General features: G+C 47.4%; 9 protein-coding genes across 11 annotated transcripts in view; 4 read left to right on the forward strand and 5 right to left on the reverse strand.

Moving 5' to 3' along the window:
- The window catches only part of CCZ1 (CCZ1 vacuolar protein trafficking and biogenesis associated), a 25,867-nt gene extending 3,833 nt beyond the window's left edge, over positions 1–22,034 (forward strand). Inside the window, exons 4-16 of the mRNA XM_075283889.1 lie at positions 1–53; positions 539–613; positions 1,679–1,726; positions 3,822–3,905; positions 4,697–4,872; positions 12,596–12,677; positions 13,261–13,322; positions 14,176–14,287; positions 14,793–14,826; positions 17,091–17,208; positions 17,658–17,816; positions 18,251–18,378; positions 21,706–22,034. The exon at positions 1–53 is cut by the window's left edge and continues 41 nt beyond it. Coding sequence (XP_075139990.1) covers positions 1–53; positions 539–613; positions 1,679–1,726; positions 3,822–3,905; positions 4,697–4,872; positions 12,596–12,677; positions 13,261–13,322; positions 14,176–14,287; positions 14,793–14,826; positions 17,091–17,208; positions 17,658–17,816; positions 18,251–18,378; positions 21,706–21,761 — 1,187 coding nt within the window. The 3' untranslated portion in view covers positions 21,762–22,034. The remainder of the gene's footprint in view (positions 54–538; positions 614–1,678; positions 1,727–3,821; positions 3,906–4,696; positions 4,873–12,595; positions 12,678–13,260; positions 13,323–14,175; positions 14,288–14,792; positions 14,827–17,090; positions 17,209–17,657; positions 17,817–18,250; positions 18,379–21,705) is intronic.
- Positions 22,035–26,374: 4,340 nt separating this feature from the next.
- RSPH10B (radial spoke head 10 homolog B) lies at positions 26,375–42,545 on the reverse strand. The gene is made up of 18 exons (XM_075283876.1): positions 42,313–42,545; positions 41,916–41,991; positions 41,767–41,835; positions 39,122–39,295; positions 38,957–39,042; positions 36,655–36,775; positions 35,888–36,064; positions 35,412–35,553; positions 34,708–34,823; positions 34,276–34,465; positions 33,443–33,551; positions 32,428–32,507; positions 32,201–32,349; positions 31,010–31,117; positions 30,066–30,218; positions 29,870–29,963; positions 26,667–26,847; positions 26,375–26,588 (listed from the first exon to the last, which is right to left on the reverse strand). Exons 1-18 carry the CDS (start codon positions 42,543–42,545, stop codon positions 26,375–26,377), a joined length of 2,472 nt encoding a protein of 823 aa, XP_075139977.1.
- Positions 42,546–47,744: 5,199 nt separating this feature from the next.
- EIF2AK1 (eukaryotic translation initiation factor 2 alpha kinase 1) lies at positions 47,745–68,004 on the forward strand. The gene is made up of 15 exons (XM_075285550.1): positions 47,745–47,940; positions 50,714–50,869; positions 57,934–58,070; positions 58,154–58,191; positions 58,276–58,375; positions 58,531–58,611; positions 61,714–61,813; positions 62,123–62,180; positions 63,183–63,537; positions 64,160–64,268; positions 64,509–64,615; positions 65,568–65,685; positions 66,364–66,443; positions 66,545–66,778; positions 67,879–68,004. Exons 1-15 carry the CDS (start codon positions 47,856–47,858, stop codon positions 67,987–67,989), a joined length of 1,869 nt encoding a protein of 622 aa, XP_075141651.1. The 5' UTR covers positions 47,745–47,855; the 3' UTR covers positions 67,990–68,004.
- A 241-nt stretch (positions 68,005–68,245) lies between these two features.
- On the reverse strand, positions 68,246–72,367 carry AIMP2 (aminoacyl tRNA synthetase complex interacting multifunctional protein 2). The gene is made up of 4 exons (XM_075283773.1): positions 72,150–72,367; positions 71,301–71,507; positions 69,163–69,394; positions 68,246–68,768 (listed from the first exon to the last, which is right to left on the reverse strand). Exons 1-4 carry the CDS (start codon positions 72,261–72,263, stop codon positions 68,383–68,385), a joined length of 939 nt encoding a protein of 312 aa, XP_075139874.1. The 5' UTR covers positions 72,264–72,367; the 3' UTR covers positions 68,246–68,382.
- A 225-nt stretch (positions 72,368–72,592) lies between these two features.
- Positions 72,593–89,638, forward strand: PMS2 (PMS1 homolog 2, mismatch repair system component). 2 transcript variants are annotated; one of them, XM_075285994.1, is made up of 15 exons: positions 72,593–72,701; positions 73,694–73,833; positions 74,340–74,426; positions 75,216–75,318; positions 75,763–75,946; positions 78,460–78,630; positions 79,906–80,003; positions 80,328–80,427; positions 80,662–80,746; positions 82,889–83,041; positions 84,361–85,135; positions 87,302–87,469; positions 88,036–88,136; positions 88,512–88,681; positions 89,330–89,638. In XM_075285994.1, exons 1-15 carry the CDS (start codon positions 72,664–72,666, stop codon positions 89,468–89,470), a joined length of 2,514 nt encoding a protein of 837 aa, XP_075142095.1. In that variant the 5' UTR covers positions 72,593–72,663; the 3' UTR covers positions 89,471–89,638. The 2 variants fall into 2 exon arrangements, with proteins under 2 accessions (XP_075142095.1, XP_075142096.1); XM_075285995.1 differs by lacking the exon at positions 82,889–83,041.
- A 5,213-nt stretch (positions 89,639–94,851) lies between these two features.
- USP42 (ubiquitin specific peptidase 42) lies at positions 94,852–113,770 on the forward strand. Its single transcript, XM_075285011.1, has 16 exons — positions 94,852–94,954; positions 98,607–98,832; positions 99,592–99,801; positions 102,551–102,661; positions 103,289–103,391; positions 104,880–104,947; positions 105,041–105,111; positions 105,680–105,762; positions 106,149–106,260; positions 107,196–107,336; positions 107,778–107,878; positions 107,982–108,111; positions 109,514–110,068; positions 110,532–110,611; positions 110,691–111,524; positions 112,186–113,770. Exons 2-16 carry the CDS (start codon positions 98,616–98,618, stop codon positions 112,199–112,201), a joined length of 2,832 nt encoding a protein of 943 aa, XP_075141112.1. The 5' UTR covers positions 94,852–94,954; positions 98,607–98,615; the 3' UTR covers positions 112,202–113,770.
- Positions 113,771–119,734: 5,964 nt separating this feature from the next.
- On the reverse strand, positions 119,735–133,747 carry LOC142216847 (uromodulin-like). Its single transcript, XM_075284889.1, has 17 exons — positions 133,681–133,747; positions 132,640–132,687; positions 129,934–130,089; positions 129,249–129,487; positions 128,665–128,787; positions 127,896–128,073; positions 127,183–127,319; positions 127,082–127,091; positions 125,574–126,386; positions 124,653–124,751; positions 123,141–123,343; positions 122,699–122,856; positions 122,220–122,465; positions 121,361–121,523; positions 121,118–121,193; positions 120,327–120,350; positions 119,735–119,884 (listed from the first exon to the last, which is right to left on the reverse strand). Exons 1-17 carry the CDS (start codon positions 133,745–133,747, stop codon positions 119,817–119,819), a joined length of 2,808 nt encoding a protein of 935 aa, XP_075140990.1. The 3' UTR covers positions 119,735–119,816.
- A 2,002-nt stretch (positions 133,748–135,749) lies between these two features.
- Positions 135,750–152,538, reverse strand: PDILT (protein disulfide isomerase like, testis expressed). The gene is made up of 11 exons (XM_075285698.1): positions 152,331–152,538; positions 150,860–151,066; positions 149,805–149,938; positions 147,816–147,953; positions 147,210–147,320; positions 147,010–147,135; positions 145,289–145,486; positions 140,208–140,328; positions 137,165–137,346; positions 136,568–136,654; positions 135,750–135,844 (listed from the first exon to the last, which is right to left on the reverse strand). Exons 1-11 carry the CDS (start codon positions 152,527–152,529, stop codon positions 135,779–135,781), a joined length of 1,569 nt encoding a protein of 522 aa, XP_075141799.1. The 5' UTR covers positions 152,530–152,538; the 3' UTR covers positions 135,750–135,778.
- Positions 152,539–157,300: 4,762 nt separating this feature from the next.
- On the reverse strand, positions 157,301–208,649 carry BAIAP2L1 (BAR/IMD domain containing adaptor protein 2 like 1). 2 transcript variants are annotated; one of them, XM_075286005.1, is made up of 14 exons: positions 208,586–208,649; positions 192,759–192,834; positions 186,155–186,241; positions 172,578–172,639; positions 170,327–170,398; positions 167,107–167,244; positions 164,995–165,147; positions 163,113–163,280; positions 162,480–162,630; positions 161,983–162,187; positions 161,728–161,799; positions 160,891–161,071; positions 159,666–159,706; positions 157,301–158,138 (listed from the first exon to the last, which is right to left on the reverse strand). In XM_075286005.1, exons 1-14 carry the CDS (start codon positions 208,634–208,636, stop codon positions 158,063–158,065), a joined length of 1,533 nt encoding a protein of 510 aa, XP_075142106.1. In that variant the 5' UTR covers positions 208,637–208,649; the 3' UTR covers positions 157,301–158,062. The 2 variants fall into 2 exon arrangements, with proteins under 2 accessions (XP_075142106.1, XP_075142105.1); XM_075286004.1 differs by having other exon boundaries at positions 161,983–162,190.
- Positions 208,650–288,358: the final 79,709 nt, after the last annotated feature.

A 288,358-nucleotide genomic window follows, 5' to 3' on the forward strand; every position in this document is an offset into this window, starting at 1 on the left:
AGAAGAACAGACAATTCTTCCATGAGCCTGAGGACGGTTTTTGGATGGTAATGGTAAGACCAACATTGTTCTTTGATATACTGTATCCAGGCACTGATACAACTTTGCCCCTGAATTATCAGCTTTAGGATCCGCTAACATAGCACGTATGTATGTTGGAGTCCTTGAAGGTTCTGACATGGTGGCGGAAATTTCTGTTAAACTCCAGTCTGAAATGGCAACGAAACATTGGGTTTCACCATTAGTATCAGTGTCCCAAGACGCCGCGCTCCTGTGGTTACCGCACTGAACAATGGACAAATGGTTTCCATTAGGAACTGAAAATCAGCACCCTCTGCCGCCCCTGCTGCACATCACACGGCCGCGGAACGTTCTGCACTTTATCCATCAGTTATATACTGTGTCTGATAATAATCCTGTGCAGCATATCTGTGTGCTGGCTGTGTCAGAAATGTTACAATGTTTACTGAAGATACTTACAAAGTATCTATATATAATAAATACACACACATATAATATTATCTATCTATCTCTGTAGGTGGTAAAAAATCCAGTTATAGAAAAACAGAAGGATGGGAAGCCGATGTTAGAATATCAAGAAGACGAGTTACTGGTATGTGCAGCATAATGTCCTTGTTAGATATCTGCCATTGTGTGTAGGTAGCTATGTATAGGTATATGTATAGGTGGCTGTATAGGTAGCTGTGTATAATTATATGTATAGGTAGCTGTGTATAATTATATGTATAGGTAGCTATGTATAATTATATGTATAGGTAGCTATGTATAGGTGGCTGTGTATAATTATATGTATAGGCAGTTGTGTATAGGTAGCTGTGTATAGGTATATGTATAGGTGACTGTATATAGGTATATGTATAGGTAGCTATGTATAATTATATGTATAGGTAGCTGTGTATAGGTATATGTATAGGTAAAATATCTTTCTAGCATCTTCCAGAATATTTGATAACTTCCATTTGATGTCATTGCTTTATTGTTGATGTAATCTGTGTGCAGCGCTGCAGAATATGTTGGGGCTACTTGAAGGGGTTTCTGGGACTTCTCTATTGATGACCTATCTGTAGGGTAAGTGATCAGTGTGTGATGAATGGGGCGATCAGCTGAAGGGGCTGCGGTGTTTGGGCGCGTCCTGCGGCCTCCTCACTCAATACCAAACACAGACCTTTGGATGGTTTTGCAGCTCAGCCCCATTCACTTGAAAGGGACTGAGCGGCTGCTGTATTGTGTGACCAACGAACAGGGAAGAGGCCACAACAGTCATTAGCCCTGTCAGCTGATTGGTGGTGGTCCCGATTGTTGGACCCCACATTCCCATATTGACCTGTGTTAAGTATAGGATCTCCATATAGAAGCCCCAGAAACCCATTTAAAGGGAATGTCCTCTAGATTTTTATTGATTTCTAATTAAACCCATTTTTGGTCTAGTTATAGAGGGGTTTTTTTGGGGTGGGGGAAGGTTGTTGTTCCTGATTACGGGGGCAGCCATATTTCTTGATCTGCTGCTTTGTGGTGTTCTCAGTATTCGGAGATCTGCTTCCCAGTACAGATCAGGGCCCAATAGAGTGGGGGTGACATTGATGCAACGTAAAGGATTTCTAGGCCTGTCACATCCCATAATATATCGGTGTTCATCTGATTTTGTTCTATGTTTTAGGACAAAGTTTATTCCTCAGTATTGAAGCAATGCTACAAAATGTATAAGGTAAGCAATGTGTATACAGCTGGAGCCGCTATATACCTCCATGAGCAAAGAAGGGATCCCGTTATTATAAGGCGTCTGGGACTAATAGACCGATCTTATAGTGGAGTTTGCCGATTGCTACGGATCCGACCGCCATCATTTTCTGATTGTTTTATCATCAATCAATGGGCTATACCAGGGGTGTAGCTATATGGTGTGCAGGGTAACATATAGGGCGTGCAGGGTAACATATAGGGCGTGCAGGGTAACATATAGGGCGTGCAGGGTAACATATAGGGCGTGCAGGGTAACATATATGGTGTGCAGGGTAACATATAGGGCGTGCAGGGTAACATATAGGGCGTGCAGGGTAACATATAGGGTGTGCAGGGTAACATATAGGGTGTGCAGGGTAACATATAGGGTGTGCAGGGTAACATATAGGGTGTGCAGGGTAACATATAGGGTGTGCAGGGTAACATATAGGGCGTGCAGGGTAACATATAGGGCGTGCAGGGTAACATATAGGGCGTGCAGGGTAACATATAGGCTGTGCAGGGTAACATATAGGCTGTGCAGGGTAACATATAGGGCGTGCAGGGTGTCAGTTGCTACCGGGCCTTGCACCCTGAGGAGATCCCAAACATCCTTGTGCCACATAACATATATCCCTATTGTAAATGGCAGAATATAGGGCCCCGCTATACTGGAGCTTCATGGTACAGCTTTGGAAATACCATTATATTAGTGAAACGGCGTCAGTTTGGGGAAGAGAGGGGAATCCCTTTATTTGCACACTTTGGGCGTATCCTAAGAAATCCGTGCGGCCGCGGTCCTGGTGTTGGTGCACTTTGCTGTACTGGGGAAGGGCCAATGGCGTAGACGAGATGTCTCTGCAGAAGACATAAGATACATAGGGGTTATACACTGGCTGGGAAATGTGTTCCTAAGTAACAATCTAAAAATAAGTGACCTGATCGTAATAAGACAATGTAGATTGGGAATTATTAGGTCTGAATCCTGGTGAATAATCCCAATGAGTACTATATAGAATAGATCCATATATGTGTATTATAATGTTCTGTACAATGGGTTATACTATATAGAATAGATCCATATATGTGTATTATATAATGTACTATACAATAGGTTATACTATATAGAATAGATCCATATATGTGTATTATATAATGTACTATACAATAGGTTATACTATATAGAATAGATCCATATATGTGTATTATAATGTTCTGTACAATGGGTTATACTATATAGAATAGATCCATATATGTGTATTATATAATGTACTATACAATAGGTTATACTATATAGAATAGATCCATATATGTGTATTATATAATGTACTATACAATAGGTTATACTATATAGAATAGATCCATATATGTGTATTATATAATGTACTATACAATAGGTTATGCTATATAGAATAGATCCATATATGTGTATTATATAATGTACTATACAATAGGTTATACTATATAGAATAGATCCATATATGTGTATTATATAATGTACTATACAATAGGTTATACTATATAGAATAGATCCATATATGTGTATTATATAATGTACTATACAATAGGTTATACTATATAGAATAGATCCATATATGTGTATTATATAATGTACTATACAATAGGTTATACTATATAGAATAGATCCATATATGTGTATTATAATGTTCTGTACAATGGGTTATACTATATAGAATAGATCCATATATGTGTATTATATAATGTACTATACAATAGGTTATACTATATAGAATAGATCCATATATGTGTATTATATAATGTACTATACAATAGGTTATACTATATAGAATAGATACATATATGTGTATTATATAATGTACTATACAATAGGTTATACTATATAGAATAGATACATATATGTGTATTATAATGTTCTGTACAATGGGTTATACTATATAGAATAGATACATATATGTGTATTATATAATGTACTATATAATAGGTTATACTATATAGAATAGATACATATATGTGTATTATAATGTTCTGTACAATAGTTGCTTTTCTTTCCTTCTCCTGGTCGCCGGGGGGTTTATTGCTCCGTCTTTCTATCCCTGTAGCTATTTAATGGCACTTATAACAAGGCTATGGAGGCCGGCGGTGTCGAACTGCTTAAAGATCGGCTGGAGAAATTCTTTCTTCGGGTAAGTTACTTGTTGTTTATTTGTAATTTGTAGAAGAAAATCATTAAAGGGGTTCTCCCCTCTCGGTGTCTCAGCACTCCGCCTGCAGTATCTCCTCTCCCCCCCCCCCCCTCTGGCTGAATGGGACACACAACACTTACACAGATCAGATAATATGCAGATGCTTGTACAGAATGGACTCCGTGTTATCTGTGTGTTTACATAAAGAGATAATAGACCTGGCTTTATCAGCAAAAGTGCAATTAGCTGAAGGATTGTCCTGCCGTCACTTGTCCTATCTCACAGGTCCATAGTTATGGAAACGCTGTGCAAACAATGGAAGGAATAAGGTCACAAAGCAGGAGAACAAAGCAATATATTTAGGAAAAGTTTTCATTTTACATAAGCTACCAGTGCAGATAGGATCCCTGAGATGGGACAACCCCTGTCCTGTAGTGATCGGTGACCTGGGAATCTGCTGCTGGACTTGTAATATCCTAAGAGTAGGCAAATCTGTATTCATTCCTGTCCCATCATGTGCAGCCTGTGCGTTGCTCAGGTCCTATAAAATCTGGGAGCAGAACAGACCCCCATGCTGCACTCGGCCATGTGCATGAGCCTTCCAGTATTCCCGTGTGGGCGCAGTGACATCATGGATACCTATCACACTGAGTCCAGGCCTCTGATATACGGCTGATATAAACCCCCCTCACAGGCAGGAGACGTCAGATCACACAGAACAAGTATTAATGGCCACGGAAGGTTTCTTGGACCTTGTCTTGTACAACATGTCTATATTCTTCTCTCCACAGTATTTGCAGACATTACATTTACAGTCGTGTGACCTGCTCGATGTGTTTGGCGGCATCAGTTTTTTTCCGTTAGATAAGATGACTTACCTGAAGATCCAGTCGTTCATCAATAGAGTGGAGGAAAGCCTTAGTCTTGTGAAGTATACAGCGTTCTTATACAATGACCAGCTCATCTGGTAGGTGTCTGCATTATGGGCTTATATATGAAGGTTTTGTGGATACGTTACTGATCCTGAGTTACATCCTGTATTCTACTCCAGAGCTGCGCTCACTATTCTGCTGGTACAGTCACTGTGTACATACATTACATTACTTATCCTGTATTCTACTCCAGAGCTGCGCTCACTATTCTGCTGGTACAGTCACTGTGTACATACATTACATTACTTATCCTGTATTATACTCCAGAGCTGCGCTCACTATTCTGCTGGTGTAGTCACTGTGTACATACATTACATTACTTATCCTGTATTATACTCCAGAGCTGCGCTCACTATTCTGCTGGTACAGTCACTGTGTACATACATTACATTACTTATCCTGTATTATACTCTAGAGCTGCGCTCACTATTCTGCTGGTACAGTCTCTGTGTACATACATTACATTACTTATCCTGTATTATACTCCAGAGCTGCACTCACTATTCTGCTGGTACAGTCACTGTGTACATACATTACATTACTTATCCTGTATTATACTCCAGAGCTGCGCTCACTATTCTGCTGGTACAGTCTCTGTGTACATACATTACATTACTTATCCTGTATTATACTCCAGAGCTGCGCTCACTATTCTGCTGGTACAGTCACTGTGTACATACATTACATTACTTATCCTGTATTATACTCCAGTGCTGCGCTCACTATTCTGCTGGTGCAGTCACTGTGTACATACATTACATTACTTATCCTGTATTATACTCCAGAGCTGCGCTCACTATTCTGCTGGTGTAGTCACTGTGTACATACATTACATTACTTATCCTGTATTATACTCCAGAGCTGCGCTCACTATTCTGCTGGTGTAGTCACTGTGTACATACATTACATTACTTATCCTGTATTATACTCCAGAGCTGCGCTCACTATTCTGCTGGTGTAGTCACTGTGTACATACATTACTTATCCTGTATTATACTCCAGAGCTGCGCTCACTATTCTGCTGGTGCAGTCACTGTGTACATACATTACATTACTTATCCTGTATTATACCCCAGAGCTGCGCTCACTATTCTGCTGGTGCAGTCACTGTGTACATACATTACATTACTTATCCTGTATTATACTCCAGAGCTGCGCTCACTATTCTGCTGGTACAGTCACTGTGTACATACATTACATTACTTATCCTGTATTATACCCCAGAGCTGCGCTCACTATTCTGCTGGTGCAGTCACTGTGTACATACATTACATTACTTATCCTGTATTATACCCCAGAGCTGCGCTCACTATTCTGCTGGTGCAGTCACTGTGTACATACATTACATTACTTATCCTGTATTATACCCCAGAGCTGCGCTCACTATTCTGCTGGTGCAGTCACTGTGTACATACATTACATTACTTATCCTGTATTATACTCCAGAGCTGCGCTCACTATTCTGCTGGTGCAGTCACTGTGTACATACATTACATTACTTATCCTGTATTATACTCCAGAGCTGCGCTCACTATTCTGCTGGTACAGTCACTGTGTACATACATTACATTACTTATCCTGTATTATACTCCAGAGCTGCGCTCACTATTCTGCTGGTGCAGTCACTGTGTACATACATTACATTACTTATCCTGTATTATACCCCAGAGCTGCGCTCACTATTCTGCTGGTACAGTCACTGTGTACATACATTACATTACTTATCCTGTATTATACTCCAGAGCTGCGCTCACTATTCTGCTGGTGTAGTCACTGTGTACATACATTACATTACTTATCCTGTATTATACTCCAGAGCTGCAATCACTATTCTGCTGGTGCAGTCACTGTGTACATACATTACATTACTTATCCTGTATTATACTCCAGAGCTGCGCTCACTATTCTGCTGGTGTAGTCACTGTGTACATACATTACATTACTTATCCTGTATTATACTCCAGAGCTGCGCTCACTATTCTGCTGGTGAAGTCACTGTGTACATACATTACATTACTTATCCTGTATTATACTCCAGAGCTGCGCTCACTATTCTGCTGGTACAGTCACTGTGTACATACATTACATTACTTATCCTGTATTATACTCTAGAGCTGCGCTCACTATTCTGCTGGTGCAGTCACTGTGTACATACATTACATTACTTATCCTGTATTATACTCCAGAGCTGCGCTCACTATTCTGCTGGTGTAGTCACTGTGTACATACATTACATTACTTATCCTGTATTATACTCCAGAGCTGCGCTCACTATTCTGCTGGTGAAGTCACTGTGTACATACATTACATTACTTATCCTGTATTATACTCCAGAGCTGCGCTCACTATTCTGCTGGTCACTGTGTACATACATTACATTACTTATCCTGTATTATACTCCAGAGCTGCACTCACTATTCTGCTGGTACAGTCACTGTGTACATACATTACATTACTTATCCTGTATTATACTCCAGAGCTGCGCTCACTATTCTGCTGGTGCAGTCACTGTGTACATACATTACATTACTTATCCTGTATTATACCCCAGAGCTGCGCTCACTATTCTGCTGGTGCAGTCACTGTATACATACATTACATTACTTATCCTGTATTATACCCCAGAGCTGCGCTCACTATTCTGCTGGTACAGTCACTGTGTACATACATTACATTACTTATCCTGTATTATACTCCAGAGCTGCGCTCACTATTCTGCTGGTGCAGTCACTGTGTACATACATTACATTACTTATCCTGTATTATACTCCAGAGCTGCACTCACTATTCTGCTGGTGCAGTCACCGTGTACATACATTACATTACTTATCCTGTATTATACTCCAGAGCTGCGCTCACTATTCTGCTGGTGCAGTCACTGTGTACATACATTACATTACTTATCCTGTATTATACTCCAGAGCTGCACTCACTATTCTGCTGGTACAGTCACTGTGTACATACATTACATTACTTATCCTGTATTATACCCCAGAGCTGCGCTCACTATTCTGCTGGTACAGTCACTGTGTACATACATTACATTACTTATCCTGTATTATACTCCAGAGCTGCGCTCACTATTCTGCTGATTCTGAGACCTCCTAGTACCCGTGTAGAGGACATATTTCCCCCTCTGGCCCCTGTTATGTCTTCTCTCCTGTCCAGCCTGCGCCTTGCCTTATGATTCCGCTCTCTACATTTCGCACTTTCTTCCTTCTGGAGATTTTCTGGCTTTACTTTAATCTGAAATCCTGCCACAAGGTTTCTGGGATACGAGGAGTTAATCTATAGGGAGGATTTATTTGCATATTTGCAGAGTTCCAGTACAGCCCTTGTATAGTCTGCACATCTCTGTATACTAGTAGTGCCCCTTCTGCTCCTCGTGTAAGAGAGACTTATTACTGCAGGGCGGCCAGTAGGGGGCACACCGTTCTCACATTACACAAGTCTCCTAGTTACTAATATAACCTCCCAGCGGGAGCCCCGGCTACAGGTCTGCAGATATAGCAGTGCCCGCGGCTGATCAGAATAGACCCCGCAGACTGTCTGTAGCGTCTCCTGTACACGACTCGGGTCTCCGACTGCTGCAAAGGGATACATTTCAGTAATAATTTATGGCTGCCTGTAAATTGGTGCGAAAGGAGAGAGCGGGTAGATGTGTCTGATCAGCGGTGAGAGAGCGGGTAGATGTGTCTGGTCAGCGGTGAGAGAGCGGGTAGATGTGTCTGATCAGCGGTGAGAGAGCGGGTAGATGTGTCTGATCAGCGGCGAGAGAGCGGGTAGATGTGTCTGATCAGCGGTGAGAGAGCGGGTAGATGTGTCTGATCAGCGGTGAGAGAGCGGGTAGATGTGTCTGATCAGCGGTGAGAGAGCGGGTAGATGTGTCTGATCAGCGGTGAGAGAGCGGGTAGATGTGTCTGATCAGCGGCGAGAGAGCGGGTAGATGTGTCTGATCAGCGGTGAGAGAGCGGGTAGATGTGTCTGATCAGCGGCGAGAGAGCGGGTAGAGGTGTCTGGTCAGCGGTGAGAGAGCGGGTAGAGGTGTCTGATCAGCGGTGAGAGAGCGGGTAGAGGTGTCTGATCAGCGGTGAGAGAGCGGGTAGATGTGTCTGATCAGCGGTGAGAGAGCGGGTAGATGTGTCTGATCAGCGGCGAGAGAGCGGGTAGAGGTGTCTGGTCAGCGGTGAGAGAGCGGGTAGATGTGTCTGATCAGCGGCGAGAGAGCGGGTAGATGTGTCTGATCAGCGGTGAGAGAGCGGGTAGATGTGTCTGGTCAGCGGTGAGAGAGCGGGTAGAGGTGTCTGGTCAGCGGTGAGAGAGCGGGTAGATGTGTCTGATCAGCGGCGAGAGAGCGGGTAGATGTGTCTGATCAGCGGTGAGAGAGCGGGTAGATGTGTCTGATCAGCGGCGAGAGAGCGGGTAGAGGTGTCTGGTCAGCGGTGAGAGAGCGGGTAGAGGTGTCTGATCAGCGGTGAGAGAGCGGGTAGAGGTGTCTGATCAGCGGTGAGAGAGCGGGTAGATGTGTCTGATCAGCGGTGAGAGAGCGGGTAGATGTGTCTGATCAGCGGCGAGAGAGCGGGTAGAGGTGTCTGGTCAGCGGTGAGAGAGCGGGTAGATGTGTCTGATCAGCGGCGAGAGAGCGGGTAGATGTGTCTGATCAGCGGTGAGAGAGCGGGTAGATGTGTCTGGTCAGCGGTGAGAGAGCGGGTAGAGGTGTCTGGTCAGCGGTGAGAGAGCGGGTAGATGTGTCTGATCAGCGGTGAGAGAGCGGGTAGATGTGTCTGATCAGCGGTGAGAGAGCGGGTAGATGTGTCTGATCAGCGGCGAGAGAGCGGGTAGAGGTGTCTGGTCAGCGGCGAGAGAGCGGGTAGATGTGTCTGATCAGCGGCGAGAGAGCGGGTAGAGGTGTCTGGTCAGCGGCGAGAGAGCGGGTAGAGGTGTCTGGTCAGCGGTGAGAGAGCGGGTAGATGTGTCTGGTCAGCGGTGAGAGAGCATGTAGATGTGTCTGGTCAGCGGTGAGAGAGCATGTAGATGTGTCTGATCAGCGATGAGAGAGCGGGTAGATGTGTCTGATCAGCGGTGAGAGAGCGGGTAGATGTGTCTGGTCAGCGGTGAGAGAGCGGGTAGATGTGTCTGGTCAGCGGTGAGAGAGCGGGTAGATGTGTCTGGTCAGCGGTGAGAGAGCGTGTAGATGTGTCTGATCAGCGGCGAGCCTTGTATCTGGTTTGTGGCCTCATCTGTCGGCCTCGCCCTCCATATTACAGCGCAGGGAATCCGTTACTGGTGCAGTCTACAATAGGACGAGTCTACACTACATACACCATGGACATCCGGACCGCTTCTGTATGTGCAGTATTCTGCCGCTGTCCCCTGACCAGGGGGGCCGGGACCCCTCTCAGGGATGTCCATATAATGAGGTGCAAGGAGTGTGGGTGTAATGATGAAACCCTTTAATAAAATATCAAATAGATGCAAGACTCCAGCCCTCGGTGGTGCTTGGAGTGGGGTCTTTCTGCCTTGGGGGATTGCACTACACTACATGGTGGCCGGGGGCAGTTACTATTCTGCACCTCTAAACTGGAGAGGCCGAGGGTGGCAGTGCATTTTCTGTGGGGATAGGGAAATGAATTTCTGCAATTCCATGGAGTTGCGGAGATAATTTTGCAGGTGCCCGGGTGCAGGGTCAGCAGGTTTCCTTCCTTGACTGAAACTGGGGCTTAGATGGTACAAGGTGGGCTAGAGAAGAGACTGCACCGGAGTCAATGCGGCCGGGTCTATTGAAGGATGCAGAGAGTTGGTGCAGGTGCTGAAATGTCCTCCTTATACCATTTCGGTTGCACTGACTTCTTGCAACTTCTAAGTCAGAGCCAAGTCAGTATATTGTGTGCACCTCGCTGGGTAGACCCTCCGTACACAGGGATGGACACTTGCGATATTATTGAGGTTGTCCTCCACCTGGGCAATCCCTTAGTGTGACCCCAACCGGTGACATTGAGACTTGTTTTTGCGTTACTGCACGCGCGGCGTTACGCTCTTCTGTCATCCATTGCGCCATATTTTTGCATTTTTGCCTCTGCTTTCTCAGAACTTCCTTTTGATCCCTTTTCGCTCCACTGATATGAATGTAAGATATCCGCACCATCCATTTCTTTTATGGTGGGAAAATATTAGGGAAACAAGTCCGTGTGTCCCTGTCAGTCAGAGCTGTCATCGCCGGCCTCTTCGCCCTGCCATTCCCTGTTAACACTCGGCACTGCGGCTCTGCCGGGCTCCGGTTTCACATTGTAGATCTCCTGCTCAGATTTCGGCACATACTATAGTGTGTCTCATTTACATGCTGTATTGGGATATAAATAACGTTGCGAGCCGGTGGCCTTGTTTGTGAGAGGCGTTAGAATAACTAATAAAAGTTACATCATCTGTGAATCTGCCGCGCACGGATATTTCTCCGCACTCTGCAGCTTTTATCTGCGTTAATTAGAAACTCGTCACTTGTCAGTCCTGAAGCCGTTACTGGGAATCCAGAGATTTAGAGGGGCTCTGCCGGAATTAAAAATAGGGGTCAGCGCTGACAGTGCATAAAGCTTGTAATCCAGCCTCGCGTGTCGCTGTGGTCCTGGAGCCGTCCATTATACAGGGATGGTGCAAACTCACAAGGGCCCGGGGCAGGGGTTTCTTTATGTGCCCCCCCCCCCACACACACTGTGAATCTATAGCTAATCTAGTCAGGGCTGTAGCTATAGAGGGGTGCAGAAGTAGCAACCGGGCCCTGGAGCCTGAGGGGCCCCAACACACCAGTAATATAGAAGCACATGGTACGTGGGGGGGGGGGGGGGGGGTCTGTACAAATTTTGATATTTGATGCAGATTTCAGCTTTGTATCTTCACAAAGTATTTCAAACCTTTCATTGTGCCAGGGGGGGGCTGCCTGCGCCCCTACTTTTCACATCAGTTCTTAATGTTCTTATTATATATATCTTTCCTGCAACCTCCCCACATAAAGGATTTTGTGTACAGCTGGCTGGTCACCCCTCCATGTAGGGTTTGTATCTGCAGATACTCGGCAGCGGTCTGTATTGGCAAGGGTCTGTATTTGCAGGGTCTGTATCTGCAGATACTCGGCAGGGGTCTGTATTTGCAGGGTCTGTATCTGCAGACACTTTGCAGGGGTCTGTATTTGCAGGGTCTGTATCTGCAGACACTTGGCAGGGGTCTGTATTTGCAGGGTCTGTATCTGCAGACACTTGGCAGGGGTCTGTATTTGCAGGGTCTGTATTTACAGGGTCTGTATCTGCAGACATTTGGCAGGGGTCTGTATTTACAGGGTCTGTATCTGCAGACATTTGGCAGGGGTCTGTATTTACAGGGTCTGTTTCTGCAGATACTCGGCAGGGGTCTGTATTTGCAGGGTCTGTATCTACAGATACTCTGCAGGGGTCTGTATTTGCAGGGTCTGTATCTGCAGACACTCGGCAGGGGTCTGTATTTACAGGGTCTGTTTCTGCAGATACTCGGCAGGGGTCTGTATTTGCAGGGTCTGTATCTGCAGACACTTGGCAGGGGTCTGTATTTGCAGGGTCTGTATCTGCAGGAGGCTTCTGCAGTTTTTCCCCATCTCCTCCTCTTTAGCATTTCATTATGTTGTGCTTTTAATTTCTATCTTTATCAATCTGTTTGGTCGGAGTTCCCCCACATAGAACAAATGATGAAACCTCTACCTGTATAGACTGATGTGACCTGGTTGTTCTCTAACAGGAGTGGATTGGAGCAAGAAGATATGCGGATATTGTATAAATACCTCACCACATCTCTCTTCCCGAGACACATAGAGCCCGAGGTAAATGCTGGGATCTTATAAGAGCGCTTGAAAGGGGTTGTAGGATATTACAAAAAACATGGCTCCTTTCATGGAACAGAACTGTACCTGGTTATGGGTTATGTCTAGCGTCGGCTCACACCTGGTTATACGCTGTATCTAGTGTCTGTCTTACAGAAGTTGCTGCACAAAGTTCATTTATCTTTCAGCCACAAGATACCTGATGACTATCTGCTCGGAGGGCTCCGCACTATTGTATTGACCACTAGGACGGGGGTCGGGAGTCCCTCTAGTCCAGTGCACTGCGCAGTGTCAGTAAGGAGTCTGCATAGAGTTGTGGTTACCCATAAGCCTATGTACAGCATCCGGCTGTGCCATCACCCCAAATTCATTTCCCTGGCTTATGTGTGACCACCAGTCCATTCAGTCTCCACCTTACTGTGGTTGAGCACAAATATCCTTTGTGGGACATCCCCTTTAATTGCAGAGTAAAATCTTCTTGCTGTTTGGGAGTCGCTGACTTGCTGTGTACAGTATTGGTGCATGTTGTAGTTTAGTGGTGACGGCCGGATGACTATTATATTGTATTGTCATTGTCTTCTAGCTGGCAGGAAGAGATTCTCCGTTGCGCCCTGAAATGCCAGGAAATCTCCAGCACTACGGGAGGTGAGACCCTGACCCTGCTATTATTAGGAATGTGCAATTTCCTTACACTATAAAAGATCATTGTCTCAGAGGACGGAGCAGAGAAACCTTGTAATGTGCAGGGAGCCTAGTGGGGCCATATGTGCGCTCATCCCCAACACCCACAAGGGCAGGAGACAATTTACCTGTCAGTGTCTTTGTCATGTGGGAAGAAACCGGAGCACCCGGAGGAAACTCCCCAAACACAGGGAGAACATGCAAACTACACGCAGAGTTTGCTCTTAGTTGGATTCAAACCTAAGTGAGACCCCGGATATATAATACCCAGGACACTCCTGTCCTACATGCCTGTATCTAGTGGTCCTTGTAGGGTGCCAGCAGTATAAGTGTTTGTCCTCGTAGTGGGTTTTTATGAGTCCGGACTCCATGCTAAGCATATATAAGAACTCTGCCCATAGGCCCAGTGAGGACTGCGGTCCTATAATCCACAATCCACAGCCCTATATATGACTAAGACTACATTCACATCTGCGCTAGTGTCCGCCCAGCACCAAGTCTGAAATGCAGGCGTATAAGTCGTACAAGCACAACCTGGGGTCCCTTGAGATCCTTGGTTGTCCACCATTAGATGCGAGCACACCCTTAGTGATAGGACATTTACCCTAATGACAAGCAATGGCGCGATGGCGCTAATACCAAGCGATGCTCTGACGTCTGTGCGGTCGCCAATAGCTGGAAACACCCGCAGACCAACCTCTGTCATCTGACCAGGGATCTAATGGCTGCCATTGTAGTGGCCACCTAGTCCTTGTGCTGCAGTCTGAGCCTTGTCTTCTCCATTAACCCTTTACTCACTTCCTCCTTTTCTCCTTAGGTTCCTCACCGGGCCCTTGAACCTCCACGATCCTGAAGCAAAGTTTAGGTTTCCTAAAATCTTTGTTAATACAGATGAGACCTATGAAGAGCTTCATCTGATTGTTTACAAGGTGACGCCTATATACTATAGACTCTGCAGCATCCGGCTCCATATTGCTAAAAAAGACCATAACCCCTAAAAAAGCCCCCCTGTATAAGAAGCCGCCCCCTTACCCGCACCACATGTTCTGTGTGTATAGATTAGCATTGAGTGTATTACATTGACATTGACTTTTCATGACCTGCTAAACTCTATCCCCGCCTGGTAACCCTACAGGGAGAAGCTGAGAAGGTCTCGCATTGGCCGTGTCTGGGATAATAATGTCACGTCCATCAGCCCGGACTGAGTGACATTACTGTCTAGACAATGAGCCAGACTCAGCCGACTCCGGGGAGCGCCAAAGCTTTTACTTCCACTTATGATAAATTTAGAAAGTACAAGAGAGATTTCCCCGCCAGCCCTGTGTAATGGAGACGTCATTGTCCTGGGAGCCGGCTAGCAGGTGGCTTGTAGACGTGCGCTCGCTGTCGCTCCTCTGCTCACTAAATGTCTTGTCTTTTTTCTTTTATCATCAGGCCATGAGCGCCTCCGTCTGTTTTATGATTGATGGTGAGTATCGGCCTTCCTATAAATATCTGGGTGATCCCCTAAGATGGTATTCTAGGACACGGCCAAGATGGCCACCAGTCTATTGTGTGCACATTGCCTGGTGAACCCTCCCCATAAACAGAGATGGACGCTATGATGGTATTCTAGGACACAGCCAAAATGGCCGCCAGTCTATTCTGTGCCCCTCATTTGCTCTTCCTGGAAATCGCGGTTGTTTTGTGACCATTACCTCATACATGAGCAGCTGTCGGGGACATGACTCCAGTTTAGGACCTGGGGCTTAGGAAGACTTCACTTATTTTAAGAACCCCAAGAATCCGGTAGATCTCCTCTTACATTTGTTGTCCCCGGAGCCTTCAGTTAGTCACTTACTCCAGGGCTTATAGGCAGCGATCTAGGGGGTGCCAGGCCGGTTCTGACCATGATCGGAGCTGGTACCGGTCCCTGAGCCGCGCTGCCTTCTCCCTCCCCCCCGTGTTTGCTCCGTTACCTGTGCTGTGGCACATTACAGTATACTCCGCCCTCATGGCGCAGGAAAGGAGGGAGAAAGTGGAGCTACCTGCGAACCGGGTGCCGGTCCGATCACCTGTCCTGGGGGTTGGGGCCTTATGAGAACCCCCAGTTTATCTGAAAGCCCCAGAGACTGTTCTAGGTGTCCGGTCACAGGATTGGGGGTGACTGGTATGAATGGGGCCGCTGGTCAGAGGGTGAGCCGCCACCCCATACACTTCAGTACAGGGTTTGGCTATATCTGGTGGTCCCGCTATCCCCCTCCCCACAGTATATACAGTGACACCTCTAACGCCCCCTCCCTGTGAGAAGACCCGATGACATTCTGTGTGATGGACTTTCCGTTTTCCATACTGACCATCTTTGACTTCTCTATAAGGCGACTTTTCATGTAGATTTGGGTGGTCCTGAGAGGTCTCGCTGTATAATACCGTCCCAGGCGAAGACCCCGCAGCCCGAACGTGTCTGATCCCACCTGCAGGAATAAAGAGAGCGAATGATTTACAGGTTGTAGATATAAGGCGGTGCAGAGAGCGCATAGTGTGAATAGGTTCAGAGGCTGCAGAGTACGGCATTGTGCACATGCCAGGGGGCCGCCCCCCCTCACCACAACCCCCTGACCCCTGACAGCTCGCTGTACGCCTCGCACCCCCCTGCCCTATAATAAGCTTACACATACCCCCCTGCCTAGATCCCCTCTCCTCTTACTCTGTGTCAGCACCAGCACTTGGCTCCAGGTTTCTGCTGAAAGAGCTGCGGCGGCCCCCTCCCCTCATTCCTGAGGAAAACTGTGGCGTAAGGGCTTACAGGGGGCGAGGGGCGAACCCCTATAGATGGTCGAAATCCCAAATGTGCTGTAAGATTATCACTATGGGTTTGTTACAGAGAGGACTAGGGGGAAGTTACACAGATGTGTCTGTGTGTGTGTATATATATATATATATATATATATATATATATATATATATATATATATATATATATACACACAGTATTGTGCAAAAGTTTTAGACAGGTGTGGACACACATGCTGCAGACTAAGAATACTTTCTAAAGACAAAGATAAACTATTGAAGGGTTATCTGTTTTTTGATTGTCAGTCTATCCTCAGGGTAGGTTGTTAGTATTAGATCTTTGGGGGTCCGTACCTGGGACCCCGGCAGATCAGCAGTACTGAGACAATGTGGTACGTCAATGGGGCATCGCTGCAGGACTGACACTCACCACCACAACTTGTATGAGGAGTGAGCAGTGCGGCTTTCCCATGTCGCCTCGGTACCAGTGATCTGTGGGGGTCCTGGGTGTCCGACCCCTGCACATTTAATAATGATGGCCATCCGTCTTAGAAACCGGAGAACTCCTTTAAGACTTCTATTTCTGAGAGTATTCTTACTTTACAGCGTGTCTATGACGTGTGCCCTAAACATTGGTACAGTACTGTGTGTATATATATCTATCTCCCCCTCCCCTCTCCATTGACTTCTATGTATCAGGCCAGATATGGATGCTATTTGGGTTAAGCGTCTGAATGAAGGGAAGGAGGAGCCGAATAATTGGAGATGATAACAGATAATTTTAATAAGATATATTCTAACTCTCCTGATCTTCTCCTTCACCATTCATTTCTAATCTTTTTATTATTTGGAGTTCCACTTTAAGATGCCGCTTTACTCCTCCGCGGCCTGTATGAGATTCTCAGACCAGACGGGGTCGCTCTTACGTTTACAATTTTTATTATTTTTTTTTCTTTTTAGCATCTGCACAACTAACCCCAGAGTTCTGTCGAAAACTGGACGGCCTTGTGGGGCCTCAGCTTACAGTGTTAGCCTCGGACATCTGCGAGCAGTACAACATCAACAGGAGGATCTCGGGGTAGGTGGCGCGCCGTCCGCTTACACGCCATCAGGACGCCATTGTGTTACAGGAAACCTGATTTGTAATGACCTCCAGTTATAAAACCATTTTCCATAAATGAATAGAACAGGGGAATAGAAGAAACTCTGACGTATATCAAATTAATCTGCTCCTTTCCCTACTTACAAGTTACTTTTGTCATAGAAGTCTATGGAGAGGGAGGAGGAAGAGTCTGCTGGAAATGAGGATAAGGTAACTGCTGCTGCTACACTGTGAGCGATGGAGGGAGAAGTCGCCTGACGTTGCACAGAATCAGGCAATACATCATGTAACTGCCTCCTCCTCCCCTCTCCATAGACTTCTGTGTGTGCACTGGAGATGATTTTACGTATGTGGTCCTATACGTGGTCCGCTCACAGTACCTGGGTTCTGCATGTCGTGGTGTAACGTCCCTGTTTTCTCTCCAGGTCAGAGAAGGAACCTCAGTTCAAGTTTATTTATTTCAACCACATGAACCTGGCGGAGAAAAGTACAATCCACCTCAAGAAAACACCGAGTGTCTCGCTGACCTCCGTGCAGCCCGAGCTGATGAAGATTCTCGGAGACATAAATAGCGATTTTACAAGGTATTAAAGGGTTAATGTGGCGCGGATCTCCCATGTCAGAGCCAAGACGGGGCCCCGGGGAGATCTTATACACAATGGGGGAGATTCACTAAACTAACGCCAGGGTCACACTCGTGTTCGAGTCACTGAATCCGCGAAGAGAAAAGTCCATATAAGCGGGCGGGGTTTCCGTCTATCAGGTCCCCATGTTGGACCCAAAGGACAGAAACCTGGACACGAGTGTGGACCTCGCCGCAGACACTTTTACTTGACGTGAATGTCGGTGGATGAGGAACATGAATTTTTGTATCTACATTTTGTAAAAATGTAAGCCCAAATCTAAGCCCTATAGATTGTGTCGCCTCCTCGTACACACACAGACCTAATCCTGAAAAGTCCAGGGAAGCGGCCGGAACGCTCTATAGACTTCACTTTCTGAACTTTATTCTTTTCAGAGTTGATGAAGATGAAGAAATCATAGTAAAAGCCATGAGCGACTACTGGGTGGTGGGGAAGAAGTCGGACCAGCGGGAGCTCTACGTCATCCTCAACCAAAAGAACTCCAACCTGATTGAAGTAAATGGTGAGTCAGCCCTTAAAGCAAAGAAGGGGAAACTCTACTTAAAGGACCCTTGATCCCAAAGACAGAACTATAAGATAAGATCCTCCCAATTGTTATTGTAAGGGGAACACAAGACTTTACTAAAGTAGACAGATCGGGGGAGGGATTTTATGGCGGGGGCTCTCTAAGAGGGAATGATGGGGTTTCACTGGTAGGACCCTCTGTGGCCGCCATCAGTCTATTGTTTGCACTCAGCCCCAAGATCATGACTAGGAGGAATAACAATGGACACTTTACCATGACTAGGAGGAGTAAGAATGGACTGGAGGACAACCATTCTCCTCCTTTTCAAGCCTATGGCAATTTCCTAACAGTACTGTGCAGATGTTTTAGACTGGTGTGACCTTTGCCGCCTTCTCGGCACTTTCAGACAGTTTTTGGCAGGGAGGTTGTTCCCACCGCCATCTTGGAGAACTAAGCCCAGATCTTCTGCGGATGTTGCTTGCTCCAATCCGTCTGTCTCTTCATGTCATCCCAGACAGACTGGATGATGATGAGATCAGGGGGGGTGGGATCATCACTTCCAGGACTCCTCCCCCAAAGGGTAATCCTATAGATTAGATGGGATTGTTACAACCTGAAAAAAAAAATGTGAAGGAGACCTAAGGGAAGCGATTTTAGTTATAGCAGGAGAGAGATATGGGGAAGCCGGATGGTCTACTGTCAGCAAAGCCGTCCATGAGCGGCCCATAGCTTGTGTATTCTGAGGAGGGGGAGGGGCTGCTGACGGGTCCTTTATTTCTCCAGTCTCCTCCTGTCCCTGCAGCACATGACATGGCTCTATCTCTGGTTGTATTTTGGCTAAAAACACGATAGTGGTTACACACTAAAGCTGAGAATCAGGTGCCAGAGATAGAGCTGTCAGTGGCAAAGTCTTATCTCGTGAGCCCTTGGCTGCTGAAGCACCTCTTTACCAGGGTGTATGAGAGCTGTCCTTGGCAGGGAAAGGGCTAAAGGGGTATCCTGATCTTATGCACTTGGTCCTGTTTCTGAATTCTGCATTGATATATAACATGGGAGTGTAACTCCAGCAGACGCAGACTACATGTCCCAGCAGACATGGGAGCCAAATGACCTTTTGTCCTTGCTGCCTGCTCCTCCCCTGTACCCCGCACCTGCACCTCCCCTGTACCCCGCACCTGCACCTCCCCTGTACCCCGCACCTGCTCCTCCCCTGTACCCCGCACCTGCTCCTCCCCTGTACCCCGCACCTGCACCTCCCCTGTACCCCGCACCTGCTCCTCCCCTGTACCCCGCACCTGCTCCTCCCCTGTACCCCGCACCTGCACCTCCTCATGCTGCTGCTGCTTCCTCTCAGTCCCAGTTTGGTTCCCACCTTACTTGTTGCTCTGCACTGCCTGATCTGTGTTTGACCCTGGATTATTCCCTGACTTTGTCCTTTCCTGCCTCCATTATCTGCTGGTCTCCTGGTCCAGGTCCTGGCGGGTTCCTGTAGTTCACCAAGGTCCTGGTCCTGCTTGGTCGGCTGTCACGAACTTGGTGGACGTCCTGCAACTGACTGCAGATCTCTGTACAGGGTTAAAGGGTGAAGTCCTTGGAGGCCCCTTAGGAATCCCCCTAAGACGAACCATTTAGGTGACCGTGTGTTACAGGGGATGCTGTGCCGGGAGAGGCGGCTGCACCGTCAGGGCTTTTTAAGGGCGTATCTGTCAGGGATGTGACTATCCCTTTAACACCCGGCAGTAATTATTTTCTGTAATTGGTTTGTTCTGCCTTGTGTCCCTAAGGTTCGGAGAAGAATGTGCTCTTGAGTCCTGGCTTCCAAATAATTTAGTCTCTCCCAGTGTTGTGTATGCGAGGCGCGAGAGGCTTCGGTGGCGTTGCACTGACAGAAGTGCTGGCCCTCCTAATACCTCGCTGCCTCTCCTCGGGTCATGTTGCCGCTGCGGTTTTGTGTTACTGTTTCATGCTAAACTTTGGAACAGCTCCGAGACGTCATCAATATTCATCCTCATCTTTTTTCAGCAGATGGTCTTAATAATTAAAAAGCGAGCACATCTTGCACCTTGACATTGGGGCCTGGTCGCATTCAGGAGGTCTCATTACAATGTGCTAATCCCTGCGGGGTATAAATGTCAGGATTAAAGCCGAAAGTGTCGCTGCCGTCATCGCAGGTGCCCCTGTTATTCACAAACTGTTTTGACGACCGTAATTGTCACTTAGCCGAATGATTGATGTGCAGGAAATAAGCGCGCGCTCCGGTATATGTGTCCGCTACAGCCCGCCCGTAATTGCATCAGAATGGAAAGATATTATTAGGCTCCCGGGCGCTTTTAGATCTGCTGAATGGACAAGGTGCTTAGGACGCGGCGTCACACGTCTTCTTAGTACAGCAGATCAGTGACCGCTACCCAGTAATGGAGTCACATCAGAGAGACCTCACCTGGCCCCCAACACCATTATAGGGCCACAGTCCACATCAGGCCAGAGACAGCACAGGAGAGACTGCAGAGAACGTAACTGAGAGGGAACAACTATATGGAGCTGAGAGAGTGCAAGGAACCCACCAGACCGCTCAGCTTCTCTCCTATCATATACCCCTATATATCACACAGCTCAGCTTCTCTCCTCTATCCTATACCCCTATATATCACACAGCTCAGCTTCTCTCCTCTATCCTATAACCCTATATATCACAGAGCTCAGCTTCTCTCCTCTATCCTATGCCCCTATATATCACACAGCTCAGCTTCTCTCCTCTATCCTATAACCTCTATATATCACACAGCTCAGCTTCTCTCCTCTATCATATACCCCTATATATCACACAGCTCAGCTTCTCTCCTCTAGCCTATAACCCTATATATCACACAGCTCAGCTTCTCTCCTCTAGCCTATAACCCTATATATCACACAGCTCAGCTTCTCTCCTCTATCCTATACCCCTATATATCACACAGCTCAGCTTCTCTCCTCTATCCTATACCCCTATATATCACACAGCTCAGCTTTTCTCCTCTATCCTATACCCCTATATATCAATCACACAGCTCAGCTTCTCTCCTCTATCCTATAACCTATATATCACACAGCTCAGCTTCTCTCCTCTATCCTATACCCCTATATATCACACAGCTCAGCTTCTCTCCTCTATCCTATACCCCTATATATCACACAGCTCAGCTTCTCTCCTCTATCCTATACCCCTATATATCACGCAGCTCAGCTTCTCTCCTGATCTTAGTAGATGATGTCACACCGATCTGATATAAATCTGTGTTTCTGTATATTATATGTAACCTCCTCCTTCTTTCCGTTCCATTCCAGATGAGATTAAGAAGCTTTGTGCGACACAATTCAATAACATCTTCTTCCTGGATTAACGGACCATTATTGAGCTGGATCATTACAAGTCTCTGCGATGGTCGGCGACCGCCATTGTGTTCAGCATGGACAGAGTATCGGTCATATTATTGACTGGAATGACTGTTGTAGGGCAATACTTGCCTTGTACGATTTACTTTCTACCTGTCGTCTCCACCTTCAGACCATTTTTAGATTTTAACTATTTATCGGCGCTCGGACACTTCATTCCACGTCTGTTCCATTACTATGACTGCGGCCAATAAACCCTCTAATCATTCTTATACTTTTAATTGTCGCGCCTCGTCCTCGTCCTTGTCGTCTTCTGGGAGGTTTCCGAAGAAAAGCTGAGGGGAGGGGGGTTGGGTGTCTTATGTTTTTCCTTAAGACAGGTCATCACTATCAGACTGGTGGACTCTGACTCCACAGCGCCATAACTCACATAGGGGCTGTGCTTAGTATTGCAGATCAGTCCTATAAGCTTGAATGGGACTGAGCTGCAGCCAGGCCACATAGTAAATGAATGTGAGATCGTAGGCTGGTCTGGCGGAGGCATTGCTGTGATCCCGTTTAATAAAATTCATCCCAAATATTATTAATGACAGAAAATCACAATTTGTCCAGAAATTTACTTACGCTTTAAAGGGGACCAAGAAAATTAGCTCCAACATAGTCCGATGCGTTGTAACCCCCTGAGGTCCTACTGAGAGTCTTACCTAAATGTATCAGTACAGACCCCGACCATCAGAAGAGCAGCAAGAAAAACCCTTTCCCAAGAAAAAAGTCACAAGGAGTCTATAGACTGAACAGAGCCTGAGCGATGTCCATGTGCCTGCCCGGGCTAGTGACTGTAGTATTGGGCTAGCACTGACATGGCCTGCAGAATGTGAGACACGACTGCCATCTAGTGGACACAAAGGAGAATTCGGTAACGGTGAGGAATCACTAATGGGTCTTGTATTGCTGGTGATCGACAAATCGCAAACGTAAGTAAAGGAGAAAATGTGCGATCACTGTCATGTAATATTAGCAAAACTGCAGACCCGGGCTCACAACAACACAAACTACTAGCAGATAACACCACTCCAGTGCACTGCACATATCATAGATTACACCACCCCAGTGCACTGTATAGATCATAGATAACACCACTCCAGTGCACTGCACATATCATAGATAACACCACCCCAGTGCACTGCACATATCATAGATAACACCACTCCAGTGCACTGCACATATCATAGATAACACCACTCCAGTGCACTGCACATATCATAGATAACACCACTCCAGTGCACTGTGCATAGCCTAGATACCACTCCAGTGCACTGCACATATCATAGATAACACCACTCCAGTGCACTGCACATATCATAGATAACACCACTCCAGTGCACTGTGCATAGCCTAGATACCACTCCAGTGCACTGCACATATCATAGATAACACCACTCCAGTGCACTGTGCATAGCCTAGATAACACCACTCCAGTGCACTGCACATATAATAGATAACACTCCAGTGCACTGCACATATAGATAACACCACTCCAGTGTACTGCACATATCATAGATTACACCACCCCAGTGCACTGTATAGATCATAGATAACACCACTCCAGTGCACTGTGCATAGCCTAGATAACACCACTCCAGTGCACTGCACATATCATAGATAACACCACCCCAGTGCACTGTGCATAGCCTAGATAACACCACTCCAGTGCACTGCACATATAATAGATAACAACACTCCAGTGCACTGAACAGATCATAGATAACACCACTCCAGTGTACTGCACAAATCGGGGGTAACTTGGAATATGGTGTATTTATATCTAAGGTCATGAACAGAGAAGACGTGGATGTTTAGTTTGGACACAGAGAAGTTATTTGATCGTCTTTCATGTTTTGGGTTTTACAAACACACCAGCGCATTAAAAGCGTAAAACATTGTGAGTCTGAGCAGGTTCTGGCTTCTGATCGGCCAAAAGTGGTTGATGCTAAATGCTGATATTTCCGGCCATCTGAAATATCCGTCACATGAGGAGATATTTATTGCTCCTCCACTAGAAGCGTCCATGTCAGCCGACAAAAATAACAGGCAGCGTTATAGTAAGACCTTATTCACATGAATGGCAAAACCTTCTGTCCTCTGGCTGTTTTTGGAACATTTCCATGTCTTATATGTGGCCGTCCAGTCCATCAGGGATCGGTGAAAATCAGATGCAAAAAGGTGGGGAAAAAACATTTTTCCCAGTAGTGATGTGAATGTAGATTTAGGTTTAGTAGTTCTCCTGTGTATTGCTTATCCAGGATTAATCCTTTATATTCAGGAGATCATTAATAGTCATATTGATTTACAGGACAAGTCGCTGTTGCTGGTAACCAATCAGGACACAGCTTTCATTTGAAAAAAGCCTCCAAAAAGAGAGACCTGAAAGCTGATTGGTTGCCTTTGGCTCTATTTTTGCCTATAACCAGTTCTATAACCTGAATTTCCCCCATTTCCGCCCCCTTGGGGTTGGTTCTGCTGCTCGTGTCTATACTCACAGGTGTCGCTCCCTACACACTGGCCCCCTTGTCACCCCCTCTATACGGGTCAGGGGGTCACTCTGTGCTGATTCATGGATATGGAGCTTGTACAGGTGGAAAGTGAATCTTCCCACTGCAGCATTTCCAGCTGGTCACAAATAAAGCTGACATGTCTATTACTCCGGGGGCCACAGGATTTATGACACATATTTCAAATATGAGCCCCCTGCCCCAGCAAATGGTGCTAATGTGTAAAATAGCCGGGCGCTGGGCTTTGTGTAAGGTTGTGCTTGTCAGATTCATCCCCGGACAGCTGAAGCTCTTCATTTGGCAGCTGTTCCCTGCGCGATGTTCCAAGTATTATAGGGAAAGTGTTTCTATGTTCGGAGCCCCCTGCCATCTGCCGTCCCCGGGGGCCCTGCTCAGCATTATCTTGTCTTCCCCCCGCGCAATGATTCTCCCAGGTGACTGGTTCTGATCTCAGCTGGTGACCCAATATGGCTGGAAGAGTCTTCATCAAGGGTTTCCCATTGTTGGCGCCCGGGGATCGGCTGTAATTTATCAGCAAATGTTTAAAGGGGATTTCAGGACCTTTTAGTTGATGACCAATCTGTAGGAAGGATCCGTGGGGTTCTGACACCTGGGGGTCTGTCATACCTGGGACCCCCAAGGATCAGCTGCTTTCTCCTGATTCACAGGCCATGCAACATCATGTTCATTGATCACATGACCTGATCGCAGATCAGTCCCTTTAAGGCAAGTGGGTAACAGCCATCTCTCCATGTCTCTGACCAGTGCACAAGCATGCTCAGCTCAGCCAAGCCTGCATGTCTTTTGTATGGTGAGAGGTGGTGGTAGTGAGAGTACAAGGACCAGACAGGCTAAAATCCAGCAGTTCAACAATTTTGCACCTTGACATCCAAAGGTAATTTAAGGGGGCGCAGAGGGTACAGTTACACCCTGGTCCAGGAGTCTTAAGTAGCCCATTATCAATGGTATATCTACAGCAGGGAGCCCATAAGCCAGAGGGGAGCTTGCCCACACTAGAGCTTATTAAACTTCTATGATCTTCTTTTTGATCTTCTTTTTGATCTCCTTGGATGGCCGGCAGTCTGTGCATCTTGTCACCCTGCCCCCTGGTGCACCAGAGAGAGAAGATTGTGAGACGCAGCCATCCACTGTCAGAAAGGAGAAAAATAACCTTTTAATGAAAAAAGAAGCAGATAGGGGGAGTTCACACTGCCGTTGTTAATGTCCGTTGCTGTCTTCCCTCATAGAATGACAGTCACAGACATTAAACTGTTGCAGAGAATGTGCACAGACTGATCCTGCGTCCTCTCCCATTGACACTAATGTAAATAACATGAGGGTACAGCCGCTCGCCCCGTCCCCCTCGAGAGGAAAGAAGCTGCAATTCTGCACACACCACATGACCAAAGCGGAGCAGATGTTTTATACTTATCTGCAGTATTCTGTGCTCAGCCATTTACTTTACATCACTTCCTGGGAAAGCTGGGTGACAATAATCCAGATGCAGAAGATTAACCCTTCCCTGTCTGGGCTTCGTTCACATCAGTGTTGTTTAATCCGTTCTTGTGATCCATTGTAAGAAAAGAAGAACAAATTTATATCATAAAGATGAATCCCCGGGGATCCCCACTGACTATAATGGATTCCGCCAGGGCTCTGCCATCTTCTCCCTGACATCACATTACTAAAGTTTCGGCCTTGCAGGATTTTTCCATCCATGACGTCTATGGGACAGATGTGACGGTAGAATTCTGCCGCTTATGCTTGGTGCACATCTGCGTCTGTATCTCAGTATGAGTGCTCTGTTTTTGTCGGACCCCAAAGGCTATAATGGGGCTGATGATTCCGCGTGTAACCGCTTTTTAAGCAGATAGAAACCGAACGCCAGTGTGAACCTAGCCTTACTGGAGTCCTATATAGATCCTTGCATAACGGGACAGGTTTGCCATGCAGGATTCTGGTAAAGCTGTGTGACCCCCATTTTGACATATCCTATTTTTATTGTGAAGGTGCATTATATTACATAGTGATCGCCTCCCCGGCTGCTGATACAAGATGGACTTCTCTGGTTACTTCTTCTTCTTTCTGCCTGTTGCTGGCGATGCCTTAGTACTGGCAGTAGACGGGGGGATGGGCGCTTCTTCCTTGGCTATTGGGGGGCGCTGTCCGCTGTCATTGGTCTGGTCCTCCACTACCTGCACCACCTCCGTCATGGCAGCGGCCTTCTCCAGCTCCATCTGCTCCATCCTTTTAGCCTCCTCTTCTGCCTTCAGAGCTTTTAGTCTACAATATAATGTAATATATAGCTATATATACACCTATAGAAAACCTCCATAGGTGTAAGTCAGCCCTTGTATTTACCGCGCTTCTTCCTCCTCCCGGATCCGCTGTGTCCGGGCCTCCTCCGCCTGGCGCGCTCGGTTTCTTGGGATTTCTGCCTTCAGCTCTTCTGCTTTCTCATAGGCTGGAAAAAAGACTTTCTGGAAAAAGACGTCGATCTGGAGGAGCCGCTTCTGTGCCGGGATCGTCTTCGGAGACTTCTCTGCAAATACAATAATAGATGAGAGTCCAATAATCTGGTGCATAGACAATCCGGCAGAGACCTGTGATCTGATGTGTCCTGTGACAGGGCGGCTTCTAGACTTATCCATTCTATTTATTGTAGATGATTTTTTATTCCATTTTCTGGACATGTTTATGGGGCGGCCATCTTGTCTGAGCTGCTATTAACAGCATCTAGAGATATGCTTTACGGCAGCCACATTGGCTTATTAGGCATGCTCTGTGAGCTGCACAGGGAGGGGGAGGGGATGACCTATGACCTTCACCTACTGTGAGTCCTGTAATAAAGGTGTTATCTTCTATTGTAATACCCCGTGTGATGATAATAGTATGGCAGCTGAAAAGTGGCCGTATAGCGTACAGCACAGAACAGAAAGCATCAAGATATTGTTAGGCTTAGTGGTCAGTCTTTAAGAAATATTTCAAAACATGTCAAATTAAAATAGGCTGCTAAAAATTCCTAAGAAATAGAATGAGCATAAAAACTAAACTATTTTCTGATCTCACATTCCCTTTAAGAAGATAGATCATCTAAAATATTAGTGAGGTTATACTGCCGCCTAGTGAAAAACTACAATTACTGCATAACCTGTAAGATCTCCGTGCAGAGTAAGAGGTGTCAGGTTTATTAATCTGATATGTGGCTGTTTCGCTTCACAATGCAAGAAAAATATGGCTGCACCGCAAAGGACCGGATGAACAGTACGGTAAGGAAACCGTAAGGAATGGTAAGATACAGTAAGGGACGGTATAGATACAATAAGGACGGTATAGATGCAGTAAGGGACAATATAGATACAATAAGGACGGTATAGATACAGTAAGGGACGGTATAGATACAGTAAGGGACAATATAGATACAGTAAGGGACGGTATAGATACAGTAAGGGACAATATAGATACAATAAGGATGGTATAGATACAATAAGGACGGTATAGATGCAGTAAGGGACAATATAGATACAATAAGGACGGTATAGATACAGTAAGGGAGGTATAGATACAGTAAGGGAAGGTATAGATACAGTAAGGGACAATATAGATACAATAAGGACGGTATAGATACAGTAAGGGAGGTATAGATACAGTAAGGGAAGGTATAGATACAGTAAGGGACAATATAGATACAATAAGGATGGTATAGATACAGTAAGGGAGGAATAGATACAGTAAAGACGGTATAGATACAGTAAGGGACGGTATAGATACAGTAAAGACAGTATAGATACAGTAAGGGAGGTATAGATACAGTAAGGGAAGGTATAGATACAGTAAAAACGATATAGATACAGTAAGGGAAGGTATAGATACAGTAAAGACGGTATAGATACAGTAAGGGACGGTATAGATACAGTAAGGGAAGGTATAGATACAGTAAAGACGGTATAGATACAGTAAAGACGGTATAGATACAGTAAGGGAGGTATAGATACAGTAAAGACGGTATAGATACAGTAAGGACGGTATAGATACAGTAAGGGACGTTATAGATACAGTAAAGACAGTATAGCTACAGTAAGGGACGTTATAGATGCAGTAAGGGACAGTGATTTTAGCAGTGAATAGAGCGTCAGTCAGTCAGTTTCAGCCCCCCATTCTCCTCCTTGCTGGGGGTCTCAGTGGTCAGGCCACCAGCAATGTGACACTCATTCCCCATCCTGTAGATAGGAGATAAGTGTCTTTAATGGGACATTCCCTTTAACACTTACCTTTTGATTCCCACAGAGAAAAAAAAAGATCATCTTGGGGATTCCATTAGAAGAACACTTTTTGGTCAGCCCCTTGCAAATTTGGATTGACTGAAGTGAAGAGACCACCTTAAAGGGCTCTATCAGCAGAATCATGCTGTATGAGCCCCACATATGCCTGGGGCTATTCAGGCTATTCCGCTAATCTTATTTTACCCCCCCCCCATCTGTTTTAAAATAATACCCTAAAAACGATTATTCAAATGATACCTGTGCACGGTGGGCGGTCATCATGCTGTCACGCCTTCCTTTGTGTTTTCCAGTGACGTCCTCCTGCGCTCGCTCTTCCCCGCCTTCATCTTCGGTTCTTCCGGCGGGTTGGGTTCAAATCCCGCATGTGCACAGTATCGCTCCCTCCCCATGCGCAGTACGCTCGCGAACTTCTTCATTCCGGAAGAAAAGAAGATCAAGGCGGGGAAGAACGAGCCCAGGAGGCCATTGCTGGAAGAAGACACAGAGGAAGGCATGACAGCAAGATGGCGTCAGACAGTGCACAGGTGTCATCTGAATAGTCATTTTTAGGGTATTATTTTAAAACGGGGGTTAAAATAAGATTAGCGGTGCCTGAATAGCCCCAGGCATATGTGGGGCTCATACAGCATCATTTTGTTGATAGAGCCCCTTTAAAGGGGTTGTCTGGACTAATTTTTTTTATGGCTGAACCTCAGGATAGGCTATAAGTATAGGATCTATCACGCCCGGGAAATCCCTTTAACAGTAGCTGCCCAGGAGTCTTCGGACATTGCACTTTCCTCAGTATCTGTATCACCTACATCTTCATGCTCAATGTCAAGCTGGATGGATGAGAATCTACTAACTATTACTGATTCATCCTAAACCTCTAAGTTACTGAAGAGATGAAGGATTTATACACGTTTCCCTGTAATCTGGGTGTGTGGGCTCTTGTATAATACAGGGAAGCTGAGGCCGGGGTCACCCAACATCTCAGGCATGAGAAAACTTTTGGTGTTATATGAAAGATGAGATTCTCTGCTTTCATGTCACACAAAATCATAGTTCTAGCTGTAGCAAGAATCTCATCCTTCTTATGTCAGGCAGGAGATCTATCCGAAATGACCCCGCCAGCCTCACCTTCCCTAGTGATAGCAATCTACGAATCTCAATAATATAAAGGAAAAAATAAGAAACCAAAATGTGTTAATACACTGAATTACATAATTTATTAATAATACAAATGTTCCAAGGAAATCAAAAGTAGTTCAAAGGTTTAGTTATGGTTAAAGTTTTACTCACTCGGTGTATGGAACGGGAACCGAGGACTGGGTTTGCCATTTGCTTTCAAGGTAATGATCAGCTCCTTCTCTTCTGCCCAGTAATCAGATATACGCTGCAGTGACAAGAATAAGAACGTCCATATTGTAACTATATATATATGTGTGGCATGGCCACGGCCTCTGTATCATATATATATATAATGTACAATCCTTACTGGGGTTGGAAGGCCTGGGGGGTGGTTGGTAAGATCTGACCTGGCGCTGCCGTCTGATACGGTCTGTGCGTCTCGCTCTTCTTGAAGACGTTCATCTGTGACATATGTAATGGCGCAGCCGATCAGCGACTCCAAGAACTCCAGAAATGTAAGCTGCAATAAAACAGAGGATGACATTTACTATTCCCTCAACCCCAGAAAACTCGCCTTCTGTGCCCCAAAAATACATGAGATACTCTACTGTCATCTGTACCTGCTTAACGCTTCTTATGAAAGTAGGTGGAGAGGGGCCAAGACACCTCAGCCCAAACAACTTACCAAACTGGCCTGAGTGGAATGGAATAGTATAGGGAATAGCGTACAGTATAGGGCATAGCATACAGTATATGATGTGCACAGTATAGGGAATAGCGTACAGCATAGGGAACTGCGTACAGTATATGATGTGCACAGTATAGGGAATGGTGTGCAGTATATGATGTGCACAGTATATGGAATGGTGTGCAGTATAGGGAATAGCGTACAGTACAGGGAACGGCATACAGTATATGATGTGCAAAGTATATGGAATGGTGTGCAGTATATGATGTGCACAGTATAGGGAATGATGTGCAGTATATGATGTGCACAGTATAGGGAATGGTGTGCAGTATATGATGTGCACAGTATAAGGGAATGGCGTGCAGTATATGATGTACACAGTATATGATGTGCACAGTATAGGGAATGGCGTACAGTATTTCCATACTTGCACACTTCAGGTCGGTCACATCTCTCACAGTCTTTACTCACCAGGATTTCCCTCCTTTTCAGAATCAGGATTTACACAATTCCCTAATCTTTTCGGGCCAGAACACGGTGAATTTTCTGGGATTTTTAGGACAATATCAGGACAATCCCAGCAAATTCTGGAGTGTTGGCCACCATGACCAGGTAACACTTACCTCTAGCTCCAGATTGATCTCATTTCCATCTCGCACTCTTGGATCATCCTCAGCTAAAATGTCCACAATCTTGGAGATGCTGAGCTCGTGACTTAAGACCCCTAGGTCCTATGTGTGGAACACAAACATGTCACATCTACAATAATACAGCCCAATGGTTGTGGCCACGCGTAGTGTCTGATGCAGCCGAAGCTTTGCCCACATGTTTGGTGCAGGTTGTTGTTTATGGCCAGGTGATTGGTAGCTTTACCCACAGACCGAACCAAAGTCCTTACGAACACTAGGCTGGCACGATTTACAGTTGCATTACAATCAACGTGTGACGGTACTTTACCAGGTACTCAAAGCTATTAAAGCACCCGACATAGCACCTTATATACTATAGAGTCCAGGAGGCGGAGCTATCAGTGACTGACAGCTATCTCTGTGTGCACACTCATAGTCCTGGCTGTCAATCACTCCTAGCTCCTCCTCCTGGACTCTACAGTATACAAGGAGCAGAGATATCAGTGGATAAATGACAAGTTATTCTGAATCTTTTCCCACAATCCTATATATCACTCCTCTCCGCTGCTCCTGCTCTATAACCTGCCGTCTGCAGACTGTACTGTGTTTTTCATGTGACAGGTTTCCTTTAAATGCCAGCTTAGGTTTTGCCAAAGAAAACAAGATTTAAAGGGGTTCAGGGTTTAGGTTTTTATGAGCTATCCTTAGGATAGGCCATATATATATATATATGTGATCAGCTGTATGGGGTCCCTTCTGACACCTGTACTATATACAACATGGTGCTGTAAGCTGATAGCGCCGATCCCTGAGTAGTGGTGGGGTCCTGGTATTGCAGCTCAGATACCATTAAAGTCAATAAAAGCCGAGGCGCAGTACCGGGGCCCAGCCACTATACAGAACTCAAGATGTGAACAGAGCCGAAGCCCTGGCTGCATTCACTGCCTGTCTCTTACAATCAGTTTTCATGATTTCTGCTCTTTCTAGAGAAACTAAACTCCCTGAGCCACTTGTCCAGGACCGGCAGTGACAATGGGTGACATCCGCTACCATGTGAATAGACTAGTGGCGAGCAAGGCTGTCAGCAGGATGAATGAGACCTTCCTTCCTACGTAATGGTATACGATGTCCTGTCCACAGCGATAGATGGCAGATAAGATAGCTCAGGATATATCTGATATTTACTCTCATCATCCAGATGAAATGTCTCATGGTCATGGTGGGCTCATATGGCGAGGACGTCTTCTTCTTACAGTGCGTCTTATAGATATCCCAGCACTTATCAACATAGGACATTACATGCTCTGTCCTTTGTGCGTCGCTGAATAAGTAACCTAGAACGAAAGAGAAGACGAAATCAGAGGAGATCGACTCCTGGAATAAAACCTACAGGACTGGGCGCTGACACAGACCTTTGATGCTGCCGGCATGGGGAGAGAGGTTTTGTGCCATGATTTTGGAAAAGCAGTCAACAAGGGAGGGCGTCTTATCTCTGCAATGAGAAAAATGGAAAGAAGTGATAAAATACGTGCTCTGCGACCCAATCTACATGTTATAAGTCTTACAGTTGGAGGGTATATATAATATATACTCATGTACTAGGCTGTACTTCAACTATCGCTGGTGGTTTCCACTGCAATGACTGGAGCGGCTGCAGCACATTTTGGATCTGCTGCTCCATTCAAACTGTGGAGGAAAAAAACCCTGGTCTATGGATATGGGGTAAACTATGCGAATACCCCTCTAATATCCCTGCTCTGCATCTCTGTCTGGTATCTAACTGGTTAATGGCACCAACACCTTTGTAAAGAGCCTCCGGCTCAGCCTGTTAGATCTCGTGCCATTCATGTTCCCTTGTAGTTTGGACTGTAATGGTTACCTATACCTAGGTGTGTATTCCAGGTCCTTCCTTCTTCCTGCTGAAGCTTGAAGATAGTTAACCACAATACTGATCAGTGTAGATGAGAATCTATCACTGGAGGGAGGTAAAACACTTACTAGAAGCTGCAGCACCATCTCTGTGTATCTCTCTATCTCCTCCATAGATTTCTATGAGCTGCAGATGTAACCTCATCTCTTAGTGGACTCATAATCCATCTCCCTGTATGTGTATGGATTCAGAGTCAGCGATCAGTGCAGGAGGTAAAGGGAGGAGACTGATCAATGGAGAAAGAAGCATTTTTCTCTAATAAGGTTTATTATGTTTGCTTGGCCTATTGGTTTATGGAAAGTTGGTTATAATTGGAGGGAGAGTTTTAGTCATTTTGCCACATCATAAGTAAGGAATAAGAAAAATAACGAATATACAAATAAAGATTATGCAAATAATGAACATGCAAATAAGGAATATGCAAATAAAACCTCCTTGGTTGAGAAGAGGAACATTCTCTAGTGCCGATGCATCATGATAAAGAAAAAAGAACTCACGGACTGTCAGCGTGACTGATGTGATAAGCCAGGTAGATAAGATTTGTCAGGAACGTTCGCAGCAGCATGGTCACGTAGGGAGAGTGGACTTCTTCAGGGTCTGAGGGATCTGGAGGTTACAAAACATTTCCCATAAAAGGTACATTAATGGCAACGGCTTACCATAGTGTGTAAGGTGCAAATATTCGGTGGGCTCTCTAGACAGCTGAGCTGAGACCATGGAAATCGCACTTGGGTTGGGTTATTGATGAATATCCTCAATTTACATCCATAGATTCATGTCTTTCAGATAAGCTCAGCTACTTTCTTCATTTTCCAAGATCCTCCTTAAGGACATATTGAGATGACTGAGTTTATTGGCTTAGGTGGCATCTGTGAAAAAAACAGGACAGGCTCTATTTTGTTCACAGATTGGACAATGTGTCCTTTTTACTGAACCGTCTCACATGTTTGATGTGATTGGGTCATCGGTTTTTCGGGGAATTGACTCAGTTATCTGAATAGAGCCTTAATGCATGGGAAAAGCTCCCAATGAAGACCTCAGATGGAAGAATTAGGGATACGGCTCCCATTTACTGTATACTATTATATAGAGTAGCCATGTCTATTCTGCATTCTGACATGAAGCATCAATGGTTAACCAATCCCTCCATAAATGATGGCGCACAGCCGAGAATAGAGATGTTGGTGGATCTAAGGCAGCATGAGGGGAGGACACAGATAGTATTGGGAATAGCATCACAGCGAGGGGCAACAGATCTAGGGATGGTCGTCAGCGCTGTAAGACTTGTCAATAAATCATTTCTATCCTAAACATCGGCCGCCTTATTCACCTGCCAAGAGCCGATCCATGTCACAAAGTGTCAGGCCGTAGTGGTGGAACATGCAGTCTTTCAAAAATCTCCAGAACTGTAATTTGGTCATAAGGAAGGCGTTGTCAAAGCAATTCTCATTGCCCAGGCTGCTGTACAACTTGTACGTCTTCCGTAGCATGGTGAGGTTCCGGAGGACGCCATACTCCACCTACAATGGTCACCCATTTATACATCAAAGCCAAATTCTCCAACTTCTACAAATGCAACGAAGAGCAATCTGTCCTGACGTGGAAGCCAATTGGACTGCAATTGGATGGATCTTGCAAATTATCAAAATGTCCAGACTACGAGGTCCCAGCTTATATGATGCCTACTGTACTTACATTTACACATATAGATTCATGGGAGATATGTCCAGAGATAGGTCCTGCTAGTACTCCTGACACCAACCTGTTTCTTTTCTTCGTATTGTTCCTCCTCTGGGTAGGTGTTCAGCAGTGACGCGATATCAAGCTCAATATAGGACCCTGATAAGCTGGGAATCCCGGAGATCAATGAGGACCTTTCTGACGAATAATCACATATGTCTGATGTATTAGAGATCACTGGTTTATTATTACACTTTCATTTCTTTTTTTGTGCAAATAAAATATTTATTATGTAAAGGGAGTTGTTTAGGACGTGAAGGTAACTGATGCAGATAACCAATCCACAAGGCAGGTCATCAATATCAGATCGATCAGGGTCAATATCCACACCTGATGTGGTCACCCAAAGCCGTATATGAAGCAGCTCTGCTGTTATTCAAGTGTATGGGAGGGGGCTGCAGTCCCAGTGTATTGGGCTCCATATACTGTATATAGCTTCTAGGTCAGTACTACAGCCCCATTCACTTCAATAACAGCAGACCTGGATGTTGGACCCTCATTGATCAGGTACTGATAACCTTTCCTGAGAGCAGGACATCAGGCTCAGCAATGCCCTCAGCCTGGAAAGCCCCTTTAAATTTGTACTTGGGTCACGCCAATTGTGACAGCTTACAAAAAGTAAAGTTTTCCTTGACATCTCCCGTTGCTATTATTGTAGTACATGATGTGTCATTCTCGGGTCAGTATATTTGTAATGTGTCCCACGGCTCTGGGCCACGTCCTTACCTCCACAAACAGGACTGTGAGTACGAATACCACTCAGATCTGGTGTATTCACTCGGTCATACTTAAAATTGGGGTATTCAGCAATCTGATCTTCCACAAATTCACCGATATAAATCCTTCCATTTTTAAAAATAAATTTGCCCTAAGAAAAAAAAAAAGGTGAAGACAAACTATGAATGATATTGTAGCCCAGTCCCCGGCACCATCGTGCACTATAGGTAATTATCAGAGGTCAGTATATGGTATTGTCTGATGTCTCAGCGTCCATAAATGTCACCGTGACGTATGACAAACCAGAACATGTCCGGGAGGGATCTTATATCCTGGAAGATAAGCAGACTTGTACTAGATGCCATACTTTAAGCATGTTGGCGTGTTATAGCCTGTGGCTAGGCCGTACATGTGTCAGTAACACTAGTGTAAGCGGATATATTATTACATGTCCTGTGTCTGTCCCATGATGTGACCTCTCTTACCATGCCGTGCTTTTTGTTGTTTTTCCACTGTCCGTCATACATGGCTCCATTGGCGTAGTAATACTGGCCCTGGCCATGGCGCGCACCATTGACAAAGTTCCCAACGTATTCGTTTCTTAAGGAGTACTGTGAGCCAGCGACTCTCTTTAGGAACCAGGTGTGAGTGCCGAGGCCATTCTGTACAAAGGAAAGAGCAGTAATAAGACGTGTGCTAGAGCCAGAGGCCAACGTGACATCTTACACGAGTAAGTACATATAAGATGGCCGTGTTCTGGGATCTCTGTCTATTTCCAGGCCGTAGCCCATCAATAAGAGAGCGTGTCACATCCCCCGATATGTCTGTATTAGTAATCATATGCATGTATGGCGTCCCTGGAACTGCTGATCTGCACAGGGCCTGGATGTTGGACCGCCACTGATCTGATACTGTTTACCTTCCCTGAGAACTGTGGCAGAATCCCTTCACACTGCTCAGCCCCATTCTATGCTATGGCCCAGGCTTGGCTTTCTGCGCCGGGTACCATGGAGGAAGTTTTCAAGCAAATTTTTGAAATGAAAGATCTCCAAAATCTTAAGAGTGAGAAACCCTTTACTCCAGAGATAAGAGCTGGCGTGAGGACAGTCACTCTCTGATAAGATACTGCTGCTGGTGGCTGAGTATTCCCTTTCCCTTTCCTATTGATTATCTTTTACTCTCTGATAAGGGATCATGTGAAGCACCAAAATCATCATCAAAACTTTATACAGAGAAATGGAAAAGCCGGTACCTGCACGCCGCGCACCCACTGCCCCGTGTATTCCTCATTGGCGGAGATCCATCTCATCCGGCCCTCGCCATGGAATTTATTATTTAGCCACTGTCCTTCATAGATGTTACCGGATGGAAACCTGAAAACATTGCAAAGAGACCCAAGGAAACCTCATATAAGAAACCTCACTGAGTGCTGGACGAGTTCCAGGATCAGCATTGGCAATACACAGGTCAGTCTAAGGGAGGCCTCGTTATAGAAAATCCGAAAAATGTTGGATCCAAATAAAATGGAAAATCTTTCCTTCTATTCAGGATGGAATTCTGGATTTTGCCAGAAAGAAAATTCCAAAGCTAGCTGTTCAGCTTGTTGTTATTTAGTGCCATTTTCTAAAAAGTGATCAGGACTTAAGAGAGAGTGACCCACAGATAGATAGGTTACTGTCACCAGACCCAGTATATCACCCCAGCCCTGCAGATAGATAGGTTACTGTCACCAGAACCAGCATATCTCCCCAGTCCTGCAGATAGATAGGTTACTGTCACCAGGCCCATCATATCACCCCAGTCCCGCAGATAGATAGGTTACTGTCACCAGGACCAGCATATCACCCCAGCCCTGCAGATAGATAGGTTACTGTCACCAGACCCAGCATATCACCCCAGCCCTGCAGATAGATAGGTTACTGTCACCAGAACCAGCATATCACCCCAGCCCTGCAGATAGATAGGTTACTGTCACCAGAACCAGCATATCACCCCAGCCCTGCAGATAGATAGGTTACTGTCACCAGTACCAGCATATCACCCCAGCCCTGCAGATAGATAGGTTACTGTCACCAGACCCAGCATATCACCCCAGCCCTGCAGATAGATAGGTTACTGTCACCAGAACCAGCATATCACCCCAGCCCTGCAGATAGATAGGTTACTGTCACCAGACCCAGCATATCACCCCAGTCCCGCAGATAGATAGGTTACTGTCACCAGGCCCATCATATCACCCCAGTCCCGCAGATAGATAGGTTACTGTCACCAGACCCAGCATATCACCCCAGCCCTGCAGATAGATAGGTTACTGTCACCAGGCCCATCATATCACCCCAGTCCCGCAGATAGATAGGTTACTGTCACCAGACCCAGCATATCACCCCAGCCCTGCAGATAGATAGGTTACTGTCACCAGTACCAGCATATCACCCCAGCCCTGCAGATAGATAGGTTACTGTCACCAGTACCAGCATATCACCCCAGCCCTGCAGATAGATAGGTTACTGTCACCAGCATATCACCCCAGCCCTGCAGATAGATAGGTTACTGTCACCAGATCCAGCATATCACCCCAGCGCTGCAGATAGATAGGTTACTGTCACCAGACCCAGTATATCACCCCAGCCCTGCAGATAGATAGGTTACTGTCACCAGACCCAGTATATCACCCCAGCCCTGCAGATAGATAGGTTACTGTCACCAGAACCAGCATATCACCCCAGCCCTGCAGATAGATAGGTTACTGTCACCAGAACCGGCATATCACCCCAGCCCTGCAGATAGATAGGTTACTGTCACCAGAACCAGCATATCACCCCCGCCCTGCAGATAGATAGGTTACTGTCACCAGTACCAGCATATCACCCCAGCCCTGCAGATAGATAGGTTACTGTCACCAGAACCAGCATATCACCCCAGCCCTGCAGATAGATAGGTTACTGTCACCAGTACCAGCATATCACCCCAGCCCTGCAGATAGATAGGTTACTGTCACCAGAACCAGCATATCACTCCAGCCCTGCAGATAGATAGGTTACTGTCACCAGATCCAGTATATCACCCCAGCCCTGCAGATAGATAGGTTACTGTCACCAGATCCAGTATATCACCCCAGCCCTGCAGATAGATAGGTTACTGTCACCAGAACCAGCATATCACCCCAGTCCTGCAGATAGATAGGTTACTGTCACCAGAACCAGCATATCACCCCAGTCCTGCAGATAGATAGGTTACTGTAACCAGAACCAGTATATCACCCCCTGTGGCTTCCCTACATCCCCTTATCTTTCCCTCCCCACATCCCATTTATTATTGTTGTTTCTGTTGCTTTATCTCTATTGCAAAAAGTCAATAAAACTTTTAATGTAAAGAAGTGCACATCACTAAAACTGCATAAAATTTCATGCAGTCAGATTATATTCAGTTTCATCTGTTGGAAAGCTGAATGATAACCAATATGGCTCCCTGCACAGCTTCGTTGGGGCTGCCTGCTTTCTTAGTAGCTGTGGACATCCTCATGCACTGACACTAGTTATTGGTAGGGTACGTACCTCTGCGCTCCCCACCCCTCCTTCCTGTTGTGAATCCACTCCCCTTCATACCAGGATGTTCCTTCGGCGTTGTAATAAATGGCCCCCTACAATGATAACTCATGGTCTATAATACAGAATCACCGAAATGATGATATCAGTGGATAATGGACATCGACAATTTACCCTTCCATGACGCTTGCCCATGTGCCATTCTCCTGCATATGAAACCTGTTGATCACTAGAAGTGTGGACGCCACTTTCATGCCTGATGGCCTTGTACACCTGACCTTCGTAGCGGCTACCATCAGGCCAGGTATAGACGCCATGACCCATTGGAAAGTTCATGAAAAATTCCCCCTAAAATAAAAAAGACAAATGATGAGAAACCGGAGCATATACTCAACGGACCTAAAACATGCACAAAGCCTGGATTCACGCACAGGATTAGGCAGAATTTTAGTTGCCATTTTACAAACTTTTAGGGGTCAACAAACAAAATATTCAGATGTTATACTGATCTATAGCCAATTACTGAAGTCCAAACACACAAGGGGAAACTTTCTTACGCTGGAAAACTGTCAGGAAAAAAACTTTTAAAACACCATTTATACGTTTTTTTCTGCACAAATGTTTTTTTTCACAGTCAAAAAGGTGTCGGGGTGCGGGGGAGGGGTTGGCAGATTTATCATCATTTACACCAGTTCTAGGTGCCTGGATTGCTTGAGGATATTAGACAAGGTGTGTGTCTTATATAAAATTCCACGGAATAAAAAGGGCCATATACAAGGGGTTTTTGGGGTTTTTTGTAACCCCCCTCTGGTGTGACAATCCCTTTAATTAAGGTGGTAGAGAGGCAATGTCTTCCTAATGCAGATGTAAAATGATTATTCTTATCTTGGCAAATTGCTGATAAAGTGGGAATAAGTACTCATAAATCCTGACCGTGAGACATCCTGCAATCATGAATTCAGGACAGAGACGGCAGAGAAGCGAGGACGCCTAACATCTGAAGTGACTATGATGCTGGGAGTCCAGGTCCAAGCTTGGGAAATACTGAATCTAATCCATATCTCATGGACCCAATTGTCCCGTGTGAAGCTGGAAGCTGCATTTTGGCAGTGATTTGCCAAGCAGGGAATATCCTATAAGATACAGTCCTATGAAAAAGTTTGGGCACCCCTATTAATCTTAATCATTTTTAGTTCTAAATATTTTGGTGTTTGCAGCAGCCATTTCAGTTTGATATATCTAATAACTGATGGACACAGTAATATTTCAGGATTGAAATGAGGTTTATTGTACTAACAGAAAATGCGCAATATGCATTAAACCAAAATTTGACCGGTGCAAAAGTATGGGCACCTCAACAGAAAAGTGACATTAATATTTAGTAGATCCTCCTTTTGCAAAGATAACAGCTTCTAGTCGCTTCCTGTAGCTTTTAATCAGTTCCTGGATCCTGGATAAAGGTATTTTGGACAAACAATTCAAGTTCAGTTAAGTTAGATGGTCGCCGAGCATGGACAGCCCGCTTCAAATCATCCCACAGATGTTCAATGATATTCAGGTCTGGGGACTGGGATGGCCATTCCAGAACATTGTAATTGTTCCTCTGCATGAATGCCTGAGGATTTGGAGCGGTGTTTTGGATCATTGTCTTGCTGAAATATCCATCCCCGGCGTAACTTCAACTTCGTCACTGATTCTTGAACATTATTCTCAAGAATCTGCTGATACTGAGTGGAATCCATGCGACTCTCAACTTTAACAAGATTCCCGATGCCGGCATTGGCCACACAGCCCCAAAGCATGATGGAACCTCCACCAAATTTTACAGTGGGTAGCATGTGTTTTTCTTGGAATGCTGTTTCTTTTTGGACGCCATGCATAACGCCTTTTTTTATAACCAAACAACTCAATTTTTGTTTCCAAAATGAAGCTGCCTTGTCCAAATGTGCTTTTTCATACCTCAGGCAACTCTATTTGTGGCGTACGTGCAGAAACGGCTTCTTTCTCATCACTCTCCCATACAGCTTCTATTTGTGCAAAGTGCGCTGTATTGTTACCGATGCACAGTGACACCATCTGCAGCAAGATGATGCTGCAGCTCTTTGGAGGTGTCTGTGGATTGTCCTTGACTGTTCTCACCATTCTTCTTCTCTGCCTTTCTGATATTTTTCTTGGCCTGCCACTTCTGGGCTTAACAAGAACTGTCCCTGTGGTCTTCCATTTCCTTACTATGTTCCTCACAGTGGAAACTGACAGGTTAAATCTCTGAGACAGCTTTTTGTATCCTTCCCCTGAACAACTATGTGGAACAATCTTTGTTTTCAGATCATTTGAGAGTTGTTTTGAGTAGCCCATGATGCCACTCTTCAGAGGAGATTCAAATAGTAGAACAACTTGCAATTGGCCACCTTAAATACCTTTTCTTATGATTGGATACACCTGGCTATGAAGTTCAAAGCTCACTGAGGTTACAAAACCAATTTTGTGCTTCAGTAAGTCAGTAAAAAGTAGTTAGGGGAATTCAAATCAATAAAATGATAAGGGTGCCCATACTTTTGCACCGGTCAAATTTTGGTTTAATGCATATTGCGCATTTTCTGTTAGTACAATAAACCTCATTTCAATCCTGAAATATTACTGTGTCCATCAGTTATTAGATATATCAAACTGAAATGGCTGTTGCAAACACCAAAATATTTAGAACTAAAAATGATTAAGATTAATAGGGGTGCCCAAACTTTTTCATAGGACTGTATATATATATATATATATATATATATATATATACATCCAATTCTACATCAGCATTGCTGCCTTACCTCATATTTCAGCCCATCGGTCCATGTGTACACTCCTTTGCCATGCATAAAACCCTCTGAAAACATTCCCTTGAAGTAACAAATGTGAAATATTAGACTAATGTTGCATGTGATGAGGTGTATGGAGAGGTGTATGGAGAGGAGCTCACCTGGTAAATATTCCCATCTTTATAGTAGGCAACTCCTTCTCCCTCGTACAAAGCATTCACCAGATTTCCTTCATACCTGTGAAATAAGACACAAACCTAAAACTAGGACATCAGGATGGACAAAGTACTAATGGCGGGAAGAAATGCTGCCTGCTATGTGGGGACTGGCGGACAGGAGGCTCTTTTTTTGGATCTCATGGGAGTTGTCTATAGGTTAGCAAACTGAATGTACAGATACGGGGGATACGGACTACGGAGTTCCACTTGTGGGGTCACCATTCCTTCATCAAGCCCCCCAGCTGCCGGCTACTTGGCCACTGCCTGAATCCCAGACCTCTTGTTATTTTCCTAGTTTCATTAGAAAAGAATAAGAAAGTCTGAAGAATATTGGACTTACTTTTCCACAATGAGTTGAGCTAGAAGTGGTTCCTCATAGACCTCTGAAGTGGGCACCGGGGCAGGCGGCTCTTCCACTACCACAGGCTCATCATCAGCGGGCTTCAAAGATGGCGACTCGTGTTCCTCAGAAGGAGTGACAGACACAGAAGACAGCTTAGAACTGACATCTTCAGCGGCTTCCACAGATAATTTATCCGACTTCTTGCCATCTTTTTTCTTCATTTTCCCCATGTTAAGCGTCGCTGTCACAAGAAGGTTAAACCAAAGTGTTCAATGTAATAGCTAAATATTTACAGGGGAAATGTGGAGAAAAATGTACTAGGTATTAAGATGCAAACAGGTCTTAAGATGGTTGGATTGAAAAAGCAACCAAAACGCCATAAAAATGCACTGTGTGAACCCGGCCGAGGGCTACACGAACATAAACACGTATATGTACGGGACTGTGGAAAAAACAACACATGGATGAGATCTGTGTCCGCCCGTGTCCTCCATGCACCAATACATTCCAATTATTGAGATCAGCATTATGGAGAAGACAGACAATTGGCTTGTCAAATCTTAAAGAGAAAAAGAAAATAGGTGAGTACAGCCTGCCTAGGAGGAACGTACCGTCAATAAAGAAGAAAAGACGAGAACAACAGCGTCCCAATATGTGAGTAACAACTAGAACGCACTGGGCAACAAAGTACAACTAACCCCCAGTGTCTGGTTAGTGAAGACTTGGACAACATCAAGACCCCCCCCAAAGAAAAAACTAAAGCCAATTAGTGATTTATTGACGCTGGGGGAGCCAGAAGGTGGAATTTTGGCACACAATTTCGTCTATTATCAGTGTGATAGCTGGACCACTTCCCCACGCCCCTGTGTCACCTCTGATGATAAGTGCAGGCATAATGGCCTAGCTAGTGCTCTGAAAAGCGTCAGGTGTTAAGGTTCTCATGTAGCCGGAGGCAGGGGTGAGGTTAGAACAGGAGTGGAATCGCTACCTTTAGTCGGCCTTAATGAGACCACTGGGTAGAATTGGAGGTCCACTTACTGCCATTCAGAGCCCTGTTATTGAGGAGATATCCAGCCGGTAGCCCTTTTAATAACCAGAGAGGAATGACTTCTATTATTGGCGGTTTGAGTGTAGTATATCATATAAAGAATAGATAGTGGAATATTATTATTGTTTATATATATAGCACCATTAATTCCACGGTGCTTTACATTTGGGTATCTCAGCTTGTCACAATCCAGGGGGACATATTAGTTATAGATCAAAAAAGAGCAGTGATGGGTGGGCACTCACCAAACATTCTCCAAAGGACGACAGTCGTCTTCTCTTTTCTCTAAAACATATCCTTTATTAGGTGCATAAATAAAAGAAATCCAAAGGGAGGGAGTGATAGCACAATTGGCAAAAAAGAGGCAACAGCTGTTTCGCGTTTACAGTCACGCTTCTTCAAGCCTAAGGTGCAATCTTATTAGTTATCCCTCCATGAGTTTTAGTTTTTCTTTGGGGTCTTGGTGTTGTCCACGTCTTTACTGACCAGACACTGAAGGTTAATTGTGCTTAGTTAACCCAGTGAGTGCTGGTTGTTACTCACATATTGGGGCGCTGACGCTGCTGCTGCTGCTGTTCACACGTCTTATTCTTTTGTAATGGTACAATAAAGAATCATGTTTTGATACCTTCCTTATAGACAGGCAATACTCACCTATATTCTTTTTCTATCATATCATTTAATATCTTATTCCATATACAGCTTGTCCAATCTTGTAGCGTTTGCTTTGGAAGCCGTGGCAGATAGCAGCAGCAGCGCGTCTTATACACAGAGGACAGGGAAGAGGATTTTCAGGCACATTGAGCTTCCACTTCTCCGTCCTCTGCCTATATAACATGGGCGTTCCAGGATCTTATAATCAGCGCGAGATTCCTTTGTGTGAACATGCACGTATAATCCTCCAGTGTAAGACGAGTGACATCATATAAGAAGAAGCCCAGAAGTGCAAATACATCCGCACATAATGAATAAGCCAGAATAAATATACAATAATAAAGTATAATACTAATAAATATACAATAATAAAGTATAATACAGATCCAATAGCAATATGTAATAATAATGTACAATAAAAGTCAGTAATAATCCTTCTCCTCTCCTCAGGCCTCCTCCCTGTCTTCCTTCTCCTCACCTCAGGCCTCCTCTCCTCTCCTCAGGCCTCCTCCTTGTCTTCCTTCTCCTCTCCTCAGGCCTCCTCTCCTCTCCTCAGGCCTCCTCCTTGTCTTCCTTCTCCTCTCCTCAGGCCTCCTCTCCTCTGGCCTCCTCTCCTCAGGCCTCCTCCTTGTCTTCCTTCTCCTCACCTCAGGCCTCCTCTCCTCTCCTCAGGCCTCCTCACTGTCTTCCTTCTCCTCACCTCAGGCCTCCTCTCCTCAGGCCTCCTCCCTGTCTTCCTTCTCCTCACCTCAGGCCTCCTCTCCTCTCCTCTCCTCAGGCCTCCTCACCTCAGGCCTCCTCTCCTCAGGTCTCCTTCTCCTCTCCTCAGGTCTCCTCTCCTCACCTCAGGCCTCCTCTCCTCAGGCCTCCTCTCCTCTCCTCAGGCCTCCTCACTGTCTTCCTTCTCCTCACCTCAGGCCTCCTCTCCTCAGGCCTCCTCACCTCAGGCCTCCTCTCCTCAGGTCTCCTCTCCTCTCCTCTCCTCAGGCCTCCTCCCTGTCTTCCTTCTCCTCACCTCAGGCCTCCTCTCCTCTCCTCAGGTCTCCTCTCCTCTCCTCAGGTCTCCTTCTCCTCTCCTCAGGCCTCCTCACTTCAGGCCTCCTCACCTCAGGCCTCCTCTCCTCACCTCAGGCCTCCTCTCCTCTCCTCAGGTCTCCTCACCTCAGGCCTCCTCTCCTCAGGTCTCCTCTCCTCTCCTCTCCTCAGGCCTCCTCCCTGTCTTCCTTCTCCTCTCCTCAGGCCTCCTCACCTCAGGCCTCCTCACCTCAGGTCTCCTCTCCTCTCCTCAGGTCTCCTTCTCCTCTCCTCAGGTCTCCTCTCCTCAGGCCTCCTCTCCTCTCCTCAGGCCTCCTCACCTCAGGCCTCCTCACCTCAGGCCTCCTCACCTCAGGTCTCCTCTCCTCTCCTCAGGTCTCCTTCTCCTCTCCTCAGGCCTCCTCACCTCAGGCCTCCTCTCCTCTCCTCAGGTCTCCTTCTCCTCTCCTCAGGCCTCCTCACCTCAGGTCTCCTTCTCCTCTCCTCAGGTCTCCTCTCCTCAGGCCTCCTCACTTCAGGCCTCCTCACCTCAGGCCTCCTCTCCTCAGGTCTCCTCTCCTCTCCTCAGGCCTCCTCTCCTCTCCTCAGGCCTCCTCACCTCAGGCCTCCTCTCCTCAGGCCTCCTCTCCTCACCTCAGGCCTCCTCTCCTCTCCTCAGGTCTCCTCTCCTCTCCTCAGGCCTCCTCTCCTCTCCTCAGGCCTCCTCACCTCAGGCCTCCTCTCCTCTCCTCTCCTCAGGCCTCCTCACTGTCTTCCTTCTCCTCTCCTCTCCTCAGGCCTCCTCCTTGTCTTCCTTCTCCTCACCTCAGGCCTCCTCTCCTCAGGCCTCCTCTCCTCAGGTCTCCTCACCTCAGGCCTCCTCACCTCAGGCCTCCTCTCCTCAGGCCTCCTCTCCTCTCCTCAGGTCTCCTCTCCTCACCTCAGGCCTCCTCTCCTCAGGCCTCCTCTCCTCTCCTCAGGCCTCCTCTCCTCAGGTCTCCTCTCCTCTCCTCAGGCCTCCTCTCCTCAGGCCTCCTCTCCTCAGGTCTCCTCTCCTCAGGCCTCCTCTCCTCTCCTCAGGCCTCCTCTCCTCAGGCCTCCTCACTGTCTTCCTTCTCCTCACCTCAGGCTCCTCTCCTCAGGTCTCCTCTCCTCTCCTCAGGCCTCCTCTCCTCTCCTCTCCTCAGGCCTCCTCTCCTCAGGTCTCCTCTCCTCAGGTCTCCTCTCCTCTCCTCAGGTCTCCTCTCCTCTCCTCTGGTCTCCTCTCCTCAGGCCTCCTCTCCTCAGGCCTCCTCTCCTCAGGTCTCCTCTCCTCAGGCCTCCTCTCCTCAGGTCTCCTCTCCTCAGGCCTCCTCTCCTCTCCTCAGGCCTCCTCACTGTCTTCCTTCTCCTCTCCTCAGGTCTCCTCTCCTCTCCTCAGGCCTCCTCTCCTCTCCTCAGGCCTCCTCTCCTCAGGCCTCCTCCTTGTCTTCCTTCTCCTCTCCTCACCTCAGGCCTCCTCTCCTCAGGTCTCCTCTCCTCTCCTCAGGCCTCCTCTCCTCAGGTCTCCTCTCCTCTCCTCAGGCCTCCTCTCCTCAGGCCTCCTCTCCTCTCCTCAGGCCTCCTCTCCTCAGGTCTCCTCTCCTCAGGCCTCCTCCCTGTCTTCCTTCTCCTCACCTCAGGCCTCCTCTCCTCAGGTCTCCTCTCCTCTCCTCAGGCCTCCTCCCTGTCTTCCTTCTCCTCACCTCAGGCCTCCTCTCCTCAGGTCTCCTCTCCTCTCCTCAGGCCTCCTCTCCTCAGGTCTCCTCTCCTCTCCTCTCCTCAGGTCTCCTCTCCTCTCCTCAGGCCTCCTCTCCTCAGGTCTCCTCTGGTCTCCTCTCCTCTCCTCAGGCCTCCTCTCCTCAGGTCTCCTCTCCTCAGGTCTCCTCTCCTCTCCTCAGGCCTCCTCCCTGTCTTCCTTCTCCTCACCTCAGGCCTCCTCCCTGTCTTCCTTCTCCTCTCCTCAGGCCTCCTCCTTGTCTTCCTTCTCCTCACCTCAGGTCTCCTCTCCTCAGGCCTCCTCTCCTCAGGCCTCCTCTCCTCTCCTCAGGTCTCCTCTCCTCTCCTCAGGCCTCCTCACTGTCTTCCTTCTCCTCTCCTCAGGCCTCCTCCTTGTCTTCCTTCTCCTCACCTCAGGCCTCCTCTCCTCTCCTCTCCTCAGGCCTCCTCTCCTCAGGCCTCCTCTCCTCTCCTCAGGTCTCCTCTCCTCTCCTCAGGCCTCCTCACTGTCTTCCTTCTCCTCTCCTCAGGCCTCCTCCTTGTCTTCCTTCTCCTCACCTCAGGTCTCCTCTCCTCAGGCCTCCTCTCCTCAGGCCTCCTCTCCTCTCCTCAGGTCTCCTCTCCTCTCCTCAGGCCTCCTCACTGTCTTCCTTCTCCTCACCGTCTTTGTTTTTTATTCTGTAAATCTTCCTCAGGCAGCTGATCCTCAGAGCATATTGAGCGTCCCGGAAACGCACTGGTCTCCTAGGTGACAGATAACCACGTGATCTGTTTCACCACACTCCGCCATGTTGTGGTTGGCACACGCGAGTTGTCGCGTTTCTAGAAGGCGTTAGATAAGTCGGTGACACGTGTGCCGGTCCGTGGCCTGTGAGCGCGCTAGGTCATATGGAATTATTATATTATTTGTAGTAAATTACTAAGCACCGGGCTACTTCCGGTTAGAGGAGCCCTCACTTCCGGTAGCTGGGCCGCTCTGCGCTGGTGCCGTCTTCTCTATGGTGATCTGTGGAAGTTGCTGGATGACCGGCGCGCGGCACTAATCGCTGTGTGTGACTGCTGCCATGTGCTGCCGCCGGTAGCTCCTATGGCTGAGAGCCGGGCAGTCATGAAGAAGGGCGGCGGGAAGCCTGTGTTTGATTACCCGGAGGAGCCGGAGCTGGAGCTGGATGGTGAGTATGGTGCCTTACTGTATATGGCCATATGTATGCGGCTCCGGGCAGGTACCGTATATAGACGTGACAGCTGTGTGTATGGAGGCTGAGCCCTTATATAGTGTCAGAGCCTGGAGACTGCGGCAGTGAAGTTACAGAGACTTGTATATGACATGTATATAGTGTCAGAGCCTGGAGACCTGTATATGACATGGATATAGTGTCAGAGAGACTTGTATATAGTGTCAGAGCCTGGAGACTTGTATATTACTTGTCTATGACATGGATATAATGGCTGACCATATAATGTGCAGGGTGATGGCGGAGACGCAGCCGTGTAGACAGAGGACAGTCCAGCTGTTGCATTTACCAGGAGCAGATTGGTCGCAGTCCAACTTTCCTGGGTCTTGGACATCCCCTTTAATGAGGACCTGCCACCAAGTACAACATGCCACATGAAATACCTGGTTTTATTACTGCACCCTTCAGAAGATATGTTCTCTTATACCGTATGTGAATTAGCTCTTATTCTCCAAGTGGGTGTGGTTTCTCTGAAGAATTGCAAAGTCACTGCCTACTTGGAGAATAAGAGCTCATTTACATATAACCCTCTGGAGGCCGAGGCTGCTAAACGAGACAATCTAAGAAACATTCAGTCAGTCAGTGAGTTGTGGCTTTAGTATTTTATACTTGGCGACAGGTTAAATTCTTTACAGAACCTCTTCAAGGGATTTTCGGGGATTCTGATACCTGCCCTGAGTAGTGTCCTCAATATCAGATTGTTGGGGTCTGACATACGGTCACCTGATGGAATAAGCCGCGGTCTCATCACTGCTTATCCAGCACAGCGCCGTACACTGTAAAGTGGCCGTGCTTGGTATTACAGGCTAGTCCTATTTGAATGGGACTGAGCTGGACATGACTCCATTGACCTAAGAACAGGATGTGCCGCTCCCAAACAGCTGATCAGCAGGGTGCTGGGTGTCTGAATTCCACCAATCTCATATTGACTTATCCAGTGGCCGGGTCATCACTATCAGAGTCACTTTGTCGTTCCCCTGGCACAGTCTGCGGAGACCAATGGCAGACCCCGCGGGTTTTATTAGACAAAAATAGATGGTTAAACAACAAAAACTCTGAGACTGCGCCGGATAATATAATGCAGGACGTGGGGCCTGTCCATACAGTATGTCTGTGGGTGCTGGCCCTGCTGTGTGAACAGGCCCTGATGAAAGTTTTTTGAGTTATTTTGCTGATTGTCTTCCTATTATAATAAGGTCGGACTTTCTGGATCTTCACATCAGCGCACTAGGCCGGGTCACTGCCAGGTAGATTCTAGCGAATCCCATCCACACCGTGCGGAAAAATATGGACTGCGGATATGCTGCGTTTTCCAAAACCGTTACCTATAGAAATGCTGGCGGTTTCCCTATAGGTGTAATTGAAACAGTCCACAGAGGAAACGTGCGTGAACTGTCTGTGCAAAGTGCTGCGGGAAGAACGCGATGTGTTGCTGCATTGCACTGTGTACAAACACCGCACTTGTATACATAGAGCGGCCATATTGTTGTGTGGGTGGTGACATTTCCCAGCTGATGTAATAAGAAGCAGAGTAATCTGGAGGAACAGCCACGGGCCAGCAGAGGCCTTGACATCTTCATCTTGTGAGCTGTGTATGTGAGCAGCCTCGCCCTGTCTTCTTCCTGCGGCGAGCAGATAAGCGCTATCTATAGGGCATTGCCCGCTGATGGCCGCTGTACTGACCTGCCCCTCGGGCACGTCGCCCCAATCTGGAGAAGAAAACACAAAGTGGCCGGTTCTAGAGATCCCTGAAGGAGCGGGTCAGTCTTACTGCTGTTATTGGTCACCTTATATCAAGCCAGAGCAGTATATAGCGGTAATAATACACATCATCTGTATACTGTAGAGGTGGAGGCAGAATAAATCATGTCAGCTTACAAAGTATTTGTAGAGGGGACGGCTCATGACCGCTTTGGCTGTGACATCTGCCGATAACATTTATTTTACCCGCAGGCATATACAGTAAGATCTCATCTGCTATAGGTTGGCGCTCTTCGCTTTCTCATGTAACATCGACGTGTCCGGACATCAATAAGCAACAACTGCACTGACTAATAATCTCCATGTAGTGCAGCTTAGTACCATTCATTCTGCAGTACCAGATACAACCTCTGCCCTCCAGTGGCGCTGTTTCTAGGCTGGGTGAGCAGACTCTATTGTCTGAGCTGCTGGGGGTCACTATAGGGGTGCGGCTCTTGGTGCAGATTCTTATATTTATGGGAGAATACATTTATTGAACGTGTTAAACTTGTAAATCTGCATTAAATCCGCAGACGTTTTTCCATTGCAGATTTGATGCTGTTGTGAAGGGTCATTGTGGGGAATAATAAAGGGTAACGGTGTTATCTCTGCACTGGATATCACTAATCTATGCCTTATAAGAGTCCTGACCCTCCCCCACAGAATATAATAAACGGGGGATGGGGGGATGTATATTAGTAATAGAGCTTAGCCAGTGCAGGGAATGCACTAGTAAGCTTGATGGGTCCCCAGATAACCCCTCTAAGTGCCCCCTAGGGCTCAGTAACCTAAATAGTCACTCCGTGCGAAATCTGACCAGACAACGTGTTCCTGTCCTCTGCCGGGTCTCGTCCATACTGATGGATTATTGGCTTCCTATAAGATTGCTCTTAGCCTGACATAGATTGTGCACCTCCCTGGTCGCCCCACGTGACTAATATACCCTAATATATTCTGTTTTATCCTACAGAATCCGATTCTCCGTCCGACCTCCAAATGGTCAAAAGCAGATGGCGGCTCCCAAATGTGACCACTGTCCCCAACCAGCTGCTGCTCGTGTCCTTGGTGGAACATCTGTGTTATGTCCATGAACAGCACCCGCACCGCTCCAAGCACCTCTTCAGATGTAAGTGTGACTGACATATCAGGTGTAAGGGACTCTTCTAACCCCTACGGGGGCATCTACAGTTTCAGGTTTTGTATGCGGTATTAGAAGCCAAAACTAGGAGGAGGAGGAATGGGAATACGAATAGTAATAGGAATAATAATAGGAATAGTAATAGGAATGGTAATAGCAATGGGAATAGGAATAGTAATAGGAATAGTAATGGCGCCGTCTTTTATACTTTCTCCCTACTCAGGATCTACAACTAGTTTTGACTGCAAACACTGCATATAAAATAATAAATGAATGAACGCTCTCTATAAGCGCCTGCACACGGTGCCACTGCCCATGGTATTTGCAGACATTTACCCCTCAGTGTCTTCATGTGTGGTCCTTGTTTCGGATAGTAAGTATAGGTGCAGGCCCAGCGATTAGAGGAACCACCCGAATGTACCAACCTCAGGTCACTGGGAAATCTGGACTGGAAAATCCATCCACACACCGAGCGGATTTCCCAGTCCGAACCTAACGGGAGTGGGATTCTCTGCACCATAGTGGTCTGTTATTTGGGGAGTCTCCGCGTCCTCGTCACTCTGCGCTGTATACAGTTTGCTCTGCGCTATATACAGTTTGCTCTGCGCTATATACAGTAACAGGACAGTAAATGTGAGGACCTGGACAGACTGGAACGTCCGGCCGATGTACAGACCAGACCTGATTTTCCAGTGTGTGTATAGGGCCCTAGGCTTAGTCTGTATACACTGTTGTTGTGATCGCAGTTATTGGGCTCATGTTACTTGCAGGACCAAAGTACAAGCCGTGTGCGCTGCCTGAGAAAAACAGCATGTGGCTGCACGTGTGATCAGTGTCAAAGTCCTGTCTCCCTAGATCTCCCTACAGGTTACCTGCTGCGCTTAGTGTTGTAACGCTGAATTTCTCAACACTCGCGCATAAAATCCTACACATAAAATAGCTCACATGTCACTGGCATCCTTCCCGCATTACAGCCACTGTATTACGTGGGGTTACATCAGAGCCATCTGCTGGCCCTGGCACATCACAGACTCGGGCTCTTATATAGAGAAAGACTTTACAACATGACACAAATACTGAATTCTTTATGTGTATTTTTATTCATTTATGTTCAAATCTTGGTTGTGAATGGGTTAAAGGCGACGTGTTCAGTTTTCTGATGTCTGATTTCTGCCATTCCTCTTTTATTCCTCCTGGAAATGTATGATTATGTCTATGTCAACTTTTGCACTGCACTGCCTGCCATGTATTGTACCCCATTAGTTCCCCCGGTCACGGCTGTCTCTCTCCTCGCACTGCCTGCCATGTATTGTACCCCATTAGTTCCCCCGGTCACGGCTGTCTCTCTCCTCGCACTGCCTGCCATGTATTGTACCCCATAACTTCCCCCGGTCACGGCTGTCTCTCTCCTCGCACTGCCTGCCATGTATTGTACCCCATTAGTTCCCCCGGTCACGGCTGTCTCTCTCCTCGCACTGCCTGCCATGTATTGTACCCCATTAGTTCCCCCGGTCACGGCTGTCTCTCTCCTCGCACTGCCTGCCATGTATTGTACCCCATTAGTTCCCCCGGTCACGGCTGTCTCTCTCCTCGCACTGCCTGCCATGTATTGTACCCCATTAGTTCCCCCGGTCACGGCTGTCTCTTTCCTCGCACTGCCTGCCATGTATTGTACCCTATAACTTCCCCCGGTCACGGCTGTCTCTCTCCTCGCACTGCCTGCCATGTATTGTACCCTATAACTTCCCCCGGTCACGGCTGTCTCTCTCCTCGCACTGCCTGCCATGTATTGTACCCCATTAGTTCTCCCGGTCACGGCTGTCTCTCTCCTCGCACTGCCTGCCATGTATTGTACCCCATTAGTTCCCCCGGTCACGGCTGTCTCTCTCCTCGCACTGCCTGCCATGTATTGTACCCCATTAGTTCCCCCGGTCACGGCTGTCTCTCTCCTCGCACTGCCTGCCATGTATTGTACCCCATTAGTTCCCCCGGTCACGGCTGTCTCTCTCCTCGCACTGCCTGCCATGTATTGTACCCCATTAGTTCCCCCGGTCACGGCTGTCTCTCTCCTCGCACTGCCTGCCATGTATTGTACCCCATTAGTTCCCCCGGTCACGGCTGTCTCTCTCCTCGCACTGCCTGCCATGTATTGTACCCCATTAGTTCCCCCGGTCACGGCTGTCTCTCTCCTCGCACTGCCTGCCATGTATTGTACCCCATTAGTTCCCCCGGTCACGGCTGTCTCTCTCCTCGCACTGCCTGCCATGTATTGTACCCCATTAGTTCCCCCGGTCACGGCTGTCTCTCTCCTCGCACTGCCTGCCATGTATTGTACCCCATTAGTTCCCCCGGTCACGGCTGTCTCTCTCCTCGCACTGCCTGCCATGTATTGTACCCCATTAGTTCCCCCGGTCACGGCTGTCTCTTTCCTCGCACTGCCTGCCATGTATTGTACCCTATAACTTCCCCCGGTCACGGCTGTCTCTCTCCTCGCACTGCCTGCCATGTATTGTACCCTATAACTTCCCCCGGTCACGGCTGTCTCTCTCCTCGCACTGCCTGCCATGTATTGTACCCCATTAGTTCTCCCGGTCACGGCTGTCTCTCTCCTCGCACTGCCTGCCATGTATTGTACCCCATTAGTTCCCCCGGTCACGGCTGTCTCTCTCCTCGCACTGCCTGCCATGTATTGTACCCCATTAGTTCCCCCGGTCACGGCTGTCTCTCTCCTCGCACTGCCTGCCATGTATTGTACCCCATTAGTTCCCCCGGTCACGGCTGTCTCTCTCCTCGCACTGCCTGCCATGTATTGTACCCCATTAGTTCCCCCGGTCACGGCTGTCTCTTTCCTCGCACTGCCTGCCATGTATTGTACCCTATAACTTCCCCCGGTCACGGCTGTCTCTCTCCTCGCACTGCCTGCCATGTATTGTACCCTATAACTTCCCCCGGTCACGGCTGTCTCTCTCCTCGCACTGCCTGCCATGTATTGTACCCCATTAGTTCTCCCGGTCACGGCTGTCTCTCTCCTCGCACTGCCTGCCATGTATTGTACCCCATTAGTTCCCCTGGTCACGGCTGTCTCTTTCCTCGCACTGCCTGCCATGTATTGTACCCCATTAGTTCCCCTGGTCACGGCTGTCTCTCTCCTCGCACTGCCTGCCATGTATTGTACCCTATAACTTCCCCGGTCACGGCTGTCTCTTTCCTCGCACTGCCTGCCATGTATTGTACCCCATTAGTTCCCCCGGTCACGGCTGTCTCTCTCCTCGCACTGCCTGCCATGTATTGTACCCCATTAGTTCCCCCGGTCACGGCTGTCTCTCTCCTCGCACTGCCTGCCATGTATTGTACCCCATTAGTTCCCCCGGTCACGGCTGTCTCTTTCCTCGCACTGCCTGCCATGTATTGTACCCCATTAGTTCCCCCGGTCACGGCTGTCTCTCTCCTCGCACTGCCTGCCATGTATTGTACCCTATAACTTCCCCCGGTCACGGCTGTCTCTCTCCTCGCACTGCCTGCCATGTATTGTACCCTATAACTTCCCCCGGTCACGGCTGTCTCTCTCCTCGCACTGCCTGCCATGTATTGTACCCCATTAGTTCTCCCGGTCACGGCTGTCTCTCTCCTCGCACTGCCTGCCATGTATTGTACCCCATTAGTTCCCCTGGTCACGGCTGTCTCTTTCCTCGCACTGCCTGCCATGTATTGTACCCCATTAGTTCCCCTGGTCACGGCTGTCTCTCTCCTCGCACTGCCTGCCATGTATTGTACCCTATAACTTCCCCCGGTCACGGCTGTCTCTCTCCTCGCACTGCCTGCCATGTATTGTACCCCATTAGTTCTCCCGGTCACGGCTGTCTCTCTCCTCGCACTGCCTGCCATGTATTGTACCCTATAACTTCCCCCGGTCACGGCTGTCTCTCTCCTCGCACTGCCTGCCATGTATTGTACCCCATTAGTTCTCCCGGTCACGGCTGTCTCTCTCCTCGCACTGCCTGCCATGTATTGTACCCCATTAGTTCCCCTGGTCACGGCTGTCTCTCTCCTCGCACTGCCTGCCATGTATTGTACCCTATAACTTCCCCGGTCACGGCTGTCTCTTTCCTCGCACTGCCTGCCATGTATTGTACCCCATTAGTTCCCCCGGTCACGGCTGTCTCTCTCCTCGCACTGCCTGCCATGTATTGTACCCCATTAGTTCCCCCGGTCACGGCTGTCTCTTTCCTCGCACTGCCTGCCATGTATTGTACCCCATTAGTTCCCTCGGTCACGGCTGTCTCTTTCCTCGCACTGCCTGCCATGTATTGTACCCCATTAGTTCCCCCGGTCACGGCTGTCTCTCTCCTCGCACTGCCTGCCATGTATTGTACCCCATTAGTTCCCCCGGTCACGGCTGTCTCTCTCCTCGCACTGCCTGCCATGTATTGTACCCCATTAGTTCCCCCGGTCACGGCTGTCTCTCTCCTCGCACTGCCTGCCATGTATTGTACCCCATTAGTTCCCCCGGTCACGGCTGTCTCTCTCCTCGCACTGCCTGCCATGTATTGTACCCCATTAGTTCCCCCGGTCACGGCTGTCTCTCTCCTCGCACTGTCTGCCATGTATTGTACCCCATTAGTTCCCCCGGTCACGGCTGTCTCTCTCCTCGCACTGCCTGCCATGTATTGTACCCCATTAGTTCCCCTGGTCACGGCTGTCTCTTTCCTCGCACTGCCTGCCATGTATTGTACCCCATTAGTTCCCCCAGTCACGGCTGTCTCTCTCCTCGCACTGCCTGCCATGTATTGTACCCCATTAGTTCCCCTGGTCACGGCTGTCTCTCTCCTCGCACTGCCTGCCATGTATTGTACCCCATTAGTTCCCTCGGTCACGGCTGTCTCTCTCCTCGCACTGTCTGCCATGTATTGTACCCCATAACTTCCCCCGGTCACGGCTGTCTCTTTCCTCGCACTGCCTGCCATGTATTGTACCCCATTAGTTCCCCCGGTCACGGCTGTCTCTCTCCTCGCACTGCCTGCCATGTATTGTACCCCATAACTTCCCCCGGTCACGGCTGTCTCTCTCCTCGCACTGCCTGCCATGTATTGTACCCCATTAGTTCCCCCGGTCACGGCTGTCTCTCTCCTCGCACTGCCTGCCATGTATTGTACCCCATTAGTTCCCCCGGTCACGGCTGTCTCTTTCCTCGCACTGCCTGCCATGTATTGTACCCCATTAGTTCCCCCGGTCACGGCTGTCTCTCTCCTCGCACTGCCTGCCATGTATTGTACCCTATAACTTCTCCCGGTCACGGCTGTCTCTCTCCTCGCACTGCCTGCCATGTATTGTACCCCATTAGTTCCCCCGGTCACGGCTGTCTCTCCTCGCACTGCCTGCCATGTATTGTACCCCATTAGTTCCCCCGGTCACGGCTGTCTCTCTCCTCGCACTGCCTGCCATGTATTGTACCCCATTAGTTCCCCCGGTCACGGCTGTCTCTCTCCTCGCACTGCCTGTCATGTATTGTACCCCATTAGTTCCCCCGGTCACGGCTGTCTCTCTCCTCGCACTGCCTGCCATGTATTGTACCCCATTAGTTCCCCCGGTCACGGCTGTCTCTCTCCTCGCACTGCCTGCCATGTATTGTACCCTATAACTTCTCCCGGTCACGGCTGTCTCTCTCCTCGCACTGCCTGCCATGTATTGTACCCCATTAGTTCCCTCGGTCACGGCTGTCTCTCTCCTCGCACTGCCTGCCATGTATTGTACCCCATTAGTTCCCCCGGTCACGGCTGTCTCTCTCCTCGCACTGTCTGCCATGTATTGTACCCCATTAGTTCCCCCGGTCACGGCTGTCTCTCTCCTCGCACTGCCTGCCATGTATTGTACCCCATTAGTTCCCCCGGTCACGGCTGTCTCTCTCCTCGCACTGCCTGCCATGTATTGTACCCTATAACTTCTCCCGGTCACGGCTGTCTCTCTCCTCGCACTGCCTGCCATGTATTGTACCCCATTAGTTCCCCCGGTCACGGCTGTCTCTCTCCTCGCACTGCCTGCCATGTATTGTACCCCATTAGTTCCCCCGGTCACGGCTGTCTCTTTCCTCGCACTGTCTGCCATGTATTGTACCCCATTAGTTCCCCCGGTCACGGCTGTCTCTCTCCTCGCACTGCCTGCCATGTATTGTACCCCATTAGTTCCCCCGGTCACGGCTGTCTCTCTCCTCGCACTGCCTGCCATGTATTGTACCCCATTAGTTCCCCCGGTCACGGCTGTCTCTCTCCTCGCACTGCCTGCCATGTATTGTACCCCATAACTTCCCCCGGTCACGGCTGTCTCTTTCCTCGCACTGCCTGCCATGTATTGTACCCCATTAGTTCCCCCGGTCACGGCTGTCTCTCTCCTCGCACTGCCTGCCATGTATTGTACCCCATTAGTTCCCCCGGTCACGGCTGTCTCTCTCCTCGCACTGCCTGCCATGTATTGTACCCCATTAGTTCCCCCGGTCACGGCTGTCTCTCTCCTCGCACTGCCTGCCATGTATTGTACCCCATTAGTTCCCCCGGTCACGGCTGTCTCTCTCCTCGCACTGCCTGCCATGTATTGTACCCCATTAGTTCTCCCGGTCACGGCTGTCTCTCTCCTCGCACTGCCTGCCATGTATTGTACCCCATTAGTTCCCCCGGTCACGGCTGTCTCTCTCCTCGCACTGCCTGCCATGTATTGTACCCCATTAGTTCTCCCGGTCACGGCTGTCTCTCTCCTCGCACTGCCTGCCATGTATTGTACCCCATTAGTTCCCCCGGTCACGGCTGTCTCTCTCCTCGCACTGCCTGCCATGTATTGTACCCCATTAGTTCCCTCGGTCACGGCTGTCTCTCTCCTCGCACTGCCTGCCATGTATTGTACCCCATTAGTTCCCCCGGTCACGGCTGTCTCTCTCCTCGCACTGCCTGCCATGTATTGTACCCCATTAGTTCCCCCGGTCACGGCTGTCTCTTTCCTCGCACTGCCTGCCATGTATTGTACCCCATTAGTTCCCCCGGTCACGGCTGTCTCTTTCCTCGCAGTGCTCTGCCAGACCTTCACCAGGATGGGCCTTCTGACACCATTTGCCTTTAGTGATGAGTTCAGCTCGGTCAGACTGCAGCACAGCACCGCCATCACCGAACTGCTGAAGGCCGCCAAGCGACACTTGTACAAGGAGGTATGATGTCATGGCGGCTGAGCGTAGTAGTTACAGATCCGCGTGGTCTGACTATTGTATAACTCCTGCTTTGTGTCTTACAGGAGATAACCAATGGTGATATAAGCTTCCATGTGAACAGGTTAGTGCGAGCACTGCTGTATACTATATATATTATAGGTCAGGCTCTATAGGTGTCTTAATATTGCAAATCTCCTCATCTCAGAGCGAAGGACATGCTCGCCGAGGCCCAGACGTCTCGATACCTCAATGAATTTGAAGAAATTGTGCAGCTTGGTAAAGGAGGTTATGGCAAAGTCTACAAGGTAAGTTCAGGATCTGCTGGCACAATTATAGTGAGGTTATTAATAGGGAATAAAGTACAGAATGTATATAGTGATATATAGGGGGCAAAGTCCTTCCTATGTTGTAGACATCACATGGCGTCTGCTATTGTCTTATTTCTTCCTGTATTTTCTAGGTCAGAAACAAATTAGACGGTCAGTTCTACGCTATTAAGAAAATCCTCATTAAGAAAGTGTCCAGGAGAGACTGCAAGAAGGTTTGTGTCCTAAAATGTCCCCCCTGTTATACTCAGGGCTTTCATTCTCTGAAACCTCCATTCACAGCAATGGGAGGAGGACACTGAATTCCCACCATGTGAACGCGTCCTTCGGGCTGGGTGATATAGTGAGCGGCTCGCTCTTATTCCTGTAGACCCCGGGCTTTAGTGAGCGGCTCGCTCTTATTCCTGTAGACCCCGGGCTTTAGTGAGCGGCTCGCTCTTATTCCTGTAGACCCCGGGCTTTTTAGTGAGCAGCTCGCTCTTATTCCTGTAGACCCCGGGCTTTAGTGATCAGCTCGCTCTTATTCCTGTAGACCCCGGGCTTTAGTGAGCGGCTCGCTCTTATTCCTGTAGACCCCGGGCTTTAGTGAGCAGCTCGCTCTTATTCCTGTAGACCCCGGGCTTTAGTGAGCGGCTCGCTCTTATTCCTGTAGACCCCGGGCTTTAGTGAGCGGCTCGCTCTTATTCCTGTAGACCCCGGGCTTTAGTGAGCGGCTCGCTCTTATTCCTGTAGACCCCGGGCTTTAGTGAGCGGCTCGCTCTTATTCCTGTAGACCCCGGGCTTTAGTGATCGGCTCGCTCTTATTCCTGTAGACCCCGGGCTTTAGTGATCAGCTCGCTCTTATTCCTGTAGACCCCGGGCTTTAGTGAGCAGCTCGCTCTTATTCCTGTAGACCCCGGGCTTTAGTGATCAGCTCGCTCTTATTCCTGTAGACCCCGGGCTTTAGTGAGCAGCTCGCTCTTATTCCTGTAGACCCCGGGCTTTAGTGAGCAGCTCGCTCTTATTCCTGTAGACCCCGGGCTTTAGTGATCAGCTCGCTCTTATTCCTGTAGACCCCGGGCTTTAGTGATCAGCTCGCTCTTATTCCTGTAGACCCCGGGCTTTAGTGAGCAGCTCGCTCTTATTCCTGTAGACCCCGGGCTTTAGTGAGCAGCTCGCTCTTATTCCTGTAGACCCCGGGCTTTAGTGAGCAGCTCGCTCTTATTCCTGTAGACCCCGGGCTTTAGTGATCAGCTCGCTCTTATTCCTGTAGACCCCGGGCTTTAGTGATCAGCTCGCTCTTATTCCTGTAGACCCCGGGCTTTAGTGAGCAGCTCGCTCTTATTCCTGTAGACCCCGGGCTTTAGTGAGCAGCTCGCTCTTATTCCTGTAGACCCCGGGCTTTAGTGAGCAGCTCGCTCTTATTCCTGTAGACCCCGGGCTTTAGTGAGCAGCTCGCTCTTATTCCTGTAGACCCCGGGCTTTAGTGAGCAGCTCGCTCTTATTCCTGTAGACCCCGGGCTTTAGTGAGCAGCTCGCTCTTATTCCTGTAGACCCCGGGCTTTAGTGAGCAGCTCGCTCTTATTCCTGTAGACCCCGGGCTTTAGTGAGCAGCTCGCTCTTATTCCTGTAGACCCCGGGCTTTAGTGAGCAGCTCGCTCTTATTCCTGTAGACCCCGGGCTTTAGTGAGCAGCTCGCTCTTATTCCTGTAGACCCCGGGCTTTAGTGAGCAGCTCGCTCTTATTCCTGTAGACCCCGGGCTTTAGTGAGCAGCTCGCTCTTATTCCTGTAGACCCCGGGCTTTAGTGAGCAGCTCGCTCTTATTCCTGTAGACCCCGGGCTTTAGTGAGCAGCTCGCTCTTATTCCTGTAGACCCCGGGCTTTAGTGAGCAGCTCGCTCTTATTCCTGTAGACCCCGGGCTTTAGTGAGCAGCTCGCTCTTATTCCTGTAGACCCCGGGCTTTAGTGATCAGCTCGCTCTTATTCCTGTAGACCCCGGGCTTTAGTGAGCAGCTCGCTCTTATTCCTGTAGACCCCGGGCTTTAGTGAGCAGCTCGCTCTTATTCCTGTAGACCCCGGGCTTTAGTGATCAGCTCGCTCTTATTCCTGTAGACCCCGGGCTTTAGTGATCAGCTCGCTCTTATTCCTGTAGACCCCGGGCTTTAGTGATCAGCTCGCTCTTATTCCTGTAGACCCCGGGCTTTAGTGAGCAGCTCGCTCTTATTCCTGTAGACCCCGGGCTTTAGTGAGCAGCTCGCTCTTATTCCTGTAGACCCCGGGCTTTAGTGAGCAGCTCGCTCTTATTCCTGTAGACCCCGGGCTTTAGTGAGCAGCTCGCTCTTATTCCTGTAGACCCCGGGCTTTAGTGAGCAGCTCGCTCTTATTCCTGTAGACCCCGGGCTTTAGTGAGCAGCTCGCTCTTATTCCTGTAGACCCCGGGCTTTTACATCCTCAGCACTTGCTTTAACACAACAGTGGAACAGATAGAATAATCTTATTTATATTGCACCGACATATTTCACAGCACTTGACAATTCAAGGAATGGTGATGGATTTCCATAGAGCGACTGAACAGAATTTTTTAAAATATTTAAGAGTTTCTAAAATTCTTAGACTTTGATGGTCTATCCTTAGGTTAGGTCATAATATCAGATTGGTTGGGATCCAACATCTGGCACCCTCCCGATCAGCTGCTCCAGCCCTTGTCCAGGGACAGAAATGAATGTAACAAGGGGCAAAACGGTGGATCAGTGGTTAGCACTGTAGCCTTGCAGCGCCGGAGTCCTGGGTTCGAATCCCGCCAGGAACAACATCTGCAAGGAGTTTGTATGTTCTTCCCGTGTTTGTGTGGATTTCTTCCCATTCTACAAAGACATACTGATAGGAAAATAAATGTACATTGTGAGCTCTATATCATATATCCGTATACTGGGATCACAATCTACATAAAATAAGAGAAATGAATGTAATGGAGGTGTATGTGTGACCGGTCACTTCATTCATTTGGGAGGGCCCTCCATTCTTGTGATTGGTGGTGGTCCCGGTGGTCAGACCCTTACGTGTCGGCAATTTAGCCCCCATCCTATCCACAGTGTCTGATAACTAGGGGACCCGAAATCTCTCATAAGGGAGCAGCGAGTCAGTACACTTGTATGGCCAGCGCTCGGTTCACTCGTCCCGGCAGTCCCATAGCAGTGAATGGAGGCGTCCTGTCCGCCGTCGTCCTGATCACATTCTAAGCGCAATCTCCTCTTATTCCTGAATGCTTTCTGTCCATCCAATATACTTCTTGTACGGTGATTTTCTGTAAGTTGTGCTTTGACCCTTTCATTTTCAGGTCCTTCGTGAAGTTAAGGTGTTGGCGGGGTTACATCATCCGAATATTGTTGGTTACAACACCGCTTGGATGGAACATGTGCAGCCTCCACACTCTAAATGTAAGTGACCCTCACAGAGTAACGTCCTAATATCACAAGGGTGGCCACAAAATCTGCAGCAGGTTGGAGCCGGATCCTTATGTCACTGTTCTGCCGCCATATCTCTCCGATTCAGGGAACAATCTGGTGCTGATTTTGAGGCAGAATCAAACCATCTTAAAGGGATTGTATCACAAATATATTCATTTATTCTCTTTTATATTTGACAAATTGTAACAATTTCTCAATTGGAATCATGGTAAAATTCTGTGGGGCTCGATATGTCGCTGTTACATATTCTAAATGATCTTCTTTGTGCTATACATTTAGGTAAAGCGATTCCCTCCCTCCAAGCCATTAAAGGTTCAACCAATCACAAGTCTGCGGAGTAAGTATGGCCGCACATGACCGGCTCCTTACCTTATGTGTTACCTTTGACATTGCCATCTATAAAGACGTCTCATATTAGAGGTAACCTTTGCTTAAAGCCATCTCGTCCGTGACCTGCTGCTGTCTTGTATGGGCCAGTTTGGATTCTTTACAATTTCTCCATCTTCTGACTGTGTCCCCCATGTCTAGTACTGCGAATTGGTGACCCCTGATCTGATATTGATGACACAAGGGACACGTTTTATGTAAATCCCACCCTAACATGGGCATTGTTCGTGTTCTGGGGTGGGTTATTATTTTGGATTTTTTCCTTTTGAAGTGTGAGCAATGTTAGGATGGTGAAGGGAGTCGTGTTTGGGCCTAAGAATGAGAGGGGATCCATAGTAGGAGTGAGAGAGGGAATAATACTGAGGACCAAGGATTAAAGGGAGACTGGGAATGAGATGAGGACCATGAATTAAAGGGATACCTGGCTAAGGACCAGGAATTGAAAGGGAGCCGTTGTGATGTCTAGAGGGGCGAGAGGAACAATCCTGCTGGAGACCAAGAATGAAGGAGTCCTAGCAAATTAGGAGATGTTTAGGGTACCAGGAGAGAGAGTTGGAGCTCCCTCTGGTTATGTGTGAGGGTTGGAGTGACTATACCAGTACCATGTCCCAGTCTAGGCCGGTGCTATGTAATGTGCTGCCGAGTATAAAATACATCATTTCTGTCTTCTTTATTTGGAGACTTCAGCCGCTGCACCTACGGGATGACTCCATTACACGCTCTAACCTGCATCCCTATAAAAGGACTTTTTTTTTGTGCAAATTTGGTTTTCACTTTATTATTAAACAAAAGCACCCCAATATCTGAATGGGGGTAAATGTGGTCCAGACATGAGACAATCTCTGCAGTTCCCTAATAGAGATAAACTTCTTGCAGTTGCTCCCTTCGTGGCTCCCTGTTTGCCTTTTGGCTGATTTGCATCTTATTGGTCCAATTCTTTTCCTCCTTACAGGAATGACAAGGGCCTACAAAGTGTAGGGAGCAGCGAGGAGGGATCGATTGTGTTTGCTGACTCGGCAGATGGAAGCCAGTCATTGAACTCGGCCTCACAGAGTGTGAACATGGCTTCAGTGGATAAGAACAAGCGTTACGCCGAAAGCAAAGTCAAGAACTTCAGCATGTCCGACATTAACCCCTGTGTAAAGAGAGACTCCAACGCCAATGTACGATCCTGCTCCACGTCCCCGGAGCTGTGCCCGAGGGACCGGTGTCCATTCAATTCTGAAGATGACCTGGATGATGGGAGCGATTCTTCATGTGATGACGAATGTCCCCAGAAAGAACTCTGCTTACACAGCCACTTTGAGGTGCGCGGTCACACGTAGTGTAATGTACATTATATGACGCCATACTCTTATCATTAGTAGTGAGGCTGCCGGTATATTACCAGTGCAGGATTTATTCTACATATACAGGAGCCATTGCTAAAAACTAGTCCAAAGACTCAGCGTGGCCCAGGGCAAGGAGATTTTACCTGCAGTGTAGAAAGCAAGACCTAAATGTGCAGAGTCTTATCCTCATCATCGCTGGTTAGGAGGAGATATCCATAAAATTCTTCTTCAGGACTATAATATTTATGATCAGTCCTTAAAGGGGTTGTCTGGGAATTGTACAGAGGAGCCCGGGGCAGGTCTGACATGGGAAACAATACACAAACCTCTCGCCTCTACTCGCCTTTTCTGGGCTTTGGCGTCCCATGGGACACAGGGCTGATGGGGATGGACTGGGGTGCCGGTGACAGGGGAGGGTGTCTATGTTTTTTGGTTAATGTTCCGCCTGCCCCAGTCTCCTACAGAGTTTGTCCAATTCCTGGACAATCCCTTTAAGCTGGGCCGTTAATATCAGATTGGTAGAGGTCGGACATCCAGATCAGAGATGGCGTCTGATCCATTCGGCACAAGGTGACGTAAAGGTTATTTGTTTCCGCAGATTCAGTATCACTTGATGTTGCACATACAGATGAATCTCTGTGAAAGGTCTTTGTGGGACTGGATTGAGGAGAGAAATGAATGTTACAGGAACGGGAGAGACACTGCGAGTAAGTGTTATGTGAATGCGGCGCTATCTGTCCATGGTTCATACCTGGAGGTACAACCTGTTATGCCCCAAGTGTGAGTGAGAGCCAATATTCTGCCACCTATATATGAGGGTCATTATACTACATGTGGGGGCACTGAGGGGACCATCATACGTGACGACAGAGGCTCCAAACCAATTCCTTATCTGTAACCTTATAGTAATTGCTTTTTCTTACTATTTATAACCCGTCTGTCCTCAGGTTGCTTTGACTTTGTGGATGTCCGGAGCGCTCTGAGCATTTTCTGTCAGCTTTTGCAAGGCGTTCGCTACATCCATTCCATGGGAGTTCTCCATCGAGATCTGAAGGTATAATAGAATAGTCGTATTACATCATCGTTTCTACATTTGCTCATCCAGGTCAGACTTAGGTTTAATCTATAGTATCAAATGCTGCACAAAGGTTTGGTAAATTTGCCCCTCTGTACGTCTACAACTTCTGTCCTGAGATGTTACTTCACTTTCTACACAACCCCCTGCCGGTGCAATAATCTTTGGGAATTGTTAAAAAGTTGCATTTGGTGAATCTCTGTCCTATGTCGGCTCCCTGGGCTCACCATGTACATTTTTCTATTCGATTTCCAAAATTGCATTGAGCAGGGTAACATTGTGCCACAAAATGTGCAACATTTTACAATGAACCTCTGAAAGGGGGACATTTCTTGTTCCGTCTATGCTAGAAAGCTGGTATAGGGATGATATTGAGGTGCACGTGTGGTGCAGGGACCTTTCATGTGCCTCACGCTCTGATCCGCTGCTTGACCGTCACATTTTGTGTATATGTTTTGCAACAATCGATTTGGTGACGTCTCAGCCCAGCTGATTTACTACAACAAAAAACAGGAGCCACAGATACAACTATTATCTCTGATCTCACTGTCACTTACCTTGCAGTAATTCCACAAACAGCCCACGCTCTGTATGTTAAAGGGGTTCTCTGCACACTTACTTCCTCCTGGGTTTTAGGTGCCATTATATAGAGGTCATAGGGCACATGATCAAAACCAGCACTCAGGGTGGGAACCAGCCCAGAACTCCTAGGTACGGCGTCTAAAAGCCAAAGGAAGAAGTAAGTGTACACAGAATCCCTGAGTGAAAATCTAGGGATCCAATGTACAGGATCCTTAGGATAGACCGTAAATATCTGACTAGTCGGAGCCTCCAATTGAAGTCCAGGGGCGCTGATCTGCAGTATCGGCACCTGGCCGCTTTATAATTTTACACCTTCACAAATTGACAAAAGTTTCTATGTTTTGTACAGCCAAGAAATATCTTCTTACAAGGACCAGATCTTCACGTCCGTATTGGTGATTTTGGACTTGCGTGTAGAGATATTATACAGCACTCTAGTCCTTGGCTAAAGAAAGATGGGACCAATGGTAAGTGAATGGACTGCCGAAAAAACACTACAAGACAGTATCATGATTGTCACAAGTAATAAAACAGATGTGACTGCTGTAAAGCGTATCCCTGAATGCTGCGAGAGGCTTAGGGTAAATAACTGGATCAGGTGCGCAGTATAGAACGGATCTACAATCTGAAAATAAAACTGATTATAGAAGAATATCAGTGTCTGGTTGTAGTTAGTAAAAGTCTTGCTGACACATTCTCTTTAATGAGCAGCCGTCACCTCTGCTGATCTTCTGACAGGGCTGATATACTAAATACTGATATTGTATTCCTAAAATGAAGTCTGGAGCATCTTCTCTCTGATCTCGGCATTGTCTGCTCCTCTGTTATTCCTCCTGGAGTGGAGTCATTACTTGTTTGTCACCAGTCAGCTCTTGGAGACTTTACCCACTGACCAGAAGAATGACAAGGCCAAGGTTTCAGTGTATTAATGTATTTCCAGGAAGAATATAGGAGGAACCAGAGAGCTTTATTAGGAAATAGAAGAATATACTAGAGTCAGGGGAGCGGACAGATCCTCCTCCAATGTGTAGGAACGACAAGGACCCACCGAGCTGCCTGGAAATCCTATACATACCCAATAGTCTTCATGATAACCTGCACCACATACTGTGACCCTATAACTAATAATGTGCGCTCTGCCTCAGATTCCACACACACGTCAGGAGTGGGGACATGTTTGTATGCGGCACAGGAACAGTTAAAGGGATCACATTATGATTTTAAGGTACGGACAAAATCCTACAGAAATTAAAGGTTATTCCCGTGGTATTTACACTATATTTTGGCGTTGCCCCCCTTTAAATCTCTTGTGCTTGTGTTCTGCAGTCTGACATGTACAGCGTCGGCGTCATATTACTGGAACTCTTTCATCCATTTGGGACAGAGATGGAAAGGAACGACGTCCTGACCGGGCTCAGCCGCGCTATCATCCCTCAATTGTTTGATGCTCATTGGCCAGTGCAAAGTAAATACGTGAAGTTATTGACCAGCGACGACTGTTCACTGCGACCGTCTGCTGATCAAATGCTGAAAAGTGATCTGTTCCAGGAGAGGGAGAATGTAAGTATTGTTGGATTTGGGGATCGGTGGCCATTGGCAGTCTAACGTGCTTTATGTGCAGGGGTCTTGGTGGCCACATGGAGAGGAGCGAGCCCGACCTGGATTAGACATTTGCTAGAGAAGGTACCCGGCACAGTCTAAGTATAAAGTGCGGGTCCATTGCAGTTTCCAGTAATCTTAGAATTATGACCGAAAACTTTTAATATGTTCTCGAAAAGTATAAAATGCAATGAAGGATTTATCTAAACTGGTGGGAAAGAAAAATGAGGCAGATGCTCAGGGCAAACCGATCCAGGAGTCATCTGTCCAAGGCCCCTATGAACGTACCAATCTGATTGGTTGGTATAGATCGAGGTAGGGAACCTTCGGCTCCAGCTGCTGTGAAACTACAACTCCCAGCATGCTCCATTCACTTCCATGGGAGCTCTAACAACAACAGAGCAAGTATGCATGCTGGGAGTTGTAGTCTTGCAACAGCTGGAGAGCCGTACGTGCCCTACCCCTGGTATAGATAGGTAAAATCTCAGAAATGTGTTCCTTTTTCGGTTTATAGTTGTTGTTAGATGTGTGTTTGATAATCTGTAGTTTATACTTTGTTATAAAATGCCATACGCGATCTCTCTTTTGAGTGTACATGGCCATCGGTATGAATAGAAACAGGCGTCGTATTTTATGGAAGTAAATCGCAGAGGACAACCCATTGGCCGGTCATAAATAGCGCCGCCATTCCAAGCAACAAACTGCATTTATTAATAGCAGAGGAAACTTTTTATATCTTATCAGAGAGCAAAGCCCCAGACGACACCTGTCTATGGAGAGGGCCGGAGTGATGTCAGACCCATGTAGAGAACTGCAGCGCTTTTCATTACATTCCCTTATTAAATCTATAAGGAGAATGTTTGCATTTCTGCAGAGAATTGTCGTGCTGCGCTTTACATAAATGCAGATTCTTGGCAACATGTCAATCTTAACTGCAGAAACGTGAGCGTATCCCCTATAGACTTAATAAAGGAGAGTGCAGTGCTGCGGTTCACTACATGGGGCCTTAGGATTACATTTTCTTCTTGTAGGTTTCACTTTCTTTTCTCTTCTCTCGGCAGGAGGTTCAGGATCTTCAGCAGAAAGTTCTGTATTTGGAGGAGGAGAATGAAAGACTGAAGAGGAGCCTGGAGAAGTTACAGGGACAGATATCGGGCGGCTTCCAGCTGTAACTAATGTCTAGTCACTAAGCTGTATTGTAAATTAAACCTTATTTATATATACTCAGTGCTCCGGTCATTACTAGGAGATTATATATATATATATATATAGAGATAAGATATAGGTATAAGGTATGCTTAGACTATCCCTGCACATATTTGATATGGGTGGTGTCAAACCCTCAGGCAGGTAAAGGACACAATGGTTTTAGCTTTCACAATCTCTCTGCACGTACATAAGAAGAATTTGTTTGTCTGAACTACAAGACACAGCTGTAAAACATTTATTATAGCCTTGGCAATGCAAACAGACCAGTAAAATGGCAGCTTATAGTAAAGTGCCTGCACCCATTTCCCCAGTACACCTTCAGTAATTGCACCCCCCACAGACCGCTCCGGATTATTCTACTTCAGTAATTTCAGCACGGCATTAAAGGAGGGCAGATTTTCACACGATTTCATCCATTTGAGCACATTTGCAGGGACAGCGGTGGTATTTCCAGACTGCTGGATGGCGCACCAGCTCACAATATCTGCAATGGTCAGTTCATTTCCTACGAGCCAGGGAGTCTTGCCCAGCGCAGAGTTCATCGCCTTCAGAACGGCGGCTTTCTCCTTACTGCTCCCTTCTCTCATCTGAAAAATGGCGGTATCCACCCAGCTGTCAATGAGCGTCGCCGTCACTGCACCAAACGTGTCACCCAGCAATGAGAACAGAAAGCGGGCAATGTTGGCTTCTCCTTCAATAGGACACATGTTCTGAATGCTGAATTTCATCTGTGGTTTGGGCACTAAAATGAAAAATAGTAAAGATAAGTCACAGTTTCCATAGTCTAGGCTTGTCTATGCCACCAAGTAAAGGGGAAGTCAGATCCAAGGAGCCTGACAATGTAGCAGTGGTGCAGACCACCCCCTTTAGATCCCTCCTGACTCCCCAATATATCTGATCACTGTTCCGCTGAGCTTGCAGGTGTCAATAGGGAGTGGGGAAAAATCCACTGACAGTAATGGCTGTGACATCTCTACTGAGAACAAAAGGATTGAGCAGGTAACAATCAAAGGATGGATTAGGTTTAGATTTCTGCCAGTCTGAGAAATGGGGTAAAACCACAAATAATACGCATTTCCCTTGGATTGAATGTATTCTGAGTACAGGCTGACACAGGTGCCGCTCCTGATACCTACCGTCTTTCCAGATGAGAGTGAAGCCAAGCTGGTAATCCTGCCGGGACTTCTTCTTCGCCTGTTCTCCGAAGCACTTGAGCAGCGGCTCTGGGATGTTGGTGACGGAGGAGTGAGTGTGCACTGCGGACAGGACCTGGTATCGCTCACATAGCAGACTGTGCAGGATCAGCAAGGAGAGCGGAGGCACCGAGGGGTCTGCATTGATAACAATATCTCTCAGCGCACCGTAGTCCTGAAGGTGAGGAACAAACTGCTGTTACTATTACGTCTCTCTAGGCACACTGCATTATTTGCCTCCCAACTACACACATGCTGCTTGGGGTAAGAAAAAAAAAAGTATCTGGGAATTAAAGGGGTTGGCTATATCCTGCTGGAACTTCAGAAGAATCATAAACCCACCCACGTTTAATGGCACAGAAAACCACAATAAGCAGGGGCCCCTGTGTAATGTAAACACTGGATGCAGGGTCCATAGATCCCAAGATGGCTGCAGTTCTGTAATTTACCCAAACAGTCTTCTCGGCTGTGCTGGCGCTTAAAGAGGACCTTTCACCATATCTGGGCACATGCAGTGTTATATACTGCCAGAAAGCTGACAGTGCGCTGAATTCAGTAAAATGGCAGCTTATAGTAAAGTGCCTGCACCCATTTCCCCAGTACACCTTCAGTAATTGCACCCCCCACAGACCGCTCCGGATTATTCTACTTCAGTAATTTCAGCACGGCATTAAAGGAAGGCAGATTTTCACACGATTTCATCCATTTGAGCACATTTGCAGGGACAGCGGTGGTATTTCCAGACTGCTGGATGGCGCACCAGCTCACAATATCTGCAATGGTCAGTTCATTTCCTACGAGCCAGGGAGTCTTGCCCAGCGCAGAGTTCATCGCCTTCAGAACGGCGGCTTTCTCCTTACTGCTCCCTTCAGCGCACTGTCGGCTTTCCCGATCCGTGCCCGGTGTAAAGCGCTATCGGTCCCGGTACCGTAGCGCTTTACAGTCAGAAGGGCGTTTCTGACCATTAGCCAGAGACGTCCTTCTGCCTCGCGGCGCCAATCGCGCTGTGCTGTGGAGCCGGGAGGAACGCCCCCTCCCCTCCTGATAATGCTAGTCTACGGACAAGCTGTGTGAGCAGAGGGAGGGGGGCGTTCCTCCCCGCTCCACAGCACAGCGCGATTGGCGCCGCGAGGCAGAAGGACGTCTCTGGCTAATGGTCAGAAACGCCCTTCTGACCATAGAAGAGCTACGGTACCGGGACCGATAGCGCTTTACACCGGGCACGGATCGGGAAAGCCGACTGCGCTAAATTCAGCGCACTGTCAGCTTTCTGGCAGTATATAGAACTGCCTGTGCCCGGATATGGTGAAAGGTCCTCTTTAATGTGTTCAATGCAGAAGCAGGCAGCACATGCATATACTGTCAGCAGAGGCAGGCAGCACACGCCGCATACAGTCAGCAGAGGCAGGCAGCACATGCATATACTGTCAGCAGAGGCAGGCAGCACACACAGCATACAATCAGCACATGCACATACAGTCAGCAGAGGCAGGCAGCACACGCCGCGTACAGTCAGAGGCAGGCAGCACACGCCGCGTACAGTCAGCAGAGGCAGGCAGCACACGCCGCGTACAGTCAGCAGAGGCAGGCAGCACACACAGCATACAATCAGCACATGCACATACAGTCAGCAGAGGCAGGCAGCGCACGCCGCGTACAGTCAGCAGAGGCAGGCAGCACACGCCGCGTACAGTCAGCAGAGGCAGGCAGCACACACAGCATACAATCAGCACATGCACATACAGTCAGCAGAGGCAGGCAGCACACGCCGCATACAGTCAGCAGAGGCAGGCAGCGCACGCCGCGTACAGTCAGCAGAGGCAGGCAGCGCACGCCGCGTACAGTCAGCAGAGGCAGGCAGCGCACGCCGCGTACAGTCAGCAGAGGCAGGCAGCGCACGCCGCGTACAGTCAGCAGAGGCAGGCAGCGCACGCCGCGTACAGTCAGCAGAGGCAGGCAGCACACACACATACAGTCAGCACACGCCGCATACAGTCAGCAGAGGCAGGCAGCGCACGGGCAGCAGGAAGGAATGCCTGACCTGTGCTGACCAGTTCTCTATAAGTTACCAGCACTTATACCTTTCCAAGTATGGAGTCCAGGTCCGCTTTGTGGGGGGCTGAGGTCGCGCTCTTGTCTGCCTGAATGATATCGGTCACATCGAGATCGGCATCTGGAGTCTGGATCATTTTTGAGAGGCCGTCAACAGCAGCTTTCAGTTCATAGAGTCGCTTCAGGATGTCTTCTTGTCTGGACTCCAGGGCCTGAAGTGCGGGGTCCGCTCCATCCTGAGGAGTAGAAGGACAGTCAGTGCCGACATATGGGATGAAACGGCTGCAAACTACAGAATCAGTGCAGGGAATATAAAGGGGTCAGACCACCCAATGATTTATCCTCTCCCCACATCCCTAAGGTTGTGTTCACACCTGCATCAGATTACAGTTGAAATTGCAGATGAAAAAAATATTGCAAGTCCAAATTTTTCATCCGGCAAAACCAGAAAGAGAAAACTGGAGACCCAAGAGACCCTATTACAGTCTAGGGGGCCCTGGGATCTGTTACAGGACAATAGACGGATCTGTCGCTATTGTTTAATCCGCTCTTACAATGGATCACATGACACTGATGTGAACACGGCCCAAGACATCTGAGTGCTGGCGAGGACAGACCAAGCTCTGTATCCACAGCTGGAGCAGGCACCAGGACAATGATGGAGCTCCGGCTACCTCCAGAAAGGCGACCATTGGGAATCCATCATTTTACCAGAACAAGATCACTGCAGAGTCTCCTAAGGTGTGAACAAGACCCAAAGACTGCCTGACTGCGGTTCCTGCACTGGTGACTGTGATAGCCATGGCAGTGACTGCTCCTCTATGACAGGCCAGGCGGACGAGGCCTCAGCAGTGGGCGGCCTGTCGTGCTCTCCTTACCTGCTCAGGGTGTCCGCAGGGCGGCTGGTGCACGTTGGGCAGTCGGTACATACAGCCGGGCAGCTCCACCTTGATGTCCCCGCCGTTATAGGGCTGCACCTTATACATGGGCATGTCTGCGGCCACCTCACTGCACCAGCGGCAGCAACACGAGTCTGACTCCCGGCCTGGACCGCTGATGACGTCACCGCCTTCCCAGCAGGCCCGGCAGCAGCCGCTTACTCACCATGAAACTACACGCCGCCATCTTAACTGAGGGCAACACAGCGCATAGACAACGCTACTGCCCGCGCCGGTATTACCCTCATCAAACATGGCGGATTCAGTGCTACTCCTCATCCTGCTTTCTTTTTAGCAGCCAATAGGATGTGAGCGCAGGAGATCCTGGCGATGTGATTGGACGGAGCGGGGAGCAGTGGAGAGAGCGGGAGGTCGGAGCAGAACAAGCCCGCAAGATGGACTGACTGGTCAGAGCCTCAGAAGACGTCTCCCGTGGTCCTTCCTCCAGTCTTACATGACTGCCCGCCTGTACTGTGCTATGGAGCCCGCCTGGTAAGTCACCTCAGTGGGGCAGCTGTGGAGCCTTAAAGGGGGTCTCCTGCTCATGGCCACCTGCACAATAAAGTCTTCTGCAACTTGTTGATTTACTTTGTGCATCAGATCATCGCCATTTCTAAGACCTCTGTTTGCTGTCAGTAAAGGGAAGCGTTTGTATGCAGAGCCCAGACTTGTCACAGACCCCCCCCATAATTGTCACAGACCCCCCCCCCCCATACTTGTCACAGACCCCCCCATACCTGTCACAGACCCCCCCATAACTGTCACAGACCCCCCCATACCTGTCAGCCCCCCCCGTACCTGTCACAGACCCCCCCATACTTGTCACAGACCCCCCCCATACCTGTCACAGACCCCCTCCCATACCTGTCACAGACCCCCTCCCATACCTGTCACAGACCCCCCCCCATACCTGTCACAGACCCCCCCCATACTTGTCACTGACCCCCCAATAGTTGTCACAGACCCCCCCCCCAATACCTGTCACAGACCCCCCCCCCCCCCCTCATACCTGTCACAGACCCCCTATACTTATCAATTATTTCGTTTTTTTCCCATCATTGTCTCTCACTGTCATGGCCTAAAGAATATGTCAGTAACCGTCCAATATGCCGTCAGGATGATATGTCAGTAACCGAAGCCATGGCATATAAATAGTGGGCGTGGCATGTAAAAAGGGGAGTGTCCTAAACTAATCACTGAAGTCTAATAATTAATAGTGATTCTGATCCAGTGCTTGGCCCTTGTTTGGCTGATCTTCAGTCCGTCTGTGCAGACTCTTATCTGTCCCCTGATCGGGGGCGTTAGTGGTTAATATCATACGAGCCGCCCCATCATGGACACAACACGACTGTCTGCGCTCCGCTGTGTCCAGACCCCACCTCTACCGTCTGTCAGAGCAGATAGTGAATGTGCACGTAATACATGATATGTCATCTCTTCATCTTTGGAATATTGGAGTATTATTATTTTTTTCTAAATTTCAGCACTGACCCCGCGAAAGCAATCAAACCGATTGACCGCAAGTCTGTCCATCAGATCTGCTCCGGCCAAGTTGTCCTGAGTCTGGCAACGGCAGTGAAAGAGCTTCTGGAGAACAGCATAGATGCCGGCGCTACGAGCATTGGTAACAATATATCCCGGCTTTACAGGTTGGCGGGGATATAAGAAAATGACAGAATGGTAAAAATGAAACAAAGTAACCATTTCTGTCTTGTTAACTCCTCCACTATCTGATTGGTTCTGATGAGGCTGCAGCAATGACATCATGTACATCATTCATGTGACATCACACAGTAGCCGTGGTTGTGTGAATGATGAATGTGATGTCATCTCTCTGGGATTGGTGGGGATTCAGCCCTCTGGGTCACATGAGAACACATTCTACTTCGTGGCTCCATTTCAGGACTGATTTTTCGGATGCTGTGAGTTTGTGTAGTTTCCTGATAGAACAGATGGCGGCAGTGACTGATGTGGGGGATACAATGTACAATAATGGAGATGCCGGAATAGTTTGGCCTTTGTCTTCCTCAGTCTGTGTTCTGTCCTCCTCCCTGTGATGCAGGAGACGTCTTCCTTCTCAAATCTTTGTATAAATGATTCACATCTCTATTTTTTATTCTCCTCTCCTAGAGATAAAACTGAAGGAATACGGAGCCGAGCTGATAGAAGTCTCTGACAACGGCTGCGGAGTGGAAGAACACAACTTCCAGGGCTTAAGTAAGTAAACCAGTGTCACAAAATACATTTTATATCTTAAAGGGGACCCGGCGGATCTTCCATTGGTGACCTATCCAAACCCTCTAAGATGTTGTTTCTAACACGTAACAAAACACTCCCTAATTCTGTGGCCATCGTGTCGCTCAGTTGAGCAGATCCCCAGATCCCTGTGGTCAGGAAAACTCCTTTTTTGCTGCGCCCCACACGGTGTTTCACTGGAACAAAGCATTGTGGGAAAAACCGCGGCGTCAACGCATCATGGTTGCTCCTGTGGTGCTGCAGAGGTTTCCTCTGTGGTTCTTCTGCTTCTGTTATACCGATACAGAAACCTCCGGAATTTCCTTAGATACAATTGACATTCTGCGATCTCCAAAACCGCAACAGTTTTGCAAATTGCTGTGTGTTCGCAGCAAGTTTTTTACCGCAAAGTGGGGGTGGAGTCACTAGACCGCCATGCACTTTGCTTTGACGGTAAAACGGAATGTTTTTCCTCGCGGCATTTCCACCACACGGGGCCCCTGACTTTAGGCCTCTCATAGTCATATTTTAGTATTTTGCCTCAGTCTTTGTAAACCAAAGCCAGAAGTGGAGCCTACACCAAGAATACGTACAATAGAACGATTTGCACGTTTCTCAGTTTCGGTTCTTCCCTTGGTTTTGGCTTTGCTGATGTAAAACCCACCAGTGTGAACGTGGCCTTAAGTTACAACTTCTGATGATATTTGATATTCTGCAGCATTTGCCACCAAGTGCTTTGCTTTCTATTACTGACTGTGTTTCATCCTCCAGCCCTGAAGCATCACACCTCCAAACTGCAGGATTTCTCTGACCTGGTCAGCGTGGAGACCTTCGGTTTTCGGGGAGAAGCTTTAAGTTCATTGTGTGCATTGAGGTAAAGCAAAACAGGATAAATAACTACACAGTAAAATTTCTGTAAACGGGTTCTGTAGGGAATGTCTCAATACTCCCACCATTGCCCTATTTGTCATGACCTGCAGGGTTCTGAGCTGGTTCCGATCATGGGTCATGTGATTGGCATCACACCAGGCCCTTCGTCGCTCCGTTTCCAGGAACCAGTTTGGAAATCCATGGTCCGTGACAAATAGCAGCATAGAGGAAGTAAGTCCTGAGCCAGTCCCTGGAGAATCCCTCTAAACCGAGGGCAGGGTGAATATGGTGACTGCTGTAGTGAACACGGTGGACGGGTAGGTCATGTAGACTGTGACTAGAGCAGCGGTGCACGTGCTTACTCTAATAAGTCATGAGACCCCTTCTCTGGTGACCCTCAGTCCATTATAACATCTTATACTTACATTATTATGTTTTATCCTTACAGTGACTTGTCAATCTTCACCTGCCATAAGTCGGCTAATGTGGGCACTCGCTTAGTTTTTGATCAAAATGGAAAAATCGTTCAAAAATCTCCACTCCCCCGACAACAAGGAACGACAGTCAGTGTACAACAGCTTTTCTATACGCTGCCGGTGCGGCACAAGGAGTTCCTGAGGAACACTAAGAAGGTATATGGCTGCTTGGGGGTGACCGGAACAGGACTGACATAATGACGCTGGCCTGACTCTCACTATAGTGCACTACAGTAGTCTGTAAGTGATATACGGATTCTAGAGATCTGGCTGTGCGGTATTTGGATCCAACACCAGACACCGCCACCATTCAGCTGCTCTCCACAGCCTTTAGTCACTGCGGTGCTATGGCACAGCCAATACACAGTGTACAGAGCCTTCTGCTTCCATATGTGCTATAGTTTTATAAGTACAGCGGGTCAGTGGAGGTTTTAGGTGTGAGACCTCCACCAAACTATCCTAAGGGGAAAAACAACCCAGAAAACACCTTAAGGCTGAGGCCCCACATTGCAGGAATGCAGCTTGTTGCATTGATATTTGGAATGAGTAGAAAGGAGAAGTAGAAGAACTTCTGAGATATTTCCCCATTGGCTTTGCCTAAAAAAAAAAATGCAGCAAAATCTGCAACAAAAAAAGCTGCATTTTTGCAACATGGGGCCTCGGTCTTAAATGATATATATACATGCTCAGTACATATATACCAACTCAGTATATACATATATACATGCCCAGTACATACATACATATACTAACTCACTATATACATATATACATGCTCAGTACATACATACATATATACCAACTCACTATATACATATATACATGCTCAGTACATACATACATATATACCAACTCACTATATACTTATATACGTGCTCAGTACATACATACATATAAGATGAGATAAGATAAGATAATCCTTTAATAGTCCCACAGTGGGGAAATTTCAGTATGTTTCAGCTGCATAGTAATACAGATACATGATAATACACAGTAAATATTACAGAAGTAGTAGACACACATATGCTGAGAAAGATATACTAGGAGTCCTAAGGAACAGAACAGCTAAGGAACAGAGAAGAAAGAAGGAGGACATTCATAATCATTAGTTCTCTGTGCGGAGTGTCTGCGCTCGGTCTGATGTAGATTATACAGCCTGGTCGCGGTTGGAAGGAAGGACCTGCGATAGCTCCTTCTCACACTTGGGGTGAAGCAGACGGTCACTTACACTGCTGCCAAGTCCCATCAAGGTCTCATACATGGGGTGGGATTTGTTCTCCCGCATGGAGGTCACCACGGACAGTATCCTTCTGTCACCCACCACCTGTACTGGGCCCAGGGGGCTCCCCAGGACAGAGCTGGCCCTCCTGATCAGCCTGTCAAGTCTATTCCTGTCCCTGGTTGATATACTGCTCCCCCAGCAGGCCACACCGAAAAAGATGGCTGAAGCAACCACAGAGTTGAAGAAGGCCCTAAGAAGTGTCCCCTGGAAGGCCCTCAGCCTCCTGAGCAGGTAGAGTCTGCTGTGGCCCTTTCTGTGCAGCGCCTCCAGGTGATCAGCCCAGTCTAGTTTATTATTGAGGAGCACACCCAGATACTTATAGGTCCTGACTATCTCAATGCATGTTCCTTGGATCTCCACCGGGGTCGGAGCACTCCTCCGTTTCCCAAAGTCCACCACCATCTCCTTGGTCTTCCCAGCATTAATCCTGAGCTGGTTCCGCAGACACCAGTCCACACAGTCCCGGTATAAGTCTCTGTATTCCCTATCGTCGCCATCAGTGATAAGGCCGTCTATAGCAGAGACATCGGAGGACTTCTGTAAGGAACAGCTGGAGGAGTTGTGCCTGAAGTCAGCAGTGTACAGTGTGAAGAGAAATGGGGCAAGAACTGGACCTTGTGGTGCCCCCGTACTACAGATCACAGTGTCAGACACACAGTCCCGGGCTCTCACATACTGAGGGCGGTTTGTCAGGTAGTCTAGGATCCAGTAGGACAGGTGATGGTCCCTCCACCAAGGTCCAGCTTCTCCCTCAGTAGTCCTGGCTGATGGTGTTGAACGCACTGGAGAAATCAAAGAACATTATTCTCACAGTGTTCCCGGGTTTCTCCAGGTGAGAGAGAGCTCTATGAAGAAGGTGGATGATGGCGTCATCTACCCCAATGCCCAGGCAATAGGTAAACTGGAGGGGGTGCAGAGCGGAGCTTACTAGGGGGCGTAGGTGTGTCAGGACCAGTCTCTCTAGGATGGTGGGATGTCAGTGCTACAGGTCGGTAGTCATTGTAGCCCATCGGGTTGGGTTTCTTTGGGACTGGTACCACACAAGATGTTTTCCACAGTTGAGGTACCACTCCCAGCTTCAGACTCATATTGTACATGTGCGTAATAATACCACACAGCTGGTCACTGCACATTTTAAGAACTCTTGCGCTTATCCCATCGGGTCCGCCGGCCTTGTCTGCCTTAATCCTCTTGATTTGCCGACACACCAGAGACTCCTTGAGGATCAGACATTCGGATTGCAATTTACTGCCAATTCAGTATATACATACATACATGCTCAGTACATACATATACCAACTCACTATATACATATATACCTGTACATACTCAGTACAATGAGCCCTGCTAAAAGTTTGTTCATTATTTATTTTTATTTTTTTTTAAGGAGTTTGCAAAAATGGTTCAGGTCTTACAAGCTTATTGTATCATTTCAACGGGTGTGCGTATAAATTGTACCAATCAAGTTGGCCAAGGGAAGAGGACCCCTGTCGTCTGCTCAAGTGGTACCTCGAGTAATGTGAAGGAAAATATTGGAGCAGTGTTTGGGCAGAAACAGGTAAGAAGCAGCACAAGACAAGTAGGATGTTCTGGCAGCCTCAAGGCATTGGTAGCTATTGCAGAGGACAGGGAGCGGAGTCTGATCCTATGCAAATAACAGAAGCTGCAGCCCCGTCCACTGTATAGCGATGTCACCAGGTACCTGCAGCCCCGTCCACTGTATAGCGATGTCACCGGGTACCTGCAGCCCCGTCCACTGTATAGCGATGTCACCAGGTACCTGCAGCCCCGTCCACTGTATAGTGATGTCACCGGGTACCTGTAGCCCCGTCCACTGTATAGCGATGTCACCGGGTACCTGCAGCCCCGTCCACTGTATAGCGATGTCACCGGGTACCTGCAGCCCCGTTCACTGTATAGCGATGTCACCAGGTACCTGCAGCCCCGTCCACTGTATAGTGATGTCACCAGGTACCTGCAGCCCCGTCCACTGTATAGTGATGTCACCGGGTACCTGTAGCCCCGTCCACTGTATTGTGATGTCACCGGGTACCTGCAGCCCCGTCCACTGTATAGCGATGTCACCAGGTACCTGCAGCCCCGTCCACTGTATAGCGATGTCACCAGGTACCTGCAGCCCCGTCCACTGTATAGTGATGTCACCAGGTACCTGCAGCCCCGTCCACTGTATAGTGATGTCACCGGGTACCTGTAGCCCCGTCCACTGTATTGTGATGTCACCGGGTACCTGCAGCCCCGTCCACTGTATAGCGATGTCACCAGGTACCTGCAGCCCCGTCCACTGTATAGCGATGTCACCAGGTACCTGCAGCCCCGTCCACTGTATAGCGATGTCACCAGGTACCTGCAGCCCCGTCCACTGTATAGTGATGTCACCAGGTACCTGCAGCCCCGTCCACTGTATAGTGATGTCACCGGGTACCTGCAGCCCCGTCCACTGTATAGCGATGTCACCAGGTACCTGCAGCCCCGTCCACTGTATAGCGATGTCACCAGGTACCTGCAGCCCCGTCCACTGTATAGTGATGTCACCAGGTACCTGCAGCCCCGTCCACTGTATAGTGATGTCACCGGGTACCTGCAGCCCCACTCCTATTACCTGAGCAGTCTGCTTCCACTAGTGTAGCTGTCAGCGCCCAGAGGCTGCGGGAGCAGCTGATCTGCATGGGCTCTGGCTGTCGGACAGATCTGATACTGTGGATAAGTCATCAATATAAAAAATGCATTTGGGGACCAAAAACTCCTTTAATACTTGTAGTAATGGAAATGATCTTGAAGGTGACATCTGCACTGTCTCTTCTCTCCTTGCTAGTTGCAGACCTTGATTCCTTTTGTTCAGCTGCCTCCAAGTGAAAGTGTGTGTGAGGAATACGGACTGACCCCTGCAGATGTAGTAGACGGCTTCTATAAGTAAGTCACAATATACCCAGGACATTTCTATGTATTACATACAATATCACCCCTCTGTGTGCAGTATACTGTAAGTTATATGGGTTGTCCCGGTATGGACGCTGATCCCATAGGACAGGGAACAAGTCTTCCTCTCTTCTGTTTTTTGATAGCTTGCAGACTGAATGAAGAACAGACACGTTTTCCGATATTTTCCATGCCAATGGCAGATTTGCACCTCTCGGCTTTCCTCTTTTAGCACTTTTATCGCCATTATTATGTTTGTTTATTAGGAATGAGAAAACTTCAAAGCAAAAATCTTACTAAGAATAATCCTACATTCAGTATTACAGGGTATATATCGCGATGTGACCATGGTGCAGGACGAAGTACCACAGACAGACAATTTTATTTCATCAACCAGCGGCCCTGTGACCCTGCCAAGGTAACGTTTCGTTGCATTAAAGGGTTCTCTAGGATTAGAGAAGCGGCTGGTCTTCTGAATCCCACAGTAGAGATCCACTGGTGTTATTACTGGTCACTCTAATGAAACTGCAACCTGTGGAGTGCGCCTGGAGCCGACCCCGACACCTTTACATGACATCACAATCTATAGGTACTGTCAGGAAATCGACTGTGTAGTAAATAATTAACCCTGCGTGTGCTGTCTGGTCCTCAGGTTATAAAGATTGTGAATGAAGTCTATCACTCGTACAACAGACATCAGTATCCGCTCGTCGTCCTGAATATTTGTGTCAATTCAGGTGAGTTTTATTACATCATCTGCAGTTAAAGGGATTTTCCTGACTTCTGATATTGATGACCTTGCCATAGAAAACCCCTCTAAAGTGAGTCTGACCAGAATCCAAATATCACCCCAGCCCTGCAGATAGATAGGTTACTGTCACCAGAACCAGCATATCACCCCAACCCTGCAGATAGATAGGTTACTGTCACCAGAACCAGCATATCACCCCAGCCCTGCAGATAGATAGGTTACTGTCACCAGAACCAGCATATCACCCCAGTCCTGCAGATAGATAGGTTACTGTCACCAGAACCAGCATATCACCCCAGCCCTGCAGATAGATAGGTTACTGTCACCAGACCCCAGCATATCACCCCAGCCCTGCAGATAGATAGGTTACTGTCACCAGACCCAGCATATCACCTCAGCCCTGCAGATAGATAGGTTACTGTCACCAGACCCAGCATATCACCCCAGCCCTGCAGATAGATAGGTTACTGTCACCAGACCCAGCATATCACCTCAGCCCTGCAGATAGATAGGTTACTGTCACCAGAACCAGCATATCACCCCAGCCCTGCAGATAGATAGGTTACTGTCACCAGAACCAGCATATCACCCCAACCCTGCAGATAGATAGGTTACTGTCACCAGAACCAGTATATCACCCCAGCCCTGCAGATAGATAGGTTACTGTCACCAGAACCAGCATATCACCCCAGCCCTGCAGATAGATAGATTACTGTCACCAGAACCAGCATATCACCCCAGCCCTGCAGATAGATAGGTTACTGTCACCAGAGCTAGTATATCACCCCAGCCCTGCAGATAGATAGGTTACTGTCACCAGAACCAGCATATCACCCCAGCCCTGCAGATAGATAGGTTACTGTCACCAGAACCAGCATATCACCCCAGCCCTGCAGATAGATAGGTTACTGTCACCAGAATCCAAATATCACCCCAGCCCTGCAGATAGATAGGTTACTGTCACCAGAACCAGCATATCACCCCAGCCCTGCAGATAGATAGGTTACTGTCACCAGAACCAGCATATCACCCCAGCCCTGCAGATAGATAGGTTACTGTCACCAGAACCAGCATATCACCCCAGTCCTGCAGATAGATAGGTTACTGTCACCAGCATATCACCCCAGCCCTGCAGATAGATAGGTTACTGTCACCAGAACCAGCATATCACCCCAGTCCTGCAGATAGATAGGTTACTGTCACCAGCATATCACCCCAGTCCTACAGATAGATAGGTTACTGTCACCAGACCCAGCATATCACCTCAGCCCTGCAGATAGATAGGTTACTGTCACCAGAACCAGCATATCACCCCAGCCCTGCAGATAGATAGGTTACTGTCACCAGACCCAGCATATCACCCCAGCCCTGCAGATAGATAGGTTACTGTCACCAGACTCCAGCATATCATCCCAGACCTGCAGATAGATAGGTTACTGTAACCAGAACCAGCCTATCACCCCAGCCCTGCAGATAGATAGGTTACTGTCACCAGACCCAGCATATCACCCCAGTCCTGCAGATAGATAGGTTACTGTCACCAGAACCAGCATATCACCCCAGCCCTGCAGATAGATAGGTTACTGTCACCAGTACCAGCATATAACCCCAGCCCTGCAGATAGATAGGTTACTGTCAGCAGAACCAGCATATCACCCCAGCCCTGCAGATAGATAGGTTACTGTCACCAGAACCAGCATATCACCCCAGCCCTGCAGATAGATAGGTTACTGACACCAGACCCAGCATATTACCCCAGCCCTGCAGATAGATAGGTTACTGTCACCTGAACCAGCATATCACCCCAGCCCTGCAGATAGATAGGTTACTGTCACCAGTACCAGCATATCACCCCAGCCCTGCAGATAGATAGGTTACTGACACCAGACCCAGCATATTACCCCAGCCCTGCAGATAGATAGGTTACTGTCACCTGAACCAGCATATCACCCCAGCCCTGCAGATAGATAGGTTACTGTCACCTGAACCAGCATATCACCCCAGCCCTGCAGATAGGTTACTGTCACCAGAACCAGCATATCACCCTAGATATGCTGGAACATCCCCTTTAATTATATGCAGAGACTTCACAATGGGGATATTTGGAAACCTTTGCCTTTTCTTGCAGAATGTGTTGATATTAACGTCACGCCAGACAAGAGACAGATTTTACTCCAGGAAGAGAAACTTTTATTGGCCATATTAAAGACGTCACTCACTTCAATGTTCAGCAGCGGAGTAAATAAATTGCATGTGAATCAGCAGCTGACAGATGTCACAGGTATGTAATGACGGCCTGACATATAACATTCATATCGGACAAGGACAACCAGTGGATTTGAGAACTGTAATCCCGCTTTTCTCCTGTGGGGGCACTGTAAGAATATTGTAGGTGCCCGGTTTTCCCATAGACTTGCTGTTGATCCCCTGTGGTGAGCTGCTTGTTGTGGAGTCGGGAGCCATTCTTATTACAGAGGGGATGAGGCGGAGTACCCCTTTACCATACGTAGCAGTTATAAAAGCCAATAATATAAGTGTCATTGTCCTGCATTGTTGTATCTTTGGATGGAAATCCTTCCATAGAATAATTTCCCTCTAAGCATCTGACACCTTATTGCGCTTCCTTCTTCGATCTGTTTGCTGAGCTCAGGTTATTTATTGGGCTGAGTCTCGGCAAACACTTAAGTACAGAAATAGTCAATGTAAATCGCAGCATGTGGTGCCCAGAAAATAATGAATATTTATCATCTCCCGGTCTGGTATCTACAGAGCTGGCGCCGAATCTCAGGAGGGGATGAATGTATAAAACCAGTAAATGTCGCCTCCCTTATCAATGCCTGATGTGTGGGTGTCCTTATAGTCCGCAGATGGCGAACGCTGTGCGGGGGATGGGGGAGAGTAAAACATGTCCGATGCTTTGTTCTCTTGGAAGATAAGCCATCACCAGATTTGTGTGGCGGCGGCGGCTTATTCCCCGCTCCAATTAAGTACATATCATCAGTCAAGCCAAGTATGCAAGTGTACGGGAGATCAGGGAGGAATAGCTACTGGCTTAACAAATGTTTTTCGCGGCTTAAGTCTTACAGGTCATCCCCGTGCAGCGGTTGCCGACATTTTTATTACAGCACTGACATCCATTTTTTATGATACTGCTGAGTAATTTGGCAATCCTCCCCTCCCCCGTCATCTACAGACCAAATGGTTGATTGTGAGCAGTTCAATTCAGTTGTCAGTCTGTAGTCGGTATAGGAATTGTAATATCCTTAAAGGGGATGGAATTGGTGGGGGTCCAGCACCTGGCACCCCCACTGAACAGCTGATACACAGACAGCGCCATTCTCTGTATAGTGGCCAGACCAGGTACTGCAGATTAGCTCTCAGTCACTTGCATAGGAGTCACACTACACAGAACAGCGCTGCTCCATTCTCTGTGTATCAGCTGCTGATCGGTGCGGGTGTCAGGCATCCATAGCCCCGAAACCTCCTTAAATCAGAGACATCAGATGACTGTTGGGTAAGGGGCACACTTACTGTAGTAAGAGAATTTCTGAATGCAGTGCTGGAGAAATTTTGGTCACAATGTGAACTATGTATTTGCAGGTAACATTAGAAAAGTAAGCGCAGAAGACTTCGAGAGTCCCAAGACACAACAGTTTAACTTATCAGAGAGGGGCGCACTTGCTGTCTCTAAACTCAGGGAGGCGTTCTCCAGTAGTCAGAGGTCTATGGGCAGTCCAGTAACCGCAAAGACTGAGAGGATTCAGGCGCCGGCTCAGAGGAAGCTGCAGGCATTTTTTAGCGCTTCACCAAAACTTCAGACCGGTATGTCTAGAACTGCAGCAGATCTGAGTGATGTCAAGGAGCCTGTAAAACCCCCGCAGTCATCCGAGGACGTTCCTGAAAGTGACTCGGGTAAGGGGGCCATCAGCACGTCTGTCAGTGACTTGGGGTTCAGCACCCCTGAGTTGTCCTGCTGCATTAGCAGTGACTGCATGACACGCTCACCAGAGACCCCTATAAACACTGAAGAGGCCGAATCTCCAGCAGCTTCTGATCCTCCTTATGTGGAAGCGGAGACCCCATCCCGGCCCCCCGAGACAGACGCAGCCGACGATAATCCTGCTCCAAATCCTAAACGTCTAAAAATGGAGAGGTTGGTGAAAAATGTAGAAGCGGATTCTGTGGACGAGCCAGTGAACGTGAGGAAGAAGACCGTGCCTTTAAATTTCTCAATGTGCCGACTGATCAAGCAAATGGAAAAACTGAAAAGGCAAAGGCAGCAAAAGGAGGAATCGGAAATGTTCCGGAGATTCAGAGCAAAGATCAGTCCTGGGGAAAACCAAGCGGCAGAAGCCGAGCTCAGGAAAGAGATCAGGTAGATGAAGCGTCTCTGTCATGTGTTAGGAACAAATAGACTGCAAAGCCTTTTCTGTTTCCCTTGTGCATCAATATCTGGGGCCTCCAGCTGTGCAGGGAACTACAAAACAACTTCATTAACGTCAATGGGGCCGTGGGTGGCCGGGAGCGATGCTCTGCAGGGGAAATGTGCAAATCAGCCTCTCACATTCTGATAATTCTCAGGTATCCTAACCATGTGCCATCACGTTCCAGCCTCCATCAGTGGTTCAACAATATAGTCCAGGACCAGAAAAGTTAGTGCCCCCTACATTTAGATCTTGCATCTGTATTCATCCATATGTTGTATCTTCCCTCCCATTGGCCACTTTTCTGACTTATTATTATTGCACGGATTGTACATTTCCTGATGATTGTGAAATAGTCTCTCGCTTGTGTTTGTGTGTCAGGCTCACGTGCCGACAACCAGTAGCAACGCAGGCAGTGACTAAAGCTTAAGATCTTTCTATGGGATTGAATCATTGGCTCAGTTTGGCCACACCGGGTTAGTCACCAGACAACACTGCAGTGCTATGTATTGTACAACACCGTACTTTCCATAGTACTTAGGTTTATGGAGTCTTATAGACCTGTGCGTCTATAGATAAACTACAACTCCCAGCATGCAACGATCTGCAACACTCGGGGAGCCACAGGTTATAGATCACTGACCTGGAGGAAGAGGAGTTATTTCTACTGACATAGCACATTGGGTCTGATGTGTAAGAGATCAAGGGGGCAAACATGTCGCCTCTCTTTAGTCCCTGTGCATAGTAACATCATGAGATTTCTGAAAATATTTGATAAACAAAAATAATTCGAGTCTTGTAAAGTGTTAATATACTGTAAACCTGTGCTATATATCTATACTGCTAATCCCTAAATGATGACATTTTCACGTGTGGCCTTGTTATTCACCTCTGATCTAGTTGCTTGGAACCTACAAAGTCCACAAACCTTGTTTTAGATAGAAGAGTCAAAATAGTTGGATAAGGGCTGAAGCGAGACGGAGCCGATGTACACACAGAACCTTTCACGTCCTGACACCGGCGGTATTAGAACTGTGCGGACCAGAAGATGAAGGACTGTGCCAATCCTTTTTGAGCCCCCTCTCCCCCCCAGGTTTAACTTTACAAAAAAAGTTCGTTGCACACTTGATAAAGGAACACGAAAATACAAAATAAAAACCCGGGATATCTATAGAGCGCTACTGTGTGATAGTAAAACAGAAGCCAATTGCATGCAAAAGTAAAACCAAATAATTGAGTCTTTATTGATTCCAATTGACAGTATTTGGTTTTACTTTTGCATGCAATTGGCTTCTGTTTTACTATCACACAGTAGCGCTCTATAGATATCCCGGGTTTTTATTTTGTATTTTCGTGTTCATTAACCTCCACGACCTCACTGGTTGGTGTCCGGGTAAGAGCTGCAACTGTTTATCTTCAGCCCCCCTCTGGGGTATTTTATATACGGGCGCCAGGTAACTTTTTTTTCTTCTTGTGCACTTGATAAAGGGATAGATAAAATCCTTAAAACGCGTTGTCTGTTAGATTGATGTTTGTCTGGAATAGAGTTCTGCTACTCCTTTCCTTTGGATTCGTGCAATCCTTCGTCTTCTGGTCCAAACAGTTGTATTCACCACACACCGGTGTTTCGGTAACAGCGGTAATCCATTTTTCTTGTTTTGCCTTAAGTGGTTGGTTGCGGCCATCTTGTCTGACTGCTTTACATTGTCATTGATATATGATATTGCACTGTGCCCTGCTCCATGCTTTTGTTTTGTACTGGCGGTATTATATACTGCTAGAAATCTGCATGTGTCAGGTTGCCGGAGGTGTCTGTGCTTCTGGCAGTGAAGGGATATCAGTTCTGAAATGAATCCAAATTACGAACTATGGGGGTCCAGGACTCCCAGGTCAGGTCACCTCACTTGGCTCCCCTGGGTGCACTGAAGCATGGTGTGCTTACCTCTGCGTCAGTGTGGTCAGTGCACATGTGCCGGACACTCTGCATCTTTGTTCTCCTATTTTGGACAGTTGTACCCTAAACCCCAGCTGCATAACAGTGGTCCCAAACCAAGTGATGGCGCCCCTTTAATACATCATTGCCATGTGACTGTTTCCTTTTTGTTCTTGGTTTACAGCAAAGACATGTTTTCATCGATGGACGTTATTGGGCAGTTTAATCTGGGATTCATCATCACTAAACTAGAGTCTGACCTCTTCATCATTGACCAGCATGCCACCGATGAGAAGTATAACTTTGAGATGTTACAGCAGAACACCGTCCTGCAAGGCCAGAGACTTATCATGTACGTACACGACTCCCTTAGTGCCATAGGATCTCAGACAATCTGAAGGGCTTGTGTCAGTGTGTGTAGTAGGGCTTAGACAATGTGTTACCCCTGTGGGTCCAGCACGGCCGCCATTGGAAGGGGAAGCTGCTGCCAGTCATTCATTACTTGCTGACCAGACAGGCTGATGTGCGAGCGGCTGCTGCAGTGACCTCTCAGTTGGGCTCACAGAAGCTTTTGGAAATAAGTTCCTACCGAGGAATTAGCTGCGGATTGGGAGGAGAATTCCAGCTACAAACCGGGAGCAGATGCCATTCAGATGTCCGTTGCTCTCATCCATCTTAGAACAAGAGCAATGGACATTAACTGTAAACTGCAGATGGAGCCCCCTCCTTCTGGTGCTCTTTTTGCCCAGAGAACCAGTCTGTTGTTCTTATCTTGTGATGGATGAGAACAACGGCCATCCACAGCGGTAGTGTGAACATACGGATAAGTGATGTCTATGAATCCCGTTTTATTTTAACCAAACCGAAATAAGGGCCGTGCACTTTTCTTGTATCTTATTTCTGAATTTGTAATTTCAGGCCACAGAAACTAAATTTAACTGCAGTGAATGAGACGGTGCTGATGGACAATATAGAAATATTCAAGAAAAACGGCTTTGATTTCATCTTTGATGAGGATGGTAGGTGTGATAAACCGCTCTTCTGTATGCCTCCCTGTCGATGTAGACCTATAGCTACGTATATATAGTATATAGGCCCTTGCAGGGGCTTGGCCAAGGTACCTTTCAGTCTATGGTTAAAGTAGCACTCCAACTTTGTTATTATTTTCTTACCAGTGGCTGTTTCTGTGAGTTATCGGCTCCTTCTGGTCCTGAGCCGCCGTGTCATGTGACCAGCATTAACACTTCATATCCCATTAGGTTATGTCCCATTATAATGACCTTTTTGTGAGTCCTGGCCCCACAGGATAAAGGAATTTTCATTATTTTTGGCTTTATATTTAGCGGATCTGTTGCATTAATCTCATGACTATTGACTGTTTTATGTTCTTTCAGCTCCTGTCATGGAAAGAGTGAAGTTAGTTTCTTTACCAACAAGCAAAAACTGGACCTTTGGCCAACAGGACATCGAGGAATTAATCTTCATGCTGAGCGACTCTCCAGGCGTGATGTGCCGACCGTCTCGAGTAAGGCAGATGTTTGCCTCAAGAGCCTGCAGGAAATCTGTAAGTGAATCAAGATGGGTCTGCAGTTACTGCGGAGTATACGGCAAGTGTTTCTATATACATTTAACATGGAGATAACTAATGAACAAGGGCAGAGGAGGAAATGATTCTTCCTATAGGTTGCCTAACCTTGTTCTCCATGGGTTTGAGGCCTAGCAGACATGTCTGACCAGTGTCCCTATAAACATGCATGCTCACCTAGCCCGGGGGTGCATGTTTACGTATGTCCAGAGATGAATGACTGTTCTATAATATGCTGTACCTTTATGGTAGGAGTACTACACTCTGCTGGTGCTTTACAGCTGACTAGTCGTGCCATTTTTGCTGGGTAAGGCTTTAGGGTGCCTGACCACTTTAGCTTACACACAAAGATTGCCATGTAGTCTGCGGCTTCTTCACCATTGTATGTTAATGGAGTTGCATTGTGACCCCAAGGGGGCTTTGACTTGTAGACACAATAAAATCCAGCGGTGCTAAATCTTTTTGCAAATAGAAGCCGCGGCCTCAGCACCCTCCGGGCCATAATGTGACGGTCAATCACACTGGTGAAGGCATTGCAGGGCGACGCTCTGATTTTTGGCCATGTGATAGGAGTTGCAGCTGAAGTCGCCGTGTAGCTTTCACCTTCTAATCTCCTTCTGCTGACAGGTAATGATTGGCACAGCCTTAAAGACTCATGAAATGAAGAAACTGGTGACACACATGGGAGAAATCGAGCAGCCCTGGAACTGTCCCCATGGGAGGCCAACAATGAGGCACCTCGCCAGCCTGGATATGATCGACTTCTGAGTCACAGGGGGTAAGCGACCAACTAAGAAGATAAACGAGGGACTTATATGATTCTACATCACAGCAAAGGCCAATCCCATTTGTTTTATCTCCAGACACTGGATTTTAGGTTTTACTATCTACAATAGCGTTTTAGGCAGCCCGAGGCTCGTGTTTTATTTTGTATTAGTTGATATCTTGAAATAAATATTTTTTATAATCTCGTGTGCACGTTCTCGCTGGTTTGGTATCTTGCTTTTATTTTGTGTACATGGGGGGGGGGCTGTGACTGTCTGGTATTAGGGGATTGTCACAGTGACGTCAGAGGATTCCTTGTGTCAGTGATTTAGTCTGAGCCCTCCCTGTGTTACCCATTCACATGCAGATTTCTTTTACCCGGCTGCCATTACATCACTATCACATGCAGTGTTCACACACAGAAGGCAGAAAAGACGCAGATCATCCTCCCTGCTACCCCGAGCACCGGCCATGACCTCCCAAAAGTGACTGGTGTGAGCCCCAGCTGGCAGACCGCATCGGACATAATACACGCGCCAACTGCAGCCCTTATCTCTGCCACTTCTGGATGTGTTAGCTTCCCATGTAGCTGCTACACTAGTTCTCTCTCTCAGCTGTAGTTGTAGTTTGTACTGTATGAATGAGCTTGACCTGTGTCCTCCATCTTGATCACTACTTCTATTCCTACAGAAGGGGTGCATTCTCCTGTCTATAAATCCTCCTGTATGGAATAATATTCTATAACACAAGATCTGACACTACACCCTGCCTGCACAGACTGTCAGCTCTGCTACATTCTCCCGCCTATTCCCTGACACTACACCCTGCATTGCACACAGTCAGCTCTGCTACATTCTCCCGCCTATTCCCTGACACTACACCCTGCATTGCACACAGTCAGCTCTGCTACATTCTCCCGCCTATTCCCTGACACTACACCCTGCATTGCACACAGTCAGCTCTGCTACATTCTCCCGCCTATTCCCTGACACTACATCCTGCACACACTGTCAGCTCTGCTACATTCTCTCACCTGTTCCCTGCACTGCACACACTGTCAGCTCTGCTACATTCTCCCGCTATTCCCTGACACTACACCCTGCACTGCACACACTGTCAGCTCTGCTACATTCTCCCGCCTATTCCCTGACACTACACCCTGCACTGCACACACTGTCAGCTCTGCTACATTCTCCCGCCTATTCCCTGACACTACACCCTGCACTGCACACACTGTCAGCTCTGCTACATTCTCCCGCTATTCCCTGACACTACACCCTGCACTGCACACACGGTCAGCTCTGCTACATTCTCCCGCCTGTTCCCTGACACTATACCCTGCACTGCACACACTGTCAGCTCTGCTACATTCTCCCACCTATTCCCTGACACTACACCCTGCACTGCACACAGTCAGCTCTGCTACATTCTCCCGCCTATTCCGACACTGCACCCTGCACTGCACACACAGTCAGCTCTGCTACATTCTCCCGCCTGTTCCCTGACACTATACCCTGCACTGCACACACTGTCAGCTCTGCTACATTCTCCCGCTATTCCCTGACACTACACCCTGCACTGCACACACAGTCAGCTCTGCTACATTCTCCCGCCTATTCCGACACTGCACCCTGCACTGCACACACAGTCCGCTCTGCTACATTCTCCCGCCTGTTCCCTGACACTACACCCTGCACTGCACACACTGTCAGCTCTGCTACATTCTCCCGCCTATTCCGACACTGCACCCTGCACTGCACACAGTCAGCTCTGCTACATTCTCCCGCCTATTCCCTGACACTATACCCTGCACTGCACACACTGTCAGCTCTGCTACATTCTCCCGCCTATTCCCTGACACTACACCCTGCACTGCACACACAGTCAGCTCTGCTACATTCTCCCGCCTATTCCGACACTGCACCCTGCACTGCACACACAGTCAGCTCTGCTACATTCTCCCGCCTATTCCCTGACACTACACCCTGCACTGCACACACGGTCAGCTCTGCTACATTCTCCCACCTATTCCCTGACACTACACCCTGCACTGCACACACTGTCAGCTCTGCTACATTCTCCCGCCTATTCCCTGACACTACACCCTGCACTGCACACTGTCAGCTCTGCTACATTCTCCCGCTATTCCCTGACACTACACCCTGCACTGCACACACTGTCAGCTCTGCTACATTCTCCCGCCTATTCCCTGACACTACACCCTGCACTGCACACACTGTCAGCTCTGCTACATTCTCCCGCCTATTCCCTGACACTACACCCTGCACTGCACACAGTCAGCTCTGCTACATTCTCCCGCTATTCCCTGACACTACACCCTGCACTGCACACACAGTCAGCTCTGCTACATTCTCCCACCTATTCCCTGACACTACACCCTGCACTGCACACACAGTCAGCTCTGCTACATTCTCCCGCCTATTCCCTGACACTACACCCTGCACTGCACACACAGTCAGCTCTGCTACATTCTCCCGCCTATTCCCTGACACTACACCCTGCACTGCACACACAGTCAGCTCTGCTACATTCTCCCGCCTATTCCGACACTGCACCCTGCACTGCACACACAGTCAGCTCTGCTACATGCTCCCGCCTATTCCCTGACACTACACCCTGCACTGCACACACAGTCAGCTCTGCTACATTCTCCCGCCTATTCCGACACTGCACCCTGCACTGCACACACAGTCAGCTCTGCTACATTCTCCCGCCTATTCCCTGACACTACACCCTGCACTGCACACACGGTCAGCTCTGCTACATTCTCCCACCTATTCCCTGACACTGCACCCTGCACTGCACACACTGTCAGCTCTGCTACATTCTCCCACCTATTCCCTGACACTACACCCTGCACTGCACACACAGTCAACTCTGCTACATTCTCCCGCCTATTCCCTGACACTACACCCTGCACTGCACACACTGTCAGCTCTGCTACATTCTCCCGCCTATTCCGACACTGCACCCTGCACTGCACACACAGTCAGCTCTGCTACATTCTCCCACCTATTCCCTGACACTGCACCCTGCACTGCACACACTGTCAGCTCTGCTACATTCTCCCGCCTATTCCGACACTGCACCCTGCACTGCACACACAGTCAGCTCTGCTACATTCTCCCGCCTATTCCGACACTGCACCCTGCACTGCACACACAGTCAGCTCTGCTACATTCTCCCGCCTGTTCCCTGACACTGCACCCTGCACTGCACACACAGTCAGCTCTGCTACATTCTCCCGCCTATTCCCTGACACTACATCCTGCACTGCACACACAGTCAGCTCTGCTACATTCTCCCGCCTATTCCCTGACACTACACCCTGCACTGCACAGTCAGCTCTGCTACATTCTCCCGCCTATTCCGACACTGCACCCTGCACTGCACACACAGTCAGCTCTGCTACATTCTCCCGCCTGTTCCCTGACACTGCACACACAGTCAGCTCTGCTACATTCTCCCGCCTATTCCCTGACACTACACCCTGCACTGCACACACGGTCAGCTCTGCTACATTCTCCCACCTATTCCCTGACACTACACCCTGCACTGCACACACAGTCAGCTCTGCTACATTCTCCCGCCTGTTCCGACACTGCACCCTGCACTGCACACACAGTCAGCTCTGCTACATTCTCCCGCCTGTTCCCTGACACTACACCCTGCACTGCACACACAGTCAGCTCTGCTACATTCTCCCGCCTATTCCGACACTGCACCCTGCACTGCACACACAGTCAGCTCTGCTACATTCTCCCGCCTATTCCCTGACACTACACCCTGCACTGCACACACGGTCAGCTCTGCTACATTCTCCCACCTATTCCCTGACACTACACCCTGCACTGCACACACAGTCAGCTCTGCTACATTCTCCCGCCTATTCCCTGACACTACACCCTGCACTGCACACACTGTCAGCTCTGCTACATTCTCCCGCCTATTCCGACACTGCACCCTGCACTGCACACAGTCAGCTCTGCTACATTCTCCCACCTATTCCCTGACACTGCACCCTGCACTGCACACACTGTCAGCTCTGCTACATTCTCCCGCCTATTCCCTGACACTGCACCCTGCACTGCACACACAGTCAGCTCTGCTACATTCTCCCGCCTATTCCCTGACACTGCACCCTGCACTGCACACACAGTCAGCTCTGCTACATTCTCCCGCCTATTCCGACACTGCACCCTGCACTGCACACAGTCAGCTCTACTACATTCTCCCGCCTATTCCCTGACACTGCACCCTGCACTGCACACACGGTCAGCTCTGCTACATTCTCCCGCCTATTCCCTGACACTACACCCTGCACTGCACACACGGTCAGCTCTGCTACATTCTCCCACCTATTCCCTGACACTACACCCTGCACTGCACACACAGTCAGCTCTGCTACATTCTCCCGCCTATTCCCTGACACTACACCCTGCACTGCACACACTGTCAGCTCTGCTACATTCTCCCGCCTATTCCGACACTGCACCCTGCACTGCACACACTGTCAGCTCTGCTACATTCTCCCACCTATTCCCTGACACTACACCCTGCACTGCACACACAGTCAGCTCTGCTACATTCTCCCGCTATTCCCTGACACTACACCCTGCACACACAGTCAGCTCTGCTACATTCTCCCGCCTATTCCGACACTACACCCTGCACTGCACACAGTCAGCTCTGCTACATTCTCCCGCCTGTTCCCTGACACTATACCCTGCACTGCACACACTGTCAGCTCTGCTACATTCTCCCGCCTATTCCGACACTACACCCTGCACTGCACACAGTCAGCTCTGCTACATTCTCCCGCCTATTCCGACACTGCACCCTACACTGCACAGTCAGCTCTGCTACATTCTCCCGCCTATTCCGACACTGCACACTGCACACACAGTCAGCTCTGCTACATTCTCCCGCCTATTCCGACACTGCACCCTGCACTGCACACACAGTCAGCTCTGCTACATTCTCCCGCCTATTCCGACACTGCACCCTGCACTGCACACACAGTCAGCTCTGCTACATTCTCCCGCCTATTCCGACACTGCACCCTGCACTGCACACACTGTCAGCTCTGCTACATTCTCCCGCCTATTCCCTGACACTACAATCCCGATAGGAAGTCACGTGCTTTCCAGAGCGCAGGGGAGGAGCCTGGTCACGTCACCGTGACGTCACCAATGTCCTCCTCCAGGATAGGCTGCCGCCGACACCTTTGTTTTACACAGCGGCGAATAGAAAGTGACGCGCTGTGATTGGCTGTCTGGACGGGCCGCGATGACGTCTCGCCACGGGCCCGCCCATTTTGAGTGTTCCTCCTCGTTTCCGTGGTTACCCGGATATAGGCGGTGGAAGAAGCACGTCATTGTTCAGACCCTTCCCCCGGCAGGCACAGGAGGCGATGGAGGCGCCCGGGGACGGCCCGACCGTCTGACACCGGCTGCGCCGACCAAGGTACCGTGCATATAAGGCCAGGGGGCGGGCCGGGGCGCGGGGCTCAGCTGGCTCCATGGTGAGGCCTGCGCCGGCTCTCTAGGCCCTCCCGCTGCTCTGCCCATTGTACCGGCTCCGCGCTGCCAATCCGGCTGGCACAGCAAGAGCTGCCCGCGGGGTGTGGTGGCTGTGAATGAGGCCGAGGGGGTGAGGGGGGCACGGGCGGGGAATGGAGGGAGCCTGAGGCGGCGGCGGCAGGAAGCATGTGCGAGGGAGAGGAGGAAGGAGAAGAGACGGAGGAAGAGGAGGAGAGAGGGCGCCTCATACTACAGCCGTATACTACAGCCATATACCATATACTACAGCCATATACTACAGCCATATACTACAGCCATATACTACAGCCATGCCGCCATATACTACAGCCGTATACTACAGCCATGCCGCCATATACTACAGCCATATACTACAGCCATGCCGCCATATACTACAGCCGTATACTACAGCCATATACTACAGCCATGCCGCCATATACTACAGCCGTATACTACAGCCGTATACTACAGCCATATACTACAGCCGTATACTACAGCCATATACTACAGCCATGCCGCCATATACTACAGCCGTATACTACAGCCGTATACTACAGCCATATACTACAGCCATGCCGCCATATACTACAGCCGTATACTACAGCCATATACTACAGCCATATACTACAGCCATGCCGCCATATACTACAGCCGTATACTACAGCCATATACTACAGCCATATACTACAGCCATGCCGCCATATACTACAGCCATGCCGCCGTATACTACAGCCGTATACTACAGCCGTATACTACAGCTGTATACTACAGCCATGCGCTGCCTGACAGGGAGAGGTGGCAGCTAGGTCTATAGTGTGTGTGTGTGTACTATATATACTGTGTCACCTATGTCTATAGTGTATATATGTGTAATATACTGTGTGCGCTGCCTGACGGGGGGAGGCGGCACCAATGTATATAGTGTATATGTGTGTAATGTGCGTGTATACTATATATACTGTGTGCGCTGCCTGACAGGGGGAGGTGGCCTGTCTCACCTATGTATATAGTGTATATATGTGTAATGTGTGTGTGTATAATATATATATATATGCTGTGTGCACTGGCTGACAGGGGGAGGTGGCCTGTGTCACCTAGGTCTATAGTGTAATAAACGTGTGTATACTGTATATACTGTCACCTATGTCTATAGTGGAATAGAGGTGTGTGCTATATAAATCTATATAGTTATTATAGTATATATATTTATAGTGTGTGTAATGTACATATATATAATTTTTTTTATATTACACATATATGATTTTCAGTGGGTTTATTTATACAGTGCCTTATGTATGACTATGATGTGTGATTACTTATATATTACATATAATTATGTAGTTATTAACGCATCTATCATATATATATATATATATATATATATATATATATATATATATATATATATTGTTTATAAAGCGCTCGCTCAGACTGTTAGTGTGAAACCAGCCCAACAAGTATGTATGTATGTCAGGATTATTGGCGAGGACGGTTGTGTGACTACAGGAACACGCTACACAGGTTTTCTTTGTAGTCCGTTACCACTGAATACACAGAGACCTGCAGAAATACTCCAGACATAAGATAGGATATTCCAGATTCTCTATGTCCTGTGATACATGGCTGTGATCAGTGTATGAAGTGATAGAACGTGGTGCTTTATGCAGTAGTATCAGGTCCAGACAATGCACAACAGCAAAACCCTCCCTGTCCTGAGGGTTACTACAGTGTAACATCCAGTTATCTCACCAAGGACACAGGTCGTACATGAGCAGATCCTTTGTTGGGTCTGTGCCGCCATCTAGTAATAATGGTGACAGGTAAACTTACAGAGGTGAGATCTGCTGCTGTGACTTGGGAGAGCCTTACTACAATGTGTTAGGGCTAGTTCACACGGGGGCAAAGAGGCGGATTTTGACAGTGGATTTTGCTTCAAAATCTGCCCCTTTACAATGGTGGTCTATGTAGAGGGATAGCTTATTTTTTTTTTTCACTAGCGGTTTTTTACACTAGGCGATAAAAGAAGCGACATGACCTTTCTTAAGGCGTTTTCCACCTGAAGAAAGCAATAGAAGTGAATGGAAAGCAGAAAATGAGCGGTTTTTTTTAATGAGAATGCGTTGCTCTTTTTTTGCATAAAAATTACGCTTTTTTTTGCATGAGAACATGTCGCCGTTTTTTGCATGAAATCGCGTCTGTTTTTTTTTTTTGCATGAAAACACTTTTTTTTTTTTTTTTTTTTACAAGAAAACGCGTGATAAAAAACGCGACACATTTTTTTGCGGCCTGTTCTCTTTAAGGGATGGGAAAAACCGCCTGACCTTGTTGGAAGTGGTTTTTACAAAAAAAAAAAACACTCCACAAAAATCGGGCCAAGGTCCAAGAACGCTTCCTAATTAGGAAGTGTTTTTTTCCGGTGCCAAAATAAGCCACACGTAGTTTACGTGTGAACTAAGCCTTAATGGTTGGGCAGTGGTGTAATGGGATCAGGAGAGCTGCTGAGTCCTAAGACACTGTTATTAGGGGGCGTTCACACTACCGTCGGTGTCCGACATGTAGTGTCCGCTCAAAATCTGTCACGGACACTAGGAGCGGACACTAGATGTGTCCGTGACACCTGTCATTCACTTGAATGGGCATCGGGTGCGTTCTTTTGCACTCCGTGCCCGTCCTTCCCTGTCCGCAAGAGAAGATGTCCGACTTCTCAAGCGGACAGAAAAACCCTGCATGCCTCGCCGTAGCGTCTAGCCTGATAGATGAGCCGCTGCATTCAGAATAGATTGTAGAGGGGAGAGTTTAGTGAGGGGAAGACCGATTAGTAAGGAATTACAGTAGTCAAGGCGAGAATGAATCAGAGAGACAATAAGTGTCTTTAGTGTATCTCTGGTAAGGAAAGGGTGTATTCCGGAGATGTTTTTGAGGTGGAGGTGACATGAACGTGCGAGTGATTCAATATGAGGGGTGAAGGAAAGGTCTGCGTCACACATGACCCCGAGACAGCGGGCCTGCTACCTAGGAGTTATAGTAAGGCCTGAGACTACAATGGATATATCAGGGTTCCCAACTTTTACACCATTCTCCCCATCCCAGTGTCCTAACAGGATTGTTCAGCTACTACATGTATTACTCTGCTTGCTGTCCTGCCCTCAAATGCCCCCCATAGTAATTGCTGCCACACAAATGCCCTTTACTATAATGTTATAAGGCTGGTTGTGGCCTAGACACTTCTAGTTCAGCACAGTGGTGAAGGGCCTGAATCCCGCTCATTCGTTCTCTTGGGGTCGGTGTGACTAGAGATATGTGATTGACTAACTCTATCTATCTATATGTTTGTTGTGTGGGACAAAGTCATCATGGACGGCTACAAACTGAAAGAAGTGTGTGAGGTATATGATATATAGGATTTGTCTGTACCATGAAATATTTTTGTCCTGGTATATGAAATTCGCCATCAGTACTGTATTTGCTTAGCTCTTATGTTGTATTACATCTTATTTTATCTTGTATTTGCTTATCTTATATCTTTTTTTTTTTTTTTTTTTTTTTTTTTTTTCCCTCCCTATTTTTTTTTCCCCCAGGGTCAAGCCATGACCATAATAGATAAAGTGTCTTCGGTGACTGCAGCATGCCGGAACCAGCTATACAAGCCAATGGCGCCGTCAACTGACAAAGACACGGGATCTCCAATTTGGGGCATAGTATCATCCCCAGCTAAAATCTCTCTTGGCCCCGTACCTGGTGCTGCCGTCTACTCAAGCTCCTATGTTCCTGAAAAGCCGGTGCCTTCAGAGCAGACTGACCCACGTAAGACCGACCTCATGTCCACAGTTATTGTCATGCTTAAGAAATAGCCATACGTTTCCTGTAACTGCTATAAGACTCTTGGTTGCCATGTTGGCACCTCATACGTTCTTGTATTGCCCCTTTCCAAATGTATAAGAAGATAGAACAGGTCTAGATTGCTTTATAGTACAAAGTGAGCAGAATAGACATTTTTTTTACAATATGATGGCACATTTTTGGCGTTGCTGCCCCTTTACAGGCCGGCGAATGATAAATAATGTGCGTGTGAATAATATTGCTGTGGGATTTTCTGGGACTGTGATATTGACTGGGTTTAATTTGACAAGTCCCACCAGTCAGGTGTTTGTAGGGTGTGCAATGCTCTGGAGGTGGGCACAGCGCCATGTATGTTGCCTTGCACCCTAATGGGGTATTCTTCTGTATGTATTAATGGCGTGGGACTCTTACAGCCTGCAGGTCCAGTAAAGTTTTAATATCTAGTTATAGGGGACAGTCTGACTTATTTCCTAACCATTTACTCGGGGCCATGTGTCTGTCTCTCTGCATATGGTTCCTAAGCTATTGACAGCTTCAGATACTACTGTAGCTCTCAGACACAGTGGAGAATTTCGGAAACTGCCCGTCACTTGGTCATTCTACCCCTGGCCTTATTACTGGCACATGTCTGTTGATCGGTCTCTTTTGCAGTTGCCTTTTAGACATAGACGTAGGCTTCATTCACTAACGTCACTAACCTTCTCCCCTGTTTTTCCTCTGCAGCACTGGCTGTTCCTGGCGATGGCATAAATCCACCACAAAAGATCCTTTTCCCGGCAGAAAAGCTGAGACTGAAATGGCAACGGATACAAAAGGTTGGAGCTGGCCTCCAAAACCTTGGCAATACTTGCTTTGTGAACTCTGTTCTGCAGTGTCTTACATACACTGCCCCTCTTGCTAACTACATGCTCACTCGAGAGCACTCCAAGACTTGTGAGTATGACATCTTCTGCTACGCCTGTTAGTGAGGTCCTGAGCGCGCAGCCTCCTGTTCAGCTTTTATTGCTGCAAGACCACTCGTGGCCTGTTATTCCCAGTACTGGTGTGGTAGCATGCTGGGTGTTGTAGTACGATAACAGCCAGTATTCGGAAATAATAGTATGGGGTATGGTGTCCTACAGGCACGTCTCCTAACCTAACCTAGTCCTATATACATCCAGCCTGAATGTACCCCTGTGAGACAGAATACTTTTACCTGACTGAAAGCCTGCAGCAAGGGAAATTGGAGGAAAGTGGGTTGCTTTTTTTTCCAATTCAATTTCTACTCTGATCTCCCGTTTCCTTTAATGTTTCCAGCTGTAAGTTCTTGATGCTAAGCAGCACTGGCTTCAAGCAAGATTGCAACCTATTGCTAAACTTGTCCACTATAATCCTTGCCAGTGTCAGCAAACTTGCCCTGCTGTGCTGCGACACTTAAGTCCTTCCTTGAGCAAAGGCTCAGGAGAGCAAATGCTCACGTTTATCTTGCTCTTCAACACCTACCAGCTATTTTGGAGTTTTTTGGCCCTGGACTCAAGGAGCAGCCCAGGATTTGGATGATACAGCCATCATTTTGGGCAGGTATATATTTTCTGCACATCAATGTCCAACAACTACCACCTCGAATAACAATCTCTATTGGTTTGTTTCTATACCAAGCATTCTTAAGGTGGAACATCTCAGACTGAGTTACCCTTCAGATCCTCTAGGCCCCCGTAGCCCGCCTGTACTCTGTATGTCGGAGTATTGGCACCCTGATGTATTTCTGGAGTCTGGCGAGCTCGGTGCCTTTATACCCCAGTAAAGCCCAGCTCTTGAGATGAAATACAGGTATGGGATCTGTTCTGAATGCTTGGGGGATTTTTCTATATTGAGGCACTCCTATAATTCCCGTATACTGCCCTCCTCGCACCTTATTTACCTCTCCTTCTGTAAACTGAGCTGTATAGCAGAGACCCCATGCCTGTATAGCACCATGATTTTTTTTGGAGTTGCCTGTAGTCAATAATAACATGGCAGATTTTCTGGTAACCCCTTTATGTTATTCAGAGGGCTATAGTTATGTTTGAAGGGGGTTTCCTGATGTCTTCAGGCCATTGATATCGAATTGGTGTGGGATTGGCTCCTGGCACCCCTGCTGAAAAGCCTGGCCTGGCCACAGGGGCCGATTAAATACCCAAATAAACAGCATGCAGTGTCTAATCCGTATTACAAACTCGATGGCTTTAACGACCTACCTAGTTTATTATTATATAGTCACATTAGGTGGGTGGTATGACCTGTAAGCACAGAAACCGGCCGTCCCGGATCTACCCCAGGTGACTGTTTCTGGATGTGCTGCAGGGGGTCCCAGTGACCATTCACCCGCCCCTCACTCCTCCCATTCGCAGAGCTTACAAGGCCCTTGTTCAAGGAGGCGGTCAGTCGTCTACTGATAGGGCCTATATATATAGGACAGACATAATCCAAGACATGGGCTGGGTAGCAACCTACTACTTCATAGTGTTCCACTTTGTGTAAGGGTAGCCATATAATGGGCCCACAGTGTGTTTTACTGGTGAATATTAAGCACCTTAATTCAGTATTACCTGTAGACCAGCTCAAGTGAGCACGGTGGCCAATTATATTAGACTCAGCTCTGTACATCGTATAGGAATTGGGACTGGTACTGCACGACACTCAGCTGCATTCACTTACATGGGACTGAGCTGCAGCAGCTACATGGATGGCACAATGCCTGGTAAATTGTGAAGATCATACCACTTGTCCGAGCCTATAAAATGAAGCAATCCATTGGTGTGTCAGGAGTCGCTTCCCCATCACTCTGATATTGATGGCCTGTACTAGGGTTAGGTCAACACTTGGAAAACCGCTTTAAGCAAACTCCCATTTTACTTGATTTCCTTCAACTATTTGCTCTGACCAATGCATGGGCAGGTAAATGTAGGCAAAGCCCTGAGTCGATATACTGCATTATAACCATGCAATCACTGGCTGAGCCGTCTGGGGGTTATTCAGGTTTTGAAAATTGGTGTCCTTTCTGCAAATTAGGATGTCCGCTTTAGATTTAGCTGCCAGCACCCTAACACATCACCCTATGACTGCGCTTTCTTCAATGCTTACTCACTGTTATCTGAATAGCGTCTGATATGAGTATTGCAGAGTCTGCTCCAGTGTATGGGACAATTGTTACGGGACTCTCAAATGCTGGGTTTGCAGATGATCTGCTGGAGTCCTGGCAGTCGGGCCCCGGCCTATCTTACGAAGGGGACATCAGTTTTCAGATTCTGGATAACCTCTTTTACTCTGTAGGGTTGTGCTGTATATGGCTGTAGACTAAATGCACGTCCTATGCAAAACCAGATTGTATCGCTGTAGGCTTGTAACATCCAGTCACTTAAACTCCAAAGCGTTCCCACTCAGAGGAGCTGTCACTTGTCAGCTGTTCTAGAAACTTTTTATTTTTCTTATGAAAGAGCAATGTGGAGCATCTTTGCTTGGAGTCCTGTATTGTATTGGGGAGATTACCCGAGGCTTAGGCCATCTTAGCTGATGTAGATGTCCAAGTGACTGCTGCAGGTCCGCAGACTCTCAGACCTTCCCCGGGCTCATTTAAGTCCATAGTGAAACACAGGAATGGTGTTTTGTGTAATCATTTTCTTTCCAGTTGCTTATATTTTTCTTCCTTCCCTTTCCTTTATAGGTCGCGAACAAGACTTCTGTATGATGTGTGTGATGCAGTCTCATGTAGCCCAGGCGCTATGTAACTCCGGAGGAGTCGTCAAACCTACTAGTGTTATCAATGATCTTAGACGTAAGTTTCTGTACATATCATTGCCTAACCAAGCTTAAAGCACCGAAGGGATCCTAGATCCTGCCCTGTCTATCATGCATACACCATATGGAATATAGCAAAGGGACGCACCTCTTAATCATTGAATTCTGGTCCTTCATTTCTGTCCTGCACCTAGCTATGTAGTCAGAATGGCTCAAAGACCTTGTGAATTCCCAAGTTGTATGGTCATAGGATATCGCTGCCACAACAAAACCTTCTGTAAGTTTCTTCCCTATTAGATATTCCGCCATCCGCTGTGAGTAGAAGCGTTTATGAACCACAGCCATATGGCCACAAAGTGGTAAACCACGGAGAACTAGGCATTCACATCTCTGTAGTCCTACGTTACATGAATGAGAGGAACTACTACTTCCAGCTGGTCATGTGTCAGCCATTTATAAAGGAGTTGTGGAAGTCAGTGGTTAGGCCTACCAACTCTCCAGCCCTGATAGAGGAGAGGTCTACCGTGTTCTTTACACAGTCCTTTTTGGTTTTACTTTTTAGATCTGCCTTTATTACTTTGTGTATTTCGCTTCAGTTCTTATTCCAAGGCTGGCCGTTCAGTAGATCAGGAATCCACATATTAATTTTTCCCATCTGTTTTAGGTATTGCAAAGCATTTCCGTTACGGGAGCCAAGAAGATGCTCATGAATTTCTTAGATATACGGTAGAAGAAATGCAAAAATCCTGTCTCAGAGGCTGCTCTAAGTAAGTGACATTTACTCCTTACAATACGTTTTATATAATGGCAGCATTATTGTGCAATGTGCCATTGTGTAACATCGCCCATTGCTGGTCCTCACAGACAGACTGGAAAAATATAGTCTCAAGCGGCTCCACAGAAATAAGACGCAATAATGTCTTTCTATCTCCTATGACTGCACCTGCCCGGCGATCTTAGTATGATATATATTGCTGTATAGACCCAGTCTTCTCAGGACAATGCGAGGACTCGCGCCTCCTCCAAATATTTGTACTGACAATTGAGCCTATTCCTTGTTTTGTTGAAGTCATTTCATTTCCATAGACAGAGCCAATGCCTATATTGAAGTCCCATACAAACAACCAAGTGTGCAGCCCAATGACCGCTGTCTTTTCAAGGCCTTAAGGCTCCATGCACATGTCCAAGTGTGCCATCCAAGGGGGTGTCTGATGGTCTGGTCTGGTCTGATGAAAATACGGTGGGTCCAAGCCTTGTTCATTTCATCGGATCAGAGTGGATGGTCAGGGCCCATAGAGGTGATGGCAGCAGAATGCAGTCGGGTGACATTCTGAGCCGTCCGAGTACATTCTGTGCCGTAAACTCTGCCCCTCCTCAAATAAACACTCTCATGTGCTTGGGGGCCTTAAGTCTTACTATTCCTGTTGCTGCATGGCGTTACCTTCTCCATGGCATTTTGGGCACCCTGTGGATGGAGACAACTGGTGACCGCGCCCTGTATGTAATGGCAGCTTTCTGCTCTTAGTCCAAAATTATCGGGAAGTAGTTGCCGATGTGCAGCCAGGTCAGGACCTAAAGTCAGAAGTTTCTGTTAAAAATCATAATCTTCCCATATGAAATGCATCGATGAGGAAAATTTAAAAGAATATTTGATATTTCCGCGCAGCAAACCATCCGATGCTGTAAAATCCACTTCCTATTTATCCTGCACAGGGAATGCTGTAAGAGCCATATATATCCCTTGGCTTCCAAAAAGAGGTATAGAAAGTGATGTAAAAGTGGTGACCTAGCATGGTTCCAATGCAACGTATAATTTGTGCTGCACGCATGCGCGCCTCACCTGGCATTGACCATAGAAACAAACAACTAAGCCACAGCCATAACTTTGAGTCTACTTAGACTGCAGTGCTCAGATGTAGCAACGGATAGCAAAGGTCCATCAGCCATAGATCCCTCATTTCTGTCTCCTCTTTGTAGGCAGACGCCTCTGCTGCTGTCAATAGGACACTTCTTGCAGGCTGCAAGGGCCAGGTAGGGGTGCACAGGCTCGCCCATTGGTTACCTCCATTGAATTACTGTCCTATGCCGCTGGCAGGGTTACTCACCGATAGCTGGGTTGGGTCACTTACCCCACAACCTATGGCTATATCAAGGACTGTAATCCGTCTATATACCAATGTATGGTCTAAGGGGTCAATCATAGAAAAAACGTTCTCTAGTCCTGTGGCCTAATCTGTGCGTTTCTTCTGTTTCAGCCTGGATAGACACACACAGACGACAACCTTTATACATCAGATATTTGGTGGTTGTCTGCGCTCTCGGGGTAAGATGTGCTATTCACAGGACTTGTGTTCATGCAGTACATGGAGCGCTTTAGCCTTCCCACTTAATGTTTGTGTTTCTTCTGTTCTTACAGTGAAATGTCTAAATTGTAAGTCCGTCTCTGATACCTACGATGAATATCTTGATATCCCTCTGGAGATAAAGGTACTAAACTTGCATGACTATTTAAGGCTTAAATCATGTCACATGTTGGGCATTTCCTTTTTGTTAGAAGGTCCTTGGGTGGCGGATAAGCTATAATGCATGGGGGGCCCTGACAGCAAATACACAAAGAAGTATCACAGTCTCCATTAGAATGAGTGGGCAGTCTGTGTAATGCTCAGATGTGCGACATCCTCCAAAGCAAGAGGCCTTGTTGTCACGCTCTGGATAATAAATGATAACAAAGCAAGAAATACAAGTCTATTGAGGCGGGATTTCCTAATTGGGGGGTCACTGGGACCTGAGCTGCAGTACCTGCCCCTGCCACTAGGCAGTGCACAGAGCATCCCCCTCCAGTCGCCATTTTCTGTGCTACCCACTGGTCAGATATTTCTGGCCTATCCTAAGGACACGCCGTAAATTAATAATCCCGGGACAAACCCCATTAACTTTCTTGTTCTCTTTGCGAAATATCTCGGATTCGTGTGAACCAAAACATCCGATGGTGAATGTGTCTGCTGTGCTGATAAAGCATCTGTTCACAATATAATCTTTGTTTTTTCCTCTGTAGACTTCCCACAGTGTGAATAAAGCTCTGGAGCAATTTGTAAAAGCAGAACAGCTGGATGGGGACAATGCATACAACTGCAGCAAGTAAGTTCAGCCTGCTGAGATCCATCTCCTCCAACATGGATGGTCTTTATTTCTCATTGACCTTCTGGCCCTGTTCATTCAGTACTTTGTCACACAAGTCATGGACACACCCACTTGCCAATTTATTTGTGACTTTCAGGAAAAATCTGTCATGTGAACAGGCAGGATTGTCAGATTTGTGGATCCCGCAGTGTCACTTAGAACCTAATACACCATTTAGATTTAGACAGTCGTACATACTGTATCTCCAGCATGCTCAATGTCTTGTGGAAGAGCCAAGGCTTTCACACTTACCCTTAGAACTGATATTGTCTTCTCACAATTGCTTGTCATGTGCCGTGTTTATGGGCCAAGATATTAACATTTCACCCCTTATTTCTTCTAAGGTGTAAACAATTGGTTACTGCAACAAAGAGATTTACAATACATCGAATCTCGAATGTGCTGACGTTGTCCTTGAAGAGGTTTGCAAGCTTCAGCGGTGGAAAACTGTCAAAGGTAACTTTGTCTTTGCTGCGGACCCCCCCCCCCCCCTCCATATTTTGATACTTTGTTGTATTTGTGGCCTTTGATACATTTGCAGACAACACAATACTTTTATAAAAAGTGGGGAGGGGGCTCAGCAGACTTACCATAATGCCCTTTAGGAGCTGGTGTAGATCTGAGATTCTGGTGCACTGGGAGCAGATTTGCCTTATAACATTAGGCGCATCTTAATCTAGTGCAGGGGAGAGGAGACTATAAAGAATGGCGTAGGAAATGCCAATTCAGATGAATCCCTCCCATTGTTCGGCATACGTGCCAGTTACTATGTGACATCCTGTGTATCTGCGTGCGTATTTGTGTGCTGGTGATCCCAATCACCAATGTATTTCCATGGGAGTGCTCAGGTGGAATCCACTTGTAGAGATCGTATGAGGTTTATTTTTCCCTCTAGCTGGAGAAATCAGAGAAAAATATCATCTGCTTCCCATTGCAGGATGATTGTGTGAACATACCCTAAGGCCCCATGGTCTGGAAACTCCGCGCTAAAGCGCTACGGGAACACATCTGGGTTCTACCTGCAACACTTTGAACAGAAAGTTCAGAGTTTTCCTCGTGGACTTTACCATTCTATATACGGTAAAGCCGCCGGCATTTCCATAGATATAATTAACATGCTGTGATTTCCAAAACCGCGCTGTGGATTTTAACGTGAATCCCATCCACTTTGCTGTTACTGTAAAACGCCGCAGGCAAATCGCGGCATATTCGGTCCTAAAGGAGTTTTCTAAAGTTCCTGTGAACTTCCGAACACCTTCAGCATCTCATGTGGAGACGGTGCATTTATTTTTTTCCCATGTTGTACCTTTCTGATCAGCACGCTGTGGAATATGTTGGCGCTATATCATGTATGTACAGGCTCCTAATGCATGTTGATTGCTTCTGTTTAGGAAATAAAGTACCCAGAATATCTTAACCTCCGTCCATACACATCCAACCCTCATGGAGAACCCATCATGTACTCTTTATATGCTGTCCTTGTACATACAGGCCTGAGCTGTCACACCGGCCATTATTTCTGCTATATAAAGGTGAGCATTCATCATATATTACCGCAGAGTCCAGTGACATCACTACAGCTCTATTGTTTCTCCCCTGTACCGCCACCCTATTATCCTGTCCACCCTATAGGGCAAAGTACTGATAGAACATTGGCCGGTACACGATATAACCTCTAAGACTTTGTGTCCTTTTCTTCTCTCCACTGCACATGCGTATCATGGGGAAGGAATAATAATAAATCCTGTTTTGATGTGCTGTGGGTTTACTATTATTGTAATGGGTTTGAGTGATCTAGTGGATCCTTTTTTTATGGCTCTGTGAATCTGTTAGCGACCTCTCCCCTCTGCAGAATATTCCATTGGACTCAGATTGAGAATCATGACATTCACTTATTTCAGCTTTAGATGGTTTCTTGAAACTTGACGTCCTGTTGTGTAATACCAGTAATTTTTTTTTTTTTTTTCTTCCAGGCCAGTAACGACCAATGGTACTTAATGAATGACTCCATCGTGTCCAGCGCCGACATCCGGACCGTGCTCAACCAGCAGGCGTACCTTCTATTTTATATCCGGTATGTGCGTTACCTTTGTCTTTAGTTATTACAAAACATTCCATTCTTTTTCTTATTTTAAAGTTTTAATTCTTTTGTTTTTATTTTTCCTTTATTCTTCAAGATCCCAGAATGTGCAGAGCGGAGACCCGCCTTACTCTCATCAGTCTGCCAGCCCCAACTCTCCTCAGCCCAGTAGCAGCCATCAAGTTGGGGGCACAAAGTCTGATTTCATAGGACCCCAGCTCATCAAAGTAAGATTGGATCTCATACACTCTGTCCTATGGATAGACCATGTTTATTAACAAGGGTGAATTTACAAAAAATAGAAAAAATGCCGTCTGAATGATAGGATCATTTTAATAAGTACTTTTTAAAAGGCTTTCTTAAGTCTATTATTCTCCTATCTTTCGTCGTCTTCTCCGCACCACCGTTCGCCTACAATCCCGATTTCTCTCAGTAAGCAAACTAGCTCTCTCGTAACACTGGGGGCGTCCCCAATGCTGCGAGAGAACTTTCTCCAGCGCCGCCACCATCTTCATCAGGAATGGCCTCTTCATTCTCTTCTTCCAGCGGTGTCGTCTTACTTCTAGGCCTTGGGCACAGCAGACTGCGCATGCCCACAGGCCCCAAGAAAATGGCCGCTTACAATACTATGAAAGTGGCCATTTTCTCGTGGCCTGTGGGCGTGCGCAGTCCACTCTGCCCAAGGCCGGAGGCCTTAGAAGTTACAAGCCACCGCCGGAAGAAGAGACTGAAGATGACGCTACTGAAGAAGAGGAGGTGGCGCTGGAGAGAGTTCTCTCGCAGCATTGGGGACGCCCCAGTGCTGTCTGAGTGCTGGGGCCCACCCCCAGTGCTGCAAGAGAGCTAATTTACATACCAACAAGAACCCGGATTGTAGGCGAACAGCGGCACGGAGAAGACAACAAAAGGTAGGAGACAAATAGCCTTTCTTAAGGCTATTCCAACATGGTACTTAGAAAAAAATGTCTGAATGATAGGATCCCTTTGAAGGCGCCTGTCCCACGAGCATCGTTGATAAATGTCTGATCACTGGCATCCTAATGGTGTGGAAGTCACCAGTCAAGTGAATGGGATCCTATATTCTTCAGATAAAGTACCAGTCACTTGTGTGGCAGAGGACGTGTGTGACTACCACATGCGGAGGGGGGATATGGGAGGGAGTCCCATTCTCACACTCAGTGGGGACCCCCAGGATTCAGCTGCTTAGCCATTGGATAAGGGCTATTTGGTAGATTGTGATCCTGGGACAGCCCCCTTTAAGTCAGTCGTACCAATAATTCCTCTATTTGTCTGTGGTCTGTTTTATGTAGTAAGTTCTTGTACTTCTTTCTTCTGCTCAATCCTCTCCAATCTTTGGCTCAATAAAGCTGTTAATGCAATGTGGGGCCGCGGCCCTAAGATGATCCCGTACATGACGGTGCCCCACACCCACCAATATATGGGATATCTTTTTTGCATGTGGCCCTCTCGTCTGTCACCCGGTTTGCTTGCATTTCATCATTCCCGTACTGCAGCTGCTCTTCTTTCTCTTTTCAGGTCTTTTTTAATCTCCTCCTTATCGCTGGCTATTTGTTCTTAGTACTAACTCTGCAGATCATGAAAATATATAACAATTCTATTATTTTGTAGAATGTAAAGAACATGAATGGAAATCGTTCACCAAAAACTTCTCTCAACGGTTCTGGAATAAATGGCGGCATTATTAAAAGATGTATCGGCCCCCTGCCCATAAACAGGCAAATGACTATAAACAGCAAAAAGCAAAAAATCATTGTGAACATCAATAAACCTCTCCCTTCACAAGAGACCCCCTCCTCCGAAATGAAACAGAACGCCCCAGCCCAGTCTACCTCTGTCGCCCCTTCCTCCACTGTTGACCTCCCCTATAAATTGAACCGCGGACCTTTGGCCAGTGCCAATTCTGTAGTATCTTCCACCATGTTGGTTCCTTATGGGGCCGAGTCATCAGAGGAATCTGAAGAGGAGAGTAAAGGCTTCAGGAAAAGCAGATCCAGCAACCTGGTGAACGGATCTGTTATTCCTAATGGACATTCTGCCATTGATGTAAATGGGGACTGTGTTACAAAAGAAGAGCAGGGGGCGTCCAAATCTAATCCAGAAGACCTGGAGACCGACCAGTCCACGAATGCTGCAAGTCCTCCTAAACTCAATGGCTCTCTAGAAGTAAGTACGCTGCACTTTTATGGGCTTGTTCCTCATTGCCCATCGTTGACTTGGCTGTAACAGCGGCCCTTCTGACAGTGCAGGGATGTTGGTGCTGAAACTAACTGCACCAATATCTCTGAAACTGGGGAACATACTAGAAAAGTTGATGAAAGGTCCCCTGAGATGTAGTTAAATGCAGAACAGAAGGGGATCGTGCAAGGTCCTGCAGATATGTACGATACTCACTCCCAAGTTGGGCTGTGACATCTGTGGAGCTCAAAAGCTTTTCCAATATGGCTGCTGATAGAGGGGTCATGTGACCTGACCTGTGTGTCAGCGCACCATTGCACATGTGCTAGTTTCCATCTTTTGGCTGCCTTGGCTATGACATTGTCCGGGTCTGATCACTCCAAGTAATATGCCATCTATTGCTTTTATTAAGAACTTTCTGTAAATTAATTTATTTCTACTTTGACCTTAGGTTGACCTCCAAACTGTGACCAAGGAAGAGACAGCAGCCATATCTCATGAGCCTGAGTGTGACCGGGCAGAAGTAGAAGTGTAAGTAGACGACGCCATGAGACGACTACATTTATAGCTATTGGTGTAAATGTTTCTTATGGAGTCTCTTTCTCTTTAGTTTGCAGAATACAGAACATGAGAATTTGGCCGTTGGTCCGGAAGATTCTCCGGTGCACAATGTAGAAAATTCTGAGAATCATCAGAATGGATTGTCGCCATCTTGTGCACCTGCGGAGCACCAAAGGGAAGCTAGCACTACACCTCAAGACGTGAAAAATGGAAATGATTACTCATCCCACAATGGACATAGTGACAGGAAACATGGCTGCAGCGAGAGATCGCGCTCAAGGCACGAGAAGGACTCTCGCAAGAGTGAACTGTATTCCTGCAGCAAAGACGGCTCGAGGTATGATCGGTATAAACACTATCACAATGATGAATACAAACACAGGAATCATTTCTCTCGAGGAAGCGAAAGTCACAGGAACCATGAGAGGCATCGGTCAAGGAGCAGAGGGAAAATGGACGATCAGTATCGCTACACGTCTAGGCGGGATCGCTCTCACAGCCGTGACCGGAACCACTACAGCAGACATCGAGGGGATCATTTTCATTCTTCTTATAGGGATGATCGGGACAGAGTCTCCTACGACAGCCGAGACTATCACTACAGGGATTCCAAATATCATAGGGACAACTGGTACAATTATTCCTCTAGAGACAGGCGGGATCATGGCGGCTACGGCAGTAAACATTCTCACTACTCTTCTTTCTCACGACACTCTGACTCTCATCATCACCATGGAAGGTTTAACCACCACCATTATGAGAACAGTAGGAAACGGAAACTTGAGCACGGTAGTTACACGGGGGGCGATGACCACGAACCCAACTGCAAGCGACAAGGAAGCTCCACGGAAAGACCCATGTTCCGCATGGAAGAAAGAAAAATGTAAGTTTAACCCTTCTAAGGAAAAACTGTAAATATTTCAATTGTAACTGTTTTGTAAAACTTGACTTATCTGCACCCAGACCCCAACAAATGGGTGAAACAGAGGGGCGGAAAGTCTTAGCTGAGCACCGTGGGGTCTGGCCGGCACCTGCAGTGCGGACTTGGGGACCTTCTGCTGATTCACAATAATTGTGGATCCCGATGTCCATAAAGTGCAGAATTATTCACACACAGTAAGATTTACATGTCTGGAAACCTGCACCAAGAGGCGCACGTTAGGTTAGGGGGAGCTGAATAGATTAACACGCTGCAGACGGTAAAAGGTTAACAACTGTGCGGGAATAACCATCATGTGCAGGACAAGAAGAATCTCTATTTATTGAATTTTTTTTTATTTATTTTTTTTCTGCCACTGGATTTTGTTGCAGATTTTCTGAGCTAAGACCAGGGTGTAATTGTGATTGTCTGCAGGTTCCCCAACCATGCCACACACTATGCCCTGCAGACTAGAGGAAGACTTCTATCTGCATCATAAATGGGGCCGTAAAATCCTGCTACATACTGCTGTGCTACGCGATGGCGGATTTATAGAACGCTTTCTCTCACTTACCGGGTTGTGTTAGGACGTCTTTCATTCATTGTGTTTCCTTTTTCTCTCTAGATCTGTGAAGACGTAACATCTCCTGCACGGACCCGACTCCCCCTGAAAACCTGCACTTAAACTACCACAGACACCCAACGCTTTTTTTTTATTATTATTATTTTATATGTGAATATCGGGAATTTTCTTGTTTCTTAGTTTTTATTCAATTTTTTTTTTGTAAAAATTTTTTTTTTTACATTTTATTTTTTTCTACATTTTATTTTTTTCAAACCATGTTTCGCAGAGCAGACTAGAAAGGGTTAACTGACCATGATGGCGAGAGTCCTGACCGCTCCGCACACACAAGGGTGACTCTCAATACGGGGAGAGCAGCCAATCGCGGTGTGTGGGTGGGGTTAGGAGGATTCTCATTAACTCTTGTAAGAGTCCTGTCCGGATTTGGGGCTTAATCACGTCAATGATTGATGATGATGATGATATTATTATTATTATTTTTTTTTAATCCTAGTGCTGTCTGTGAAGAATAATAAACAGACCCCACACCAACCAATTATAATGAGTAGATCCATTTTACATAGATTTTGTCCGTTCATGTCGAAGTGGCCTTTGCTGTGCTGCTTATTCACACATCCTATAAGTGGCAGAGCCCAGAACAGGGCTATAAGTAGTAGTTAGAATATCAGCGACCACTGGCCCTTAGGTTTGGCCATGGATGAAGGTTTTTTTTCTTTAATTTTCCTGTTGTGGGTGATAGTTTAGAGGCAGTGTCCATATCGGAGTCGGTCCTCGAGGAGATCTGAGTTTCTTGTCTTCTGTTCATGGGCTACTTGACTCTCGTGACATGGCTGAATGGATCCAGACCCGTCTGCTCGCCCCTGCTACCTGCGGTGTAAATAATGAACAGAGTTGGTGCTGTTTGACAATACTGTATAGACCTTTACCACACAAGTATTTTTCAAGTGTTTTTAATTTTTTTTTTTTTTTGGTTTTATACACCTCTCCATCCTACTGATCACTACGTGGAGCAGAAGTGGGACATGCCCTGGAACGTTTGCTCTCCAATGCTGCTCTTCTTCCAGACTCAGGATTATGTGTGTTATTTCTCAGCATGTTTCTTTCCACATGTGACACCGAGACTGCAGACGCTTGAGGAATTAGTAAGGAGTCTTTCATGTAAATATTCAATTAAAAAAAACAAAAAAAAAAAATCTCCATCTAAAGACTTGGCATTTTGTCTGTCACTCGAGATGCATTATGTGTCTGCTCTATATGTACTGTATTATTTTTAGCTCCTCTCCGCCATCTTTATGTCTGTCCTGCCATTGAAACTTTATTTATTCCCATGGACCTGACGAAAACAGAACTGCAGCGAGTCCATTCACATCAATAATGAGCTGGAAAGTGGGACCCAAAGGAAGGGAATGGCCGACTAGTGACGACGTTTCCCGCCGTGGCTCGTCCATCAGACGCCTTCTATTTGCTTCGATTCTTCTCTGTCCAGTTACTGATCAGTATACGGCGTATTTATCAGCTTGCCCAGACATTATCAGGATTCTTGTTCTTTGTATCCTTGCTGTGAAATGCTCAATCTAATCTCTATTTAAATACATTATAATTTGTATTCACTTGCATCATTTTCCCTATATAAAGGATGTGATGGGCTGATCCCAGAATGTGATTCCACCATGTCTATTTGGGTTTCTTTGGTATGTCTGTGGTCCTGAGCGGGCCGACCAGTAAGACCAGCAGCTTCAGGTTGGAGTCTGTCGATATCCCAGTAACTTACGGCCAATCCTGTGTTGTCTCATTGGCAAAAGACAATGCAGCAAGAATGAATGGGGTAAAAGGCGGTCCATGTAAATGTAATCTATGGAAGGGATCACAATACTGGGGACGATCCTATTAGGTGGCTGCTAGTCTGGATATGATGGTGATTGTATGTGTGGGTGAGCATTATAATGTCAAAAAATGTCAGCTGGAAGCCCAGCAGCGAGGCAAAGTGTGTGGCCATAGGATGTCCCAATAAGCCCTCAGACAGCTATACTGACAGAAAAAATAATGGATGACTGGGAAGGAAAATATGGAAAAAGCAATCAATCTTAAAGCATTAACATACAAAGTGCTCTACATCCATAAAGGGTTAACAGAATCTAAAATCCATAACCTGAAATTTTTCTCTTCAAGAGTGATACAGGCCCTCTTTGTACTTGTCCAATGAATCCACCATGACCATGTCCTGTGATAGCGAGTCCCAGAGCTTCGCTGTTCTTACTGTAAAGAATCCCCTTCTGTTGGTGAAACTTTCTCTCCTCCAGACATTGAGGACGTCACTGGCCTAGGTGTAGAGGACGTCCCCTTGTCACTGTCACTGGTCTAGGTGTAGAGGACGTCCCCTTGTCAGTGTCACTGGTCTAGGTGTAGAGGACGTCCCCTTGTCAGTGTCACTGGTCTAGGTGTACAGGACGTCCCCTTGTCACTGGCCTAGGTGTAGAGGACGTCCCCCTGTCACTGGCCTAGGTGTAGAGGACGTCCCCTTGTCACTGTCACCGGTCTAGGTGTAGAGGACGTCCCCTTGTCAGTGTCACTGGTCTAGGTGTACAGGACGTCCCCTTGTCACTGGTCTAGGTGTAGAGGACGTCCCCTTGTCACTGTCCCCGGTCTAGGTGTAGAGGACGTCCCCTTGTCACTGTCACCGGTCTAGGTGTAGAGGACGTCTCCTTGTCACTGTCACTGGTCTAGGTGTAGAGGACGTCTCCTTGTCACTGTCACCGGTCTAGGTGTAGAGGACGTCCCCTTGTCACTGGTCTAGGTGTAGAGGACGTCCCTTTGTCACTGGCCTAGGTGTAGAGGACGTCCCCTTGTCAGTGTCACCGGTGTAGGTGTAGAGGACGTCCCCTTGTCACTGTCCCCGGTCTAGGTGTAGAGGACGTCCCCTTGTCACCGGTCTAGGTGTAGAGGACGTCCCTTTGTCACTGGCCTAGGTGTAGAGGACGTCCCCTTGTCACTGTCACCGGTCTAGATGTAGAGGACGTCCCCCTGTCACCGGTCTAGGTGTAGAGGACGTCCCTTTGTCACTGGCCTAGGTGTAGAGGACGTCCCCTTGTCACTGTCACCGGTCTAGATGTAGAGGACGTCCCCCTGTCACCGGTCTAGGTGTAGAGGACGTCCCCTTGTCACTGTCCTAGGTGTAGAGGACATCCCCTTGTCACTATCACTGGTCTAGGTGTAGAGGACGTCCCCTTGTCACTGGTCTAGGTGTAGAGGACGTCCCCTTGTCACTGTCCCCGGTCTAGGTGTAGAGGACGTCCCCTTGTCACTGTCACCGGTCTAGGTGTAGAGGACGTCCCCTTGTCACTGTCCCCGGTCTAGGTGTAGAGGATGTCCCCTTGTCACTGTCCCCGGTCTAGGTGTAGAGGACGTCCCCCTGTCACCGGTCTAGGTGTAGAGGACGTCCCCCTGTCACTGGTCTAGGTGTAGAGGACGTCCCCTTGTCACTGTCACCGGTCTAGGTGTAGAGGACGTCCCCTTGTCACTGTCACCGGTCTAGGTGTAGAGGACGTCCCCTTGTCACTGTCACCGGTCTAGGTGTAGAGGACGTCCCCTTGTCACTGTCACCGGTCTAGGTGTAGAGGACGTCCCCTTGTCACTGTCACCGGTCTAGGTGTAGAGGACGTCCCCTTGTCACTGTCACCGGTCTAGGTGTAGAGGACGTCCCCTTGTCACTGTCACCGGTCTAGGTGTAGAGGACGTCCCCTTGTCACTGTCACCGGTCTAGGTGTAGAGGACGTCCCCTTGTCACTGTCACCGGTCTAGGTGTAGAGGACGTCCCCTTGTCACTGTCACCGGTCTAGGTGTAGAGGACGTCCCCTTGTCACTGTCACCGGTCTAGATGTAGAGGACGTCCCCCTGTCACCGGTCTAGGTGTAGAGGACGTCCCTTTGTCACCGGCCTAGGTGTAGAGGACGTCCCCTTGTCACTGTCACCGGTCTAGGTGTAGAGGACGTCCCCCTGTCACCGGTCTAGGTGTAGAGGACGTCCCCTTGTCACTGTCCTAGGTGTAGAGGACATCCCCTTGTCACTATCACTGGTCTAGGTGTAGAGGACGTCCCCTTGTCACTGTCACTGGTCTAGGTGTAGAGGACGTCCCCTTGTCACTGTCCCCGGTCTAGGTGTAGAGGACGTCCCCTTGTCACTGTCACCGGTCTAGGTGTAGAGGACGTCCCCTTGTCACTGTCCCCGGTCTAGGTGTAGAGGATGTCCCCTTGTCACTGTCCCCGGTCTAGGTGTAGAGGACGTCCCCCTGTCACCGGTCTAGGTGTAGAAGACGTCCCCCTGTCACTGGTCTAGGTGTAGAGGACGTCCCCTTGTCACTGTCACCGGTCTAGGTGTAGAGGACGTCCCCTTGTCACTGTCACCGGTCTAGGTGTAGAGGACGTCCCCTTGTCACTGTCACTGGTCTAGGTGTAGAGGACGTCCCCTTGTCACTGTCACTGGTCTAGGTGTAGAGGACGTCCCCTTGTCACTGTCACTGGTCTAGGTGTAGAGGACGTCCCCTTGTCACTGGTCTAGGTGTAGAGGACGTCCCCTTGTCACTGGTCTAGGTGTAGAGGACGTCTCCTTGTCACTGTCACCGGTCTAGGTGTAGAGGACGTCCCCTTGTCACTGTCACCGGTCTAGGTGTAGAGGACGTCCCCTTGTCACTGTCACTGGTCTAGGTGTAGAGGACGTCCCCTTGTCACTGTCACCGGTCTAGGTGTAGAGGACGTCCCCTTGTCACTGTCACCGGTATAGGTGTAGAGGACGTCCCCTTGTCACTGTCACCGGTCTAGATGTAGAGGACGTCCCCCTGTCACCGGTCTAGGTGTAGAGGACGTCCCCTTGTCACTGGTCTAGGTGTAGAGGACGTCCCCTTGTCACTGGTCTGGGTGTAGAGGACGTCCCCTTGTCACTGGTCTGGGTGTAGAGGACGTCCCCTTGTCGCTGTCACTGGTCTAGGTGTAGAGAACGTCCCCCTGTCACCGGTCTAGGTGTAGAGGACGTCTCCTTGTCACTGTCACCGGTCTAGGTGTAGAGGACGTCCCCTTGTCACTGTCACCGGTCTAGGTATAGAGGACGTCCCCTTGTCACTGTCACCGGTCTAGGTGTAGAGGACGTCCCCTTGTCACTGTCACCGGTCTAGGTGTAGAGGACGTCCCCTTGTCACTGTCACCGGTCTAGGTGTAGAGGACGTCCCCTTGTCACTGTCCCCGGTCTAGGTGTAGAGGACGTCCCCTTGTCACTGTCCCCGGTCTAGGTGTAGAGGACGTCCCCTTGTCACTGTCCCCGGTCTAGGTGTAGAGGACGTCCCCTTGTCACTGTCCCCGGTCTAGGTGTAGAGGACGTCCCCTTGTCACTGTCACTGGTCTAGGTGTAGAGGACGTCCCCTTGTCACTGGTCTAGGTGTAGAGGACGTCCCCTTGTCACTGTCACCGGTCTAGGTGTAGAGGACGTCCCCTTGTCACTGTCACCGGTCTAGGTGTAGAGGACGTCCCCTTGTCACTGGTCTAGGTGTAGAGGACGTCCCCTTGTCACTGGTCTAGGTGTAGAGGACGTCTCCTTGTCACTGTCACCGGTCTAGGTGTAGAGGACGTCCCCTTGTCACTGTCACCGGTCTAGGTGTAGAGGACGTCCCCTTGTCACTGTCACCGGTCTAGGTATAGAGGACGTCCCCTTGTCACTGTCACCGGTCTAGGTGTAGAGGACGTCCCCTTGTCACTGTCACCGGTCTAGGTGTAGAGGACGTCCCTTTGTCACTGTCACCGGTCTAGGTGTAGAGGACGTCCCCTTGTCACTGTCACCGGTCTAGGTGTAGAGGACGTCCCCTTGTCACTGTCACCGGTCTAGGTGTAGAGGACGTCCCCTTGTCACTGTCACCGGTCTAGGTGTAGAGGACGTCCCCTTGTCACTGTCACCGGTCTAGGTGTAGAGGACGTCCCTTTGTCACTGTCACCGGTCTAGGTGTAGAGGACGTCCCCTTGTCGCTGTCACCGGTCTAGGTGTAGAGGACGTCCCCTTGTCACTGTCACCGGTCTAGGTGTAGAGGACGTCCCCTTGTCACTGTCACCGGTCTAGGTGTAGAGGACGTCCCCTTGTCACTGGTCTAGGTGTAGAGGACGTCCCCTTGTCACTGTCACTGGTCTAGGTGTAGAGGACGTCCCCTTGTCACTGGTCTAGGTGTAGAGGACGTCCCCTTGTCACGGTCACCGGTCTAGGTGTAGAGGACGTCCCCCTGTCACTGGTCTAGGTGTAGAGGACGTCCCCTTGTCACTGTCACTGGTCTAGGTGTAGAGGACGTCCCCTTGTCACTGTCACTGGTCTAGGTGTAGAGGACGTCCCCTTGTCACTGTCACTGGTCTAGGTGTAGAGGACGTCCCCTTGTCACTGTCACCGGTCTAGGTGTAGAGGACGTCCCCTTGTCACTGGTCTAGGTGTAGAGGACGTCCCCTTGTCACTGTCACTGGTCTAGGTGTAGAGGACGTCCCCTTGTCACTGGTCTAGGTGTAGAGGACGTCCCCTTGTCACTGTCACTGGTCTAGGTGTAGAGGACGTCCCCTTGTCACTGGTCTAGGTGTAGAGGACGTCCCCTTGTCACGGTCACCGGTCTAGGTGTAGAGGACGTCCCCCTGTCACTGGTCTAGGTGTAGAGGACGTCCCCTTGTCACTGTCACTGGTCTAGGTGTAGAGGACGTCCCCTTGTCACTGTCACTGGTCTAGGTGTAGAGGACGTCCCCTTGTCACTGTCACTGGTCTAGGTGTAGAGGACGTCCCCTTGTCACTGTCCCCGGTCTAGGTGTAGAGGACGTCCCCTTGTCACTGTCACCGGTCTAGGTGTAGAGGACGTCCCCTTGTCACTGGTCTAGGTGTAGAGGACGTCCCCTTGTCACGGTCACCGGTCTAGGTGTAGAGGACGTCTCCTTGTCACTGTCACCGGTCAACTGTGGAGGTGGATTGAGGGTGACAATAAACTGGGGGCATTGAACTGAGGAGGATGTTAAATTGTGGGGGCAATGAGAAGACATTATAACGCAGGGGCATTTCATGTTACAGTAATATAGGGGTGTTATAATATGTGGGGACATGAGAAATGAATGGGTGGAGTCAAAGCAGAAGTGGGTGGTTCTACATTTGCCATGGCACACTGCACATTCGGTCCCCTTGGTAAGTATGGAAGTACCCAACAGCACCGCCCTGCTGGCAAGGTCTCACCCCCGAGGAAGAAGCCCCACCTACAAAGCAAGCTCTGCCTACTCACAGGTCATGCAGCTTTCATGTCACACATGGGTCACATGACTATGACATCACCACAGGCCCTTCCTCTGTTTAGGTCACGTGATGTGGGTAAGTGTCCGTAATGTCCTGAATGTTTGTAGGCTCTCGGGGTCCTCACAGACCCCCCCCATATCCTATTATAGTTTAGGTATTAAAGCGAATATTCCACATACTACCTTATTTTCACTTTGCCTCTCTCAGCCCCTCCAGACCCTATAACGCCCTTTCCCCCGGGCCTCCCCTCCTCCCCCCCAGGTTAAATCTCACACAAGGACCAAGGAGTTTGCAATGTTTTATTGTAATAACTTTATTTGTATTGATTATGTTATTACACTCGATAATAAATCTGTTACTATATCAGATCTCATTGTCTGCTGACATTACATGAACATGGACGACACCATCAGGAGAAGAGCGGGAAGGAGAAGGATGGAGGGAGCGCCTGTACCTAGAAGAAGGAAAGAAACGTACATGTATTGGTGGATGAGGCCTCAGGTACAAGAGTCTGCAATCTGCACATGAACCATCCAGGTGGGTGACCTGTACCAGGTGTGGTGCACATTTAGGGGACGTTCACACAGAGGGATCTTACACGGATTTTGGGATGAAATTCACCCCTTAATCCGTGGCAGATTCCGCCCTGAGATTGCAGCAAGACGCAGAATAATCATCCTCAGCCTGCTCAATCTCAATGCAGATTCTGTAGCCGTAGATTCTGCAGTTCAGGAGTCCCTGCCGGTGAGGTCCATGGGCCCGGGGGCCTGATCAGCAAAGGAAAACCACGGCATCATACCAGTGCCCAGCAATCCTGCGGCCGATTACTGCAGCGGACAATGGAGAGGAATTTCTCTGTGTGAACCTGATAATGAGCCGGTAATAATAATACTTACTGATTGTAGCGTGGGATGAGAGGGCTGTCAGTAAAAAAAACAAAAATATTGTATTAATATTCAATCAAAAAACCCCGGGCACAACACCTGGACCTCTATGGGGCAGTTTTAGGGAGAAATTATTCTTCAATATTATTTGGAAATATTTTTCTAACATTGGACTAAAACTTGTAATAAGACAAATGTCTGTCAGGCTAAAGCAACACGTAGCGAAAAGCAACAGACGCTGCAAAATCAGCAAATGCTGCAAAACCAGCAGACGCTATCAATGGGGAACAACTGAGCCATTCCATACATTAAACTAACATTCTGTTTTGTTTTTTTTTGGAAACGTTGTGTTTTCCGGAGTGTTTTTTTCTATACTGTGTAGATGTGATTAAATCGAATCTCAATTATTTTGCTGGGACTGTAAAACGTTGTTTCTGCTGTGTTGCATTTCTCGGCCTTCGGCTTTCAACGCACTTCCTGTTCAGTCTGGCTATCCTGGGGCCAAAATTGCTAGATTTTTTTTGTCTTAGTATTTTTTTGGAGGGCGCTCATTTTGGAAGGTGATCTTCTCAAATAAGATAGGAAAAACAGAAAATCTGTCGCAGAAGTTGTGCTCTGGGTTAGGAGGAGATCTTCTCAAAGAGATCTGGAGAGGTCTGACTGTAATATTTTATTACCCCTATATACCATGCGTACTATATATTACCCCCTCCCCACATGTGAAGCCATAGAGTTGGTGTATGACCTTCACTCTTCTTCCCCTTCACTCATCCTATAAGAACAGGATTTTCTACATTCGTTACCTTTAAGGTTTATTGGTCCAAGTGTTAAATCTTTGGTTTCGATGTCTGGTCCAGCGCTACGGGCCCCAGAACAAACCTGAAACAGACATTGGATTCATGATCAATGTAAGACCTGGACAAAGACGTCACATCTCATTGTGCTGGGGTAAAGGGCCGGCTTAACCAATGGCTGAATAAACTTTAACAAATTAAGAGGAGACGAGGACAACTCAAGATCCACCATCTACCCGAGCGTCTACTTACAGGTACGCAGACTCCAGACGAGATCTTGCAGAGACCCAGAGCACAATGTAGATGCACAGAGTCATAATCTCCAACAAACTTGAACATCTGCAGGGCCACGCGGCCTTCTCTGGACACCCCATTCTGGGTCACTTGAATGGTCGAGTCTTGTTTATTAGGACAGCTGCAATAAAATCAAAGGGAGATTGGTCAGAACATGCAGAGGAGTCAGGAGGAACGCCGTCTGTTTACGGGACATTTAATTCCATGGACGCTTTGCTTCCGCGGGGGCATCTGGTCTTATAGGTCCCCCTTTGACTTCTATTGATGGATCTGTCAAAATGGACTGACTGTTAAAATATACCATAATAAAAAAACTGGCCATGTGAATAGCCCTGCCGAAACCTATGGGGGCTTTGGATCCTCTTAGGCACAATCCTATGTTAACTCTTTGCTGGCATAAATTTCTATGTTGGGAGATGTCAGCACCGGTGGGAAAAGCGGCCAGACAAGGTCAAAAACGGCTCGTAAAACAATGTACAAGTTACAAGTGGTGTTTAATATTCATCGACGCCAGACAAAGTGGTAAAAGCAGAATGCTGAATTCCCTCCAATGTGATTCTGTGCAGGAGGCCTACGGGTTTATTCACATTCAGCCACATTTTATTTCTGAACCTGAGACAACACCAGAGCACTTGGCTGCAGTTTTGGCCCTTCACCTCCCTGGAGCGCTGCTCTTGCCCCCCAGACCCTGTCTCCTGTCTGTGACATTGCTATGACATCTAACTTGAGCAGTGCTCCGGGCAGCTGAAGTCCCGCCCCCAGTGCACCTACTGCCCCGTGGTGAGGTGCAGAAACTCTCCATTTTTAGCTACTATACCTGTCCTTGATGATGTAATATTTTACTGTATCGTTCACATTTGAGGACGGCGTGGCGTAGCAGTTTTTCATCACCAGGGCATATGTGGCGTTATCTCCCCCCTGGATGTAGGCCCCGATGTACAACATGTCATTGACGGACAATGGAACTTGTGACCCTACAAATGGAAACCGATAACTGCTGTCATTAAACAGAGCCATGGTCACCGTGAACTGTCCGGTCCCTCCGACATTGATCACCGTAGACCTGCACACAAAAAATAGGGTTTAGTGAATAAAATGAATAGAATTTACAAATTTCACTTTCGTCTGATGGAGAAATGAGAGAAATTACTAAAGTTTTCATGTGACAATATCACAGCAATGGAGGTAGCAAATGACAAGGTGGAAGCAGAGTGTGAGTCAGAAGACCCGGACCGATCTGAGCCCTGGGGAGCTGTAATATTATATGATATGACAGTCATTATCACATCCACCTACTTGAGGATGGGTTTCAGGGTTTGGCTCAAGCTCATCTGCATGTCGAGGGGATACGTGCAGGACACGACCAGCGTCACCGAGTCATTTCTCATAATAAGTCCAGTCGATTCAGCGGTAATGACCAGTTTGCTCGTGTACGTGACGTGAGTCGAATTTTGCTGTTTCGTAAAAGAAAATAAACAGATGAAGCAAAAGAGAAAAATCTCCGGACTTACACTTTATCATAAGATATATCTATCAGCATGGCCGGGAGCAAAAACACATGGCAGCCCAAAGTAGGAAAATGTAGGCTAGCCCAAAATCACAAGAACAAGTCCGAGTCTTTATGAAATGTCCCCTGGTAAAAGAGCAGAGGTCCTCTGGACGTGAGAAGTGACTGGTGGCTCCTACGTACGCCAATGTCTGCTATACTAACAGCAGATACAAACCAAGACACACTTACAGTTGGCGTCACCCCGCAGTTTCCGGCCTCTAGTCGGGACAGGACTGAGAACATGTTGGTGTATCTGTCGTCCTCGTATTGGAAGCAGCTGCTGTTCTTGAAATTTTTAAAATCAAAGTTGAGAGCCTTGGCCTGACATTTATGGAATGAAGCTTTCATCTCATTGGTCCCGCAGGTCACCTCGGGGCGCACGTCCACCAAAGCTGTAACCAAAGCCTAGAGTTACATACAGCCGTCAATGGGTCAATGTGACATCTCAGATTAGTACCAAGTGTCCCTCTTTTAGAAGAACGGTCCCTACTTTAGGTCTGACTGCAGAATACCAATGGACACTGATAAATATTTTGTTGTATTTTGTGTGTTATTTGTCACTTTCCCCCTTTTAGGGAATGTTCCACTGTGGGAGTTGTGCACCCCTTTCTTTGGTGAAAGCTTGGTCCAGTCCAACCAGTGGTTGGCTGGGGTACAGAAGGAGACTCTGCACTGAACGTTCACCCTGAGCCCCTGATGAGGGGGAAGTAGTGCTCAGGGGTTAGTGCTAAAGCCTTACCATTGCTGCAGCCCTAAGACAGGGAAGATACCCACTGACAGCCTACAGAGAAGAGAGAAATTGCCAATTTGGAGAAGAAGTTGAGGTTTGCTAGAGCCTCACAGACTGGGCCCTGCAAACCCCTCAGGTAGACAGAGATTCCTGGGACTTACTAATTCACGGACCCCAAGTCTACTGGGAGAGGCTGGAGTATAATTACATTGGGACGGAGAAACTAAACACTGGAATAACCCTGATCATTGGACATCCCATTGTTGTGAAAACCATTACAAGGCTCAGGACCATCTTCTACAGTAAAACTTCCATCGCACTACTACGCCCATCGGGAAGACACATCTGATTAATCTGATTAAAGTTCCATCTTTGATTCAACTGCAGCAGTAACTCCTGAATAATTTCATTGATTACGTTATTCTGGGCCAAAATGTAATGCGTAACAAAAAAATATTGCTGTTTTCTGATAAAAAAAAAACCCTAAGTAATGAGCTGTTCCCTCCCTGTTGCTAAAGAAAGTCTGTCTATAGATGTAGCAGGTTTTAAGATGGCATCACAGTGAGTGACAGGAGGAGGGATTGTTCTCTCTTCACCCTGTGAATCTGCAGAGGGGAGACAGTGACAGGTGGATTGGGTTGGAATGAAAGACAGGGGGCGATGTAATTACAAGGCAGAAATAAAATAGCATACTGTCCCTCTATGGAGGTGTAGTGATGTAAGTGCTTGGGGAGAGATCTTGTTCTAACCAGCCCAAAAGAGGCCAATGATGAGAGAATCGACCGTACTATATGTTCAAGTATCTCTACCATTCAATTGAGAAGAACTTTTTTGAGAAGTTGCCAGTAAATCTGACATGTGACACTATGACTCTGCATCTTGAGTCTACGTCTACGTCTACGTGTGCCCCAATCCCAGACAACGCCCTTAGTCCCTACTATGACAGCGATACCTGCAAGAGCCAAACTTACAATAGACTTTATATTGACTCTTGCAATAACATCCGTAGCCTTTCTCTCCCAATTTCCAGTCTTCATCAGCTTCACAAGTTTCGTTTGAAGTGGCGGGGTCTGCAAAAGAGGGTAAAAAAAATAGGCAACTTGGGGTCAGCAGATAGATAGGTTAAGGTCAGCAGATCCCCACCCTGCAGATAGATAGGTTATAAGATCACCTCAGTCAAACTGTATTTTCGCCATAAATTTTTGCCACTTTTGCTGAGACATTTTTGTTTATTTGCAGGTTTTCTCTTTGGCGCAATAAGGGCATTGCTGGTACCCAAAGGGTAAGGGGCCATACCCTCGTTGCTTAAAAAAGTTCATTTGTATATAAAAACTGATATTTTGGCAATGGAAGAACCAATTCACAAGGGGAAAATTCTGTTTGACCCAGATGACCTGGGTTGGGTTGTTACCTGGGTTCTGTTGACAGACTCCCTTTAAATCTACTGTAGTAACCGCTTATATCTTGTGTCATTAGAATTATATTCATTTTCCACCACCTCCACTGACTCCAGTTCTTTACGTTATTTAATAGGCGCCGCGCCATGGATTCTGGTGTAGTTGGAGTTTTTTCTCTAGCCCCCACCATTCCCGAGCAAGCAATGTAGTTAGTATCAGTGCCTTATAAGTGGGGCTACTACTGTCAGGTGGGCGGTCCTAGGTTGGCACAGACTACTTAGGACCACCCACCTGACAGTATGGAGCCTAACTAATGTAATGGGAGCTCTAATGAACAGAAATAATTGCTCAGGAAGAGCGGGGCTAGAGCAATAATTCCAACTGTAACAGAATAAGCCGGGGCTCCTCATTTCAGAATGTGAAGGCTAAAAGAAAAGGAAAGCGGCCGATACAGATAAGCCCCCAACTCACAAGATGGGAGTCTTTGTTACTCACCTATGCAGTAAGCCATATTGCAACCCGGTGTTCCGGAAAGTTTATACACGTGGTACCCAGCAGGACAAGCTTTAACCTGGACCATTGATGACCATTGGCAGCACCCTGTAATCCAGCTGGCACAGGCGGTGCGGTTTACAATGCCATCACTAGCTGTTGGGTGCAAACCATTCAGCCACATTGGGGCATGTGTACCACAGCGGTACGCGGCTGTACAAGTCTCTGGCATACGAAGGCCTCCACTGCCCGTGAATCGATACCAGCCGCTCAGGTACCGGTCGCACTTATATTCGTATAGGGGAGTGTAGGCGGGAGAGAGATAGTTGAAGCTGCTCCTCCAGGACTCATTGAGAGCGGTGTAGTTGGAGCAGGGATCCACACACAGATAGGAGCCAATGATCTTCACACATTCCAGCCCTGCTCCGCAGGGGCCTCGGGTGCAGTCGTTCACTTCACAGCTAAAGCCATTACCAAAGTAGCCAGCGTTGCAGGCGCAGGAATAGTTACCCACAGTGTTAGTACACGTGGCCAGGGGGTGGCACTTGTGTAGGCTGGAGTTAGAGCATTCATTGATGTCGACACAGACAGTAGCAGTAAGAGGTTGGTAGCCGCTCGGACATGTGCAAGTGTATGAGCCTATGTTATTGACGCAGATGGAGGCGGAACAGTTATGGGTCCAGGAATAGGCACATTCATCAATATCGGAGCAGGTGAAACCGTCGCCAATGAAGCCGGCCTTACAGACACATTGTACGGAATCTGCAGACACTTCGCACGTGGCATTGTCGTGGCATTGGGAGCAATTTACTGGAGCTGGAAGACAAAAAAGAGAAAAAAAAAGTTGCGTCAGAAAAACCTGCAAAATAAAACAAATAATGTTGCAGCTTCGGGGATCCGATTTGTTTGCTTTTAGGATTTCAATCCACACTTTAGATCCCTGGATAATGGAAATTTTTGCTAGAAATTTGCAAAATTAAAAAAAAATGTTCTAACCATCTTTTGATCAGTTGCCAATGGCTGTGACCATGAATGCGGGAACTTTCTATGATCTGGGAATTGTCAGGGACCAGCGATGATTTACTTACTGAGGTCGGATTATCAGGAGGGAAGAGACATGAGGAGAAGATAATTCGGGGGGGACAGTAAGGACGACACGGCCGAGTGTCTCGCCAGTATCAGCCCAGAGAAGTCTCCTGTATTCATGGTCATCTATATACTATCCATTATAGATATATATACTGTGTATACTTGTCTACTGCAGATATTCATGTAATAGACATACAGTACCTTGTGCGGTGCATTAGATTATATCACACAATATACTCACAGGTTTTGCTGGAAGCTAAAAAGTAAAAAAGAATCGGATTAGATTGTGTAAATATAAAATGTATCTAGAGGACATGTATACATCTATAGACTATAACATCTAGATACTATAGTAGTAAGTGATTTCTAAGGTTTCCAGTATTTTATAAATTAATCCAAGGGAATGGCCTGAGCTGCAATACCAGACACGGCCTGCAGAAAAGAGTGGCGCTGTTTCTGGATAAAACTACACCCATGCAGTTACAAGTCTTCAACATTGCAGAGCCATTGTAAAGCGCATTACTGTACCTGTGAAGCCTTCTACTCGGATGGAGTGGACGCCTTTGGCGCTCACGCTTAGAGTCCAGTTCCCCATAGTGGTATTTTTTACCACAAGCACCGAACCCCAAGTCTCTGATACCAGTTTTTCTATAGAAAACGCTGCATAGAAAACACAAAGGAGAAGGTGAATACGATATATAGATGAAGGAACTGTATTCATTGTAGATTTGGCGATACTTTATAGGACATCTAAGAATCTGTATCAATAGCATTTCCCAAACACATTCACAAGGGGCGCCGGATTATCTGCCGGATTATTAGATGGTCACGGGATTATAAGAAGCTCCCGGAAGACGGACACGCGGGGGAGGAGAGGTCACCAGGGGAATCGATAATCAGGTCTGTAACTTATTCCGAATTAATCAAATGTTGTACATTGTTTGTCCGGAGATGTTACTAATCCCTGGAGTTTCGGTGTTCCCTCCACGTCACCCCGTGTGTGATTCTGGTGACCTCCCCATATGGCGGTGAATACATTAATATCTACTTCATTGTTATATGTTGTCACGTGTCCTAGATGGTGGAAGGACGTGGCGGCCATGGACGTGGTATACAGGTGTATCAGATGGTTAATTCTTGTCTGTATTGACACGTTTATGAGTTTCCCTAACGTCAATGTTTTATGTTGCAGCTGTGGCCGACTCAGAATATAAAGAGTTAATGCGACGGACTTACAACTTGGTCCGGAAATTTTCAAACTTGATAAAGGGCCGGCAGTGGTGATCATAAATGAGGAGAAGTTGCTGGAGACCAGGAAGCTTTCATTGTGGTTAAGAACAGCGAAGTCTCCGGAGAAAAGCTGGGTGGAGCTGTCAATGGGCATCGTAAGTGTCACCTCCAAGTACTTAAATACCTAGGAGACAGGCAAGTATGACATCATGAGTTATTGGATGACATCACGTATTATTGGATGACATCACATATTATAGAATGTCATCTCGTATTATAGGATGTCACCGCGTATTGTTGGATGTCATCACATGTGATTGGAAGACATCACGTATTATTGGATGACATCACGTATTATTGGATGACATCATATATTATTGTATGACAACACGTATTATAGGATGTCACGCGTATTGTTGGATGTCATCACATGTGACTGGAAGACGTCACATATTATTGGATGACGTCACATATTATTAGATGACATCACGTATTATTGGATGACATCACATGTGATTGGAAGACGTCACATATTATTGGATGACGTCACATATTATTAGATGACATCACGTATTATTGGATGACATCATATATATCCTCGCCAGGCCTACATTCACTGGAGATCTCCAGCTACTCGATCCATTTAGTCTGGCTTGGTTATGACCTTATATATATATATATATATATACAGTGTTATATTTGGGGCCCGTATACTATGACATGTCATGGGGCGAGTTACAGGATTGAAGTATTATTTTGTCTACAATTTACTCACCTTATAGATTTCTGATAGAGCGAGTAAAAATACGTGCCCGAAGCTCTTTGCCGCAATATCCCGATAAATGGCGAAATCTGGAGTGTCCGTGGTATTGCAATATCCGTTGGCCAGAATGTAGATCTAAGAGGCAGAATATCGGAATATATTATTAGGAGGAGACGTCTGATCACATCACCACATGGGGCTTGTTTGGCGCCATTTATAAGATGTATTAGGAGACTGGAGATAATTAAAGGGTTTTTGTGGGACTTTTACTTGATGACGTTTTCTTATCCTGGGTCATCAATGGAAGATCTGGGGAGATCCAACACCTGGAACCCCAACCCTGCAGGTTGGATGTATGAAGGCAGTGGTCACGTCACAGGCCACGTGATGTCACGGTCATCGGTCACATGATCTGATCGCAGCTCAGGCCCAGTCACTACCAGGCCCTGGACCCAGAGGGGGCCCCTAAAGGCCCCTCTGCCATATTAAATATAGCACTATTCTAAATGACACAGATTTAGCATTGGGGCCCATAAGCTTGGTTACCCCTCTGGTTACCGCCACTACCCAGCGTATCCCATATCGATCCATCATACCTGAGACTTTGTCGTGTTTATGAGCGAGTAGACATTATTAACCAGGGTTGTGTTCCAATAGTCCGAGGCGGAAGCGTCAGTAAATACCAAGATATAAGACTTAGGTGGGGAATTCATTAAGGCCAATTCGAGCCCTCGGATCGCTAACTCTGGGCAGTCGCCTCCTCCGATCGCCACCAGACTGTTGAAGAAGGTGCCAAATTCTTGTTTTGAGTGTGTGAATCTAACAGGTCCAACACCTGGAGATGAGACAATGTCAACTGTTATACGTAGCAGGAGATGCCTTCTGTCCTACTATACATGGCGTATACTATATACTAGGGTCCCTTTAAGAGACTGTTCTCCCCTCCCGAAACCTCGCAGTCTCAAGTCCTCAAGAAGAAAACCTAAAATAACGTCTGATTAGAAACAAGCTCACGAGGAGACGCTCGGACTGGAAACGCCTCGTCGCTACCTAAGAGTCCACAAAACAAATTCTTGAAGTTTCTGTTTCTTTGTAGAGTTTCTATGTCTGTCCTTTCTGTTCTGTTAATCCGGTATCTCATATACCCCATATACATATATATTACTAGATATTATATTACATGTCACTTGTCGTAATTCTTACATATTCTTATGTTGCTATCTTAGACTTCTCTATACATATATACAATGTAAACACTATATGAGATTGATAAAGACGTACTTGGATCATTGAACTCCACCATGGTATATTGCCGGACACCACAAGGGAATTTGGCAGTAACTCGGTCAAGTATCCAACTGTTCGCCATCTTCACCTGGGCAAAATATTTAGACATAGAACCTGTGGTGTCCACCAGATAGGTGAGCGAGGAGGATTCTAGAGGAGAAGATGGAACAAATGAGGTAGAACACTAGAAGTAGCTGGTAAAATACTAGACGTACCTGGTAGAACATTAGACGTACCTGGTAGAACATTAGACAGACCTGGTAGAGCACTAGACGTACCTGGTAGAACACTACACGTACCTGGTAGACAACTAGACGTACCTGGTAGACAACTAGACGTACCTGGTAGAATACTAGACATACCTGGTAGAGTACTAAATATACTTGGTAGACAACTAGATGGACCTGGTAGAACACTAGAAGAACCTGGTAGACAACTAGACATACCTGGTAGACAACTAGATGGACCTGGTAGAACAATAAACGTACCTGGTAGAACACTAGACGTACCTTGTAGAACAATAGACATACCTGGTAGACAACTAGATGGACCTGGTAGAACAATAAACGTACCTGGTAGAACACTAGACGTACCTTGTAGAACACTAGACATACCTGGTAGACAACTAGACGGACCTGGTAGAGCACTAGAAGTACCTGGTAGAGTACTAGACGTATCTGGTAGAGCACTAGTCATATCTGGTAGAACACTAAACGTACCTGGTAGACAACTAGACGTATCTGGTAGAGTACTAGACGCACCTGGTAGACAACTAGATGTATCTGGTAGAGCACTAGACGTACATATACATCGTATATATATATGGCTTCATTATACCCTGCTCTATACCTGCTCACATTCTGATGCTCGCTCCTGCAGATGTTTTATTCTCATGGATTTCTTTTGCTGGTACTGATGGGTATTTGCAGCCGGGCTGGGCCTTACCCTAAATCTGATCCTCCCTCTACTACTCCGGCTTTTTACTCTTTAAGAAACTTTATTATTGATTTAAAGATATCAGTAAATTGCAATGTCTATACTATACTATACTACAGTCCTATGAAAAAGTTTGGGCACCCCTATTAATCTTAATCATTTTTAGTTCTAAATATTTTGGTATTTGCAACAGCCATTTCAGTTTGATATATCTAATAACTGATGGACACAGTAATATTTCAGGATTGAAATGAGGTTTATTGTACTAACAGAAAATATGCATTAAACCAAAATTTGACCGGTGCAAAAGTATGGGCACCTCAACAGAAAAGTGACATTAATATTTAGTAGATCCTCCTTTTGCAAAGATAACAGCCTCTAGTCGCTTCCTGTAGCTTTTAATCAGTTCCTGGATCCTGGATAAAGGTATTTTGGACAAACAATTCAAGTTCAGTTAAGTTAGATGGTCGCCGAGCATGGACAGCCCGCTTCCAATCATCCCACAGATGTTCAATGATATTCAGGTCTGGGGACTGGGATGGCCATTCCAGAACATTGTAATTGTTCCTCTGCATGAATGCCTGAGGATTTGGAGCTTTGGTGTTTTGGATCATTGTCTTGCTGAAATATCCATCCCCGGCGTAACTTCAACTTCGTCACTGATTCTTGAACATTATTCTCAAGAATCTGCTGATACTGAGTGGAATCCATGCGACCCTCAACTTTAACAAGATTCCCGATGCCGGCATTGGCCACACAGCCCCAAAGCATGATGGAACCTCCACCAAATTTTACAGGGGGTAGCATGTGTTTTTCTTGGAATGCTGTTTCTTTTTGGACGCCATGCATAACGCCTTTTTTTTATAACCAAACAACTCAATTTTTGTTTCCAAAATGAAGCTGCCTTGTCCAAATGTGCTTTTTCATACCTCAGGCAACTCTATTTGTGGCGTACGTGCAGAAACGGCTTCTTTCTCATCACTCTCCCATACAGCTTCTATTTGTGCAAAGTGCGCTGTATTGCTGACCGATGCACAGTGACACCATCTGCAGCAAGATGATGCTGCAGCTCTTTGGAGGTGTCTGTGGATTGTCCTTGACTCTTCTCACCATTCTTCTTCTCTGCCTTTCTGATATTTTTCTTGGCCTGCCACTTCTGGGCTTAACAAGAACTGTCCCTGTGGTCTTCCATTTCCTTACTATGTTCCTCACAGTGGAAACTGACAGGTTAAATCTCTGAGACAACGTTTTGTATCCTTCCCCTGAACAACTATGTGGAACAATCTTTGTTTTCAGATCATTTGAGAGCGGGCTGTCCATGTTCGGCCACCATCAAACTTAACTGAACTTGAATTGTTTTGTAAAGAGGAATGGTCCAAAATACCTTCATCCAGGATCTGATTAAAAGCTACAGGAAGCGACTAGAGGCTGTTATCTTTGCAAAAGGAGGATCTACTAAATATTAATGTCACTTTTCTGTTGAGGTGCCCATACTTTTGCACCGGTCAAATTTTGGTTTAATGCATATTGCGCATTTTCTGTTAGTACAATAAACCTCATTTCAATCCTGAAATATTACTGTGTCCATCAGTTATTAGATATATCAAACTGAAATGGCTGTTGCAAACACCAAAATATTTAGAACTAAAAATGATTAAGATTAATAGGGGTGCCCAAACTTTTTCATAGGACTGTATAAAGCAGTGTAGGAATAGGATTACACACAGAAGTATATAATATAGTAATATATGTCTATAATGTTACCTGTCGGGGAGCTGCATTGTGCATTAGCGCTGGTGACATCCAAAGGACCTAATAAGAAAACCAAGACAGCTCTGAGCTATAAATCTACATAAAATGAAAGACACGCTGCAAGAAAATCTAAACTAAATAACAGAATAAAACATTCATATAGAAATGATTATAAAATGTAATATTTTGAGATCTTAGGACGTCGTCTCCCCGCTCTGTGTCTTGTGCGTTCAGTCATGTGGACTCCCCAAACGGATGACCAAACGCAGATTAAATACAGACAGGTATTGGCAGAAGGAAGTTAGCAGGTGAGAACACTGATTCTTAAAGAGACAGGCGTCCACACAGAGCAAGCCAAGGAGATAGATCTACTGGGAAGGCATTAAGCCGGTGAACCCAGAGCATTGGCATTATATGGGTGCACTATCTCTTGTGGCAGAGGGGCGGTTTTCCTCCTGTGGGACAGACTGACTACAGTACACACAAACTCTGTGACCATTTCGGAGCTCTAGATTGGTGCACCGTAATATCCAGGGCATCTGTCTGACTGCACCTAAGTGTCTGGTGCACTAATGCGGTTGGTGTTCTGCAGCATCTCTCGTGTCTATCTGCGGGTTGCCCTCCTTGCCCTCTTTTAGGCATGAGACCAAAGATTTGGCACTGATGTCACTGCTGATATTTCCCCAGACCTCTTCAGATGACCGCTGGGGCCAGTGATTTGCTGTAGCGGCCACCTCACCGGTCTCTGTACGTCTGGTCAGTCACTGCCTGTATCAGAGGGATTGGGGACTCTGCCTGTATGGAGGGTGAGGGACAGCGACCTACCTCTCCATGTGAATGTCATCATTCCAGGACAGATGTGAGCGATACAAATACACGGATATCATACAAAACATTCTGATTAAAAGGAGGAGCAATTTTTTTGATTTTTGTTGAGTTCTGCTATACAACTAATCATATATTTAGAATTCGAGGTCTTGATACTATGTAACAATCTCTTATAACACCCCGGTATAATACGTGACATATACAATCACTCTCTTCTATACTTACCAACAGTCGAGTTACTAAGAGCCGATGCCATGGGCATCAGGATCAAGGAAAAGAAGATTCGGTGCATGGTCCTTGGTAACCACCATGCAAGGAAGAGAGCAGAGGGTATAGAAGATGCAGACAAGTCGTCTTAAGGTTGGTCCAGGAAATTCTGCTTTTATATAGGAGTCAGTGGAGGAAGTAGAATTGTACAGTATTCACCCTTAGTATTCGGCTGACGGGCGATCACGTTACCCCACTTGTGTTCTAGTTATTTCTAGTTATGGGTTTTCAGAATCGCTATTTTCTTCCTAGAACACAATGGATCATTCACTGGGTGATCTCATAGGAAATTTTATATTTTTGCTTTATGTTTCATTGTTCACTAATGGCTGGGAAAATATACCTGTCCGTGTAAGCAGTAAATGGAGGAAGGGGCCACGTTACGGTGAATCTACTGGCACGGCACATGCCGAAGTGGCAGAATTATTGGACTGGATTGTAATATTACAGGCGGACGGGGGTCGGCAATGGAGAAAGAGAATCTCTGGCTGCAGGAATTATAGAGAATAGACCAACGCTCCAGTAACTACATGCACTCCCAGCCCTTTCTGCAGGGTATTCCAAGGGGTGTCCCTACCGCCATAGCAGCCATATATGTGATGGGAGAAGCAGTGATGTCACTACCGCCATAGCAGCCATATATGTGATGGGAGAAGGAGTGGTGTCACTACCGCCATAGCAGCCATATATGTGATGGGAGAAGCAGTGACGTCACTACCGCCATAGCAGCCGTGTATGTGATGGGAGAAGCAGTGACGTCACTACCGCCATAGCAGCCGTATATGTGATGGGAGAAGCAGTGACGTCACTACCGCCATAGCAGCCGTGTATGTGATGGGAGAAGCAGTGACGTCACTACCGCCATAGCAGCCGTGTATGTGATGGGAGAAGCAGTGACGTCACTACCGCCATAGCAGCCGTGTATGTGATGGGAGAAGCAGTGACGTCACTACCGCCATAGCAGCCGTGTATGTGATGGGAGAAGCAGTGACGTCACTACCGCCATAGCAGCCGTGTATGTGATGGGAGAAGCAGTGACGTCACTACCGCCATAGCAGCCGTGTATGTGATGGGAGAAGCAGTGACGTCACTACCGCCATAGCAGCCGTGTATGTGATGGGAGAAGCAGTGACGTCACTACCGCCATAGCAGCCGTGTATGTGATGGGAGAAGCAGTGACGTCACTACCGCCATAGCAGCCGTGTATGTGATGGGAGAAGCAGTGACGTCACTACCGCCATAGCAGCCGTGTATGTGATGGGAGAAGCAGTGACGTCACTACCGCCATAGCAGCCGTATATGTGATGGGAGAAGCAGTGACGTCACTACCGCCATAGCAGCCGTATATGTGATGGGAGAAGCAGTGACGTCACTACCGCCATAGCAGCCGTATATGTGATGGGAGAAGCAGTGACGTCACTACCGCCATAGCAGCCGTATATGTGATGGGAGAAGCAGTGATGTCACTACCACCATAGCAGCCATATATGTGATGGGAGAAGCAGTGATGTGTAACTACTGCCATAATGGGGGGCACCATCATGGATTGGCACTTGTTTACATTGGACACCACTGTCCCTGTGATATCTAAGATACTGCGCTATATTGCCCTGTAAGAGTTGAAGCCACTATAATACACTATTAGAGTTCTTGTCTTTCCATATATACAGATCCCATTATTTGTTCCATGTGCTCGGCCCCACATGGAGTATACAGTCAGTAATATCAGGTGCTCTTCGGTGCTCATGGTCCTAATCCTGGTGGTCCAGGGCAGGGAAATCTACTGTACATTTACCTAAATCTCCTGTGATATGGAAGCAAACTGGAGGACTGGAGCCCATATGGGGACTGAGCGACCCCCTGACGGGCCGGTACAAGGTTATTCCGTATCCTTGGGTTAGATATAGTATATACTGGAAAGGAAACCTGCGCTGGAGACTTGTAATAACTTGTACATAACATACAGACAATAGATCAGGAGCTTTGGTTGTCGGACAAGCCATTTATTAATATATAAAGTAGCGCAGAGTTGTCAGGGTCCGGGAGGTGTCAGCGCTTACAGTTCTTCCTTCGCTTTGTGTTCATCGCTTTCATTTGAAGATTCTCCTGATGAAGATGATTCCTTAAAAGAACAGAAGGATAAAGGTGACAATTGTCAATGTCCGTGAATGTGACGCAGCCGATGACACCAAACGCAATTAGGACAAGAATTGTCGCAACTGCTTCTAAAAAGTTGCAATTTTTTTACACCACAAAAGTAACGTCAGGGCTCAGCAACCTGCCCAATATTTATCATACAATCATACATACAATACATACATACATACAATCATGACATACAATCTCCATGCAGATTTTGCCCTGGATTCGTACCCAGGTCCGCTGCGCTGTGAACCCTCAAGGTTTATGAATAAACAAAAAAATGAAAAAAGAGAGAGAACGTCGCCCGTCTAGGGTAACATGGCCAGGACCTATAGAAGGACATAGGTGACAATAGGAATTGCTGAGCTCGCGGTGTCCACACAACTCAATACCAGAACTTGTAGAGTAACAGGTCGAGTATCCCATAATCCAAATAACACAACACAATACGTATCGCCCCTTCTGCCGCCTCTTCCATCGCCCCCTCTGCCCTCTCTGGCGCCTTTTTGTAGCCCTGGTGCGCAAGGAATGAGGAAGCGTGAATTCCCACCGCAGGACTCGAGAAGAACTTGATCCTTTTATTCCTATGATGCAATAACTAAGTAAAAGGATCGAGTTCTCCACAAGCCCTACAAGGTCTCACGTACCGGGGCCACAAAAAGGAGAAGTTTCTATTGTGTAAATCTGCAAATTAATATTTTACCTTTTCTTCTTTAGTTAAAGATCTCAGTTGATCTTCCAAGAATTCTGTAAAAGCTTCGATAGTTTTCTCTCCTGTATAGCGAACAGACTGTCGGAGGACAAAGACGCAGTTACCAATAACCCGTATAAAAGAACAACGTACATGGACATACATGGACACGATAAGGGGTGTGAAGCTGGCGGGGGAGGAGTTGGCGCGGGATATGCCAAGAAGTTATGTCTACCATAATGGACACGATAGGGGTGAAGCTGGCGGGGGAGGGGTGGGCGCGGGCTCAGGGTGCGGCATATGCCAAGAAGATATGATGTCTACGATAATGGACACGATAGGGGTGAAGCTGGCGGGGGAGGGGTGGGTGAGGGCCCAGGGTGCGGGATATGCCATGAAGTTATAATGTCTAGGCCCAGACATCTAGATACAGGACTAGGAATAGTAAACGGGGGGAGACCTCTGGTTACGACTCTCGATATCTGATCTATATTAGTAGATGAAGAACATGGAGCGCTAACAATAAACCTCCTCCAATAATTTGTTGGCGCTGCAGTAGGTTACACACGTGACGTGTCGGGCTGTATCTTGTGGTGAGGGAAGGGTTACCTGGTTATCGGATCTGGCAGGGAAGAAGCGGAAATAAGGATAGCGATCCAACACCAAGAGCTGGATGTCGTTGGCCGTGCAGTCTATCTTGGCAATTGTCACGTCGGTCTTATTTACGTATCTTTTCCCCAATTCTTCCCACACAGGAAAAAGTTCTTTGCATTTTTTGGACCAAGGAGCATCTGTAGAAATAGACTTTGTATTAGTGACCCAGTCTCTGGTTACCCCAGTCTTGTCGTCTCGGTCTCCGGTTACCCCAGTCTTGTCGTCTCGGTCTCCGGTTACCCCAGTCTTGTCGTCTCGGTCTCCGGTTACCCCAGTCTTGTCGTCTCGGTCTCCGGTTACCCCAGTCTTGTCGTCTCGGTCTCCGGTTACCCCAGTCTTGTCGTCTCGGTCTCCGGTTACCCCAGTCTTGTCGTCTCGGCCTCCGGTTACCCCAGTCTTGTCGTCTCGGTCTCCGGTTACCCCAGTCTTGTCTCTGTCTCCGGTTACCCCAGTCTTGTCGTCTCGGTCTCCGGTTACCCCAGTCTTGTCGTCTCGGTCTCTGGTTACCCCAGTCTTGTCATCTCGGTCTCCGGTTACCCCAGTCTTGTCGTCTCGGTCTCCGGTTACCCCAGTCTTGTCGTCTCGGTCTCCGGTTACCCCAGTCTTGTTGTCTCGGTCTCCAATTACCCCAGTCTTGCTGTCTCGGCCTTCGGTTACCCCAGTCTTGCTGTCTCGGCCTTCGGTTACCCTAGTCTTGCTGTCTCGGCCTTCGGTTACCCCAGTCTTGTTGTCTCGGCCTCCGGTTACCCCAGTCTTGTCGTCTCGGTCTCCGGTTACCCCAGTCTTGTCTCTGTCTCCGGTTACCCCAGTCTTGTTGTCTCGGTCTCCGGTTACCCCAGTCTTGTTGTCTCGGTCTCCGGTTACCCCAGTCTTGTCTCGGTCTCCGATTACCCCAGTCTTGTCGTCTCGGTCTCCGGTTACCCCAGTCTTGTCGTCTCGGTCTCCGGTTACCCCAGTCTTGTCGTCTCGGTCTCCGGTTACCCCAGTCTTGTCGTCTCGGTCTCCGGTTACCCCAGTCTTGTCGTCTCGGTCTCCGGTTACCCCAGTCTTGTCGTCTCGGTCTCCGGTTACCCCAGTCTTGTCGTCTCGGTCTCCGGTTACCCCAGTCTTGTCGTCTCGGCCTCCGGTTACCCCAGTCTTGTCGTCTCGGTCTCCGGTTACCCCAGTCTTGTCTCTGTCTCCGGTTACCCCAGTCTTGTCGTCTCGGTCTCCGGTTACCCCAGTCTTGTCGTCTCGGTCTCTGGTTACCCCAGTCTTGTCATCTCGGTCTCCGGTTACCCCAGTCGTCGTCTCGGTCTCCGGTTACCCCAGTCTTGTCGTCTCGGTCTCCGGTTACCCCAGTCTTGTTGTCTCGGTCTCCGGTTACCCCAGTCTTGTCTCTGTCTCCGGTTACCCCAGTCTTGTCGTCTCTGTCTCCGGTTACCCCAGTCTTGTCGTCTCGGTCTCCGGTTACCCCAGTCTTGTTGTCTCGGTCTCCAATTACCCCAGTCTTGCTGTCTCGGCCTTCGGTTACCCTAGTCTTGCTGTCTCGGCCTTCGGTTACCCCAGTCTTGTTGTCTCGGCCTCCGGTTACCCCAGTCTTGTCGTCTCGGTCTCCGGTTACCCCAGTCTTGTTGTCTCGGTCTCCAATTACCCCAGTCTTGCTGTCTCGGCCTTCGGTTACCCTAGTCTTGCTGTCTCGGCCTTCGGTTACCCCAGTCTTGTTGTCTCGGCCTCCGGTTACCCCAGTCTTGTCGTCTCGGTCTCCGGTTACCCCAGTCTTGTCTCTGTCTCCGGTTACCCCAGTCTTGTTGTCTCGGTCTCCGGTTACCCCAGTCTTGTTGTCTCGGTCTCCGGTTACCCCAGTCTTGTCTCGGTCTCCGATTACCCCAGTCTTGTCGTCTCGGTCTCCGGTTACCCCAGTCTTGTCGTCTCGGTCTCCGGTTACCCCAGTCTTGTCGTCTCGGTCTCCGGTTACCCCAGTCTTGTTGTCTCGGTCTCCAATTACCCCAGTCTTGCTGTCTCGGCCTTCGGTTACCCCAGTCTTGTTGTCTCGGCCTCCGGTTACCCCAGTCTTGTTGTCTCGGTCTCCGGTTACCCCAGTCTTGTTTTCTCGACCTCCGGTTACCCCAGTCTTGTTTTCTCGGTCTCCGGTTACCCCAGTCTTGTTGTCTCGGTCTCCGGTTACCCCAGTCTTGTTGTCTCGGTCTCCGGTTACCCCAGTCTTGTTGTCTCGGTCTCCGGTTACCCCAGTCTTGTCGTCTCGGTCTCCGATTACCCCAGTCTTGTCGTCTCGGTCTCCGGTTACCCCAGTCTTGTTGTCTCGGTCTCCGGTTACCCCAGTCTTGTTGTCTCGGTCTCCGGTTACCCCAGTCTTGTCTCGGTCTCCGATTACCCCAGTCTTGTCGTCTCGGTCTCCGGTTACCCCAGTCTTGTCGTCTCTGTCTCCGGTTAACCCACTCTTGTCCTCTCGGTCTCCGGTTACCCCAGTCTTGTCGTCTCGGTCTCCGGTTAACCCACTCTTGTCCTCTCGGTCTCCGGTTACCCCAGTCTTGTTGTCTCTGTCTCCGGTTACCCCAGTCTTGTTGTCTCAGTCTCGGTATTTACTGTAGTCCACAATTCCATGTATTATTGGGGTTGTTCACCTTTGAACCCACTTAAAGTCTCCAGGTCAGGAAACCCCAATGGTATCTACATCTCAACATGGTGTGTTTATCCAAATCTGTTTGGCCGTTCCAAAGATATCGGCTCTTTATATGTTTCTTCCAATTACTAGACAAGTGGGCGGTAACATTGTGATTTCTCCAGGGATCAGGGTCTCTGTGTGTTGTATGTGGCACAGTGTTACCGCCCACTTGGCTACCAAACCCTCATTTACATGAACACTAAAGGGCTTATACCTTGGAATGGAATTTTTGGGATTTTTCTGCGCTTTCTGGTTCTGATGTCTCGCCGATAAAGTGTCGCCTTCTGTGGATAAACCCCCCACTCGGTTACTCCAGGGATCGGTTATACTTACAGAACATCACAAATGCATTGCTGGATTTATTAAATGCGACTTTATTAAAGTTTCTCCCAACCAGCACCTTCACCGGGTGTTTGTCCCAGTCCTTGGGGACGTCCTCGCTGTCCCTTTGGGGCTGAATGTAGAAATAAAATTGTAAATGAGCTTCAATGATCAAACATAAAAAACCTTCGCTACAGTACGATCCGATATAATGTCATGTAAAGAGAACTGGGACATGTCTACAGTGATATCGCGTCCCAGGATAGTGCAGCAATAGTACTGCTATACTGTTATACTGCTATACCGCTGCTATACTGTTATTATACTGCTGCTATACTGTTATACTGCTGTACTGCTGTTATACTGTTATTATACTGCTATACTGTTATTATACTGCTATACCGCTGCTATACTGTTATTATACTGCTGCTATACTGCTATAGTGCTGCTATACTGTTATTATACCGCTGCTATACTGTTATTATACTGCCGTTATACTGTTGTACTGCTGCTATACTGCTATTATACTGTTATTATACTGCTGTTATACTGCTATACCGCTGCCATACTATTATTATACTGCTATACCACTGCTATACTGCTGTTATACTACTATTATACTGCTGTTATACTCAGTGGCGTAACTAGGAATGGCGGGGCCCCGTGGCGAACTTTTGACATGGGGCCCCCCCGACACCGAAGATCTCGACCGAGTCCCTCCTACGCATTCCTGCGCGCTCTATTATGTCCCATAGTGGCCCCTGCACACAGTATTATGTCCCATAGTGGCCCCTGCACACAGTATTATGTCCCTTAGTGGCCCCTGCACACAGTATTATGTCCCATAGTGGCCCCTGCACACAGTATTATGTCCCATAGTGGCCCCTGCACACAGTATTATGTCCCATAGTGGCCCCTGCACACAGTATTATGTCCCATAGTGGCCCCTGCACACAGTATTATGTCCCATAGTGGCCCCTGCACACAGTATTATACCCCATAGTGGCCCCTGTACACAGTATTATGTCCCATAGTGGCCCCTGCACACAGTATTATGTATCATAGTGGCCCCTGCACACAGTATTATGTCCCATAGTGGCCCCTGCACACAGTATTATGTCCCATAGTGGCCCCTGCACACAGTATTATACCCCATAGTGGCCCCTGCACACAGTATTATGCCCCATAGTGGACCCTGCACACAGTATTATGTCCCATAGTGGCCCCTGCACACAGTATTATGTCCCATAGTGGCCCCTGCACACAGTATTATCCCCCATAGTGGCCCCTGCACACAGTATTATGTCCCATAGTGGCCCCTGCACACAGTATTATGTCCCATAGTGGCCCCTGCACACAGTATTATGTCCCATAGTGGCCCCTGCACACAGTATTATGTCCCATAGTGGCCCCTGCACACAGTATTATGTCCCTTAGTGGCCCCTGCACACAGTATTATGTCCCATAGTGGCCCCTGCACACAGTATTATGTCCCATAGTGGCCCCTGCACACAGTATTATGTCCCATAGTGGCCCCTGCACACAGTATTATGTCCCATAGTGGCCCCTGCACACAGTATTATGTCCCTTAGTGGCCCCTGCACACAGTATTATGTCCCATAGTGGCCCCTGCACACAGTATTATGTCCCATAGTGGCCCCTGCACACAGTATTATGTCCCATAGTGGCCCCCTGCACACAGTATTATACCCAATAGTGGCTCCCTGCACACAGTATTATCCCCCATAGTGGCCCCTGCACACAGTATTATGTCCCATAATGGCCCCTGTACACAGTATTATGCCCCATAGTGGCCCCTGCACACAGTATTATGTCCCTTAGTGGCCCCTGCACACAGTATTATGTCCCATAGTGGCCCCTGCACACAGTATTATACCCAATAGTGGCCCCTGCACACAGTATTATGTCCCATAGTGGCCCCTGCACACAGTATTATACCCCATAGTGGCCCCTGCACACAGTATTATGTCCCATAGTGGCCCCTGCACACAGTATTATGTCCCTTAGTGGCCCCTGCACACAGTATTATGTCCCATAGTGGCCCCTGCACACAGTATTATGTCCCTTAGTGGCCCCTGCACACAGTATTATGTCCCATAGTGGCCCCTGCACACAGTATTATACCCAATAGTGGCCCCTGCACACAGTATTATACCCAATAGTGGCCCCTGCACACAGTATTATGTCCCATAGTGGCTCCTGCACACAGTATTATACCCAATAGTGGCCCCTGCACACAGTATTATGTCCCATAGTGGCCCCTGCACACAGTATTATACCCCATAGTGGCCCCTGCACACAGTATTATGTCCCATAGTGGCCCCTGCACACAGTATTATGTCCCTTAGTGGCCCCTGCACACAGTATTATGTCCCATAGTGGCCCCTGCACACAGTATTATGTCCCTTAGTGGCCCCTGCACACAGTATTATGTCCCATAGTGGCCCCTGCACACAGTATTATACCCAATAGTGGCCCCTGCACACAGTATTATACCCAATAGTGGCCCCTGCACACAGTATTATGTCCCAATAGTGGCTCCCTGCACACAGTATTATCCCCCATAGTGGCCCCTGCACACAGTATTATGTCCCATAGTGGCCCCTGTACACAGTATTATCCCCCATAGTGGCCCCTACACACAGTATTATGTCCCATAGTGGCCCCTGCACACAGTATTATGTCCCATAGTGGCCCCTGCACACAGTATTATGCCCCATAGTGGCCCCTGCACACAGTATTATGTCCCTTAGTGGCCCCTGCACACAGTATTATACCCAATAGTGGCCCCTGCACACAGTATTATGTCCCATAGTGGCCCCTGCACACAGTATTATACCCAATAGTGGCCCCTGCACACAGTATTATCCCCCATAGTGGCCCCTGCACACAGTATTATGTCCCATAGTGGCCCCTGCACACAGTATTATGCCCCATAGTGGACCCTGCACACAGTATTATGCCCCATAGTGGACCCTGCACACAGTATTATGTCCCATAGTGGCCCCTGTACACAGTATTATGTCCCTTAGTGGCCCCTGCACACAGTATTATGTCCCATAGTGGCTCCTGCACACAGTATTATACCCCATAGTGGCCCCTGCACACAGTATTATACCCAATAGTGGCCCCTGCACACAGTATTATGTCCCATAGTGGCTCCTGCACACAGTATTATACCCAATAGTGGCCCCCTGCACACAGTATTATGTCCCTTAGTGGCCCCTGTACACAGTATTATGTCCCTTAGTGGCCCCTGCACACAGTATTATACCCAATAGTGGCCCCTGCACACAGTATTATGTCCCTTAGTGGCCCCTGCACACAGTATTATATCCCATAGTGGCCCCTGCACACAGTATTATGTCCCATAGTGGCCCCTGCACACAGTATTATGTCCCTTAGTGGCCCCTGCACACAGTATTATCCCCCATAGTGGCCCCTGCACACAGTATTATGTCCCATAGTGGCCCCTGCACACAGTATTATGTCCCATAGTGGCCCCTGCACACAGTATTATGTCCCTTAGAGGCCCCTGCACACAGTATTATGTCCCTTAGTGGCCCCTGCACACAGTATTATATCCCATAGTGGCCCCTGCACACAGTATTATGTCCCATAGTGGCCCCTGCACACAGTATTATGTCCCTTAGTGGCCCCTGCACACAGTATTATACCCAATAGTGGCCCCTGCACACAGTATTATGTCCCTTAGTGGTCCCTGCACACAGTATTATACCCAATAGTGGCCCCTGCACACAGTATTATGTCCCTTAGTGGCCCCTGCACACAGTATTATACCCAATAGTGGCCCCTGCACACAGTATTATGTCCCTTAGTGGCCCCTACAGGACTAAATACTGTCACCGCTGACCGCTATACCAGGACAAATTGTGGATAAAAAAAAATCTGGTCCTGTGCATTACAATTTAGTAACTCCATGTGCCTCATAGTAATAGCAGTTAACCCCATCATCTCCCTCACATTAACCCCTGTCTGCCTCACCATAAGAGTTACTGATATGTGAGAGACATGGAGGTAATAAAGTATCTTCATTACTATTACCCCCATATGTCTCACATATCAGTAACTCTTATGGTGAGGCAAACAGGGGTTAATGTGAGGGAGATGATGTCCTCTGCCCTCCTCTCATTGGTGGGCAGAGGACAGCAGAGAAAGGGAGGGGGGAGAGAGGGGGGGGGGGAACGTCCTGCAGCGCTGAGAGGAGCCAGAGCTGCAGCTCCTGTGTCTCAGCCATTGCTGCAGCTTCGGGGCCCCCTGTTGGTGGAAAGTATTCCACCAACAGGGGGCCCCGATCATTATACTCGGGGGTCCGAAAAGACCTCTGAGAATAATGATAGCAGCTGTCACCGGGCCCCTAATGTCCCGGGCCCTGTGGCAGCTGCTACCGCTGCTATGGTGGTAGTTACGCCACTGGTTATACTGCTATACCGCTGCTATACTGTTATTATACTGCTGCTATACTGTTATTATAGTACTGCTATACTGTTATTATACTGCTGCTATACTGTTATTATACTGCTGCTATACTGTTATTATAGTACTGCTATACTGTTATTATACCGCTGCTATACTGCTGCTATATTGCTGTTATAATGCTGTTCTACTGCTATACTACTATTATACTGCTATACTGTTATTATACTGCTGCTATACTGTTATTATACTGCTATACTGTTATCATACTGCTATACCGCTGCTATACTATTATTATACTGCTATACTGCTGTTCTACTGCTATACCGCTGCTATACTGTTGTTATACTACTATTATACTGCTATACTGTTATTATAGTACTGCTATACTGTTATTATACCGCTGTTATACTGCTATACCGCTGCTATACTGTTATACTGCTGTTCTACTGCTATACTGCTGTTATACTGCTATACTGTTATTATACTGCTGCTATACTGCTGTTCTGGTGTTGCGAGTTCCTGGACTGCGGCCGGTCCTTGGATTTTAGCTGTGATATAGGCCACACCTCTTCGGGGCCCTGTGATTGGCCACTAACTATAGCTAGGCTTATAATAAACCTTGTAGGCCTTACCTTGGCTTTTCCATCCAGATACCGCTGGCAGAAGCTCCTGACATTTACAGACGTGATGTCGTCCGCCGGCATCCTGTACCTGGTGTCACTTGTTATGTTCAGAATGCGAATTGCCGGTGTATCCACCTCCGTGATACGGAAATACTCGAAGAGCCGGCCATTACGGCTTTCATCAGTGTCGACCAATACAAAGACAATCTAGAGATGAATAAGAGTTACGTGGAGTTTGGCATCGTGGTGTTCGCGCTCCCGACCTACAGCAATGTGGCCGGGGGTTCACCAGGCCAATGTCTAATATTTGCTGACGCTTCCATTCATTTTCTATGCGAGTGCTGGAGATAACCCCGCCCTAGTGCGTCATTAACTTCCCCTAGTGGGACAAATTCTCTATAATATGCTAAAAATTATGGACCCGTCCAATAAAGAAGAAGCCGAACCTCAGTGATATCTATGAAGAGTCCAGGAGCCAGCTCCGCCTCTCTGACTCTCCTCCTCTCTGCCTCTCTAACTCTATTTGATTCTCCGCCCCTGACTCTCCTCCTCTCTAACTCTCCGCCTCTCGGACTCTCCTCTTCTCTGACTTCCCGCCTCTCTGACTCTCCTCCTCTCTGACTCTCCGCCTCTCTGACTCTCCGCCTCTCTGACTCTCCGCCTCTCTGACTCTCCGCCTCTCTGACTCTCCTCCTCTCTGACTCTCCTCTTCTCTGACTTCCCGCCTCTCTCACTCTCCGCCTCTCTCACTCTCCTCCTCGCTCACTCTCCTCCTCTCTCACTCTCCGCCTCTCTCACTCTCCGCCTCTCTCACTCTCCTCCTCTCTGACTCTCCTCCTCTCTGACTCTCCACCTCTCTGACTCTCCACCTCTCTGACTCTCCTCCTCTCTAACTCTATTTGATTCTCCGCCCCTGACTCTCCTCCTCTCTAACTCTCCTCCTCTCTGACTCTCCTCTTCTCTGACTTCCCGCCTCTCTGACTCTCCTCCTCTCTGACTCTCCGCCTCTCTCACTCTCCGCCTCTCTCACTCTTCTCCTCGCTCACTCTCCTCCTCTCTCACTCTCCGCCTCTCTCACTCTCCGCCTCTCTCACTCTCCTCCTCTCTGACTCTCCTCCTCTCTGACTCTCCACCTCTCTGACTCTCCACCTCTCTGACTCTCCACCTCTCTGACTCTCCTCCTCTCTAACTCTATTTGATTCTCCGCCCCTGACTCTCCTCCTCTCTAACTCTCCGCCTCTCTGACTCTCCTCTTCTCTGACTCTCCGCCTCTCGGACTCTCCTCCTCTCGGACTCTCCTCCTCTCGGACTCTCCTCCTCTCGGACTCTCCTCCTCTCGGACTCTCCGCCTCTCGGACTCTCCGCCTCTCGGACTCTCCGCCTCTCGGACTCTCCGCCTCTCGGACTCTCCTCCTCTCGGACTCTCCTCCTCTCGGACTCTCCGCCTCTCTGACTCTCCACCTCTCTGACTCTCCGCCTCTCTGACTCTCCACCTCTCTGACTCTCCACCTCTCTGACTCTCCGCCTCTCTGACTCTCCACCTCTCTGACTCTCCACCTCTCTGACTCTCCACCTCTCTGACTCTCCACCTCTCTGACTCTCCACCTCTCTGACTCTCCACCTCTCTGACTCTCCACCTCTCTGACTCTCCACCTCTCTGACTCTCCACCTCTCTGACTCTCCGCCTCTCCATACTGTTGTCATGTGCTTGTTTGGCGCACTGTACAAACCTTTCCTCTAAACTCCAGAGCCGCGGATTCGTAACCTTCGTACATCGCCCCAAACTGCTCTGATGTTTTGGATGCAAAGAGAAGGATGTGATTGTTGATGGGGACGTCGAATATCGTCACCGATGTCTGGAACATGGAAATAAAGACAAATAAATCCTCAATAAACATAATCTCAGATTGTTATAAATCTCCTGCCGCACCTCCAGGTTATACTCCGTCACCACCTCCATCACGTAAGTCCGGATTATTCGCACCAGATCCACTTTGTTCTCAATTTCTTCTTCTGATATCAAATAATGGACGGATTTATCCTGAAAAATCACCAAAACAGCATTAAATGTCTGCCAGTGCGCGGCGTGAAGATCCCGCCTTCAGGAATTACCCGCCTTCAGGAAGATCCCGCCTACAGGAAGATCCCGCCTGATTGTCTACTGTGGCCACAACCCCGACATACAGTGTGCTATTGAGATGGCGCCAGGATACGTCGGCACTTTAGGACTGTGGGGGTCCCATGTCTAGGACCCCCATGATCCCGAGGATGAAGGATCCTCAGCGCTGACTTGGTGCCACAGACCCCATTCACTGGAGCGGTGCAGGGATAGCCAGTGAGGGGTCACAGCACTGAATTGGCCCCTTCCTATTTTTAGGATTGGTGGGGAGGTCACGGGGTCGGACGTCACCTTTGCTCTCGATACTCTCGGCACTTCCATGACGGTAAGGATTATATGACGTCATAGACAAAGGGGATCTTATGGCCCACTGGGTGTATGGACAGGGATCAGGGATTATTTGGGGTCGTCTCTTACCCTTTTGTATACTGCCACCATATTCTGGGTTATCCCAACATGAAGCAGAACATCCTCAGCGGTTACAAGACCAAATGGGAACTCGGGGACGTCTCTCGCTGCTTCCGAGAAGTGTTCTGTAAGGCGACTGCCTGGATCCTGCACCAAAAAATAACCGCCATATTAGGAACAATACGTGTTATGGAATTATCTGCAGGGCAATGCCGACACCAAGCGCTGATCTGTGACTTATCAACGGCCCAAATAGGAAAACGCAATGCGGCAACAACAGTCAGTGGCAAAGGTTAGATGGACACAATCCTTATATCTATGGAGGGAGGATGTCTGTGGCTCAAGAGGTCTGAAGAAGATGGAGGATGTCTCACGGACTATTGACGAGATGTCTCACGGAGTGTTGGCGAGATGTCTCACGGAGTGTTGGTGAGATGTCTCACGGAGTGTTGGTGAGATGTCTCACGGAGTGTTGGTGAGATATCTCATGGAGTGTTGGTGAGATGTCTCAAGCTTTTCAGCCCCTGTACACATTAGACCTGTGGATTCTGGCAGGAGCAGTTGTCCATGTAATGTATATGGAAGCCCGAGCATTGAAAGCACCTGCATACTTGGCCGGGCCGAGCAGATATGTGTATACAGGACCTGGGAAGGATTTATTAAAGCTACAGGAGCGTCTTAAGACTACAGGTCCTGAATAACCAATGTGCACAGCTCATATACTGTATATATATATACACTCACCGGCCACTTTATTAGGTCCATCATGCTAGTAACGGGTTGGACCCCCTTTTGCCTTCAGAACTGCCTCAATTCTTCGTGGCATAGATTCAACAAGGTGCTGGAAGCATTCCTCAGAGATTTTGGTCCATATTGACATGATGGCATCACACAGTTGCAGTCGCAGATTTGTCGGCTGCACATCCATGATGCGAATCTCCCGTTCCACCACATCCCAAAGATGCTCCTCTATTGGATTGAGATCTGGTGACTGTGGAGGCCATTGGAGTACAGTGAACTCATTGTCATGTTCAAGAAACCAGTCTGAGATGATTCCAGCTTTATGACATGGCATTGCATTATCCTGCTGAAAGTAGCCATCAGATGTTGGGTACATTGTGGTCATAAAGGGATGGACATGGTCAGTAACAATACTCAGGTAGGCTTTGGCGTTGCAACGATGCTCAATTGGTACCAAGGGGCCCAAAGAGTGCCAAGAAAATATTCCCCACACCATGACACCACCACCACCAGCCTGAACCGTTACCGATACAAGGCAGGATGGATCCATGCTTTCATGTTGTTGACGCCAAATTCTGACCCTACCATCCGAATGTCGCAGCAGAAATCGAGACTCATCAGACCAGGTAACGTTTTTCCAATCTTCAATTGTCCAATTTCGATGAGCTTGTGCAAATTGTAGCCTCAGTTTCCTGTTCTTAGCTGAAAGGAGTGGCCCCCGGTGTGGTCTTCTGCTGCTGTAGCCCATCTGTAGCCTCAAAGTTGGACGTACTGTGCGGCGTTCAGAGATGCTCTTCTGGCTACCTTGGTTGTAACGGGTGGCTATTTGAGTCACTGTTGCCTTTCTATCAGCTCGAACCAGTCTGGCCATTCTCCTCTGACCTCTGGCATCAACAACGCATTTCCGCCCCCCACAGAACTGCCGCTCACTGGATGTTTTTTCTTTTTCGGACCATTCTCTGTAAACCCTAGAGATGGTTGTGCGTGAAAATCCCAGTAGATCAGCAGTTTCTGAAATACTCAGACCAGCCCTTCTGGCACCAACAACCATGCCACGTTCAAAGGCACTCAAATCACCTTTCTTCCCCATACTGATGCTCGGTTTGAACTGCAGGAGATTGTCTTGACCATGTCTACATGCCGAAATGCACTGAGTTGCCGCCATGTGATTGGCTGATTAGAAATTAAGTGTTAACGAGCAGTTGGACAGGTGTACCTAATAAAGTGGCCGGTGAGTGTATATATAATGTTCCTCACCTTCACAAATCCAACCACAGAGACTTTCTCTGACTGAATGAAGGTCTTGTAATGGTCCGTGGTGTTTATTATCATGGAACTGGGTCCCGTCCGTCTGTTTATCCAGGTCACAAAGGCCGAGGCTGTTCTAACACCTACAAGTGGAAGGAAAATCTAATAGAAAAGTGAAGTCTTAAAGCGAAGACAACGCTCCAGAACGGAATATGTGATGTGTCTTATAGAAGACTAAGGATTCCCTCTCTGCTCATCAGGACCGCACTACTCCGCATTACCTACAGACTCTTATCTCTAATATCACCTGTATCTAAGAAGTGTATGGAGAGGGAGGGAGGAGAGGGAGGGGAGGAGAAGAGAGGGAGGGGGGAGAGGGAGGAGGAGAGGGAGGGAAGAGAGGAGAAGAGAGGGAGGGGGGAGAGGGAGGAGGAGAGGGAGGGAAGAGAGGAGAAGAGAGGGAGGGGGGAGAGGGAGGAGAGGAGGAGGAGAGAGGGAGACTGGAGGTGGGAGAGGACGAGAGGGAGGAGGAGAGGAGGAGGAGGAGAGAGGGAGACTGGAGGTGGGAGAGGACGAGAGGGAGGAGGAGAGGAGGAGGAGGAGAGAGGGAGACTGGAGGTGGGAGAGGGAGGAGGAGAGGGAGGGAGGAGAAGAGGGAGGGAGGAGGAGAGGGAGGGGGGGGGGGAGAGGAGGCTGCAACTAGTAATTGATTCGCTGCCTCATTCTGTATTATCTCACTAGATGTAGTAGAGTCAATAGCGAGCTCACTATAGCAGAGCTGCAGTATATTTGTGTCTTTTCCAGCGGCTTCCTCTGTCCATAGATTTCTATGTATAGAATAGCTCAGCCTGATAAATGGAGCAGTAAGAATGTTTCTCTAATAAGATATAACAAAGTGTTTTATATTCACGTGTGCGATTTCAGTTCCAATAATTGGAGGTATCTGTACGGTGATACTAATGTATCTGCATATAGATATATATATATATATATATATGGTATGACCCAGAACTCCACAGCGCCCCCTCCCCCTGACCAGTATATAGCAGCAGTTTCTCTCCTACCTTTGCAGTCTGTCGGGTTCTTTCTATCGCCGTTGACAAACAGTTTAAACGTTGGATATTCCATTATATTAAATTCTTTCCCGAGATCCTTCTCCTGAGTGATGTCGACCTGACCAAACCTTACGTCGGCCGTTTCCTTCTTCAGGTGTTCTGCGGCGATGGAGAATTCTTCTTTCACTGTCTGGGAAGGCGCCGATAGGGCGACATCTAAAAGTAATAATGGTTAATACGGTGAGACATCTGTGACCCGGGGAGGAGGGACGCACAACATCTTAGGTAACCGGTATTGTAAGACGAGGGCTGAGAGCGGTGGAGGGAATATGGCTGATACTATATAACCGACCATACCGTATATAACTGGCAATACCGTATGTAACCGACCACACATATATAACCGACCATACCGTCTATAACCGACCATACTGTACATAACCGACCATACTGTCTATAACCGACCATACCATATGTAACCGACCATACCGTATATAACCGACCATACCGTAACATCCCTACATATGTCTACGAGTGATACTTTGCTTTCTATACTCACTTACTTGATAGAATGTGCCGGACTCTTCTTGTGAGGTCCTCAGACATCTCCTTCGTTGGTCCCATGAAACACGTGTAAGGACCAGACTCAGATTTCTATTCTTTATATACGTCGCCCCTCTCACTCTCTCGTCGTCCCATTTTCTGACCACCCTAGAGGTTCACTTACTTTTCCCGCTCACAGTAACGTGACATTGGACCGTTTTCTTCTACATAGGAATGACCGGGTCTAATATTCTGGATAAATTTCTTTGGCTCTTTATCTACTTTTAGGATTTGTGTGAAAATTTGGTTAAATCTAGAAAATTCTGAAGGTTTTCTCCACCTGCGAAGCCCCCAGTAAGTCCGCCATGTGCGTCCCCCGACCTAGACGGATTCACCAGTTACTGAGCAGTCGTGAGGTCAAGGACAGAGACGCAGAAAACATCAAAGTCTTCTCAGATTCTTATTTACTGAGCTCTTATCGCACAACTAGGTCATAAAACCAATATCATTGTATGATAAGCCGTATACGCCGCACGTGGAAGGATCTGATTTGTCCGGGACGTTATGAATGGATTCACGAGTCGCTCTGACACTGTAATATCTGTGACTTACACATTGCTCTACACGGTCTGACATTTAAAGGGATAGTCTGACAACCCCTGGAATTGAGTCTACCAACCTCCCATCTACACCATGTATACGCAGTTGTCGGGGTTGTCAGTGACATCGGGGACTAACCTGCTGCTGCTGAGCTGCTCATTATAGTCTATGGGGTCGGGGGGTTTCGGCAGGGTGCTGCTGCTTCTTGAGCGCATTAGGTTTCCGTTATTCAAGTCCCTGAGCGAACACAAAGATCGGAAAGCCAAGCACAGATGTGAACCCAACGTACGAGAAGTCTCCGGCGCTGACACATACAGAACTGTCCTTTGGTACTTACAGAATTTCACCAGTAAATACTTGTGTTCTTTCAGGGCCCGATTAAAGTTGGCTCCTGTGAGGACGAGGACGTTGCGATCCTCCTTGATTTTTGGGGCTTTGTGTTTCTTTGGTTTTGGTCCAATTCCTGATTTTTCTTCCTCGGCCGCCCCGAGAGCCATGATGGAGACCAGACATGTGGCGAGCAGCAGGACCTTCATGTCGTGCAGATTCTGGGAGGAGACGAAGAAGAAGGAGCCGGACGGAACGTCTGTTATATTTCACCAGCAGGACAAGTCGCAGCGTCACACGTCACAGTAAAGATTACAAGCTGCCAAATTTACTTAAGATACCGACTCGCTGCGAGAACTTGTAAGTGACTCACCTTATGGAGCCTTTTACACTGTAATACACCGGCTCTGGATATATATATTTACTTACACAGGACTGCTGCATCTCTTCTTTACTTACACAGGACTGCTGCGCCTTTTCTTTACTTACACAGGACTGCTGTCTCTTCTTTACTTACACAGGACTGCTCTCTTCTTTACTTACACAGGACTGCTGCTGCCTCTTCTTTACTTACATAGGACTGCTGCGCCTCTTCTTTACTTGCACAGGACTGCTGCGCCTCTTCTTTACTTATGCAGGACTGCTGCGTCTCTTCTTTACTTACACAGGACTGCTGCCACCTCTTCTTTACTTACACAGGACTGCTGAGTCTCTTCTTTACTTACACAGGACTGCTGTGTCTCTACTTACACAGGACTGCTGCGTCTCTTCTTTACTTACACAGGACTGCTGCATCTCTTCTTTACTTGCACAGGACTCCTGTGTCTATTCTTTACTTACATAGGACTGCTGCCACCTCTTCTTTACTTACACAGGACTGCTGCGCCTCTTCTTTACTTGCACAGGACTGCTGCATCTCTTCTTTACTTACATAGGACTGCAGCCACCTCTTCTTTACTTACACAGGACTGCTGCGCCTCTTCTTTACTTGCACAGGACTGCTGCATCTCTTCTTTACTTACATAGGACTGCTGCCACCTCTTCTTTACTTACACAGGACTGCTGCGCCTCTTCTTTACTTGCACAGGACTGCTGCATCTCTTCTTTACTTACATAGGACTGCTGCCACCTCTTCTTTACTTACACAGGACTGCTGCGCCTCTTCTTTACTTGCACAGGACTGCTGCATCTCTTCTTTACTTACATAGGACTGCAGCCACCTCTTCTTTACTTACACAGGACTGCTGCGCCTCTTCTTTACTTGCACAGGACTGCTGCATCTCTTCTTTACTTACATAGGACTGCTGCCACCTCTTCTTTACTTACACAGGACTGCTGCGCCTCTTCTTTACTTGCACAGGACTGCTGCATCTCTTCTTTACTTACATAGGACTGCTGCCACCTCTTCTTTACTTACACAGGACTGCTGCGCCTCTTCTTTACTTGCACAGGACTGCTGCATCTCTTCTTTACTTACATAGGACTGCTGCCACCTCTTCTTTACTTACACAGGACTGCTGCGCCTCTTCTTTACTTGCACAGGACTGCTGCATCTCTTCTTTACTTACATAGGACTGCTGCCACCTCTTCTTTACTTACACAGGACTGCTGCGCCTCTTCTTTACTTGCACAGGACTGCTGCATCTCTTCTTTACTTACATAGGACTGCTGCCACCTCTTCTTTACTTACACAGGACTGCTGCGCCTCTTCTTTACTTGCACAGGACTGCTGCATCTCTTCTTTACTTACACAGGACTGCTGCACCTCTTCTTTACTTACATAGGACTGCTGCGTCTCTTCTTTCCTTACACAGGACTGCTGCGTCTCTTCTTTACTTACACAGGACTGCTGCGTCTCTCCTTTACTTACACAGGACTGCTGTGCTCCATAGTTTATATTGCACCACCTACTTTTACATGGGGCCACTGTTAGATGTTTCTCCTCCTTACTATTCTGTGTAATCTTTAGTGACTTTAGATAATTGATGATTTCTTATGTAATTACTTGGGTAATTGATGATATCTGACTATATAGAAGTAGTTGCCACATTCAGGGGGGTCTATAGAATATAAAGGGGGGAGAATATATAATTTTAGAATTTATCTGTGGGGTCCCCTGGCTAGAATACAGGGGGTAAGTATATACTATAAAGGGGGGCAATGAATAATATGAAGACAGGAGGAGGTTTGCAGGGGGTGCATGTTGGTGGGTCCATAGTGCTCCATGAGGAGAAGGTATATAGAAAGTATCACATGCAGGATTTAGTAAGACTTACCTAAGGTATATTATATATGTGTGCGAGGCGATAATAGCGCCCGCGATATGTGCCCTATATAGGACGTTATAATGGATGCACAAACTGTATTACTAGAGAGCAGAGGGAGTGTGAACAGCGGAGCCCTGACTTATTAGGCACAGGACATGGTGGTAGGGGAGTCCTGTAGCCTAAAAGCTGGGGATCTATACAACTAGCCTACCCTTGTTAACCCATAACCTATTATGTAGGCAGAGCATGCAGCTGCTAGGGGGCCTGTAGGGAGAGGGGGCCTGTAGGGAGAGGGGGCCTGCGGGGAGAGGGGGTCTGCGGGGAGAGGGGGCCCGTAGGGAGAGGGGGTCTGCGGGGACCTGCGGGGAGAGGGGGCCTGTAGGGAGAGGGGGCCTGTACTGAGAGGGGGCCTGTACTGAGAGGGGGCCTGTAGGGAGAGGGGGCCTGTACTGAGAGGGGGTCTGTACTGAGAGGGGGCCTGGTGCTGATCTTCTGACACTAATTCCTGCAGACATCACTAGGGGGAGCCCAGTGTAATGAGACTTTTACATTGAGCTCTTTGTATGAAGTCCTATGCACTGAGCTCCCCCTACTGGCAGACAGTAAGTGTTACCACCCCGCAACACAGAGGAGATTCCCCAATGTATTTATAGTGGTTGTCTATGGAGGATTCAAGGCTGTGAGAAGTGGGAATTTGTCATTACTGTGTGCACTGCATGTACCTTCTATGGACTGATGTGTGACTTTGTATTTCAGAGACTGCCCCCATGTGCGTAACATACAGAATAACACACAGCGGCTAAGAAAAGAGCGCGCAAAGCTGGAAAACTGCAGCTGGTACTAAGGAGGACGTCTTGTGTAAGGTCTGGACAGAGACCTACAGAGAGGTGGTGGAGATTAACAGGGGGTATAAGGCTGGCCAAGAAGAGACGCAGCGCTGCAGGGAGGTGTGTGTGTATATATGTGTGTATATATATGTGTGTGTATGTATATATGTGTGCAATGTGTGTGTATGTATGTATACGGTATATGTATGTATGTGTGTGTATGTATATATATATGTATGTATATATGTATGTGTGTATGTATAGCGGATGAGATCAACAGACATCATATAGCGGAGGTGTGGACTCTCCCTTACCTACCAAATATCGGTTAGGATTAAAATTCTTGAAATTCATCCAAAAATAAATAAAAGACAAAAGTCATTTTTATACGAGAATATTTATTTTCTTACATTCGGGTATTTTCTGCTTTCAGTCAAAGAAACAGCAGATTCCTTTGCCGCGGTGCGATGTCTGTGCAGTATATATATATATATATATATCTCTTATATAAAGGCATTTACTGTTACCAGTAACAACAATCAAAATAACTTAACCAATTCATTGCCAAATATGGAAGCATTAAACACTGAGAAGATGAGGGTGTATACAAGGGTCTGCGAGCCGGGGCCCCCTGTGCACAGACCCCGGACAGAAGGGCCACAGGTCGCCGACAACGGTGTAAAGTAACAAAGTAACATTCGTGTATGCGGATACTTCTATATAGTGAGAACAGAGAAGATGGATACAGAGGAGGAATCACTCAGAAGACAATGAGATACAGCTGGACAGAACTTGCAGTATATATATATATACACACACGCACATATATGTATATATACACACACACACATATATGTATATATACACACGCAGTTGTCAGGACAAATGATTGACTCAAAGCTTCTTCCTCCATATAAACAATGTGAATGACTCTGGACAGGCAGGACACACGGACATTTTGGCCACCAGGTCCGCAGAGGTCACAGTAAGACGGACTGTCCTGCTCATACAGACTTGGTAGGATTGTCTGGTCCCCGGGGTCTTCACTTACATAAAGGGGGTCCCCGCTGACAATACCTGCTGAAAGCGATGGATAATTGTTGGCCCACACCAGAGAACCTCATAGGGGGGTTATTAGATGACGGCCTGCACCCGGCACACCAAGGTTGGGTTCATACATATGAATAACACGTCCCCCACACGTTCCTGCCGCCATGAGTGTAATGTTGCATAGATTTCTGCATCCGCCATCATCGTACAGTTTATGTCTCGCTATAACGGCTATAGAAGATTCTGTTTGCAGATAACGTGTGCGGTTCCTGAGTTCTGTGGTTATAACAGTCCAGTTGCATTCAGAGCTGCATTCAGAATTCTGCTCTGGAATCATTCAGCGTTGTCTCTACAGACGTCACTTTCAGGTCTGTTAACCCTTTCACTCCGCCCCCCCCCCCCCCCCCCCAAATTCAAGGTCCTTTACACAATGTAGATCCTTAAAGTCTAAGTAAACTTTTATATAGGTGAAAGGAACAAACCTCACCATAGAATAGAGTCTGTGTTCTGTATGTACAAGCAGATAAGATTCCAATGAAGTCTATGGAGAGGGAGGACAAGGCTGGATAGTAACTCCTGATGACCCAGCTATGTTGTGGTCTCTCTATAGTGCAGAGGTCCCCCCCCCCCCCATAGACGTATACTGTATAGATAGCTATTCTATATTCCAAGGTTTGTCTTCCCCTGCCCTATACATTTATTGATAAAGTTTACTTTTACAAGTATTGGGAGTCACTGGGAGAAGTTGCTGAAGTGTCGCCCCCCCGCTGTTAATGGCTGAAGCCCCCCACCCCCGCATACCCCCCACACATAATACTGAGAGCCCCCTACTCCTTTCTAGCACTTCACCCTATATGAAGCAGAGAGCCCTGAGCATTATCAATATGATGGGGGCGGGACAGGAAGTGGGCTGGAAACAACTTCAGCCAATGGCTGCAGAGCAGGAAGTGACATAAGACAGGCGTCAAATTTGACATCATCACCTGTATTTGGTATTGCACATGGCCTCAAGGGGCTGGAGCGTACAAGATGACCTGGAGGCTTGTAATTGAGACATCTTGTGGCCACAGCAGACGCCATGACAGCAGCGGCTTCACAGAACCAAACATGAGACCCTGAAGGAGCTTCCGTCTGACTGTCTGAGGCTAAGACGACACTTTATAGAACCAGAATCAATAGGACTAAGAAGAAGCCATTGCAAATACTGAAGGCAACTATTTGCAGCATGTCGGCTGTAGAGGTGAGAGCTGCACCCCAAGATGGGGGGGGAGGGGGGCGCTGCAATGCTCGGGTGACATAGACGTCCTCAAGGTGGTAATGCTGAAGAACATTTCTGCTCTTACTGACCGGAGACAGATCTTTGTACAATAACTTATTCCTGCTGAATAGAATTGGCAACCATGACAAGAGTCATCGATCCCGCATGGTGTTTCCGTGCGTCCGATCCTTTCGTGCAGACTTTGACTTTTTTGGATGTTTAAGCCCAAATCAGTTCAAAAATCAAAACAAAAAACAAAAAAGGAGAAAAAAAGAAATTATTTTACATAAGAGAAGATACAGAAAAAAAATAAATCAAAAATTAAATTAACGGATTGCGCTCATCGAATGATTGGAGCCGATCGGTCGTTTGTTACGGTGGGGCGGAGCTTGACGGTCGCAAAAGGGTTTTCTCCGCTGAAAGAGAAAATCAAGAAAAATGATATAAAGACCCGGACCAGATATACGGTATATATAGTGAAACTGGGCGCACACATGGGGGGGCATGACACTGCAGTAGTGATTGCCTGCATATAAGCGGTTCAGAGCCACCGCCAACCTGTGGGCCAGGGGGCCGGCACCACCCAGATACTATTAGCAGTCAGTGGGAATTAAAGGGATTTTCTGGCCCCAAATATTTCATATTGACGACCTACCTTCAGTGTGTGCTCTGTGGGGGTCCGACACCTGAACCCCACACAGATCAACCAGTCCATCTGCCCCCCCGACGGCAGGACCAGCAGTGGTCAGGGAGCAGCAGCTCAAGTAATAGGCAGAGAGAAGCCGCTCCCTGGCGCCACCTCTATACAGTGGACGGGACTGCAGCTCTGCTCCTATTACTATAACTAGATCCGAGTCATTGATAAGACTTCAGGAGACAGGGAGGGCCGATGTCAGACTGCAGGGGGCGCTACACACAGCCAGAAGTGTCACTCAGACTTTGTAAGAGCATTGCAATCCCTATATGACAAATAATTCTACCATTAAAATCACTTTTTTTTCTTCTCACTAACATGTAGGAATAGCCTTAAGAAAGTCTAATCGTCTCCTACCTTTAGATGTCTTCTCCGCACCGCTGTTCGGTCTAAATCCCGGTTTTCACCAGTATGCAAATGAGTTCTCTCGCAGCACTGGGGGCGGGCCTCAGCGCTCAAACAGCACTGGGTGCGTCCCCAATGCTGCGAGAGAACTCTCCAGCGCCGTCTCCACCCTCTTCAGGAACCGGCCTCTCTGCACCTCTTCTACCGTTCTGGGTTTCAATCTTCTAGGCCTTGGGCAGAGCTGACTGTGTATGCCCACAGGCCACAAGAAAATGGCCACATACTTACTGTGTAAGCGGCCATCTTCTAGTGACTAGCAGGCCTACAAGTTGCACTGCCTGCGCCGGAAGAAGATGTGTGAAGACCCCGTTCCTGAAGAAGATGGAGGCGGTGCTGGAGACTTCTCTCGCAGCATTGGGCCCGCCCCCAGTGCTGCGAGAGAACTCATTTGCATACCAACGAAAACTGGGATTTCTACTGAACAGTGGCGCAGAGAAGACATCTAAAGGGAGGAGAAGAAGAGACTTTCTTAAGGCTATTCCTATGTGAGATTTTAATGGTAGAATCCCTTTAAAATAAGTGTCACATGGCTGAGGGACTCCCGCTGATCAGCAGAAGGGGACTTGTGAATAGAGCACCAGGGGGCTTGTCTGTCAGTGATGCAGGTGCTGGGAATTCATTCACAAGGAGACTTCTGAGCCCGGTTCTCCTGATCACTGACGGTCCCATTGGCTGGATCCTCAGCTATCTGACATTGCTCCTCGATCCTTTCATGGGCCACAAGTAATGTAAACCTTCTACTACTCCCGTCTCACCTTCCCCCATTGCCCGGCATCGATAAACCTTCCCATCTACAGAGAGATCAAGCTGTGATATTGCCCAGGGAAATACCAGGAGGACCTACCTTAGGAACGGATGTCTCATTACTCCATTTGGTGTTGGTTTCTGTAAAGATGAAAAAAATTAGACAAAAGGTAAAATGAATTGTACAGGAGACGTCTGTCCTAGGGCCGGGGGTCCTAACCTCAGGGCTGTGACTTGCTGTACTCCGGTGTGGCCACTAGATGTCAGCAGCTCACCACCACTCCTGCCAACCAATCAGATCCTTGACAATCTGATCAGCGCGGGTCCATCTCAGTGCCCGGGACCTGCTTTCTACATTCGGGGTCATAAATGACAGGAATTTGGCTTTTCCGTGATTCACCCGCACCGCTGTGTTGTACAATGAACAATCTGCAGCTTCTCTTATCTAAGGCCAAAGGGGGATTTTGGGAACTGGTTTGTAAATCAAAGTACAAGCGAGACGATGGGTGACACGTGTGCGGCCGCCTGCGCTGTGCGGCTTGACTCAGGCCCAGCAGATTTGGACATCAATATTCCCCCACATCAGTGAGTAGTGGCTGTGACCGTTCTGGAACTTGTAGTTCTGCCAAAACTCTCTCGTCCTCCATTACAGCGGCGAATAAAGTCCAATGTGCGATCCTATTCTGTGTGGTCACCGACATCTATATGAGCTGAAGTACAGGAGCGCCCCCTATGGACTGAGGTGACTCTTTGGCCTCTACTAGTCCTATTACCATTAGTCCCAGCACGTCTTACGCGTCCCTTTAAGTATAATTCTCCATTAAATTGCTTGTTATACAAAGAGATTGATTTCCATCTTCAGTGGGTTCCTCTTCACCAGCCCTGCGTATCGGAGGTGTCCTGACACTGACAACCAAGGACACGCTGACCTCGCACCGGGCCGATAACACACGAGAACAATGCGGGGCCTGCGGCCTTTACAGAACAAGAGGCGAATCCTAGAATCTGCACAAAAGCAAGTTCCTTATCCCCTGCACCTTGCAGATCAGCCGGGGTCCGACCTCTCAGACTTTCATCCCCTGCTCTGAATGGAGGAGGGTCAGACAGCGCCGGATATAGCTGAGACGTCGCTTCTCTCAATGAAATGAATGCGGCGGAGGGTGCGCAGCCCGACCCCCACCCCAATCAGAACAGGGGATGGAAGTCTGAGCCGTCGGACCCCCGTGATCTGCAAATTATCCCATATCCAGAACTTGCTAATGAAGACCCGAACCCCGGAGTAAAGATGGCACGTTCCTTGCTCGCACAACCCCGAGTCTACTTACTGGTGATCCGTTACTTGCGGCAGGTTCTTTGGCAATAAATGGGGTGAAGGTTGGGCGTTCCCGTTCAGGCGAGTCCCTGAATGACGTTTCTAGGTAATCCGGTTCTGGAAGGACCATGTCACTTTTCTCCAGTAAATTGGCCGTGCTGAGACTTCTGACTGGAGCGGGGCTGGGAGTCGCACTACAAGAGGACACAAGGATGTTAGTGTAAGGCCCGCCGCCTCGCGTGTCAGTGCAAGCCGCCCCGCCCCCCCCCCCGCCTCGCGTGTCAGTGCAAGCCCCCGCCCGCCGCCTCGCGTGTCAGTGCAAGCCCGCCCCCCCCCCCCCACACCGTCTCACGTGTCAGTGCAAGCCCCCCGCCGCCGCCGCCTCGCGTGTCAGTGCAAGCTCCCCCGCCGCCTCGCGTGTCAGTGTAAGGCCCCGCCGCCTCGCGTGTCAGTGTAAGGCCCCGCCGCCTCGGTCACCATGATGTCTGACACTCTCCTATTAAGCAGTGTTTGTGTCAGACACATTGCATAAAGTGTGAAGAGTTGCCAACGAGGCGCAGCCATGACCTCACCGCTGCGCCAGCTGCTGCCGCGCTCCTATTCAAGCTGCCACAAAACCTGGCGACCAGCCATAGCCTGCAGGCCTGCATGTTCTAGGTGTGTCCATGGGGCTGACACATAGTCGGAGTATTATTCCCTGTCACACGAATACCCATCTCTGACTGTTTGGCGCCGCGCTTGTGGTGGTGTAACGCTCGGCCGCATGTATTATTCTAAAGCCTCAATTGCTTGAGTTGGGTCAGTAATAATATGATAAAGGAAGCGGCAGCTGCCATGTTTGTGGCCGCACCTTGGCACTTGCGGAGATTCTTTTCCATTCTCTTCTACCGGTCTGGTATATGATGAGGGGAACCAACCTTTACTGGAAGGAGGAAGAAAAGAAGGAATTATTAGCCGAACCAATGTCAAGGAGCGCACAAGGCGATAGACAAGGAGAGTCAAGAACCAAACCTAGATGTGAAGTGTCTTTTACTGAGCGGCTCCCTGCACACAGCGGACACTGGACGGACATTATATTATACACAGATATGGAGCGGTCACTTACAGTTTGGAGGCCTCGTGCTCCCCGTACAGCCAGCCGTCCCTCTCCTCGGGTATAAGGAGGGTGATGAGGTCTCCCTGTTGGAAGCTCAGCAGCGTTTTGCCATTTCCTGCATGGGGGAAGATGGTTCGGACTTTTGGCTTCTTCATGAGATTTAATCCCGTTGCGACGGACATGGATCGGGGTAACATGCCATCGTCTGTGCTCTCTGCTGTGCAAAGAAATGGAGACACGTCAGGCCCTTTCTATAACAGTTACATTATATCCAGAGATTCCTTGCTTGCTGACAAGTGATATGATTTATTTCTAAGAGATGATTTCATTAGATCGGCCTGAACTCTTCATCCTACAGGAGTAAAGCACCGCAGTATAAAGTTACAACTGCCAAAGCTGACGAACTACAGGTCCCAGCATGTCCGACATGGCCAATGTCACAAGCAGACCATACAGGGGCCCTATTACAGATCAGCTCACGATCGGAGTCTGTTGTGTTCGCTCACCTTGTGACGATTTCAGCCGGTCATAAGTCACCTTTGTAGGGACTGCCGGGTTGTTAAACATGTCAACCAATGGACTGGTCTGTGCCCGACTTGGCGGCGCCGGCGGCATCCTCAGCGTGTTCTTAGAGATTGTATCATATTCTCCAGACATCTACGGCACAAAGGCAACAAGTGAATACAATAGAAGATGGAGGTAGGTGCAGATAATCCAAAAGTGCTGAAGACAGAGATTAGTCCTAGATACGTCTGTGATGCAGCCCAGCAATAAGATCACCGGATCTCACACACACACACACACACACACACACACACACACGTTACAAACCCTTCTCTCCTGTTGTTTCCCTTTAAGTTAGACTTGTGTAGAATACATATATAGTATATAAATATATAGAGTAACAGTATATACACACACAGAGGTGATCATTAGAGATGAGCGGTTCCGAATAGCACTCTCCCATAGAAATGAATAGAAGCGGCCGGCACTCAGACTTTGCCGGCGGCCGGTCGCTTAACCCCCCGCGTGCCGGCTACATCCATTCATTTCTATGGGAGTGTGCTATTCGGAACGGCTGTTCTGAATAGTGTTCGCTCATCTCTAGTTATCATATACCGTAGTTCTCTGTATCATACCAGTGCTTTCTTGTCCATGAGTGGTGATGGTTCGGGGGTGCCAGATATCGGAGTGGTTTCAGGAGTCTTTAGCTCTTTCATGTTGTTTATGACGGTGTCCGGCACTTGTGAGACATCGCTGCACGTCTCCTGCCACTTGGGGATTTTGGATGTGAGCAAGTCAGAAGACTGAAGAAAGAAAAGCAGGAAAGAAAATAAATGCAGTGAATGGAAACCCCTGTAAGATGATATATATATATATATACAGCCATATACAGCACATCCATTTATATACAGCCATATACAGCACATCCATTTATATACAGCCATATACAGCACATCCATTTATATACAGCCATATACAGCACATCCATTGGTCTCTATGACAGTCTCTCCCAGATCTCTGGCCCTGAGAGTCATGGTGGGCACATGCTATGGGGTATTAGTGACAATGGAGGCCTGCACTTACCCAAAGTAATTAGTATATCTGTATATACCACCCACATGTGTATATCTGTATATACCACCCACATGTGTATATCTGTATATACCACCCACATTAGTATATCTGTATATACCACCCACATGTGTATATCTGTATATACCACCCACATTAGTATATCTGTATATACCACCCACATGTGTATATCTGTATATACCACCCACATTAGTATATCTGTATATACCACCCACATGTGTATATAGGTATATACCACCCACATTAGTATATCTGTATATACCACCCACATGTGTATATCTGTATATACCACCCACATGTGTATATCTGTATATACCACCCACATGTGTATATCTGTATATACCACCCACATGAGTATATCTGTATATACCACCCACATTAGTATATCTGTATATACCACCCACATGTGTATATCTGTATATACCACCCACATGAGTATATCTGTATATACCACCCACATGAGTATATCTGTATATACCACCCACATGTGTATATATCACCCACATTAGTATATCTGTATATACCACCCACATTAGTATATCTGTATATACCACCCACATTAGTATATCTGTATATACCACCCACATGTGTATATCTGTATATACCACCCACATGTGTATATCTGTATATACCACCCACATGTGTATATCTGTATATACCACCCACATGTGTATATATCACCCACATTAGTATATATGTATATCTCACCCACATTAGTATATCTGTATATACCACCCACATTAGTATACCTGTATATACCACCCACATGAGTATATCTGTATATACCACCCACATGTGTATATCTGTATATACCACCCACATGTGTATATATCACCCACATTAGTATATATGTATATCTCACCCACATTAGTATATCTGTATATACCACCCACATTAGTATATCTGTATATACCACCCACATGAGTATATCTGTATATACCACCCACATGTGTATATATCACCCACATTAGTATATCTGTATATACCACCCACATTAGTATATCTGTATATACCACCCACATGTGTATATCTGTATATACCACCCACATTAGTATATATGTATATCTCACCCACATTAGTATATCTGTATATACCACCCACATTAGTATATCTGTATATACCACCCACATTAGTATATCTGTATATACCACCCACATTAGTATATATGTATATCTCACCCACATTAGTATATCTGTATATACCACCCACATTAGTATATCTGTATATACCACCCACATTAGTATATCTGTATATACCACCCACATGAGTATATCTGTATATACCACCCACATTAGTATATCTGTATATACCACCCACATGAGTATATCTGTATATACCACCCACATGTGTATATATCACCCACATTAGTATATATGTATATCTCACCCACATTAGTATATCTGTATATACCACCCGGAATCTCACCTGTATGTGGTAATAATTAAGGTAATTGGAAAAACTACAATGCTTGTCGACCAGGAAGCAGAACCTCCGCTTCTCCTCCAGTAACGCTTCTCTGCAGCCTTCCGCTATAAACTTCTGCATCTCGTTCTGACGGGCAGAGATTGTATTCAAATACTAGGAGATAAGAAGAGAAGCAGAAATCATCAGCTCATTCACTGGCAAGGGGAGCAAAATATTAAAACCCCCTCCCACCTCAGCCAAGGGAGAGATCAGCACATTGTGCAGTCACAGTCCAGAACCTGACGGGGCCATTCTAAGTGGCCGGGGTTGTGCTATCTGCTCCGGCTCGCTGGCTTCCTTCCCCTGCCTGTCACACTGTTCTCTCTGGTCCTGGGTGCTGTGCGTCAGTCCCTGGCCCTTTAAGAAACTCTAAACCTTGTTGTCTGCAACTCAACAATCTCTGTATCCGCATGTATGTCCAGTGTATGTAATCCACATGTATGTCCAGTCTGTGTAATCCACATGTATGTCCAGTCTGTGTAATCCACATGTATGTCCAGTCTGTGTAATCCGCATGTATGTCCAGTTTGTGTAATCCACATGTATGTCCAGTTTGTGTAATCCACATGTATGTCCAGTCTGTGTAATCCACATGCATGTCCAGTCTGTGTAATCCACATGTATGTCCAGTCTGTGTAATCCGCATGTATGTCCAGTCTGTGTAATCCGCATGTATGTCCAGTCTGTGTAATCCACATGTATGTCCAGTCTGTGTAATCCACATGTATGTCCTGCAGCTTGTCTGTGCCTGAGCAAAGTCTCCTTGCATGCTGCGGTTTGTCTATACTCTACTTATTTCCCGGGCCTCAGATCTGACTGTGTGCAGCCTGACCCGACCATCGCTTGGATTACTAAGACAAACATTTTCTGCCCTCCCTGACCTCCGAATATCTTGAGCCCTTGGTACTATGCACCCATATCTCTTGCCCCAGCTGGGTCAGCTGTCCTATACACCAGGACGACTCCTAGACATAACTATAAGATGGTTCCCCAGTACACCAGATCCCTATATAGAAGTTAATGGGGGAACACCGGGGATCACATAACACAACACCCTCAGGAATAGCCCAAAGCCAAACCGGTTCGCTCCACACCCGCTGCTCATGCCCGCTGTGTCTGAGACGGCCGATAGCCATGAACAGGAGGCAGGACAGAACTTTGGCCTGTGGTTTCTACATCACGGCAACCTGTGGCCGTCACCTCCGTGACAAAATGGCCAGAAAACGGTGGAATAAAAATAAGCAGAACCTGTAATGTGGCCCTGAAGACAAATCCTACAAGACGGAGTCCTTACACCATGCCAAGACTGTGCTCAGTCCTCAAGGAGAAGAACCCTTGTTGTGCAGCCTTGACCGTGTCTGTTCAGCCGTGGAGACGTCTGCTCTTTAACCCTTTATATAACGCAGAAACCGGTCAAGGACATTGACGTAAACTTCCTTAAACAGCTGAAGAACGACCTTCCTTAAAGGGAGTGTCCCGGGTGAGGCCTGCAGCCAGCAGCAGGGTCAGATAGGTCCGGCTCACCTGGAGGTAACATGAACGTTCCTGCCTGTGTTGCCGAGATATTTATTTCACAATATGCAAATGAGCGGTCTGGAGCACCCAGGACGCCTCCATTGCTCCAAACTGCTATTCCCCATACGTTATAGTGTAGGAGTCCATCCACCGGGATCCAAGCAGGACAAAGATGGTGTCAAACTGACGTGTACAACTACATGAGAAGATGCCCCAAACATCCATCTTATAGGATAACCTGGGGATGGGGCGGCCCCTAAACTGCTAAGGAGGTCTCTATACATACTGCACCTATATGGACCATCAGGCTACCCGATAAAGAACTTATGTGCTGCCTACAAAGATCTCGGTGAAGTATATAGCGGTGTCATATACATTGTCTACCGTGTGACATCACTAGAGCAGTAAGAGCTATGGCCCCATGTTAGTTAACACAAGAACATGGCGGATCCTCCAGAGCCGAACTCAGCTCCAGTGACCAGAAGAGGGTCCAGAATTGGGGAAGCAGCCCCCCTACATCAGTCCTCAAACCCCACAACCCCTTTATAAGGTACAAACCTCGGTTTCCTTCATATCATATTTTGCAGCATTTCTAGTTCCTTGACTTTTCCTCCTGAGTTTCTTTAGTTCGGCCTGAGATTTCTCCAGAGAGTCGATCTTGTGTTTGTGTTCTGTTTGGTATCTCTTCAGAGTGGCCTGGAGGGGAAAGAAGGGCAGGGGCGTGAATAAAGGTAACCTAAAAAAATGGGACGGCACCCGTACTATACCCCACACAGGACCAGAAGCAGTGATGTCCCCCGTACTATACCCCACACAGGACCAGAAGCAGTGATGTCACCCGTACTATACCCCACACAGGACCAGAAGCAGTGATGTCACCCGTACTATACCCCACACAGGACCAGAAGCAGTGATGTCCCCTGTACTATACCCCACACAGGACCAGAAGCAGTGATGTCACCCGTACTATACCCCACACAGGACCAGAAGCAGTGATGTCACCCGTACTATACCCCACACAGGACCAGAAGCAGTGATGTCACCCGTACTATACCCCACACAGGACCAGAAGCAGTGATGTCACCCGTACTATACCCCACACAGGACCAGAAGCAGTGATGTCCCCTGTACTATACCCCACACAGGACCAGAAGCAGTGATGTCACCCGTACTATACCCCACACAGGACCAGAAGCAGTGATGTCCCCCGTACTATACCCCACACAGGACCAGAAGCAGTGATGTCCCCTGTACTATACCCCACACAGGACCAGAAGCAGTGATGTCCCCCGTACTATACCCCACACAGGACCAGAAGCAGTGATGTCCCCTGTACTATACCCCACACAGGACCAGAAGCAGTGATGTCACCCGTACTATACCCCACACAGGACCAGAAGCAGTGATGTCCCCCGTACTATACCCCACACAGAAGCAGTGATGTCCCCATACTATACCCCACACAGAAGCAGTGATGTCCCCCGTACTATACCCCACACAGGACCAGAAGCAGTGATGTCCCCCGTACTATACCCCACACAGAAGCAGTGATGTCCCCCATACTATACCCCACACAGGACCAGAAGCAGTGATGTCACCCGTACTATACCCCACACAGAAGCAGTGATGTCCCCCGTACTATACCCCACACAGGACCAGAAGCAGTGATGTCCCCCGTACTATACCCCACACAGAAGCAGTGATGTCCCCCGTACTATACCCCACATAGAAGCAGTGATGTCCCCATACTATACCCCACACAGAAGCAGTGATGTCACCCGTACTATACCCCACACAGGACCAGAAGCAGTGATGTCCCCCGTACTATACCCCACACAGGACCAGAAGCAGTGATGTCCCCCGTACTATACCCCACACAGGACCAGAAGCAGTGATGTCACCCGTACTATACCCCACACAGAAGCAGTGATGTCACCCGTACTATACCCCACACAGAAGCAGTGATGTCACCCGTACTATACCCCACACAGAAGCAGTGATGTCCCCCGTACTATACCCCACACAGAAGCAATGATGTCCCCCGTACTATACCCCACACAGAAGCAGTGATGTCACCCGTACTATACCCCACACAGAAGCAGTGATGTCACCCGTACTATACCCCACACAGAAGCAGTGATGTCCCCTGTACTATACCCCACACAGAAGCAGTGATGTCCCCTGTACTATACCCCACACAGAAGCAGTGATGTCCCCTGTACTATACCCCACACAGAAGCAGTGATGTCACCCGTACTATACCCCACACAGAAGCAGTGATGTCCCCCGTACTATACCCCACACAGAAGCAGTGATGTCACCCGTACTATACCCCACACAGGACCAGAAGCAGTGATGTCCCCCGTACTATACCCCACACAGAAGCAGTGATGTCCCCCGTACTATACCCCACACAGAAGCAGTGATGTCCCCCGTACTATACCCCACACAGAAGCAGTGATGTCCCCCGTACTATACCCCACATAGAAGCAGTGATGTCCCCCGTACTATACCCCACACAGAAGCAGTGATGTCACCCGTACTATACCCCACACAGGACCAGAAGCAGTGATGTCCCCCGTACTATACCCCACACAGGACCAGAAGCAGTGATGTCACCCGTACTATACCCCACACAGGACCAGAAGCAGTGATGTCCCCCGTACTATACCCCACACAGGACCAGAAGCAGTGATGTCCCCCGTACTATACCCCACACAGGACCAGAAGCAGTGATGTCCCCCGTACTATACCCCACACAGGACCAGAAGCAGTGATGTCCCCCGTACTATACCCCACACAGGACCAGAAGCAGTGATGTCACCCGTACTATACCCCACACAGAAGCAGTGATGTCCCCCGTACTATACCCCACACAGAAGCAGTGATGTCCCCATACTATACCCCACACAGGACCAGAAGCAGTGATGTCACCCGTACTATACCCCACACAGGATCAGAAGCAGTGATGTCACCCGTACTATACCCCATACAGGACCAGAAGCAGTGATGTCACCAGTACTATACCCCACACAGGACCAGAAGCAGTGATGTCCCCATACTATACCCCACACAGAAGCAGTGATGTCCCCCGTACTATACCCCACACAGAAGCAGTGATGTCCCCATACTATACCCCACACAGAAGCAGTGATGTCCCCCGTACTATACCCCACACAGGACCAGAAGCAGTGATGTCCCCATACTATACCCCACACAGAAGCAGTGATGTCCCCCGTACTATACCCCACACAGAAGCAGTGATGTCACCCGTACTATACCCCACACAGGACCAGAAGCAGTGATGTCACCCGTACTATACCCCACACAGTGATGTGACCCGACTGCTTCCAACTGTGTATTACATAGGTGTCAGAAGTGACCCCGTATAGCTGATTGGTAAGTGGGTGGGCTGGTGGTGGTCAGTGCAACCATTCACTTAAATGGGAGAAGTGACCACCACCAGAGAACAACCCCTTTAACATGAGGGAAAGTGTAGCAGACATCCACAGCGACCATCCAGGTTCTTTCTTTTAGAATATGACCGGTTGCTTTGGGCAGCCACGCTGTCGTGTACCTGACTTATATAATGCCTTATATATGGAGACTGCACGGTCGTACCAGTAATGGCGGCCCGTCACTCATCTATGAGCACTTTAGGATGAGCCCTTTCCAGGCCTGCGCTGCCAAACAGCTCTATTATATCTTTGGCATTCGCTGACATTTTGATGCCTATAAAGCCAATCCAGGTGATTTCCCCGGACGCGGCCGTACTTACATTCATATACTTCACATCTTGCTCCGTCTTCCTTTCTAACTCTGCAATTATTTCTCTGTGGAACTTCCGGAACTGCAATGACAGAAATTATTTGTCTTAGGCAAATGGAGGATGAAAAACAATGGACGAAGGAAAATTCAGGGCGCAGGTCCATCAGTCGTCGTGAAGAACAGAGGGGTTAATGTGCGCTCCTTCTCAGCACACAATCCGTGATACACGCTCCATGTGTCAGTCAGATTTACCGGCCTGAACCTTGTGCTGAGAGCGAGACTCCTAGTATTATAGTTACAGTCCAGGACTACGTCACAGGGACTCCTAGTATTATAGTTACAGTCCGGGACTACGTCACAGGGACTCCTAGTATTATAGTTACAGTCCAGGACTACGTCGCAGGGACTCCTAGTATTATAGTTACAGTCCAGGACTACGTCACAGGGACTCCTAGTATTATAGTTACAGTCTGGGACTGCGTCACAGGGACTCCTAGTATTATAGTTACAGTCTGGGACTGCGTCACAGGGACTCCTAGTATTATAGTTACAGTCCGGGACTACGTCGCAGGGACTCCTAGTATTATAGTTACAGTCTGGGACTACGTCGCAGGGACTCCTAGTATTATAATTACAGTCCGGGACTACGTCGCAAGGACTCCTAGTATTATAGTTACAGTCCGGGACTACGTCACAGGGACTCCTAGTATTATAGTTACAGTCCGGGACTACGTCGCAGGGACTCCTAGTATTATAGTTACAGTCCAGGACTACGTCACAGGGACTCCTAGTATTATAGTTACAGTCCAGGACTACGTCACAGGGACTCCTAGTATTATAGTTACAGTCTGGGACTGCGTCACAGGGACTCCTAGTATTATAGTTACAGTCCGGGACTACGTCGCAGGGACTCCTAGTATTATAGTTACAGTCCGGGACTACGTCGCAGGGACTCCTAGTATTATAGTTACAGTCCGGGACTGCACGTCGCAGGGACTCCTAGTATTATAGTTACAGTCCGGGACTACGTCGCAGGGACTCCTAGTATTATAGTTACAGTCCGGGACTACGTCGCAGGGACTCCTAGTATTATAGTTACAGTCCGGGACTGCACGTCGCAGGGACTCCTAGTATTATAGTTACAGTCCAGGACTACGTCACAGGGACTCCTAGTATTATAGTTACAGTCCGGGACTGCACGTCGCAGGGACTCCTAGTATTATAGTTACAGTCCGGGACTACGTCACAGGGACTCCTAGTATTATAGTTACAGTCCAGGACTACGTCGCAGGGACTCCTAGTATTATAGTTACAGTCCAGGACTACGTCGCAGGGACTCCTAGTATTATAGTTACAGTCCGGGACTACGTCACAGGGACTTCTAGTATTATAGTTACAGTCTGGGACTACGTCGCAGGGACTCCTAGTATTATAGTTACAGTCCAGGACTACGTCGCAGGGACTTCTAGTATTATAGTTACAGTCCGGGACTACGTCGCAGGGACTCCTAGTATTATAGTTACAGTCCAGGACTACGTCGCAGGGACTCCTAGTATTATAGTTACAGTCCGGGACTACGTCACAGGGACTCCTAGTATTATAGTTACAGTCTGGGACTACGTCACAGGGACTCCTAGTATTATAGTTACAGTCTGGGACTACGTCGCAGGGACTCCTAGTATTATAGTTACAGTCTGGGACTGTACGTCGCAGGGACTCCTAGTATTATAGTTACAGTCCGGGACTACGTCACAGGGACTCCTAGTATTATAGTTACAGTCTGGGACTACGTCGCAGGGACTCCTAGTATTATAGTTACAGTCTGGGACTGTACGTCGCAGGGACTCCATCCATAATAGATAACTATACCGCTCAGAGTCCTGCACCCAGCATGAAGGTCTAGCTGGTAAATCTGGCTGACACATGGGTGAAACATGCTCATGTGCCGCACTTAGACATGCAATCGTACTCTGTCATCTCTGACTACACAACAATGCAAATGTGACACAGTCCCTTTAAAGCTTGCATGGGGCTGAGCTGCAGTACCGGGGTCATCCACAGCCAGCAGTATAACACTGTACAAGAACACAACTGTTACTCTACAGCTTTAGTGCAATGCCTCCTCCCAACATGCCCAGCTAGCCACAGACCGCAGAGCGTTACGTCACTTTATGTTGGACCGATTTAGTAACAGGGTGTATATAGGCAGGCCGCGACATGACAAGCCTGACGACTAACAACTGTGAGAATTGTCTACGTACATTTTCTTCTAGGTTGTCGTTCAGCTTCTTGTGCACGTTGGAGATTTCCAGGAGGACTTGACCTGTGAAGAGAAATCACATAACCTGTATTATTCAGAGAACAATCAATAGATCTCAATGTTCCTCAATCGTTCTTATCTGCAATGAGCAATAAAGCATCAGACACATCGGCCACATTGTTCCTCTGGTTTTGCTTCCAGGGAAATTCCACACAGGTCAGACCTCAATGGCATCATGTACTTGTATGTACAATGTAACCCGGGAATACATCACAGATACTTCTATACTTCTATATACCTCTGAATAATATTAGGTTTTGTGTATTCAGCTCTTCATGGTGACGGGTTATATACAGGCCCGGTGTATTCTGACCCCGCGGTTATAATATATCCCATCTTTACCTACTTCTTGCTGAGATACATCTGTGGGTACAAGTAACGCCTGTGTGGAGTCTCTAACCATTTGTCTGTACTGACAACCAGGAATGTAACATACAGGGGTCACCAACACGTGTCCTGGGGGTCAGGGGGGGGGCAACAGGTCACTTTGCCTTGACCAGGGTACAGGGCTAAAGCAAGGAAAACAGCATGAAGGAAAGCAAAGAGCAGCCTGGTGGCCATTACATCCGACTATTCATAGTATTGTCCATGGCGGGAGTCATCATCACAAACCTGGGGAGATGTTACCCCCCATGAAGTTTGGGGGCGCCACCTAGACACGGGGCCAGTCCCGATTCTATTATTACATGTTACTAATCCTGCAGGTTGGACGTCGCTCAAGTTAAGTTCCCTTGAAGGTAAAGTCTGCTAAGACACAGACAATGTCTTACATTCCACCTGAAGGAGGTGACTCAAGTCTCATCTCCAGTATGAAGTTTATTTGTATTTGCTCTTTCACTTCATGTGTAGGAAAGGGAAAGGTGTGACCTCCTGGTGCTCCGCGGTCGGGACGTGGAGCCGCTCATACTGGCTCGGCCGCTTTGCGCTTTGTTTAACCTATTATGTATTTTTCCATTACCAGTCGACACAGGGTGAATATTCAAGAAGCTGCTGGCACCGGGCTCGGATTCTGAACCTCTCGTCACATCAGCTGCTCAACAGGACCGACTAAGAGTAGAAGGCATGTAGGGACCCGAGGGCAGGGGGACTACAAGTCACAGCAAGGCTTGCTTCTACTTTTACTGTGCAAGGACTTCTTCATTTTCTGGATCAGAATACTGATGGACTGGATCATCTGGATCGGCCATCAGCATCAGGGGTCGAGTCTTGGCACTCCCACCGATCAGCTATGATACTTTCCATCTGTCCTTTACATAGCAGAGGCAGTGCAGAGTATTTCAGCTTAGTCCCATTCACATAATATCCTGCACACCTGCTACTACATACAGGTAGAGGGATCAAGGTAAACAATGGAACAGCTGTTTGACCTCAGGTGTAAGACGGACCCCCACCAATCTGATATCCTAGCTATAGGCCATCAATATACAGATCTTATAAAGTTCTAGTCTAGTGTAGATTAAATGTCCTGGCATAATAGGGGTTAATGGATTAATAATTTATAATCCATCACTTAGGACCTCCAGGCAGTACAGCTACAAAATCCATCTATTACTCTGGAGGACCCGGATTTAATGGGCATCATGTAATGCTTCATTTGCCCTGTGGGGGCAGTGCAGGAGAACCAAACACTTTCCTCTGTGATCAGCTGGATCAATAGTTGATATCAGAGACAACAGAAGTCTATAACGGTAGAAGTGTAGTGTTGTAATCTTGGAAAGTCCTGACTGTCACCCGCCGGTTACTGAGACATCATCTCCAGCCCTGGAGCCTCCATTGGAGACAAATCTGTATTTTTTTTCCCAGTAATGAAATCTCCTTCATCCTAAATTGTACGAGTTACCATCTCCATTTCAGCACTGGCCATTGTTTATCCGCCAGCCCGTAATGAAGACGACCGTACAATGGTTGAGGAGGGGCCCGGTAACCCCAACCCCCTTGTCAGCTGGGATATCTTCCAGACTTTGTGATACCTCGAATGAGCCGCCCGGATTGTCTGGACCTCCGAAAGAATCCACAAAGCAGAGATCTGCTGAGACCAGCAATGTGCAAGAGCGACCGGCGGCGTATACCAGGGGGTGCCGTATGGTATATACAACCCCGGGCCGGCTCCAGCACATAAGCAGATTAAACAGTCAGAAAGGGAATTAAAATCTTTCATCAGATTAACATTTTGAGCGGAGGGTAAAAATATTCCACTACCCCATAGTCACCTCCTTATAGGTCTCAATCTATTAACCCTGTAAGAACGATCTACAATCTCAGGCCATGTTCACACATTGCAGATTCGCAGCAATCTGTCCAACAAAGATGTCATAGCGGAGCCCTGGCAGGCCCTGTGATACTCAATGGGATCTGTGGGGCTCTGCTGGTGTCCGGCCCTTTAAATATCAGAGGAAGTAAATGAACCAAAAAGGTAACTGGTGTATCAGACTATGAAATCTGACGCCACTTCCGTCTCCTAGTCGCCGCTGTAGCCGCCTCCTGTGTCAGCCGCGCATTGTGATCGCTGCCATCGGATCCTGTGACCTTTTGTGAAAACTAAATACTGTTTATGCTGCGAGCAAATATTGACTGTGGGCCTGAGTTACATTAACCGTACAGAGCGCGGTCGAGCGCCATCTGTCCGCCTGTGCGAACTAGAAGATGGGAACGTATAGCGGCGAGCATGCAAAGCACAGGGTGACATGAGTGATGGGGTGCAGACAGACAAGAAACGTCATACATGTGTGCAGGATAACAATAAAGAGGACCTCCGCTACCACTTACTATACTGCCACCACCTCTGCAGCCTCTGCCACCACTTACTATACTGCCTCCACCTCCGCCACCACTTACTATACTGCCACCACCTCCGCCACCACTTACTATACTGCCACCACCTCCGCCACCACTTACTATACTGCCACCACCTCTGCAGCCTCCGCCACCACTTACTATACTGCCACCACCTCTGCAGCCTCTGCCACCACTTACTATACTGCCTCCACCTCCGCCACCACTTACTATACTGCCACCACCTCTGCAGCCTCCGCCACCACTTACTATACTGCCACCACCTCTGCAGCCTCCGCCACCACTTACTATACTGCCACCACCTCTGCAGCCTCCGCCACCACTTACTATACTGCCACCACCTCTGCAGCCTCCGCCACCACTTACTCTACTGCCTCCACCTCCACCACCACTTACTATACTGCCACCACCTCTGCAGCCTCCGCCACCACTTACTATACTGCCACCACCTCTGCAGCCTCCGCCACCACTTACTGTACTGCCACCACCTCTGCAGCCTCCGCCACCACTTACTATACTGCCACCACCTCTGCAGCCTCCGCCACCACTTACTATACTGCCACCACCTCTGCAGCCTCCGCCACCACTTACTATACTGCCTCCACCTCCGCCACCACTTACTGTACTGCCACCACCTCTGCAGCCTCCGCCACCACTTACTATACTGCCACCACCTCTGCAGCCTCCGCCACCACTTACTATACTGCCACCACCTCTGCAGCCTCCGCCACCACTTACTATACTACCACCACCTCTGCAGCCTCCGCCACCACTTACTCTACTGCCTCCACCTCCGCCACCACTTACTCTACTGCCTCCACCTCCGCCACCACTTACTATACTGCCTCCACCTCTGCAGCCTCCACCACCACTTACTCTACCATCTCCACTGCCCCCACCTGGAAGTTTACATTTACTTGCCTGATCCGATGGAGGATGATGATGGACTCGGGGTACGGGACTCATGGTGACCTCCGCGTCATGTGCTCCAACCGTCCCCATAGCCCTGGTGATCACCTGTAAGATCGGGGAAGGAGGGCTGCTTCTGATCACATGACCCAGGGGTCCTGACGAGACCACCACCATCATCATCATCATCATCATCATCATCATCCACAGGAAAGTCAATTAAAGTCCCAACACAACCCCTATAACCGTGACGGTGTATACAGCTGTGTGTGTACTGGGGTCTATTCAGACTGGTAGAGACTATAAATGAAACCTGGAAAAGCCTTCGAGAGACTCCGGTCAGATACAGAGACAGTGCGGACTCTCTATAAGCCACGTAACATAAAGAGCACGGGGTTAATAAAACCTGCGCCCGCTCACGAGCTTTAACAATAGAAAAAAGTGATAGAAAACCCACCGAAACGTTCTCTGAACCAAAAAAATTCTGTAGAGCAGAAGGAAGAGCGAAACCTACAGGTCATGATGGGTATTACACCAACTCTAACAAACATAGGAGCTCACAGGCGTAACCTCCACCACAGCAGGAGGAGCTGCCCATAGGCCTCGGCCCGATTCTGCTCCAGACCTATCAGCGCCCGCGTTTGCTTTGTTCCCATTTATTCCACTAACAAGAGACGTCGACAAACAAACGGCCATTTCTGCAGCGACAAAACAAAAGGCTTCAGGGATTGCGTCAGCCATTATCCGATCAGTCTGCCATAGAGTGGATTGTTACTGGGTATCTATGGCCACAGAGCACACGCCCTACCTGAGCCTTCCCGCCACTGCCAGAAAACCTACCTAAAGATTCCCAATCTGTCATGGCCTTTAAGACTGGCATACAATACACCAGTCTTAATAACTCCGCCCCAGTGTGTCCGGTCGCCCCTTACCCAAGTGACCGGGTCTAAGAGGCGATTCCAATCTCAGACCACAGACGTAAGTGGAACATAACACACCCTGCTCGTCTAATCTTAGAGCTCTTCTTCTTCTTCAAGGAGTTAGATGGTTAAGCCCCAAGACACAGCCCGACTAATAATGAAGGAAACCGTTTCGTCACTGTGCGATACCTAAAAGTAGTGGGCGGCTGACAACTGACAACTCACAGTCCACGACTGACACCTGTGATTGATGGGGGTAACGCAATGAAACCAATTGTTATGCGCTGACTAGTGATCGGGATTCAAAGATTATACAAAGTTATGCAAGTGTGTAATATATCTGCCAATGTGTACAAGCGCTGAGTTACTACTGATACTGTATACAAGGAGGGATTCGCCGCTCACAGGACACAAACGTATCGGACCGATGTTACAGGCGATGACATTGTAACGATGCCTAAATAGATACAGGTGAATGGTATATACAATATACTGACTGGTATATAACAGATACTGAGCGGTATATAATATATCACATATACTGAGCGGTAAATCACATATACTGTACTTATACTGAGCGGTATATAAAATATCACATATACAGATACTGAGCGGTATATATCACATATACTGAGCGGTAAATCACATATACTGTACTTATACTGAGCGGTAAATCACATATACTGTACTTATACTGAGCGGTATATCACATATACTGTACTTATACTGAGCGGTATATAAAATATCACATATACATATACTGAGCGGTACATAATATATAACATATACTGAGCGATATATCACATATACATATACTGACTGGTATATAAAATATAGCAACAATTCCATATAAACAATATAATGAATAGCGAGCCCGCACCACATGGAAAGGAAACCCCAGAGCCAATCAAACACATATAACATTAACATGGCGCTGCTTAAAGGGGCACTCCAGAAACTAAAAGGCCAACGTAGAATTAATAAGCGCAGAAATACTGTTTTGGCCCCACGAGCCTTTCTGGCCCCGTTAACCAGTCCATCTGCCATATAGTTACCTATTGTGGGCCATCCCTATAACCCTGCTATGCACTGATTGGCCCAATGACACAAACCAAAGACACAAGAAGGCCCGCCCACAGTACACAAGGGCGGAGCTGTATATGGAGTCGGAGAGGCTCATGAGGACCAGTGTACAGATGGAGAGTCGTATTGCTGGAATGGTACAAAACCAAGATTCTGCTCAGTTCTTAAGAGATGAATTGGGGTCTTGGCCCTGGAATACCCCTTTAATATAGACAATATCCACACAAATAAAGTGCAGCAGTGCAAACCACTCATGGGTTAATAAAATCATGTTATAATATGGCATCTACCTGGCATAGAAGTCTCCTTGTGGGGGATGGTGCTGTAATAGCAAGAACCTCAATTTAACCCCCTGGTGACCAATCATGTCTGCGCAATTCAGGTGCAGACAGTTAATAGGATACTCACTTTCTCTACCTGGTGCATACAGAGCCAGCGCGGTCTTTCTCCCTATGGTCCTCCACCCCATCGTCCTCCATCCTATGATCCTCCTCCCTACGGTCCTCCACCTCACAGTCCTCCATCCTATGGTCCTGCACCCAATGGTCTTCCTCCCTATGGTCCTCCACCCCATCGTCCTCCATACTATGGTTCACATAAAAAACCCTGAATGGGGAAACATACCACAGGCCAATTCGAGACTTATGTTATAAGAAATCGACAGGCGCCTTTCCCCCGTACAGTGCATGATGGATTCCTTGCATGGCTCAGTCCCATACAGCTTATATATTGTCAGACTGCTCTGCCTGGTCAGAACCCGTACATTTACTGACAGCATCTATGAGACAACGAGCCCCCGATGAGCCCATTAAGAGGGTCCCATGAATCTGCCCTAAACCTGGCACACACAGAGGTAGCGAACATTTGTCTATGTGGCTCCGCGTCTTGGCTCCAGATTGTTGACCTGAAGCCTGACAATCATTAGACCTGCAGCGATGGCCACCAGCCACAGGCACGGTCTTATTATTGTGGATTGTGGCGGTTACCTGCACAGGCGGCAAGACAAGAACTAACAAGACTCAGAGTAAAATCACCGAAATCTGTAAATAAAGGAGCAATGAACACTTAGGGATCCTACGACATCACAAAAACATAGGGGCCCATTTATCACGGCTTATGGGTCACAATTTCTGTACAAAAATGGCGCCTTTTTATTCCCGGCATGCCTCTTTACTCCAAGGGGTGTGAGGGTGTGGTGGGAGCAGGGGCGTCAGATTTATCCGATTTACTATAATTTTCGCCTGTTTTCTGGAGCCCAGAGGATGTGCCCGATTTATACACCTCATCATAAAGTAGGCCCAAATTCTGGCATGGGAGGGATTATGAGGCGCGGCATAGACAACACCATTCTGGGCCTTGAGTTGTAGGTGCGACCGGCTTGTAGACATTGAGAGGCCAATATATTCTTTGGCTGTTTTCTTGTTCAGATGGATTACGGGCAAATATTAGATTATGTAAGTGATGTTTCGATGCTAATGACAACCCCTGAGTGTGGTCCTAGTGGGGAGTATCCAGCTTCACCTCCTGGAGCCCATATGTGGATAGTAGGACCAGAGCGTCCCCAGCCTTGCGGTGACGTGTTCCAGACTTCCCTTCCTGCTCATTCCCTCCATTATCTTCCAGAGATTCGAGATTACACAACGTTCTCCTTTCCTGCAGGAATCTATTTTTCTCATATTTCCTGCTCGCCCATCTTCAGATGGAGAACATGGAGAACCTACTTGGTCCACATAAAAACAAATAGTAAGACAACCTGCATGACTCCGTGTTTACGAGCATCTAGATTTACAGAGACTTGTGCAATGTGTGAAATTTCTCAAGAGGAACCTGCTATGATGTAATTCACTTCTCAACATTTATTCCAAGGACCCAGATTAGAAGATTGGAAAGAAAATCTGAAAACAGTTGTGCAACAAAAAAACATATTCCATGATTGACAAAACCCAGATGGGTGCGCAGGGATCGGCATCTGAGGCTTCATCCATACTGTGCTTGTGATGTATGTTGGAAGAGAACGTGGGGAGAACGTCGAGCCTTGACTAGATCCGCCATGAACGACGTCATCGATGCTATTGCTTTCCATACTCCATCTAAGTTTGTGTCTAAGGAGGGAGGTAAGACCTGGAAGACACCGAGCTACTTGCTGAAATGAACGTATGGAAGTCATTAATTCCCCAAATATCAGTGGGTCTGCAATGTCTCATCTAGGACTCATTTGGGAATTTTGGGACCACACAGCTAGCATTGGACAATGAGCGCGCCAACATACAGAGATACCTACAATGGTGTATAGTTATATGGCAAAGCATGACCTGGTGACAGTAACAATACAGTCACATGCAAAAGGGTAAACTACTATTATTACAGGTTACACAGACTTTACAACACACCAAAGCGGCTCAGGTTGGCCCAAGCGATGACAACAAATGGGTCACGAATTTGGGCCTCTGGTCACAGGTCGGCTCAAGGTTTGGAGCAGATTTTTTAGGTTCCTGATTTTACACCCATATGACTCATGGCCTCTGTATTCACCATTCCTTTGACACTGAGGTGTCCATGTGAAGTGACCCTAAAGTTTTTATTTGCAGAGTAAACTACCAGCATGGCAGATAAGGAATATGCTGATGTGGATATTCTCCGTGACCTCAGGTTACACTCACAGAAGAATTATTAACTAGTGATTGTATATGGCGGTACCGGACGAGGTCAAGATACTAAACTATTCCACTACCTGTACGCAGGAATGGGCCCAATTTCCCATGGTCAGTAGATTGGCACCGGGCCTAAGAGTTGTTCACCTCTCCTGACATGTCTGCCCCAGTAAATACTTCTACATCAATTCTCTTTACTTATATTACTTCCTTATATAGCACCTTCATATTCCGCCTAAAATATTATGAATAAAATCAGTGTGTACGGCCGCAGCACCATAGTGCAAACAGTAAGTCTGTGAAGGGCCACAGCACCATAGTGCAAAGACTAATTATTGTGTAGGGCCGCAGCACCATAGTACAAACCGTAAGTCTGTGAAGGGCCGCAGCACCATAGTACAAACCGTAAGTCTGTGAAGGGCCGCAGCACCATAGTGCAACCAGTAACAGTCCGTGCAGGGCCACAGACACCATAGTGCAAACAGTAACAATCTATGTAGGGCCGCAGCACCATAGTGCAAAGACTAATTATTGTGTAGGGCCGCAGCACCATAGTGCAAAGACTAATTATTGTGTAGGGCCACAGCACCATAGTGCAAACAGTAACAATCTGTGTAGGGCCGCAGCACCATAGTGCAACCAGTAACAGTCCGTGCAGGGCCACAGACACCATAGTGCAAACAGTAACAATCTATGTAGGGCCGCAGCACCATAGTGCAAAGACTAATTATTGTGTAGGGCCACAGCACCATAGTGCAAACAGTAACAATCTGTGTAGGGCCGCAGCACCATAGTGCAAACAGTAACAATCTATGTAGGGCCGCAGCACCATAGTACAAAGACTAAGTCTGTGTAGGGCAACACCACTAATAGTGCAACCAGTAACAGTCCGTGTAGGGCCGCAGCACTATAGTGCAAAGACTAATTATTGTGTAGGGCCACAGCACCATAGTGCAAAGACTAAGTCTGTATAGGGCCACAGCACCATAGTGCAAAGACTAAGTCTGTGTAGGGCAACACCACTAATAGTGCAACCAGTAACAGTCCGTGTAGAGCCGCAGCACCATAGTGCAAAGACTAATTATTGTGTAGAGCCGCAGCACCATAGTGCAAAGACTAATTATTGTGTAGGGCCACAGCACCATAGTGCAAACAGTAAGTCTGTGCAGGACCGCAGCACAATAGCGCAACCAGTAACAGTCCGTGTAGGGCCACAGCACCATAGTGCAACCAGTAACAATCTGTGTAGAACCGCACCACTACTGCCACAACCCCTAACAATTTGTGTAGGGCCACAGCACCATTAGTGCAGCCACTAACAACACCATCATAAACCATTAACAATTTACTGTTTGGAAAAGCAATGAGCATATCTTATACACTAAGCAGCTGTGAGATCCCATTACAAAAATTCAATTAAGAAACTGGGCACAGTCTCAAGACATAAAAGCTTCAGATTCTTCTGGTATACAATGGCTCAGGTACAGCTAACCCTCACATTAAACTGTTCCAAAAACCAGCGGTGACATGGGCTATTTACTACCCTATTAACCCTTTCAGCAAGTATAAAATAGGCGATACAAAGCTAGATGAATGGAGGAGGAGCACGAGATCCCCGCGGATCTAATTACCTATTTAGTGGACACAATGGAACACCCCATTATTCGTATTCGATGCTGGAGCGGTCAGTGACTTGGCGCAGACTGGATGCTGTCCGTACCCCATCTAAGATGAAGACAAATCTGGAACTGATGACTGGGTAGAGCGTTGTCTGAAATCTCAACAAAATTCAGAAATGGAACCAAAAAGTCTTGACAGATCTGCATTTAATCACAACACTCCCTAAATATCTGCGGAGCTCCTGCAAAAAGGGCTGGCCTCCTGCCGTCCCAGAAGTGGGGGCGAATCTCCCGGGCGCAATGTTCTTGAACCTCGCCATACTGTGTATCCATGCTCACCCAGTGCAGGGTCTGAGGGGTGGAGCTTGGCACTGTGCCATGCTCCGCCCTCTTCTAGACGTCACATAATATATAGGTTTGCATGGAACATTCCTTTAAAAATAATTTGCCCTTTTTTTTTTTACTTGATGCTCCACCCATAAACCGTCTTAGCGCAGGTGACCGATTCCTTGTAGACAATGCAATAATAAGATCAGGTGATTGTTCAGCATTGCGGGTGTGATTTACAACCTTGGCAGGCTACAAGTCACATATCTTGGCTGGTCGCACTAGAGATTCCGGTTTTGTTCCAGAGAGCTCATCTTCTGCTCAATTTAAGAATTTCACGTGTAACGCCGATCACAAGTGCCACAAAGATCTCTCACGCTTCACCACCGAGGGATCAACCCTAAGCCGCTGATTCATCTGCTAGTAAACCAGGGTCACCGAAGCAATCCCCGGCTTATTCGGGCATTGAGAGAAGCTCTTGTTCCTAATTGATAGATCACGCTATTAGAAGCCATTCAGGTAAATTCAGCGGCAGATCCGTCACTCAGCGTGGCACGCTTATGTCTATTCTGAGAGCCCTGAGGTATCAACCCCATGTAATGTCCTCCCTCTAGCCTAACAGGAAAATGTGAAATAAAGGCGTCCTATAGAACCCACCAAAGGGTTAAAGGGGAACTCTAGCCAAAATTATACGGTATAATGGGGGGTTCATTGCCACACAGGAGGGGTTTGGCTTCGTGTGGTTACTGATATATATGTATGAACCTTATCTGACGGCCTAGAATGACATGGCTGACAATCTGCGTTGTTGCCCATAGCAGCCAATCACAGCTCAGCTTTCATTTTACCAGAGCAGTTCAATAAATGAAAGCTGAGCTGTGATTGGTCGTTATCAGCAACCAAGGCAGATTTTCTAGTAGATACTGCTGATAAATGGGCCCAAACTACCAGACAATCTATTGCCCATAACAACCAATCACAGCTCAGCTTTCATTTACTGAACTGCTCTGGTTACATTAAAGCTGCGCTGTGATTGGTTGGGCTCCAGTCACATGACATTGTTTACATCTATTTCATGTATGCAAAAAACCAGCACAATCGGGCGGCGATCTCTTTACATAGACAAACAAATGGACAGTTTACATTGACAGACTGTAGTTGTGTCCATCCGGAAAAAAAAAAAAAAAAAATGGCAGAAATGGATGTTTTTGGTTTTTTTACACTACTGTCTATGTAGATGGCCATCCGTTTGCGTCCGTTTATTGTACCTGTTACTTGTAGACAGTTCTGATCCCAGAGCCGTCCATATTAAAGCAGATCCATGTAGACCTAACATGCCGGGTGAAAAGACGCAACAGTGCGAGACGGAGGAGACGTCCAATACCCAATGAGTACAGTGCACGGACCAATTACTTAGAATTGTTCCCATTAACGTCGGATGGTCCTACCTACCCATCATGGGGCAGATCAGACAGAGTAGAAGGCCCAGACAGCCCCTCTTAATACGGCTATAGGTCACCTGACACCCCATGTACTATAGGCCACATTTATTAAAGCACACGCCCCATTGACTGGCGTCGGACACATACTTGCCGACAATCTTGCCCGTTTTCAGGACATGGCTGCTATTCTTACCCTACACTTTACATTTACCCTCCTTTCAAATAGAAAATCACAAAAGCACACAATATAATTCGTACTAAGCCTATGGAAAAATCCTGCGGAGCGGCGAGCCGGCGGCCCGGTCTGTGTACACAGAGCTCACGCAGGTCGCACGCACTAATCCTCCTATTTCATTCCATTGATCTTCGGCTTCTGTGGAAATATTACAGCCATTATTACCCCGTCCATAATGCTCTGAACAGCTGAGGCCGCAGTATTATCGAGGGATGGAAACTGCCTCTTGTTTGGCCGTCTTTGTTTGCAAACCACATCTGGTCAATGGACGGCTCAGTAAGTAATGTATTGCATGTCCACTGGCCCAGGAAGAATAACAGAGGAACAGGTCAATGGACGGCTCAGTAAGTAATGTATTGCATGTCCACTGGCCCAGGAAGAATAACAGAGGAACAGGTCAATGGACAGCAGCTTCAGTAAGTAATGTATTACATGTCCACTGGCCCAGGAAGAATAACAGAGGAACAGGTCAATGGACGGCTCAGTAAGTAATGTATTGCATGTCCACTGGCCCAGGAAGAATAACAGAGGAACAGGTCAATGGACAGCAGCTTCAGTAAGTAATGTATTACATGTCCACTGGCCCAGGAAGAATAACAGAGGAACAGGTCAATGGACGGCTCAGTAAGTAATGTATTGCATGTCCACTGGCCCAGGAAGAATAACACAGAGGAACAGGTCAATGGACAGCAGCTTCAGTAAGTAATGTATTACATGTCCACTGGCCCAGGAAGAATAACAGAGGAACAGGTCAATGGACAGCAGCTTCAGTAAGTAATGTATTACATGTCCACTGGCCCAGGAAGAATAACAGAGGAACAGGTCAATGGACGGCTCAGTAAGTAATGTATTGCATGTCCACTGGCCCAGGAAGAATAACAGAGTAACAGCACAATGTAAAGATGGCCTGTCATGGTGATCACTAGGTGTCCAGCCTCTCTTATACTCATGGACGTTACGCCCAGACGGATAGTTAAGGTTACCATACACCTTCATCGAGTGCTGGCATGACTGACCGTTATTACTCACAACTGACCCATAACACATGCATGCTCGGGTCAGCGTGTGGAAATGCAACTTTTTCAAACATTTTACCCTGCCCCCATGAAATCTGCGGTCGTGGCGAGTCATGAAATTCCTATAAATATTAGATTGGTGGATGATACCAAAATGGCAGGTTTCGGCTGTCAGTCTACCTTTACCCTGCAGCAGCCCAGACCGTGCCCCTTTCTCTACCCTCTACATACATATAACCTTGGATTGTATTTTGTCCCATCTGGTAAATATTCTGCTCCTTCACTGACCAAAAGAATCCAGCAAACAGAGAAGTACAGTCTCCTGGTGTTTGCACTGCTCTGTTTGCTCGCAGCCACACCTTGCACTAGAAGCGTTTGCCCTGTATGATCAGGTGCACGTCTATAAATTCTGCCAGGAATGACAGGGGTTATTTTATTCGGTCAACACCAGCCCTTTCTAGATGTTCGTGGACATCAGAGCACTAGATGTGTATGGGATGGGGCCCTTGAACATATGACTTACCGAGATCCTTGGAGACTGGAGACGCCCTGGCCATATCTCCCACTCTGGATACACCATCAAAATAAGCTCTTCCCGCTTGTACCATTGCTGCAAGGAAAGAATACACAGTTAGTAAAACGGGAGCTGAAATATCAATTGATGAAACTGTTCCAGTATAGAATCGAGTACTTAGAGTAATTGGATCCATAGCTGTACAATGGCCAGGACTGCAGAATCCTTCCATCATGATCAGGCAGTCGGCCATCAGTACAGCGGACCATGGGGATCCTCCTGAAGTGTGTGCAACCATTAGTGACAATGTACATACATAAAAGAGAAAAGCTGGCTGACCCCACAGATTTCATAGTATAAGTAGTTTAAGCCATGGCATAATGGCTGCTAGTGAAGGGGCCCCCACCAATCCACAGGATGAACCCACCAATGCTTGCACTAACAGTGGGAGGACTTGCACAATATGGCATGCAATTTGCTCCTCAATATATGTAAACTTGTTATCACGGCTGAGCTGCAATACCTGACACAGCCAAGAGAATAGAGGGGGCGCTGGAAATAAAGATTTTCACCTTCCTCTACGTGTATATAACGTTGTGACTTTATGATTTTGACGTCTCAAAAATCTGTATGAGCAATAAAAGGGATTTTTTTAGTTGGTGAGAACTGCTCTGGTCAGCAGTCATATAAACGAAGATCTACAGCGCCTGCACGTGAAGCATGAAGGAGAGGCGAGGACGGCACGCAAGCGAGCGCACAAAGCGGAACATCCCGGGTCTAGTCCAGAAGAGGTGCAAGCCCTGGATACAGGACATCTGAAATGGACAGGTATTATACTATGACAGACAATGGGGTTTGCTTACAGGGGGCGTCCAGTTTCAGACCAGTATTGAGATACCTGTGCTATTGTCTAGATGATGAAAAGTTGTACAATTTCCCAGTATACTTTCTGCATCAATTCCTCCTGGTTCCTTCTTACTGCCAGTGTACAAAAATCACAATTGTACAACTTTTCATTACACATGCAATGTCCATTTTTTGGACAACCCTTTTAAAGTTGCCCTGCAGCAGTCAAGAAGCCCCCGCACCCCTCACCCATCCTGGAGATCTTAATATGTGTGGCTCCTGTAACAGCGGGGACGATGGATCTTTAATGGATGTTCCTCAGGGGGTAAATGCTGAATATTTAGGGTTATCTAGTGCCCCTACTTGCATTACATAGTTAGATAGCTTAATGAGATCCACAACGGTGCAACGTCCCCTCAGTCACTATAGGCTGCCCCTGTATAGTCACACTATAGGGCTATACTGGGCATCGTATGGCAGAAACGACCCTCAAATCAAGGTCAAAGGAAACGCAATTCAAAATCTGGAGTGGAAATCTCTGCCCTATAGGAAATGCTGCCTTATGTATATATGTGTATATATTCTATATGTATATGATAGTTACATGAGCAGTCACCAGTGCAGGCGCCGCCGAGCTGACTATACGTATAGTAAATAAGCTAAGCCTTCACTTGGTTTGTGTTTCCAGGTTGCTCACAGATGCTACGGCCGACATTACTGGATATTTTTGTCAATTACGAAAATGAAGTAAATGAAGAAAAGAGAAATGTAAATCCCATCAATATTTGGTGTGACCTTTGCCCTTTGGAGGAGGAGTCCTGGAGGAGATGATCCGACCCCCACAGATATCGCCCTGATCTCATCATCATCCAGTCTGTCTGGGAGGACATGAAGAGACAGACGGATTGGACAAGCGACATCCACAGAAGATCTGGGCTTAGTTCTCTGAGATTGCAGCAGGAACAACCTCCCTGCCCAGCTCTGCCTAAAATTGTCTGCAAGTACCGAGAAGAAGGCAAAGGGCAAAGGTCACACCAAATATTAATGGGATTCACAGTTCTGTTTTCTTGTACTCCCCATTGACTATAAGTTTTGCACACCATACTGCATGTAGTACTGTATATCAACAAAACCCACTGATTTTAGTGGGGCCAGACAACCATCTTGTATGTATGGGGATATCCTGACTCTCCCATGAATGCAGGTATCAGTAGACAAGAAGGATCGGGCATGTTGGATTTTGATAGGCCCAATCTTTTCTTTTCAAAGTTGTCGAGCCGCAGCTGTCTCACCGGATGACACCATGGATGAAAACTAACTATGTCCGACATCCACCCAGCTCATATAGCAATGAGGGCAGTCACGTGTCTGGCATACATCCAGCTATGGAAAATATTTTTTGCCTTATTCATATGTCATGACATCCACCCGGGTGCAGCGAGCCGAGCGCTATTTACATACAGCCAAGCATGGCACACCGGGCACAATATGTAAAGTTACGGCACATGATGAGGTCTGCGGCAGGACTATCGCTTAAAGGGGTCAGCTGCTTATTTAAAGGGAGGCCTACTCTTAAGATATAATCAATTTCCGATCAGCAGGGTCCAACTCTCTGGACCTCACTGATCAGCCATTATCATAGGACCGTGTGTCAGGAGTGGCAGGGCTCACACGCCATCTTTTTCCCATAGCGGCTGGTACGAGCACTGCAATGGTGTCCCGTACATTTCAGCAGACATAAAGTAACAAATGTGCAGGATGTTTCCTTATATCCCTGCACCAGGAGGCGCAGGATGAACAATACATTAGGTCAAACACTTTGCATGATCCAGTCTAGAAAAAAGGGGTAAAAAAAAATAAAAAAAATCGACTTTTTTCAACCTCGTAAATCTGGTTAGGCCAGGCTGCATCTGGATCCTGGAAAGGAAATGTCTAGATCCTTGCAGTCACCTTGCCGGTACGTGAAGAGCTTCGGGACATTCAGTAAAATCCACCGATATTTCACAATGCTAAAAACCTAAAAATGTCGCATCACCCCAAAGGCCATAAATCTTAACAAATCAAGTGAACTCCTCCGGGCCCGGCAGACCGGCAGAGAGGATCTGGATATTTTAGAAAGTCCTGGCTTGTCGCCGCGTACACTTAATCTATGCGCAGCCTCGGTATTTGATACCGCACATCACATTTCACGCCGCCACCGATCTCACAGCGCAGGACGCCATCAATTATGTAGAACGGATTCATTTGGCTCTTCATGTTTTGCAAACAAGTTTTTGGTCTAAAAGGGGAATCTTCCAAGTCTCCTCCTGCCTTGTGTCAGCGCCATGTCTACTAAGACCGGCTACACACGAGATAGTCGCCATCCTACGCTCGTCTTTACTACATTTGGCCAAGAGGACATGCTGTTTGTACGGAGGGAGATAAGTGGCCGCCAGACATCTCTGCTGATGCTTATCTCAAAGACTGGACGAGTTGAAATCTAACCTGCTTGATGTTGGTTTCCTCGAGACGTTCGGACTGCCCCTGTCCCGTATATGACCGGCTTATGGCAGCTTACCATACACTGACAAGTGTCATCTGCTAAGTCTCGGCCTATTAATAGTCCGGTTAGCAGAAGATTATAATTTACAGACACGAGAAGACACAACATGAGCCGCGCGGCCTTCGCTTATGTTCACACTCTGGATCTGTCCACAAACCTAATAATCTTTATATATCTATATGAAGGTTTCTTACTATCTCATCACATTCTATACACAGAGACCCCCTTCTTAATAATAGTCTACCTTACACGGATAATTGGGGAATGTAACGTAAAGCGGTTGTCCTGTCGTTCGAATGTAAATCAGTATGGCGGACAAGAGTTGGCCCCTGCACTGATCAGCTGTATAGGGCCCACTACCGACGCCTATACTATACACAGCACAGATCACTCTGATCCCTGTATAATGGCTGGGCACCGGCACCCAATGTAGTCAATAGGGAGCGACCTGCAGTAACAGCGCCGGGCTGGCCATTATATAGGGCACAGAGTATAGTACAGGCATCGGAGGTAGCCACGTACAGCTGATCGGTGAGGGGCCGCCTATTAACCCTTCACCAATTAGATATTTATAGCCTATACTAAAGATGAGGATATCCTAAGAATAGGCCACAAAAAGCTAAATTCTGGAGCCCACGGGTTTCATTGGATCAGCTGACCACGTGATGTGCACGTGGTGATGCGCATGGGGTGAGGTGTACTGGGTGATGGGCACGGGGGTGAGTTGTGCATGGGGTGATGTGGACGGGGGTGAGGTGCACGGGGGTGTCCACACTTTGCTAATGTGGCAGTAAATATAATAGCACCGACGTCTCCGGCACTGGGGCATATATCAGAAAAGCTGACAGTGATGAATCCTATGTTGTTCCTCTGTTATTCCTCATGGAAATTTCTGAATAAATTGGGTGTTACCAGTTGGGGCGTACGGACACCTCCTATGCCAAGCAGAATGTAGCGTCAATTTCTTCATACATTTCTAGGAGGAATAAGAGCGGAACGGTTCCCTTCACAGTTATGAGAAGAGACGCTGCAGGATTCTGTTTTCTTGCTGAATCCTTGTGTCGGTAACGGTGACAGATCCTCTAAGTAGTTCAGGTAATTCTGTACCTGGCGCCGACATCTATGACTAGATCACATGTCACGGCTGACACGCCAACTCATCTACATATTGGATCATTTCAGTAATTACTGAGCACAGATTGCGATTGTCTTCCCCATTCTTCCCATTTCTATCGAGGGTGCGTGGACCGTGACCGGTGTCATGTAAGGCGACATTACAGTGCCCCTCCCCCCCTTACTCATGGAATGCAACTTAATATACAAAACTTTCAACAAAAAATTGTCACAATCTCCATTACTGCGCTGCCCTCACCACCTCCCAAAAAAGGGGTGTGGTTAATGTATGTTGTGGGCGGAGACACCAGAAGACTCATCAACATTGGTTTGTATATGTATATGAATGTATATGGTGAAGTCACCGCCATTCGTGAGATCTAAGGATTGGACATATTGAGATCCGACATGCCCCACCATTCACCATTCCCAATCATAAGGAATATGTAGATCCCTAAAATCAGTATACAGTCAGCCATTCCCACCATAGAGGTCCTTCTAATGTATAGTCAGCTTCAAGGAATTGTCCAGTATTAATATGTTACTATATCAGAGGACCCTCATCTCCTGCACCGAGTGATTCCTCAAGCTCTGGAGGACCCGTCCTGACCTGCATTACATAGACAACCCATTGATCTGAATGAGAACTGTGTAATGCTTGGTTTTTCCCTGTGGTGGCGCTGTAGGGAAATTAAACACTACCAGGGTTCTATAGACGACAGCTGATCGCTGGGGATCCCGGCAGGGGGATACTTTGTAATCAGCTTATGGCCAAAGAATCCCCCTAAAAAGTAGCCCTTTAATAGACGGCTTCCATACAGTCAGCGGCTTGTACGGTTTCCTCATATAGAAGTCACCCCAAAAGAGCCGCTACCGAAATGTTGTGTTACACGACAAGCTAAGACGGGGTTAAGGCCGAGACCATAAACAAAAATATGAAAAATAGAACGTTCCAGATACACAATATCATTCTGGACAGATATGCAAAGTATCGGAGGAAGCGCCTTAGTCACAGATCAGCACGGATCTAGGAATTAACTAATTCACGGAGGCTTAAAGGGGCGCCCTCACCTCTCCTTTAATTGTATCCCCCTTATAACCAGAAATGGACAGTAACACTTATTGGAGGATATTACACTGGAATATCTACATAGCCATGAATATATGATCTGTGAGGGGGCCTAGGACTGCAGTCCTGCCATGCTCAGCCCCATTGACTTAGAGTGTACCCCTGATTATAAATCAATAGTGAAGGTGAATGTAAGAAACTTTCCAATATACCTGTTTCCCTCTCCACTGATCAGGCTGAGTTACATAGAAGTCTATGGAGAGGGAGGAGGAGATGTGCACAAATAACTACATACTCTGCTACACTGTGAGCGCTGATCTGACACTGCTGTATCTTCAAGATAAGACTCTACAACTGAACAGAATGAGGCAATAAATCACTAACTAGCCTCCTCATCCCCTCTCCATAGACTTCTGTGTATGAGGACAGTCCAGAGGCAGATTCTATATAGATGAACAGTCTTGAATGAAGATAACAGAGCAGAGAAGACTGATAAGTGAAGAAGGGCACAGATTTACAAATTTCCTTATATCCACTTGTTTTATACTTGGAAGTTCACTTTATAAAAGCGGAGCTGTAGTACCTGGTATGGCCACAGCACGATGGATGTCGCTGTTCTTGATCCTGCCACGACTAGGCCACAGCACTGCTTGATCCTGATGACAGGTGAGGGTCTCGGGGGACTTAGTACCCTCACATGGATGGACACATTTTAGGATACACCATCAATGTTATGTCCTTGGAATAAATGTCACCCCCAGAGACCCTCGGGTGAGAACTAGCAGTAGCAGGCGGGGACCAGCGCGCCTCAGTTTCGACACCTGGCACATACGGCAATAGCTTCTCATTATATACATCCAATATCGTGCTGGAGATGTTCCCGGGCAGAAAACTCAAGTCATTGCAACGTCTCCAGCGATGCATTCAGCAGCTTCCAGGGTAATTGAGCGGATTCTGCCCTGCCAGCACATCGCCCCTGTAAATCAGCTTTCAGCATCCATAATCTGATTAGAAAACATTGATAGCCATAAAGGACGACTTACCAGACACCGCTTTTTCATAGTTTCTTCCCAAATTAACAAGGTTCCTCAGCCCGGGGTTGAACTGGTCCATAACATTCTGGAAGATGAAGGAGGAAACAGACGTGAGCTGAAGGAAGCTGAGAAATAATACAATAACGGATAACGCTCGCCTGCATTGTAAACCTGGAGGGGTTGTACGAGACTAGAAAAGGGTGTGGGGCTGAGGTGTAATGCCAGACACTGCCTATGGACAGGAGTGGCGCTGTTACTGGGGTAACATACAACTGCCTGACCGTCTAATAAGTATTGTGGCCTCCAACATCGAGACGGAGGGCGGAAAAAAATACAGGAGTACGTTGGATCCTCCTCGCAGGACTTTTCTCTCTGCTGATTTTAGGCAGAGGTGAACCTGGTCTTAGGAGAGTCCTGGCCCACACAGCAGATAGACAGCCTGCTCTACACATGGACACCAGCAGAGCTGTCAATCATCCTGTGATAAACGACGGGGCACCAGGAACCACCAGGCAGGTTTGTTGTCAGCAGCGGCCATGCACACAGCAGATAGACAGCCTGCTCTACTCACTGCCACCACCTGGCAGGTTTGTTGTCAGCAGTGGCCACGCACACAGCAGATAGACAGCCTGCTCTACTCACTGATACCACCTGGCAGGTTTGTTGTCAGCAGCAGCCATGCAGACAGCAGATAGACAGCCTGTTCTACTCACTGACACCACCTGGCAGGTTTGTTGTCAGCGGCGGCCATGCAGACAGCAGATAGACAGCCTGCTCTACTCACTGACACCACCTGGCAGGTTTGTTGTCAGCAGCGGTCATGCACACAGCAGATAGACAGCCTGCTCTACTCACTGCCACCACCTGGCAGGTTTGTTGTCAGCAGCAGCCATGCAGACAGCAGATAGACAGCCTGCTCTACTCACTGACACCACCTGGCAGGTTTGTTGTAAGTGGCGGCCATGCGACAGCAAACAACAAAACCCATAATGCTCATGACTAATAACTGGGGGATGGACGTGACGAGACGCGGCTTCGCACCCCCTCCAGACAGTCTCAGGAGCGTCCCCCGACCCCTGTAATACCCGACTTTAATCTATGTGTCTCCCCGGGGTCGCTCATGTTACACATTCAGCCTCGCTGAGCTCGGCCTATTAGCAAATGAAATTCCAAAAAACATAAACCAGATAGGTTGGACATGTCAAGAAAGCAGCAAAGTCCCACTGGAATTCGGGTGGGGTAGGTCCCAAGGAGATGTAGCTTTCAGACAGGAAATTATGGGTTAAAAGAGCGCCCTCCCCCCATTCAGGTTCTGACTCTACAGGCCACAGGAAAAGTGCGAGGGATTCACTAAAGATTCTGCACTTATTATATTTTATGATGGTGGGCAGGACAAGTTGGGGGGGGGGGAGGGACAAGTCTTTATAAATTCCCACAGGCCCCCACTCTAAATTTCAAGGGAAACCAAGTGCCGTTTCTTTTGCCCTTTGGAGGGTGAGTTGGACGTCTTTGAGCCTCCAGAGTCCACTTCACATAAAAATACTAAAATTCCTTTCTTTGCAGTTTATTACTTAATTAGTAGCTGATCCCGATGCGTGACATACCGGAGTCTCTGCCATATAGTACAACCTGCTCATGTAACGGTGCGGGCGGGGGTGACATTACTGTATTGTAGAAGCTTCACAACCTTTAACCAGGGCCGCAACCTTCAGGCCGAGGAGGTGAATATCTGCTAGTAATGTTTCTTACAAGTTTTCTGGGCAAACGTCATTGACTATCCTTAAGATCAGTGGCGGTCCAACAGCCAAGACTGCTGCAGATCAGCTGCTCTCAGGAGCCACAATGCAGAGCCGGAAGTAGATAGCTCTCTTGTATGTATCAGCTGCTGACGGGAGATGATCGGCCGGGGTCTGGGGTGTCGGACCCCCACTAAAGAGAAGTCATCAATATCATTTGCCTGGAGAACCTCTTTAACCCTATTTGCATCAATGTAGCTGCGTTGCAATACCAGACGCAACCCGTGGACGGGCGACAGGCTATTTTTAGACGACAGCCGCCATATTTGTCGCTACCTCTTTAAATACCAGTACGTCTATTTTCAGATACAATTACAGGAATTTCCAGTTCATGCCCAAATCTGTAAGACAGTGACATCGTCTTCATTGTGCACCCATCAGGGACCGGCTGCCTTCTCCTTAATGGCCATATTTAAAGGGGCAGACACAACGCACAAGATGTTTATGTCGGCCCGTCGCAGGTTTGTATATAGGGCAGACGGGGAGCGTAAAGTAAAGCCGCCCCTTTCACCCTGCTACATGCGGTACAATGCGGAGTCCGTCAGTGAGTCGCAGGAGCGCTGCTCAGTTTAGCGCCCATATTTCGACTGAAAACAGAAAGAAAAGAAAACACCGCGGGACAGGTGGCGGAACGGAACAGAGGAGAAACAGGGCCCGCATTTACTGGAAACACAAGGCGAGGCAGATCTAAAGGTTTGTTTTTGCCTTCGAGGGGTTGTCTAATAAAGTTTACATGTTCTTCTACTCTGAACAGTTACAGGCGCCTTTATATTGTGACATTATATACGCTCGTCCTTCTATTACTATTCTATGTCTTTCCTGGTGTAAATTTCAACTGTCTTCCTGTCCATTGGGTCACGTAACAAAGACCCTCCCTGAGGTCCTGCTGTCTCTGTATTGAGAAAGGGTCTCCATCTCCGGGCACGTCAGTCCCTTGAAGACTGCACAAGATGACAGTGGCTGGAGGACTCGTCCTGTCCTCCATTACACAGGCAACGACTAGACTTGAATGGACATGGTGTAATGCTCATTTCCCCCTGTGGAGGTGCTGTAGGGACAATGAGCACTTCCTGTCAGGACTCCATAGCTGATCACTGGAGGTCCCAGCATGCCTCAGGATCGTAACCACTGTCTACAGGCTGCCTAGGCCTCTGTATACTATATACTAAGCCTCTATATACTAGGACTTTCATTATGCAAAACCGCTTGCAGACCAAACAAGTCATGCAACTGCACCTGGATGGGACACGTTCCTGCTCCAACAGATGTAAACAGAATCTTTAACCCTTTCTGGAAATCTTTTAAACTGTTCCTGCTAAAAAAAACAAACAAACCCAAAAACTGGCCCTTGTCTGGAAGATTGTTTATTTAAGGAAGACTGGGGATCAGATATTATCAGACGTTACGGTGCTGTACTGTATGACCCTGGTAATCCGGGCTACGATGTAGAGGAAACATTAAAGCAAAACGTTGCAAAACTCCAAGAATTTTGCAGCAAAACTTCCCCTTAAACAAATAAACTGAATATTTTCGGAATGCAAATACGTGTAAGACTCGACATCGCGACTGTAACATATTTGCAAAATAGTAAAATAGGAGCTTTGAAACTTCCTCCTGTAAAGAATCCGGAGGTAAAATGAGACTCTTCTAGAGAGTCAAATAGAGAGTCATAGAGAGGAGGACGGAATCTCTAACAATAACATCCTAATATCATGTGTACCCCATGTGGAGTCAGCAGGCCAGAGCCACCACTCCGACTCCTCTATAAATGGCCGACGCCATGGTCGGACCGATACGCTAATAATCCAGCGCTCGATGTGCAGGACAGTAACTATGTAACAATCCAGATCTATCATCCACTAGACAAGATAATAATTCTATGATCGGATTATAAGTAATTCATCAGCATTTTATTTTGAAGCCGAAATCAGAAACTTTTGTTTCCAACTCGGATTCCAACCAAAATTGTTCCTGACCCCACAGCCCTGATGTTAGGCCGACGTTTGTTCTGTCTACGCTGAATTACAGTAAGCCCACTCCTCTCTGTACTCCCCTCCACTCAATGAAGCCCTTATATGTCTGGAGCGCCCGAGCCCTGTAGGGATGACGCAACCGCACCGCACACGCGCAACCACCCCGCCATACATACAGAAAAAACACACAACCTGATTGTCTGCATTATGTGAAGGCCCCAAGAAGCAGACAAGAATTTGGGCCAGTTATAAGATCTAGATCACACCCTGCAACAGCCAATAGTAACTGCTGATCCTTCTCACCTATATATACAGTATATACACTGTATATAATCTATATTATCGATCAGCCCACACTTTGCTGGTTGTGAAATCAATAGGAAGCAATAAAAAGTCTGAAAAAAAGATGAAAAAAATGACTCAATGTTTATAAACCAAGTCATAAAAAGAACCGAGAGAAACAGCGCCAAAGATATTCAACAGCTGTCGGAAAAGTGAGCGCAACGAAAACAGTCAGAGAAAGACCTGCAACATGGACTCCGCTCTCTCATATATCACACAGCTCAGCTTCTCTCCTATACTATATACCCCTATATATCACACAGCTCAGCTTCTCTCCTCTATCCTATACCCCTATATATCACACAGCTCAGCTTCTCTCCTATACTATATACCCCTATATATCACACAGCTCAGCTTCTCTCCTCTATCCTATACCCCTATATATCACACAGCTCAGCTTCTCTCCTATCATATAACCCTATATATCACACAGCTCAGCTTCTCTCCTCTATTATATACCCCTATATATCACACAGCTCAGCTTCTCTCCTCTATCCTATACCCCTATATATCACACAGCTCAGCTTCTCTCCTCTATTATATACCCCTATATATCACACAGCTCAGCTTCTCTCCTCTATCCTATACCCCTATATATCACACAGCTCAGCTTCTCTCCTCTATCCTATAACCCTATATATCACACAGCTCAGCTTCTCTCCTCTATTATATACCCCTATATATCACGCAGCTCAGCTTCTCTCCGCTATCCTATAACCCTATATATCACAGAGCTCAGCTTCTCTCCTCTATCCTATACCCCTATATATCACACAGCTCAGCTTCTCTCCTATCCTATACCCCTATATATCACACAGCTCAGCTTCTCTCCTCTATCCTATACCCCTATATATCACACAGCTCAGCTTCTCTCCTCTATCCTATACCCCTATATATCACAGAGCTCAGCTTCTCTCCTCTATCCTATACCCCTATATATCACACAGCTCAGCTTCTCTCCTCTATCCTATACCCCTATATATCACAGAGCTCAGCTTCTCTCCTCTATCCTATACCCCTATATATCACACAGCTCAGCTTCTCTCCTCTATCCTATAACCCTATATATCACACAGCTCAGCTTCTCCCCTCTATCCTATAACCCTATATATCACACAGTTCAGCTTCTCTCCTCTATCCTATACCCCTATATATCACACAGCTCAGCTTCTCTCCTCTATCCTATACCCCTATATATCACACAGCTCAGCTTCTCTCCTCTATCCTATACCCCTATATATCACACAGCTCAGCTTCTCTCCTCTATCCTATATATCACACAGCTCAGCTTCTCTCCTCTATCCTATACCCCTATATATCACACAGCTCAGCTTCTCTCCTTTATCCTATAACCCTATATATCACACAGCTCAGCTTCTCTCCTCTATCCTATAACCCTATATATCACACAGCTCAGCTCCTCTCCTCTATCCTATAACCCTATATATCGCACAGCTCAGCTTCTCTCCTCTATCCTATACCCCTATATATCACACAGCTCAGCTTCTCTCCTCTATCCTATACCCCTATATATCACACAGCTCAGCTTCTCTCCTCTATCCTATATATCACACAGCTCAGCTTCTCTCCTCTATCCTATACCCCTATATATCACACAGCTCAGCTTCTCTCCTTTATCCTATACCTTCTATATCTTCCTTCTCATGTGTCTCCTCGGGGTGTTATCCGGGCGGACGCCTTGAGGTGCAGGGACTTTGCTCGCACATATATTACCTTCAGACTAACAAGTTGTGACTGTGACTCGAGTTTCTGAGAATGCTGAGTAACAAATCTCCATTTTCTATTTATTATACATAAAGAATCTTCCGCGGACTGTTCTGCCGAAAGTGAGCGACAATTTTACATTGCGAAAGCTTTCCTTCAGGTCGCATGACTTGTTTTTCATCTCAAGGCCTCTGCCAGATTTCCAAGATGACCTCACAAGGATCAACAGAAATCTGCAAATGTCTTTTACAGAATCTGGTTTCAAGACATTTGGCATTGACCCTCGAGGGGCGGAATAAATCATAGAAGCACAAGTCAGTAAATTTCCAGTATTTCATATATTAGAGAGTCATCGCTTGGGTCTGATTTACTGGACCTTAGAGATCTGATAATAGTCAGCCGGGCTAGGACGCCCAAAATCTGTATAGAAGAGGCTCAGGCGCCAAGCACATGACTGTGGGGTCTCTACGAGGGGACATGGATGGAATATACACGTATATGTGTTTTTCAGAAACCTTATCATTAGAATAGACAGGTCCAGCCCCAAAAACTGACACAAAGCGACTCCCTATTTTGCAGCTCAGTCCTGCGGCCTCCACATGGATCCATAAAAACTATGGGAATGTATACAGGGCCAGAGAAATTAAAGGGGTTTTTCTACCCCAAAATTAAATTTCCATACTCATGACCTGTCCACAGGATGGGTGATCAGCATGCGATCTGTTGGGATCTGACACCTAGACCCTGCACAGATCAGCTGTTCCAGCACCACATTGCAGTTCACTTGACTCCCCACCATACAGTGGACGGCGCTGCTGAGCCCTTTCTATCACTGACAGAGGTGCACACTAGATGATCTGTGTGGGGTCCGGGGTCCTGTACAGAGGTCTCTACTAGAAAAACCGCTTTAATGGTATTGCAGCTCAGCAGTATTCAATTCCCTGGAGCTTAGCTGCAGTACCAGAGACAACCACTGGTCAGGTGTGGCGCTGTTTCTGAGCGCTCTCGTATCTACCACCATGTTTATAAGTTTACACAACCATTATAAAGTATATTTAGTATTAAGACGCGTGAATCATAATGAGATAATAAAGTAAGACGAAAGCCAAGGAGTCTCCCGCAGAGAAGATGGGAGGACACGTCTTCAGTAGAAAGTGAAGGTGTGTCACAGTTACTTCTCGGCGGTGTCACAACACCTGACACCTGCACAAGGTGACTGAATATACAGGAATAGAGAACGGGGCGGCCTCCAATCTCTACACAGTGACATGTGCAGTCACCAGGAGTCAGGCCAAGGAGCTCGGCCCGCAGCGACTTCTCAAGACACACCTATAGCTAACAATAAGGGCCAGGGATCCGGTCACAGCTCATCAAGAGTACTTAGCCCCGCACTTCCTTATTGAGGCCCCGGCCTATAGCTTATACATAGGGCTCATTCACACAACAGTTTTACTCCACCGTGTGTTGGGTGTTGTAGTAACGGCCGGCACATGGACCAGAGACTTATTGCCCGATGCGACCGATCTGAGAGAAAAATGGAGCAAGTCATATGACGGACCAGGCTTTAGGATTCCACAACAGACTGATGTCTAGGAGTTACCCCTGACCTTATGGCGCCCAAACATCTTCAATAAGAGTCAATAGGCCGACAGCTATTACTCCATGTTCCCGCACACACTGTCCAGGGTCACACATGTCTGGCAGCGGATTATTTCCCAGGGTAGTATATAAGAAGTGGGAGCGGGAGTCAATATAGGGCTGATCAGCCTCACCAATCTATATGGAGGCCCAGCACGTGAAGGTCCAGTATATGGAGGTCCAGCACGTGAAGGTCCAGCATTGGCCACCTCTCAGGGAGCCATATTACAGTACACAGAGGAGCCATAACCCTGAGGATTGTCTCCGCACATGATGATGTCACATCCATGGCCGCTTCCCCTCACACATCTTTATTAGTCTGCCCTCCCTTTCTAGAAGACATCAGATATTTTTCCACATCTCCTTCCAGCTGTTGACTGGGCGGCCACATGAAGAGAAGCCACATTATATAACTTATTCCCATAACTGAAGACAAAGTAAAAATAACTTAAGACAGCAAACGCCAAATGTATGATGTCTGCCGCACGGCGCGGACTGAATCATAAGAAAGTAACCCTGTCAGTGCTCAGCAATCCCATCCTCCAATATAGGGGCGTTACTAGGACAAGGTGTCACCCTGAACCAGGAGAAGGCCAGGAGACAACACTGCTGGAGACTGTGAGGGGGCGCTAGCTTTCCAGGCACACATCCAGGGGAGCGACTCCTACCACCACCAAACCTGGCTAAGCCACCCGAGCAAACCAGACATTCACCAACCAAACAACAGCCAACCACCAAACCAAAAACACCAACACATGATAACCAAGGCCGAAATAAAGGCGACCACAGAGGCAAACAGAGAGCGGTACATTGAAGAATGGAGAAACGAAATAAATAACTCCAAGAAACTCACCAATGTGTACCAATCCCTACAAAGAGACTACACCATGGCCACCTACCTGGAGAGAATACGCCACCCCAAGCACAGACAGACCCTGAGCCGATACAGACTGAGCGCCCACAACCTAGAGATAGAGACGGGGCGATACAGACAGACGTACAAGCCACGGGAGAAGAGACTGTGCCAGCACTGTGACCAGGGGGCCCTAGAAGACCAGACCCACTTCCTGCTACACTGCACCAAATACTCAGCTGTGAGGGACGTCTACTACCAAAGACTCTCTGCCCACATCCCAGACTGGGAGAAGAAGAAACTCTACATCCTACTGGGAGAAGAAGAGGCCACTGTGGAGATCGCTGCCCAATACGTGTCCAGCTGTCACCAAACCAGAGGAAGATGAGACTCCACGGACTGTTATATTTATCCCAAAACACCCGCCCCACCCCCACCTCCCCATATAGCAGTCGCCAACGAAGAGGAAGATGAGACTCCATGGACTGTCATAACCCAAACCACCCCCTATACCCACCACCCACCCAACCCAACTCCCCCCCCCCCCCGCCCACTTTACTAGCTTTGGCAATGCCAAATACCTATTCGGACGTGCCAATAAAGCATTTTTTGATTTGATTTGATTTGTGAGGTCAGCCATGATGGCTGACAACCCAGCTTTCCCAAAAACAGACAAACCAGAACAGTGCAAGGATGGTTAATAGTTATTAGAGTACTTAAAGGGTTACTTTCATCCTATACATGCCAGGATACGCCATGACTATAGGATCAGTTGGGGGTCAATCCTGAGAATTTGCAGCCACTATGCCGTCTACTGTGTATTACAGGTAAGATGTTCTTGCTGTAGTTCCTTGCACAGCCAGATGGCTGGGGGGGTCGCTGTACAAGGAAAGTGGAGTAGGAGATGCAGCGCTAAACCAGCACTGTGCCCCGCGATTTTCAGGATCAGGGACCTCACACTACTTTATTAGACTGGAATACCCATTAAAGGGGTCATCCAACTTTACTATTACAGCTCAGCGCCAGTAGTACGGCACGCGGGGGATGGGCTGAGGCGGGTCACGTGCTGGCCACTCACTAGGAGGGTGGTCATATGGATTGGTGACCGATCCAGACATCAGACGTCACCACTAAGATGGTCGGAGGACGTCCATAAAACTCTGTAAAAAGTTCAAATCCTTTTATTGGCAAAAATGTTTCACTTTGTAACTTTGGTTATTTTTTGTTATTTTTGTTACATATTCCAGCGGTGATCTGCGGCCGCCGCGCTGTGACCGCCACAACAATGGCCGCCATGTCAGGGGAATATTCCCACGCTCTCACTCATTAGATAATTGCACATAAACAAGCGGCGCAGTCCCTGACTTGGCGAGGACACGATCTATAATAACACTGACAACGCGAGAATTATGTGAACAGCCACTTATCATTAAAGGGAGACTCCGATGAAGGCTGCCTGCGCATGGAGCTATGAAAAACGGATGTCGTACAGAGGACGCTCGGCGCTGCCCAATTACTTCACCGACCCACTGACTTGTAGGGTCGAGACAAACAGATTTTATCCCTAGAAGCGGACCACTCCATCCCCTATAATGGGCCGCGCTCTGGCCGCTTTTTTTGTGCCCTTGGACAGAAATGTCAGGACACCCCTTTAAGCATTTAAAGGGATTACACAACTTCCAAAAGTGGCAGTGCTGACTCCTCACCGCTCCTTTGTGCAGCCTTTATTTTACTTGCTGTCCCAGGTATTTACATGCAGTGAATCTGTGCACGGACTACATTTCCCAGGATGCCTCTGCCTGCGCTCGCTCTGTGTGTACCCCTCCCCCTCTCTGCTACAGGGTCTGTCTTGTGTCACTTCTTCAGTCCTCACTGCATCGCTCTCCTCCACATATCCCACCAGGCAATAAATCACTCCCATAAGTGGCTTCAAGGGGCAAGGAGGTCACGTGCTGCTGTGATGTTTCATATGCTGGTTGCACTGCTCACAGGGAGGGGTAGTGAGCTTGGAAATGAAACATCACAGCTAAGGTCAATGATTTAAAGATAAATCAGATAAAGGGTGCCAAATATAAAACAGGATATATATTAGGAAGTGTTTCGTATTGAGACATCCTATTACCCCTTTCTCTTAGAAATCTGCAGGTCGGCACGTTTATCTAATGTGTACAGACACCTTCAGACTGCAGTTCTAAGGTAACTTTGCCCAGGAACAACCAGTGTAAACACAACCTGATAAGGAAGACAACAGGATCCCGCAGTCTGGAGGAACGCAGAGGGTTTATCCTTATTTTCTAGTTCCTCCTTTGCAAGCATTTGATCACAAGGACCCTCTGTCACATGACTACGGGCACAGTATTGTCAATCGGTCCTGGACAGTCCCTCTAAATGTGCACCAGTCCAATGGATGATTGTAGTGGTAAACCTTGCAAAAACCGAGCATGTCAATCTTGGAAACCCAGATTTGTGGCCTGTGCCACGGCTGACCGGTCTGTCCTGATACATTGTAGCAACAACCAGGGGAAGAGGTTTGTGCTGTCGAGTCATGGAAACATTGTAACGAAGCTTCAGCTGTGAACACAACTCATTTTCTGCATCTGAATGAAATTTTTACTTTTTTTCCCCCCCATTCACTGAGAGCAATCAGAAAACTGGGAGGAATCAAAAAGCTTCCGAAGTGGCCCCCGACTAGGACACACATGCCAAGGAATTCTCAGATCTTACTGCCCTGAAGTCAAGGCTAAAGGAGACCCAAGACTGGTAAAGCCCCAAGTGCCCCTTCAATGTGGTCCCTGGTGATGTCTTCTCAATGACAGGTCCGTCCCTCCAGGGTGCACTTAGACCCCCCCCCCAATGTTCTCAAGAGTTGGGGTCCTGACTCAGCTCCCCACAGGAGAGATGATAAGTGGGGGTTATAGGGCTGGAGCGATGGCTGCACCTATATAAGGTGTATGATGTATACAGGGCTAGGAACATACAGGCTTTATATTACAGTCATGTAAACTAAGGGTAAGTTCACACAGGGTTTTTTGCAGGCAGGTTTTTTGCTCCAGCTGATCGAGTGTCTGGACATTAAACTGAATGCCAGACAGAAACACCTCAAAATCTGCCTGCAAAAGTCTCAGTGTGAACACAGTCTATCTATAGTCTCCAGGGCCCCCCTATAGATTTCAGGGCATTCTGCATTAGGGGCAGCGGTGGCCTCGTGCACACACAGGTGGATGTGACAAGACTTGTGGGGGATTCAGGCCGCCCAGCAGGGTCATCGGCCCCATCAGCCTTGTATAGAGGGGGGTCCTGAGCTGTGAGTAACCCCCTGAGCCATTCCTCTGCCCTGACAGGGTATCTCGGGGACTCAATTAAAGGCACCTCCTACTAGCAGTGATACCTGTCATAATATTACTGGAATATCCCTTTAAGAGAAGTTTGTTTTACACCCCATCTATTACTCACAGGGACCATCAACAACTTCATGGGCCGGTACAATGGACGCGCCTGCCGCTTTCCCTGGGGATTGTGGCAGATCGCTGGGAGCTCCGCCATGTCAGACGGTCTGTCCCCTTTAAGAGTCTGGCCATACTGTAGTTACTTTCTACTATTTGGAGTACCTGCACCCTCAGTATTCCAGTACTCAATGCTGCCCCCTACTGGCACTCCATGTTATGCCCACAACGCCCCATCATCCATCCATGTAAACAGTCCATGGACATACTAACACTACAACTCCCAGCATCCCAACAGCCACAGGTGAGGACTACATGCACATGGGCTCAGACACGCACCCCCAGGTGAGGACTACATGCACATGGGCTCAGACACGCACCCCCAGGTGAGGACTACATGCACATGGGCTCAGACACGCACCCCCAGGTGAGGACTACATGCACATGGGCTCAGACGCACCCCCAGGTGAGGACTACATGTACATGGGCTCAGACACGCACCCCCTTCAGTCACACCTCGGGCAGAGAGCAGCAGTGGTACTACAAACCTCAGCAGACCTAGGACTACACCTCCCAGCAGCAACATAACACCAGGCGCCAGTAGATTAGGAATATACAGAACAAATCCCAGGAATACAAGTCCCAGAAGACGGACAACAAGCACCAGCATGACCTGGAGAGAAGAAACAACAACTCCCATCATCCTACACAAAGATCCAGACTCATAAGTCCCAAAAAACACGACAAGAACCACCAAGATCTGGAGACAGGTAACAAAGTGAATGTTGGACTACAAGTCCCAGCAGAGAAAACAAAACATTCAACAGAGACAGAGAACAAGTCTGAACACAGGGCAACAAGCCATAAGAGTGGGGGGACTACAAGTACCAGCATGTCCTGGAGAGAGAACAAGTCAACACAGAACATGAAGCCATAAGAGTGGTGGGACTACAAGTCCCAGCATGTCCTGACTAGGAAGACCAATGACATGACTACAAGTCCCAGCAATAGTGGAAATGACAAGCACCAGAAGGACTACAACCCCCAGCATGTCCTGGAGAGACACAAGTGACAACAGCAGAGGGACTACAACCCCCAGCATGTCCTGGAGAGACACAAGTGACAACAGCAGAGGGACTACAACCCCCAGCATGTCCTGGAGAGATACAAGAGCAGAGGGACTACAACCCCCAGCATGTCCTGGAGAGACACAAGTGACAACAGCAGAGGGACTACAACCCCCAGCATGTCCTGGAGAGATACAAGTGACAACAGCAGAGGGACTACAACCCCCAGCATGTCCTGGAGAGATACAAGTGACAACAGCAGAGGGACTACAACCCCCAGCATGTCCTGGAGAGATACAAGTGACAACAGCAGAGGGACTACAACCCCCAGCATGTCCTGGAGAGATACAAGAGCAGAGGGACTACTACCCCCAGCATGTCCTGGAGAGACACAAGTGACAACAGCAGAGGGACTACAACCCCCAGCATGTCCTGGAGAGATACAAGAGCAGAGGGACTACTACCCCCAGCATGTCCTGGAGAGACACAAGTGACAACAGCAGAGGGACTACAACCCCCAGCATGTCCTGGAGAGATACAAGAGCAGAGGGACTACTACCCCCAGCATGTCCTGGAGAGATACAAGAGCAGAGGGACTACAACCCCCAGCATGTCCTGGAGAGATACAAGAGCAGAGGGACTACAACCCCCAGCATGTCCTGGAGAGACACAAGTGACAACAGCAGAGGGACTACAACCCCCAGCATGTCCTGGAGAGATACAAGAGCAGAGGGACTACAACCCCCAGCATGTCCTGGAGAGATACAAGAGCAGAGGGACTACAACCCCCAGCATGTCCTGGAGAGATACAAGAGCAGAGGGACTACAACCCCCAGCATGTCCTGGAGAGACACAAGTGACAACAGCAGAGGGACTACAACCCCCAGCATGTCCTGGAGAGATACAAGAGCAGAGGGACTACAACCCCCAGCATGTCCTGGAGAGATACAAGAGCAGAGGGACTACAACCCCCAGCATGTCCTGGAGAGATACAAGTGACAGCAGCAGAGGGACTACAACCCCCAGCATGTCCTGGAGAGACACAAGAGCAGAGGGACTACAACCCCCAGCATGTCCTGGAGAGACACAAGTGACAACAGCAGAGGGACTACAACCCCCAGCATGTCCTGGAGAGATACAAGAGCAGAGGGACTACAACCCCCAGCATGTCCTGGAGAGATACAAGAGCAGAGGGACTACAACCCCCAGCATGTCCTGGAGAGATACAAGTGACAGCAGCAGAGGGACTACTACCCCCAGCATGTCCTGGAGAGACACAAGTGACAACAGCAGAGGGACTACAACCCCCAGCATGTCCTGGAGAGATACAAGAGCAGAGGGACTACAACCCCCAGCATGTCCTGGAGAGATACAAGAGCAGAGGGACTACAACCCCCAGCATGTCCTGGAGAGATACAAGAGCAGAGGGACTACAACCCCCAGCATGTCCTGGAGAGATACAAGTGACAACAGCAGAGGGACTACAACCCCCACCATGTCCTGGAGAGATACAAGAGCAGAGGGACTACAACCCCCAGCATGTCCTGGAGAGACACAAGTGACAACAGCAGAGGGACTACAACCCCCAGCATGTCCTGGAGAGATACAAGAGCAGAGGGACTACAACCCCCAGCATGTCCTGGAGAGATACAAGTGACAGCAGCAGAGGGACTACAACCCCCAGCATGTCCTGGAGAGATACAAGAGCAGAGGGACTACAACCCCCAGCATGTCCTGGAGAGATACAAGAGCAGAGGGACTACAACCCCCAGCATGTCCTGGAGAGATACAAGAGCAGAGGGACTACAACCCCCAGCATGTCCTGGAGAGATGCAAGTGACAACAGCAGAGGGACTACAACCCCCAGCATGTCCTGGAGAGATACAAGAGCAGAGGGACTACAACCCCCAGCATGTCCTGGAGAGACACAAGTGACAACAGCAGAGGGACTACAACCCCCAGCATGTCCTGGAGAGATACAAGAGCAGAGGGACTACAACCCCCAGCATGTCCTGGAGAGATACAAGTGACAGCAGCAGAGGGACTACAACCCCCACCATGTCCTGGAGAGATACAAGAGCAGAGGGACTACAACCCCCAGCATGTCCTGGAGAGACACAAGTGACAACAGCAGAGGGACTACAACCCCCAGCATGTCCTGGAGAGATACAAGAGCAGAGGGACTACAACCCCCAGCATGTCCTGGAGAGATACAAGTGACAGCAGCAGAGGGACTACAACCCCCAGCATGTCCTGGAGAGACACAAGTGACAACAGCAGAGGGACTACAACCCCCAGCATGTCCTGGAGAGATACAAGAGCAGAGGGACTACAACCCCCAGCATGTCCTGGAGAGATACAAGAGCAGAGGGACTACAACCCCCAGCATGTCCTGGAGAGATACAAGAGCAGAGGGACTACAACCCCCAGCATGTCCTGGAGAGATACAAGAGCAGAGGGACTACAACCCCCAGCATGTCCTGGAGAGATACAAGTGACAACAGCAGAGGGACTACAACCCCCACCATGTCCTGGAGAGATACAAGAGCAGAGGGACTACAACCCCCAGCATGTCCTGGAGAGACACAAGTGACAACAGCAGAGGGACTACAACCCCCAGCATGTCCTGGAGAGATACAAGAGCAGAGGGACTACAACCCCCAGCATGTCCTGGAGAGATACAAGTGACAGCAGCAGAGGGACTACAACCCCCAGCATGTCCTGGAGAGATACAAGAGCAGAGGGACTACAACCCCCAGCATGTCCTGGAGAGATACAAGAGCAGAGGGACTACAACCCCCAGCATGTCCTGGAGAGATGCAAGTGACAGCAGCAGAGGGACTACAACCCCCAGCATGTCCTACTACACAGGGCGGTATACTCCAGGGTGCTCGGTGTATCTTCAGTCTCAGCCTGTCCCTGGTAAAGTTGTGGCGGGACTACAACCCCCAGCAGCTCCTGCCTAGAGCCCGGCCGTGCGCTCGGGGCTGCCGCCTCACCTTGTACGTGTTCTCGGTGATCTTGGCCACGGCCTCCGGGTCCCGGGACATGTCTGCGGCTCTGTCTGTGGGCTCTGTCCGTGCACCTGCTCCGCAGCTCCTCACATGCCGCTCTCCTCACAACTGGCTCTGCCCAACTTGTGGCACCGGGTGCGGCGGCGGTGACTGCGGGGAGAGCAGGAAGGTGGGGCCGGTGAGGTCAGCAGCGGAGCCGGGGAGGAAGGGACGCACCTGCGTGCAGGGAAGGGAGGAGCAGGCGGGGAGGGAGCTGAGGTGAGGCGGCCACACAGGCGGCGGGACTGGGAGGTGTCGTACGACAAGCAGGCGATCAGTATCGGCCGACTTTCATGCCATGAGAGATGTACAACTCGTGACAGGAATCTTGTGAGACTTTTTTCTGTTCTTACATCGGATTTCTGGAAGTCGCTGCCATTTTCCGTTCTGTCAGCGATATTTGTAGTCACTTCCCAGAGAGATGCGAAATCTAACATGAAGCCGTATTCACACTGCACGGTACGAGTCGCCGTCAGCCATGTTCGTTCTTTGCACCGTTTGCTCTAATCGCTCATTTCAGCGTTTGAGGGATCCGAGAAAACGAACAAGAACAGGACGTAATAGCGGACGGTCCGAAAAAAATGGGTCATGTCAAAAGCCACAGAGTGAAATGAAAGGGGATGTCGTGTTATGGACTTATATCCCAAATCTACAGGGCAGGGGGACATGTCCGATCACCGAATGTCCCCCCAAAGTCTCCTCATGACCGGGGCGTCAGCGAGCTTGTATGGCCGGCACCGTATATATGACCAGCACCGTATATATGACCGCCACCATAGAAGTGTATGGAGCGCCGGTCACACAAGTGCACTGACATTCATGAGGAGGATTTTCGGTCCCCTGTCCTCCTGATCCAGCCATCGCCCCTAGTGATCGGACACTTGTAGAGGATAAGTGTCCATGACGGCACAATCCCTTTAATACGGCCATGTCTGTAACGTGGCCGATTTTCCCGCTCATGTGAATGTAGACGTGCCAGGACTCCCACCAAACATGGCCCTCCTGTGACTCCCCTAATATATGCGAATAGTCTCTGCACCCCTGAGGTCGCTGCTTCTACAACTTCTAGTCTCATAAAAGATCGAGAACTGCTGATTTTTTTTTTTTCAAAACTCCATTGGCTTACATTGGCAGATATGGCGATCTTTGGTGGCAGATGGAAGTGGTCAGAGTCGCCTTCGCCTTATACGTATTGTCAGTTTTATTTTTTCCCCCAATCGTTGGTGCAGCGTTTTGATCCCTCACAATATTTCACAAAATTCGCAACTTTTTTCACAAAATTTATCCGGTCCTGCCCAATGAGACCCCGGACTCTCCCCAGGGGTCAGCGTGTTGGATTTTAACATGTCCTCTCCTTTATTACCTGGCAGATAAACCGCTGGCATCCACCATGGCGCCCTGTAGACAGTAGAGGCCTCACCAGAAGATGTGTTACCCTTCCGGACGAGATGGAGACCCAAAGCCGGCCATACACCTAAGGCGACTGGTAAGCAACCAGATTAGGGTATCTCGACTGTAGGGTTGGGCTTGCTGAGACCCACTGGTGGTGTCTGGCAGCAGCTTATTCCCCTCTGCCCATTGAGGTGACATGCATACTCGGCCAGCGTCACCCTGGGGGAGGGGTGGTTGGGAGGAATCTACCTATTCCACAGGTCTCTACCTAGTCAAGGACAAAACTAGAGGCACCGAGCGGGCCCATGTGATAGGACAGGTGGATTTACTAACGCTAGCTTCACACTATTGTAGGCCGATCGGAGGACCAGAACAACGGACAGGTAGAAAGAGACAACAACGGTCACCTATAGAGCCAGGCGGGCCCCATTCACTATAAAAGGGATCCATCAGATGTTTGTTCTTTTAAACTGAAACGGCAAAACAAAAAAGTCCTGCATGTCCGTGATTTTGGACGCACCCTGGGACGGAGGCTAAAACGCAGATGTGAACGTAGCCTGAGACTAGGAGGAGGTGCATAGTCTGCCAGTCCTCCTGTACGCCAGCTGTGAGCCCCTGTATACTAGCACATGGCTGGGTGGGCGGTCCGAGGGCGTTCTGATCCTCCGTTCCGGTAACATAAAGCATGTCCAATTCAGATCTGTGAAAATGGATGGAACCGCGCATTGAAATCAGCGTAGACTGAAGGCAGTCCGATGTCACCGCAGTGTCACCTCCTCTCTCACCCCCACGCAGTGCACACTCCGTCCTGTACATAAATCCTAATTTGTACCTATTTCTGAGATAAGATTTAGTAATATAATAATAATAAGTATAATAAATCCCTTGGCCATGACGGTCACCCCCGCCTGCAGCTAAACCCCGACAAGTTCTTGTAAAATTTGTGTAAACGGCCAAAAATTGAAAATTTTTGCAGAAAGCCGAATCTATTAGTGCAATGCAAAAAAAAAAATAAAGCAAGTCAGAGCTTGTGACAGTGAACGCCGTTCTACGACAGATCCTCGCCTGGGAATGCATGAAATATTGCTCTATGTACATCTGCACAATCCATGTAGTGTGAACGGTGCTTAAAATAGCAGCAGCGGCCGGTGTCGTGGTGCAGCCCGGGCTTTCTGGATTTTTCCATCTCTGCACTTTGATTTGTTTGCCTTACCTTTCCTCCACACAGCCGGCCCTTGTGTTGGGCTACTTCTACATGCAGGGATGTGATTCACACTTTCTAGTGTATATTTCCTTATAGAAACAAGACGGCCATTAAGATCTGCTCAGAGATTTGGGACCAGGAGGGACGTGTCCTCAGAAGAACCAGACAGCGCCCTCCTAGGTCACCTGCAGGTCCTGGATACTACACCGCACTCATGACCTCCTAGATCACATCTGTAAGTGTCACCAAGTCTGAAGATCCACCAGGACCTACCTAAGGCTGAGACTGCACGAAGACAAAATATAAAGGAAGAAAATCAGAAATCAGGGGGCTTTATAGTCCGAAGGGGAAGGGATTTTATTTAATCTCATCCCCAAATTGTGGGAAAAATACATGCGTGAATATCCGTGTAATAATATATTGTATATCGGTTCAGGAACGCAGGCAATACTGTGTTTTCTTCATAGACTTATACAGAGAAAACATAAAAAGAATTTCACGCAGATTTCTCAGTCTTTTCCCCACTGGGTGAATGAGATTTCATTTAGGCGACGTTGCAGAAACGCAGCTTTTTTTTGTTGCAGATTTTGCTGCAGTTTGTTGAGCCAAAGCCAAGAATGGCCACCACTGTCACATCAAAGCAGTAAATCCCTGCCAATACACAGTAGTAATGCTAACCTATGAGCTCTAAGGGTGCATGCACACAATGTAACGCGGCACTGATGCTGGCACGATAACTCGTGTAAGGATCAGCGCTGCAAAACAGAATCCCATTGACTTCAGTGGGTTCCGTTAATCGCACGTGACACATTGAAATCAATGGGATTCTGTTTTTCAGTGCTGATCCTTACAGGAGTTATCGTGCAAGAATCAGTGCCGCGTTACATCGTGTGCATGCACCCTAAGGCCTAATACACATGGCCAAGTGTGCAGGCCGCGGCTCTCCAAGGGGGTGTCTGATGCTCCATTGTGATGACGATAGGGCAGGTCCTATCCTGCACCCTGACAATGAAACGGAATGGATCAGGAGCCCCCGTATACGTGAATGCATCACGGAAGGCACTAGAATAGGGGTCTCAATTTGGGGCCGCTGGAGGTAGAGTCTGGGTGAAGCTGGGCCGCATCAGGTTTTCCCAATTTTTTTTTTCTAAAAGTCGCCATATTCCGACAGCCGTAACTTTTTTATACGTCCGTGTACGGGGATGCATAGGGCGTCTTTTTTTGCGGGGCCGGGTGTACTTTTTAGTTCCACCATTTTCGGGAAATGTTATTGCTTTGATCACTTTTTATTCAAATTTTTATCAGAATCAAAACAGTGAAAAAACGACGGTTTGGCATTTTTTACTATTTTTCCCGCTACAGCATTTACCGTACAGGAAAAATATTTATAGATTTATAGAGCGGGCGATTTCGGACACGGGGATACTTAACATGTATGTGTTTCACAGTATTTAACTACTTTTATATGTGTTCTAGGGAAAGGGGGGTGATTTGAATTTTTAATACTTTTTATATTTTTTTTTACTTTTTTGTTTTTTTGCATTTATTAGACCCCCTAGGGATGTTGAACCCCAGGGGGTCTGATCACTAATGCAATGCAATACAATGCTAATGCATTGCAAAATATCATCATTTCTTTTGCAGGCTGCATAGAGCCTACTGTATACATCTGACCTGGTCTCTGCCATTACTACGTCTTCCATACCATGTAATAATCCAGAGGTCTGACCTTTAACCCTCTCCTGCTCTCATGTATATCCTCTTTAAACTATAGAGCCCAAAACATATTGGAGGTATATATATATACGGTATATAGGGTCACCTCTATATTACCAGCATCATTCTAGCCGTGTAGGGCCCGTTGTCCACAAATGCACGTATTTCTATAGGACAGCCCTATATACCACATGTTTACTCCCAGATTCTTATTCCTGCTCGGCCTTTATCTCCCAGGCTTGTGAGCAAAGGTAAATCTCCAGGAATCTGTTTAATGGATAAAAGACCTGAGTAGTCTATAAAACGGGATCAAAGGTGAACTCGTAATATGGAGGGATCACTAAGCTGGGAAGGTCTTCTGAAAATCACTGGATATATATATATATATATATGTGTGTGTGTGTGTGTGATATATGTATATATTGATGTGTGTGTACCTGCTTTTATTTCTGCTGTTTTGGGGAGAATACAAGTGTCCCCGATCCCACCATAGACATGCCGGCCCATATCAGCCTAGTGAGCCTGGAAACTGACAAGCAAATGATGAATAAACCGGGGCCTGACCCCACTGTTGCATCTCTTCAGGATTTCTGTTATACCTTTTGCAAAATTTCTGCAAGATTGGCGTTAAGTTGGACGTTCTTGTGCAATTTGTCAGGGGACAGGAGATAAGTAGCAGATCAGTGGAGGTCCAGTTACTGAGACCACCATGAGAGCAGGGGTCAGACATTCATTTCTATGGGACCTCTAGACAGGGAATAAGCCGTATTGTTGGTTTATAGAAGAAGTCTACGCGCAATAATCTCTCATCGCGTCTCCTGCGCTGCCGCCATGCTGTTATACCAACAGGAGAGATAGAAGGGGGATGTAATACGGAACAGCCATAATATTAATGTTTGCTATTGGAATCTGCTCCACTTTGAGTTTATGTTCCAGTTTTGATATACCACGCCTAGATCCTCCTTGCTGACAGTTTCCTTTTGGCTTTCATTATGATATTTGGTAACATCGCTCTATGAGGTCGGTGGAAATGAATCAGAGTTATAAATGGGGCACAAGCTCGGGATTACTACACATCAATGTCTACACCAGATCATAGAGGGAGAGACCGGCCGCACCACAGGACAAGGGTTACTTGTTCTTTAAGGAGTGTGACGTCTGTACAAGGGTGAGGGGAGAAGTCAGAGACGTCTTGTAATTCTGTACGTCACTGCATACCTTTAGTAAAGTCATTGGACAGCCTGTCATCCAGTGATAATCTCTGCAGATAATAGGGGTGATAGTCCTCAAGGGGCTTATCTCAGATACTGGAACCTGACCACATATAGAGCAGGAAACATTCACCAAATATATTTGCCAGGGTCACGTTTCTACCATGCTTGGTATCGTACCGTATGGGAACTGTCAGCAGTAAACTGGCCATAAATCTAATCCCAGTACAGGAGAGTCTGCAGTTTCCGAATATTCTTCTTGGAGACCGTTTTTCATGTAAATTGCTGTTTTATTCGTATGCAAATGAGGGGAAATGGTTTGTTTTGGGGGCTTACACAAAAGTCCTAACAAGATAAGACCTGACCCAAAGCGCGTTACCCCTTCAGGATAGGTAAATCGGTTGTAGACTGTGGCTAACCCCCTTAAGACGCGCTGCCATGTTCTTTATAGTAAGAGGAGGCTTTATCCTGAAACCCTTCTAAACAAGCCAGAATTATTCAGTCTATTACTAATTGTACTGTCATGAACTTGGCCGTGCGGAGTCCTGTAGAGTCTTACATGAAACTCTGAGGCTTTTGCAACTTCTCTGATCATTGTACGGTCAGACTTTGGGTAAATTTGCAGGGACTCCTGGGAAGATTCTCCACTGTCTTGAATGTTTTCCACTTGTGCAGAACCTTTCTCTTTGTAGAATGACAGACTCTCATTGTTTGCATATAATTTCTTCTCTACGATCATTGCTGATGTCTTTCCTCCTGGAACATTCAGACTGTTCTAACACAGACCAGCCATAAGGGGGCAGTTACTTTTTCACACATTGCTTCTTCATGTTATCCTAGATCAGGGGTAGGGAACCTTCGGCTCTCCAGCTGCTGTGAAACTACAACTCCCAGCATGCTCCATTCACTTCCATGGGAGTTCCAAGAACAACAGAGCCAGTATGCATGCTGGGAGTTGTAGTTTTGCAATGGCTGGAGAGCCGTACGTTCCCTACCCCTGTCCTAGATGGTGTTGAATAATGAAGTGTTGGAATCTCTTGTATGTTTTGTCCGTCTGAGGTTGGATTTGTCTCATTTTAATCCAGATATTTTTTGTGCAGATACTTTGGACGTCTTTTGTTCCACTCGTGACTGTTGCAGTTGTCTCAGTTTATGTCGCACTTGTCTGGGCTCTTACACACAATGATTTGTGTTTGCAGGGTTTTCATCGATGCATTGAATGCTATTTTTAGGTAGAGAGCAGGGAACACCCAGATACGGAGCCGCCTGCCAGGAGAGAACAAACAGGAGGGAATAAGCACGGTATGAATAATGACCTTAGTTTTACAGTCTGGGACTCCGCCTCTCTGACATCTTAAGACCTCTGACTTAGAAACTCATTTACGGATGGATCTGCTTTCATGTGCGGTAACTTGTAGCGAACAATATACACAAGATCGATATGAAGACCTAATAAAAATTCCCATGTCCTTGCGTCAGGCTGCGGACTTTGCCCGTATTATTCTATTATTAACCCCGATCATTTCCCATTCATAAATCTATGAGTTGTGTGAGGGTCAAAAATATTGATGACAAATATTATTGTGTCACTCCTTAGTAGGTGGAGAATTAAGAAATGAATGGGATGGGGGTTGAAGTGACTCTGCATTTTGGACAGTCCATGTTAGAGGAACTGATCAGAAACCGTCCTGATGCTGGAACTTCCAGAGGGGATTTATGGGGGAACCCAGCAGCAAGTGTTCATTCCCCTTCAGCACCACCATGATAGGTATGGAGCATTATATAGTCCCTACCGTGCTCTGTGAGTTACATCAGTCAGAAAGAACGTCACAACCACCTCCTGATGCCGGGTCCAAAATATGGAGCAGGTCCTATACCTGCCTCTATAGCTGCCCCTATACCTACCTCTATAGCTGCCCCTATATCTGTCCTACACTTGTCTGCATTTCCAGCTGTCAATTCATTTTCAATGTATGGATCAGTGAAAACTGCAGATGACACACAGATACCGATCCCTTTGCCATTTGTGCCATGTATACTGACCCGTAGGCTGCACATGGTCAGGGGCAAGTAGCCTTAGGCTGGAACAAGTCAAGTTTGCTTGGAAAAATTTAGCAATCTAGGCAAATTCAGTGACTGCAAGCTTGTACAGATTTTCCTACTGAAAAAAGCCGCTGCAATTGGGGAATATCCTTGCCTTGAAGGGGTTCATCTTAAGGTAATGCTACGTTCACACTAGCGTTGCATCCCCATTGTTTGGGTCCATCATTGCACCCTTTCCTTTGCCGATTTTCTGCAGATTCTGCGATGGAGTCTCCTGGTGCAGATGTGAACATGGCCTGAGTGGTATATATACAGTATGTCATGGCTACTTCTACATCAGTATATAGATCAGCAGCTGCTGTGCAGATATCTCCTAATTTGCTACAATTCTGCAGGTCTGGTGTGTATGGAGCATTATGTCTAGGCTGGATGGTCATGTATATGGCGTCCTATCCACTGCTCGCCAGATAACAGGACTTGCTATATACAGGTTTCCAGCCTGAGACTGTAGACAAGAATCTTCCCATTCACTGACTGCAAAGTAATATCTGAAAATGGGAGAAAGTGAATGAGAAGCTCTGTATGAGCGTTGTAGATTTATAGCTGTACGTACATCTTCTAGAGTTCTCTATCGTGGTTACTTACAAGTAAAATAATGATTATTAGAAAGTAAAAAGCTCCTGAATTTGTGTAACTTTCTTATCTTGCAGATAGTCCAGATGACCACTAGATGGCACTGTGTCCAGTCACTTTGGGGACTGCTGTGTCCTTCTGTATATCCAGTGTATTCAGTGTATTCCCAGTATTAAGCCTATTCATGTTATATATCCCCAGTACTCTAAGAGCTCTGTTCATATGACGCAGTAACCAGCAGTGCAGTTTTGATCTATACGCTGTATACAGGTGATGAATGCAGTAAGGTAAGGGATACAGATTTAATCTCTATGGAAGGTTGAGTTACTTTGCACATCCGTTCCTTTACTTGTCTGACGCTGACTTTGACATCATTTGTCTTCTGTCAAAATGAAAGTAAAAAAATTCTACACATCGTCTGCACTGAACAGACAGCAATGTGAACATGTCCTAATTCACAAGTCAGTGATTGTTTCTTTTCATTTATTCATACTGGGCCCCTATAGGTGACATATTTCACTGCATATCGGGAAATCTTACTAATACAATGTATCTGCTGTGTATCCAGCGATCCCTGCAGTAATGATACACTGTATATACCAGTGACTGCTGGGGCCGGTGAGTACTCGCGGGGGTCATGGTCTTGTACACGGCATCACATGGTTCTTTATGTTAGAACTTTTCCTCCTTTGGCCAAAAATCTAAACGACCCCCTGTACGAGGGCGGCGAATAATCGAGGGATCCAGATAACACCAAAGATGGAAGAATCTGCTCCCCCTGTGCTGGCATACCAGGATTTTAGAGATGAGCGAGTAGTATTCAATTGATTGCCATAGGAATGCGTGTAAGCGGCCGAAAACCAAGGGGTTAAGCGTAGTGAATATTAATTGCCCTTAACCCCTTGGTGTCCGGCCGCTTATTAATATGGGAATACTACTCGCTCATCTCTAAAGGATTTCATTTAGGGTATGTTCACATACACAGTTATTTGCACCATGATTTTGGAAGCAGATACAAAAAGCATATTGTGTTTTTTTTTTTCTGTTTCTCATTCATTTCTGGGGACTTTGCACAACAGAATCCGCCCTGAAGAAATCAACTAGAGGAAAAAGTCTAACGACTCCCTGTGAAATGAATGAGAGCAGCGGCGTAACTACCGGGGATGCAGCGGAGGCGGCTGCCACAGGGCCCGGGACATTGGGCCGGCGACAGACGCTACTGCTGCGTTTTGTTTTTTTTTGTTTTTGTTTTTTTAATAGGCCGTTACCGACTGGAGTTACTTCAGCCGGTAACGGGCCCTATTTACTTGCCGCTCCTGTCTGGGCCAGGATCGGTAAGTGACACCGCGGGCCCCACAAACATCATTATTGTACACAGGGGTCTTTTCAGACGCCCGAATATAATGATCGTAGGCCCGGGAGAGGTAAGCGAACATAATAAACAGTGTTACTAACCTCTCCAACAATGGGGAGCGCAGGGATAGGTAAGTAACAGTGTTTATGTTTGTTTCCCCCTCTCGGTCTCCGATTATTATACTCTGGGGTCTGAAAAGTGTCGTCCCCCCCCCCCCCCCCCCGAGTATAATAATTGTTAATGGGTGTCCACAATGGAGCATAATACTGGGTGATGGGGTCACTATGGGGTATAGCCGACTGCACCTGTGTGCGGCCATTTTTTTTTGGCCGCTTATTACAAGAGCCGATTGCACATGCGTAGAAGATTGAAAACCAAACCGGAAGGTGGCGTGTAGAGTCCGGTTCCTGAAGGAGATGGAGGCGGCGCTGGAGAGTTCTCTCGCAGCATTGGGGACGCCCCCAGTGCTGTTTGAGTGCTGGGCCCGCCCCCAGTGTTGAGAGAACTCATTTGCATAAAGATGGAAAACGGATTATATACCAAATGGCGGCGTGGAGAAGACATGAAAAGGTACGAGAAGAAGAGACTTTCTCAAGGCTATTCCTACGTGGTAGTTAGAAAAAAAGGGATTCTAATGATAGGATTCCTTTAATTGCTCAGATTTCAGGCTACTGATATCACAGACTCTTTGCTCTGTAGTGAGATGATATAGCCTTATAGTCTTATAATTCTCCTTCCTGCTGGATCAGTTTATGGTCTTAGCTCAAAAGCTGCATCAGAAACTGCACGGAAAACTGCGTCAAAACCTGCATGTGTGTTTCCAGTAGCTTTGGCTGTGGTGAGATCAAAGCAAATGTATTTCTGTCCATTCAATCAGTGTAATGTCAGGTCTGATATTTTCCACTAGATGGTGGTATCTGAACAATTATCCATCAAGGCTACACTGACTATGGCTGTGATAATAGAGGAGAACGACATCACCAATACAGACCTCACTGCTGTACTGCAGGGCGACCACTGACTGATACAGACCTCACTGCTGTACTGCAGGGCGACCACTGACTGATACAGACCTCACTGCTGTACTGCAGGGCGACCACTGACTGATACAGACCGCACTGCTGTACTGCAGGGCGACCACTGACTGATACAGACCTCACTGCTGTACTGCAGGGCGACCACTGACTGATACAGACCTCACTGCTGTACTGCAGGGCGACCACTGACTGATACAGACCTCACTGATGTACTGCAGGACGACCACTGACTGATACAGACCTCACTGCTGTACTGCAGGGCGACCACTGACTAATACAGACCTCACTGCTGTACTGCAGGGCGACCACTGACTGATACAGACCTCACTGCTGTACTGCAGGGCGACCACTGACTGATACAGACCTCACTGCTGTACTGCAGGGCGACCACTGACTGATACAGACCTCACTGCTGTACTGCAGGGCGACCACTGACTGATACAGACCTCACTGCTGTACTGCAGGGCGACCACTGACTGATACAGACCTCACTGCTGTACTGCAGGGCGACCACTGACTGATACAGACCCCACTGCTGTACTGCAGGGCGACCACTGACTGATACAGACCTCACTGCTGTACTGCAGGGCGACCACTGACTGATACAGACCTCACTTCTGTACTGCAGCGCGACCACTGACTGATACAGACCTCACTGCTGTACTGCAGGGCGACCACTGACTGATACAGACCTCACTTCTGTACTGCAGCGCGACCACTGACTGATACAGACCTCACTGCTGTACTGCAGGGCGACCACTGACTGATACAGACCTCACTGCTGTACTGCAGGGCGACCACTGACTGATACAGACCTCACTGATGTACTGCAGGACGACCACTGACTGATACAGACCTCACTGCTGTACTGCAGGGCGACCACTGACTGATACAGACCCTCACTGCTGTACTGCAGGGCGACCACTGACTGATACAGACCTCACTGCTGTACTGCAGGGCGACCACTGACTGATACAGACCTCACTGCTGTACTGCAGGGCGACCACTGACTGATACAGACCTCACTGCTGTACTGCAGGGCGACCACTGACTGATACAGACCTCACTGCTGTACTGCAGGGCGACCACTGACTGATACAGACCTCACTGCTGTACTGCAGGGGCGACCACTGACTGATACAGACCTCACTGATGTACTGCAGGACGACCACTGACTGATACAGACCTCACTGCTGTACTGCAGGGCGACCACTGACTGATACAGACCTCACTGCTGTACTGCAGGGCGACCACTGACTGATACAGACCTCACTGCTGTACTGCAGGGCGACCACTGACTGATACAGACCTCACTGATGTACTGCAGGACGACCACTGACTGATACAGACCTCACTGCTGTACTGCAGGGCGACCACTGACTGATACAGACCTCACTGCTGTACTGCAGGGCGACCACTGACTGATACAGACCTCACTGCTGTACTGCAGGGCGACCACTGACTGATACAGACCTCACTGCTGTACTGCAGGGCGACCACTGACTGATACAGACCGCACTGCTGTACTGCAGGGCGACCACTGACTGATACAGACCTCACTGCTGTACTGCAGGGCGACCACTGACTGATACAGACCTCACTGCTGTACTGCAGGGCGACCACTGACTGATACAGACCTCACTGATGTACTGCAGGACGACCACTGACTGATACAGACCTCACTGCTGTACTGCAGGGCGACCACTGACTAATACAGACCTCACTGCTGTACTGCAGGGCGACCACTGACTGATACAGACCTCACTGCTGTACTGCAGGGCGACCACTGACTGATACAGACCTCACTGCTGTACTGCAGGGCGACCACTGACTGGATACAGACCTCACTGCTGTACTGCAGGGCGACCACTGACTGATACAGACCTCACTGCTGTACTGCAGGGCGACCACTGACTGATACAGACCTCACTGCTGTACTGCAGGGCGACCACTGACTGATACAGACCCCACTGCTGTACTGCAGGGCGACCACTGACTGATACAGACCTCACTGCTGTACTGCAGGGCGACCACTGACTGATACAGACCTCACTTCTGTACTGCAGCGCGACCACTGACTGATACAGACCTCACTGCTGTACTGCAGGGCGACCACTGACTGATACAGACCTCACTGCTGTACTGCAGGGCGACCACTGACTGATACAGACCTCACTGATGTACTGCAGGACGACCACTGACTGATACAGACCTCACTGCTGTACTGCAGGGCGACCACTGACTGATACAGACCTCACTGCTGTACTGCAGGGCGACCACTGACTGATACAGACCTCACTGCTGTACTGCAGGGCGACCACTGACTGATACAGACCTCACTGCTGTACTGCAGGGCGACCCACTGACTGATACAGACCTCACTGCTGTACTGCAGGGCGACCACTGACTGATACAGACCTCACTGCTGTACTGCAGGGCGACCACTGACTGATACAGACCTCACTGCTGTACTGCAGGGCGACCACTGACTGATACAGACCTCACTGCTGTACTGCAGGGCGACCACTGACTGATACAGACCTCACTGCTGTACTGCAGGGCGACCACTGACTGATACAGACCTCACTGATGTACTGCAGGACGACCACTGACTGATACAGACCTCACCGCTGTACTGCAGGGCGACCACTGACTGATACAGACCTCACTGCTGTACTGCAGGGCGACCACTGACTGATACAGACCTCACTGCTGTACTGCAGGGCGACCACTGACTGATACAGACCTCACTGCTGTACTGCAGGGGCGACCACTGACTGATACAGACCTCACTGCTGTACTGCAGGGCGACCACTGACTGATACAGACCTCACTGCTGTACTGCAGGGCGACCACTGACTGATACAGACCTCACTGCTGTACTGCAGGGCGACCACTGACTGATACAGACCTCACCGCTGTACTGCAGGGACGACCACTGACTGATACAGACCTCACTGCTGTACTGCAGGGCGACCACTGACTGATACAGACCTCACTGCTGTACTGCAGGGCGACCACTGACTGATACAGACCTCACTGCTGTACTGCAGGGCGACCACTGACTGATACAGACCTCACTGCTGTACTGCAGGGCGACCACTGACTGATACAGACCTCACTGCTGTACTGCAGGGCGACCACTGACTGATACAGACCTCACTGCTGTACTGCAGGGCGACCACTGACTGATACAGACCTCACTGCTGTACTGCAGGGCGACCACTGACTGATACAGACCTCACTGCTGTACTGCAGGGCGACCACTGACTGATACAGACCTCACTGCTGTACTGCAGGGCGACCACTGACTGATACAGACCTCACTGCTGTACTGCAGGGCGACCACTGACTGATACAGACCTCACTGCTGTACTGCAGGGCGACCACTGACTGATACAGACCTCACTGCTGTACTGCAGGACGACCACTGACTGATACAGACCTCACTGCTGTACTGCAGGGCGACCACTGACTGATACAGACCTCACTGCTGTACTGCAGGGCGACCACTGACTGATACAGACCTCACTGCTGTACTGCAGGGCGACCACTGACTGATACAGACCTCACTGCTGTACTGCAGGGCGACCACTGACTGATACAGACCTCACTGCTGTACTGCAGGGGCGACCACTGACTGATACAGACCTCACTGCTGTACTGCAGGGCGACCACTGACTGATACAGACCTCACTGCTGTACTGCAGGGCGACCACTGACTGATACAGACCTCACTGCTGTACTGCAGGGCGACCACTGACTGATACAGACCTCACTGCTGTACTGCAGGGCGACCACTGACTGATACAGACCTCACTGCTGTACTGCAGGGCGACCACTGACTGATACAGACCTCACTGCTGTACTGCAGGGCGACCACTGACTGATACAGACCTCACTGCTGTACTGCAGGGCGACCACTGACTGATACAGACCTCACTGCTGTACTGCAGGGCGACCACTGACTGATACAGACCTCACTGCTGTACTGCAGGGGCGACCACTGACTGATACAGACCTCACTGCTGTACTGCAGGGCGACCACTGACTGATACAGACCTCACTGCTGTACTGCAGGGCGACCACTGACTGATACAGACCTCACTGCTGTACTGCAGGGCGACCACTGACTGATACAGACCTCACTGCTGTACTGCAGGGCGACCACTGACTGATACAGGACCTCACTGCTGTACTGCAGGGCGACCACTGACTGATACAGACCTCACTGCTGTACTGCAGGGCGACCACTGACTGATACAGACCTCACTGCTGTACTGCAGGGCGACCACTGACTGATACAGACCTCACTGCTGTACTGCAGGGCGACCACTGACTGATACAGACCTCACCGCTGTACTGCAGGGCGACCACTGACTGATACAGACCTCACTGATGTACTGCAGGACGACCACTGACTGATACAGACCTCACTGCTGTACTGCAGGGCGACCACTGACTGATACAGACCTCACTGCTGTACTGCAGGGCGACCACTGACTGATACAGACCTCACTGCTGTACTGCAGGGCGACCACTGACTGATACAGACCTCACTGCTGTACTGCAGGGCGACCACTGACTGATACAGACCTCACTGCTGTACTGCAGGGCGACCACTGACTGATACAGACCTCACTGCTGTACTGCAGGGCGACCACTGACTGATACAGACCTCACTGCTGTACTGCAGGGCGACCACTGACTGGATACAGACCTCACTGCTGTACTGCAGGGCGACCACTGACTGATACAGACCTCACTGCTGTACTGCAGGGCGACCACTGACTGATACAGACCTCACTGCTGTACTGCAGGGCGACCACTGACTGATACAGACCTCACTGCTGTACTGCAGGGCGACCACTGACTGATACAGACCTCACTGATGTACTGCAGGACAACCACTGACTGATACAGACCTCACTGCTGTACTGCAGGGCGACCACTGACTGATACAGACCTCACTGCTGTACTGCAGGGCGACCACTGACTGATACAGACCTCACTGCTGTACTGCAGGGCGACCACTGACTGATACAGACCTCACTGCTGTACTGCAGGGCGACCACTGACTGATACAGACCTCACTGATGTACTGCAGGACGACCACTGACTGATACAGACCTCACTGCTGTACTGCAGGGCGACCACTGACTGATACAGACCTCACTGCTGTACTGCAGGGCGACCACTGACTGATACAGACCTCACTGCTGTACTGCAGGGCGACCACTGACTGATACAGACCTCACTGCTGTACTGCAGGGCGACCACTGACTGATACAGACCGCACTGCTGTACTGCAGGGCGACCACTGACTGATACAGACCCTCACTGCTGTACTGCAGGGCGACCACTGACTGATACAGACCTCACTGCTGTACTGCAGGGCGACCACTGACTGATACAGACCTCACTGATGTACTGCAGGACGACCACTGACTGATACAGACCTCACTGCTGTACTGCAGGGCGACCACTGACTGATACAGACCTCACTGCTGTACTGCAGGGCGACCACTGACTGATACAGACCTCACTGCTGTACTGCAGGGCGACCACTGACTGATACAGACCTCACTGCTGTACTGCAGGGCGACCACTGACTGATACAGACCTCACTGCTGTACTGCAGGGGCGACCACTGACTGATACAGACCTCACTGCTGTACTGCAGGGCGACCACTGACTGATACAGACCTCACTGCTGTACTGCAGGGCGACCACTGACTGATACAGACCTCACTGCTGTACTGCAGGGCGACCACTGACTGATACAGACCCCACTGCTGTACTGCAGGGCGACCACTGACTGATACAGACCTCACTGCTGTACTGCAGGGCGACCACTGACTGATACAGACCTCACTTCTGTACTGCAGCGCGACCACTGACTGATACAGACCTCACTGCTGTACTGCAGTGGCGACCACTGACTGATACAGACCTCACTGCTGTACTGCAGGGCGACCACTGACTGATACAGACCTCACCGCTGTACTGCAGGGCGACCACTGACTGATACAGACCTCACCGCTGTACTGCAGGGCGACCACTGACTGATACAGACCTCACCTCTGTACTGCAGGGCGACCACTGACTGATACAGACCTCACCGCTGTACTGCAGGGCGACCACTGACTGATACAGACCTCACTGCTGTACTGCTTGGCGACCACTGACTGATACAGACCTCACTGCTGTACTGCAGGGCGACCACTGACTGATACAGACCTCACTGCTGTACTGCAGGGCGACCACTGACTGATACAGACCTCACTGCTGTACTGCAGGGCGACCACTGACTGATACAGACCTCACTGCTGTACTGCAGGGCGACCACTGACTGATACAGACCTCACTGCTGTACTGCAGGGCGACCACTGACTGATACAGACCTCACTGCTGTACTGCAGGGCGACCACTGACTGATACAGACCTCACTGCTGTACTGCAAGGCGACCACTGACTGATACAGACCTCACTGCTGTACTGCAGGGCGACCACTGACTGATACAGACCTCACCGCTGTACTGCAGGGCGACCACTGACTGATACAGACCTCACCTCTGTACTGCAGGGCGACCACTGACTGATACAGACCTCACCTCTGTACTGCAGGGCGACCACTGACTGATACAGACCTCACCGCTGTACTGCAGGGCGACCACTGACTGATACAGACCTCACCGCTGTACTGCAGGGCGACCACTGACTGATACAGACCTCACCGCTGTACTGCAGGGCGACCACTGACTGATACAGACCTCACCGCTGTACTGCAGGGCGACCACTGACTGATACAGACCTCACCGCTGTACTGCAGGGCGACCACTGACTGATACAGACCTCACCGCTGTACTGCAGGGCGACCACTGACTGATACAGACCTCACCGCTGTACTGCAGGGCGACCACTGACTGATACAGACCTCACCGCTGTACTGCAGGGCGACCACTGACTGATACAGACCTCACCGCTGTACTGCAGGGCGACCACTGACTGATACAGACCTCACCGCTGTACTGCAGGGCGACCACTGACTGATACAGACCTCACTGCTGTACTGCAGGGCGACCACTGACTGATACAGACCTCACCGCTGTACTGCAGGGCGACCACTGACTGATACAGACCTCACCGCTGTACTGCAGGGCGACCACTGACTGATACAGACCTCACCGCTGTACTGCAGGGCGACCACTGACTGATACAGACCTCACCGCTGTACTGCAGGGCGACCACTGACTGATACAGACCTCACCGCTGTACTGCAGGGCGACCACTGACTGATACAGACCTCACTGCTGTACTGCAGGGCGACCACTGACTGATACAGACCTCACTGCTGTACTGCAGGGCGACCACTGACTGATACAGACCTCACTGCTGTACTGCAGGGCGACCACTGACTGATACAGACCTCACTGCTGTACTGCAGGGCGACCACTGACTGATACAGACCTCACTGCTGTACTGCAGGGCGACCACTGACTGATACAGACCTCACTGCTGTACTGCAGGGCGACCACTGACTGGTACAGACCTCACTGCTGATCAGGGACCCCAAGCCTTAGCAGACCCCAGCAAATCAGTCCATGGTCTCTGCTCCACAGGGAAAAAGTATAACAAATGCCTAATGACTTGTATAGAGCTGCGGTTCTGCTCCTTGTACAGCAGGTGGCCAGGGTGATGTTGTGAAGGGACCTTTGCTCCTTCTTTCGTAAGATCAGTCCTGGCAATATGTCATAGCAAGAAATATCCCACTAAGTCTAAGGTCACACACAAAATATCTGCACCAAAGATAGCGCACAACCTGTCAGTAAGGCTCTCTTCCCATTAGTATCAGAGACTCCATTAGGAGCCTTTGCACAGAGTCCCTGAAAAATTACAAAAAAATCCTGCAGATCGGATCCTATAACAGATTATAGTACATAAACACGTCAATCTCCAGCTGAATCCACATGCAAAGAGGGAAACTGGTTGCCAAAACTTCCAATTTATCTGCAAAAGTCCACAGCAGGGGAAGGTTCCTCCACATTTGCTGCTCTGATAATAATTGTGCATGTTCACATCAGTAGTTATCTGCTCATGGTGAGATATGACAGTGCTATCCTGATATTATAAGCCTATCGTGTGCACATACTGTATGTACAGGTGAGAGCAGCCGTGCAACAGACAAGAACAGGGGCCTGGGTGGCAGGTGCTGGAGCGCGCTCTACAAACAGGGGCAAGTATACCATATGGGCGACATGATCTACAAAGCGAGGATGGGAGATACTGGCAGTGTAAAAGCAGCTTCATACTGTCAGATTCTGTATTAGGGACTGAGATAATGAATTACTAATGGATTAGGGAGACATAAGGGGGCGCTATATGTTGAGCTATAGGAGAGAGGGGCCCTTATGTTATACTTGCAGGGGGGACTTTTGCTCTCTTTGCCCACCCATGACTGGAGGACCTAGCACAGCAGTTTGGTTTTAGTGGGCACTGTGTAATACTTCACCTCACCTGCGGGGGCACTGCAGGGAATGAGATACTTGCTGCCAGGTGTAGCTGCAGATGATCACTAGGGGTCCGTGCAGCAACTTATTTTGGGGACTGAGCAAAAATGGAGCGAGCCAGTCATCTCTGTAGACGTGGGGTCCTGCTGATTTCTTTGAGGGGGATGGGTCATAATGACCAAGGATGTGCTGACAAGTTATCACCTATCTATATATCTATATATGGCAATGCTCGGCTATCTTCACAGTCCCATAATGTTGAATATAGCGGCAGTGCATCTGCGTGACCATTCAGAGGGCAGTATGACTAACCCCCCCATTCTGGTGATCTCTGCTGGGACCCCCATTACACACTAGCCGCCTCTCCTGTGAATGGGTGATACATTGTAGCCTTGGCATCTGCCCCTTAAGACACTAGCCTGTGCCCTGGCCTCCCTCCATACTAGTCCCATGATCATGTGGTTTATCACTTTTTTGGGGACAGTTTTTGGCACCCCCTTTATCGATTCTTTGGTTATTTTATCCTCATTTTTACAGCATTTCCCAAGGAGCTGAAACTACAAAGTCACCATGACTTGAGCATTTTCATAATGACTATGGTGAAGGAAGGACCCAAGACAGTAGGTTACTATGGAAGGACCCAGGGAGGACGGCACAGACGCACCTTGGTTACTCAGAAGACACAACAGAAGACACAGTGATGTCACCAGTCTTATAGGATACACTTATAGATATGTACTGGTATATAACAATCACTATATAGAGTGTATACTGTATGTGGGGTATATACTCCAATCTCTGTATACAGCTGTTACTAGATCTTCTTTGCTATATCACAGTACAGATATAATACAGGAGACATCCTGAACATTGTGACATCACAGCTCAAACCATAGGACATCACAGTGATGTAATTGATATCCCAGCACAGAATTTAAGTCCCCCCCTCATCATCCATAGTCATCACTAGCTGCACCTTCATACGCTGTGCCTTAGTGGAGATGGAGCCCTTAGATGTTGTGTCCTATAACAGCTGCTACATATATACCTGTGTGTGTGTATATATATATATATATCCATACTTTGTTCCATCCATTTCTATGTGAGATTAGAGTTGCCCTCTGTTTGCTTTCAGACGGTGCTGCCTTGAGATGTGCGGGGGCCGCTCAGAGTAACAGCCTAATGCTTGGATTTGTCATGGTAAAACACTCAACATGTCGCCCTTCTGATTCACGTCTTGCAAATGACTTCTAATTTTAATGTCTCACATCTTGTTCATCAGGATCATTCGCACAACTGTCTACATTTAGCTTCATATTTCTAAGAATACAACCAAGTGTCACTTTAACAAATTATATTCCATCACATGGTAACAGATAGTCCCTGAAGTGTTACTAAGTATTAGCGAACAGGACATGGTTAGAAGGCAACACATTCTGTAGACTGGTGCAGTATAGTATTGGGGCCCAGTATAGTATTGGGGCCCAGTATAGTATTGTGGCCCAGTATAGTATTGGGGCGCAGTATAGTATTGTGGTGCAGTATAGTATTGTGGTGCAGTATAGTATTGGGGCCCAGTATAGTATTGTGGCCCAGTATAGTATTGTGGTGCAGTATAGTATTGTGGTGCAGTATAGTATTGTGGTGCAGTATAGTATTGGGGCGCAGTATAGTATTGGGGCCCAGTATAGTATTGGGGCGCAGTATAGTATTGGGGCGCAGTATAGTATTGGGGCGCAGTATAGTATTGGGGCGCAGTATAGTATTGGGGCCCAGTATAGTATTGGGGCCCAGTATAGTATTGGGGCGCAGTATAGTATTGTGGCGCAGTATAGTATTGTGGTGCAGTATAGTATTGGGGTCCATATAGTATTGGGGCCCAGTATAGTATTGTGGTGCAGTATAGTATTGTGGTGCAGTATAGTATTGGGGTCCATATAGTATTGGGGCCCAGTATAGTATTGTGGTGCAGTATAGTATTGGGGTCCATATAGTATTGGGGCCCAGTATAGTATTGTGGTGCAGTATAGTATTGGGGTCCATATAGTATTGGGGCCCAGTATAGTATTGTGGTGCAGTATAGTATTGTGGCCCAGTATAGTATTGTGGTGCAGTATAGTATTGGGGCGCAGTATAGTATTGTGGCCCAGTATAGTATTGTGGTGCAGTATAGTATTGGGGCGCAGTATAGTATTGTGGTGCAGTATAGTATTGGGGCCCAGTATAGTATTGTGGTGCAGTATAGTATTGTGGTGCAGTATAGTATTGTGGTGCAGTATAGTATTGGGGTCCATATAGTATTGGGGCCCAGTATAGTATTGTGGTGCAGTATAGTATTGGGGCCCAGTATAGTATTGTGGTGCAGTATAGTATTGTGGTGCAGTATAGTATTGGGGCCCAGTATAGTATTGTGGTGCAGTATAGTATTGTGGTGCAGTATGGTATTGTGGCCCAGTATAGTATTGTGGCCCAGTATAGTATTGTGGTGCAGTATAGTATTGTGGTGCAGTATAGTATTGTGGTGCAGTATAGTATTGGGGTCCATATAGTATTGGGGCCCAGTATAGTATTGTGGTGCAGTATAGTATTGGGGCCCAGTATAGTATTGTGGTGCAGTATAGTATTGTGGTGCAGTATAGTATTGGGGCCCAGTATAGTATTGTGGTGCAGTATAGTATTGTGGTGCAGTATGGTATTGTGGCCCAGTATAGTATTGTGGCCCAGTATAGTATTGGGGCGCAGTATAGTATTGGGGCCCAGTATAGTATTGTGGCGCAGTATGGTATTGTGGCCCAGTATAGTATTGTGGCCCAGTATAGTATTGTGGTGCAGTATAGTATTGGGGCGCAGTATAGTATTGTGGTGCAGTATAGTATTGGGGCGCAGTATAGTATTGTGGTGCAGTATGGTATTGTGGCCCAGTATAGTATTGTGGTGCAGTATAGTATTGTGGTGCAGTATGGTATTGTGGCCCAGTATAGTATTGTGGCCCAGTATAGTATTGTGGTGCAGTATAGTATTGTGGTGCAGTATAGTATTGGGGTCCATATAGTATTGGGGCCCAGTATAGTATTGTGGTGCAGTATAGTATTGGGGCCCAGTATAGTATTGTGGTGCAGTATAGTATTGTGGTGCAGTATAGTATTGGGGCCCAGTATAGTATTGTGGTGCAGTATAGTATTGTGGTGCAGTATGGTATTGTGGCCCAGTATAGTATTGTGGCCCAGTATAGTATTGGGGCGCAGTATAGTATTGGGGCCCAGTATAGTATTGTGGCGCAGTATGGTATTGTGGCCCAGTATAGTATTGTGGCCCAGTATAGTATTGTGGTGCAGTATAGTATTGGGGCGCAGTATAGTATTGTGGTGCAGTATAGTATTGGGGCGCAGTATAGTATTGTGGTGCAGTATGGTATTGTGGCCCAGTATAGTATTGTGGTGCAGTATAGTATTGGGGTCCATATAGTATTGGGGCCCAGTGTAGTATTGATCGATCCTTGTACAGTCCTTACTATTATTGCTTTCTTTCTAATCTTTGAGACAAATCTCTGGTACACAGGTATATACTGTATACTCTTACAGATCTTTGTATTCTTGCACCTTTAAGCCATGCAGCAGAGCCGGAGTATTGTATACATCAAAGTTATATACAGTCATATGAAAAAGTTTGGGCACCCCTATTAATCTTAATCATTTTTAGTTCTAAATATTTTGGTGTTTATAACAGCCATTTCAGTTTGATATATCTAATAACTGATGGACACAGTAATATTTCAGGATTGAAATGAGGTTTATTGTACTAACAGAAAATGCGCAATATGCATTAAACCAAAATTTGACCGGTGCAAAAGTATGGGCACCTCAACAGAAAAGTGACATTAATATTTAGTAGATCCTCCTTTTGCAAAGATAACAGCCTCTAGTCGCTTCCTGTAGCTTTTAATCAGTTCTTGGATCCTGGATAAAGGTATTTTGGACAAACAATTCAAGTTCAGTTAAGTTAGATGGTCGCCGAGCATGGACAGCCCGCTTCAAATCATCCCACAGATGTTCAATGATATTCAGGTCTGGGGACTGGCCATTCCAGAACATTGTAATTGTTCCTCTGCATGAATGCCTGAGTCGATTTGGAGCGGTGTTTTGGATCATTGTCTTGCTGAAATATCCATCCCCGGCGTAACTTCAACTTCGTCACTGATTCTTGAACATTATTCTCAAGAATCTGCTGATACTGAGTGGAATCCATGCGACCCTCAACTTTACCAAGATTCCCGATGCCGGCATTGGCCACACAGCCCCAAAGCATGATGGAACCTCCACCAAATTTTACAGTGGGTAGCATGTGTTTTTCTTGGAATGCTGTTTCTTTTTGGACGCCATGCATAACGCCTTTTTTTTTATAACCAAACAACTCAATTTTTGTTTCCAAAATGAAGCTGCCTTGTCCAAATGTGCTTTTTCATACCTCAGGCAACTCTATTTGTGGCGTACGTGCAGAAACGGCTTCTTTCTCATCACTCTCCCATACAGCTTCTCCTTGTGCAAAGTTCGCTGTATAGTTGACCGATGCACAGTGACACCATCTGCAGCAAGATGATGCTGCAGCTCTTTGGAGGTGTCTGTGGATTGTCCTTGACTCTTCTCACCATTCTTCTTCTCTGCCTTTCTGATATTTTTCTTGGCCTGCCACTTCTGGGCTTAACAAGAACTGTCCCTGTGCTCTTCCATTTCCTTACTATGTTCCTCACAGTGGAAACTGACAGGTTAAATCTCTGAGACAACGTTTTGTATCCTTCCCCTGAACAACTATGTTGAACAATCTTTGTTTTCAGATCATTTGAGAGTTGTTTTGAGTAGCCCATGATGCCACTCTTCAGAGGAGAATCAAATAGGAGATCAACTTGCAATTGGCCACCTTAAATACCTTTTCTTATGATTGGATACATCTGGCTATGAAGTTCAAAGCTCACTGAGGTTACAAAACCAATTTTGTGCTTCAGTAAGTCAGTAAAAAGTAGTTAGGGGAATTCAAATCAATAAAATGATAAGGGTGCCCATACTTTTGCACCGGTCAAATTTTGGTTTAATGCATATTGCACATTTTCTGTTAGTACAATAAACCTCATTTCAATCCTGAAATATTACTGTGTCCATCAGTTATTAGATATATCAAACTGAAATGGCTGCTGCAAACACCAAAATATTTAGAACAAAAAATGATTAAGATTAATAGGGGTGCCCAAACTTTTTCATAGGACTGTAATTGTCTTAAACCATCTTGGCCCTATGGAATTAGCGTCTCCCTCCATCATACACTGCCGTCAGGACTTGCAGCTCCGCCGTTCTCCTCTCCGAGATGTTCCATTTGGTAAATTGGATTTTCCCCGGATTATTCTGCGCAGATCATAGAATTAATTTATAATTCCTGATACTTTCTTGTATTTGTACAAATTCTGTTTGTTCACAACTGAAAATCAAGTTTGTATTCAGATCTATGTGGTATATGCAAATCCTGCCTGCTCATTAGATATAGGCCGCCATCCAGGAAGCCGTGGCGGGATCCCAGGGAAAACAAAGACGTTTTACATGCAAATCGCGGCGTCTTTTTATTGGTCTCCCGGAGTATAATCGTGTTATGGACAGAGCTCCTCTCCAGTATTGCTTGTTCATTCAATTTCAGGGAGAGTAAAAATGTCACATTGGAGGAGTTTTACGTAATTGCCCATAGCATCCATTCACATAGTACTGTAGTTTGCATTTTTGTCTACGCTGCTTTGAGTGTTTGCAGTATAGAAAAATCCAGGTGCAGTGTGCGCTATAACGAAAGCATCCTAACCAAATACAGAGATGGAACAGGAGACGCCCGGGCCCCAATGCAAAATCTGTGATAGGGCCCCTACCTACCTTGTGCCCTTCAGAATAGTGGTATACTGTATATGGTAACGGGAGCAATGGAGCCCCTCATAGTCCACCATCCAGTAGTGAGTCCTACCTCTCCACCACCATTTAGCCATGCCCCATTTACTACATTCCCCAAAACAGGGGTGTCCTCCTGATCTCCTGGAAGGACCAGCAAATCTCCACCAGGACAGACACTTTATATGTGACTTGGGGACTTATGTGCTGGTCATGTCCAAAAAGGGGGCACGGCTAGGAAAATGAGTGCCCAAAAAGGTTGTGGGAGTAAAAGGGTCCCAGTGCAAAATCTATATTGGACCCTACCAGCCATGTGCCATTTAGAATAGGGGCATATGTTATGGGATATTTTGGGCTCTCATGGGTTCCAGGACCTAGTAGTGACCACCACTGCTGTATCCCCTATAGCTGCACCCCTGCTTTTTTGCTTTATCTTCTTCCTCTTCAGGACCTGTGCTTGCTGTCAGTGACTGTCATGTGACCAATAAGACTTTCCAACGGACAAATGGTCTTACCTGTGGACAGGAGGTCAGCTTCTCTTTTTATTCCTATAAGACAGACTCACATTGACTATAAGATGAGAGTCTTGTTGTTGGTCACATGACACAGCTGAGGACCTTAAGGGAGTAGCTAACTCATAATCCAACCACCAGAAAGTCGTCCTTCGCTGTAATTTACATCAGAGGATAAAGCATTTTGATGGCGTCATTAATTCTCCATCGCTGTGACTCCCTCTATTCAGTATATGGAGCTTCCCCAGGGTTGCCTATATTTTAGGAAGGCCTGTGACACATAAGGTCATACAGTGGCCTTTGTTACCCATAGGAATCCATTACTAAAGGACTGCCTGTTTAATGTTTATAGCGCTGTACTGGTTACTGTTGTATAGAATGGGCTAATCCACTATCCTATACTTTATATTCTGCAATATACTAACCAGACGGAGGTTTTTTCACTTTCATTGGGCTAATATAACACTCGCACATGGCTTACATGTATGCTGGGAGCTCTCGGGGCGCTGTTTTTTATTTCTCTAGTCCCCACCATTCACGAGCAAGTAGTTCACTTAGTTTCAACAAAATTATGATCTCTAGTGTCAGGAGGGCGGTCCTCAGCTAGGACAGACAGACAGACGGCCTCCCTGACACTACAGGACATCACCATGTGGAATATAACAGATGGGGATAAAGAAGAAAATTCCAACCACGCCGGAATCATTGGATCGGTGCCTATAAATGAATTCAAAGCGCTGAAGATACTGAAAGGTTCCGCTCCGATACATGAGCAGCTCCAGCATCGGTCTCCTATATAGTCTGCTACAATGTGTCAGGCCAGAGTCCTGGCTGTGGAGCTCACAGAGCGTTGTATAGACCGGATACAATCGTATCCACTTGTGAGATAAGAGCAGGATTAGTTTTACAGGGATTTGCAGCTTCTGAGTGTAAACAGGAATGTTCTCTTTTACTGACAGCAAAGTCGTATATTGAAAGCAGTGAAAAAATCAGATACAGAGGGGAGAATTCATCGCTCCATATCCGGCGTCGTCACCTCTGTTACACTGATCCTATTTGTGCAGTTTTTTCTGCCACCTTCAGGACTTTCCTGAAACGTGAGCCGGGTTCTCCCAGTGAATGGATTCTATTGTATGCCAGAACCTGGTGCAAAATACAGTTCACGTGTCCAGAAATTAGAAATTTGCATAAGTTTCCATGTTTTGGGTCATGTAAATTACTATTGGTGATAATGAGGAGGTTATTGGCATATTGAGAAGGTTTCCCTTGTGGTCAACCTCCAATACTTGCTGCCAAAGAAAGGGATTGGGATTAAACCAAGACCCAGATGTCAGAGATCCTAGTACAAGGTCACCTTCCCATGTATGGCTGTCCTAGGAAATATATATATATATTATATATATATATATATATATATATATATATATATATATATATATATATATAATGCTTTGGGTAGGTTAGCGGGGTCCAGTACTCAGCGCCCCCTCCTATCTTCTGGTCAGATGAATGCCATTGCAGCTTCACAGACCATGTGAGGCCAGGTTCTCCGGTCACATGACCCATTTGCAGCTCAGACCCAAGTAAATGGGAGAGCAATGTCATGCACAGAAGACGGAAACCAGCCGGACTGCACAAACTGGACAACGAGTGCAGGTGTGAACGGACCCGGATGCTTAGCACGCATTCTCCATCTGGAGCGATATTCCTCGCACCCATTCTGTATATAGAGAGAGACTCTTGGCACCCATTCTGTATATAGAGAGAGACTATTGGCACCCATTCTGTATATAGAGAGAGACTCTTGGCACCCATTCTGTATATAGAGAGATACTCTTGGCACCCATTCTGTATATAGAGAGACTCTTGGCACCCATTTTGTATATAGAGAGACTCTTGGCACCCATTCTGTATATAGATAGAGACTCTTGGCACCCATTCTGTATATATATAGAGAGACTCTTTGCACCCATTCTGTATATAGAGAGATACTCTTGGCACCCATTCTGTATATAGAGACTCTTGGCACCCATTCTGTATATATAGAGAGAGACTCTTTGCACCCATTCTGTATATAGAGAGATACTCTTGGCACCCATTCTGTATATAGAGACTCTTGGCACCCATTCTCCTCTCTGGCTGGCAGATAACAGGGGTCGTTCTCCATCACAGCGTCTCCGTGTCTCAGTAATGTGTTATATACAGCTAAACATCTCATTATTTTTCTCCCTATTGATTTGACAATTTCCAGTGTTTGTGATATTTTCTGATTCTATACAACGGCTTCTTCATTAATATCTCGGTAATATCTCGGACTTCTGCTCTTTCTCGCCCTTTGTGGATAATCTCGGCAGCGATTACTTTCATCTCTCTTTATTAGCAGAATAAGTTCACTCCATATAACGTAACGTTACTATAAATCATATTTTCTATAGAGATGGATCTTACAGGAGAAGGAGAAGGCTTTATAGAAATATCAATGAGTTTATGGTTACTCATCCCCTAAATCCCCGTCTCCTTTATACAGGACCTCTCTGGGAGGGGATGACCCCTAGTAAGATAGTTATACATTATTATATACCTTCCCCATGGATACATTATGTGTGCCAGGAGATGACCAGCTTTCAGAAATAACAGGATTCCCAGGGTCTTCTGGTCATTGGTCAGCACTAAGGCCTCAGCGGTGACCTGGTGACCAAAAGGCTTAAAGAGGCCAGAAAACACCAAGAAACCCATCCTTGGAACAAATTATACTGTGTGGGGGCCACTGTGGAGCAGATTGTACTGTGTGGAGGCCACTGTGGAGCAGATTGTACTGTGTGGGGGCCACTGTGGAGCAGATTGTACTGTGTGGGGGCCACTGTGGAGCAGATTGTACTGTGTGGAGGCCACTGTGGAGCAGATTGTACTGTGTGGAAGTCACTGTGCAGCAGATTGTACTGTGGGGGGGCCACTGTGGAGCAGATTGTACTGTGTGGGGGCCACTGTGGAGCAGATTGTACTGTGTGGGAGCCACTGTGGAGCAGATTGTACTGTGTGGGGGCCACTGTGGAGCAGATTGTACTGTGTGGAAGTCACTGTGCAGCAGATTGTACTGTGTGGAAGTCACTGTGCAGCAGATTGTACTGTGTGGGGGCCACTGTGCAGCAGATTGTACTGTGTGGGGGCCACTGTGGAGCTGATTGTACTGTGTGGGGGCCACTGTGGAGCTGATTGTACTGTGTGGGGGTCACAGTGGAGCAGATTGTACTGTGTGGGGGTCACAGTGGAGCAGAAAGCTCTATAAATCCCCATTTGTATGACCATATTTTGCAGGTCTGTAATTGTGTGCAATTGTGGATCCACACATTGTTAAGTTTAAATTGCCATGTTGGCAATTTGTAATAAATTAGTGGCCCGGTGCCTTCACTATATACACTGTATACTGGCCTGGCGCCTTCACTATATACACTGTATACTGGCCTGGCGCCTTCACTATATACACTGTATACTGGCCCGGCGCCTTCACTATATACACTGTATACTGGCCTGGCGCCTTCACTATATACACTGTATACTGGCCCGGCGCCTTCACTATATACACTGTATACTGGCCCGGCGCCTTCACTATATACACTGTATACTGGCCCGGCGCCTTCACTATATACACTGTATACTGGCCCGGTGCCTACACTATATACACTGTATACTGGCCCGGCACCTTCACTATATACACTGTATACTGGCTGGTGCCTTCACTATATACACTGTATACTGGCCCGGCGCCTTCACTATATACACTGTATACTGGCCCGGCGCCTTCACTATATACACTGTATACTGGCCCGGTGCCTACACTATATACACTGTATACTGGCCCGGCGCCTTCACTATATACACTGTATACTGGCCTGGCGCCTTCACTATATACACTGTATACTGGCCTGGCGCCTTCACTATATACACTGTATACTGGCCCGGCGCCTTCACTATATACACTGTATACTGGCTGGTGCCTTCACTATATACACTGTATACTGGCCCGGCGCCTTCACTATATACACTGTATACTGGCCCGGTGCCTACACTATATACACTGTATACTGGCCCGGTGCCTACACTATATACACTGTATACTGGCCCGGCGCCTTCACTATATACACTGTATACTGGCCCTGTGTACACTGTATACTGGCCGGCGCCTTCACTGCAGTTCTGTTCCCATTGACAGAGAAGGCGCCCGGTCGCTATACAGAGGATGGAGCTTTCCACTTCGGGCTCTATATTGTTTACAGGACGGGTGCTTAAAGTGGATTGGTCTCGGGGCCTGGGTGTCGGCATCTATCAGTCATATATTTATGGTCTATCCTAAGGATAGGTCCTAAAAACATAGCTGTGACAACCCCTTTATCCAAATGCAGGTGAAGGTGGACACATCTGTGACATAATGGCATGGTATGATAGTGGGGGATTTGGGGTCCTGTCATTGCTGTGTCTGCCCCTATACAGATCACAGTCCTGCTATAAACCTATCCCATTTCATGTCTGTATTACTTTGGACTAATCCCCTAAAACGCTGCTCACATTGTGCCTGATATTAAAGGCTCGACCCTATAAACCCACCCTCATATTCCAATGTAATGACCCTTTAATCAGGACTTTCCATTCTCTAGGTCAGACACGGAGGTTTTAGACAAATCTTTACTAAACCTGATAAAAGGATTTTAATTTTTGATTTTCGGCTCCGAGCAATTCCATTATGTAGGTCGCTATCTATGAGCGCTGCGAGTCTGGATTACCATAGCAATGGACATGCAACCCAAGTAACAGCTGCTCATATCAATCTACCCGCTAATGTTAATTGATCTAAAAATCTTTCCTAACATACTCTGTGCCTGGGCGAAAAGGTGGCGAAAATCGGAGGTGGTGACGCAAAATGTATTTTAAACCTGGACGAAAACTTATTAGTTTTTGACACCTTTCAGATCAGATAAATTGATTCGAGCCATGAAAATGGAAAAGTGGAGAATCTGCTCAAAATCTCCATTATTGGAAGACAAGTGTGAACCAACAAGACGCTATTGCTTTGTCTATGTATCAGACGGAGAAGAAACCTCCGACGTTACAGGAGGCAGAAATATTAGCACAGTCACATTTCTGGCTCATTGCCTTATACTTGGGGGCTATTACTTAAAGGAATCAGATGAGTGACCCTGATTGTTATGTTTGTTCTCTCCTCGGGGTCTCCGCTCATTATCTGAAGAGTCCCCGTAATCTAATACTAGCGCCTCTGTTTTGGACGGGTTCGTTCTGAGCAAACCCGTTTGGTGATCCTTGCAAGATGAATCTCAGGTTTGCCCTACAGATACTCTGGGTACCGACTCTCGGGGACTTGGAAATCTGTTTAAAACAGATCCATTGATCCATTTAGATCCATTGATTTCTATTGGATCTGTGAAAAGAGACTAAGATAGAGTCTGTCAAGAGAAAACGCCAGGAAATGTTGTAATGGAGACTACTAGGGTTGTAATGGAGACTACTAGGGTTGTAATGGAGACTACTAGGGTTGTAATGGAGACTACTAGGGTTGTAATGGAGACTACTGGGGTTGAGCGATCGGGATCGGAAAAGATCAGATTCCGATCATCAATCGAGTAAATTTCACAATCAGGATCGGCTGGAAAATGATCGGAAATTTAGATTTTAAAATCGATCCTGAAATCTCCAGATCGGCTCAACCCTAGAGGCTACTGAATATAGAAATATAATATAACATACATCTCTCTCCTATTGCTCTATAACCGTGCCAGAGCTTGCCAGATTTACCTTTCAGAGTCCCAGGAAAGCTGAGCTTATGAATCAGGTAATGTTATAATAGGGACTGCTAAATATACCTTAAGAAATCCTCCTACTTGCTCCTAAATAATGCCAAAACTTGTGAGATTTACCTTTCAAGATTCTCGGAAAGCTGGGTAGCATAACATGTTGAGCTGTAATAGAGAATACTCAATACTGTATATACATAAATCCCATTTCATTTTCCATAATTGTGCTGTACTTTGCTAGTTGAGCCTTTCAAACATGGTTAAGGGGATATTGTCACTACTTGGGGAGAGACCAACATTTAGGTGTGTGGAGACTTATTAACCCTTTAGTACTCCACTGTGCAAGGGACCATGGGAAGAATATGCAAATCTGTCTTCCATGATGTAATTAGGAAGTCAGCTTCTGCCTAAGTGTTGCAAACCAATAGAGGGCGCTCACTGGAATGTGCAAGCCTGTCTTCCCTCATGTAATTAGGAAGACAGAATCTCAGTGATATAGCCCAATAGAGGGCGCTCCCTTTAGCATCATGCTCGACCTTCCAAGAGGCCTTTGTTTTGCAATGATGCTGGGATTATTACCAGGTATAGTCTCTTAACCGAGGACGATGAGTTATTGCATCTCATCAGCCCGGTGTAGAGAAGACTAACCTGGTAGAGGTGAGAGGCTTAGACAGGGTTAGAGGGATATCGTCACTCCTTGGGGAGAGACCACCATTTAGGTGTGTGGAGACTTATTAAGCCTTTAGCACTCCACTGTGCAAGGGACCATGGGAAGAATATGCAAATCTGTCTCCCATGATGTAATCAGGAAGTCAGGTGCCTCAGTGTTGCAAACCAATAGAGGGTGCTCACTGGAATGTCATGGAAGACAGATTTGCATTTCCTTTCAAACATGACATAGATCGCCCATTTATGTGCATGTTATTGTGTAATGCTAGGCTTCACCAGAGGTGGCGCTGCAGGTAAACTGAACACTTACCACTAAGTTTCCCCACAGATCACAGGTGATCACTTGGGGTCCCAATAGGGGGACATTTGTAATCACCCTCTATACAGAGAAGTCTAGGTACGCCTATAATGTCACTCCATCAGTCATCGTAAAGATGAACATTTACATAATGAGAGAAATGATGGAAATGGAATCCAGTCCTAAAGAGCAATCAGACGCGTCACATTTCATTCCGGAAGTCATGAACAGAACAGCCAACAGCTAATAAGGACTCGCTTAGAATTCTGCAGACAATCCTTTAACCACATTAAATAAGAATGACAAATATAATTTACAGACAATTTATTCATTTCCTTGCAGGAATATTTGCAATCTCCTTTCATCAAGTCTTTTTGTTTTTTTTCTCGCCACCAATTCTGCAAATAAATTGACAGTCGTGTTATTTTTGGAGGGAGAAGAATTCCTATCAATGAGACTGACACTAATTGTAACGGCGGCTTCAGCCGAGACTTTGTAGCGCAGAGAATTGGGAAACTGAAATATCTGCTTATCCCCGGGGTGGTCGGCTCTGCTGCCAGACATAAAAGGTTTTGTTAGATGATTATGTATTTTCACATATTTGAAGACAGACCGTGAGGTGCGCTGCCCAAATCTAATTAGAGATGAATGCAACGGAGGAATTACCATCAGAAGGCCGGCGACGTTACTGCAACGTGACATACATATCGTAGGCTTGGAAAAAAGATATTGCAAAAGGGTTGAGCGATCGGGATCGGTAATGTTCGGATTCCGATCGGTGATAGAGTAAATTTCATGATCGCGTTTGGAATTCCGATCCCGATCTTTTCCGGTGAGATCAAGGTCGGAGGTTATTTCCCACAATGCTTGGCTACAGGCTAATCATTATAGAAAAGCTATAGTATCAGGTGAGCGAGCACGCGCCCATAGGAGTGAATGGAAGCAGCCAGCACACAGACTTTGCATCTGGCTGCTTAACCCCCTCCATACCGGCTGCGTCCATTTATTCCTATGGGAGCGTACTACTCTTCTGTTTCCGTATACTTGGCTCTGCTACATCTCAGATGAGTAACCTGGATGGCAGATGTACATACATGTAGTTCACATGAGCCATTTAAGAGTTAAATCATATGTGTGAGTGACAACCCATGTGGACGCGATAATGAGCGGCCCATTGTCTGTCACCACCTTCATTACTTACAGATACAATGTATAACAACGCTCAATACATTTTTTAACAATCTCATTTTAAAGCTTTATATTTATTGGTTAATTGATTATTGAAGGGACATCTCAGACGTTTCTCAAACATTTTATTTTCATTCTCCTCAAGGTAAATAGATCCCAGATACATTTTGTGTTACATAAAGTATCTCATATTAGAAGGATCCGCAGATAGCGATGACCCTGAGGCTTGTCCATTGTGTCCAGATCCGCTGGATATTACATGGCGGTCGCACTTTATTCTATAAATGCAGGTAATTTCAGAGACGCTTCTGCTGTTCTATCCAGCTTTGGACACGCTCGACAATCTATCCCAGCTGTGGTCAGGTTAAGCTGGTGACAACGTTGCCTTCTGTTCGTAGAATTACAGCGCGGAGACATCTGACGTGCCGGGCCGCGTTCGGTCTTACACTTACCCGCAGATTACTCTTGTTCCTTTCTATTTTACTGTCTAGTGTTAGGTCAAGGTGGAGGCGACATGACACATAAGGGCAGACAGAGACCGATCACCGCCAAAGACCCTCTGATTCATGGCAAGGCAACTTTTTATGGAAGACGTCTAATCTGTCCCAGGGTGAAGTTCACGGCGTTGTTTCCTTCCCATTTAACACTGTATAATAACATGAAGGACAAGCTCAAGATGTTTTGTCCTTTGCTTTGTAACGAGTAGTTCTGCCTTCTGTTTCCTGCTGATACTTGTGGTGCTATAAATCCTCCGGGTTGGTATTTGTCACCATTCTGATAGTCCGAGTTGTGTCACTAAATACGCCATTGTGTAATGCTGAAGTCCTAATATATATGGCAGCCCTGGGACTAGAAGTGTGGAGTTGGTACAGGTGGAGGAGGACCAAGATGGCGGCTCGTACTGCTACTCCTAATCCTACAGGTCCTGCGTGTACACAGTGATGTGGGGGTCACACTGGGGGGATGATGAAGGATCCACTGGGGCATTTCCCGATGTGTCTCCCATGTGATGGTATTTGGGATGTCTTTGATGGTGGGTGGGAATGAAGCGCATGGTGACAGATGATCAGGCAATGCTTGTGAGTGACACAAAATAACCTAAAACTACATTGACTGGAGTGACATCTGCTCTTCACTCCCTCCCTCCTCTGCCCTTTCTGAGGGGACCCCTGGGACCTTGTCTTATCTTTCCAACCACTGTAAGGAAAATGAAGGGGACATTTTGTCTGTGGGCACCAAAGTCTACTCACCAATACAGCAATGGAGATGTTCAGTCAAAAGCAACTACAAGGAAGCGTCTCCTGTGAGCAGAAGGTCTGGTGACAACGGGCTGTCTGGTGTAAGGACTAGTTTTATTCAGGGTCCTAGTGTTGCAGCCATGGTTTAGACTTATCCCTGCATTTAGGGTAGGCCTATAATTAATCACAGTTCACACATTGGGAAGTATATTTTTTATTTCATTCTACATATTTATACCCAGGGTTTTTCATTTTGACGTATATCAATAAAGAATTCGTTATAAATTGTTGCCATTTCAGTTGGATTTAGTGTTGGAATATTTTGTTCCCTTTGGAATATATTCAGGATTAGAACACCCGGCGCAGGAAGTGACATCACATCTGTTGGTCACATGGCCATACTGCAGCTCAATCCCATTCGGACATGACGTCACTTCCTAAGAAGAAGTAAGCAGCCATGTTTTCTAATCTTTGGTAACCCCTAGTAATCTAGTAGCTGCACCTGGACAGAAAGGGCCAAAAGTCTGATTTGCAACAAAAAAGCAAATATTAAAATGGCACCTGGTAGAAGGGCGGCCATGTTGCAGATTTTGCTTTGGCGCTGCCGGTGCCTGCAGTGGTGCAGTTTGTACTTTCTTACAGTCTTCGGGTGCATTATAGCATGACTTGAGGTCTTCAGTGCATGTCAGACTCTTCTCCTCTCCTGTGAAGACGCCGCAGCTTTAATAACATTTATTACCAGATAGCAAGTGTCAGAAAAGTGATGAAGCGGATTCCTCTGCCGCCTCCCTGCCGAATCCTGGGAATACCGCGTCCGCATCGCTCCTTACATCATTAAGGCCCAATTCATTATCTGCTCTTTAAGTTACAGAAATGCAATTTTCTTTCCTGAGTCGCTAAATGCCTTGTATTGACCTACATTTGTGACTGATAGGACGCCGCGCCATTCTCTGATGATCGCACTCGGCTTTGCCTGGATACTTTGATAAATGGACTCGGAGGAATCCCTTTACAATGAGATTATCTTCTCGGCTCCATGTTACACAAACAATCTATTTTTTTTAGCTGTCACTTTTCTTCCACTTAACATGTAATATCGGAGATGGACGGATGTCTCGCGGGGTCGCCCAAGGCCTCCATTTTGTCACCCTAATTATAGTCTGTTGTTATTGGAAAATTGTACCAGAATTGCTTTAATGCCAAGGGACTGAACATCGCTGGGAAATGGCTCCTTGTGACAGCCTGGACTTGTGTCAGGATCATCGCAACGTTATCTGTCATTACCGGGACTGCAAAGAAAGATCTGTAATATGTCCGGAGAATATATGGAGAGGATCGGCTCCACATACAGATGATACTGTGCAGATTGTATGACAGGGCCAATCATCTATACTGTATGTGTTTTGTGCAGGTTGGGAAACATACAGCATAGTATACCATGTATCCTGTGTGTATAGTCTCCCTTACATGTGCACATTCTTTTTCATGATCCCGCGGTGTAATTTTTGTACATTTTACACAACATTCTGCAACATTGTTATATTTTATTAATGGCCGTGCAAAATAATACTAATGAATGGAAAGTGGAAGGTTCAGGCAGTATATAAAGGGTTAATACCATTGCAAATGGCGGCGTTTACTCCAGTTTATAATCCGTTGTTTCTGGTGTCGCTGTCGCGTGCCGTATTGATCCTTATAGAGTGCGATGTCTCTTGTACATCAGACGTTCCTCTCGCCCCCTAATCCATCGCTCTTCATTACAAATCAAAGAACATAATCTACAAACGCATCCCCTTCCACCAAAACTATTAAAAAGGGGAAAAGAAAAATCCATGTTTAACATTTGTAGAAAGTGTCCGGGTAAGATGCGCCCTGTGTAAGGCGCGGGCAGAGGATTATGTGGAGGACGCATTTATCATTACGTAAGAAGATATTCAGCTTATTCCTACAAATGGATTTTCTGATATTCCCTCCAGTGGATTAATAGAGCTGATGTATGAAGCGCGCACATCCAAGGCTTCGCCACTGTTGACTTATACATTACATGTAACGGCGCAGGAAAGACGGAATTTTTATACATAAAATGCCAATGTTTAATGTATAGGGTCATAAGTAATGGATGGAGCTGGGACTGGAGATATCAGATATAGAATTCTATAATAGATAGAAGGGATTTATTAGCATTGGTGCTTTATACCCCAGGCTTAGGCCACGTTCACACTGTCATTATATGGGGAAACCCCAGCAGAAAATACAAGGCTCTTCCTGCCATAGTTGTAACATCTTTGTCTGTCCGGGCTTTGGCGTCATCATCCAGTCGCATGCTGCGGCGCAGGAGAAATGTTCGGCTGTGATTTCTTCTTTTGGGTTTGTTTTGCATTATCTGAACACTGTCCTATTACTTCAACTTGGTAATTGATTTCCCACAACACCCGTCTCCTTCACCCTCAGTCCTGCCTCTACCCGTAGGACACATGTGCACCTGGCCACCTCTTAAAGGGTTAGCATACCCACCCAGTGTACTGACTCCTCTGTTCCTGGTTCCCCCATTAGAATATGCCTGAGGGTCCTTGTCTTCTTGTGCAGGTGCTAGGTATTAGGTTTGCTCTGCCTGTCCTGACCTCTGCCAGTCATATCATTAAGAATTCGTGTCATGTGCCTACAACATGTCTCCAACATTCGCCTTCTGTAGGATTCTTCATTGTTTGTTACATTGTGTCACGTGGACATTGACAGATTTTTCTGGAAGCAAAAAAATTAAAGTTCCCGCTGAATATCTGCAAGAAACTGATAGAGAGAAGAGCTGGAGAATTGTGTAGCATTAATATACAAAAAGAGCCTTTTATTTGTAGCCCCAACAGCCCTTTAATGGTGGGACTGACGGTGCGAGCCGCCACTCTCATCTACAATCTGTATCTTCATTGATTCCAGTGTTATGTGGATTTGTTTTATATATTCTGTGTCATTAATCTGGAATAAGCAGACGATCTAGAAGGGGCCAGTCTGAGGGGTGTATCCAGGACTCCCCTCAGACTTTCCCCTGTAACAGACACCACAATGTCTAGGAGATTTAGTAAGTGTATCCAGGACACCCCTCAGACTGACACAATGTCATTCTCATCCATAATCTATCCAAGGTTATAGAGCTTTTACCAGACATGGGGTCTCTTGTGATGGCTATTATTGTCCCTGCAGATTTGCAGCTCATGGAGGGGTTTCTACCCCTTAAAAGTTTTGCCCAAGTTCTTCTCAGGATAAACTGTAATGCACATTGTTAAGAATCTGAGCAGAACTGTCTGGGGGTAAAGTATAAACCCCTCCATGAGCAGAGAACAGGACGTCCCTGGTCTGTCTATGAAGGTACAAGAATAATACCCCTCCCAAGAGAAGTCAGGCAGTGAAGCTGCGGAGGGGGAACTTACCTAGAAGGATCTTCCTCCAGGACCGTGTGGACTAGAGATGTGACCTGGGGCTTGTTTGGAAGCCAAATGTGGTTCATATACAATAAACTAGGAGCATCAAATCAGTCTTAGGCTGAGGCCCCACGTTGCAGAAACACAGATTTTTTGTTGCAAATTTTGTTGCGGTTTTTTAAGCCAAAAGGAATGGGAACTATCTAGGAAGTTCTTATACTTCTCCCTTCTGCTCAATCCACTCCTGGCCTTGGCTCAAAAACTGCAACAAAATCTGCAACAAAAAAAGCTGCGTTTCTGCAATGTGGGGCTTTAGCCTTAAGAGGATCTGCTGTCCTTATACCTCTACCCACCACAAGAAGACCCTGACTAGGTCTACCTGTCGCTGTATGATTGGTGTGATTGGGCACCACTGGGGGCGCTGTTGTGATTCCTCTCTGCTGTGTCCGTCCTTACTACATAAATGGCGTCTTTATCAGTCATCAGTGAAATCCTCTGTATTATAATTGAGGCGTTTCGGGCTGCGATCCTGGCGAGAAGCTTTCATGCCAACATGCTCCTATTAAGTGTCATTGTTAGATCTGTAGCGCGGCCGTCCTGTGTGTGGTTTATAAACCCCGACTCCCCTGAGGAATTGTGTGAAAGGTTTCTCTTTTGAGCCTGCATACATCTTTCATCACAAGAATGGCTGCGTTTGATCTGAGGATCGTCCGCTCAGAACACAGGATTGGTGGAAGGTTTATTGTTCAAAGCAACCTGAAAAAAAAACGGAGCTGTTGTGATGAAACGTCAGAGAACGCGCGGCGAAGCCGTCCACACTCTCATATGTTATAGAAAAACGAAAACAATTTTAGTATGAGATGCTTTGACAAACCCCTTCATTTCTCTAGGCGTCTATGCGAAGCGAAGGAATCCGGGGAATATCCAGCGTGACGTCAGCGATAGGAAGCTTATAAAATATGGATCATTATTCACAATGGAGCCAGATAAATATGGCAAAGCCTTACTCGCCGCCATCTAGATGGGAAGACTACAAGACAAAAACCTACAGGGCAGGCGCTTTGATGCCATAAACCATTCACACCGAGCCGAATCATTAAAACAGATCAAGGGCGATAGACGCGCAGTGTGAGCCCGCCAAGGCAGAACCCATTAAAGAGAACATGACACGTTCAGGGAGCCATTTTGTATTCATTTGGGTGCATTAAACTGCAGATAGAGACAGACAAGACGGAAGACCTGATCAAAGTTGTATCTATTCTGTCTTCATCAAGCAATCGCAGGAGAGGCTTTTATATAACTGGATGCAATAATGAGGCTTCGCTTTATAGCGCTGGTTTACATCCATGTCTCTGACATACACGGGATAGATTGGGATTGACCTCATGACAGTTCTCTATTATAAGGGCTTGTTCACATTAGAGTTACATGTTAAGGTGGTCATACGCCTTAGGCTGCTGTCAGCTGGATAGTCACGTGGCTGACAGCTATTCCATAAGACTCCTCATACACATTCATGCTCATTTAGACCAAGCATGCGTGTGTTCTCCATAGAGACAAGGGAATAAGTGGCTGTTGGACGTTTCAGCCGGCAGCTCATCTTCCTTGGAAACCAATGGATTAGCCAAGTTGAAATCCCGGGCTAATACATACAATGAGGTCATGTTAGAGTTAGTGCTCCGTTTACATCTGCATTGTCCTATTTGTTCTTCTAGTCTGTTGCAAAATCAGAAGGATGGAAAAATGTACAGAATATCCACCATAACCAACATATCCACCATATCCACCATATCCACCATATCCAACATATCCACCATATCCACCATATCCAACATATACACCATAACCACTTATCCACCATATCCAACATATCCACATAGCTACCATATCCAACATATCCACCATATCCAACATAACCACTTATTCACCATATCCAACATATCCACATATCTACCATATCCAACATATCCACCATATCCAACATAACCACTTATTCACCATATCCAACATATCCACATATCTACCATATCCAACATATCCACCATATCCAACATATCCACATATCTACCATATCCAACATATCCACCATATCCAACATATCTACATATCTACCATATCCAACATATCCATATATCTACCATATCCAACATATCCATATATCTACCATATCCAACATATCCACCATATCCAACATATCCACATATCTACCATATCCAACATATCCATATATCTACCATATCCAACATATCCATATATCTACCATATCCAACATATCCAACATATCCATATATCTACCATATCCACCATATCCAACATAACCACTTATTCACATATCCCCCATATCCAACATATCCACCATATCCCCTATAACCACTTATCCACCATATCCAACATATCCACCCTATCCACCATATCCCCCATAACCACTTATCCACCATATCCCCCATAACCACTTATCCACCATATCCAACATATCCACCCTATCCATCATATCCCCCATAACCACTTATCCAACATATCTAACATATCCACCATATCCCCATAACTACTTATCCATCATATCCACCATATCCACCATAATCAACATATCCACCATATCCAACATATCCCCCATATCCCCCATAACTACTTATCCATCATATCCACCATATCCACAGCTCTCTTCTGTCACTTTCATTGGTTTCCTATATGAATGGTGCATATATGGCCACCCCTCTCCTATCCGTGACTATGAGACGGGACCCTTATTCCTGAGATTGGTGCAGGGGTCCCATGTCAGATGAATCCGATCCTCAGCCATGTAATCACAGCCGGGCATCTGCTCTAATGCCTCCAATTCCCAAACTTCCAATACTGCGGCATTGTTGCTGTAGTAATATGAGCGCGGTTTATAGAACTCCTTATACTTGGTCTTCATGGAATCTCCTTTGGTCTGTGACATTGTATCTTTGGGGTGTATGAAATTCTCTCGGCAGATCGCTTTGTTCCTATACGACGTCCCTGGCGTTGCCTTCATCTAATTCTATAGGTAGATGTTTGTAGATTCGTGGTCGCCTTCCTGGAAACTTGTTTCTTAGACGTGCTGATCGGCGGGTTATAAGTAATCTCTCCGCATTACATTCTGCTCGGGGAAGTTTTATGATGGCAAAGAAATGTGCACTTAAAAATTAATGTAAACGTAATGTATTTATTTATAAACCTGAGATTTTCTAGGAATTGTATAAGCGCCAAAGTACCGGCCCAACCCGCCCATCGCTAGCCAGGGGGAATCCAGCCGTGGCCCCTCCAGAGGTGTCTGGTGTTCGCACATTGCAGCGGATCTGACCCAAATATTCTGCTACAGACCTGACAATTTACGTTTCATCTTCACAGTCTAATCCCAGGACCGCTCATGCATGTCTATGGTATAAATGTGATTGTCAGACAGAGCAGACTGCCGGCCTGAGACTAGAGCTGGAATCTAGTGTCTGCCATTGTGTATATGTGCCGAGGGTATACAAAATGTGTAACAGGGTCCAGAGTGTCACATAGCCCTGATGTCTTCATAGATGGCAAAAGTATATTTTGGGCCTCCGTTGCTATCTATAGAGGTGTTATCTTCTATTGTAATGCTTTGATGTAAATGAAGTGACTGCTGAAAAGAAAACTGCAACAGAATTGCCAGGTGTCATTGTGTTACATAATAATAATAATAATAATAATAATAATAAATAATAATCTTTCCAGTATTTCCACCTGTTTATAAGTTATAGATAGCGATGTGGGATATTCTGGTGACCCGTTTCGTATGACGTCAATGTATCCCAGCAGACCTAGAATTCCAGCTATAACAATGATGGCGGTCCTGACAGGGCAGATATTTACTGGTCGCGATGAGTTCTCCGTTATTGCAGAGTCAGTCAATGTAACAGCCGTTCATTAGCAGCAAACATGTAATTTCTGAATAATTTTAGCTCGCTGCGGGCAGTCCGTATTGTGTCGCTGACATTACACGGATGAGACATTTTGTTACTCGCTGCTCAGTGACATGAAATTAAAGGTGCGAGGATTCAGCAAAGACAAATCATCCGAGATCCCTGTAATTAGATGGGCCATAGAGATGAGAGGACCTGGCACCCCGCACGCTCCGCGCTCCCCCTTATACTCCTCTCCTGCTCCTTTACTCGCTATAGTCTCATGGATAAGACATTCAGCAACTTGTACTACAAAGAGGTGCAAGAAAAACCCCTTTACTGTCTCACACTCTTGTGCTTTATGGTTGCAGAAATCTTAGAAGGAGTCTGAGCCCAGAACCAGCATAACAACCATCCTCATTGCCGGTAATAAAGGGCCACTCCGGGGACGGGAATTGTCACAGCTGAGCCCAGCGAGCCAAGAAAGAAAACCCATAAAGACAATAGACTAGGAATGGAGCAGATTTGGAGCCTCGGGGATGTTCTATCCTTATATTAGGGGTGATGGCCTAATACAAGGGGGTGTCAGAGTTCCTCTTACTGATCGCAGTTCTGGATAGGACAGATGATAGGAACAGAGGTTGCAGGGGTCTCACTATTCTCTTGAGGGGCCTAAACCCCCCTCTGACACCCGTATTCTGGATGGTGAGTGATAATTGGGCAGATGGGGCTGTTACAGATGATATACGGGGGCTATGCACAAACATGTGAGAACACGGCATGGACAGCACATGGATTGTCTCCGCGTGTCATTTGTGTCCACCACTGACCCGCTGATACATTTTTATTGCTGAGCCCAGACCACAAGAATAGGACGTGTTCTGAGTCTTGTTTCTAGGCTCGTGCCCCCTCACAGACCCCCCGATAATACGCAGGTGTGTTTATGGGATCCTAAGACAAGAATAGGTGAGTGTGTTAGCCATTAACAACACAGCGCTCTCACATGGGTAGTGTGTACATGGAGACTTATATCTGACATTGAGTGATCTATGGAAGTTACCCAGGATAAGTTATCACCCACTCCTAGGATGGGTAATAAGTGTCTGATTGGTCGGGGTCTGACTGCTGTGACCCCCCGAAACAGAAGTAGTGGGATCTTCTTTCCCCAGTTCCAATGGAGCAGCGGTCACAAATGTAGAATAATGCTCCTTAAAGACTATGGGACTGCCGGAGACAGCCGAGCCCTTGTGACACATAGACCCCCATGGGTCACGTACCGATAGCCTATCCCATGGACAGGTGAGAAGTTGTTAGATTAAAATGCAAATTAAGTTGTTATAGCAAGATTAAATTTCTTGATGACATTTTTTAAAATATTAATGAGCTATCAATATCAGATTTGGAGGGGATCTGACACCCAGAACGAGCAGCTGATACACAGAGAATAGAGCAGGACGCAGACAGTGAACTTTAGGATGGCTCCAATTCTAATGACGTGTAAGGCCATGTTCACATCTGTGCAGGAGTCTTCGTTGCAGAATCCGCCCAAAATCTGCAGAGGAAAAAGTCCTGCTGTTTGTAGCCATATGATCCTAGTCTAGAGAATAGAGCTGTCCGCTTCCTGCTCCATTCTCTGTGTAGCTGCAGAGAACAGCTGATCGGCAGGGATTCTGGGTATTTGACCACCTCTAACCTGATGTCGATGAGCTATCCTTAGACTAGGACATCGATATGTTTAATATTTAATGACATTTCCCAGCACTTGTCCGCCTGGATTTGCACTTTCTATGTTTGACAGTTGATGAATTCATTGTCTGCTCATACATGACAGCGCCCGGGATAGCTTTACATACACGCGCTCATTTCCAGGACGCTTCTTCTATCTCACCTGTTGCACTTCTCCCTCCTTTAGGATCAATTCCTATTATCTATCTTCAGTTCCTGCCGTCCATAGAGGCCGATGATGATTTCCCGTCTATCTGATCCTATAACAAGGCTGAAATAATGGCTGCTAATGGCAATAAATGTAATTACTTAGATCAACTACGAGCGTCACATCCGCTTACAGAACACTTTGCCTTTAAGCCGAGATTGTGCATATGTTATAGGCATGTCCGTGTCGCTATTCATTAATATGATAAATTTTGCATCTCTGCATTTCGTTGCCCCTGTGATTGTATTTTCACCCCAAACCAATAATAGCCTCATGTAGGGGCCCCGACTGGGAGCAGAAACCTTTGTGGCCACAAACCAAGGCAAGTGCACCAGGGGCGGGGCTGATATATTACATAAACTTACAGACAACTGCAAGTGCACCAGGGGCGGGGATGATATATTACATAAACTTACAGACAACTGCAAGTGCACCAGGGGCGGGGCTGATATATTACATAAACTTACAGACAACTGCAAGTGCTCCAGGTCTTCTTATTTTTAGTCTCTGTATACTCAGCTTTGAGCTGTCAATAGGGAAATCTAAAAGATTATTATCTCTGCATTGCGTCATTGGTCTGAGGGCGGGGTCTCTGTGTACTCTATGGCATGCTTTGTTATCGCCCACTTGGCTAATAGACTCTTAATTTTTATTAGCACTAAAGGGCTTATATCTTTGGAATGGCTGAAGAAAACACCCAAATCCTCAGGGTGAAAGGGCCGATCACGTGATGGATGACATTGGACTGGCTGGACATTGGACATCTGATGTTCCTGCAGACATTTACATTTGTGGCGTTAGTTCTGATCCTTCAGGTGAATCCTTTGTCTTTTTACAAACATTGTGACAAATCTTATTACTGCCTATTAGATCTGACAACGTCAGCCATGATGGTGCGTAAGTGCTTCGCTAGAAGCGCAGGTCGATGTAGCCAACTTGGACAGACCTTTAACTACATGTGTGCCGCCATCTGTCTTCATTAATGTCCTTTACTATTATGTGACCATTGAAACAACATCATTACCAAATGTAATTATAGACGGGACCATTTGTCAGGCTTAAAAAGCTGGAAACGCAGAAACCTGATGACGCTCAGCGCACCGTCCATATATCTGACAGCACCAGCGAGATGGGAGATGAATGGTATACTGGTTCTGGTGACAGTAACCTATCTATCTGCAGGGCTGGGGTGATATACTGGTTCTGGTGACAGTAACCTATCTATCTGCAGGACTGGGGTGATATGCTGGTTCTGGTGACAGTAACCTATCTATCTGCAGGGCTCTGGTGATATACTGGTTCTGGTGACAGTAACCTATCTATCTGCAGGGCTGGGGTGATATACTGGTTCTGGTGACAGTAACCTATCTATCTGCAGGGCTGGGGTGATATGCTGGGTCTGGTGACAGTAACCTATCTATCTGCAGGGCTGGGGTGATATGCTGGTTCTGGTGACAGTAACCTATCTATCTGCAGGGCTGGGGTGATATACTGGTTCTGGTGACAGTAACCTATCTATCTGCAGGGCTGGGGTGATATGCTGGTTCTGGTGACAGTAACCTATCTATCTGCAGGGCTGGGGTGATATGCTGGTTCTGGTGACAGTAACCTATCTATCTGCAGGACTGGGGTGATATGCTGGTTCTGGTGACAGTAACCTATCTATCTGCAGGGCTCTGGTGATATACTGGTTCTGGTGACAGTAACCTATCTATCTGCAGGGCTGGGGTGATATACTGGTTCTGGTGACAGTAACCTATCTATCTGCAGGGTTGGGGTGATATACTAGCTCTGGTTACAGTAACCTATCTATCTGCAGGACTGGGGTGATATGCTGGTTCTGGTGACAGTAACCTATCTATCTGCAGGGCTGCAGTGAGATGCTGGTTCTGGTGACAGTAACCTATCTATCTGCAGGGCTGGGGTGATATGCTGGTTCTGGTGACAGTAACCTATCTATCTGCAGGACTGGGGTGATATGCTGGTTCTGGTGACAGTAACCTATCTATCTGCAGGGCTGCAGTGAGATGCTGGTTCTGGTGACAGTAACCTATCTATCTGCAGGGCTGGGATGATATGCTGGTTCTGGTGACAGTAACCTATCTATCTGCAGGGTTGGGGTGATATGCTGGTTCTGGTGACAGTAACCTATCTATCTGCAGGGCTGGGGTGATATGCTGGTCCTGGTGACAGTAACCTATCTATCTGCAGGGCTGGGGTGATATGCTGGGTCTGGTGACAGTAACCTATCTATCTGCAGGACTGGGGTGATATACTGGTTCTGGTGACAGTAACCTATCTATCTGCAGGGCTGGGATGATATGCTGGTTCTGGTGACAGTAACCTATCTATCTGCAGGGTTGGGGTGATATGCTGGTTCTGGTGACAGTAACCTATCTATCTGCAGGGCTGGGGTGATATGCTGGTCCTGGTGACAGTAACCTATCTATCTGCAGGGCTGGGGTGATATGCTGGTTCTGGTGACAGTAACCTATCTATCTGCAGGGCTGGGGTGATATGCTGGGTCTGGTGACAGTAACCTATCTATCTGCAGGGCTGGGGTGATATGCTGGTTCTGGTGACAATAACCTATCTATCTGCAGGGCTGGGGTGATATGCTGGATTTGGTGACAGTAACCTATCTATCTGCAGGGCTGGGGTGATATGCTGGTTCTGGTGACAGTAACCTATCTGCAGGGCTGGGGTGATATACTGGGTCTGGTGACAGTAACCTATCTATCTGCAGGGCTGGGGTGATATGCTGGGTCTGGTGACAGTAACCTATCTATCTGCAGGGCTGGGGTGATATGCTGGGTCTGGTGACAGTAACCTATCTATCTGCAGGGCTGGGGTGATATGCTGGTTCTGGTGACAATAACCTATCTATCTGCAGGGCTGGGGTGATATGCTGGATCTGGTGACAGTAACCTATCTATCTGCAGGGCTGGGGTGATATGCTGGTTCTGGTGACAGTAACCTATCTGCAGGGCTGGGGTGATATGCTGGATTTGGTGACAGTAACCTATCTATCTGCAGGGCTGGGGTGATATGCTGGTTCTGGTGACAGTAACCTATCTGCAGGGCTGGGGTGATATACTGGGTCTGGTGACAGTAACCTATCTCTCTGCAGGGCTGGGGTGATATGCTGGGTCTGGTGACAGTAACCTATCTATCTGCAGGGCTGGGGTGATATGCTGGGTCTGGTGACAGTAACCTATCTATCTGCAGGGCTGGGGTGATATGCTGGGTCTGGTGACAGTAACCTATCTATCTGCAGGGCTGGGGTGATATGCTGGGTCTGGTGACAGTAACCTATCTATCTGCAGGGCTGGGGTGATATGCTGGTTCTGGTCACAGTAACCTATCTATCTGCAGGGCTGGGGTGATATGCTGGATCTGGTGACAGTAACCTATCTATCTGCAGGGCTGGGGTGATATGCTGGTTCTGGTGACAGTAACCTATCTATCTGCCGGGCTGGGGTGATATGCTGGTTCTGGTCACAGTAACCTATCTATCTGCAGGGCTGGGGTGATATGCTGGTTCTGTTGACACTAACCTATCTATCTGCAGGGCTGAGGTGATATGCTGGGTCTGGTGACAGTAACCTATCTATCTGCAGGACTGGGGTGATATGCTGGATCTGGTGACAGTAACCTATCTATCTGCAGGGCTGGGGTGATATGCTGGTTCTGGTGACAGTAACCTATCTATCTGCAGGGCTGGGGTGATATGCTGGTGACAGTAACCTATCTATCTGCAGGGCTGGGGTGATATGCTGGGTCTGGTGACAGTAACCTATCTATCTGCAGTGCTGGGGTGATATGCTGGTTCTGGTGACAGTAACCTATCTATCTGCAGGGCTGGGGTGATATACTGGTTCTGGTGACAGTAACCTATCTATCTGCAGGGCTGGGATGATATGCTGGTTCTGGTGACAGTAACCTATCTATCTGCAGGGTTGGGGTGATATGCTGGTTCTGGTGACAGTAATCTATCTATCTGCAGGGCTGGGGTGATATGCTGGTCCTGGTGACAGTAACCTATCTATCTGCAGGGCTGGGGTGATATGCTGGTTCTGGTGACAGTAACCTATCTATCTGCAGGGCTGGGGTGATATGCTGGGTCTGGTGACAGTAACCTATCTATCTGCAGGGCTGGGGTGATATGCTGGTTCTGGTGACAATAACCTATCTATCTGCAGGGCTGGGGTGATATGCTGGATTTGGTGACAGTAACCTATCTATCTGCAGGGCTGGGGTGATATGCTGGTTCTGGTGACAGTAACCTATCTGCAGGGCTGGGGTGATATACTGGGTCTGGTGACAGTAACCTATCTATCTGCAGGGCTGGGGTGATATGCTGGGTCTGGTGACAGTAACCTATCTATCTGCAGGGCTGGGGTGATATGCTGGGTCTGGTGACAGTAACCTATCTATCTGCAGGGCTGGGGTGATATGCTGGTTCTGGTGACAATAACCTATCTATCTGCAGGGCTGGGGTGATATGCTGGATCTGGTGACAGTAACCTATCTATCTGCAGGGCTGGGGTGATATGCTGGTTCTGGTGACAGTAACCTATCTGCAGGGCTGGGGTGATATGCTGGATTTGGTGACAGTAACCTATCTATCTGCAGGGCTGGGGTGATATGCTGGTTCTGGTGACAGTAACCTATCTGCAGGGCTGGGGTGATATACTGGGTCTGGTGACAGTAACCTATCTCTCTGCAGGGCTGGGGTGATATGCTGGGTCTGGTGACAGTAACCTATCTATCTGCAGGGCTGGGGTGATATGCTGGGTCTGGTGACAGTAACCTATCTATCTGCAGGGCTGGGGTGATATGCTGGGTCTGGTGACAGTAACCTATCTATCTGCAGGGCTGGGGTGATATGCTGGGTCTGGTGACAGTAACCTATCTATCTGCAGGGCTGGGGTGATATGCTGGTTCTGGTCACAGTAACCTATCTATCTGCAGGGCTGGGGTGATATGCTGGATCTGGTGACAGTAACCTATCTATCTGCAGGGCTGGGGTGATATGCTGGTTCTGGTGACAGTAACCTATCTATCTGCCGGGCTGGGGTGATATGCTGGTTCTGGTCACAGTAACCTATCTATCTGCAGGGCTGGGGTGATATGCTGGGTCTGGTGACAGTAACCTATCTATCTGCAGGACTGGGGTGATATGCTGGATCTGGTGACAGTAACCTATCTATCTGCAGGGCTGGGGTGATATGCTGGTTCTGGTGACAGTAACCTATCTATCTGCAGGGCTGGGGTGATATGCTGGTGACAGTAACCTATCTATCTGCAGGGCTGGGGTGATATGCTGGGTCTGGTGACAGTAACCTATCTATCTGCAGTGCTGGGGTGATATGCTGGTTCTGGTGACAGTAACCTATCTATCTGCAGGGCTGGGGTGATATACTGGGTCTGGTGACAGTAACCTATCTAACTGCAGGACTGGGGTGATATACTGAGGTCTGGTTACAGTAACCTATCTATCTGCAGGGCTGGGGTGATATGCTGGTTCTGGTGACAGTAACCTATCTATCTGCAGGACTGGGGTGATATGCTGGGTCTGGTGACAGTAACCTATCTATCTGCAGTGCTGGGGTGATATGCTGGTTCTGGTGACAGTAACCTATCTATCTGCAGGGCTGGGGTGATATGCTGGGTCTGGTGACAGTAACCTATCTATCTGCAGGGCTGGGGTGATATGCTGGGTCTGGTGACAGTAACCTATCTATCTGCAGGGCTGGGGTGATATGCTGGTTCTGGTCACAGTAACCTATCTATCTGCAGGGCTGGGGTGATATGCTGGATCTGGTGACAGTAACCTATCTATCTGCAGGGCTGGGGTGATATGCTGGTTCTGGTGACAGTAACCTATCTATCTGCCGGGCTGGGGTGATATGCTGGTTCTGGTCACAGTAACCTATCTATCTGCAGGGCTGGGGTGATATGCTGGGTCTGGTGACAGTAACCTATCTATCTGCAGGACTGGGGTGATATGCTGGATCTGGTGACAGTAACCTATCTATCTGCAGGGCTGGGGTGATATGCTGGTTCTGGTGACAGTAACCTATCTATCTGCAGGGCTGGGGTGATATGCTGGTGACAGTAACCTATCTATCTGCAGGGCTGGGGTGATATGCTGGGTCTGGTGACAGTAACCTATCTATCTGCAGTGCTGGGGTGATATGCTGGTTCTGGTGACAGTAACCTATCTATCTGCAGGGCTGGGGTGATATACTGGGTCTGGTGACAGTAACCTATCTAACTGCAGGACTGGGGTGATATACTGAGGTCTGGTTACAGTAACCTATCTATCTGCAGGGCTGGGGTGATATGCTGGTTCTGGTGACAGTAACCTATCTATCTGCAGGACTGGGGTGATATGCTGGGTCTGGTGACAGTAACCTATCTATCTGCAGTGCTGGGGTGATATGCTGGTTCTGGTGACAGTAACCTATCTATCTGCAGGGCTGGGGTGATATACTGGGTCTGGTGACAGTAACCTATCTAACTGCAGGACTGGGGTGATATACTGAGGTCTGGTTACAGTAACCTATCTATCTGCAGGGCTGGGGTGATATGCTGGTTCTGGTGACAGTAACCTATCTATCTGCAGGGCTGGGGTGATATGCTGGGTCTGGTGACAGTAACCTATCTATCTGCAGGGCTGGGGTGATATGCTGGTTCTGGTGACAATAACCTATCTATCTGCAGGGCTGGGGTGATATGCTGGATTTGGTGACAGTAACCTATCTATCTGCAGGGCTGGGGTGATATGCTGGTTCTGGTGACAGTAACCTATCTGCAGGGCTGGGGTGATATACTGGGTCTGGTGACAGTAACCTATCTATCTGCAGGGCTGGGGTGATATGCTGGGTCTGGTGACAGTAACCTATCTATCTGCAGGGCTGGGGTGATATGCTGGGTCTGGTGACAGTAACCTATCTATCTGCAGGGCTGGGGTGATATGCTGGTTCTGGTGACAATAACCTATCTATCTGCAGGGCTGGGGTGATATGCTGGATCTGGTGACAGTAACCTATCTATCTGCAGGGCTGGGGTGATATGCTGGTTCTGGTGACAGTAACCTATCTGCAGGGCTGGGGTGATATGCTGGATTTGGTGACAGTAACCTATCTATCTGCAGGGCTGGGGTGATATGCTGGTTCTGGTGACAGTAACCTATCTGCAGGGCTGGGGTGATATACTGGGTCTGGTGACAGTAACCTATCTCTCTGCAGGGCTGGGGTGATATGCTGGGTCTGGTGACAGTAACCTATCTATCTGCAGGGCTGGGGTGATATGCTGGGTCTGGTGACAGTAACCTATCTATCTGCAGGGCTGGGGTGATATGCTGGGTCTGGTGACAGTAACCTATCTATCTGCAGGGCTGGGGTGATATGCTGGGTCTGGTGACAGTAACCTATCTATCTGCAGGGCTGGGGTGATATGCTGGTTCTGGTCACAGTAACCTATCTATCTGCAGGGCTGGGGTGATATGCTGGATCTGGTGACAGTAACCTATCTATCTGCAGGGCTGGGGTGATATGCTGGTTCTGGTGACAGTAACCTATCTATCTGCCGGGCTGGGGTGATATGCTGGTTCTGGTCACAGTAACCTATCTATCTGCAGGGCTGGGGTGATATGCTGGTTCTGTTGACACTAACCTATCTATCTGCAGGGCTGGGGTGATATGCTGGGTCTGGTGACAGTAACCTATCTATCTGCAGGACTGGGGTGATATGCTGGATCTGGTGACAGTAACCTATCTATCTGCAGGGCTGGGGTGATATGCTGGTGACAGTAACCTATCTATCTGCAGGGCTGGGGTGATATGCTGGGTCTGGTGACAGTAACCTATCTATCTGCAGTGCTGGGGTGATATGCTGGTTCTGGTGACAGTAACCTATCTATCTGCAGGGCTGGGGTGATATACTGGGTCTGGTGACAGTAACCTATCTAACTGCAGGACTGGGGTGATATACTGAGGTCTGGTTACAGTAACCTATCTATCTGCAGGGCTGGGGTGATATGCTGGGTCTGGTGACAGTAACCTATCTATCTGCAGGGCTGGGGTGATATGGAGGGGTCTGGTGACAGTAACCTATCTATCTGCAGGGCTGGGGTGATATGCTGGTTCTGGTGACAGTAACCTATCTATCTGCAGGACTGGGGTGATATGCTGGGTCTGGTGACAGTAACCTATCTATCTGCAGGGCTGGGGTGATATGCTGGTTCTGGTGACAGTAACCTATCTATCTGCAGGACTGGGGTGATATGCTGGGTCTGGTGACAGTAACCTATCTATCTGCAGGGCTTGGGTGATATTTTGGCACAGTTTGTTCTTCTGTAGATGTTGTTATTCCCGGTCACATGTTCAGGTGTTTTAGTCCTTGCACATATTTATATATTGTATTGCTACAATGTTGCAGTGCGTTGTAAGGTTACGTGCGATCCATGAATCACTATTACAGGAATCCTTCAGGATAACAATGATATACAAGGTGGTAACAAAGCCTGGTGGATGAATGGAGGGCGCGGAGAGAGGGGGCTTATGTTGTAAGTGGGAGTCTTATTGTACGAGAATGAATCAGATGACTCCCATCACTCCTCAGACTTCATTCTACTACTTCGTGTATACGGAGGAGCTCGGTGACGTTCTTAGAGACCTTATCCAACTTTTCATTGAAAATTTCTGCTATTGTGTTGAAAAGTACAAAATGTGCGTTTACTTTTATAGGATCCTGGAATGAGACGTTCTCTGGTGAATGGGGAAGGGGCCTGATCCCGGGAAGAGAAGGCTTGTGAAGTTACTGGAAGAAACTCTGTAGGCCAAAATGTGCAAATGTGTCCTCATTGGTGGAAAAAGGGAGAACGTGTTGTAGGGTCATCTAATAGAAGGGGCTCCCTATAGAGTAAGGCCTGGTCTGCCTGAAATCTAAACCTCGATAGCAGGAAAAATCTTTGAGCAAATTGTCAAGGAACATTTACTTGGGTACCTGGATGGGAAGGCATTAATTAACCAGAGCCAGCATGGCTTTATGACCAATAAATCTTGTCAGACTAACCTGATTTCCTTCTACAACAAAATCACTGAATGGTTGGACCAAGGGAATGCCGTGGACATAGGATATCTTGACTTCAGTAAGGCATTTGATAAAGTATCACATAACCTTCTTATTGAAAAAATGATTAAGTATGGCTTTGACAAAAAATCAGTTCGGTGGATTCACAACTGGCTTAATGATCGGGCACAACGAGTAATACTAAATGGCTACACATCCAACTGGAAGAAAGTCAAAAGCGGGGTGCCGCAGGGCTCTGTTCTGGGCCCAGTACTTTTTAATATCTTTATAAATGATCTGGACGATGGAATTATTGGGGAACTCATAAAATTTGCAGATGATACGAAGATAGGAGGAATAGCCAACACTAGAGAGGAGAGAGAGTGTATTCAAAAGGACTTAGACACACTGGAACAATGGGCTGAGGCCAACAAAATGGGATTTAACAGGGACAAATGCAAAGTTCTACATCTGGGTAACAGAAATGTAAAAAACATATATAGTATGGGAGGAATAGAACTAAGTGATAGCATAGGGGAAAAGGACTTGGGCATAATAGTAGATCACAAATTCAACATGAGCCAACAGTGCGGTGCTGCTGCAAAAAAGGCGAATACAATTCTGGGATGTATTAAGACAAGCATTGAATCTAGATGAAGAGAGGTCATTATTCCGCTGTACTCTTCCCTGGTCAGACCACACCTGGAATACTGTGTACAGTTCTGGGCGCCTCAATTCAAGAAAGACATCAATATATTGGAGCAAGTCCAGAGAAGAGCAACCAAAATGGTGGAAGGTCTGCAAACCATGTCCTATGAGGAGCGGCTAAAAGAACTGGGATTGTTTAGTTTGCAGAAGAGAAGGCTGAGGGGAGATTTAATAACAGTCTACAAATATCTGAAAGGTAGTCACAGTGCAGAGGGATCTCCCCTATTCTCATTAGCACAAGGAAGGACAAGAAGCAATGGGATGAAACGAAAGGGAAAGAGATACAGATTAGACATTAGGAAAAACTTTCTGACAGTGAGGGGAGTGAGAGAGTGGAATAGGCTGCCACGGGAGGTGGTGGGCGCTCCATCAATGGAAATCTTCAAGCAGAATCTGGATAAACATATAGCTGGGATGATTTAGGAAAACCTGCACTCGCAGGGGGTTGGACCCGATGGCCCTTGAGGTCCCTTCCAACTCTACCAAAAAAAAGTAAAAAAAAAAAAAAAAAAAAAAAAAAAAAAAAAAAAGTAAACTCATGGTCTGGGAATAAAGCCGGGCCGGAATATCTCCCTGAATTTAATCCCAGATTATGTCGTGGTCTTGGTCTCATTTTTCCCTGACATTCCTTATAGCCAGGGATTCAGCCATGTTGCAGGTCTGGATCCTGCAGATCCTGGATGATAAATCTGCAGACTGTCCAGCCTAAGATTATTACACTTTTTAGTTGATTTAACAGGATTTCCAATTGCAAAAAAATCCAACCACAACCACAATAACCTCGGAGATGACGATAAGATGATGAAGAAAGTCTTGGCAAAATGTTTTGTTATTGATATTTGCAAAGATGTTCAGGCTGAGACCCCACGTGGCGGAAACGCAGCTTTTTTTTGCTGCATTTTTTTTTTTTTAACTAAATCCAGACATGGCTACAAAAGGACATGGAAGTCTCGAGGAAGCTTCTTCTACTTTTCCTTTCTGCTCAATCTCTTCCCGGCTTTGGCAAAACCTGCAACAAAAAAGCAGCTACTCAGTAACATGGAACCTCAAAGAGAACCCGTCCTTAGGTTTCTCCACCATAAACTGGCGACATCATGCCCAGGATTTGGTGCCCTCTGGGTAAGGAATATGCAAATAAGATCTTCTTGGGGAACAAGAGGAGCTTGCGCCTAGCGCCACCTTTTGGAAGGAGGGCCACATAGATTGACGTTGTTTTCAAAGGAACCTAAAAGCATGATCTGGGAATTTTAGGATTCTTGGAAAACCATTCTTTACTCTATAGGGGGGCTCCTTCCAAAAGGTGGCGCTGGGAGTTAGCTCCTCTTCTTTGTATATTCTTAGCAGGGCCTGCATGGCCGAATGAGTCCCTCTAATGAGACAGAAGACTTCATCCTGCACTGGGGGCCAGTGTAACCCCACAGGATCCCTTTAAGTCTGAGTTCCTAAATTGCCTCAGGAGCAGAACTTGCACCATAACATTCACCCATAAACTATTTGCATTCATTTTGATAGAACTTTTTCGGTAGTAGGAGACTCATTAATAGTCTCAGTAATCCCTGGTCCGTGCTGCCCTCTCCTCCCACCCTCTACACCAGCCCCGCACCGTCACTGACCCCGTGTTATCCTGCAGATGAGCAGCCGGCCTGGAGAACACTTTGTTCATTGACTTGGGTATAAATACAGGCGAGTTTGTGTATCGTATATTATTATATTCTACATCCGCTCTATTAATTATTCCGCTTCACAAACTCCCAAATAGCTCCTAAATTCTGAAGCAAATGAAGAACAGCTGTCACGTTCCTGCAACCAAAGTATTAATTGCTGCTAATTGCTACAGTTGTAATGTATCACTTGGCAGTCCGGGGTGTTATCACTTCCCAGCATTCGGTGGCAATGCTCCTCCTGAATAATTAAAAGAATTCCGACACCTCCAAACGAAGAGGGGTCACCTCATTGCAATATTGTGCATCGGCCAGAACTCGCTGCAAAAGAGAAGGAGAAAAAATATCCCTAATTGTGGAGTCACCAGCAGAGCCATGGAAAATACCCTGAACGGACTGCTCAGAAAATACCCAGCAGGGACTGCTCAGAAAATACCCTGCACAGACTGCTGAGAAAATACCCTGCAGGGACTGCTCAGAAAATACCCTGCACAGACTGCTGAGAAAATATCCTGCAGGGACTGCTCAGAAAATACCCTGCACGGACTGCTCAGAAAATACCCTGCACGGACTGCTCAGAAAATACCCTGCACGGACTGCTCAGAAAATACCCTGCACGGACTGCTCAGAAAATACCCTGCACGAACTGCTCAGAAAATACCCTGTACAGACTGCTCAGAAAATACCCTGCAGGGACTGCTCAGAAAATACCCTACACGGACTGCTCAGAAAATACCCTGCAGGGACTGCTCAGAAAATACCCTGCACGAACTGCTCAGAAAATACCCTGTACAGACTGCTCAGAAAATACCCTGCACGAACTGCTCAGAAAATACCCTGCAGGGACTGCTCAGAAAATACCCTGCATGGACTGCTCAGAAAATATCCTACACGGACTGCTCAGAAAATACCCTGCAGGGACTGCTCAGAAAATACCCTACACGGACTGCTCAGAAAATACCCTGCAGGGACTGCTCAGAAAATACCCTGCATGGACTGCTCAGAAAATACCCTGCACGGACTGCTCAGAAAATACCCTGCAGGGACTGCTCAGACAATACCCTGTACAGACTGCTCAGAAAATACCCTACACGGACTGCTCAGAAAATACCCTGCAGGGACTGCTCAGAAAATACCCTGCACGAACTGCTCAGAAAATACCCTGCATGGACTGCTCAGAAAATACCCTGTACAGACTGCTCAGAAAATACCCTGCAGGGACTGCTCAGAAAATACCCTGCATGGACTGCTCAGAAAATACCCTGCACGAACTGCTCAGAAAATACCCTGCATGGACTGCTCAGAAAATACCCTGCATGGACTGCTCAGAAAATACCCTGTACAGACTGCTCAGAAAATACCCTGCAGGGACTGCTCAGAAAATACCCTGCAGGGACTGCTCAGAAAATACCCTGCATGGACTGCTCAGAAAATACCCTGCACGAACTGCTCAGAAAATACCCTGCATGGACTGCTCAGAAAATACCCTGCATGGACTGCTCAGAAAATACCCTGTACAGACTGCTCAGAAAATACCCTGCAGGGACTGCTCAGAAAATACCCTGCAGGGACTGCTCAGAAAATACCCTGCATGGACTGCTCAGAAAATACCCTGCACGAACTGCTCAGAAAATACCCTGCATGGACTGCTCAGAAAATACCCTGTACAGACTGCTCAGAAAATACCCTGCAGGGACTGCTCAGAAAATACCCTGCATGGACTGCTCAGAAAATACCCTGCATGGACTGCTCAGAAAATACCCTGTACAGACTGCTCAGAAAATACCCTGCACGGACTGCTCAGAAAATACCCTGTACAGACTGCTCAGAAAATACCCTACACGGACTGCTCAGAAAATACCCTGCATGGACTGCTCAGAAAATACCCTGTACAGACTGCTCAGAAAATACCCTGCACGAACTGCTCAGAAAATACCCTGCATGGACTGCTCAGAAAATACCCTGCATGGACTGCTCAGAAAATACCCTGCACGAACTGCTCAGAAAATACCCTACACGGACTGCTCAGAAAATACCCTGCAGGGACTGCTCAGAAAATACCCTGCACGAACTGCTCAGAAAATACCCTGCATGGACTGCTCAGAAAATACCCTGTACAGACTGCTCAGAAAATACCCTGCAGGGACTGCTCAGAAAATACCCTGCAAGGATTGCTCAGAAAATACCCTGCACGGACTGCTCAGAAAATACCCTGCAGGGACTGCTCAGAAAATACCCTGCACGAACTGCTCAGAAAATACCCTGCATGGACTGCTCAGAAAATACCCTGCATGGACTGCTCAGAAAATACCCTGCACGAACTGCTCAGAAAATACCCTGCATGGACTGCTCAGAAAATACCCTGCATGGACTGCTCAGAAAATACCCTGTACAGACTGCTCAGAAAATACCCTGCAGGGACTGCTCAGAAAATACCCTGCACGGATTGCTCAGAAAATATCCTGCACGGACTGCTCAGAAAATACCCTGCACGGACTGCTCAGAAAATACCCTGCACGGACTGCTCAGAAAATACCCTGCAGGGACTGCTCAGAAAATACCCTGCAGGGACTGCTCAGAAAATACCCTGCACGGACTGCTCAGAAAATATCCTGCACGGACTGCTCAGAAAATACCCTGCAGGGACTGCTCAGAAAATACCCTGCACGAACTGCTCAGAAAATACCCTGCATGGACTGCTCAGAAAATACCCTGCATGGACTGCTCAGAAAATACCCTGCACGAACTGCTCAGAAAATACCCTGCATGGACTGCTCAGAAAATACCCTGCAGGGACTGCTCAGAAAATACCCTGCACGGACTGCTCAGAAAATACCCTGCATGGACTGCTCAGAAAATATCCTACACGGACTGCTCAGAAAATACCCTGCACGGACTGCTCAGAAAATACCCTGCAGGGACTGCTCAGACAATACCCTGCATGGACTGCTCAGAAAATACCCTGCAGGGACTGCTCAGAAAATACCCTGCATGGACTGCTCAGAAAATATCCTACACGGACTGCTCAGAAAATACCCTGCAGGGACTGCTCAGAAAATACCCTGCATGGACTGCTCAGAAAATATCCTACACGGACTGCTCAGAAAATACCCTGCACGGACTGCTCAGAAAATACCCTGCACGGACTGCTCAGAAAATACCCTGCATGGACTGCTCAGAAAATACCCTGCATGGACTGCTCAGAAAATACCCTGCAGGGACTGCTCAGAAAATATCCTACACGGACTGCTCAGAAAATACCCTGTACAGACTGCTCAGAAAATACCCTGCACGGACTGCTCAGAAAATACCCTGCACGGACTGCTCAGAAAATACCCTGCACGGACTGCTCAGAAAATACCCTGCAGGGACTGCTCAGAAAATACCCTGTACAGACTGCTCAGAAAATACCCTGCACGGACTGCTCAGAAAATACCCTGCATGGACTGCTCAGAAAATACCCAGCAGGGACTGCTCAGAAAATACCCTGCAGGGACTGCTCAGAAAATACCCTGCACGGACTGCTCAGAAAATACCCTGCACGGACTGCTCAGAAAATACCCTGCATGGACTGCTCAGAAAATACCCTGCATGGACTGCTCAGAAAATACCCTGCATGGACTGCTCAGCCTTGTGTAATGGAGACAGAATGAAAATGTCTGAAACCGTCCATTAGGTCTTATTCACATGTCTGCATATTATGTATGTCTGGCGTCGCCATTTGTCATGGGCGCCATAGGTACCCATTCATTTCCATGTGCTTATTCTGACATCCGTGTCTTTTTCCATGTCCTGCTTGGTGTCAGTGAATGGAAATGGTATCAGCACAGATGGGGAGATTTACTGACCCATCTGCATTAGTTTCCTGGTGTACATGGGGGTAATTGTAGCACATTTTGGGCCATTTGATGTGTCGGTGGTTAGCACTGAAGCCTAGCAGCGCTGATGTAAGCCGTGTACCGAGGTGGGCTCCCCAGGATACAGCGAAGTCACGAACAAAGGAAGTGAGTCCAATTCAATTTAACCAAGATAGGACTTTACTTAGTTGACTCCCAGGTATTCCATTTACACAGCCTAGAGGCTGGGACCCTGGTGTTATACAGCACGGTGCCCACTAGTGTGGCCTTCAATATACTCCAAGCTTTTACCTCCCTGCAGGCTGCCCCTATGCAGCTGCCTGTTACCTGTTATTACCCTATTACACAGGAACAATTCAGTGTGTGTGACACAGGCATCCGGCGGTGTAACACCAGGGTTTACAATCTTATCACAATACTACTGAATTCCCCCCAAACCAAGTACAACTAAGCAAGTATAATGGTTAGTTAGCTTGCAAGCCAAACAGTGTAAAGTTAAACTAAATGTTGCTCCCAGACTTCCTTACAAGTCCCTCTCTGGGAGATAGAACTCTGTAGAAATCCTCTGTGACTTAGTCCTTTTACCAGACAGGTAGATAGTTCACCAGTATTGCAGCCTGGGGTGATGATTATACCTAACTAACTAACTACAGGCTTTACTCAGTCCCAGCAATATGGTGCAAAACTTGCCGTGTGGTGCGTGCACGCTTACTTCTGTTGGGTACCTTTTAGTCTCTGTTAGCATCAGGGTGAAGAGGAGCTCCTCGGACAGCATGCGGTCTCACTGGCAGTCTCACTTCTCAGCCAAGTCTCTGACAGTAATCTTCTCCTTAGGATGGTGTCTGGACAGACTCTGAAAGTCTCAAATCCTCAGCTATTCTTGCTGTGGCTTCTCCCTCCAAGGACCCTCTCTGCACAGTGATGTCTCCACAGCTCTCTCTTCTCCTCTAGAGTCCAGCACACTCTGACTCAAAATGGCTCCTAGAACCTTCCTACAACGATCAGGGTCTCCACATCAATCTTCCAGGGGCATGCAGCCTTTTTCCTTTTACCTGTTATCTTGCAACAGCGACCTCTTGTGGTCAAACAACAAAATGTCAGGTTATGAAAACACCAACTCAATTACACATTGCACATTCACTACACAGGGGCTGTTTCACCCTCTTACACTGAAGTCCTGGGTTTGAATCCTGCCAAGGACAACGAGCTTGTATGTTCTCCCTGTGTTTGCTTGGGATTCCTCCCATACTCCAAAAGACATACTGATAGGAAAGGAGAAAAAAAAGATGTGCCAGATTGATTATAATGGTGGATGAATTTCCAGGTGAGCTGGGGACGGCTCGGCCCGACAGGTAAATTCGAACTTGATGGACGTGTCTTTTTTCCACCATATGAAAGTCACACTGAAAAACTGGACAGAGCTAAAGGAAAATGGCTCCGTCCACTGTGTAGCGGCAGTGCCAGACTACTGACCAGTCTCTGTACAGGATACTACAGCATCGCCCCTCATCATTGCTATCCGTCCTACAAATTCATGTCCTGTAACAGAGTACCAAACACCCAGCCTGTGGGGGGGACCTGGAGTGTCCGTCCTCTTCTTCATGGTCCAAAAATAAAACGTCAGCAGAATAAGAGCAAGTCGGGAGATATTTCTACTGCAAATGGGGACAAAAATTGGGGCTTTACCCTACAAAGACCAGTAAGGGTTGATTCACACCATAGCGAATCCCAGTCATGTGACGGCCTTCAGTGAATGGGGGCTATTCACATAGCTGTTATTGTGATGGTCCCTTGTCACAGACTGTCATAGTATAGGTCATGTCCTGTTTTTGGGCATTTGGCCTTTCACAGGTCTCTCCATACACTGAAATGTTACGGGTGCTCCTTGGGTGCAAGACGGTCATGAAAAATGGCTGTTTTGCACCTATTTTGTGTGAACATCGTCTGCAGGGGCTCCAGGATTAGTGCCAGACGGGTCTATGGGGGGTGTCTGTATTGGTGCTCCATTGAAGTGAATGGGGCTGATGTACCCAAGCTGTGTACAGGGGTGTGTTGTTTGTGTAATCCTGAAGCCCCCCTTTACTATATCTCTAGAGGCGATCCGCTGTGAAGGTTTCGATGGCAGGTTCATTATTGTCACCGCCGTCAGACCAAGGATACAGGATCTCCCTATTAGCTGACATTTGTGTGTTGGTGAATACACACCTGACAGCGCTGATCCTTCACGGCTTCTGGGCCCACGTCGTCCTGCCGTATGTGCCGCTCAACAAATTGGAATACGAGAACATCCAAAAATATCATTTCCTTTGAAAACAAGAGATGTTGCCAATTTGTAACAAAAAATGAAACATCTATTCCGTGGGCAGCGGGAGGAGATGTGGAATAGTGAAGCCGTCTTAGGGGTCGGGCCGGCGCTACGGCGTGGTAGATACTTCAATCTGTCACACTTTAGCACCGGGGCTGTGATACAAGTACAAGCACCGCCATTATTTGCCAAATGAATTCATCACAATGTGCCTGCGAGTCCGACCTCCCGGTATCCGCCGCTCTCCCAGTAATACATCCAGAACATTTTACAAATGACAAATGTCTTTCCCGGAGACGTCGTAAATAACATGACATATTTAATATTGTATTTTTATTACACTGAGCGGGGAAGTCTGTAGGGGGCTGAAATAAAGCTGCGATGCAAAGAGCATGACAAGTAGTCGGCAGAAAGTTCTACATGGAGGAGATCTGGACGGAGGGGAGGGAAAATACGGTAATAAGAAGTCTGATAACCTGACATTACAAGACAAGAGTCTGCAGAAGAAATGGAAACTCTACAGAAGACGTTTATACTATTAAAGGGAGACTCTCACCACAATCCATCAAATCACCCGAGCTGCAGATAACGGGCATGCAGAATTTCTACATGTTCTATTTTTTGTACTCCGAAGAGACATAAGCTCCAATTAGGAACACGTGCACACTCATCCAAGCCCGTAAGCCGTGGGCCCCGCAGGTCCCCCTCACAGCACTAGGGCTGGTTACACTTCTTTGATCTCATTTTTTGGAGGTCTCCACATTGTATATTTATGACCCCTGCCCTCTGCTACACTGGATTGATAAGATTTATGATACACAGCCTGCCACTGTCAGAAAGGAGAACAATGATCTGGTAATGCCAAATGTAGTAAATGTCCAGCAGCGTATAGTGAAGGAAGTCTGTGGTATAAAAGGGGCACAATTGCTGTCTGAGGAGCACCAGCGGGGGATGGGAATGATGTGACACTTGTATGCACACAGGTGTTCTTGGCGGTCTGGGCACAGATACAAAGGAAAGGGATCTGGGAATGCTGCTATAATGTATGGATGGGGCAGGCTGATGGTTGTTGTATGGTAATTCAATGACCCTGTAAGTGAATGATGTTAGAGGGCAATGCCTCGCTCAGGACTCTCATCTATGGCACATTTCTGGTTATGGAGTTATTGTATATCTGCAGACTGCCCAGCGCTTTCACTGCCATTCTAATAAAGGAGAACATACTACAAGGCTCTACAGCAGATCAGATGTAATATCTAAGTGTACTAGCAATGCTGCACCCTGAGATCGATCGGTGGGTGGGGACCTGATGGCTTCTACTGTAGGGCACAGCAATGGGAGCGAATTCATGGTGAGAGAATCAATATCGGACTCCAATCTGCTATCACAGAGACAGGAGCCGCGGCCGGCGTCCTGGAGAGATTCTTACATTCCTCCGGTCTCCCTGTCTTATACTCTTTAGGTTTCTTCATTGTTGGAGATCACTTCTCAGACACGTTCTGGGGTCTGGTACAATAAGATCTCCGCTGGCTCCCTTTACTGGATCTGGGGGACGGAATCCCATTACTATTGGACTACACTATATGCGGGGGGATTTTTAACCTCTTCATCGTCTGTAATGTCCAACGTGAAATTCTTCGGATTCTTTGACAATAAAGCAATAGAAATTGCATAAAGTGTCCGGACTCTAAGGATTTCCATTTTTCCATACGTTACATTTAATGGTAACAGAACCTTCTAATTTCGGAGATTTATTCCTTATCCTGTCCATGGACTGAGCAGATTTATGGCTCGGAGCTCCTACTATGTAAGAAATGCGCGGCGCTGAGTAACCATGTGATGTATGTCGTTACAATCCGCCGGAGTAGAAGCGACGATGCAGAGAAGGTTATTGATGGCAGAGAGTTTGATTGATTCTGATAATAGAGGGATATTAAGTAATGGCTGGTTATAAGGGGGTAATATATCATACAATTTACTGACGGGCGGCCGATTGTGTTATGTGTGTCCAGATTGATCTGAGATTTAGGACAACACATGGAGAGTAATGACATATAGGGCAAGAATACTTAGGGTTAGAGATGAACGAAGCCTTGTCGTAAAGAATTTTCCAAAAACTTTGGGCTCATACATTGCATGCAGAATACAATGTATCCGCTTCGTCGTACAAGATTCTGCTGCTTTTTCTTTGCTACAGATAAAATAGAGAAAATCTATAAGTTTCTGAAATATCTTTAACGACTTTCAGACTTCCTTTGTCTTCTCACATGGCTCCTTGTTGCCACTTAGACCTTGGAAGGTTACCAAGCAGAAATGGAGTTATTCATGAACACTGCAATGTGTTTCTACATGATGAATAATCCCCGATGAATTCTAGCTGGAAAGTAATTGTCCCGGTCTCAGCTTTCTCTACGTAGACAGAAGCAATTAATGGCTGAAACCTTCGGAATGAGTCATTGCCTTCCTATGTGCCTGACTATGGAGCCACAGCCAAAAAGCAAGTGTCTTCAGCAGCGATCTCCAAGATGCTGCATTACAGTAAGATACAGGTAATGTGAAGAGTCATTGAAGCGAATGATATAGCGAGACTCTGGAGACTCTCTGGTCAGTCCGCTCAACATACATGACAGGAGACTTGCTTTAAGTGGTCACTAAATCCAGAGAGGCCAGACACAGAATGAAGTCATCGAGACCTTGCCATCATAATCATACACTTAGTGGTTTAAGACTCGTGTTATATAAGAACTTGCTGTGTGTACTGCAGCTTAGAGCAGTCTTATCCTGTACTCGTTCTGCCTAGGACGCCTGTCATCTGTCCTCTGACCTCTCTGCGAGTCCCGCACAGCATTGTCATACTTGCCAACATTTGGCTGTCTTGGCACACACTCACAACCCCTTTCTTGTGACGTGGGCAGTAACTGTGATGGCCACACAACCTTTTCACATGTGACACATAAAGTGCCCGTGTCACATATAAAAGTGATTGCTTCCCTGGCAGTCAGGAGATGTCCCTGTTCTGGGAGTCCAGGAGGTCACTCCTTTTGTCTTTAGCTTACTCGAGCCTCCAGGAGAGTTGGCAAGTATGAGTGTAGTCCTCCAAGGTCCCACACAAAATCGTGCACCCAGGTCCCATGTACTACTGCGCCACCATGTTCCACACAATACAGTGACCTCACGTCCTGCACACTAGAGCTTCTCCAGGTCCCTCACACTAGAGCTTCTCCAGGTCCCGCACACTAGAGCTTCTCCAGGTCCCGCACACTAGAGCTTCTCCAGGTCCCACACACCAGAGCTTCTCCAGGTCCTGCACACTAGAGCTTCTCCAGGTCCCGCACACTAGAGCTTCTCCAGGTCCTGCACACTAGAGCTTCTCCAGGTCCTGCACACTAGAGCTTCTCCAGGTCCCGCACACTAGAGCTTCTCCAGGTCCCGCACACCAGAGCTTCTCCAGGTCCTGCACACTAGAGCTTCTCCAGGTCCCGCACACTAGAGCTTCTCCAGGTCCCACACACTAGAGCTTCTCCAGGTCCCACACACTAGAGCTTCTCCAGGTCCCTCACACTAGAGCTTCTCCAGGTCCCGCACACTAGAGCTTCTACAGGTCCCTCAAACTAGAGCTTCTCCAGGTCCCACACACCAGAGCTTCTCCAGGTCCTGCACACTAGAGCTTCTCCAGGTCCTGCACACTAGAGCTTCTCCAGGTCCCGCACACTAGAGCTTCTCCAGGTCCCACACACTAGAGCTTCTCCAGGTCCCGCACACTAGAGCTTCTCCAGGTCCTGCACACTAGAGCTTCTCCAGGTCCCACACACTAGAGCTTCTCCAGGTCCCACACACTAGAGCTTCTCCAGGTCCCTCACACTAGAGCTTCTCCAGGTCCCGCACACTAGAGCTTCTCCAGGTCCCACACACCAGAGCTTCTCCAGGACCTGCACACTAGAGCTTCTCCAGGTCCCACACACTAGAGCTTCTCCGGGTCCTGCACACTAGAGCTTCTCCAGGTCCCGCACACTAGAGCTTCTCCAGCTCCTGCACACTAGAGCTTCTCCAGGTCCTGCACACTAGAGCTTCTCCAGGTCCCGCACACTAGAGCTTCTCCAGGTCCCGCACACTAGAGCTTCTCCAGGTCCCACACACCAGAGCTTCTCCAGGTCCCACACACTAGAGCTTCTCCAGGTCCTGCACACTAGAGCTTCTCCAGGTCCTGCACACTAGAGCTTCTCCAGGTCCCGCACACTAGAACTTCTCCAGATCCCACACACTAGAGCTTCTCCAGGTCCCACACACTAGAGCTTCTCCAGGTCCCACACACTAGAGCTTCTCCAGGTCCCTCACACTAGAGCTTCTCCAGGTCCCACACACTATAAAGCTCTGAGCTTACACAGTATAGGGCCCAGGCAGTGAGCAATCTCCAGCAGTCTCAGAACTTACCACTCCTAGGATTTCCAGCTTCTTCTCAGGTCTTGGCACCTACATTGTTAGGTGCAAAGAAACGGACAAGATTAAGAATTAGACTTGCTACTAACTTCAAGGCTCCGCCGCAACTAATGACCACTTCCATAACTGCTGATGGAAACGTTCATTGGTACCCGGCCAACCCTCGGCTGAATCATCAAGAGACTGGAGGCCGTCCAGGGTCAGCAATCACCCCCTTTTTTATGGACTTGCTGTCAAGTGGGGAGACCTCCAATGCTCTGCTATAATGCTGAATGTAGAGACCGCAAGTAGTGAAAGACATGATGATTTCATCGGTCACAAACTGCACCAGATTTATTACAGTGGCTGATGCTGGATGATAAATCTGGAATTTTGTGTCATTTTTGGTGCATCTTGACCCACATATTTAGCAAATTGAAACATATTAGACTAAACTAGATGTGCTGAGATGTGCCACACTGCACCAAAGATGCACCATGTTTACCCCAGTGTCTAGTCTTATCCGTAATAGTAAATCTGGGCCATAGATGAGATTATGGGGGAACTTATCAGTTGGCGGCGCCAGTCTTAGTAAGAGGGCGTCTTGATGGAGGGAGCCATCACGAGACCTTTAAAAGGTGGACATTCACTTTACAGTAACTTCAACTGCTCTACAGAGAACCAGAAAGACGGACTCTTCTTCGAGTGCGGCATCTCCACCGGGTTGTATTAGTCCTGAATTACTTGGCCCCATAGAGATCACCAAATGACCCTTTGACATGAATAATTTAATTTCCCAATCTCCAGCTGGAGAACAGCAGACGCCCGGGCTTCATTTACAAAATATTAATATCAATGGAGATGCTAAAGTCTAGTAAGGTTCTGTTTGTGAGTCAGAGCCTCGTGTGACCGGCGCTGATGTGCCATGAATTACAAGGGCAATGGCTTTAGAAGAGAGAAGCAAACACAATGTCAGTCATTCACGTGGGATTTAATAGACTGAATAACTGCATAATATTGGAATGATGAACTGCAAGTCAATTCCATCAGCGACCCGCTCAGCCTTCATTTGTAGAGCTTACTGTGCCGGGAACCTTGAATTACTTCTCGGGGCTGCGGAGGAGGAACAACATAAGTCACCCGAGCTAAAAGGAACTGCCGAGAGTTCAGTAAATCTTCACTATTGTAGGAAATAATGGAAAAGTATAGAAAAACATTTAGAAGTAAGAAAATGTCGGACTGGGGTTCTTCAGGTCAACCAGCGGAAATGATTGTAGAGCCCCCTAGAGAATATCAGTGGCCACTTTATGTCACTGTGCACACAATGGGGTTGTCTTGATGGGAACCTTTTAGGGTCATTGGGCCCAGGAAAGGAGCCTTTGGTTCTCTAGTGGTCCAATCTAATCCTGATCGTGGTGTGGGTGGCCCAGTCTCATATATATCACAGTGCAATAGATGATATTAGACCCCTCTATCAGAGGCTTTATACATGTGGCAAGTGTTGGCCACTGAAGAGTTAGCATTACTGAATATGGAGGCCACATGGCGGCTTTTTCGTCTCAGTAAGTGACATCACGTCTCTTGGTCACATGACCCCGTCGCAGCTCAGTCTCATTCATTTGTGAGCAGCAAACATGACGTCACTTCATGAAATGTTTTCCAATCCTGGATAAGCCATTGAAAGGGTTAAACTAATCCTCACATTCTCGAGTTACATTTTAGCTGATTCAGATGAAATCTCATTTTTCCTTTTCCCTAATTGATGCGACGTTATCCTCCAAATAACATAAAGGCGAATGTTTTACGGCTCATAGCACAAAATGTACGCAGGGAGTATCGGGAGCGCGTGATGGCGGCACGTAAGAGCGGAGATAATAATAACAATGTAACAGGAACAGAGACACGCAGAGTATAAGAGGGGAACGTACAGGAATGTAACAGAATGTAACGGAACGTAGCTGCGTATATAATATCAACAGAAACAGAGGCAGATATAGTCAGGCCCATTGTAAGGTGACAACTCCGCAGTGATGGCCGGAGATGAGAAAATCGGTTGTCACCTATGATCCACTAATACAGTCTACAGTATACTGAACATTATACTATATAATAATTGGAGGCCCAGAGGAGATTCCTGAGATGAGCGAACCCCTTCAGGTCAAACTGGATTTGACCCAAATTTTTTAAAAAGTTTCTGGCTCAACCCAAAGACCCCCCCAATATAACAATAATTCCATCACCTCTCCTTGGCATCCTCACTATGTCTGATGATCACATCTCAGTAGATCACATGTCTCAGAAGATCACAGGTATCAGCAGGTCACAGGTCTCAGCAGATCACATGTCTCAGCAGATCATAGGTCTCAGTAGATCACAGGTATCAGCAGATCACAGGTATCAGCAGATCACACATCTCAGCAGATCACATGTATCAGCAGATCACAGGTCTCAGCAGATCACAGGTCTCAGCAGATCACATGTCTCAGCAGATCACACGTCTCAGTAGATCACACGTCTCAGCAGATCACGTCTCAGCAGATCACACGTACCAGCAGATCACATGTCTCAGCAGATCACATGTTTCATCAGATCACATGTCTCTGCAGATCACACGTCTCAGCAGATCACATTTATCAGCAGATAACAGGTCTCAGTAGATCACAGGTCTCAGTAGATCACATATCTCAGCAGATCACATGTCTCAGTAGATCACAGGTCTCAGCAGATCACATGTCTCAGCAGATCTGAGGTCTCAGTAGATCACAGGTCTCAGTAGATCTCATGTCTCAGTAATCCACTGCAGGACATCATGTTGCATAGATCAGAAGGCTCTGAAGCAGTGCCGGACCCCCTGACGATGCCTTGGAGAGGGGACGCCTTGTACTTAATTGGTTATTAAAAATAAATTAAGTTAGATGTTGCATAAAACCCATAAAATCTGCTTATAATTCATTGCAGAACTGATGTGGTGGAGGGATGTGAGGAGTATTAGTATGCCGGCCGGAGTCAGAGCAGAGATGAATCTAAATCTCTCAATGGCAGTAACAGAAAGAACATCTTCATCTCCAGGGCAGGGAAGAAACGCTGAGATTTAGTGGAAAGAACTGAATGACTGATGGAACGAGAGAAACCTTCATATAAGGGGAGAAGCTGCAGATCCTTTACATTCATGTGCAGAGGTCGTGACCACTGGTCATGTGACTATTTCATGTCTGGACGCGGCATCAGGACGGGGGTAACATCAGGACACTAATATATTGATCATTGATACATTTGTCTTTCGTAACATCTTCCTGACCTATTTTATGTCTGAAACACAAGTGAAGAAGAAAAACGACTTTGCGAATTGCGAGATTATTAAGTTCTCTCTCCATAAGCTGATTTAAATGGTGGGAGAGAGTGAGGCCGAGACCACAAGCTCCAGAGTCTCCTCTGACTCTCAGTTTAATGCCTAAAAGAGAATTTTGGGAGCTTAATAAGGAGATGTAATAAGATTCTGTTTCATCAGATGCCGCCTGCTGGAAGGAGACAAGGAAACGTGAAAATCAGAGATGGGATTGAGACGCCCCGGGCTCCAGGACACCATTAGGCCTGCAGAGGGTCTTCCTTGTTAAGTTTAGGTAACTGGTGAGTAATGGGGACGGCCAACAAAGCTGCAGATTGTGGTATCAGATATAGTTATTGGGATAGACCAACAAGGCCGCGGACTGGTCACAATAGCACTGGCTACAATGATCCCTGATCTATTGCAGAATCTCACTGGGATCTACTTTGTGCCACATTACTTACATGGGACAGAAATACAGACGAAGCCCAAAATACATTAAAGTAAAGCCAACCAACCTCGGCCTGACCATGGTAGGTGTACGGCCGCTCCCTGATTCTTCCCGGTCCCGCTGCTAACGGAGAAGAGAAGGATTTTACCTTGTCTGGTTCTTTTGTTCTCACGGCAGTGACTTATTCCCCTGTCTCGAGTGAGAATATACAATCAGCTGAGCCAAGCATGCATGTGTATGGATGGGTTTGGAGGAATAGCTATGGACTTTTTCAGACAACAGCCATTATACATAAGACCGGGCAGGATTAGAACCGACAAAACCGGAATAGTTTACCATAAATAACCAGATACGAAGCAGAATGGCGCACGGCTTACATCGCACAGGAGAATACAATATCATCCACTTCATAGGGTTTTACTTCTATTTGTCTCTTTATTACTATCTGTAGACAAGAACCCTGAAATAAACGTGAAATACAACAATAGGAACACAGAAGACTATTAAAATGACCGTATTCTGTCAGACAGCACAACGCTACCGTAATACCGTAATAAACAAAGTAACAGCGCCAAAGCTATATACAATGCAATAAAAGAAAGCAACATAAAAGGTTCTGTGGGATTCCCAGCGCTACTCTGCAAAATCACTTCTCTAGGTCACCGGCAGGGCATTCATGTTTACACTGCATAATAGGAGTCGCCAGTATCGGGACGGGGACAATATGGCCAGACCGTTACTTAAAGGGTTTGTTGAAGACCCCAAGTGTCTGAGATACTGATGACCTATCCACAGGATTGGACCAGTGGGGTCCAAGACCTTAACCCAAAAGTCTGAAGATAAACTACTCTCAGTATCTGCTCCGGCTCCGCAATGCCCGGACTTGCCCCGGGGTATCTGCGTCTTATTATATTACTCACTTATTTATACAAAGATGTTGCATTAGGATTCTTAAGCAACAGCTTCAAGACTTCTGCACCCTCCCCCGCTGACATCTCCAAAAGGAAAAATATTCTCATTAACTTGGGTTGCAATAATTTACCAACAAGACAGCCGCCATATTCCCCTTAGCTACATTTCTTCATTTGTGTGGATGGAAATTGCCTGGCTGGGTCCACTATTTACCACGAACAATGACAGCTCGCAATTAGTTTAGTGCGGCTGAGTACGCCGTATGATAATGAGATGACGGTAATAGTTATGCACAAATCCACGGACTTTGCAGCGTGCACATTAGCTCTATGGAGTATACCGAACTAACCGGGGAGCCAAGTGTTATTGCAGCCATTTGTCATTCATGGACATATTCCTTGTAGTGAGAATTAGATTCCAGGCGTTGCCATCAAGTATGGAGTTAATAAAGGGGTCTCCTGCTCCGGACCCGCAGTCGTTAGCTAGAGACCCCGCACGCCTCTATGTCACATGGATAACCCATTGATTTCCAGAAGAACTGTGTCATACATGACTTCACCTGAAGTGGCGCTGTGGAGAAACTGAACAACGGCCAGGTGCGGATAGCGTGCGGGTACCGAGCTAGAAATGACTGGAAGCGGTGCAGGTCCTGACCAAAAGATGTCACAGAGAACCAAGGGAAGGCAAAAGTTACTTATATATAATCTTCAGGAACAGATATTCCTTTGTATTGGCCATCACTATGTGATCTTTGGGGTCCCCTGCTGATCAGCTCACTAACCCTGCAGCCTCTTCTCTGTACCAATGATGTCATGTCTATTAGTCACATGGTGCAGCAGACGAGCTGCTATACTTAGTCAGTGTGCACGGTGCTGTGCTTGGTACTCAGCGCGGTCTGTGATGTGTGAATAAGCCCCAACTTTATATAGTTTTGTTCTAGTTTCCCATTTGTTAGTTTCTGTGGAGCAAATTTGGAGCCACAATTAGGAAATGAAACACGTAAAGTGTAATGTTCTCTTGTGGTGTCTGACGCCATCTCCAGCCCCCGCGGCCTGTGGACTCTGCTCTTCAGTCTCACTCGTCCGAGCCCAGACTCAGCACCGTATTTATTTATGGCAAATAGAACAAACCTCGAAATGTGACCCAGCTGCCGCTGCAAAGTCTACGGGAGTCAGCTCTGAGATAGGGCTTAATCTAGTGAGTGTGCAGGGATCCCTGTACAAACACAATGGCAAATGTAAGGTGAATACAGAACAAGTGAAGTGAAATATATCCAAGCTTACCGCATGTCTTCTACTTATTCAGGGGAATTTACTTAGACGAGGGTTTCAGAATCCAGATTTAAAGGGGTTGCGACATCAATACAAATGACAATATGGAAACTGAATACACATTATAAAGTAACTTAGCAAAGTTTGGTTATAAAGAGAAGTTTGCTTGGAGACATAGTGCAAATATTTGCTTGTAATAGCGCCCCCTGGTGTGCAAAATGTGTAGGGCTCCGCATGTCATTCCAGTAAGGCTCTGTTATTCATACATATGTAAGGGGGTGAAAGGGTTAAAGCCCCATACTCAGAGGCCCTGTCCAAGCTAGATTGCTATCCCTTAAGCAGAGATGGGCTAACCTCATGATGTTTGTCTTACAAATATTAACAAGGATTGTGGAAATACTAAATAGTCATATGCGACTTGTCTCTCCTCTATGGGCTCCTTTGCAGCAACCATTGCTCGTTCTTGGGCGTCTTCTGGGCTCTTGGATCAGTGACCCCAGGGTAACCACTGAGTCCCAATAACAATGGGGCGTGTAAACATCTTGACGCTTTCATCTGAAGAGACCCCAGAGCATAATATGGTTCATGGGTACTGAACCTCAAAAATTTTGTATACAGTTGTTAGGGGCACAAGACCCTGACCCCTAACACAGTCAAACCCCAAATTTTTAGAAAATTTGTAATAAACCCAGCTTGGTAAGAACCTATAAGGAATGGTCTATTATTTACCATGTTCCCATAGTGCTCCATGTGATTCCTGTCTGTTTTGTTGTGCTGTGCTTTCTTGCGAGTACCTTGCATAGAGATTGTTGTCTGTGTCAAGACTTTGTACTTCAGGAGGGATTCTAGAAGGAAGTTGTGAGCTGATGATAGGTTGCATTGCAGCAATGGCATAACACTTAGAGAACACCTTTATGCTTTCCAGAGAGTCAATTATGTTGCTGTGGTTGTGGCTGTTGGGAATTAGCCACTGGGACACCAGAGTTTGTGGCCTAGACCATGGGAACAGCTGTGAGATCAGGAAGGCTTCCCACCGGCTCATGTATGTGAGGCCCTTGGAATTTCGTAGTCATTTTCATGTGCCACATCCTGCATGTTTCTACCTCTGCTTGTCAATTTTAATCAACTAAAGTCTTGGTTCCAGTAACTAAGTGATTTCCAAAGTGGTTACATAACGTAACAGGAGATACAATTCCCAGTAGAATACAGTACAGCCCAGTAGATACAATTCCCAGTACAGTACAGACCAGTAGATACAATTCCCAGTACAGTACAGACCAGTAGATACAATTCCCAGTACAGTACAGCCCAGTAGATACAATTCCCAGTACAGTACAGCCCAGTAGATACAATTCCCAGTAGAATACAGTACAGCCCAGTAGATACAATTCCCAGTAGAGTACAGTACAGCCCAGTAGATACAATTCCCAGTAGAATACAGCCCAGTAGATACAATTCCCAGTACAGTACCACCCAGTAGATACAATTCCCAGTACAGTACCACCCAGTAGATACAATTCTGAGCAGAGTACAGTACAGCCCAGTAGATACAATTCCCAGTAGAATACAGCCCAGTAGATACAATTCCCAGTACAGTACCGCCCAGTAGATACAATTCCCAGTACAGTACAGCCCAGTAGATACAATTCCCAGTACAGTACAGCCCAGTAGATACAATTCCCAGTAGAATACAACCCAGTAGATACAATTCTGAGCAGAGTACAGTACAGCCCAGTAGATACAATTCCCAGTAGAATACAGCCCAGTAGATACAATTCCCAGTACAGTACCGCCCAGTAGATACAATTCCCAGTACAGTACAGCCCAGTAGATACAATTCCCAGTACAGTACAGCCCAGTAGATACAATTCCCAGTAGAATACAACCCAGTAGATACAATTCCCAGTACAGTACAGCCCAGTAGATACAATCCCCAGTAGAGTACAGTACAGCTTCTGCTGTATCCCCAATGGAAGAAGTAGGGATACAATTTCAGCAGGACATAGGCTTTCCCTTTCCTTCTCAGAGAGAAATCCCATCATGGACGCAGCATTTATAAGAGCAGTGACGGAAATGCCAATAAAGGGCGACCATTACCGAACATCTCCCCGGGTCTCAGCTTCTTATCCGTGTAACAAGGGGAGTGAGATTTAGGCACCAAAGAAACAATCCTGAAAAACTTTCCCTTGTGTGTCTTGTGCCAATTGTATCTGTTCTTCTATTACTAAGATTCACGTTCCAAAACTGCAGCTGTAAATATTGTAATGAGTCAAAGGCAAATGTGAACACGGCCTTGAAGTGTCATTGACAAGCGCAGATCCTCCCGTGGATTGGAGAACAGATTGACATAAAACGATACTAGAATAGCTGACTGTGTTGTCTGCTAGTTGTGTTATGCACATTAGAAAATCTTCTGAATCCCATCAACCCGACTATATCATTTCAGGAGGGTAATGGAATCTAATTGATTTGATATTTGCACAGGGTAACGCTGCATCGATCCCTCCCCCCCTTTATATGGCAGCTGGAGAAATACAGCAATGAAAGGGAAGTGCGGGCGCGGACGAGCTCGGTGACAGTGATAATCGGCATCACCTTTGTCAGTGTTCCCAATTGGGATATTGTAAAATGGCATTTTCTGCACCTATAGAAGTGAATGCATCATTCCTACATCACAGGCCGAGTGTGCATGACTCACAGACTGTGGAGGGTTCTGCACAACCTGATAGGACTTGATCATTCGCTTGAATGATGTGCGAGCACCCCGGGAGATCCTGTGAGGGGGTTACAGATGTGTCAGGAGAGGCTTTGTAATTTCTCATGTACTGAGCTGCAGATTGCTGCAAATGTCACAGAGATCTGTCCGGCTCATTCACATGCTCACTGTCAATTCAACTATCTTGTGCTCAGACCGGAGCCGATGTCATCACCAGCAAAAGTACAAATTTACATCAAATGTCATTTTTGCACTGAAGACTTGCTAAGTGCTGCCCACTACTTGGCTTTCTGTCCGCTGCCTTGTCATGAGAAATCTGTCTTTATCTGCCGAGACACTGAGACAGATTACAGGAAGTGCTCAAAAGAACTCATTGGCATTAAAAAAGAGAATATCTCAGCAACAGAGGCACCGAAAAACAAGGGGAGCGCACTGACCCTATCCTATATGTTGTGCAGCAGGTCCATCACCTTTTCCTGTCCCCTGCTCAAGGCTAGCTGCAGTAAAATGTCTCACAGCTTCGCTGCATTATTTCATAGTAGTTATAGTAATGTCAATGCAATGTACAGTGATAGACTGGCACATGGAAATCCCGACTGCAGAGACAGGACACACAGGATAGTTGTGGCTGCAGAGACAGGACACACAGGATAGTTGTGACTGCAGAGACAGGACAGGCAGGATAGCTGTGACTACAGAGACAGGACACACAGGATAGTTGTGACTGCAGAGACAGGACAGGCAGGATAGCTGTGACTACAGAGACAGGACACACAGGATAGCTGTGACTACAGAGACAGGACACACAGGATAGTTGTGACTGCAGAGACAGGACACACAGGATAGTTGTGACTGCAGAGACAGGACAGGCAGGATAGCTGTGACTGCAGAGACAGGACACACAGGATAGCTGTGACCGCAGAGACAGGATACACAGGATAGCTGTGACTGCAGAGACAGGACACACAGGATAGCTGTGACTGCAGAGACAGGACACACAGGATAGTTGTGACTGCAGAGACAGGACACACAGGATAGTTGTGACTGCAGAGACAGGGCACACAGGACAGCTGTGACTACAGAGACAGGACACACAGGATAGCTTTGACTGCTGGCAGAATATTGTATCTAGCTTTAAATGGGGGAAGGATAAATAATACAGGTAATAATATTCCCACTGGGTAATACATGTACAATGGAAGTCAGAGCAGGAAGTCTTAGCATTTAGTCTGAAGACTGACGGCCAGAAGAAGTGCAAGAAGATAAGGATTCTGTTAGGAGAGGGAGAGACTATAAGTAAAAACTTTGCTATTAATGCAATGAGTATCATGTAAGCAATACAAGCAATAAGCATCCCTTCCGATGGGAGTGAGATGTCAGGTATGTTTCAGGTCTAAAGACTTCACTATTTGGTCATTGTACATGTAAGTGAGCTGTGGTATACGTCGCTGTACCTGGAGTCATTTCATTCCACTTTAAACCTATTACAATTTTTTGGAACATCTGCGATATCATCATCTCACAATTTCCAAAGTGTTAAAAACAGGCAGGAGAAGAATGTGCTAAAATATCTGCAGGAAATATAGATGACATCTGTGAAAGACTTACCTGTGGAGAAGAGTGTGACTTCCTAACTGGAGACATTCTGACAGGTCGACAGGTTGACTGAAGATAACTTTACTGAGTCTCCCAATGTTCAGATAACAAGCCGGAGACAATATTATATAGATACAATGCACCGGAGCCCAGAAGTGTCATCTTATACTGTTACAACTCTGCACAGAATCCTCTCCAGAATATAATGTAATGTAATACAATACAATACAATACAATATAATATAACATAATACATTGTGCAATCCCTAACCTGGGCTGGAGGAATCTCAGCAGGATTCAGGGTCATATCAGTGTCTTGCACTGGGGAATTTACTATATTCTCTATGACAGTTCTATGGCTACGAGGGGTATAAATGTTGGCCCTTATTGAGCCAAACATGGACCATGTTGTTGTTTCTGCACCCGGCCACGATGGGGCAGGACAAAGACCAAGGTTGGCGATGGCAGAGAAGACTCAGCCCAACACATTTCCTATGATGTGACTAATAAATGGGGGTGCTGAGCCTGAAGTTATATTTCTGGAATTGGAAACCTTTCAGGAGGGAAATGGAAACTTTTAGCGTTTCTGCTGCAAAGATGTCCACATGCAGGTACAAATAAAGGGTAGTTACTGTGAACATGACCCTAATCGGGGTTGAACCAGGTCATATATGTGGATATTTAAGCTCCCCATTGTGTGCACCTCCATGATGACATCTCTACAAGTATTTGGCTTTTGGAGCGGCGATGCCACAAGTCGCCGTTTTCGTCCTCACTGAACCACTTTCCTTTCGCATCAGAACACCTTGACCCATCCGCCTTCATAATCTGCTGAGTGAACATCTTATCAGGCTTTAGAATACTGTGCAATCCCGATCAGAAGAATTTTGCATTATAAAGCTCTGAACTTCCCTTTCACATTGCCCTTAAGCCATTATCTTTTCTCTTCAAGTTTCTACAAAGGGAAGTCTCTGGAGCTGCACATATGGCTCCTTACGTATTCTCGGGGTGTCTGGTGCATACATAAAGAGCCATAAATGGGAGATATTATTGTATAAGAGCACAATGAGGAGCTTGTTCTGTAGATTCCTATAGGATTGCTCGATGAGACTGAATTACTTTCTGCCCTACAGGTGTCGTCATTGTCAATCACTTGTTAAACTACAACTCTCAGCATCTCTTAATATTCTGCATTAGGAGCCGCAGAGCCCGCACGAGACCACAGGACGACACCGTGTCACGATGATAATGGCGATGGTGGTTGTCACTAACCATGAGGCTCAATAGCTCCATACTAACTAGTCTCCTTAAAGGGGTTATTTGGGATCATACAATTAAATACACGCAATCAATAAAGCACTGATACTTACCTGTATATTTCTGACCATTACAGCTTTGGACTAGTCGTCACCTCCGCCACTGGCCACAAGTACCAATGATATGAGGTCACTTCCACAGCTGCCCTGTATAGAAACAGAGCGGTGCCCATGCTGACCAGCCCAGTGCAGGAATGGAGGGGAAGATACAGGTAAAAATCTGAGCTTTTTTATCTTTTAGCCCTTCCCTGCCAGACATCATCGATAAACAGCTACAACAACTACAAGACACACAAGGAATGAGATTTCATCTGCAATACCCAAGTCTGGCCACTACACAGAGAACGGCGCTGTCTGCTTCCTGTTCCGTTCTCTTGTGTCAGCTGCTGACAACAGCGGATTGATGGGGGTGCTTAGTGCTGAACCCTCACCAGACATTGATAACCTGCCAAGTTCAATCAAAAACTGTCTGCAAGTACCAAGAAGAATTGATGGAAGGCAAAGAGCAAAAAGGTCACACCGAATACTGAGGGGATTTACATTTCTCTTTTTTTCCTAAATTTATTTTGCTAATTGACAGAAATAAACCATTAACCCTTCTATCTCTGAAGGAATTCTTATCTCGCAGTATTTTTCCACTCTTGCCTAAAATGTTTGCTCACTATTGTATGTGACAATGATAACAGCGATAAGATGGGAGAGAATCCCAATACAATGTGACAACTCTACAGAATACGCTATATACTGTATACTCATTAACAATTATATACTGTATACTAATTAACAACTCTATACTATATACTCATTAGTAACTGCATACTGTATACTCATTACTATACACTCATTAGTAACTGTATTCTGTATACTCATTAACAATTATATACCGTATATTCATTAACAACTGTATACTCATTACTATATACTCATTAACAGCTATATACTGTATACTGATTAGTAACTATATATTGTATACTCATTAACAACTATATACTGATTAGTAACTGTATACTGTATACTCATTACCAGCAATATACTGTATCCTGATTAGTAACTATATACTGTATACTCATTAACAATTATATACTGTATACTAATTAACAACTCTATACTATATACTCATTAGTAACTGCATACTGTATACTCATTACTATACACTCATTAGTAACTGTATTCTGTATACTCATTAACAATTATATACCGTATATTCATTAACAACTGCATACTCATTACTATATACTCATTAACAGCTATATACTGTATACTGATTAGTAACTATATATTGTATACTCATTAACAACTATATACTGATTAGTAACTGTATACTGTATACTCATTACCAGCAATATACTGTATCCTGATTAGTAACTATATACTGTATACTCATTAACAGCTATATACTGTATAGTGATTAGTAAGTGTATACTGTGTATATGTAGTTACATAGTAATCTTATTGTAATACATTGGCCTAAGCAGGTTGGAGCTCAGATTGTTGGCCATGAGATGATGGTCTTCTCTCCAGTAATGACAGTCTGCAGTCCATGAAGCCCGGGCTCCCCAATACACACGACACGTCTGCGCCTCCATTTCCCGCAGTAACATCTGCTCACCTCTTCCCATTACTAAAAGTCCATTAATACATTGGAAAACATAAAGTGAACCTTACAGGCGGCTCCTTGTAGACAAACACTGTATCACTCTCACATATACAGTAATGAGGACACATCAGGCACCGACCACAAGACATTTGTTTCTCGCACTAGTAAGAACCCTCCAAGGCCGAGCGGATCCTTCCCATTACTAGAAGTCCATTAATACAGTTTACTAATTAATAATGCATCGCCCCCTCCCCCGGGCACACAGGGCACTCATTCCTGTTTTCTCAATGGTAGCGAAACATTGAATAAAGGCTGAGAATGAGATTGTTCCATCCTTAACCTATGAAATGTTTCACTGAGATGCTGTGAAGTCTTATAGGGTCATAATGTACAAGAGACGTGTCCATGTGTGTATCGTATGACACACACACACACATTCATATAATACACAGGGGGAGATTTATCCTGGCTGGTGTTTCCGCACTCCCATAGTCTCTGTTCTGGTGTTGGATACTCCTCATCATAAATCAGGCGCAGTTTTTGG

This window comes from Leptodactylus fuscus, chromosome 8 (genome assembly GCF_031893055.1).
Source record: "Leptodactylus fuscus isolate aLepFus1 chromosome 8, aLepFus1.hap2, whole genome shotgun sequence".
Lineage (NCBI taxonomy): Eukaryota > Metazoa > Chordata > Amphibia > Anura > Leptodactylidae > Leptodactylus > Leptodactylus fuscus.

Coding starts and splice junctions, on each gene's coding strand:
- RSPH10B (XM_075283876.1), bottom strand. CDS start 42,545: ATGGGGAAAATGAAGAAAAAAGATGGCAAGAAGTCGGATAAATTATCT. Junction 39,296..41,766: donor CCGATGGGCTGAAATATGAG/GTAAGGCAGCAA, acceptor TTTTTATTTTAG/GGGGAATTTTTCATGAACTT. Junction 34,824..35,411: donor TCACAGTCCTGTTTGTGGAG/GTAAGGACGTGG, acceptor ATTATTCGTCAG/AAAGGTCCTCATTGATCTCC.
- EIF2AK1 (XM_075285550.1), top strand. CDS start 47,856: ATGGCTGAGAGCCGGGCAGTCATGAAGAAGGGCGGCGGGAAGCCTGTG. Junction 64,269..64,508: donor GAACGGGAGAGACACTGCGA/GTAAGTGTTATG, acceptor GTCTGTCCTCAG/GTTGCTTTGACTTTGTGGAT. Junction 66,444..66,544: donor GATCACATTATGATTTTAAG/GTACGGACAAAA, acceptor TGTGTTCTGCAG/TCTGACATGTACAGCGTCGG.
- AIMP2 (XM_075283773.1), bottom strand. CDS start 72,263: ATGCCCATGTATAAGGTGCAGCCCTATAACGGCGGGGACATCAAGGTG. Junction 71,508..72,149: donor CCTGCGGACACCCTGAGCAG/GTAAGGAGAGCA, acceptor TCTACTCCTCAG/GATGGAGCGGACCCCGCACT. Junction 69,395..71,300: donor TGGACTCCATACTTGGAAAG/GTATAAGTGCTG, acceptor CCTCACCTTCAG/GACTACGGTGCGCTGAGAGA.
- PMS2 (XM_075285994.1), top strand. CDS start 72,664: ATGACTGCCCGCCTGTACTGTGCTATGGAGCCCGCCTG. Junction 75,947..78,459: donor TCCTGAGGAACACTAAGAAG/GTATATGGCTGC, acceptor TTTTTTTTTAAG/GAGTTTGCAAAAATGGTTCA. Junction 78,631..79,905: donor CAGTGTTTGGGCAGAAACAG/GTAAGAAGCAGC, acceptor TCTCCTTGCTAG/TTGCAGACCTTGATTCCTTT.
- USP42 (XM_075285011.1), top strand. CDS start 98,616: ATGACCATAATAGATAAAGTGTCTTCGGTGACTGCAGCATGCCGGAAC. Junction 107,879..107,981: donor TACCTTCTATTTTATATCCG/GTATGTGCGTTA, acceptor TTATTCTTCAAG/ATCCCAGAATGTGCAGAGCG. Junction 108,112..109,513: donor TAGGACCCCAGCTCATCAAA/GTAAGATTGGAT, acceptor ATTATTTTGTAG/AATGTAAAGAACATGAATGG.
- LOC142216847 (XM_075284889.1), bottom strand. CDS start 133,747: ATGCACCGAATCTTCTTTTCCTTGATCCTGATGCCCATGGCATCGGCT. Junction 132,688..133,680: donor TCTTAGTAACTCGACTGTTG/GTAAGTATAGAA, acceptor TTTTCTTATTAG/GTCCTTTGGATGTCACCAGC. Junction 124,752..125,573: donor CAATATGGCTTACTGCATAG/GTGAGTAACAAA, acceptor CCTCTTTTGCAG/ACCCCGCCACTTCAAACGAA.
- PDILT (XM_075285698.1), bottom strand. CDS start 152,529: ATGAAGGTCCTGCTGCTCGCCACATGTCTGGTCTCCATCATGGCTCTC. Junction 147,954..149,804: donor CTGTGGTTGGATTTGTGAAG/GTGAGGAACATT, acceptor TTTTTGGTGCAG/GATCCAGGCAGTCGCCTTAC. Junction 140,329..145,288: donor ATCTGGATGGAAAAGCCAAG/GTAAGGCCTACA, acceptor TTCTACATTCAG/CCCCAAAGGGACAGCGAGGA.
- BAIAP2L1 (XM_075286004.1), bottom strand. CDS start 208,636: ATGTCCCGGGACCCGGAGGCCGTGGCCAAGATCACCGAGAACACGTAC. Junction 161,800..161,982: donor GAGCACGAGGCCTCCAAACT/GTAAGTGACCGC, acceptor TCCTCCTTCCAG/TAAAGGTTGGTTCCCCTCAT. Junction 159,707..160,890: donor CCGCAAGTAACGGATCACCA/GTAAGTAGACTC, acceptor TCATCTTTACAG/AAACCAACACCAAATGGAGT.